This window comes from Triticum urartu, chromosome 7A (assembly GCF_056163025.1).
Source record: "Triticum urartu cultivar PI428250 chromosome 7A, HENAU_Tu73, whole genome shotgun sequence".
Classification (NCBI taxonomy): Eukaryota; Viridiplantae; Streptophyta; class Magnoliopsida; order Poales; family Poaceae; genus Triticum; species Triticum urartu.
The window spans coordinates 323,357,692-323,646,049 of record NC_141879.1 but is presented as its reverse complement, the minus strand read 5'-3'; the positions used below and the strand labels follow the sequence as shown (position 1 = coordinate 323,646,049).

General features: G+C 45.7%; 2 protein-coding genes and 1 pseudogene across 2 annotated transcripts; 1 reads left to right on the top strand and 2 right to left on the bottom strand.

Annotated features, from left to right (window-relative positions):
- Nucleotides 1-100,887: 100,887 nt before the first annotated feature.
- PGR5 (proton gradient regulation 5) lies at nucleotides 100,888-101,738 on the bottom strand. Its single transcript, XM_048687855.2, has 2 exons — nucleotides 101,357-101,738; nucleotides 100,888-101,277 (listed from the first exon to the last, which is right to left on the bottom strand). The coding sequence occupies exons 1-2, from the start codon at nucleotides 101,618-101,620 to the stop codon at nucleotides 101,173-101,175; spliced, it is 369 nt and encodes a 122-aa protein (XP_048543812.1). The 5' UTR covers nucleotides 101,621-101,738; the 3' UTR covers nucleotides 100,888-101,172.
- Nucleotides 101,739-104,040: 2,302 nt separating this feature from the next.
- Nucleotides 104,041-271,816, bottom strand: LOC125518899 (histone-lysine N-methyltransferase SUVR4-like; annotated as a pseudogene).
- Nucleotides 271,817-273,590: 1,774 nt separating this feature from the next.
- On the top strand, nucleotides 273,591-274,114 carry LOC125524074 (mitochondrial import receptor subunit TOM9-2-like). The gene has a single exon (XM_048689144.2). It carries the CDS (start codon nucleotides 273,655-273,657, stop codon nucleotides 273,925-273,927), a length of 273 nt encoding a protein of 90 aa, XP_048545101.1. The 5' UTR covers nucleotides 273,591-273,654; the 3' UTR covers nucleotides 273,928-274,114.
- The last annotated feature ends 14,244 nt before the right edge of the window (nucleotides 274,115-288,358 follow it).

Sequence of the window (288,358 nt, the reverse complement as noted above, 5' to 3'; positions counted from 1 at the left end):
CACCAAAGCAACGGCTCGGTGGATATTTAAATTTACCTACCGGCAAGTAGATAAAAAAGGGGTGAAAAAACAAATGTGGCGGCGGCCTAATTAATCGCTATCTTCTATTATTTCTTCCGGAGGCATTGTGATGTTTCACTCTTCGACCCATCATTCCATTTTTGTCAAATATCATGTTCTTTACTTTGCTAATCCATTCAAGGAGAGTGTTGTGTCATCCCTTCGATTTCTTTTCATCTTATCAAGTTTTCTTCTCTTTTTTGCTAGAGTGCTGTCCAAATTATATCATTCTTATTCCTTCTCTATCTTGTGTTAACCGGAGTGTTGTCGTAATTGATTTTTCTCATTCCTTGTACATCTTGTTTCTACCGGAGTGCTTGCATATACTTCTTGTCCATTGTAATCCTTTTCTTATGTCTTTCAACCTACAAGGTTCTCATAATGTTGCTTGTTCCTCGTGTCTAATGGAGTGTTTTCAATCTCGTTCATCTCCCTTGTATTCTCTCTTTCAGTTTGTTCAACCTCTCAAGGTTCGTGGTTTCACTCGTTTGTCAAAGAAGCAACTTAGTTGTACCTCTCCTCTTCCTTTTCCGTTTCCCTCTGGTGCCATCCTAGATCTCGGGACGAGATCCTCTCGTAGTGGTAAAGTGTTGTGACGCCCCGAGGCCATTGCGCCAGGTGTCTTCTAGTTATTCACTGACGTTGCCATGTCATTTGCTTGCTTGTTGCATTTCATCATGTCACCTCTTGCATCGCATCATGTCATCATGCCATCATATCATTAATCTTATAACTTTTATAAATAAATTGTATGGATCTTTGGTCCATTTAAATCGAGGGAAATGCACATGGTGATTTTCTCTTTATAACATATATCCTCCCAATATTATTAGGGAGCTATAATAAATATTCCATCCTTATGGAATCAACCATAACACACGTGCAAAGTATTTTCCATGTCTTTTCGTCTTCGAGTTTGACCTTCAAACTTGCCAATATTTTTTTTCATCTCTTTTATCGAGGATCCTCTAAAATCTCAGCCCATTTTGAGTCTTTTCGAATGGGCTTCAAAAATCAAACATGTCGAATTATATTCAACATGTGCAAATCTTTTTTCTCAAAAAATCCCCGTGCCATTTTATTTAAATTCCTCACATTTTTGTGAGTCCAGAAATATTACCCTCGTGCGCTAATTCTTTTCCCTACCCACCTTGTTTTTCCTTTCTCTCTATTTCTTTTCGGTTAAAGAAGAAAGAGAGGAGAGTGGAGCCCAACATCCCAGCAGGCTCCTGGTTTTTTTTCTCTCCCCACTTATTTGGCACCAAGGCCCCGCCGCCGGCCTCCCTAGGCCCATCTCCCGCAGCCCGCACCGGCTCTAACCCTAGCGACCACTAGGCCCAACCGAACCCTCGCTCTCTCCCTCTCCCTCGACCTCCCCTTGCGCCGCCGCGCACACACACCCTCACAGCGCCCCCGCAGCCAGCGCCAGGAGCCCGCGTCCCCTCGCTCGACCTCACAGCCCGATCCCCATGGTGCCAGGGTCGCCGCCAAGCATCTGCACGCCGAGCCCTGCCCGACCTCCTCCTACGCCGTCGCCTCGCCATGGAGCCGCTTCGCTCGGACCTCGTCTGCGTCTCCATGCCGTCTTCTGCACCCCAGCCTCCTCGTCACTATTACGCCCGTCCGCGGCCACCGGTGCCCTTGCCGGACCCACCTTGCCTCGCCTCCTCCTGCGGGTCCCGACGACACAAACCCCGACGCGTCCGCCCTTAGCTCGCCTGCCTTGCCTCACGCGACCCGCATGGCCGCCGGCCATGGAGGCCACCATGCTGGCCTACAGCTTCGCGCACACTGCCGCTGCCCTCCTCTGCTCCGCCTCCGTTGCGCCAATGAACCCCGGACATCTCCTGCCCCTCACAGGCCTTCACCGTGTGCGACGCCGCTTCTCTGCTTCAGGCCAAGGCCGACGCCGGCCACTTCTTCTAGCCGCGGCTCGGCCACGCACCAACAACCAGCAGCTCAAGTTGCCTCCATTCATCTCCGGTGACCTACTGAGGCAGAGCCGTGCAATCCCTCGACGCCCTTTCAGTTCATCAAGATCGCCAAGTCCAGTGATGCGTCAAGTTCCTCTCCAATGCGTGTACGGCTACCGTTTCCCTGGATTCGCCAAGTACCACGACCATCACGTTTCGTTTCATCACCGTCAAGGCTGAGAGGACGCCAAGTACCAGGACGACGAGGACCGCCAAGTTCGTTCACCGCCGTCAAGTGAACGACTACCATGATTCCAAGACCCAAATAACTGCGATGACATGAACATCTACGAACCGTGTTCAGCTACCGTTTCCTACCTAGAACGACTACCATCGACGTGCACTTCGCCTGAAGGACTTGGAGTCATCAAGTACCTCTCCGAACAAACAGGAACGACTACCGTCTCCATGAGAACGTCTACTTCCTCTACTTTGCACCGTACAAGAACCGTCCCATTTGCACGCTTCGAAGGTATAACCCCGAGACGACGTTGTGGACCGTATGCATGTGTGTTGTATGAGATCCTTGTGGTTGCACCGCGTCCGAGTTGTTCTTTGCGCGTTCCTCGTTTTCCATGTTACCGATACGTGGGACACCCGGTAACCCGGATCACCCCACCATCTCTAGTTATTCTGCTCCCGTCACACTCTCTTTTGCATCGGCATCTCAATCGAGTTACCAGAACCCGGAATGTTGCCTTGGCATCATTTTCATTATCGTTGCCGTGGCACCCCTTTTGTTTCTGCCATGATGACAAATGCTTCATAATGCTCATGTCAACATTTTCATAAAAAATGCATAAACTTGAACATGTCATCCGCATCATGATAACAACTTTTAAAATGTTTAATTTGTTGTTGCATTAAATTGCTAATGCACATGAGGTTTTATCGGAATTGTTGCGTGATGATTCCGGCCTCATTTAGCCTTGCCTAAATAGACAATTTCTTTATGCTTCTCCTCTTGCCATGTTTAACGACATTTAATTTTGTTGGGTACATAAACGGCAGAGAACTAAATAAGCCATGTGGTGTTCCGTCAATATGCAACTCATTGCATATTGATCTCCACTTAATTTCTAGTTTTGTTTGTTGCACTTTGCTATGCCATGCCATGAATCATTAAACGGACATGCATCATGCTTTCTTTTGCATCATTCCATGATTATGTGATGGTTGTTTACTATGTTGTTTGCTTCTTTCCGGTGTTGCTTCTTCGGGTTAGTTCCGATAACGTCGCGTTTGTGAGGATTCGTTCGACTTCGTCCGTTTGTCTTCTTCATGGACTCGTTCCTCTTCCTTGCGGGATCTCAGGGAAGATGACCATACCCTCGAAATCACTTCTATCTTTGCTTGCTAGTTGTTCGCTCTATTGCTATGCCGCGATACCTACCACTTGCTATATCATGCCTCCCATATTGCCATGTCAAGCCTCTAGCCCACCTTTCCTAGCAAATTGTTGTTTGGCTATGTTACCTCTTTGCTCAGCCCCTCTTATAGCGTTGCTAGTTGCGGGTGAAGATGGAGTTTGTTCCATGTTGGAACATGGATATTGTTGGGATATCACAATATCTCTTATTTAATTAATGCACCTATATACTTGGTAAAGGGTGGAAGGCTCGGCCTTATGCCTGGTGTTTTGTTCCACTCTTGCCGCCCTAGTTTCCATCATACTGGTGTTATGTTCCTTGATTTTGCGTTCCTTACGCGGTTGGGGGAATGGGACCCCCTTGACAGTTCGCCTTGAATAAAACTCCTCCAGCAAGACCCAACCTTGGTTTTACCATTTGCCACCTAAGCCTTTTTCCCTCGGGTTTCCGGAGCCCGAGGGTCATCTTTATTTTAAACCCCCGGGCCAGTGCTCCTCTGAGTTGGTCCAACCTGTCAGCAGTCGGTGGCCACCAAAGGCAACTCTAGGTTGGCCTACCGGAATCTTGGACAATCCGGTGTGCCCTGAGAACGAGATATGTGCAGATCCTATCGGGATTTGTCGGCACATTCGGGTGGCTTTCCTGGTCTTGTTTTACCATCGTCGAAATGTCTTGTAACCGGGATTCTGAGTCTGATCGGGTCTTCCTGGGAGAAGGAATATCCTTCGTTTACCGTGAGAGCTTGTGATGGGCTAAGTTGGGACACCCCTGCAGGGTTTTGAACTTTCGAAACCCGTGCCCGCGGTTATGGGCAGATGGGAATTTGTTAATATCCGGTTGTAGAAAACTTGACACTTAACTTTAACTAAAATGCATCAAAGGCGTGTGTAGCCGTGATGGTCTCTTTTTGGTGGAGTCCAGGAAGTGAACATGGTTTTGGAGTTATGTTTGTGCGTAAGTAGTTTCAGGATCACTTCTTGATCACTTCTAGTTCACGACCGTTGCTTTGCTTCTCTTTTCGCTCTTATTTGCGTATGTTAGCCACCATCTTTGCTTAGTGCTTGCTGCAGCTCCACCTCACTACCCTTTCCTACCCATAAGCTTAAATAGTCTTGATCTCGCGGGTGTGAGATTGCCGAGTCCTCGTGGCTCACAGATACTTCCAAACAGTTGCAGGTGCCAATGATACCAGTGCAGATGCCGCAACCGAGCTAAAGTGGGAGCTCGATGAAGATCGTGTTCGTTGTGTTGTTTCGTTCCAGTTGATCAGTAGTGGAGCCCAGTTGGGGCGATCGGGGATCTAGCATTGGGTGTTGTCTTTCTTTATTTTGGTTCCGTAGTCGGACCTTGGTTGTATTCTGGATGATGTAATGTTGTATTTATGTACTGTGTGAAGTGGCGATTGTAAGCCAACTCTTTATCCCTTTCTTATTCAGTACATGGGATGTGTAAAGATTACCCCTCTTGAGACATGACTACTGTGCGGTTATGCCTCTAAGTCGTGCTCTGACATGTGGGAGATATAGCCGCATCGTGGGTGTTACATACTTGCCTTGCTGACGATCTGAAAACCCTAGTGACTCGTAGTAGCAAGCCTCGCACTCCAAAAACTCTACTGTGAACAAACAATAGCATACATAAGCACTCAAGCATAAGATGCAAGGGTAAAACTAAAGATAAAAGATCTAAACTGAAAGTTCAACTGAAGAACTTCGATTTGCAAAAAGAATCAATTGAATCGGAGCTACGAAACTTAAACTGCGATCAAAAGAAGTTCAAATTCAAATCTCCTTGAAATCAAATTTTAAATTTTCAAAACCATGTTCAAGGCTGTAATCTGGAAAGAGGGGAACAAGACGAAGATTTAGGCATTGGTTTCACTGGATTTGGATAAATGAGGAAAAAGTAACGAAGGTTTGAAGATCAGGGACTAATCTGTGATAAAAGTATTCGCGGATAGGTCCCTGGCTGAAAATAAAACTAAAAAGAAAAATCTATTAGACGAATGTCCGCTATTAGAGACTAAGGAACGAAAACTGTTCGTTAACAGAAGTTAACCGGTGAACATGCGCTAAATAAACTAAAACTGAAACGAAAAACCAAAAAAAATAAACCGTCGAAACCCAAAAAAACCGATCTAGGTTTTTACCTAAAAACCGATGAAAATCGGCGGCGGGTTTCGGCGAGGCGGGGTGCAGCGGCAGCGGTGCGGCAGCAGCGACGGGGCGCGGCGCGACGCGGGACACGACAGCGGGCGACGAGCGGTGGCGGCGTGGCAGCAGCGGCAGCAGGCTGCGGATGCGGGCGGCGCGTTGCGGCAGCGGCAGCGGGGAGGCGGCGGTGGCTGGGGTGGCGGCGGGGCTGGGGCGGCTTCTAAAGGGGCCGGGGGGCTTCTTGTGGAAGGGGGCACGAGGCGGCGGCGGACCCGGAGTCCGGCTCAGACTCCGCGAGTTGGGTGGCGGCGGGACTCTCCCGAGCAGGAGGCGGCGCGCGGTGGGCCGGCTCGGCTGGGCCTTAGGCCCAGTCGGGTGACGAAGTTTTTTTATAAAAAAAATAAATTTCACCCAAAAGAAAAATCCTAATAAAATATAAAAAAATACTAAAAATACCAGAAATAATTTTCACCGTCCAAACCTAATATTTAGGACAAAGTGAACATTTTTCTGGCCCGAGATGCAATTTTCAAAAATGCATATTTTTCTAATTCAAATAAAATGCAAATAAACTATTAATTTGATTTTAAAATTTCTTCTCCAATATTCCTCTCTTGTGAAGAAGTCATTTTATATTCTCTCATTTATTTTTATTATTGGAAGTAATTGGAGAGAAAAAATTAAAATCAAATTGATCCTCTTTTCAAATTTTAGAAAAATTCAAATATGAAAATTTGTGAAATCTCCAACTCTCTGCTTGGGTCCTTGAGTTGCTTAAGATTTCTAGGATCACAACCAAAAATGCAAATAAAATATGATATGCATATGATGACCTATGTATGACATCCAAATTGAAAATTGGGATGTTACAAAAAGAGCATTCTTCAAACAACGATTTTCTATGTGAAGAGAAATAGGCAATCCAAACTTCAAATGATATAAGTGAAGCACATGAAGCATTCTATAAAGCCATACTCAAACGACATAAGTGAAGTGCAATGAGCATTCTATAAATCAGCCATGGACTATCTCATACCAGCATGGTGCATAAAAGAAAAATGAAAACTAAAAGCAAAAAGATTTGCACATGTCACGCGAATGAAACAAAACCGAAAACATACCGATACTTGTTGAAGAAAGATGGGATGCCTTCCGGGGAATCCCCAAGCTTAGATGCTTGGGTCTCCTTGAATATTTACTTGGCCCTGGGCATCCCAAAGCTTGAGCTCTTGCTTCTCCTCCATCTCCTCACGTCGAGACCTCCTCGATCTTCAAACACTTCATCCACACAAAACTTAACCAAACTTTTAGTGGTGGGGTTAGTGAATATGGCAATGAAATCCCATTATGTACTGCTGTTACATTATTGTATAATTATAAACAAACATTACCCACTATATTCTATCACAATTCTATGGCCCCAAATCAAGGAGGCTTCAACAAAAATTCAAACATACGCAAATAATGAAGCTATAACACCAATCTATGAAAACAGGACAGTCTGTAAAGATTTGAACATCCACCATACTTCTGTAACTCAAAAAATTCTGAAACATTAGGATAAAATAAATTTGTATAAAAATACTATGCAAATAGTTTCAGAAACGTTTGACTTTCTAGTAAGAAATGAAAATTCACGCGCGACAGCCAAAGTTTCTGTTTCTGCACCGCACAAACAAAACAAGCAATCTAATCATCATAAAGGCAAACCTTGGCACATTATTTTATAATACAATGGAATTGTACAAGGGGATAATTATTTTTGTGAGAATCTTCATGAAAAATTCCACATTGTTTCCATGAGCATGAACACAAGTGTTCAAGGTCGACCCTCACTTCTCCAATCCATAACTTCCAATCGCTTCTCTTTTTGTGAAAAAGGTTTTTAAGTTGCCCTCAATATTTTTTCGTTTTAAACTTTATGAAAGCACTCAACATAAATAAATGACTCTCTCAAACTTCCAGGTTTTCTCCCTGGCAGCGCTTTCTTTAAATCCATTAAGCTAGGCATAAAGTGCTCAAGTAATGGATCCACCCGGATCCCAAGGTATATCAAAGCCAATTTTAATTAACAATGATTTGGCATTTAGTAGTGAGCACAAAGCAACATAAATCATGCAATGATGAAGTCTAACTCTCTTCCTATGCATCAGCATGTCATACAAGAACAATTCATGCACATCAAGTAAAGGCCAATACATAGCATAATCAGTTTCTTGCAATTTTACCGTGCTGGAAACATAGAGAGGTGGAGATATAGTTCCTCTCTCATAATAATTGCAAGTAGGAGTAGCAAGAACGTGCATATTATATTCATCAAAATCATCATGTGCAATAGTAAAAGGCAACCTATCAATGTAATCCTTAATAAAAGCAAACTTCTCCGATATAGTGCAGTTGGGAGATCAAAAATATAATAGGACTATCGTGTGTGGGTGCAATAGGAACAATTTCATTCTTAACATAAGGAACTATAGCAAGTTCATCTCCATAATCATAATTCATATTGGCATCATGGCCACAAGCATAGCAAGCATCAGGTTCATCAAAAAGGGATATTTCAAATGAATCAATGGGATCATAACAATTATCATAGCATTCATCCTTCGGTAAGAATGAAGGGGCATTAAATAATGTATGAGTTGAAGAGTTACTCTCATTAGAAGGTGGGCACGGGTAGCTAATCCGTTGTTCCTCCGTTTGTTATTCGCTCTCCTCATCATCTTTTTCATCCACTGAGCTCATAGTTTCTTCAATTTCTTCTTCCATAAACTCCTGCAAAATATTAGTCTTTTCTTGGACAGCGGAGTTATTCTCAATAAATACATCAATATCATAATTGTATTTATAATTTTCATAGCAATATTTAGGGATAGCGAGATTTTCAGGTTTATAAACTGAATCATCAAAATCTTCAAACTTTTCAAACAAAGATTCAATTTCATAAGCACCCTTAAAAGCAACAAATTATTCTATTTGTTCCACATCATAATAATCATATATAACTCTAGCATAAGAAGCCATGGTTTCATTATCATTAAATTCGCATGAATATGGAAGGTGTGGAACCTCAATCTTAAAGCATCAAGTATAATCATATCTCAAGCATAAATTCCAAGCATACCATTGCAACATTTCAATTTGATCTCATAAAAGTTTTCCCTTTTGAGTCAAGTGATAATCCCTAAAGTATTCGCGTTGATCCAACGTTACTCCCATTATCAAGGTAAATGGGGTTTTCTCGGGATTATCAAAGTACTGCATAATATTTTTCACATAACGAGCATCGAGGGTTTTAGGAGGGTATCCATTGAGGGAGTCCTAGACTAAGGGGTCCTCGGACGTCCGACCTGTTAGCCATGGGCCGGACTGATGGGCTGTGAAGAAGCGAAGACCGAAGACTGCACCCGTGTCTGGATGGGACTCTCCCTGGCGTGGAAGGCAAGCTGGGCTACTGAATATGTAGATTCCTTTTCTTTGTAACCGACCTGGTGTAACCCTAGATCCTCCCGGTGCTTATATAAACTGGAGGACTTAGTCCGGAAAGGACAGATACTCATTACCGTAGTCATACAGGCTAGACATCTAGGTTTTAGCCATTGCGATCTCAAGGTAGATGGACTCTTGTAATACTCGTATTCATCAATATCAATCAAGCAGGACGTAGGGTATTACCTCCATAGAGAGGGCCCAAACCTAGGTAAACATCGTGTCCCCTGTCTCCTGTTACCATCGACCTTAGACGCACAGTTCGAGACCCCCTACCCGAGATCCGCCGGTTTTGACACCGACATTGGTGCTTTCATTGAGAGTTCCACTGTGCCATCGACGAAAGGTTCGATGGCCCCTTCAATCGTCGATAGTGACGCTGTCCAAGGAGGAACCTTCATCCCCAAGTAGATCTTCGTGTTCGGCGGCTTCGCACTGCGGGCCAACTCGTTTGGCCACCTGGAGCAGATCGATAGCTACGCCCCTGGCCATCATGTCAGATTTGGGAGTATGAACTATGTTGCGGACATCTGTGGAGACTTGATCTTCGCCGGATTCGATACCGCGGCGACCGCTCCCGGTCACCTTGACGAACATGACCTAAATCTGTCGTCAGACCGCATCTAGGAGATAGCTCCTGTGATCACTCCATCCTTAGATCCAGAGCGCACTGCGGCATCCAAGGATTGGAGGTTCACCCCCACCACGGAGGCCATAGATTCCCTGGCGTTGGATTCGCACATGGACTTAACCTCACACAATATCTGTGTCACTGGAATTCCGGACTTGTCTCTGGTTATAAGTTCCGAACCATGTGAGCCCGCGGACGCCGAACTTGATCGTTCATTGATCTTCGAATTCAGCGCCGCAGACATCTTCCAGCACTCGCCTTTGGGCGATGTGCTAAACACATTAAAAAGCATGTCCTTGGCGGGGGACTCGTAGCCAAACTATGTCCGGTTTGAACTAGGGGCTGATGATCGAGAATTTTGCTTCCCACCCGCCACCCACTTCATAGCCACTATCGAGGACCTAACCGACACGCTTGATTACGACTCCGAAGACATCGACGGTATGGACGACGATGCTGATGAGGAGCAAGACCAAAATCCGCCATTTACCGGACGCTGGACGACCACTTCTTCGTATGATGTGTACATGGTGGATACACCCAAAACAACCAACGACGACGACAAATAAAATCCAGTCGAGAATAAACCTCTTGAGACACAGCAAAAACGCCAGCGTCCTTGGCACCGCCCTAAGTCACGTTGTTCAAAAGACAGAAACACCGACACAGGAGAAGATAACACTCCGAAAGGTGCCGAAGACAACGAAGACCCCGTTGACGTAGCTACCGAACGGGAAGATGGGCAGGTTAGCCCTGGTAGACAGGCCACGCATCTCGGAGCAGAGTAATTATCTTCCGCTCTCCGAGGATGAGGCGAGCCTCGGCACCGAGGATTTCATCGTGCCTGAGAACCTCTTGAGCAGGAGCGCTTCCAGCACCAGCTAATAGCCACTGCAAGGAGCCTGAAAAAGAAGCAGCAGCAGCTTCAAGCTGACCAAGATCTGCTCAACGATAAATGGACTGACATCCTAGCAGCCGAAGAATACGGCCTTAAGCGCCCGACCAAAAGCTACCCGAAGGGCAAATTACTACCTTAGTTCGATGACGAGGCGCCGGAACAAATACCACCATCGCGCAATGCGGCTGACTGACCACCACGTTGACGGGACAAAGCGGCAACTCGAGCCGAACACCAGCCCGCCCCGCCTCATCACAAAGGCAGAGGTAAATCAGCTCACGGTCATACATATGACCTTCGACATGACCTGAAAAATAAAGCAGGATATACCCGATCGATTTACGGATCGCGAGGATGTTCCTCGACACGTGATGATGGCTACTTATTCGGACGTGACAAACCTAGTCACACCCGAGCCGACAACCATAGACGGACTCCATCGGAGCTACGTCACGATGCAGCCCGATATAGAGGCACCGCACACCCCCTTTGCTTCACCGATGAAGTAATGGATCACGAATTCCCCGAAGGGTTCAAACTCGTAAAGATTGGATCATACGACGGAACAACCGATCCCGCGGTACGGATCGAGGATTTTATTCTCCATATCCACATGGCCCGCGGAGATGATCTCCACGCTATCAAATACCTCCCACTAAAGCTCAAAGGGCCAGCTCGGCACTGGTTAAATAGCCTGCCTGGAAATTCTATCAGCAGCTGGGAGGACTTGGAAGAAGCCTTCCTCGACAACTTCCAAGGTACATATGTCCGACCACCAGACGCTGATGATTTAAGCCACATAGTCCAACAACCTGGAGAGTCAGCCAGGAAATTTTGGACTAGGTTCCTAACCAAAAAGAACCAGATCATCGGATGTCCGGATGCCGAAGCTCTAGCAGACTTGAAACATAACATCCGCGACAAATGGCTCGCCCGCCACCTTAGCCAAGAAAGGCCGAAATCTATGGCAGCCCTCACGACACTTATGACCCGCTTTTGTGCGGGTGAGGACAGCTGGCTGGCTCGTAGTAAAAATACGGCCAGCGAGGCAGGCCCCTTTGAGGCCAAAAACAGCAATGACAAGCTCCGACGTAACAGACACAAGCGCTGAAGCAATTGTAATAATACCGACGATGCTACAGCCAACGCCGGATTCAGCGGCTCCGAGTCCAACCAGCAGAAGAAACCGTACAAGAGAAACAATCAGGGACCATCCAGCCTGAACCACATACTCGTCCGTGCCAAATCCATGGCACCCCAGACAAGCTAGCCAACCATACCAACAAAGATTGCTGGGTTTTTAAGCAAGTCGGCAAGTTAAACGCTGAAAGCAAGGAAAAGGGATCGTAGAGCGAGGACGATGACGAGGAGCCCCTGCAGCCAAACACAGGGGGACAGAAGAAGTTTCCCCCTCAGGTCAAAATTGTGAACATGATATATGCTACACACATCCCCAAGAGGGAGCGCAAGCGCGCACTCAGGGACATCTACGCGATAGAGCCAGTCGCCCCAAAATTCAATCCATGGTCGTCATGCCCAATCACTTTTGATCGTCGGGATTATCCGACCAGCATCCATCACGGCGGTTCAGCCACACTGGTCCTGGACCCAATAATTGATGGGTTCCACCTAACGCGAGTCCTGATGGACGGTGGCAGCAGCCTCAACTTGCTCTATCAGGATACAGTGCGCAAAATGGGCATTCATCCATCATGGATCAAACCCACAAAGACTACCTTCAAAGGAGTCATACCGGGCGTAGAGGCCCACTGCACAGGCTCAATCACACTAGAGGTTGTCTTCAGATCTCTGGACAACTTCCGAAGCGAGGAGTTAATCTTCGATATCGTCCCCTTTCGCAGCGGCTATCATGCGCTGCTCGGACGAACCGCATTCGCCCAATTTAACACAGTGCCACACTATGCTTATCTCAAGCTCAAGATGCCCTTCCCACGTGGCGTCATAACAGTCAATGGAAATACGAAACGCTCCCTCCGTACAGAAGAGCACACAGCTGCCTTAGCAGTAGAAGTACAGAGCGACCTTCTCAAGCAGAACCTTCATTTGGTTGCCGAGCCCACGGACACCGTCAAGAGGATCCGAACTACCCTGCAGCAGGACAGCTTGGTTCGTCAGGAGCTCGACTAGCAATCCGGCCTCCGTCTCAATCCCGATCAAGTGGTGGCATTCACACCGTGCGTACATAACTACGCACTCAAAATTCCATGGGCATCGACGGAGGCATAGCTAGCTTGTGATCCACAGCATGGCTCAACCGACATCGGATACACAAATACTTTCACTTGTATTCGTTTCCTTTTCAGGTTTCAATCCCGCAGGCCCCATCTGATGGCCTGATCATCGATACTCTTGAAGGACAAACACGCCAAGGCGGCAAGAAGCACATGCCTATGGGGGACTTCTCTAGGTGGTTTCATTAACGATCACTCAACCTGTTTTTCAGGACCCACGTGTAGCTCTCCCTTGGTTAAGGCATAGTAACTAGCCTCCTACTTATTGCATTACTTGTATAAACGCGCTTTAACGCACCGATGAAATTATAATAAGAACAGTTTGCGGCTCAAATTTTACGGCCCTAGCTTATCACTTGTTCTTCTTTTTCTTCCTATTTTGTCTTTTCTGGTAACTTTATCAGGTAGCACCCATACACTTCAGTATGTTTGATGTTTGCCAGGGGCTTCATAGCACCCCGCACTACGGCAACAAAAGTCCGAACACTTTTTATAAGTATAGTTCGGCACCCCGAATTTAGCATTATATGCATTGGCTCTGAATCATGTCTTTGGTCAATAGTTGGGTTGCCCAGATCCTATGCTTGCTACCTTACGTTCCGCTATATCAGCTAAGGTAGTAAAGGGGGAACTACTGCGATTGTGCATTGGTTTATCCAAAGGAGCACCTCGGTAGAGAAAGCCGAAAACTGACTGTCATGATGTGGCAAGAGTCGGTCAGTTGTTCGGAGGTTGCAAATCGTTGGAGATTTCTTCTGTGTTACGCGAAGGATCGATACTTCCTGGTCAGACGCTTATAGCACTCTAGTTTGGATACTAGGGGCTGCGCCCATGTTTTTGTTGTCGAACCCCTATGGCTAAGTGAGGGCGTTAAAGCCGCATAGGCTGGTTGCCTGGTTCATTGCGCTAAACAACTCTTTCAAGGACCATCTAATTGGATTAAGATTGTTTAGATTCCATCCCGAACACCCCCGTACTACCTACGTGGGGGCAGAAGCCGACGACTGGTTAAGCCTCAGATTTCATACAACACGGTCGCACAGGGAGTAAAATTTTAAAAACATAACAACATTATATTGCACAATCACTTTGTTTTATCATACAAGGTAGAGGGAGCTCGAATACATTCATTCAAATATAGTGTCCTTCGCACAATGATCCGCAACAATGCGGGACCCCTGCAAGACATCGCCGAAGTATCGCTTGGGTGTGCGGTGCTCCTTGCCCTCCGGCGGCCCCTCGGTCGCTAACTTGACAGCGTCCAGCTTCGCCCACCAGACCTTGCAATAGGAGAAGGCCAGACGCGCGCCCTCGATGCAGACGGACCGCTTGATGACGTCCAACCAAGGACAGGCATCCACCAGCTTCTTCACGATGCTGAAATAGCTGCTGGGTATAGCTTCGGCAGGCCACAACCGGATTATCATATCCTTCATGGATAGTTTGGCCATCCTGTGCAGTTCGACCAGCTGTTTCATCTTATCACCGAAGGGCACCGGATGTTCTGGCGCGAGATATTGCGACCAGAACAGCTTCTCCATGGAACTCCCTTCTTCGGCTCGGAAGAACTCCACGGCGTCGGTGACACTGCGTGGCAGATCAGCAAAAGCCCCTGGAGAACTCCGAATCCGGGTTAGTAACAAACATTTTCTCTTCACATTCTTGCTTTGCATACTGAATGTCTTACCCGCCGCAATCTTCCTGGCCTCTTGGATCTCCTGGAGGGCGCCCTGGGCCTCAATCCGGGCTGTCTCCGCACTCTGACGAGCCTTAGCGAGTTCGGTCTCTTGAACCAATGCATCACGCTCCAAGGTCTTGCACTTCTTCACCACGTCCTGGAGCTCCTGTTGGACCTCGTTGACACGGGCCTTGAGCTTCTTCCGGGCGGCCTCCTCCTTGACAGCCTTCCCCTCGGCTTCGGCCAGGGCCTTTCTCAGGGCCTCGACCTCGGTCGTCGCTTCTGTACATATCATGACACTTCGGTCAAATGCATCTCATTTTTTCTTTTTCGAATACATACAACATGTTATTACATACCTTGTTTTTCTTGGAGCTGCCTCTTCAACCGGTCAAGCTCCTCCTCGGCCTTTGCCAGTCTCTGCTTCAGTCCGGAGACTTCGGCAGCATGCGAGGCTGCGGCCAACAGTGACGCCTGTGTATTCATTTTAGAAAAATTTAGTTAGCTTCCTGCAATAAGGGATTGATCCTTTGTCCGGCTTTTTCATCCCGAACACCAGATGGTGTCTCAGGGGCTACTGTCCATATGGGGATTTTCTCCCTTTGTGCGTCGCTTACCTCAAAACCTGTCACCAGGCTGCTGCAAGCTTTGGTTAGTCCGCTCTTGGCGGACTGAACCCTCTCAATTACTGTGCCCATAAGAGCACGATGCTCATACACAATGGAAGCGCCTCGCAGTGCTTCCAGCAGATTATCCGGTGCCCCTGGTTGGACAGGGGTCACCGGCGGAATAGGCATACCCCCTTCTTTCGAAGAAGGTTGCGTGCCGGATTCTAGAGCCGCATCGGTCTCCAGAATCGTGTCTGGTTGAGGGCCAAACTGAATACGGCCCTCCTCACCACCAGCCTCCATGGAGATCGGCTCCCCCTAGTGTCCGGCAACGGAGGCATCGCCTTTTGGCGCCTCCTAAGCCTCTCCCTGGCCTGGGAAAGTCCTTCGGGATAGCACCTCCGCGTCATCCTTGGCCTTGGGAGAGTGAGCGACCGGCGGTGACTCGCTGGCCATCGCCTTGGAATCCAACGAACCTCCTGACGAGGATCGCTGGGAGCTGTTGTGGGCCGGACTGTAATAACATAACCAATCATGTCAATACAATAAGGAGGAAAGACTCAATTTATGGGCAGATGTGAGGTTTAGCACTTACGATGCAGCCCAAGGCTTAGTGCGGGGGCGTTGCTCCGGACTGCTCTCAACGTCCCATGCGGAGCTGCCCACGAGTGGGCCTTTCCCCTTCTTGGGCGCCTCCACCTCCAGAATTGTGGAGGCCGCCCTCTTCTTCCTCCCCCCATCAGGGGGAGAGTCGCTTTCCTCCTCCTCCTCATCCTCGTCATCTTCGGCGGCAGAGGAGAAGGTCTTGTCTTCGGACGTCACGTCCGAGGTGCCCTTGCGGCGGGGGCCACTCCGGACCCCCTTGGCCTTTCCTGTGGCCTTCTTCTCTGGCGCCTTATAAGGCGCCGAATCCAGCATCTTCGCTAAACGCGGGATGACTGGTTCTTCAGGTAGGTGAGCCGGACACCAGATCTTCTTTGCCCTCTTCAACCAGTTCTGAAGAAGCAATGATAATAAAAGCTTGGATATCGTCCTTGAAACAAGCAAGTAGGGGATGTGTTGAAAATAACATACCTGTAAGTGCATCTAGTGCCACCCCTAGTTGGTTTTGGAGTATTGACGACAAACCTAGTTGAGGGACTAATGTGTTTGTGAGAATTGCAAGATAACACAGGTAGAAGTCCCTCATTGATTCGGTTTTCCTACCAGAGATGACCCCTAAAAATGTATGAAGACATTGAAGTCAAAGGTGGTATATGAAGATATTCACATTGAAGACTATGACAAGAGAAGACACCACATGAAGCCTATGGAGCTCGAAGACTTAGATCTTTCGTAGTTCTCTTTCTTCTGTGTTGAGTCATAGGAACCACCGTACTGTTAAGTGGGGTCCAAGAGAACCAGTCAGAATGACTGAAGTGATGCTTAAACAAAACCTATGTCTTCGAGTGAAGACTTTGAGAGCGAGTCTTGTCCAGAGTCGGGCAAGTCAGCTTTGCTTGAAGCCCAAGTAAAGTTGTTGTGTGAGTTCGAAATCTGACCGTTGGAACACGTGTCAGTTCCTTAGTGACCCAGGGTCATTTTGGACAAATCAGGTCGGGTTGCCAAGTGGCTATAAATAGCCCACCCCCTACAACCATAAATGGTTGGCTGCTCAGATTCAGAGTACGGCTTTTGTCGTTTGAGAGCAACCCACCTCGAAGCCTTTGAGAGAGAATTCCTTGCGAGGATAAAGCCCTAACCACCCAGAGCCAAAAAGAATTAGGCATCACTTAAGTCTTCTTGTCTGTGTGATCTGAAGACTTATTACACTTGAGGACTGTGCATCCTCCAGCCGGTTAGACGTCGCGTTCTGAGCATCCAAGAGACATTGTGGATTGCCGGTGAACAAAGTCTGTGAAGGTTTGGGAGTCTACCTTGAAGACTTACCAGAGTGATTGGGCGAGGTCTGTGTGACCTTAGCTCAAGGGGAATACGGTGAGGGCTGGGTGTCCTGAGCTGCGTGTTCAGGACTGGGTGTCCGAGACTGTGTGTCCTAAGGTTCAAATACCTAGCCGCCCTAACCAGACGTACAGTTGTCACAGGAACTGGAACTGGTCCATCAAATCATTGACTTCAGCGAGTCACTGGTTTCATCTTCCCTTCCCTTTACTTACTGTTACTCCTTGTGAAGTCATTGTATGTTCGCACTATCTTTTGTCTTCACTGAGTGACTGCGTGTTCTGTGTGGCTTCACAATATCTTCCTACCTGATCCTTACTACATTGCTGCTATTAATCATTGTGCTTTCACTCTATTGAATACTTGACTATGGCTTGCCTAGTGTAGTCTACCTTCCGCTGCAGGGTAATAGGTTTATTTCTATCGTTTGTATTCATAACTTCCATGTTTTGAATACTTTCATAAAAATCGCCTATTCACCCCCCTCTAGTCGATATAATGCACTTTCAATTGGTATCAGAGCAAGGTGCTCCCTTGTTCTGTGTGATTCGGTTTGACCACCTGGAGTTTTAGCTATGTCGACTGCAGGGATAATTAAAGTCTCCGCTGCGTGCCCCGTCTTCGATGGAATTGAATATCCCTACTGGAAGAATAAGATGCGCATGCATCTTGAAGCCATTGACATCGACCTATGGTATGTCGTCAAGAACGGCGTTCCCAAGGCTGGAGAAGGTGTCACTGCTGCTGATGTCAAGAAGTTCATTCAACTGGACTCTACTGCCAAGAATATCATCTGTAGTCATCTGACCAAAGGACAGTATGGCCGTGTGAGTGCTTTGGAAACATCTAAGCTGGTCTGGGACTGGCTCTCCAAGGTCAATGAAGGTGTCTCAACCCAGAGAGATCAGAGAATCAGTGTCCTTCGCAACCTCTTCAACCGCTTCAAGCGAAATGACAATGAGAATGTCCAGCTCACATTTGACCGACTCACTGACATCACAAATGAGCTTCAAGCCATCGGCGCTACTGAGATCACCAAACATGAAGTCGTCAAGACACTATTGAGATCACTTGGTAGTTCGTTTGACACCCTAGCCCTGATGATTCAAGAACGTCCTGATTTCAAGACACTCGATCCGTCTGACATACTTGAGAGGCTCAACACACATGAGTTTCAACTTTCCGAGAAAAGAGATATCTACGGTCCAAACTATGGGCGAACTCGTGCCTTGAAGGCAAAAGCTGTCTTGTCATCTGAAGAAGAATCTGATAGCAGTTCGGATGATCCTGAAGACATTGGAAGGGAACTTGCTATGCTTGTGAAGAAGTTCCAAAAATTCACCAAGAAGAAAGGTTTCAGAAAGTCTTCCTAATCAAGCTCAAGGAATGATGAAGCTTCTGCTCACGACTACAAGAAGAAAACATGTCACAAGTGCAAGAAACCTGGCCACTTCATCTCTGAGTGTCCACAGTGGGACAATGAGAACAAAAAGAAGAAGAAGAGCAAGGAATATGACTCTGGCGACAAGAAGAAGAAGAAATACTCAAAGTCTTCTTCCAAGTCTTCCTCAAAGTCTTCATCACACAAGAAGAGCTCATCTGGCAAGGCACGTGCGTTTGTTGGCAAGGAAATGGATTCAGAGGTGGAGTCCGAGGAGGAGTCTGATTCAGGCGTCACAAGTTTGGCTACAGCATACGTTGCCAAGTCCATCTTCAACACTGAAGACAATGACTTCATCACCGACACCGATGCAAATGACAAGGACTACTCCGCTTCTACCTACTGCTTCATGGCACGCGGTGCCAAGGTAAACACACGCACTACTCACTATCAAACATCTAGTGACGATGACTCTGATTGTGGTTCAAAACCCAGCTACAAAACACTTGCTAAAATTGCAACTGAACAACAGAAAGCTATGGAACATATTCAAAAACTGTTAGACAGAAGCGATGATCTGTTAGGTGCTGAAATGACTTGATTTGAATCCTTAATTGAAGACATAAAAAACCTTCACGTTAAGTATGAGGAACTTGAAAGTCGTCATGAAACTCTCTCAACAACTCATGAAAAGCTTTCCTATGATTATCTTCAAAGGAAGCAAGATCTTGAGAAATTGAGAGCGGCTCATGAAGATCTTCAAAAGGAAAATGAGTCACTTCGCGCCGAACAGATCAGCTCCGCTCAGGAAGGATTTGAACCACCATGTCTTAAATGCATTGAGCGTGATAATGCTACTACTGTTGTTGAATGTTCTACTGCTGCTACTATTGCAATATCTTCAACTGTTGATGTGGGAACTAACCCCTCTGCTGAGGATTCCACTGCTATTGCTGATGAGAATGCTAGGTTGAAGACATTGCTTGAAACAGGGATGTACAAAAGTCTTAAAGGGCATCAGACACTATGTGATGTCCTCAAAAAGTAGATTTTGAACCGAAACCCGAGGAAAGAGGGTGTTGGGTTCGTAAAGAAAATGAATGCTGATGGCTCTTACTGGAAACCTGAGCAGTACCCCAAAACCACATGGGTTGCTGCAAAGGAATTTTCAGCAGATCCATCCACTCTATCTGGGTTCACTTGTGCTAACCCCATTGTCATTGATGAATCCTTTGATGCAAACTATAAACTGTTTAAGAATCAGAATGGTGAAGTGTTTGCCAGGTACATTGGTACTAACTGCAGGAATGGACCGCCTATGAAGAAGATCTGGGTTCCGAAAAGGTGTCTGGAGAATCTTCCTGTGAATGTCATCATGACACCTCACGTGAAGAAGACAAACCTCAGACCAAAGGCTTCATACGGTCCAAAGGCTTCATACAGACAGAGGACTCACCTGAGTCGCACTAACGCAAATGTTTTGCAGGGAAACCATACTCAGGCATATGAATATGAGAGCGGTTCATCAAACCGCCATTTTCATAAGACCAAGAACTATTCTGCTTATTCTTATGAGTACTATTGTCCGCCTGCAAGACTGTTTGCTAGGGCTCCAAAGCCAAAGTTCACAGATGCTGCACTTAGACTTATTGCTTCTAAGCCACCCTTGAAGATGTGGGTGGCTAAGAAAGCTTAACTCTCTTTTGCAGGGAAAGGTCTCCAGCAGAAAACCAAAATCGTCTGCCGCTATTGCTGGGGACCTTAAACATCTTGTAGGGCGCAAGATCAAATGCCCGAATGGTCTTACTATGTACTTCGTTCCTGAATCGCTTGCTACTCTCCCTATTAGTCCTAATCTGGATCTAAGCTTTCATAACCCACTGGTTCTTCAAATGTTTTTGCTTCACAATGCTCTTCGTGAAGCCTATCCCCCTAACTGCACTGTAGGGTACGACAACAGCGTCTTCAGAATGGATTATTGATAGTGGGTGTACAAATCACATGACTGGCAAAAGAAGCCTTCTTATGGACTCAACCTTACGTCCATCCGACAAGAGCCACATCACATTTGCTGACACTAGTAAAAGTAAGGTATTGGGTCTAGGTAGAGTTGCAATCTCAAGGGATCAACACATGGATAAAGTCATGCTTGTTGAATCCCTTGGCTTCAACTTAATGCATGTCTCAATGCCTTGCGATTTAAACATGATCGTAATATTTGGAAAATATCGTTGCCTTGTTCTAATGGAATCTGACAAGTCTCTAGTATTTGAAGGGTATCAAAAAGATGATTTGTACGTGGTAGATTTCTCAGCAGGACCACAGCTTGCCGTATGTCTTCTAGCAAAAGCTTCAGAATGCTGGCTCTGGCATCGGAGGCTTGGGCATGCTTGCATGAGGAACCTCCACACCCTGGCAAAGAAGAAGCATGTCATAGGCATCGAGGACGTCAAGTTCAAGAAAGATCACTTATGCGGTGCCTGTGAGGCAGGAAAGATGACGAGGGCTAAACATCCCTCGAAGACAATCATGACCACTACTCGACCCTTCGAACTGCTTCACATGGATCTTTTCGGTCCCACTCATTACTCAACTCTTACTACTACTGCTTGTCTCTATGGCTTTGTCATTGTTGATGATTATTCTAGATATACTTGGGTGCACATAATCCTTTACAAGACTGAAGTGCAGGATGTCTTCAGACGCTTCGCCAATCGAGCAATGAACAACTATGGCGCCAAGATAAAGCATATCAGAAGTGACAATGGCACTGAATTCAAGAACACTGGCCTTGATACATACGTTGATACCTTGGGCATCACACATGAATTCTAAGCCCCGTACACGCCAGAGCAGAATGGGGTCGTCGAACGCAAGAACAGAACACTCATTGAGATGGCCAGAACGATGCTAGATGAATACAAGACTCCAAGAAAATTCTGGCCTGAAGCCATTGATACTGCATGCCATACAATCAATCGTGTTTATCTTCACAAGCTTCTGAACAAGACATCTTATGAGCTCCTTACTGGCAAGAAGCCAAATGTCAGTTACTTCAGAGTATTTGGCGCCAGGTGCTGGATCAAGGACCCACATCACACCTCAAAGTTTGCACCAAAAGCACATGAGGGTTTTATGCTTGGATATGGAAAGGATTCGCACTCCTACAGAGTCTTCAATCTCTTTCATTACAAAGTGGTTGAAACAGTGGATGTGCGGTTCGATGAGACCAACGGTTCACAAAGAGAGCAACTGCCAAATGTGCTAGATGAAGTTCCATCCAGTGAATCAATCAAGCTAATGGGAACTGGAGAAATTATACCTTCTGAAGCTCATCCTGAAGAAGAACTTATCATCTCAGCACCTGATCAACATGAAGACAATGCTCAGCATGAAGACATTCCTTCTAACAACGACAATGACCAGCAAGAGCAAAATCTTCGCCCTGTACATCCTCGCGTTGCCAATGAAGTGCAGATTCAAAGAATAATTGATAGCATCAATGCACCCGGTCCACTCACTCGTTCAAGGGCAACTCAGCTAGCAAATTTCTGTGGGCACTTCGCATTCGTCTCAATAACAGAACCCAAGAAAGTTGAAGAAGCCTTCATGGAACCTGAATGGATTCAAGCTATGCAAGACGAGCTTCAACAGTTTGAGCTAAATAATGTATGAGAACTGGTCAAGCGTCCCGATCCTCGGAAGCACAACATAATAGGCACCAAATGGATATACCGCAACAAGCAAGATGAGCATGGTCAAGTTGTCAGAAACAAAGCTCGTCTTGTTGCTCAAGGATATACTCAAGTGGAAGGCATTGACTTCGATGAAACATTTGCTCCTGTGGCTAGACTTGAAGCCATACGCATACTGCTGGCCTATGCAAATCATCACAACATACTTCTTTATCAAATGGATGTGAAGAGCGCCATCCTCAATGGCAAGATTGAAGAAGAAGTGTATGTTGCACAACCTCCTGGCTTTGAAGATCCAAAACATCCTGACATGGTATACAAGCTCAACAAGGCACTGTATGGACTCAAACAAGCCCCTCGGGCCTGGCATGACACACTCAAATACTTCCTAAAGAGCAAAGGCTTCATACCTGGTGAAGACATATGATGGTGAACTGTTTGTGTGCCAAATATATGTGGATGACATTATCTTCGGCTGCACCAATCAGAAGTACAGTCAAGAGTTTGGATATATGATGCAAGAGCAATATCAAATGTCTATGATGGGAGAGCTGAAGTTCTTTCTCGGTCTTCAAATACGACAGCAACACAACGACATCTTCATATCTCAAGAGAAGTATCTCAAAGATTGCCTGAAGAAGTTCGGTATGCAAGACTGCAAAGGCTTCACGACGCCAATGCCAGCCCAGCATCATCTGGGTCCTGACGACAATGGTAAAGAGTTCGATCAAAAGGTATACCGCTCCATGATTGGTTCTTTACTTTATCTATTTGCATCTAGGCCAGATATTATGCTTAGTGTTTGCATGTGTGCTCGATTCCAAGCGGCACCAAAGGAGTCGCATCACTTAGCTATGAAGCGAATTCTTCGATATTTGGCTCACACCCCAACTCTAGGATTATGGTATCCAAAGGGCTCAGAGTTTGATCTGGATAGATTCTCAGATGCTGATTATGCTGGTGACAAAGTTGATCGCAAGTCTACAGCAGGCACATGTCACTTTCTGGGACGATCACTTGTATGTTGGTCTTCAAAGAAGCAGAACTGTGTATCTCTCTCCACTGCTGAATCTGAATACATTGCTGCTGGATCTTGCTGCGCTCAGCTTCTGTGGATGAAGCAAACGCTTAAGGACTATGGCATTCATCTGAAGCAAGTGCCACTCTACTGCGACAACGAAAGCGCCATCAAGATTGCCAACAACCCAGTTCAGCACTCGAAGACAAAGCACATTGAAATTCGTCATCACTTTCTCAGAGATCATGTTGTGAAGGAAGATATTGATATCATACACGTCAACACTGAAGAGCAATTGGCAGATATCTTCACCAAGCCCTTGGATGAGAAGAGATTTTGCAAGTTACGGTGTGAGCTAAATATCCTGGAATCCTCAAATGTCCTGTGATCAGGCACACATCCTAACCCTTATGCATATTGATGACTTAGATGTGCAACACACGAAGTAAAGTATATCTTCAATCAATGAAGACATACATTCTAAGTGTGAATACATTAATGTGGAATTTGACTTCGGAGCGCCACGATAATTGTGCGCCGTGTCTGGGTCTAATATTTCCTATACGGTGGGTAACGCCACCACCAAATGTTCTATTTTGAAGTGTTTCACTCATGGCGTTACCTTGCTATGTCTTCACATTTGGTTTGGCTTCAATCTCAACATGTCTTCATGATTATCTTCACTATGTTGATTATATATATACTAGTGTTCTGTCCTCTACAGCATTCACTTATAGCTATGTCTTCTTGTTGAATCTTTTGAACTAAGTGAATGTGATCTGACCCTAACCTCTCTATGCTATCTATCTCAAACTCTACCTCTCTCCAAATCATATGCATTCTATTGAAACTGTCGAATGTCTTCTCTGCGTCCTTGTCAGCAGAAGATACAAAGAAAAACCTTAAGTCCACTTTCAATGCTCATTCCTCCACATGAAACCCGGAGAAGTAGGAACGACCACCCGATAATCCAGGCGTGTGTGGGATGTGGAACAAACCCCAAAATTCTGCATGATGGCCACGTGTTCCTCAGATGCGAATCGCCAGGGGCACTTGTGTAACAACACAGTGCCGCCCCTGTACCTATAAATACACACTTCACGACGGTCATTATCTCTTCTTCCACTCTCGCACGAACCCTAGCGCCACCGCTAGCCCTCGACGACGCCGACGACGAAGCGCTTCGCTGCCGCAACCTCTCCGACGCCGTCTTCACGCCGACCGCGGACATCGTCCTCTCCACCGTCACCATAGGTGTCCTCCGTCGCCAAGTTAGGGCACGGAAGATCGAACTGCTCGGCCTCATCTTCCACTCCGTCTAGCAGTTCTTAGTGTGGTAAATAAAACTTCCTTTTTACGGCACCGTTGATCCTATGGCTTTGTCACTTTCTACCGCAAGCAGTTTCTATTCACACAAGTTAGATCTCTCTCATACTGCATCTCATAACATGCCTAGTATATTCACTTATGCTTCACAAAGTAGTTAGATTCCTCACTTGTACTGATCTCTGGATTCGTACAAATCTGGAACCAAGTCCTTATCTATGAGTGAATGTCTTCGCACGATGAGGTCAATGTCTTCTAAACTGATTTATATTCAAAATCTTCTGAGAATGCATATGACCTCTTCCCCTTCCCTCGCACCTTAATGCTGTCACAGGTACATGTCCGTGGGAGAATCCCTTGGTTCTCATAGTCTGCATTCATTTGCAGAATTCTTACAACATCATATAAATTCTCCCGAAGCAAGTTCCTGTTTGTCCAGCAAGCGAAAATCTTTGAAGCCTTTGAACGTGTTGAAGCCTTTCAGTTTAAAGTTCATGGCTTCAGAGAAATCAGTAAGGAAGGGTGGCAGAAAGCGTCATGGAGAAACATCTAGAGATCTACCAGATGACCTCTCAGAACTGTACAAGACAGATCCTGAAGAGGATTACAATCAGCGCAAGACCTGAATCCAATGGATTCGAAGATATTGGGCAGAATAATGGTTCAAATACCGATTTGTAACCCAGGAATATGCTGAGAAAAATGCCATTAGGAGACCGTGGGGAGACATCCTATACAAGAATCTTCAACCCAGGTCCAGAGATGAAGCCATTGAACATGGCTTCTATCCCTGCATGGTCCGTGGGCCACAGCCTGTTGATGCACACCCATCGTCACTACTATGGTGTCTTGACGACATTCTGTTCAAGCGCAACTTCCAGTTTGCCCAGAACTCAGCGAAGCAAAACAAGAAGACATTGGGACTAGACTTCAACCCTGGTCCCTCAGCTCCAAGGGCTGATGGCACACGAGATGCAGAACCCAATGTCGTCGGTCCTTTCTACAACCTTGAAGGCCTCATCACCCATATCTTGGTTCAAGGGACTGCAGTGAATGAGCCTGTAGCTGATGTTGAATCAGACGAAGCGCCTGCAGCGCCGAAGCCAAAGAATTTGAAGAAGCCTAAAGCTTCAAAGCCTGCCCCTTCACCAAAAATCTGATGGGCGAAGCCACTGGCAACTGCACCTCCTGAAGACAATGTGCAGTCCGAAGATTTATCACGCATCTCCAAGCCCTAGAAGGTCAAGATGCCTCTGCCACACACCGTCCAAGAGCTGACAGCTGCTGCCATTCTGCACAATGATGCCATTGATCTGTCAAGTGATGAAGATCTTGCAGATGATGCTCTTGAGCAACTCATCAAGAGCAAAGAAGAAGCAGAAATCTTCAATGATCTGCCTCTCTTTGATGTAACAGTCATTCACAACTTCATTGATGAATGGTTTGACACGCCAAACATCAGCTTCGACGATCTCCAACTACCCATTGGCCTCAGTGTCGCCTTCCATGGCGCCATTGCTTCAGAGTTAGCTATCGCCAAGCGCATTGTTGAACTGAAGCAGAAGATTGACTTTGAGAAATCTCAGTTCAAGAAGCATATGGCCAAGCTCAGCGTGCAAGACGTGAAGAATTTCAAGATTATGTTGCACGAGCTCAAGGAAGCCTTTCTAAAGAAACATGTAGAAGCTCAGGGTTCTCGTGAGCACATGAAGGTCCTGGCTGATAGGTGTGTGCAAGCCTACAATGAGGCTGAGAAGCGCAAGGCCCTTGGGCATCCTAGCATCGACCCCAGGATGGCTGCCAAGAAGCAGAAGAAGCCCGCTATGGCTGAACCTGAAGCACCAAGGCAGGAGGCAAATCCCCTTGTCTTCCCAACTAGCATGACTGGCCCAAAGCCAAAGGCCAGGTCAACCGCTTCAGAACTGAAGAAGACCAGGACTGCTGAGGCTGAAGCAAGGAAGAGAAAACATCCTGAAGCCTCTGCTACTGCCCCCGCCAAGAAGAAAAGAATGACCAAGAAGGAACGGGCTGCTCCCACAGAGCCCTTGATTGTTGAACCCATTTCCATGGTTCACCCCGACGCCGATCCACAAGAACATCAACTCACTGTCCATGAGCCTGCTTTCATAGAGGCTCATGAAGCTGAATACTTTCCAGCAGCTGATCCCCTCGCTGCTGAGGACATTGGTCACCATGACCATGTTGAAGATGATGCAGCCCTTCCTCAGCTAGAGCACCAACAGGTATCATCGCCTGTGCTCACGCAAAGTGAACTCATCAGCATTGGTTGTCCACTGACACCAATAGCACAGGATGCTTCATGGGCGGATCGCCCACAAGAGGAAGAAGACTCTGAGGCCCAGCCAACACAAACTCCACAGGCGTCGCCCGCGTTGCGTAGGCTTCGCAAAGGTCCAAGGCCTCAAGTCTCTGCGTTTGAAGCTAAAACTGCTGAAGACATTCCGGCTGCATCAGCCAATGAAGAAGAAGTACCACAAGCTGCTACTCCCCTGTCCCACCAAGAAGCAGTTCTCGAGGAGAACGTGATCGTAAGCGACCCTCCAGCTCGTCAAGTGGAGGTTAAAAATCTTGCGGCTGCCACCACCAACACCACTAAAGCCACTAACGCTGTCATGGCTGAAGCAAATGTGGAGGCCTCACCAACAAAAGCACCAGAAGTCAGCGAAGCCACTGATCCCGCTGCTTCTGTTCCTGCGTCTGCTGCCGGTCCCCAATTTGACTGTCATGTTGAGCACAGGCCTCAGGTACAGAAGCCAATCCCAAGATTGCCAAGGTTCCCAGGTCCTGCATCAGCACCTGGCTCCTTCAATATCAATGGCTTCAGAGCAGACAACACATTCTTTAACAGCTCCAAGAACACCTACTCCAGGGAAAGAATATCATCTGGAAAAAGCTCTGGATTGCTTCAAAGAGGTTGGACTGCTGCCATTCGTCACTGACCAAGAGCATTGGAATGAAGAGTTGCTGCTCCAATTCTATGCCACACTTCACATCCGCGGGTATAGCAGAGATCCGAAGACTTGGGTCCTGGAGTGGATGACAGGAAACGTTCATCACGAAGCCAAAGCCTTTGACATCATTGAGCTCACTGGTTTTCCCACTCCTGGCGATCTCTACGAGCATGGCTGTCAGCTTCATAGTGAAGCTATTGAGAGCATCTTTCAGAAGACTGAACCTAATATGAGTCAGATGCTCAGTATGATGAAGCCATTGCCCCAAGATGCTGCTTATCCCACGGAGTTCTTCGTTGAAGACCTTGAGTATCTGCCAAGAACCATTTATCACAACATAAGGCGAACTCTCTGGCCAATCAAAGGACATTCTCCCCATGCCAAGCTGGAAGGTGCAATGAAGACTTTGGTCTTCTACATTCTTCATGGAAAATGCTTCAATACACAGGATTTCTTCATTCGCCAACTTGCTACATCTGGCTCTGATCTGTTTGGTTTGAAGTTCTATGCCCCTTGGGTGATGCAGCTGATCAAACTTCACTCCGCTATCTCATATCAGCCCTCGGCCCGCAACCATCGGATCTTTTGGCCTGATGTGGATATGTCTATTGAAGCCATCTATCCTGAGCCTGCCAAGGAACCTCTCAGTCTTCAGAATGTAGAGCATCAAAGTTTCACTCAGAACGTTGAAGGCGTTGAAGCCGTAACTCGTTTGTATCCTTTGGCTGGCACTACACGTGCACCGCATCCTGCTCTCACTGAAGCCACTGACAGTACAACTGCTCCACGACCCAAGAAGTGCACTCGTGTTCTCAACGACCGAGAGCTTCTTGTGGCTCTTCATCAGAAACAGGATAGGCATCATGACTGGCTGAAGCGTCAGATGCAAAGCCTCTTGGTGGATGTTAATCGCATTCGCAATCTTGCCACCAAGAATGCTTTTGTTGCCCATGAAACCTCTCGCCGCACATGGTAAGGGCTAACACTAATGTGTTCTGAAGATGATCTTCAAGAGGATGGCTTCACTGAGCGATTCAAGTTTGACTCCACACCTCCTCGAAGGGCAGTGCTGCGATGAACTCCATCCCTTGAAGACTCTGAGTTCTCTTCCTCTGCTGCAACTGTGAATGCCAGAGTAATCGAGGATGAAGACGATGCTACTTCACCGCCACCTCCTTCAGCATGCTTCGACTCTGCTCCAAGCTCTTTAGCACCGCCAAACACAACCAACGACCCTGCTTCTTCACCTACTCCTCATGGGAACGAGTAGATGCTCTATGTCTTCAAACCTTTTTGGTCCTTACTAACAAAAGGGGGAGAAGCATATGTGGTTGATAGTCTTCAAGCGGGTCCATATGGGCGGGTGCTTTATATTTTGCTTCGTGCTTACAACTCTCGTTTTGCTACATTTGGTTCTTTGAGTTGTAACACTTAAACTCGATGGTCGTCTGCTAATTATTTGCCACCTTGTGTTGCGATGATAAATTCCGCATGTGCGACGATAAATTCCGCACTTAGATCATTCTGCAGACGTCCATTTTCCATTATGCATGTCATTATCTTCATATACTTTCACATGCATAGTGGATTGTCGTCATAAGTTGAAGTGGATCTCCACAAGTACAACCTGCCATGTGCATTTGCATTCCAAAAGCAAATTACTTATATGCACATCTTCAGGGGGAGCCCTTGCAACTTATGAAGACAATTCCTTATCCTTTACAATTTCACAGATTATATTCCCCGTTGAAAACTTCAACTAGTTTGTCATCAATCACCAAAAAGGGGGAGATTGTAAGTGCATCTAGTGCCACCCCTAGTTGGTTTTGGAGTATTGACGACAAACCTAGTTGAGGGACTAATGTATTTGTGAGAATTGCAGGATAACACAGGTAGAAGTCCCTCATTGATTCGGTTTTCCTACCAGAGATGACCCCTAAAAATGTATGAAGACATTGAAGTCAAAGGTGGTATATGAAGATATTCACATTGAAGACTATGACAAGAGAAGACACCACATGAAGCCTATGGAGCTCGAACACTTAGATCTTTCGTAGTTCTCTTTCTTCTGTGTTGAGTCATAGGAACCACCGTACTGTTAAGTGGGGTCCAAGAGAACCAGTCAGAATGACTGAAGTGATGCTTAAACAAAACCTATGTCTTCGAGTGAAGACTTTGAGAGCGAATCTTGTCCAGAGTCAGGCAAGTCAGCTTTGCTTGAAGCCCAAGTAAAGTTGCCGTGTGAGTTTGAAATCTGACCGTTGGAACACGTGTCAGTTCCTTAGTGACCCAGGGTCATTTCGGACAAATCAGGTCGGGTTGCCAAGTGGCTATAAATAGCCCACCCCCTACAACCATAAACGGTTGGCTGCTCAGATTCGGAGTACGGCTTTTGTCGTTTGAGAGCAACCCACCTCGAAGCCTTTGAGAGAGAATTCCTTGCGAGGATAAAGCCCTAACCACCCAGAGCCAAAGAGAATTAGGCATCACTTAAGTCTTCTTGTCTGTGTGATCTGAAGACTTATTACACTTGAGGACTGTGCATCCTCCAGCCGGTTAGGCGTCGCGTTCTGAGCATCCAAGAGACATTGTGGATTGCCGGTGAACGAAGTCTGTGAAGGTTTGGGAGTCTACCTTGAAGACTTACCAGAGTGATTGGGCGAGGTCTGTGTGACCTTGGCTCAAGGGGAATACGGTGAGGACTGGGTGTCCTGAGCTGCTGTTCAGGACTGGGTGTCCGGGACTGTGTGTCCTAAGGTTTAAATACCTAGCCGCCCTAACCAGACGTACAGTTGTCACAGCAACTGGAACTGGTCCAACAAATCATTGTCTTCAGCGAGTCACTGGTTTCATCTTCCCTTCCCTTTACTTACTGTTACTCCTTGTGAAGTCATTCTATGTTCGCACTATCTTTTGTCTTCATTGAGTGACTGCGTGTTCTGTGTGGCTTCACAATATCTTCCTACCTGATCCTTACTACATTTCTGCTATTAGTCATTGTGCTTTCACTCTATTGAATACTTGACTATGGCTTCCCTAGTGTAGTCTACCTTCCGCTGTAGGGTAATAGGTTTATTTCTATCGTTTGTCTTCATAACTTCCACGTTTTGAAGACTTTCATAAAAGTCGCCTATTCACGCCCCCCCTCTAGTCGATATAACACACTTTCAATACCTCGTTGGGGAGGTGGTTAATGTCGTGACCGCGGTCCGAATCTGTGGCCAGCGGTATCTCGTTGCCCTTGAAGAGCAACTTCCAGGCATCTTCGTGAGTTGTTTTGAAGAGCCTCTCCAGGGTATGGTGTTTCTTCGGGTTGAAATCCCATAGAGGGCGGCTTCGGCTCTGGCAGGGGAGGATACGGCACACCAGCGTCACTTGGATTACGTCGACGAGCTTGATGTCTTTATCCATCATGCTTTGAATGCGCATTTGTAGCGCAATCACCTCGTCTGATGAGCACCAGTTCAGGCTCTTCTCGACCCAGGAGGTGAGTCGCATAGGAGCGTCGGACTTGAATTCGGCAGCCGCGGCCCAGGTGGCATCGCGGGGTTCGATGATGTAGAACCATTGTTTCTGCCATTCCTTGACAGACTCCACGAATGTGCCTTTTGGCCAAGAGACATTGGTGAGCTTGCTTACCATGGCGCCTCCGCACTCTGCGTGCTGGCCATCCACCACCTTTGGCTTCACATTGAAGATTTTGAGCCATAGCCCGAAGTGGGGTTGGATGCATAGGAAGGCCTCGCACACGACGATGAATGCCGAGATATTGAGGAAGGAGTTTGGGGATTGGTCATGGAAGTCTATCCCGTAGTAGAACATTAGCCCGCGGACGAAGGGGTGGAGTGGAAACCCTAGTCCGCGGAGGAAATGGGGGATGAATACTACCCTCTCGTTGGGCTTCGGCGTGGGAATGATTTGACCCTGGGCTGGAAGACGGTGGACGATTTCCTTCGCCAGGTACCCAGCCGCCCGAAGCTCAGCGATGTCCTCTTCCTTGGCGGAAGAAGCCATCCACTTGCCTTGACCTCCGGATCCGGTCATGGTTGAGTGCTTTCTAGAGTGGGAAATAGATGAGAACTTGGGCGCTGGAGCTCAAGAGTGGAAAGGCAGAAGAAGAGAGAAGGCGTGGGAGAAGAAAGGGGAATCATATCTCCTTATAAGGGCAGTGAATATTGAACGCCCCCCACTCGCCTTAAAATTTTCCTACTCCCAAGGGTTGTGTAAACGGCACGGTTGGGTTACCCATACCCGTATTGATGATAATCCTGCAATAAGGGGACACGATCTCTGCTTTGACAAGACATGCCAATGGCAACCGCGTCTCGAAACGTGGAATGGCAGACACAAAACGGTCCAAAATTATGACCGGGGGACGTGACATCATGTTGTAAAAAGATTTCAGCGGATTGGACTCGTGGAGTATTATATTTTCTCTGTGGTTGTGTGTGGTGTGTGTGACAGGTCCGGATACAATCATCATGTCTGGAGACTATCTTGGACATCAGAAAGAAGGGAACCCGCCTTGTAATGCCGAAGACAAATCTGCGCGCCGGACTCCTCGTAATTGAAGCCAGGTTCAGGGGCTACTGAGGGAGTCCTGGACTAAGGGGTCCTCGGACGTCCGGTCTATTAGCCATGGGCCGGATTGATGGGCTGCGAGGATGCGAAGACCGAAGACTGCACCCGTGTCCGGATGGAACTCTCCCTGGCATGGAAGGCAAGCTGGGCTACCGAATATGTAGATTCCTTTCCTTTGTAACTGACCTTGTGTAACCCTAGATCCTCACGGTGCTTATATAAACCGGAGGACTTAGTCTGGAAAGGACAAATACTCATTACCGTAGTCATACAGGCTAGACTTCTAGGGTTTAGCCATTGCGATCTCGGGGTAGATCAACTATTGTAATAATCGTATTCGTCAATATCAATCAAGAAGGACATAGGGTATTGCCTCCATAGAGAGGGCCCGAACCTGGGTAAACATCATGTCCCCTGTCTCCTGTTACCATCGACCTTAGACGCACAGTTCGGGACCCCCTACCCGAGATCCGCCGGTTTTGACACCGACACCCATCTCCATGAGTAGCAAGTGCCATTAATTTTTTTGGTGTTTCGTGTTCCATATCCGTAACTAAAGATAGAGACCAACTTAGAACAGGAAATAAAAACTACTAAGTGATAAAGCAAACAAGAACACACGAGAATATTCACCCCACGCTATTGCTCCTCGGCAACGGCGCCGGAAAAAGGTCTTCATAACCCACAAGTGTAGGGGATCATTTGTAGACTTTTTCGATAAATAAGAGTGTCGAACCCAACGAGGAACTAAAGGCAGAACAAATATTCCCTCAAGTTCTATCGACCACCAATACAACTCTACGCACACTTGACATTTGTTTATCGGAAACAAGTATGGAACTAGTTTGTAGGAGTGATACTAGAACTACTTTGCAAGAATAAAACTAGAAGTACTTTGCAAGATAATAAAAGTTAGGTGTTTAGTAAAAGGGTTTGTGTCAACAAGAAAGTTATTTGTTCCTAGGCAATCGATAACATGTACCGGTAATCATTCTTGCAAATTTATATGAGGGAGAGGCATGAGCTAACATACTTTATCTACTTGGATCATATGCACTTACGATTGGAACTATAGGAAGCATAACTACTAAAGATCATTAAGGTCGTGAAACCCAAGCATAGCATTAAGTATCAAGTCCTCTTTATTCCCATACGTCATACCCCGCCTACTCGGGTTTAAGTTTCTATCACTCTCGCAACCCACCATAAGTGAACCATGAACATACTACAACACCCTACAGCGGGGCCCCCTCACATTTGCGCGAGAATGGAGGGCACCGTAGGACAGCACCATAAATAAAATATACAGTCATACCAACCAAGATCACGATTAACCCACAGGACAAAATGGATCTACTCAAACATCATAGGATAACCATAGATCATTGGGAAATAATATATGGAGTTGAGAACCATGTTTAAGTAGAGATTACAGCAGGGAGAAGAGGTGTTACACTGCTGCATAGAGGGGGAGAAAGTTGGTGTTGACGGTAGCAAGATTGTTGATGTAGATCGTCGTCCCGATCATTGCCCCGGTGGCACTCCGGTGCCACCGGAAGCGAGGGGGAGAGAGCCCCCTACTTATTATTCATCCTTGTCCTCCCCCCTAGATGGGGAGGAGAATTCCCCCTCTGGTCCTTGGTCTCCATGGCCGTGGAGGGGCGGGAGCCCCTCCGAGATTGGATCTCCCTCTCTGTTCTCTTCTGCTTCTTGTTCCCAGATCTGGCCGAAAACCGTTTCTTATATTCCTGGAGATCCATAACTCCGATTGCGCTGAGATTTTAACACGTTTTTTTCCGAATATAAGCTTCCTTACGCCCGAAGTAGAGCTCCAACTAACTTACGAGGTGGGCACAACCCACCACCACACGCCTGGCTCAGGGGTCGGATCTTGGTGGGTTGTGCCCACCACGAGACTCCGTTTGCGGTGATTCCAACTCCCGAAAATCACATATATTCCAAAATAATTCTCCGTAAATTTTTATCCCGTTTGCACTTGATTTGATATGGATTTTCTGTGATACAAAAAACATGCAAAAAAACAGGAACTGGCACTAGGCACTGGATCAATAGGTTAGTCCAATAAATCATATAAATTGTTGCCAAAAACATGTGAAAATTGTATAATATTGGCATGAAACAATCAAAAATTATAGATACAATGAAGATGTATCACTGACCCCGGCCGGTTCGTCGTCTCATGCTCGTCACGGCCCAGTGAATGCGCAGGTTGCGTTGCTCATGGCGCGCGAGCTCCTGCGCTATCGCCCCATCAACGACCTTACCTCCTGAGGCTGTTCAACCAATGTACTAGTTCATCCACAGCCCCTTGTGGCCAATCTACCACAAAGCAGGAGTAGGGATTTACACTGCAAGGTGGCCTGAATCTAGGTAAACCGTTGTGTCTCTTGTTCGTTGGGTTCGTCGAGCAAGGTCATGGGATTAGCGAGCAGGCAGGTTGGGAGGACGAGTTCTTCACACGCATCCCAGAGTTCGAACCTCTCAAGGGTCTATGGAACCCTGAATCTGACAGCCTAGCCACCACCGTAGGAGGGGATGGAGAACCCGAACCCTCACTAGATCACACTGTAGGATCGAAAGTATGTCTAGAGGGGGGTGATTAGACTACTTGACCAAATAAAAACTTAACCTTTTCCCTATTTTAGTTCTTGGCAGATTTTAGCTATTGTAGGACAAGTCAAGCAATCATCACACAATTCAAGCAAGCATGCAAAGAGTATATTGGTAGCGGAATGTAAAGCATGCAACTTGTAAGAATGTAAGGGGAAGGGTTTGGAGAATTCAAACGCAATTGGAGACACGGATGTTTTTCCCGTGGTTCGGATAGGTGGTGCTATCCTACATCCACGTTGATGGAGACTTCAACCCACAAAGGGTAACGGTTGCGCGAGTCCACACAGGGCTCCACCCACAAAGGATAACGGTTGCGCGAGTCCACAAAGGGCTCCACCCACGAAGGGTCCACGAAGAAGCAACCACCCACAAAGGGTCCACGAAGAAGCAACCTTGTCTATCCCACCATGGCCATCGCCCACACAGGACTTGCCTCACTAGCGGTAGATCTTCACGAAGTAGGCGATCTCCTTGCCCTTACAAACTCCTTGGTTCAACTCCACAATCTTGTCGGAGGCTCCCAAGTGACACCTAGCCAATCTAGGAGACACCACTCTCCAAGAAGTAACAAATGGTGTGTAGGTAATGAACTCCTTGCTCTTGTGCTTCAAATGATAGTCTCCCCAACACTCAACTCTCTCTCATAGGATTTGGATTTGGTGGAAAGAAGATTTCAGTGGAAAGCAACTTGGGAAGGCTAGAGATCAAGATTCATATGATAGGAATGGAATATCTTGGTCTCAACACATGAGTAGGTGGTTCTCTCTCAGAACATATGAGTTGGAATTGTGTATGTGTTCTGATTGCTCTCTCCACGAATGAAGAGGAGGTGGAGGGGTATATATAGCCTCCACACAAAATCCAACCGATACACACAGTTTTCCAATCTCGGTGGGACCGAATCAACAAACTCGGTTGGACCGGAAAGGTAAACCTAGTGACCGTTAGAGATTTTCGGTGGGACTGACATGCAACTCGGTACGACCGATATGGTTAGAGTTTGGACATAACGTAATCTCGGTGAGACCGATTACACAAACTCGGTGGGACCGAATTTGGTAATTAGCTAACCAGAGAGTTGGTCAGGCAAACTCGGTGGGACCGATTTGCTCTTTCGGTGAGACCGAAAAGTTACAAAAAGGAAACACTGAATTTACAGTGCAATCTCGGTGGGACCGATTCGCTCTTTCAGTGAGACCGAAAAGTTACAAAAGGGAAACAGAGAGTTTGCAACCCCATCTCGGTGAGACCGAGATCCCTATCGGTAGAACCGATTTGCTAGGGTTTGGCAGTGGCTTATGACAAATGAAACTCGGTGGCGCCGGATAGGAAGAATCGGTAGGACCGAGTTTGGCTTAGGGTTTTGGTCATATGTGGATATGGGAAAGTAGTTGAGGGTTTTGGAGCATATCACTAAGCACATGAAGCAAGAGGCTCATTAAGCAACACCTCATCCCTCCTTGATAGTATTGGCTTTTCCTAAAGACTCAATGTGATATTGGATCACTAAAATGTAAAATGAAGAGTCTTGAGCTTTTGAGCTTGAGCCAATCCTTTGTCCTTAGCATTTTGAGGATTCCACTTTCACATCCATGCCATGCCAATCATTGAGCTTTCCTGAAATAATCATCTTGGAATAGCATTAGCTCAATGAGCTATATGTTGTTATGAATTACCAAAACCACCTAGGGATAGTTGCACTTTCAATCTCCCCCTTTTTGGTAATTGATGACAACATATAGATCAAAGCTTCGACAAATGATAATAAGCATGAAATATATCGTCGCTTTGAGAAGTATGTGACAAGTAAGAGCTCCCCCTAAATTTGTGCATATTTAAAATTTGCTTTGGACTGCAAATGCACAAAGAGTTAGAGTCATGGGTTAGTTTTCCATGTCACATACATCTTGGTGGAGCGCTTAAAATGATAAGAATGAAATACATGCACTCGTTACCAAGAATAGTGAATGATCACATAAGATAGATAAGATAATAGCATTCATCAAGCATTAAGTGTAGCTTATGATCAAACACATGATCATCAATGTCTCACAAGTAATGACGTAGTATCTCAAGCACTCAAAAGCAAACAAAGTTCGAAAAACCACCAAATAAAGCAAGAGAGAAAAAGGCAACACACTCTCTCTCTCGAAGCCTATGATCTATACATTTTTCTCCCCCTTTGGCAACAAGTTACCAAAAAGTTCCTAGAAAATGCATAGTACTAGATCGACGCTCAGGCTTGATCTTCAGGTGGTGGTGGAGTCCGGATCACTCCAAGGACGAAGGCTTCTGTAGACGCTGAAGTAGACGCTGGAGTTGGAGCTGAAGTAGATGCTGGAGCTGGTGGAACTGAGGCTGTGGATGGAGCTGAGGCAGTTGCTCTTGTGTCAGGAACTGGCACTGCAGACGACCTCGGACCTCTTGGCAGTCTGGCAAATGCATCAGTTGTAGTCCTGCCTCTCCTCTCCTGCATGTCATCTTGGAGCTGCTCCACTGCAGTCTGAATCTCTGTTACCTTGACATCCAAGTCATAGAACTTTTGTTCCATGATTCTCTCTAGGCTTGCCTGGTTCTGAGTTAGGGTGGCTAGTCCTTTCTCAATCCGCAGGGTGGATGCAATCAGGTAACCAAGCTGCTCTTGTTTGGTTTTCAAGAAGTACTCAGATGCCTCCTCTTGAGTTGGCATCTTGGCAGCTTTCTCCTTCCTTGCCTTCTCCTTCTTTGCTTGTGCTTGGGTAGACGATGGCTCATTCTCAGTCATGACAACTTGATTGTCCTCAAAATCTGGACGGATGGGCAGGTGTTCCTTGTCCAATAAATATATGCCCGTGCCCATCTTAGAGTTGATGAGCTCCTGAATCTGAGGGGCATATCCACAGCTCCTCTTCTGATCTGCTGCAGTCCTCTTGATAGTTTCTACTATGAGGCTCATGACCTTGAACTTCTGTGGCACATCAAAGACATGAAGCAAGTTGATTGCATGGCCTCTGATCATCTTGTGATCTCCAGACTTGGGCAAGAGAGTGTGCCTCAATATCCAATTTATAGTTGGCAGCCCTGACAGAAGGTAATGCACAGACCCAAATTTGAAGGTGTCAAGAGCTTCATTGGGAATTTCCTTGTACATGTTGGACATTGAGTTATGATCCATCTTTTTCTTGGCATAAATTTCCAAGTCATCTGCTTGCTCCTCTGGGGCATTAATCAACTTTGCCCATTCCTCAACAGTAGATTGGTACCTCGTACCTTCAGACATCCAAGTGATCCTTCCATCTGGATAAAAATGTGCCATGGAGTAGAATTGCATAATGAGCTCCTCGTTCCACTTTCTGAGCTTCTTCCCAACAAAGTCTGCAACTCCACAAGCACTAAAGCTGTCATACACTCCAGGGTAGTGTTCCTCATTGTCCTTGATGTATTGCCAGTCAACCCATCTCATATCACAGACTATTGGCTTCTTATCAAGCAGCACTGTCTCATAGAAATCTTGCTGCTCCTTGGTGTGAAATCTGTAGTCCACAGCAGTCCTCCTCCTTGAAGCATACGGGTCTGCTTCTATCCACTTCCTCAGCCCTGAGTCTCTCCTGAGCTTCATATCCTCAGCCACAGGATGAGCATCGTTGTGGTCTGGGATCTTGGGCTTGAGCTTTCTAAGAACTTGCTCTTCATCCTCTTCTTTAGCAACAGTCTCAGGCACTGGGGCCTTGTTCTTCTCAGCTGCAGGTATGTTCCTTGTATTCCTCTTTGGTTTTGGCTTGGAGGCAGCTTTGGGTGCTTCTTTGGGCTTAGATGCAGCAGCCCCTGATTTGATAGCATCACCCATCAGCTTGGGTGCCTTAGGTGCTGGTGCAGCTACCTCTTCTTCCTCTTCCTCTTCCATGATGGAAGCCTTTCCAAGCACTCTGGCCACGGTCTTCTTGACCCTTTCCTTCCTCTTCTTGCCTTCAGCAGCAACTGGCTCTTTGGGTGCAGGCTTTTCAGTTGAAGCTCTTGCCTTTGACATGGGCTGCCTGCCTGCTGGCCTTTTGATTTTCAAACCTGGCTTTGTGCCTTGAGCTGGCTCAACTCTCTTTGATGTGGCCTCTTCCTCTGCCACATAATCTTCATCTCCAGAATCAGAAGTTCTCTTCTTCCTCTGTCTGGTGGCAGCTTTTGGCAAATTGCTAGGAGTACTCCTGCTGCCATCATCTGAAGAACTTGAGGGACTAGTGCCCTCACTCATCTGCACCTGCTCTTCTGACATGTTCTGGCTGTCACTCTGGTCTGACATGATGAACAAGCTGACTGCTGACCCTGTGAACAGATTATAGATGAGTTAGAATAGATGAGCATCACAAAATGCAGAGATTTTTGCAAAAGAATGATCCAAAAACTTAGTTTTAGTTTCCCACTGAAATCATCTCGGATCTACCGATTTTTAAACTCGGTGATACCGAAGCAGTTTTGGCACCTAAACTAGTGAACTCGGTCAGACCGAGTCATAGTTCGGTGGCACCGAGACTGCTAGGGTTTCACGGAGTTCCAAAATCGGTCACACCGATAAGTAATTCTCGGTCAGGCCGAGTCTCACTTGTGCAATGGCATAAGCCAAATCGGTGGGACCGAGTTTTTCAACTCGGTGGGTCCGAGATGGTTTCAGCGGAAACCTAACCCTAAAATTTTGGAATCAAACCTAATCTACGAGCGTATTGACTGGATAGGAGTGTTTCAATCATGGCAAGAATCATGATGATCACAATGTGCTAAGAATCGGATTGGAGAATAGCACAAAGATCGAGTCCATACCCTAGTTCGGCGGAGACTCACTACGGCGGCAACGGCGGGGCAGAATTCCCGTTGACGGCGATGGAGACCAACGACTGGAGACGGCTGGCGGCGAGAAGACGATCCGGAGACCACGTTGGCAGAGCAGGCTATCGCGCGGGCGAAGGGGTTCGGAGAAATTTCCAAATTTTTCCAGTGACTATATATAGCCCGACCCTGTCGGTGTGACCGAGTGGAACAACTCGGTGGCACCGAGATTCATAACTGTAAGCAGTTACTGAAACTCGGTGTGACCGAAAAGTTCAAATCGGTTGCACCGAGATCGAAAACCTAGATCAACTTAATGATCTCGGTAGGACCGAAAGTGGGGTATCGGTCAGACCGAGAATCATAAAGTGGTTTTGGAAGTTTAAGTCTATGACGAATCGGGGACTCTGAGCGCTCCTCACACAGAGTGGTTCGAATCTGACTTGATCAAATTTTGTGATGTAGCATGAAAAGAGTTTGAGACAAGAAAAGCATAGATAGCTAGAGGAGGTTCTTAGGCATTCTTGTCCATCCACTTGGCAAAAAGAAATAAAACCGAACAATCAAAACAACAAGTGGATGTCCTCGAATGAGTAAAATATGCAACCAGCATGCTCACACAATAAGATGGCAAATGAAATATGTGACAAGGCATGCACAACCAATTCTAGCATCTATCAAGCAATTTGCGATGACTAGGTCATCTATATATGAGTATATTGACTTAGGAGTCAAGTGAGAACACTTGATCATAGGTCATACTCATCGTTTAAGCTCAAGTGGGGTTACCACTTTTACATAAAGCATTGTTGTGTTCACATCTTTAGAGTTGCTTTAGCTCAAGTCTTAGAGTAAAGCTCCCCCTAGATGTGATATCCCCCCTAAGAGGGATGAACTAACCTTGGGTTTTGTCGATTATGACTTCATGTAGATGTTGAAGATGTGGACGCTCAATGTTGATGTAGATCACTTGGAGCTATCCATTTGAGTGAATTGCACTTTCAATACCTACATGGGTTAGTCCCACAAGGAACAAACAAGGATATCCATAGACATAGAGTGATGCACACACAAGATGATGTCCATGAAAACTTTTAGGTTACCTTGTCCCTTGTCTTACCAACAAGAGGGTTTGTGACTCCTTGAACTAGTGCAAGATGTGGAAGTTGATTGCACTTGTTCTTGCCAAAATAATAAGAGTGAAGTATGTTGGCAGAGTCACCCTCAAGAACTCTCTAGTTCTTCTTCTTTTGGATCCACACCATCTTGATGGGAATCCTTGGAGTTGTAGTCGTACTTGATGAAGTGGAACTTGAAGTAGTCTTGGGAATCCACTTGACTAAGGTCTTAGGAGCTTCTTCAAATGCATCAATTTCCTCTTGAAGCTTGTCCTTGCCTTTTTGCTTGTAGTCTTGTGGTGGAAGATCATCTTGAGCTTGTGTCCCCTTGAAAGAAGTATCATACTTCTCTTGTTGAGGAACAAACTTTGTCTTGGGGTATTGATCTTCTTCCCACTCAACTCCATTGGCATTGAACTTTCGTTCAAAACCAACACCTTGATTCTTCCGGTGCATTCCTTGCTTGCGCACAATTTCCTCGAATTGCTTACTCCCGGCAAGGCTTTTGTACACTCCTTTCTCTATAATTCCCTTCAATAAACTATTTTCTTGCTCAAGTGTAACTTGGCTAAGAGAATCATTAGTGGAATCAAGAGAACTACTAGAAGCAACAATATTGGATTTAGCATGATCATTGTTACTGCTAGAGGAAGAATCTTTCTTGTTCTTGTTACTAGACTTGACTTGAGGCATGTAAGTGGATAAGAGTAAACGCTTGGCAATGTGAGAAGAACTTTTCTTGCGGAGATCATCATTGATTGCTTTTAAGAACTCATGCTCTTGCTCAAGATTGAGCTTTTCAAAGCGTAATTTCTCATGAGCTCTTAAAAGTTCTCGATGATCTTCGAAGATAGTTTCATGAGCTAACTTAAGAGTGTTTAATTCTTTAGTTAGAGCCTCAATCTTCTCCTTATCATTGTCATTCGTTTTATCTTGATTAGCATGATTAATTGGTCTTTCATCATAGTATTCATCACTAGAGTTGTCAACAAGCAAATCATCACCTAACAAGTCATCTTCATCACTATTGAAATCAACATACTCGGGATGTGTTACCTTAGGACCTTTGGCCATGAAGCATCTTCCAACTCCTTCATTTGGTGAGTCAAATATGTCATAGGAGTTGGTTGACACAAGTGCTAGACCAGCAACATCTTTATCTTGAGTATCTTCGGAGTCGGAGTGATAACTTCTCTCGGAGTGGCTGTCGGAGTCGGAGCTGGATACCCATTCACCAACATGAGCTTGATGTCTTCGTCTTATGTAGCTCCTTGATGATTTTTCCTTCCTTTCCGAATCCTTGCTTCTCCGTGAGTATCTTCGTTCATAACGATCATCTCTACTCCTTCTCTCTCTTGGTGGTGATTCTTTGCTTCTTCTTTTTGGAGAATCTTCTCTTCTCTTGTAGGGAGCCGTACACTCATTGGAATATTGTCCGGGTCTTCCACAACTGTAGCAGTTTCGCTCTCGACTAGAAGATCTTTTGTCATTGTAGGACCTTGACTTGAAGCTTCTATCTTTGCTTCTACTCTTGTAGAACTTGTTGAAGTTCTTCACCATTAAGCTCAATTCTTCATTAAAGTCTTGTTTCTCACTTGATGATGTGGGGGCTTCACATGAGGCTTTATAGGCACCACTTGACTTGTTGTGAAGTTCCTCTTTATCCTTAAGTGACATCTCGTGAGCAACAATTCTTCCAATCACCTCCGTTGGCTTGAGATCTTTGTAATTGGGCATCATTTGGATCAATGTGCACACGGTATCATATTTTCCATCCAAGGCTCTTAGGATCTTCTTGATGATGAATCTATCAGTCATCTCTTCACTTCCTAAGCCGGCAATCTCATTTGTGATGAGAGCAAGCCTAGAGTACATTTCAGCGACACCTTCACCATCCTTCATCTTGAACTTGTCAAGTTGACTTTGAAGCACATCCAACTTGGATTCCTTGACGGAGTCGGTACCTTCGTGCATATCAATCAAAGTGTCCCAAATTTCCTTTGCATTCTCAAGACGGCTGATTTTGTTGAATTCTTCGGGGCATAATCCGTTGAAGAGAATATCACAAGCTTGAGCATTGTATTGCAACATCTTCAACTCATCCGCGCTAGCTTCACGGTTTGGTTCTTTCCCATCAAAGAAGTCACCTTGCAAACCAACACACACAATAGCCCAAACGGCGGGGTTATGTCCAAGAATATGAATTTTCATTTTATGCTTCCAACTAGCAAAATTAGTACCATCAAAGTAAGGACCTCTACGGTGATAATTTCCCTCGCTAGACGCCATACTCTCCAAGGTTGTGAAACCAAGGCTATGACTACCAAAAGCTTATGGAGATCAAAGCAAATGGAGACCAAAGCTCTGATACCACTTGTAGGATCGAAAGTATGTCTAGAGGGGGGGTGATTAGACTACTTGACCAAATAAAAACTTAACCTTTTCCCAATTTTAGTTCTTGGCAGATTTTAGCTATTGTAGGACAAGTCAAGCAATCATCACACAATTCAAGCAAGCATGCAAAGAGTATATTGGTAGCGGAATGTAAAGCATGCAACTTGTAAGAATGTAAGGGGAAGGGTTTGGAGAATTCAAACGCAATTGGAGACACGGATGTTTTTCCCGTGGTTCGGATAGGTGGTGCTATCCTACATCCACGTTGATGGAGACTTCAACCCACAAAGGGTAACGGTTGCGCGAGTCCACACAGGGCTCCACCCACAAAGGGTAACGGTTGCGCGAGTCCACAAAGGGCTCCACCCACGAAGGGTCCACGAAGAAGCAACCACCCACAAAGGGTCCACGAAGAAGCAACCTTGTCTATCCCACCATGGCCATCGCCCACACAGGACTTGCCTCACTAGCGGTAGATCTTCACGAAGTAGGCGATCTCCTTGCCCTTACAAACTCCTTGGTTCAACTCCACAATCTTGTCGGAGGCTCCCAAGTGACACCTAGCCAATCTAGGAGACACCACTCTCCAAGAAGTAACAAATGGTGTGTAGGTAATGAACTCCTTGCTCTTGTGCTTCAAATGATAGTCTCCCCAACACTCAACTCTCTCTCATAGGATTTGGATTTGGTGGAAAGAAGATTTCAGTGGAAAGCAACTTGGGAAGGCTAGAGATCAAGATTCATATGATAGGAATGGAATATCTTGGTCTCAACACATGAGTAGGTGGTTCTCTCTCAGAACATATGAGTTGGAATTGTGTGTGTGTTCTGATTGCTCTCTCCACGAATGAAGAGGAGGTGGAGGGGTATATATAGCCTCCACACAAAATCCAACCGTTACACACAGTTTTCCAATCTCGGTGGGACCGAATCAACAAACTCGGTCGGACCGGAAAGGTAAACCTAGTGATCGTTAGAGATTTTCGGTGGGACTGACATGCAACTCGGTAGGACCGATATGGTTAGGGTTTGGGCATAACGTAATCTCGGTGAGACTGATTACACAAACTCGGTGGGACCGAATTTGGTAATTTGCTAACCAGAGAGTTGGTCAGGCAAACTCGGTGGGACCGATTTGCTCTTTCGGTGAGACCGAAAAGTTACAAAAAGGAAACACTGAATTTACATTGCAATCTCGGTGGGACCGATTCGCTCTTTCGGTGAGACCGAAAAGTTACGAAAGGGAAACAGAGAGTTTGCAACCCCATCTCAGTGAGACCGAGATCCCTATCGGTAGAACCGATTTGCTAGGGTTTGGCAGTGGCTTATGACAAATGAAACTCGGTGGCGTCGGATAGGAAGAATCGGTAGGACCAAGTTTGGCTTAGGGTTTTGGTCATATGTGGATATGGGAAAGTAGTTGAGGGTTTTGGAGCATATCACTAAGCACATGAAGCAAGAGGCTCATTAAGCAACACCTCATCCCTCCTTGATAGTATTGGCTTTTCCTAAAGACTCAATGTGATCTTGGATCACTAAAATGTAAAATGAAGAGTCTTGAGCTTTTGATCTTGAGCCAATCCTTTGTCCTTAGCATTTTGAGGGTTCCACTTTCACATCCATGCCATGCCAATCATTGAGCTTTCCTGAAATAATCATCTTGGAATAGCATTAGCTCAATGAGCTATATGTTGTTATGAATTACCAAAACCACCTAGGGATAGTTGCACTTTCACACACCAACACAAAAACTGACCTCCCGAGGTTGTTCTTCCTCTATACTAGTTCATCCTCAACCCCTCGCGAGGCCAATCCACACCAAAGCAGGAGTAGGATCTTACACCGCAAGGTGGCCTGAACCTGGGTAAACTGTTGTGTCCCTCTTCTTCCCATTCGTCGAGCTAAGCCATGAGAGTGACGAGTTGGTAGGCTGGGGAGGTTGAGTTCTTTGCACATGCCCCAGAGTTCAAACCTTTCTTGGGTCTGCGGAGCCCTGAATCTAACATTTGGCGCTCCGGGTAGGGGTGCGTCGAAGCATCTCTCCCATCGGTCGATTCGCCACTGTTCCACTGTTCTCATGGCTGAGGCACATCGAGTTCGTGCTGAGCACCGGGCTGCCCTCGCTGCCCGCGTCACCCAGACAGTGCCTGTGGGCGATGGCACCCCCTGTTCCCCATCGCATGCCGCTAACGCAGCCACAGGCCCCGCAGCCCACGAGCAGCAGGCCTCGCCGCTGTAGCCTTCTGCGCAACGTGATGGATGCACCGCCACTCCATCGCTGACTCCGGCTGGTGCTTTGTCCTCCCATTCTCATCCCGGGTCGGCGAACGCGTAGGCTGCATTGCTCATGGCACGCAAGCTTCTACGCTATCGTCCGACCGATGACCTCTACAAGGACTGGCTGGACCGCATCGCTGAGCTCGTCAGCGCCGCTGGAGAGGCCCCTACACCATCTCACTCACTGCCTCCCCCACAGCCTCATGCGAGCGACGTGGCCCACGGTGCACCTCCTCCACCTCCCCGGCAAGATGTCGCCCTCGAGCCAAGGCATGAGGCCCCTCGGCGCGACCCGCCACGTAGGGCGCCGGCGCGCGATGAAGAAAGCTGCCAAGTGGTGCAGCGGCCTCAAGGAGAGGCGCGTGCGCTCCCAGCACCGCCGTGCCAAGACCGCGTGTTGCTCGAGGCGGCGGCAGGCGAGCGCCAAGACCAGGCTCCCCCTCTGCGGTGGGCTCCCTTGAGCTCCGCGTCGTCTAGCCTGGGAAGATCAAGCAGGACCTGCCTCCGCGCTATGACGACACCACTGACCCTCTCGAGTTCCTCCAGCTCTACGAGCTGAGCATCAAGGCGGCGAACGGCGATGAGAAGGTCATAGAGAACTGGTTTCCCATAGCCCTCAAGGATGTCGTGTGATACATCTCCAATGTATCTATAATTTTTTATTATTCCATGTTGTTATATTATTATTCTTGGATGTTTTATAATCATTTTACAGTCATTTTATATCATTTTTTCGTAATAACCTATTGACATAGTGCCAAGTGCAAGTTGTTGTTTTTTGCATGTTTTTATATCGTGGGAAATCAATACGAAACAGAGTCCAAACGCAGCAAAACTTTTTTTTGGATTTTTTGGACCAAAAGACATCCAATGGGCCGAAGAAGCACCTGTTGGGTGCTCCGAGGGGAGCACAACCCACCAGGGCGCGCCTGGAGGCCCAGCCGTGCCCTGGTGGGTTGTGCTCACCTCGGCTACCTCCCGAACCGCCTCTTTACTCTATAAATACCCCAATATTCTAGAAACCCTAGGGGAGTCGATGAAAATCAATTCCAGCCGCTGCAAGTTCCAGAAACCACCAGATCCAATCTAGACACCATCACGGAGGGGTTCATCATGTCCATTGGTGCCTCTCCCATGATGCGCGAGTAGTTCTTTGTACACCTTCGGATCCATAGTTAGTAGCTAGATGGCTTCCTCTCTCTCGTTTGATTCTCAATACAACGGTCTCTTAGAGATCCATATGATGTAACTCTTTTTGCGGTGTGTTTGTTGAGATCTGATGAACTTTGAGTTTATGATCAAATCTATCTTTTTATCCATGAAAGTTATTTGATTCTTCTTTGATCTCTTATATTCATGATTACTTATAGCCTCGTATTTATTCTCCTATATTTGGGTTTTGTTTGGCCAACTTAATCTATTTATCTTGCAATGCGAAGAGGTGCTTTGTGATGGGTTCAATCTTATGGTGCTTGATCCCAGTGACAGAAGGGGAACTGACCTGTATGTATTGTTGCCATTAAGGATAACAAGATGGGGTCTATTTCTATATAAATAGATCTTGTCTACATCATGTAATCGTTCTTATTACATTACTCTGTTTCCCCATGAACTAAATACACTAGATCACGCTGGATAGCGGTCGCTGTGTGGAGTAATAGTAGTAGATGCTGGTAGTTGTCGGTCTACTAATCTTGGACGTGATGCCTATATAATGATCATTGACTAGATATCGTCATGATTATTTGAAATTCTATCAATTTCCCAATAGTATTTTTTTCACGCACCATTTACTATTTTTCTCGAGAGAAACCACTAGTGAAACCTACGGCCCCCGGGTCTCTTCTTTATTATATTTGCCTTTGCGATCTATTTTCCTTTGCTTTTATTTTTAGATCTATTAAACCAAAAATACAAAAATACCTTGCTGCACTTTATTTTATTTAGCGTTCGATCTATCAATCTATCACAACTTTCTCACGACCGTTTGCCAATTTCTGGTGCCGTTACCCAAAAGGGATTGACAACCCCTTTAACCTGTCGGGTTGCGAGTATTTGTTATTTGTGTGCAGGTGTCATTCATGTAGTATTGCATGGTTCTCCTACTGGTTCGATAACCTTGGTCTCGTCACTGACGGAAATACCTACCGTTGATGTGCTACATCATCCCTTCCTCTTTGGGGAAATACCGACGTAGTTCTAGTTGACATCAAAAGGAATTTCTGCCGCCGTTGCTGGGGAGACATCATAATCATCTACCAGGTTCCTAATCACAAATCTTATCTCCTCGCATTTTACATTATTTGTCATTTGCCTCTCGTTTTCCTCTCCCCCACTTCAAAGAAATTTGCCATTTATTCGCCCTCTTTTTTGTTCGTCGTTTTCTTGCCAGGTCTGTTTTGCGTGCGTTCTTATTTGCGTAGTCATGATGCTTCAAAGAAAACATTATGATGTTCCTTACCCCAATATTTTGCTTGAAATTCAGAAAAGTACTAAGGAATATATGACTACACAATTTGAGCACAATAAATATTTTACCAAAGATTTTAAGGAGCACTCTGTTGTGCTAGATGCAATAGAAAAACAACTTGATGATATTAGCAGAGAAGTTTCTAATCTCCAATCTAAGTATGCTTTTGCTAAAAGTTTGCTAGGAAAATATCCGATGCTCAAGCTACCCTAGTAAATCAAATGGTCACTAAACCAATCTCGTTAGAAGATAAAAGTGATGAAGATCTTAAGATGGTTGGTATTTCTTCTATTGATTCCTTGTTTAGTAAAATTGAAATTGATGAAAAAGGGACCGGAGAAGAGTCAACTTTAGCTAGAAGGCATCCCGATAATTCAGAGGGTGAAAATCTTGTTGAGAAAATTGATAAAAGTGGGTTTGAAGAGGTCAAAACATTAACTAGTGATGTGCCCACTCTTTTGGATTACAAAGACTTTAATTATGAGAGTTGCTCTTTGATTGATTGTATTTCTTTGTTGCAATCCGTGATGAATCCACCCCATGCCTATGAACAAAATAAAGCTTTTACTAAACATATTGTTGATGCTTTGATGAAAGCTTTGGAAGAAAATTGGAATTAGAAATTCCTAGAAAACTACATGATGAGTGGGAACCTGCTACCAAAGTAAAGATTAAAAATTATGAGTGTTTTGCTTTATGTGACTTGGGTGCTAGTGTTTCTAAAATTCTGAAATCTTTATGTGATGTGCTTGGTCTTACCGATATTGAAGAATGCTCTTTAAATTTGCACATAGCGAATTCTACTATTAAAAAGCCTATGGGAAGAATTGATGATGTTCTTATTCTTGAATAGGAATTATGTTCCCATAGATTTTATTGTTCTTGATATTGATTGCAATCCGTCTTGTCCAATTATTCTTGGTAGACCATTCTTACGTACTATTGGTGTCGTGATTGATATGAAAGAAGGCAATATTAAATTTCAATTTCCACTAAGGAAGGGTATGGTACACTTCCCTAGACCAAGAATTAGGCCACTATATGAATCAATCATAAGGGCATCTTATGCATCTAGAAACAAAGATGACAAAACTTAGATCCTTGCATTATGCCTAGCTAGAGCATAAAACGGTAGCGCTTGTTCGGAGGCAACCCAATGAATAAAATTTATTTTTGTCTTTTACTTTCTGTTCTTGAGTGTTTGCATAATTATGCTACTGCTATGATTGTGTTTTTTGTGTTTTAATTAGTGTTTGTGCCAACTAAAGCCTTTAGGATCATGTTGGGTGATAGTTGATTTGATCTCGCTGAAAAACAGAAACTGTTGCGCTCACGAAAATAATTCTCATTTCTAACAGGAGCGTGATAAAATACCAATTCTCTTTCCATAAGATTAATATACAAATTTCTCACGTTTTCCTAATTTTTTCAGAATTTTTTGACTTACATAAGTATTCGAAATATCCAGATTGCTACAGACTATTCTGTTTTTGACAGATTCTCTTTTCTTTGCGTTGTGTGCTTGTTTCGATGATTCTATGATTTTCTTTGAACAGTTTTTGCCATAAAAAAGTTGGAAAACATTAGATATAATGCAAGAAAAAAATATGAATGGGTTTGCAACAGTACTTATAGTAGTGATTTGTTTTCTAATACTAACGGATCTCACGAAGGTTTTGTTGAGTTTTGTGTGATTGAAGTTTTCAAGTTTTGGGTGATGTTACGATGGATGAAGAAATAAGGAGTAAGAAGAGTATATGCTTGGGGATTCCCAAGGCATCCCAAGCTATTATCCAAAGATAAGCAAGCAACTAAGCTTGGGGATGCCCGAGTGGCATCCCCTCTTTCTTCTAACGACCATCGGTATTTTACTCGAAGCTATATTTTTATTCGTCACATACTATGGGTTTTGCTTGGAGCGTCTTGTATGATATGAGATTTTGCTTGTTTTTCTTTGTGTTTTAAGTCTTGAATCCTTGCTGGACACACCTATTTGAGAGAGCCAAAATTATGACATGACCTATTAAAATTGCTCTCTATGCTTCACTTCAATCTTTATGAGCTATGGAATTGCTCTAGTGCTTCACTTATATCTTTTTTAGCACGGTGTGCTTTGTTATTTTTGAAGGAATGCCCTCATGCTTCACTTAGATTTATTCGAGAGTCGGTAAAAAATTTAAGAAATTCTCTCTTGCTTCACTAAAATTAATTTGAGAAAGAAATATTATGCTCGTGATCTTCACTTATATTTGTTTGAGGTTATCAAAAGCAACACATGAAAATTAGTTCCAACGTGATAGATATCCAAGAAGGATATAATAAAAAATTTCAGACAAAATAAATTTGATTCCTTGTAATAGTTTTGAGATATGATGATGTGATATGCAAGTCATGTTGATGAGTAATTATGCTTTAGTAAGAATATTGGTGTCAAGGTTTCTGATTCCCTATGCAAGCACGAAAGTCAATAGTTATGCAATGAAATTACATCCTACTTGTGGTGCATTATTCGGTGTTAATTATGCTCAATGCTCGCTTATGAGATTATTCGTTTCTTGGTTGGTCGCTTCTCAATCTTTTGCTAGCCTTCATTTTGCGCTTAAGTATGATCACTACTTGTGCATCCAAAATCCTTTAAACCAGTTTTGCCACATGAGTCCACCATACCTACCTATATGTGGTATTTCCGTGTTGTTCTAAGAAAATTTGTATGTGCCATCTCTAACTTTCAAAATAAATTTCTCTTTTGTGTGCTGGTACCGCTCATGAATCGGTAGGGGGAGGCTAATATATTTCCATGCTAGATATGTTATTCTCACGATGAGTGTTTATTCACTTGTCATTGCACGAGAGTAAGGCAAAGGCATTAGGGATGCCCAGTCCCGAAATGAAAAATGAATTTACTTTATGTTGTCAAATAACAAATTCCTTGGAAAGTGTTGGTATGGAAGGCACCCATGGATACGGCTAGCCATGGAAAGTGAAAGTATGGTTGAAAAAGGAATAACTCTTAATTTCTATTTGGGAACCGCCTATGATATATCTAGCATGGAAAGTATTGGGAACTACTTGATCATTCTCGTTGATAGGAAAAGCATGCCCCCCAAAATGTTTTTATATCTATGTTTTTCGCTTTGAGCTCTAGCACCTCTACAAATCCCTACTTTCCTCCGTGAAGGGCCTTTCTTTCACTTTATTCAATTTTTATTTTTAATTTGAGTCTCCATCTTCTCTTATAAAGCACCGACTAGGGGGAACTATGATCATACTTGAGCATTGGGTGTAGCTAATATGTGAGTATGTTTCATCAATGGATCAATGATTGAGCATGATGGGCTAGGGATAACTTATTTTAGCGTTGATATTTTGAAAGACATGGTTGCTTGTTGATATGCTTGAGTATTTAAGTCTCATGTCAAAACTAGACTATTGCTTTGAACCATATAAATGTCCAAATTTTCATGCTATAAAAAGGAATATGAGATGAGCATGTTAGGCAGCATTCCACATCACAAATTCAGTTTTTATCATTTACCTCCTCGAGGACGATCAGGAATTAAGCTTGGGGATGCTAATACGTCTCCGATGTATCTATAATTTTGACTGTTCCATGCTGTTATATTATCATTCTTGGATTTTTACAATCACTTCATAGTCGTTTTATATCATTTTTTGGTACTAACCTATTGACATAGTGCCAAGTGCCAATTGTTGTTTTTTGCATGTTTTTTACATCGCAAAAAATCAATACCAAACGGAGTCCAAACGCAGTGAAACTTTTGTGGATTTGTTTGGACCAGAAGACATCCAATGGGCCGGAGAAGAACCTAGGGGGTGCTCCGTGGGGAGCACAACCCACCAGGGCACGCCTGGAGGTCCAGGCGTGCCCTGGTGGGTTGTGCCCACTTCGATTGCCTCCCAAACCGCCTCTTTACTCTATAAATGCCAGCTCGGTTGCCTCCCGAACCGCCTCTTTACTCTACTTTACTCTATTAGTGCCTTATTCTATAAATACCCCAATACCCCAATATCGTTGCCATTAAGGATAACAAGATGGGGTCTATTTGTACATAAATAGATCTTGTCTACATCATGTCATCGTTCTTATTGCATTACTCCGCTTCCCCATGAACTTAATACAACAGATGCATGCTGGATAGCGGTCGATGTGTGGAGTAACAGTAGTAGATGCAGGAAGGAGTCGGTCTACTAATCTTGGACGTGATGCCTATATGATGATCATTGCCTGGATATCGTCATGATTATTTGAAGTTCTATCAATTGCCCAACAGTAATTTGTTCACCCACCGTGTAACACCCACAATCCGGCTATATCTCCCTGGTGTCGAGGCACGACTTAGAGGCATAGCCGCATGGTGGTTTAGATCGCAAGAGGGGTAATCTTCACACAATCCCATGTACTGAATAAGAAAGGGATAAAGAGTTGGCTTACACTCGCCACTTCACACAATACATAAATAATTCATACATCATCCAAATACACTCATAGACTGACTACGGTCAAATCCGAATAAAAATGAAGATAACCCCAAATGCTAGATCCCCGATCTTCCCAACTGGGCTCCACTACTGATCATCAGGAAACGAAACATAGTAACGACCTAGATCCTTGTCGAACTCCCACTTGAGTTCGGTAGCATCACCTGCATTGGTATCATTGGCACCTGCAACTTTTTGAAGTATCTGTGAGCCACGAGGACTCAGCAATCTCACACCCGCAAGATCAAGACTATTTAAGCTTATGGGTAGGGTAAGGAAATGAGGTGGAGCTGCAGCAAGCACTAAGCAAGTATGGTGGCTAACATACGCAAGTAAGAGTAAGATGAGAAGCTACGCAACGGTCAAAAAGCTATAAGTGATCAAGAAGTGATCCTGAAACTACTTACGTTCAAGCATAACACAAGAACGTGTTCACTTCTCGGACTCCGCCGAAAAGAGACCATCACGGCTACACACGCTGTTGATTCATTTTAATTAAGTCAAGTGTCAAGTTCTCTACAACCGGATATTAACAAATTCCCATCTGTCACATAACCGCGGGCACGGCTCTCAAAAGTTTATACCCTGCAGGGGTGTCCGAACTTAGCCCATCACAAGCTCTTACGGTCAACGAAGGATATTCCTTCTCCCGGAAAGACCCGACCAGTCTCGGAATCCCGGTTACAAGACATTTCGACAATGGTAAAACAAGACCAGCAAAGCCGCCTGATGTGCCGACAAATCCCGATAGGAGTCCCACGTATCTCGTTCTCAGGGCACACCGGATGGGACAAGCTATGAGTAAAACCAGCCCTCAAGTTTCCCCGAAGTGGCCCCGCAGGGCACACCGGATGGGACAAGCTATGAGTGTTGATCCGAAACGGGCAGCCCGCGGGGCCACCTCGGGGAAACTTGAGGGCTGGTTTTACTTATAGCTTGTCCCATCTGGTGTGCCCTGAGAAAGAGATACGTGCGACTCCTATCGGGATTTTTCGGCACATTGGGCGGCTTTGCTGGTCTTGTTTTACCATTGTCGAAATGTCTTGTAACCGGGATTCCGAGACTGATCGTGTCTTTTTAGGAGAAGGGATATCCTTCGTTGAACGTGAGAGCTTGTGATGGGCTAAGTTGGGACACCCCTGCAGGGTATAAACTTTCGAGAGCCGTGCCCGCGGTTATGTGGCAGATGGGAATTTGTTAATATCCGGTTGTAGAGAACTTGACACTTGACTTAATTAAAATGAATCAACAGCGTGTGTAGCTGTGATGGTCTCTTTTCGGCGGAGTCCGAGAAGTGAACACGTTCTTGTGTTATGCTTGAACGTAAGTAGTTTCAGGATCACTTCTTGATCACTTATAGCTTTTTGACCGTTGCGTAGCTTCTCATCTTACTCTTACTTGCGTATGTTAGCCACCATACTTGCTTAGTGCTTGCTGCAGCTCCACCTCATTTCCTTACCCTACCCATAAGCTTAAATACTCTTGATCTTGCGGGTGTGAGATTGCTGAGTCCTCGTGGCTCACGGATACTTCAAAAAGTTGCAGGTGCCGACAATACCAGTGCAGGTGATGCTACCGAACTCAAGTGGGAGTTCGACGAGGATCTAGGTCGTTACTATGTTTCGTTTCCTGATGATCAGAAGTGGAGCCCAGTTGGGACGATCGGGGATCTAGCATTTGGGGTTTATCTCCCTTTTTATTCGGATCTAACCATAGTCGGTCTATGAGTGTATTTGGATGATGTATGAATTATTTATGTATTGTGTGAAGTGGCGAGTGTAAGCCAACTCTTTATCCCTTTCTTATTCAGTACATGGAATTGTGTGAAGATTACCCCTCTTGCAATCTAAACCACCATGCGGCTATGCCTCTAAGTCATGCCCCGACACGTGGGAGATATAGCCGCATTGTGGATGTTACACACCGTTTGCTATTTTTCTCGAGAGAAGCCACTTATGAAACCTACGCCCCCCGGGTCTCTTCTTTATTATATTTGCCTTCGCGATCTATTTTCCTTTGCTTTTTTCAGATCTATTAAACCAACAATACAAAAATACCTTTCTGCACTTTATTTTATGTGGCGTTCGATCTATCAATCTATTACAACTTTCTCATGTATGTTTGCCAATTTCTGGCGCCGTTACCCGAAAGGGATTGACGACCCCTTTAACTTGTCGGGTTGCGAGTATTTGTTATTTGTATGCAGGTGCCGTTCACGTAGTGTTGTGTGGTTCTCCTACTGGTTCGATAACCTTGGTCTCATCACTAAGGGAAATACCTACCATTGTTGTGTTGCATCATCCCTTCCTCTTTGGGGAAATACCGACGTAGTTCTAGCATGCATCAGTGCGCACTCATGGCTCCTGAACCTCCCTGCGGGATTGATCTCCTCCTGGGATGAAATGCGAGAATGTTTCATCGCCAACTTCTAGGGCACTAGCAACCACGCCCCTACTGCGGGCGACCTGTGGCACATCAAGCAGCAGGCAGGGGAGACCTTGCACAAATACATCTACCGCTTCACCAATTTTTGCCTCAAGATCCCCAAGGTGTCGGATGAGGCTATTATTTCGGTATTCACTGATGGCCTCCGGGAAGTTAAGATGAAGGAAGAGCTCGCCATACACGAGGACCTGTGCTCGGCTCTGGAGATGTTCAACATGGAAACTAGATGCGCGAGGGATGAGGAAGGTCGCCTCTCCCTCCTTGAGCTCTCGGAGGCCGATCCTGAAGATAAGAAGGCCAAGGCCAAGGACGTGAAGCGCAAGGGCCCAGCTGTGCTCACGGCCGAACCTGAGCTGAAGCGCGGCTGCGACCACCCCGAGTCCTCCAAGGGTAGTCGCCCATTCTGCATCTTCCACAATGTACACAGCCACAACACCAACGACTGCCAAGAACTCAGGGCCATCCAAGACGGGCGCCTTGGCCGCCGCCCTGAGCGCAACGACCGCGGCTATGGCCGTGGAAGAGGCTGAGGTGGGGGACGCTGGGACAACCGCGACCCCCGCCAGGACTGGCGCGATCATCCTCGTGAGGATCGGTGGCAGGGTGATACGTCTCCGTCGTATCTATAATTTTTGATTGTTCCATGCCAATATTCTATAACTTTCATATACTTATGACAACTTTTTATACTATTTTTGGGACTAACATATTGATCCAGTGCCCAGTGCCAGTTCCTGTTTGTTGCATGTTTTTTGTTTCGCAGAATATCCATATCAAACGGAGTCCAAACGGGATAAAAACTGACGGAGATTTTTTGGGAATATATATGATTTTTGGGAAGAAAAATCCACGCGAGACGGTGCCCGAGGTGGCCATGAGGCAGGGAGGCGCGCCTGCCCCCCTGGGCGCGCCCCTGACCCTCATGGGCCACTCGTAAGGCGGTTGATGCCCTTCTTTTTCCGCAAGAAAGCTAATATCCGGATAGAGATCATGTTAAAATTTCAGCCCAATTGGAGTTACGGATCTCCGGGAATATAAGAAACGGTGAAAGGGAAGAATCTGAGAACGCAGAAACAAAGAGAGACAGAGAGACAGATCCAATCTCGGAGGGGCTCTGCCCCTCCCGTGCCATGGAGGCCATGGACCCGAGGGGAAACCCTTCTCCCATCTAGGGAGGAGGTCAAGGAAGAAGAAGGAGGGGGGCTCTCTCCCCCTCGCTTTTGGTGGCACCGGAGTGCCACCGGGGGCCATCATCATCACCGCGATCTGCACCAACACCTCCGCCATCTTCACCAACATCTCCATCACCTTCCCCCCTCTATCTACAACGGTCCACTCTCCCGCAACCCGATGTACCCTCTACTTGAACATGGTGCTTTATGCTTCATATTATTATCCAATGATGTGTTTGCCATCCTATGATGTCTGAGTAGATTTTCGTTGTCCTATCGGTGGTTAATGAATTGCTATGATTGATTTAATTTGCTTGTGGTTATGTTGCTTCCTTTGGTGCCCATCATATGATTGCACACGTGGATCACACCCTAGGGTTAGTTGTATGTTGATAGGACTATGTATTGGAGGGCAAGAGTGACAGAAGCTTCAACCTAGCATAGAAATTGATGCATACGGGATTGAAGGGGGACCAATATACCTTAATGCTATGGTTGGGTTTTACCTTAATGAACTTTAGCAGTTGCGGATGCTTGCTAATAGTTCCAATCATAAGTGCATAGACTTCCAAGTTAGGGATGACATGCCAGTAGTGGCCTCTCCCACATAATACTTGCTATCGGTCTAGTAAAGTAGTCAATTGCTTAGGGACAATTTCGCAACTCCTACCACCACCTTTCCACACTCGCTATATTTACTTTATTGCTTCTTTACTTACAACAGCCCCTATTTTTTCTTTACTTGCTCTTTATTATCTTGCAAACCTATCCAACAATACCTACAAAGTACTTCTAGTTTCATACTTGTTCTAGGTAAAGCGAACATCAAGCGTGCATAGAGTTGTATCGGTGGTCGATAGAACTTGAGGGAATATTTGTTTTGCCTTTAGCTCATCGTTGAGTTCGACACTCTTACTTATCGAAAATAGTTGCGATCCCCTATACTTGTGGGTTATCAAGACCTTTTTCTGGCACCGTTGCCGGGGAGCAATAGTGTGGGGTGAATATTCTCGTGTGTGCTTGTTTGCTTTTTCACTAAGTAATTTTTATTTGTTGTTCTTAGTTGTTCTTTATCTTTAGTTATGGATATGGAACACGAAATACCAAAAAATTAGGTGTACTTGCTACTCGTGGAGATGGGGAACCTCCTAAAACCCTCCATGCTGGTTATGTGAAAAATATTATGTACTACTTTAATAATCCTAAGAAAACCCCATTCAATTATGTAATGGGAGTAACGTTGGATCAACGTGAATACTTTAGGGATTACCACTTGACACAAAAATGGAAACTATTATGGGATCAAATTCATATATTGAATTGGTATGCTAGGCAACTATGCTTGAGATATGATTATACATGTTGCTCTAAGGTGAAGGCTCCACACCTTCCCTTTTCATATGAATTTAATGATAATGAACCCTTAGCTTCTTATGCTAATGGTATATATGATTACTATGATGTGGAACAAATAGAAGAATTTGTTGCTTTTAAGGGTGCTTATGAAATTGAATCTTTGTTTAAAAAGCATGAAGCTTATGATGATGATGTTTATAGGCCTAAAAATTTAGCTATCTTAAAATATTGCTATGATAATTATGAATATACACTACAAAAAAAAGACACATCCGTGACATTTTGGGCCGAACGAAAAAAATTTCTGTCATACATATGACACTTCTATGACAATAATTGTGACAGAACCCGGTATCATCATAGATGTGGTGGGCTCCTACTTTTATGACAAAAAATCATGACAGAAAATGGGCTTTTCGTCCTGGGCGGGCCGGAGACGCAGCTGCATGACATTCTTTGGGCCGTATGCGCGTGTGTGCGAGGAGTTGGCTCTAACTGAACCCGAGCGATGCGTTGGGCTCTAACTGAACCCGAGCGATTGCACTGCAGGCTATGCGTTACTGAACCTGAGCGATCGATCGATGGATGTTAACTGAACCCGATCAAGAGATTACTTCGCTACTGCTGCTAACTAAACATGATCGATGTTGCCTCCGGGATGAATAGTGAGTGTTGCAGGGGGTTTGGATGAACAGTGAGCGGTGGCATTGCCTCTGGATGAACAGGACCCCGTGGTGTGGTGGAGGGCTGGATGAACAGTAGACGATGGAGGGGTGCCCGTGGAGGGGTGATTGAACAGTAGCCGGTGGAGTAGCGCGTGGTGGAGGTTGGATGAACAGGAGCCCGTGGAGGCTGGAGGAGGTCGACGGTAGCCCGTGGAGGCTGGAGGAGGTCGATGGTGGAGATGAACAGTATCCCGTGGAGTCCCGTTCTGCGGTACGCCACACCCATCCTGATGAACAGGACCCCCGTTTCGACCGTAGCGCTCCAACACAAGTCCGTTTCGTCCGTTTTGCGGTACGCCACACCCCTCTCGATCAACATGACCCCCGTTTCGACCATAGGAGGTCTGTTTCCTTTGTTTTGCGGTACGCCAGACCCCTCCCGATCAATAGGACCCCGTTCCGAACATAGGAGGTCTGTTTCCTCTGTTGTGCGGTAGGCCAGGCCTCGTTTCCATCGCCTGTTCCGTCCAAGCCCTCCCGATGAACACGACCACGCATTCCGTTCTGACCCAGCTGGTTGGCTCCCACGTGTTCTGTTGCCTCTTGATGAACACGACGCATTCCGTTGCCTCCCCATGACCATGACGCATTCCGTTGCCTCCCCATGAACACAACGACGATGTTGTTTCTCCGTTCGGACCCAGCCATGTACACGAGCCCTGGCCGTACGTATGCGCGAGTAGGCGTTCGAGACCCCGCCCGTATGTACACATACGTGGCCATATTTTCTTTCTTGCACCCTGGCCGATGTACGTACATGTACATGCTACGTGATCGCCTCTACTACGACATGTACGCGCCTTTAGTACGACACGTGCGCGCCTCTACATCCACCAGTATATACGTACGTACACGTTCGCGACCAGAATGACAACGCTGCATACGCTTTGACCAGGTGGGTCCCGACTGTCAGGCACTTCCTTGCCTGCGAAGATGTAGCTGGTGGGTCCCAGCAGTCAGGGGGGTGAATCGTTTTTTTGTCCCGGACGCACTTCCTTGCGTGCGAAGATGTAGGTGGTGGGTCCCAGCAGTCAGGGGCAAACGTTTTTTTCGCGAAATACGGTGGCCCATCTGGTGGGTCCCCGCTGTCAGGTGGAGGAATAACTATTTTGCACGTAATAAGGAGGCACTTCCTTGCTGCGGCCGTGGACCCAGCTGTCAGCCTCTCCACATACAGTCCATGTCCGATGGAAGCCGTTCCTTGACAACGTTGACCACGCCGCACCGAGAGCACCAGGGCGGTGGATGACAGTGAGGCCTAGGAAAGGGACAACGCGGAGCCGGGGAAGACGCGGCAGTGGATGCCCACGCGTAGAGGAGTACGAGGGTTCACTGGTTTGCTGCGGTGTGAGGCTACCGTCGCCGCAGAATAACAAGGGGTGTGGGTGAGTAGAGGGATGGCCTGGCCAGCGGTGGGAGTAGTAGGGGGCGGTGAGGCCTCCGCCGCATCGCAGCCGGCCACTGGAGGCAGGAGCACGAGGCACGACCAGCACTGGTTTGGGCGGCTGGAGCAAGAATACCAGAGGTTGAAGAAGCACTACGTCCCTTGGATGGACATCGTACGGTCACTGGAGCTAGAATCGTGCATATTGACTAAGTTGACAAAGCCCTCCATCCCCGTCAACTTAGTAGGCCCATAAGTCAGCCTGCCACTATAGTGGGTCCCAGCTAAGAGGGGGAGTATTCATTTTTTTGTACGTAATAAGGAGGCACTTCCTTGCGTGCGAAGATATAGCTGGTGGGTCCGAGCTGTCAGCGGCGGTAACATTTTTTTCGCGAAATACAGAGGCCCTTTCGGTGGGTCCCTGATGTCAGGTGGAGGAATCATTATTTTGCGCGTAATAAGGAGGTATTTCCTTGCGTGCGACCGTGGACCCAGCTGTCGGCCTCTCCACGTATAGTCCACTTCAGATGCATGTCGGTCGTTGATCACGTTGACCAGGCCGCGCCGAGAGCACCAGGGCGGTGGATGACGATGAGGCCTAGGAAGGGAACGACATGGAGGCAAGGAAGACTCGGCAATTGTTTCCCACGCGGAGGGGAGTACGACTGTATGAGGGTTTACTGGTTCGTCTGCCGTTGCCGGAGAATAACAGCAGGTGTAGGTGAGTAGAGGGATGGCTAGGGCAGCGATGGGAGTACGGTGGGGCGGTGAGGCCTGCGCGGCAGCACAGCCGGCCGCGGGGAGGAGGGAGCAGGCAGTCCCGCCGGCGCTTGTTTGAGCGGCTGGAGTAGGAAGAGCAGAGATTGAAGAAGCACGATGGCCGTTTGATGGACATCCAACAGTCACTGCTTGTGCGTCAACCTTTTTTCTTAGGAAAGCCTCAAATCTGTGGAAAACAGCATACAGCCCATCTGCCATTATTTCTAATAATTTACAACCCATTTTCTAATTCTTAAGGTTTTTGTTGGAGCCCATATTCTTTTTGTTAGCATTACAGCCCATATTGTGGCCACGGTTAAAAAATTATACGAAATTTTGCATATTTCGGTGCGGTCCGAACTGTTTTTAATCCTGAAATTTCGACTCACATTCAAACTGATTTTAAAAATAAATGTATATCAATATAAAATCCAACAAATTCTCCACGCATAAAAATTAATGTAATTTAAAATCTCGAAAAGAAAAAAAGATGTTTGAAACTAATTGCCGATTTGATGTGTTTTAAAAATGTACATCCCATTTCTCATTACTGATGGGCCATTTTCTCAGCCAACCAAATGAAAGCTCTCCTCGTCTTGAAAGATTTGCAGCCCAACAGGCCTGACAAAGAGACTTATTGGGAAAATCACAAAAAAAACTGGGTTGTGGCCGTGGACCCAGCTGTCAGCCTCTCCATGTACAGTACTCTTCTGATGGAAGTCGTTCCTTGACCATGTTGACCACGCCGCGCGGAGAGCACCACGGCAGTGGACGACGGCGAGGCCTAGGAAGGGGATGACGCAGAGCCGGGGAAGACGCAGCAGTGGAAGCCCGCACGGAGAGGAGTACGAGGGTTCACTGGTTCGGCTGCGGTGTGAGGCTGCCGTCGCCATAGGGCCTGGCCTGCGGTGGGAATAGTAGGGGGCAGTGAGGCCTCCGCGACAGCACAGCCAGCCACGGGAGGCAAGAGCATGCGGCACGACCGGTGCTGCTTTGGGCGGCTGGAGTAAGAAGACCAGAGGTTGAAGAAGCACTATGGCCGTTGGATGGACATCGTACGGTCACTGGAGCTAGAATCGTTCATATTGACTAAGTTGACAAAGCCCTTTGTCCCCGTCAACTTAGTAGGCCCACAAGTCAGCCTCCCACCAAGGTGGGTCCCAGGTAGCCGGGGGAGTATTCATTTTTTTGTGCGTAATAAGGAGGCACTTCCGATGGGCCCGAGATGACAGCAGGGGGAACGTTTTTTTCGCGAAATATGATGGCCCGTCAGGTGGGTCCCAGCAGTCAGGGGGCAAACATTTTTTTCGCAAAATACGGTGGCCCGTCCAGTGGTTCCCTGCTGTGAGTTGGAGGAATCATTATTTTCCGCGTAATAAGGAGGCACTTACTTGCTGCGGCCGTGGACCAAGCTGAGACTCTCCATGTACAGTATACTTCCTATGGAAGTCGTTCCTTGACCATGTTTACCTTGCCGCGTTCCGTTGCATGCATGCGTCCATGGGCGTGGTGCGTCCCCACTGTCAGCCTCTCACGTACAGTCATCTTCTGATGACTCTCGGTTGTTGACCACATTGACCACACCGTGCCGAGCGCACCCAGACTAGAACGACCCGGAGATGGGGAAGACGGGGTAGTGGAGTCGCAGATGGAGAGGAGTGGGAAACTTCACTGGTTCGGGTGCGCGGCTGCACAGCCGCGGTGCCGCTCACGAGAGATAGGAGCAAGAACAGAGGTTGAAGAAGGAGCACGGCTGTTGAATTAACATCCAACGGTCCAGCTGCTAGAATCATTTGTTGATTAAGTTGACAAAGCCATGCATACACGTCCGCTTAGTAGGCCCACAAGTCAGTCACCAAATCTGACGGGTCCCAGCTGTCAACGGGATGAATAATTTTTTCGCAAAACAAGGAGGCACTTCCTTCCATGCGAAGATATAGCCGGTGGGTCCCAGCTGTCAGGTGGAGGAAACATTTTTTTCAGCTTAATAAGGAGGAACTTTCCTTGCGTGCGACCATGGACCTCGTGGGTCCCAGCCGTCAGGCTCTCCACGTACAATCCTCTTCCGATGACTCTCGTTTGTTGACCACGCCGCACCGAACGCAGTGAGGCGGTGGACGGCGGCGAGGCCCCGGACGGGAACGGCTCGGAGATGGGAAAACGCGGCAGTGGAGTCGCAGATTGAGAGGAGGAGAAGGGTTATAACTAGTTATGTTGCGGCGTGGGGCTGTAGTCTATGGAGAATAACAGGAGGTGTCGAGGGGTGGAGGGATAGCCTGGCCGGCGGTGGGGTAGCGCTTCGCATCGATGCGTGCTAAGCAGAGCCGCTAGCCGCCGGAGGCCGGACCAGGTGGTCCCGGCGACGCTGGAGGAAGAAGACGAGACATTGAAGGTGCATGCCGGCCGTTGGACATAAATCCAATGGTTGTGGATGACACAATCATTTGTTGACCAAGTTGACAACGCCCTGCGTAGGCTTCAACCTATTGGCCCACATGTCAACCAGCAAAAATGTGGCATATATTTAACCCATGTTTTCTAGAATGTACAGTCCATTTGTTGGGCTGGGTGAACAAATAATTTCGCATCAATCAGGCCCATTTATATTTTCTAAGAAATCCCAGCCCATTTGCACTTCCTTGAAATACACGTATTAGGTGGGCTCGTTATATATATATAATGTTATGTTAGAAGGAGCAATTAATATCAAAGAATAAACCGGAGAGGCACATTATATATATATATATAATTAAGAAATTAGCGAGTTATTGCTCAAAATAATAATGAGCGCGTTATTATTAAATTGGTCCTTAAAATCTTCGCAAGCTTTTGTACGCAATCACCAGGATTTTCCTTGCCTGTGAGTCAAAAACAACCAGGATTTTCCTTGCCAACTTCCGTTAAACATTTACTTTTATAAGTTAATAACACGTGGGATGTTTTTATAATGTATATATAATTCTCTATAAAATATATGATAATAGTAATTATATAAATCTTTCCCTAATAATAAAGCACGGATTGACTCTTTGGGTTCACCGTCACAATACGCTTCTTTCCATGAATTTACGCTTTCAGTTTTTTTCCGTTAGTTTTGATTGACGGTCCGTCCAATTGCTGCGAGGCGGTACTAAAAACTTTGTCCATCCAATTGGTCCACGTCCACATTCTCTTATTGGGCCTGCACGCATGTTTCGGCCTGCATGCACGCTTCTGTATATGTACCTTACCTGATTTTCACACATGTAGTCAGAGTAATCCCACCTCGATTGCTTACATGAAAGTCTACTAGTTTATATACCTAGAAAATTGCATATCAACAACGAGCCTCTTGAATCAAAAAACATAGGAAGAGAACAAAGGGAAATTGTACAACAAAACGGCAGTCCGGCGCGAAGCTGTTCAGTCCGGCGCGAAGCCGGGGTGAGGAAGCGGAGGCGCAGCGCGCAGATGCCTACCACGCAGCCTGTTCCACACGCTGGCCACCTCTACACGACGCACGGCATGGACACGAGCGCGGCGGCAGGGTGGCTTGAGGCTCGTGGTGGACCGGATCCAGCGAGGGGAAGGTCCAATCCGTCGGCTTGGAGAGGGAGGTGTGGAGGAGCACGCGGGACAAAGGGCGAAGGAGGATGGAAGCGGAATGCCGAGGTCGGGCTGTGGACTCAGAGTGGAGGAGCCACGGAGAGGCCTGGGAGCCACCACGGAAGCCACGAGAGAGAGATGGGCCTGGCCATGCTCAGCGGTCGTCAGCCGACTTCGTGTTTCTCTGCTGATGATCCCTGACCACATGCTTCCCGGGGTCGGCTACATGCTGTTATCTCAGTTTGCTTGGTAGTTTCATTCTTGCTTAAGATTAGAACTAGCCGTGTAGATGCAGATGGACATTGGAGGTACAGTGTTGGCACTGACGACTTGGATAAAAATATTTTTGTATGCACTCCGAGTGGGTCAGTCTATATACACTTAAATTTTCACATTCAGTTTCCTTCAGTTAGACGGCAGCAAGGAGATAATGCACTCCTTTTTTCTGAAAAAATATCATAAGGGACATCTTTTGGAAGAATGACGAGCCATGTTGGCCGTAGTTGGAGTGAAAGAATTACAACTTTTTTATGCCAAATAATCAAATATAGCACTGGTTCAGAAAAAAACCGAAACCATGAGAAATGTTGTTGTTGGATGTCAGTGTGCATCATATATCCTCTTGGCCATGCCAGTCATAACAACAACAACTTTCTTCAGGCTGGTGATGCTCATATTGTCAATCATTCTCACTATGGTGCCTGAGACAAAAACTCCTAAGGCAGTTTGGTAATTTATGATGTTATTACACCGAAGCACATGTAATGACAGACCTGGTAAAGAAGAATAGAACGTAAGTGTCTGCCATATTTTTTCCTGATACAACGCACGGGCCCTTATGCTAGTATATATAATGTGGTAGAAGGGAAAACATAAATTGGACACAAAATTACTTTTATAAGAGACCTGCGTTTTATACCCCACAGTAGGCATACTAACAAGTTCACACACAAAAACAACTGAAAAGGTAAACATTCATATCAAACTCAGGTTCACAGGACACGTTCATATTCATAGCCAACATTCACTATCAACAACTCAAAAGATTCATATATACACAAGCTCAGCATATCTATGCATCCAAATGATTGATAGATCACACGACAATATTCATACATAATTCACAAAATGATTCAGATATACACATGTTCAGTATGTTTATGCATCCAAATGATTGAGATCACAGCCAATATGATCCATGGACGAACTTTAATTACCTTGGCTATAGACTGGTAAATGGTGTTCAATCGGAGGTACTTGTTGCTAAAATTAGTTCTGGTACGAGTAAACTTTCGAGTACATAAGAGGCAGCACAAACAATCTGAACTTTCCTTGTAGGTTTATCCTCAAATAGTGGCCTCGTGCTAAGGGAGGTTTGAGAAACTTGGCCACTACTTTCATCCAACTAGTTTACTGGCTCATCTTGGTCCTGTATCTCGCCCAAATTCTACATTGCAGACGAGAAAGGAGGCGGTTGAGAAAATGAACCACCCAAATTTTTTGTGCAGTTCAACTGAAATGGAGCATCCTTGGCATGCAGAATGATTAAGTGCCAGGTGAATATACGCGTCAACCAACATGTCTGCAATCTTTAGACTCCATGCCATATAGTTCGCTACCATATGTGCCGATAACCAAAAGGCACAAGTTGGGACCAAAGACTGGACTGCATTTTTTTGGGCTATGCACCAAGCAATATTTTTGGCGTTCACTCTCCTAATACTTGGAGTTTGACAATTGGTTGATGCTGGTTGATACTTGAATGAATATAGGCACTTCTTGTCAACATCGATGCTTGTCTGAGTGAACTTTGGAGTACATAGCAGCAGCATAAGTACCTGTCCATCTGATCATTTTGTGCAGTTCTACTGAAATCACCCGATGTAATGATTTGCCTGCGAGTTCAGGCTCAAAATTACTCCTTTATGAAATTGGCAAACAGTAGCACAATACCAAATTACCAAAACATATGACAAGCACAATAATCAGGATAAAGACCAGTACCAACCTGTGTGAGGTAGCATATAAATTACTATTTCCTTTGACTGGAAGCCGAGATAAGCCAAGCGACTGATAGCAAAGGAAGGAAGCAAGCGGAGATTAGCGACTGACGGGAAAGGATGGAAGCTGTCGAGGCAATGAAGCACCCAAAGTTTTTGTGCAGTTCCACCAAAATCGAGCATCCCTGTTGGCACATATATTGAGAGAGTGAGATTATTGTAATAGTGGGACTAGTTGATGAAACATACACTAACAAATAGAAGCACCCTCATTATCTTAATGGGTAAAGTTAGCAACATAGTAGTCTTGCTTAAAGCGAGGTATTAGTTTATTTAATCAGTGCCAATTAGCTCAACTCAACACTCAAAGCATTGCCATTTATCATAGGTTGCAAAACTTTAACGTGCAAAGATAAAGGAGTTTCTCATGACAGTAGCACAATACAAATAGAGATGACAGCAAACTAATATGGATGAAGGCCTTAGGCCCATACCAACCTGAGAAAAAAAGCTTATTTATGTAGTCCCATAAGAGATGATAAAGCACTCACTGGAATCACACAATAGTATATATTTTTGTGCACTTCAAATGTATGGTTGAAACCACTCTTGTTTACCAGTGCTGAGATTATATCGAAAGATTATCAAGAACTTCCAGCAGAGTTAAAGCACTGGTTGGGATACAGTTCATTGTATTGTCTTGTGTAGTTCCACTAAAATGTATGATTGGCACAACATGATCCTTGTTTGCACAAGTAGGAACAAGGTGAAACCTTCATTAGCTTAGTGAGAAAGGATAGAAAGACATTAGCATATTACTCAAACGGTAGCATCAAATTCATGATGGACAATACGCAAAACATTGCCTCATTGAACCAATGGCAATAAATTGACATGGAAAACAATAGCACTATTATGTCATGACACTAATAATATTCCCTCCCTGCTCCACCACATGATTCACCTCCATAGACAAACATACACACGTACATGATTCAGCATAGGGTTCTACTAAAGATTTGTTTAACTCCAACAAGAAAATTAGGCAGTAATAAATTAGTGGTACTTAAGTACTCCTAATTAATTAAGTGAGACATCATAAGTGGAAGGGCTCCCTGGAGGATCGTCTCACATGTAAGGTAGTCGTTACCAGAGCCCTTGAATGGCCTCGACTGAGGCCTCTGGCTTCAGCAAGATCGCCTTGGCACTATTTATTCTTCTTCTTCCTCCTCTTCATGCTCTGTTTCTCTTTCTCGTCACCAGTTGGTGAAACCAAATACATGATTGGCCTTCTAATTCAGAATTGGTTTTGTCAGTGAGGGAGTACAAGTGTACTAGTAAAAAACAACATTATTTTCTCATGGCAGTCGGAAAATAGAGATGAACACATGCATTAAATATCATTCTTACCTAAAGGAAGGTTATGGCGCAAATATGGATGATGAGGATTGGAACACAGATCTCCCTTTGTGCAGTTCCACCAAAATGAACCAACTGTTCCATTCTAACATTCCAGCTAAACAGCACAAAAGTCACTTCTTTTAAGAAGAGTTTTGTGCAGTGCACCAAAAGATCACAACAGCAACCAGGTGAATTGGATATCCCTGTTTGCACAAAAAGGCACAGAGGAAACAGTCAGAGTCTCAAACAATTACAGGCAAAAACATTTGGCTAAACTTGTCATGGCTTATAACAGTGGCATGGCTTCATTTTTACGAGGGACATTAGATTAAGAACATTGGGTGCACCAGCAGTCCAACACCATGTACGTAAACAAGGGCATAAAGTGGTGATTCATAGTTTGTTGCCCCGAGAAAGAAACATCCAAGAAACATATCTGGGTTAGTCCCATTTTTGTTCACTCTAGCCATCTATTCCTATGTGTGGATAGCAAATCTAGTCCTGGTCATACCACTGTGTACATCGTTACCCCTATATTTCCCTTTTCGACCAAGAGACCGGTTGGATGACCAGTCTGTACTACTTTCACCCCCTTTCCGTCTTGTTTGTACCAAGTCCGATGTACATAATAAATTCCCCCACCCCCACTTTATTTCTTGTTTGAACCAAGTACTAAAATATTTGACTCCATGAAGTAGCTTTACCTCTAACAATAGAAGAAAAAAATATGTGATGTTGGACCATCCGATCGAGAGGGGCTGAGAGGTAGAAAATGATGCACATGCAGCGACGTAGTGAGTTGGGGAAGTAGAGCTAAGGCAGTTTCGAACGAAGATATACCTGAAGGTCATCGGGATGTGGATAGGTGGGCGACGGGAGGCCGGATCCACCCACAGGCAACGACGAAGGGATCGGAGGACCTCCCGCGCCGGCGCTCGGCCAGAGATAACGGTGCGGCCAGCAGTGGGTCTCCTCCCTCGCTGTCGACGATGGCCTAAACGCTGCCCCTCCTCCCCTTCACTAGCGGAGGGCGATATGTCCGGATCTGTAACCAGCGGTGAGGATAGAAAGCCAGTGTTTTTGAAGGGAGAAAGATAGTGTTACTACCCCTATCTTGTTTAGATCTGGAGAGGATGAGAGTGTGTGAATAGAGCAACCCTAGCAAGCAAGCGCGGAGGCTCCGGCCTATATATACGTAGTGGGGTAGTTTTCCTTTTTCATTCCATCAAAACAATCGTTTAAAACTGTGTACTACTACATGCCAGGTCGCGGTTTTTTTAGTTGTTGATTGTTTTTTGAGATAGCTACCCGCTTGTTCCAAGTGGTGTTACGGTGTGTCAGGTCGCACTTCGTATCGTTCAAGTTTGGTACTACAAGTCCCTCCATTAAATGAACAACCACCCCCTCATAAAAATTGTGAACAAGCCCACGGCTAAAATTAGCGGAAACGTGGGTTGCCCCAACATGCATTATTATTTATATTTTCTACTCCCTCCATTCCTAAATATAAGTCTTTTTTATTAGCCACACCTAAGACAAGAATTTTTTTATTAGCAGTGAACCCCACATGTCATAGACACAAAAATTGTGGCAAGATTCCCTTAGGCAAGCCAAAGTGTGTCTAACAATTTGAGCAACTCAGGTTAGGCAAGTGTGGGAAAAATAATTTGGCAACATAAGACAAACATAGTCACAATCCAAACAGCCCCGTAATTTTTTGTGACATGCATGAAAATTTGGTTAGTTAAATTTATATTCAAAATTTGGCAAGGTGCATCAAATCAACACATGCAAGTATCAAAAGGAAAGTCACGGCATGCATGCATGCGTTGTACTCCCTCCGTTTCCAAATATAAGTCTTTTTAGAATTGCAACAAGTGACTACATACGAAGCAGAATATGTCTACTCCTACATACGAAGTAGCCCATTTGAAATGTGTAAAAAGACTTATATCGAGTGCAGTTCTTTGATGTGTCGCGTCAACTCGTACAAGACCGAGAAATTTGATTACTACAGCGCCCTCTCCCTCGCGGACTGAGCTCCGGTGCCTTAACTGCACCTGCCTTTTGCTGCATGACAAGAGGGCCAACCACCTGTTGGGCCCACCTGTCATAGACGCAAAGGCAGGAGCAGTAAGTAGAAGCTTTCTCTACACGCTATCCCTCCCACACGAGGTGGACGGACATGCAGCAGTGGATTCGATACTGTAGAAGTAGGAGTAACATCATTGTTCGTCTTCTCGAAGAGGCGAAGAGCCAAGCGCAACCCGAACGTGGCAGTTGCGAACGCTCGCGTGGTGCGGTTCCTTGGAGTACTAGCCAGGCTCTTGCATGAGACAAAATTGCTATTGTTTAACAATTAAACTGCATTATCCATTGGTTGATACTCATTCTGCATAGGTCCACGCGCTTAGCACCGTTTCCTCCTGGGGTCACCAATGTTTATTTGCTAATTAATAGCATTGCATGCAATGAACTAGCCATTGCAAGTCATTAAAAGCATGCACACCTCTCATCTCTTATTGGTTGATATATCAAGAAACAAGAAACAAGGTAGAAGTTAATGCACCGCGCCTAAGTGTTTTGGGACTATTTGGTTTTCGTAAGATGACATACACACCTAGACGAAGGGAGTAGTATAGCCCTGTAAACCAGAAAAGAGTATTTGCCTTTCCAGAGATTTCAACAAGTGACTAGACTACACTGTGTGCAGTACTCCCTCCCTTCCGGTTTATGGGGCTCAAATCTCAAATCTCATGAACCAAGGCATTTTGCGATTGGAGGAATGTATCTCATACTTTACAAAACTACCCTAATTAAACTCATGCATTAATTACGTAGTTCTCTCGTTTTCCACTCTGCCTTGGTCGCGGTGCACAATATTGAGCACTCCTATATGACTAGCCGCTCTATCTACATGCGGGACATTTCAAAGCATCCGGGCCCGCGTGCCATCCACCAAATCATAGCAAGGTGTTACAATCGAGACTCACCTGTAACCCCGGTGTGGCCATCATGACCCATCATATCACAAAACCCACACCTTTACCAGCAGTGGTAAGGTGGCCTCCAAGTTGGACTGGACGAAGCAACCATAATTTCACTGGAACGCTCGTTCAAGCCCTTTCTTCCCTTTCTTGAAGAAAACCTCACTCCATGCTACTCACTTCTGCCATTTTTCTTTTGTACCGACAAAGGAAAGGTGGGCGAATCAGTTATGCTGCTATATTTTCACTCCAAGAATCTTCTTTTTGCGAAGCACCGACCGATTCTCACATCCTATTCTTTTCCCGTTTTCATTGCGATTGTGGTTTCCTTTCGATTGCTTTTTGTTTGTCAGTTCATTGATGGATCCTGGAGCACTAGGCAAAGAGTTGCGGGCGGACAACCCACTGGAGACAGCGATCTCCAGGAAGCGAGCACCGACCAACGAGTTGACCATGTTGGCGGGCCAACCCATGGAGACGAAGAACTCCAAGAAACAAGCACTAGCCAAAGAGTTGAGGACGTTGGCAGACGAACTCCTCAAAGGAAGTTGGAAGAACAGCAAGGGCCCCACCGTGCCTACCCCAGGAACTCTAATTGCCACATATGTGAGGCTCAAGACCGAGTTTGAGGAGATAGTCGCCGTTGAGAAGCAGTATTCCCATGGCAAGGTGATGGCCCCCATCGAGGACGAGGGGATGGCCCCCGGAGGGATGAGATCCCCTGGTGAGCTGCACAAGGTAAAAAATAATGGCTTATTACCATAATTGTGGTTTTTGATTATTTGCAATGTGCTTGCTAATATGTTAGGGTTGTGCAGGTGCCGGTGGACGTCCTTGATGATTCCGATGTCGTGGCCCGTCCTGTTGGCATCGCCCCGGAGATCGATTCCGATGCCACTGTCCATCCTGTGGACATCACCCCAGAGATCGATTCTGATGTCGCGGTCAGTCCTGTGGACATCACCCCAGAAATCGATTCCCATGCCGCTGTCCATGCTGTGGTCATTGCCCAAGAGATCGATGACAAGAAATAGTTGGTCGCGCTAATCCTTCAGGGTAGTTTGCATTGCCCTGTGTTTAATTACCAGAACGATGCGTGTTATCAAACCATCTTAGGGTAGTGCACTGTCTTGTGTGGGCGGATCTTGCTACTTTTGTTTGATAGTGAATCATGCGATGAATCATGTGAACCCTCTCCGAGTTATGGAAATGGATGTATCCTCACCAGCTTTTGATGTAATATATGGCATGCTTAGATGTAAGTTTGAACTGTTTATCATATCAGCAGGGCTTGTTTGATGATTCTTGGTGTTAGTAGGCTAGCTACTGTGCGAGCTATAGTACTTGCAAAACATGCACCGAAGAGAAACGTTGGGGCTGATGAGCTCGTGGTACGCTTATACTTATCCCTTGTCGATCGACCAATAGCCCTAGCTCCTAAAATTGTAGGGTTGGAAATCGATCAGACAATAGTCGACATACATTCAGGCCTCATTTGGTTCATAGGGTAGGAAAATCGTAGCAAAAGTACAGAGAACGCGCAACACAAAATCATAGCAGTGCAGAGACGTACTCCCTCCGTTCCAAAATAGATGACCTAGGCGGGCTAGTTTGGCCTAGTAGGTTTCGGTGATATGACGTGGTACAGTGCCGTCCAGTCTTCGCGTGTGGTAGCAGTATTGCAGGTACAGTAAGTTTTCTTGAAGAAGCATAATTCAACGAAGTCATGATGGTTCCTTCGTCCGAACAACTTACAGTGGGAAAGGTTGGGCCTGCGATACGACCGGGGTAGACTAGTATAATTTTGTGCATAGCAGGTGGACCAGGATGGTCAACGTCCCACATGTCGGCGAATGAAAGTATTCTTTCCGATATAGAGGACGAGCAACGAGTATTCATTGTTTATTTTTGATGAAAGCTATTGTCTCCACTGTTACGATGGAGGAGTGTGAAACACGGCAGCCCAGTGAAATTGGCATGTGCACCACTCCCTCCTTCCTCATGTAATGCCCAGGTTACAGCTTTTTCTCACTTTCTCTCTATCTATTTCCTCTCAAACGTTTTTTACCTTTCTTTTTTTAAGACACAATTGTTTTTTATGCCTTTTTTTAGAATTATTTTTTTATACCTAGGAGCACGTGTAGAGACGGGCTTTTGCAGAGCCCACTCCTTGACTTTGTCAATGCCTCTCTCTCCTCCACATAAGGAGTACTACTTGCTATGCATGCATGCGGCGGGCAGGTGGCGTCTTAAGAGGCCAGGGCGGTGAGAGCGGGCTCCAGAAGCGCTCCAGACTCCAGCATGGCCCACCTCACATTATCACCATATATTTCTTGGAGTCAGTGCATGGCGGGCGGGTAATCTCTTCACCCTCCCCCGTTTCTCTCGTCTCAGTCGACGCCCGCCAAGCGATTAGATTTCAGCTATTGATGGTTTATTCAATTACGGTCCCACATGTCAGTGAAATTGCAAGACAACGCGTGTCCCCTCTGGTGAGCGGCGTGTGAGCCGGACTATCGGGGTTGCGACGCGTACGAGTCGTAAGTGTGCCGCCTTTTCCTTTAGAACTTGCGAAGCGTAACATTTTCGCGTGATTGATCGATAGAAATCCAGAACAAAATGACGAGGGCGGTGCTTTCCCGCTCGTTAGGCGGGCTAGTTCGAGTGATATGACGTGCTATAGTGCCGTGCACTTGCTCCATTTTTATGTAAGCAAGAGTTTACACTCTTACGCAGGAGGAGTGCGAAACACCGCGGATCTGATTTTGATCGAGGGATAACTGTTCCCTGCCAAATAATGGAAGATTGTTAGCGATTATAGCATGATAGTTAGGGCATCTCCAGCGCTGGCCCACAAATTTACACCGGCATCTATCCGAGGACACTGATGGATGCCATCCGATGCTGCCTGCATACCTTTCGACAACTATATGAACTAACAGGACGAAATTCATGCAAACGAAGCAAATTTCAAATTAACCGGATAAAATTCATTACATTTCGAAAACTTTTCCTACAAACTGGACGAAATTCATTACATATTTCGCACAAACCATACTAAAACCTACTGCAAACCTAATCTAAATGATCGCCGGCGCCCGACCACCATGTCCGGCCATGAACCCGAGAAAGCCGGCCATTGCCTTTGCCTCCTCCTCATCCGCCTCGATAACCTCCTCCTCCGGAGCACAAGGTTATGAAGATTTCCGCCTCCACATCGCCATCAAGCGACTAATCGGCCGCCGATGTTTACCCCACCAAGCTTGGCGTCGACTGTGTGGAGTAGCGGTGGCCTTCCCGGGACCAGAGCGGCGGCGACCTACCGTGTACTACTCTTCCTTGCTGCCAGTTGCGCCCGCGCACGCGCGCCGGCTTCGTGGTCGTGGCGGCGGAGGGCAGCCGGGGGGGGGGGGCGGCGATCTCCTTCGTTTGCTCCTGCGACAATACGTCGAAGAGAGCTTTGGAGCAGCCTGGAGCGGAGCCGCCAATGTCCCTCGTCTGCTCCTGCGACAGTACGTCCAAGAGAGCTTCGGAGTGCCAGGAGGCCATGGTTGAAGTGGTGCCGACAGAAGGAAAGGACCGGAGGAGAATAAGTGTGGGTGTTTGGCTATGGCTGGGAGCTGGGGCTCAAGTTAATATAGCGGGCGAATGGCAATGAGCCGCGGCAGACGAATGGACAACTGGCGCCGGTGTAGGTTCGTCGGGCGTGAATGCAGACGCTGCTTCAGTGACTTAACTGCAGATGCATTTGGGTTAATGACATGTGGGCCCAATGGGCATCTGGCCCGCATGTCAGTGACACACCAATTGCACCTGTAATTAAGTCCGGTGAATGCGGCATTGACATTCTGGAGAGACAGTGACCGTTTCAGGCGGGAAGCGCGCGCTAGCGATGCAAGGGGTTTCGGTGTGCAGTGGCACTAAGATCGGTCGCTCACGATAGTACATACTCCGTACCATACTACCATAGTACCCTCTCTAGCTTAGGTTGTTTTATAGATTGTCGTTGTGATGGACGATATACATGAGCAAGGCGGTCCGAGTAAGACTGTTGGTATTGAGCCAGGTGAATACATGCTCGGCGTTCGCGTAGGCCTCCATCAAACATCTAAATAGTAATGTCGAGCACCGCCGGGGCGCGCAGGTGATGGGCTCGCCGTTTGCGTTGCGCCATGAGCATGACTTTGATTTAGAGGGCGACGTGCATGCATTAGCATGCTTTGACAGCGTGAGCATGAGTGTCTGACGCGAAGTATTTCAATTTCATTTGGCTGACGAGGGTGCATTGCAGCGACGAGTCCGTGGTTTGATTCCCCACATACGCATAATTTTGGTTTTTACAGTATTTCTTTCTCCATTGACAGGTAGGCCTGTGTAGATAGATAAAGAACACGAGCTGATGAGGCGCATGCAGACTGTTTGACTGGTCAACCATACAAATACGGAGCTATACGCTGAGCCAGTGACCGTATAATCACCATATCTCGTATACAATGATCAAAGTGAGCTATCAAGACAAGTCCGATGACCGCCAATGCATTTTACTCGGTAATAAATGACCAGGATTGAAGGGGAATCCAAATTTGCTTCGTCTTCTGTCCTTGAGCTCTTGACAAACCAATGCACTATACGATTGTCCGGCCACTCCACCCCAGAGCTCTCACCAAGCGTCGTTCATGCCACCGCGTCGCACACTAATCGGTAAGGCAGCAATGGCATCCCGTCGCACTGAGTTCCTCACCGCCCACGCCCGCACACAAAATGGTAGGGAAGCGATGGCATCCCGCCGTGCCGTGTTCATCGCCGCTCGCGACCTCACAACTATGTGGGAGGAATTTGAAGATGCCAAGGCCGAATGGGCAGTAGAGCAAGAGGTGGCTAAAGCCGCACAAAGGGAGCGGAAAAGTCAGAAAGCACTCAAGAAAAGATAGGCCCATCGCCGCAAGAAAGAAAAGGACGCACGCGCTGCTGCAGAGAGGTCAGTGGAGATCCAAGCACGGTGGGGTGTCGCCGACAAAGCCGGGAAGGAGAACAATGGCGCCTGGCCAGCATGTGAGAAGTAGTAGTACTAGTAGTTAGTGTGTGTGTCTGTGTTTGAGTACGAGCATGTACCAATACTACTAGTTACAACTGTAGTTTTTAGAGCAAATTACCAGTACATTAGCCTAGACTAAATGGAAAAATTCTTATCCTAAGCATCAAATGGCATCTCTTTCTCTATAGGAATTGAGATGCATGTCATCTCACTTCCTATGATTTTCATATTCCTATCCTATGAATGAAAGGAGGCCTCTGTTGGAGTAACTACTGTAGCTAGCAGTACTGTTGGTACAGTAGTTTTCTTCAAGAAGCGGAATTCAACGAAGTCATGATGGTTCCTTCGTCCGAGCAACTTCAAAGTGGGAAGTGGGCTTGTGATTTGATGGCTCATTAGTCATTGTTACTGCGGCGCGATGACCTGGGTGACTCTCCCTTGGAGTTCTGCGTGCATGGCAAGTGGACCAGGATGGTCGACGTCCCACATGTTGGTGAACGGAAGTATTCTTTCCGATATCGAGGAGCAAGGAAACCACGTGGTATAGTATCACTGCTGATTGGTTCACAAAAAATATAGTATCACTACCGATTTATAATTATTTTTTATTTCTGATGAATGCTAGCGTTTCAACTCTTATGATGAAGGGTGCCAAACATGGCACGTGCTGGATGTCCCACACGTCAGCGAAAGGAGTGGGACATGAACAGTGTGGTAGAGCCCAGTGTAAAAAAACAACGTGGTAGAGCGTCTCCACTTCTTCCACTTCTGGATCGGAGACCACACGTAGTAGTACTTAGTGGTATGAACGATACAAAGTGTGACCTGGAGAGAAAGACACGTCTAGTTGGAAGGTCTCGAGGCATACACGTAAACAAATATAAAAGTTAATATGTTCCTCCAACTAATATAGTATTAGTAGAGTACTTAGGCACGTACTCCATAACATCACCGTGCATTGCACGTACAACGTTTAGTGGTAGTACGTAGTAAGAGACAAATGCCGCCCAAGAGTTCCCCTCTCTACCTACTTTTGGGTGTTTGGTAGAGTGTATGGAGGGTGCATGAGTCCACACTAGTTTAGCACAAATACACTAGAAGCATGCATGAAGAGAGCATGCATGAAGAGGGGTGTTGACTTGAGCATGCATGAAGAGGGAACAACTATGCTGAGACGAGAATGCAACCAAGCACACCCTATATGCCACGCATGTTCATACCATTTGTGCCTTTCTACTTCACTTACTGCGCTACATTACTCAGGTTTGTACGTCCACTCCTGGGTACATGTCTGTCTCGTAGTTCCAATCACACATGTTCTTCATATAGATGGAATGATCCTTGCATAAGACATGCACCTTGATGCTAGATGTCTCGCGTGTTGGCAAAAGGATGAACAAAGCTCATGTAAAAAAATAGAGTGGAAGAACATAGATTCCGGACGACCGAGAAGGAGCAAGGAATCTCATGGTGGAGCGTCTGCACTCATATTATTTAACATTATTCAGCGATATAAAATTAACCAATCATCTCCAAAGTGGACTGGAAGAGTACGAAACACGGCAGCCCAGTGTAGTTACATCATACTAGTACATGGCTAACCCACGCTATCACCATATTTCTTGGCTTCCGTTCGACACCTATCTCTAGTAATCCAGCAGACCGTATCGCTTCTCCCTCCTCATCTCTATCAAAGTGCGGCGGGCTGGCGTTTCTGCCGTCTATTGAGGTCGGTTAACTATCACATGTTAGCGACATGCCAAGAGCATTCTAAAAAAAATCCTTTCACATTCCGTTTTCAAAAAGAAAAAAAATACTTTCACGTACGAATTTGCCTGTATGCTTTGAGCAACTTGCATGTCCTATATTGCTCATGTTTGATACTCTAACTTAGCTAGAGGTTAGACTAACTCATGACTAACCCTGAACTAACTGTAGCCAAAGAGGTGTTTGGGTGACAAGGTTAGATTGACAATAAATGCACTTCATGGAGAGAGAAAAGTGATTTTTCAGTGGTCCCAATGAGAACTATCTCCAGTTAGCACCTCTTGGGTGGGATAGTTTTTTTTGGTGGGTTCGATGCAACTTGCTACAATTTAAACCCTCATACTTGGATACTTTAGGGCTATTTGAGCCCCAACTAGCTGAAACTAACTCTAACCCATGGATCCAAACAGGGCCTATGGCCAGTCTCGACGCGAAGCAGTCGCGTGCACCGGGAAGTGGCGCTCTCTCGGCCGTCGCGCCACTTCAAAGCTGGCGCCAGTGAGAGGTTGCCTCCGCTCTTGCCGGGCATTAATGCGGCACTAACGCTCTAGGGCGACGCTGACCGTTTCATGCGAGAAGCGCGCGCTGGCAAGGGAGTGTAGGTTTTGAACCGTTTTAGGTGTAGTACTGGTAGTTTGCAAAACTACTCAATTATTGCACTCAGTTTCCTAAGAAATTGTGGTAAAAAACGTTACTCCACAGCCCGCTTCCCTTCTCCTTCCTCTTCCACCGCCCACGCACATCCGCGGGAAGCGACCGGTCAACCCTTATATAGGAGTGCTAGCACAAAAAGATGCATGCATGACCACTAAAATTTCCATATTAAAGCGCCGCTCCGGTGGGAGTATGGTGTATGTTGTTACCTTCGGCCGGCCCATGGCTACCGGGCGACGGTGACCAGAGAAGAGGCGGCGGGAGGGGAATGAATGCAGCTACTATTTGGGTTCGCCTTCCGGCTTAAATAAATGTGCAGCATCACGTGTACTCGCGGGTGCACAAATTGTAACATACGTGTCTGCTTAAGTGGGCGTCACGTAACTGGTGTGTGTGTGAGAGAGAGATTTTGAGAGACAGAGTGCGTGTGTGCGACTCTACTCTTCGGACATGTACTCAACCTTTTGCATCGGGATATAAGTATAATGGTATTTACTTTAGCTAGTGATTTATGTGGCCATGTTAACGTGGTCGTGTCAAAAAAATGTCACTTCCTGCTCGTGATTTGCATTATATAATTACAAGCAAGATTCTCGTGCATTGCAGGGAACATCAATATGCATTTTTTTAGAAAACACCTGTTGTGATTGACCCATGCAGGAGTAATCCCATGTGTAAAAACTAATGATATCTCGAGAATTTTATCAGAAAACTGGTATCTCGAGAATGTCATCGAAAAATGAAAGATAAGAGATAAGGCGAGGAGGAGTGGAGCGTGGTGGTGACTGGTGGTCGGAATGGGCGGAGGCATGGGCATGGACGGCGCCGGCAGGCGGTAGCGGCCACCATGCATGTTAGATTGGTCCAGAGACTTATTCCTTTTTTAGTTGCTGAGCAATGAGGTTGCGGGAGATAATGATGTGGAGAGAGGTGCAGGTATCTTTTGTAAAATTATCATAGTTTTCTTTCTATCCTCAGATATAGGTCATACGGTTTGTATTACAAGATGGCAGGCACACCATCACCGCCAACTCGTTTTTTATAAGGGTACAGATGATAGGTTTGCTGACTACTAAAGTAAAGTGGAATTTTTCCATGTTATGCAAGTAAATAAATGTGATTGTTTATCATATGGGTAAGGTTGGATGAAGGGTGGTAGGAACAAATGCTCCACCTAGAGCATGTGTGTGTGAGATGGAGTCTTAGTGTGTGTGTGTGAGAGAGAGAGAGAGAGATGGAGTCTTAGTTTGTGTGTGTGTGAGAGAGAGAGAGAGACGGAGTCTTAGTGTGTGGGGGGGTGCATGCATGCGTGTGTGTGTGTGTGTGTTTGTGTGTGTGTGTGAGAGAGAGAGAGATGGAGTCTTAGTGTGTGTGGGGGGTGCGTGCGTGTGTGTGTGTGTGTGCGCGCGCGTGTGTGTGTGTCGCGGGGTCCTCTGTGGCGGATGTAATTTAAGTGTGCATGGCTTCATCATAGAGAGGTGATGTGTATGGCAGAGGCCACCAACGATGGGGTGCGAGAGAGAAAATGCCCGTAGAGAGGGAAGAGAAGGTGTGTGCGCGTGAGAGGAGTTGACATCGAGAGACACCAAGGAAGACTACTATATATCGATGGTGCATGTAGGCGGGAATTAAACAAAGGGATGGTCTTATTGGTTTCGGGGATATAGGGGAAGAGTGAGAGGCGGCGGGGGGGGGGGGGGGGTTAGCTAGAAGGAGATTGTTAAGTGTGAGTGTGTGTTTTACCCATCCAGGCGGAAGTTATGCGCACAAAAGAGGAGAATGATTCGATGTGGCATTAGGATTGAGGGTAATTAACTACGTATGGAGACATAGAGACCTTGAACGTGCATGTGTGAGAGGTATACATGTATGCATGGGATGTGTGTGTGCGCACGCGCGCATGATCGAGATAAAAGAAAGAAGACATAAGTCATAAGATCAACGACATGGGAGAGACGGATCGGTATGACAATATGCATGCATGTGAGAATGTAGGGAAGAAGGCCCGACAATTGAGCATGTTTTTTTGTCTTTAAGAGATAGTGGCCTGGGCTGGAGCATGCATCTATGGTGAGCAGTGGGAGTGAGGCGCAACGATTGTGCAAAAGAGACCAACCTATAAAAGCATATGTATGGAGAGACATATATAGTGTGGGTGATAGGAAGCAAGACTCCGTGCGAGAAAGAAATGTTGATGGGGAAACTACAGATAGATACAGAGATGGAGATGCTATCTAGAGGGACATCCGCTAGTTTGGGTGTTTGAGATGACCGTCGGGTGGTTCAAAGGGTGAAGTTATATATGTGTGTGAGAGGGCAGTTGACTGCATGTAGAGAGAAACATATGTAGTGTGCGTGATAGGAATCAAGAGTGAGGGCGAGAAAGAAGGTTGATGGAGAAACAGATAAATAGAAAGATAAAGATGCTAGCTAGTGTGTGTTAGAGATAGGAGTCGAGTGCATCAGAAGGCTGGGTTATGTGTGTGCGTGTGAGAGAGATAGAGAGAGGGTGCATGTGAGTCACATACAAACAGATATCAGAGAGAAATGAGATCCGGAGAGACGGAGTTTTGTGTCTGCGAGAGAGAAAGATATTTCACAAGAGAGTGATAGCTAGAGAGACATACAAGGGAACGCAAGATATCTCTAGGGAGAGAGGGTGTGTGTGAGTGACATACAAGAGAACAATGGAGAAATATGAGACCCTGGGAGACAGAGTTTTTGTTTGTGTGTGAGAAAGAGATATTGAAGAGGAAGAGTCGTAGGTTCTCATATCTAAGGAGCGAAAGACACTCTGTGTGAGGGGTGTGCGAGTGCCACACATGGGAATAGTAGAGAGAAATGAGACCCCGGGAGACAAAGTTTTGTGTTTGTGTGAGAGAAAGAGATTCCACATGGAGAATCATAGTTAGAGACACATAGCAGGGAGCGAGATATACTTAGAGAGAGATAGAGTGATGAAGGTCGAGGGAGAGAGTACCGTCAGTGTGTTACGAAGATAAAAGATCATTGTCGACATACAGGTAGCACGAGAGATACCTGAGAGACGATGAACGCGTATAGGTCCAGAGAGATAGTCCTATATAAGCATGAGTGATAGCTATATGAGACGAATATCTGGATTAAAGGGAATTCAAATATTTAAACTAGAGATCACGACATCGATAATATCATAACGCAAATTGGTGTATCAAACATGCATATTCATTTGAATTTGGGCACACGTGTAATGTTATATAGTTTATCAATATTGGTGATCCATAGATTCTTCAATTACAAACAATGCATGGTTTATATGCAATTAATGTCTAAACGGGATTACACTATATGTTGTGTGTGTGAAACACGTTATACATGTTTGAGAAGTAAAAAAACCGCATGAAACACACATTAATTGGAGACAGTTAGCGAGGAATGCATACATTGGATTTCAACATAAAGTGGTTTCAAATATTTGAAAATCCAAATTGATGGATACAACCTTATGAATCTGAGATCATGCCATTTGTAAACCATATTTATGTATAAATGGTGTTGTGATTTTGAAAGTATATATAAAAAATGATGTATATAGAATGTAATTCCAATTGAAAATGGATCCTGCCCGAAAAAAATAGAATACAAACGGGATTTGAATTGAGTTGGCATGGTAAACGTGCACTCTGCAAAATTTGAACGAAGCAGGGAAAGTCGCAGTAACCGCCCGAAACCAAAATCTGCGAGATGGAAATCACTACTTCCTATCCCTGCCACGCAAAGCATATCTGCTGGATTTCTATAGGTTTCGATAGGGGTAGGTTTGTAATTTCACCCAAACATGACGTAACCGCCTCTCACCCGGATTCATACACGGTGGGCGCCAAAACACAGTGTGTCCTCGGCCGAAATCGACTCCCTCCCAGATTCATATTCATACATGGTGGGCGCCATAAACAAACTCTCGTCGGCAAATATTCGGTGTATGCGAGATTACCGTCCTATCCCCAACCGACTAATGTTGCTGTGATGTAGTAGAAATTTGAAACGGGGGCTAAGTTTGTAAATTTCCTCGCATTTGAGACAACCGCGCCCTGAATACATGGTTCCCCCTTCCTCTCTACCTCCCTTTTCCCCATTCGTACTCTGTGGGCGCCAAAACACCCTCTCCACCCCACCCTCCTCCGTCCACCACCGTCCTCCTCCACCATGCCGGAGCTGATACCCTGACGCCGCCGTCCATTACAAGAGATCGACCTCTCTCATCCACGGCTTCAGACGGGATCCTTGCATCCCGTCCTCTCGCTTCATCCCCGCTGTCGTCCACCTTGTCGGCGCCGCTCCTACGACTGTCTCATCCACTGCGCCCCGCCGCCACCGTCTACCCTCCTAGATCCGCTTCCACGCTGCCGACAGCCATCGCTACCGCAGCACCGTCAAATTCTTAGCAGATGCGTATACGGCGCCGCACCAGAGGCGATACTCTTTCGTATCTGCTCAACTTATTTATCGCAGCAAGAAAATAGATCGCCACTGCTTTACTTTGATTTCTTGTCTTGGTTGTGAAGTTGCCTTTGTCCGGTTTGCACCTTCAGATCCGCCATGGCACTCTCAACACTATACTCCCAATGCTTATGGTTTTCCCCTTTTATATTCCACACTAGTTAAATCACAGTAGACTAAATTTCAAAATTGGGTCAATCGATTTTTCAGAGCTCGCCGGAGTTCGCCGGTACGATCGAAGGGGCTCAGGTGGTTGTGGGGCCTCACCCAACAAAGAAAACTCGACGCGGGGGTGGGGGTGCCGGAGGAACACAGGCGGTGGGGGCCGGTGGTCCGGCCGGCGGCCCGTGTGGTGTTCTGTATGGGAAGAATCAGAGACGAGGAAGAAGAAGGGTTGATAGACGTAGGATCTTCATCCAACCGCCTGAAATGGTCGAGAGACAGCTGGGAGTTGCATTCTTAATGCGCTCTGGTTCATCATGTGTGGGCACTACGCAACCAACATTTTATTATCCAAAATCTTCTTCCTCTTCTTTACCATGTTCCTCTTCCGTTCTTCTTTAATATGTACTCTCTCCATTCCTAAATACAAGTCTTTGTATAGATTCCACCATGGACTACATATGGAGCAAAATGAGTGAATCTAGACTCTAAAATGTATCTGGATACATCTGTATGTGATCCATAGTGGAAATCTCTACCAAGACTTATATTTTGGAACAGAGGGAGTATGACAGTAGTACAGTATGTTCCTTGTACTAAAGATGAGCAGGGACATTTGTAGTGTAGAGGTCTATACGGTCGGTTGTGATGGACACTTTGAGCCTCTTTGATTCGTAGGATCTTGTAAACATAGGAATAGGATTTGTAGTGGCCTGCCCACTTGAATCCTATAAGAATAGTAAGGAAATGCGGGGAGCTGTGTCGCCTTTGAGAGTTACACTGATATTAACAGTACCGCACCTTCACTTGAAGAGAGCTGGTATCCAAAGCCTTTCTAGTCGTACCGGCAATACTAGCACATATATTCCAGCAAGTTCCACTTTGCTGATTTTACTCTAATGCTTAAGGTTTTCCCGTTATATCTACACTATGATCTGTGTAGCTACTTTGTGTCACACTAGCAGCAGTCCACTCTTGAAGCTAAACACTGCAATGACTTACAAAATTGGCACCAAGGCATTGAGTGCCATTCTGGATGCAATGAAACTCATACGCTCCCCACCTGTTGATTCCTGTTCAGAATAAGATCCTAATGACTATTCTAACCTCGAGGAGTCAAAGGCAGATGGCATGTCCTGTTCACCCATCAAGGTGCCTGTTCTAATTTGGCAATGTTTTATTGATTGCGGGTATCTTGCATATGTTGTCTTGCATTTCTTCTACTTTGTTGCATCGCCATTTGCTTACTTTACTCATCATATATGTCGATATGCCATGCCCATCCATTATCAATACATATTCCATCTGTCATCATACCATGTTTTTCCACTCAAATGTTGTTCTTGTGCATCAGACATCAAAAAGGAAGAGGGTGATTGCCGAACCTGAAGGAGCACCAGCAAAGTCCTTGAAAAACGTGGTGGTGCCGGAGAAATCAGACAGCACCCCACTTATATTGGCTGTACAACCAGTGACACAAAACGTAGGACCGACTCCAGCAGACTGTACCCATACTTCACTGGCCACACCACTAGCCCCACCACACAGGACCTGCATTCCAGCAAAAGGTATACCAATTTCATTTGCCATAGCACCAGCTGTACCACTGAAAAATCCCACTCCAGCAAAAAGTACAGCAAGTCCACTGGCCGAAGACCTACCCCAACTGCAGAGACGACCAATTCCTGCAGATTGGAACCCCATTCCATTTATTCCCAGTTTAAAAGACAATGCTTTCAATGTTGTTAGGGACTACGTGCATATATTCCCATCATGGGAAGATTATTGTGAAGACAAACACCATTTTCACATCTTCCTGTCCAACTTACGTGTAAGTGCTATTATTCATGGTTATTATTTTCCTGTGTTCTGCTGATTGAACACATCAATGATTTACATTACATTGTTGTAACTAGGCGAGGGTCAATCTGGATAGTCATGACGAGCAAAGCTTGCTTGTGCTTTTCAAGGAAGCATTGCAGCAGTATCGGTGTTACCTGAGGAAATCACACTTTGATGGCAAGTCTATAAACGAATTTCCGGTGAAGTCTCCTGTGCTAAATTTAGAAGACATTGAATGGAAAAACCTTGTTATGCACTGGTCTCGTTCCCAGGATGAGGTACTGTCTATGAAATCACATGACAATTTGAACTTCTACTTTTCCGCATGTGCCTTATGGATCTTTTTTGCAGGAAATCTACTTGAAGAAGAATTCCGGTTTGACAAGAACGACAGGATATCACAAATATGCTGCCCGCTGCTTTGCTCTTGTTAGTACCTGTTGTCCTGTATCACTGTACTTGCATACATACCTGGTTCATTATGTGACAGCAGTATGCATGATAGCTTGGTTATCAATTGTTCGCTCCAAATTATCTGATCTGTATGAATGGTTACATTAGTCTAGAATATATCCAATGCCAATGTTTTTTTAGCTCTGCATTGTTCTTGTAAGTACATGCTGTCTTTTATCAGTGTACTTATAATGACAGGTAGTTGTTCATGTACCATCACTCTGCAGCTTATTTTTCTTTGCCCTCCATTTTCTACACATCAGCTCTATATTTACTCTTACCATAAGGTTGGTACTGAAGAAGTTTAGCTGTGCATTGCTTTTGGTTGTACCTTTGCCTGTATCGCTGCACTTACATTTATAGCTACTTGGTTATGTAGCATCACACTTCATCTTATCTTAAATATTCTCCATTTTTTCGTATATTATCACATCTATATTTACTCTTAACAAAATGTAGAATAAAGGCAATGCTTTTGAAGAAGATTCTGTGGTAAACTTCTTGAATTGCCCCCCATCAGCATAGACAAGGCCTTTATAGAGCATGTCTTCACCAATAATGTAAGTTTGTCCATCTCAAGCCTTCAAACTTTGTTGTATATATTTGGTTAGGCATGACTGCAACAGCTGTTTATTTTTGGTGTTTGCATCAAATTGCTTGTTTAAAGTTTATTATGTAGTTCATAAACAAAAGTTTGTCCTTTCTCAATTTAAATTTTCAGTTGTACAACCAAGTTCCTTCTTCATACCATGTAAATTAAACTATACAGAGCAAGTGATCTTCTTTTGCACTGCATGTATGCTTCTGTTCTTCATCTGTAATCCAGTGGTGTGCTGAACCTACCCACTACAGCACAATGTCATATTCTGCAATGTCTTAACTATGAACAATGTCATATCATTCTACTATTATTTAAACCGTCTCTTTATTTGCCAATCTAAAATGGTATAAATTGACAGCACACTAACCATTGATACTTATGAGTTCTTGATCTGTAATCCAGTGGTGTCGTGAAGCTGCCAACTCCTTCACAATGTCATTTCCTGCCATGTCTTGACCTAAACAATACCATATTGTGTTAATGCAATTTTAAACTGTGTCACTTTATTCATCAGTAAGAAATGTGATGAATTGTCAGCACTGATACTTTTATGTGCAAAACCTATCATCTGTCTGCTTGTTTATCTTTTAGAGTGAGGAAGATATAAGTGTTGAACAAGCACAGTCTCATCATCTTGCTCAGCTGCTTGCGCTGCAGCTCCCCAGCAGGGCTAACCTTTCTTGAACTCTATTGAAGTGCTGTCGGTTTTGTATATTATTTTGTCGGCGTGTTTATTTGCACTGGTGGTGATCTTTGATGCCTAGTGTATGTAATCTGCTGTCTGCTTGTGCTTTATTATCATAGTGGCGAACTTTGATGCCCAGTGGATGTAATATGCCATAATTTCTTTATTGTATAGTCTAGGTTTTTTCTTATTCACGATACTACAGTTATTTTACTATATATATATATATCCTGTCTTCGCACTAAACCGGCCAAACCGTAAAATTATGGTACGTAATCGGGCAGTCATGCAATCACGATGTAGGTTGGGCCTGAAACATGCCGAACAGCTCACGGGTCGGCAGCAGCCCGAAATGAACCCCGACCCATGATTGTGCGAATCAAATCACGGGCTTTTAACAGGCCAAAATTGTCTCGGTCCTTGTTTGGCCCAATCAGATATCGGCTGCGAGCAAGTTGGATGCAAACTGGGCCGTAGTTAGGCCCAACTATATGACGGGCTTTTAACAGGCCAAAATTAATATAGGGCCGAAATGTTAAATGGGCCCTTAACAGGCCAAAACTAATATCAGGCCGAATTACTAAGTGGGCCTTTAGCAAGTGGGTCCAAAAGCATAGTGTCCAGTTGACGGGCTGAATCTGATATGGGCCATAATTGAGCCTAAAGCCTCTTAAAGGGCCGGATCTAATCTGGGCCGTAATTTGGCCCAGAACGTGGTAGGCTTTTAATGGGCCGGATCTCATATGGGCCACTATTAGGCCCGGAGCGTGGCAGGCCATTAATGGATCGGATCAAATATGGGTCGGCATTTGGCCCAAAACATGGCAGCCAATTAATGGGCCGGCCTACTAGGGTCCTCAAGATCTTGTGGGCCTACAGCTGGGCCGGCCCAATAATGTCGGCGAAATCTCGTGGGCCTTTAGCTGGGCCGGCCCATTATGATCCGCAAGAATCTTGTGGGCCTTTACCTGGGCCGGCCCATTATGACACACAAAAATCTTGTGGGCCTTTACCTGGGCCGGCCCATTATGGCCCGCAAAATCTTGTGGGCCTTTAGCTGGGCCAGCCCATTATGGTCCACAAAATCTCGTGGGCCTTTAGCTGGGCCGGCCCATTATGGTCCGCAAAATCTTGTGGGCCTTCAGTTGGGCCGGCCCATTTAAACATGATTGGCCGGTCCACGTGTCAACATATCATAGGCGCGTCTCGCCGATTGGATGAGTGACACCTGTGCCAACGCGGACCTAACACGTGTCTCCTCCAGCCAGTGATGATTTTACATGTGGAAAATCCACATTGGTCGGGGCTGTTAACGGGTTATTGGATCCAAAATCCGACCTGATAGCTTAACGACGTTCCGTTACGGTGGACGCCACGTCACTACTAGGGAAAAGCCTAGCAGCAGCGCGGGTTTTGGGCCTCTCAGTAGCGCGGGGACCGGAGCTACTAATAAGGCGCTACATCTAACGTATAGCAGTAGCGCCTGTTGTCCCACGCTACTGCTATACATGAATAGATGTAGCGCTCTTTAGAAAAGGGCGGTGCTGATATTATCTGCAGCGCTGTTTACTGGGAAGCGCTACTGGTAAGGCGGCGCTACTGCTAAATTTTCCCCCTCACTACTACTAGTTTTATTAGATTTTTTTCCCTACATATTTCTTTTGTATTTGAATAGGCTTTATACAATAATCTTTAGCATATCATACACATACAAATGTAATCATAGCATATACATACAATTAGTCTCATCAAATCATGTCATCATCATAATCATCATCCAACACAAAGTGGTCTCTCGTCATCATCTCGAAAATAGCGATACAAGTCTCAATTACTTGCAAATACATCGTCATCCATCTAAACAATGATATACGGAGAAGATCTATCACTTTGAGTACATGAGTTCGTATCCCTCTCTCGCAATAGCATGAACCTAAACTAACTACTGCCTGTCGCTCGGAAATCGGAAACCGGTACACCTGGGCCTGACACTCCGGCCACTTGTCGTATATATACTCCTGGCGTAGCACTTCTTCGCCATCTATGATCTATGCACCTGCATCGTCACATGAGTCGATGATATGCAACATATATAGTTGAGCAACAGAAAGAGACAAACTTAGCAAAAATAGAAACAACATATCATAAGCATAAATAACAAAGTTCATCGTACCCCAAAATGCCCTAACTAGAGTGATTTTCGCTAGTCGAGGAGGAGGACGGTTTAATTACATCACAAATAAAGTTTCACCGTGCATAACTCAAAGTTTTGTCATACAGAAAGTATGGACTAAACGGACACATTATCATATATCGACAATCACTCCAACATGTCGTTCCATCCATCCAAGTCAGGGAGATAGTCCTCGAGCTTAGTGAAAGGCTTCATGTCGAGACGCTGAGAGGCTATCCATGTTTGGACGTCTTCCCGCGACATTTGTCCTTCTCCATAGAACATCCCTGTTTTTCCGAAGACCTCCTTCATGATGATTTGGGCAAGTTCGCGCTGGATGTTATAGAACTCAGCTCGAAGTCGACGATCCTCGATATCTCCTATTTCCTTTGCCCATTGCAGAATATGGGCATCGCCGGATCTAGGTGACATGCGAAGGTTCTGGTGATCCCGTCTATACTCCAGCATGTAGTGTAGGACATAGAATCCATCATTAAGAGAATCGTTCGGTTGCTGGATGCAGCAAAAGTCGGTCTTATGGCCGAAGGCGACCCTGTCGCCCCTTCTCTTCTTGTCCCTGACCTCTCCACCCCTTGCTTGGTAGTAAAACATAGCACTGTCGAGAACATCCTTGATGTGGGTGTAATCCTTTTTGTGAATGTTCTTCAACGAGTCCAAGTAAAGAGCGTGGGAGAATCGGGGGTAGAGGATGATGAGGACGGTGTGCCCGCCGCTGCGCAAAATAAGTACACCTCAAATTAATTAGCCTCCACCGTGCAAATGAATGATTGAAATTGAAGGAAGGATAGCAGCGCGGATGACTTACACGGGATGATAACGCACGAGAATCGCCTCCTTGTCCTTATTGGAGAGCATGAAACTGACAATGTAATCCCTCGCGTATTCATGGTGCTTTGCACAGACTCCCAAGAAGCCCTCGTGCATGTAGTACGGGTCAGCGACACAGATATGAGATATCTGCTCAACCCCGATGATGTAGTTCATGTGCAAGGAATAAAGGCGAACAAACGTAAAATGCAGCTTCTTCACGTGGAACATGTCGAATATGTAATCGAATCGGAGGAAGAACTTATCCGCGGGGAAGCTGTCGACGTACGACATTTGCCGCGGAACGTTAACCACGTAGAGTGGGTATCTTGGATCTTTCGAGACGATGAGGCCTTTCTCTACCTGCAGCACATCGTCATGAAGTCTCCTTAGATCGCCGAATCTGACCCGTAGCGCTGTTGTAGGTAGGATTGGTTGACCGGGGATATGCCATATATCCGCATCGGGGATATCTATACGGTCCTGAAGCCGAGGCTGCTGAGGCGGCTGGATCATAGAATCAGCTTTTTTGCCTTTCCTCGCTCTCTTCCTAGACTTCTTTACTACCGGAAGGTCGTCCATAATACGTTGAGACGGCAATTCAGGCACCGAATCATGATGCTCAAACCCTGAGGAGGCGCCAGTATAGACATACTATTCAGCGCCATCGTCGTCCTCATCCTCATTCATGCCGACATCATCAGCGACTAATGGAGCCTCCTCCTTACCCCGTCCGCTATCACCCAACCCGACACCCGACGCTAATTGGGTAGGTGGGGTGTTGATGTTCATACCTTGCTGAGGCTGTGTGCTCGTGGGTGTGCTCCCGGCCCCCTCCAGACGAAGCACACTCTTTGGCCACAACAGGACGCACCCATTGCAACAATCACCAAGCCGCCGCGGTGTCTCGTCGTCATCCCCCACTAGTATTGCAGGAGGCAAATTCTCGTGGCCCGGTTTGACACTGGCCACGGAAACGTTGAAGACGTTCGGGGGGATCGGCCGGCTGTGGAACAATGGTTCCTTCGGCTCCATTATCGTCGCCTTCCCCACGTCCACCTTCTGGTCGCCGATGGTGTACAATATGGTGCACGGAGTTTCGTCGGCCTGCAAAGAAAAGTCTGCGACGTGAGACATCGGAAAGGCAATGAAAACGGGAGATTATACATTTATATTGAAGGGCGCCGGTGTGACAGATACCGTGAGGGCGTCGAGCTCAGCCAAAGGCGAAGCACCACCGAGCACGTCTGGTGCGGGAGCCGGTGCGGGAGCCGGTGAGGGAGCAGGTGCTGGTGCAACGCTAGTCGAGCTGCTCCCCAAGAAGTCAGCAAGGGGAAAGTCCTCTGCATTTTTTTCTGGATTTTGCCTTGTCCAAGTGAAAACGCCCATCACCAAGGAAGTAGACAAATCTGCAACCACCTGTTTTGCGGCAGCTACCGCTGTTGCGACTGTCTGAGATGATTTCTTCTCAACCGCAATCTCAACCTTCTTGTCGATGTTTTCTTCAGTTAACCTCCATCTTTCCTTTCTCTCCTCCGTGGTCTCACGGTAGTACTTCTTCCATGTGGCATCGTCTCCGACACCGTGCACGCGTCCATACGACGGTCGAGTATCCACCGGTTGTCGTTTCAATATGTTCAACGTCTAGTTGAATGGAGTGTCCCACTTGGGCCTCGCCAATGCCTCAGATGGCGAGTCGCTTTCGGCCACAATCCGGTGCTGCTCTCTTTGCAAAAGGCACAAGGATCGTTTACAAATATGACTAACGTGTGCAGTCGAATTGATCAGAAACTAAAATTACCAGCAGTCTCATGAACTCCGTAATGACCGGTTTTGTCTCGTAAACCTTCTTCACTGGGTCCCAACGGTGCCGGGCCCTGAGGACGTCACGCTCCTGCGGGGCGGTGAAATCCGCCAATGGGTCTGGGATGCCCAGACTCGCGGCTTCCGCGTCCTCCTTGGCCCATTTGGACATCTTTCCGCCGTAACCACGGCTTCCGAGGTGGTGGCTCCCAATGTTCCTCTCTTGAAGCCCCTTCATGTACTTAGACTTTTGTTTGGCAGCTTCGGCCTCGCAAGCCTCCTTGAATATTTGAAACTGCTCTTCCGTGATTGTCGGATTATCCTTTACAATCTCGGAGTAGGGTTCCTTCTTGTCGATGATCTTTGCTTTCACTCAATTTTTCCAGGCGGCCAACGCGTCGCTAAACTTGGTCATGGCGTGTTTGTTTATCTTCTTCATTGTCGGATCCTCATATGGATCTTCATAATCCTTCTCATTCCGGCCCGGGAACAAGATATCTGGTGAAACTTCTTTAGGAGGGAGCTCCTCATATTTTCTATCTTCTGTAGTTTCTCATCGTTGATGGTGGCGGTTGTCCGTACGATGCAACCTATTTGATTGCCGTAGCATCGACGCGCTTCCTCAGGAGCCTTTGGCTCAAAATTGTCATCGTCCACCTCCGTGATGACCAGTCTAGTAGTCCTTAGTTTGTTAGGAAGTCGTTGCCTCTTTGCTTTCAGTTCTACACCGGCTCCGCTCCCCAAGGCAGCGCCGGTCTCAGTCTCAGCGCCGGTCTCGATGCCGGTCTGAGTCTCAGCGCCAGTCTCAGCACCGGTCTGCGTGTCGGTCTCAATCCCCGATGCCACCGGTGGGCCCAGCAACAACATCAGCTGATCGTGGGCAAGGCTAAAAAAATCCGTCTGCCGCCCGGTAGACGTCGTCGCAATCACCAGAACCCTGTCCTTCATCGTTGCTAGCCATGTTTCCTATGATTAAATCTAGTCAATTAATTCTAGACCTTATAAAATGAATAATGACATAAAAAGGGCCTATTGTTTTGCAGGAATGTTGACTCCTTCCTGGTGCGGCAAATCTCGGGCACTCGATATGTCCTAGTTTGTAGCACAAGTCATGCCGAAATTCACACAAAATTTCGGCATGACCTTTGCTAAAAAGTGGACAAATCGAGAACCTAAAATTTGCCGGAACAGAAATGAATCAACATTCCGGCAAAACATAGGCCACTCAGCATCATTCCCTAGAAACAACAAAGCCACCTGGGCACAATCGAACAACATCAATGAAAAGATATAACATGAGCAAACACTATTGAGGAATTTGCATATAACATGGCCACTTCAATGAAAAGATATAATCAACAATAATGGAATATGCAAATGAACATCAATGACATATATCATATAAAAACAGTCTTGTTTTTTGTTTACATAGCAACAATTAGTTTGACCAAGTTTTTGAAAAGAAAAACAATTATGTTTTTTGTTTATAGCTAAATGCCATAGCTACCGTTTTTTATTCATAGCTAAATACTTTTGTTTTTTGTCTAAAGCTAAAAGTCTAGGAACTCCATTTTCTCTAACCCTTCTGACCTCACCAAAATTTCCACAGCAAGACCTTAGTACCTACACCCAATTTCTTCAAAAATATTCAGGTCCATAGTCCAAATAATTCAAATTTCATTTGAATGAAATTTGGAACAAATTCAGGTCCGTAGTCCAAATATTTTTTATAGCTAAGTGTTTTTTGTTTATAGCCTTTGTTAATTTAAATCTAAATGCTACTATTATTTATATACCCTCTATTAGTTTAAAGCTAAATGGAATTACTGTTTAGGCATTTTCATAAAAATTGCCCTAGCTAATTTCCTAAAAAAATTGCTAATCATTTTTCCTAAATGCTATAAAATGCCTACTGCCCTAAAAAATCTATGGTTCATATGAACACCTAGGGTTCATATGAACACAGTATCAACATACATATGAATTTCCCTAGCAGAGAGAGAGAGAGAGGAGGGTAGGGGACAGGAGAGGCAGAGCCTTACGGTCGGCAGCGAGGGCAGGCTTTGGCTCGAGCGGTGGCGGTGAGGTCGAGAGCGGCGGCGGTGAGCTCGAGGGAGGCGACGATGAGCTCGACGATGGCCTCGGGCGGCGGCTGTGAGGTCGAGGGTGGCCTCGGGCAGTGGCGGTGTGGTCGAAGGTGGCGGGCGGCGGCGGTGTGGTCGAAGGCGGCCTCGGGCGGTGGCGGTGTGGTCGAAGGCGGCAGGGCGACGGCGGCGATGGAGTAGTTGGGGGACAGGGGGGCCGGGAGTAGAGAGTGGGGAAAGGACTTAGCGAAATTTTGAGCCCGGGCTGCCGGGATTTGAGTCAAACTAGCAGTAGCGCGTTTTGCCGAAACACGCTATAGCTAAGATAGCTATAGCGTGTTCCAGAGAAACGCGCTACAACTATTCCTTTCTGTTTTATTTTTCTTTTTCTTTTGTTTTCTTTACATTTTCTTTTTTTCATTTCTCCTTTTTCTATTTCTTTCATTTTTATTTACTTTTCTACTTATTTTTCTATTTATTTTCTTTTTCATAGCAGTAGCGCTCTACAGCATAAACGCGCTGCTACAAAGTTTTTAGCAGTAGCGTGCTTCTGGGTGAACCGCTACTACTATTCCTAGCCTACCGGCATTAGTGAGGGAATTTTAGTAGTAGCGCTTTTCTGTGGAGACGCGCTACTGCTAAAACAATGGTTGTAGCGTGGTTTTGTAACAAGTGCTACTACTAAGTAGCGCTAGCGCCGAGTTTTGACCAACGCTACTACTATACCTCTGTGTATAAGGGTTTCCCTAGTAGTGCGTGTCGGTCACCCTTGACGAAAGCACTTCTGTGACGCGCGATTTATCATCACGAAAGTGGACACTTCCATGATGATAATTTTGGTAATGTCATGGAACACTTCTACGACAGCACATGTATGACTATCTTGATTCTTTCATAAAATCGTCATGGATGTACATGCATGACAGAAAACGCGACCTACTATGACAAACACGTATCATCACGGAAGTGTATTTTTTTGTAGTGATAATTCCTATATTAATGCGCTTATTGAGAAAGTCTCCGCTGTCCAAGAAGAGACTAATATTTTGCAGGAGTCTATGGAAGAAGAAATTGATGAAACTGTGAGCTCATTGGATGAAAAAGATGAGGAGGAGAGCGAAGAACAAAAGGAGAAAGAGCGGATTAGCTACCCGTGCCCATCTTCTAATGAGAGTAACTCTTCAAATATCCCTGTGATTCTCTTGAAATATCCCTTTGTTTAATTTCCCTTCGTGCTTACCGGAGGATGATTGCTATGATGATTCTTATGATCCCATTGATTCTCTTGAAATATCCCTTTTTGATGATGCTTGCTATGCTTGTGGCCAAGATGCCAATATGAATTATGCTTATGGAGATGAACTTGCTATAGTTCCTTATGTTAAACATGAAATTGTTGCTATTGCACCCACACATGATAGTCCTATTATCTTTCTGAATTCTCCCGACTACACTATATCGGAGAAGTTTGCCCTTATTAAGGATTACATTGATGGGTTGTATTTTACTATTACACATGATGATTTTGATAGATATAATATGCATGTGCTTGCTGCTCCTACTTGCAATTATTATGAGAGAGGAACTATATCTCGACCTCTCTATGTTTCCAACATGGTAAAATTGCAAGAAACTGTTTATACTATGCATTGGCCTTTACTTTGTGTGCATGAATTGTTCTTTTATGACATGCCGATGCATAGGAAGAGAGTTAGGCTTCGTCATTACATGATATATGTTACCTTGTGCTCACCACCAAATTACAAATCATTGTTAATTAAAATTGGCTTTGATATACCTTGGGATCCGGGTGGATCCATTACTTAAGCACTATATGCCTAGCTTAATGGCTTTAAAGAAAGCGCTGCCAGGGAGACATCCCGGAAGTTTTGGAGAGTCATTTATTTCTGTTGAGTGCTTTTATATAGTTTAAAAACAACAAAAATAAAGAGGGGAACCCAAAACTTTTTCAAAAAGGAAAGCGAAAGTGAGAAAGACAAGCATTGTTGAAGTGGGAGCTAGCCTTGAACTTTGTTCATACTCACGGAAACTTTGTGAATCTTGATTACAGAAACTTTTCAATAAAAATAATTATACCCTTGTACAATTCCATTGTATTATAAAAATAATGTGCCAAGGTTTTCCTTTAGGATGTTTACATTTGCTTGATGGTTTGTACGGTGCAGGACCGAAACTTTGGCTATAGTGCGCGATTTTACATTTTTAGCTGGAACGTCAAATGGTTCTGATTATTTTTGCACTGTCTTCCTATACAAATTTTTTATTTTTCCTAATTTTTGTAGAATTTTTTAAGTATCATAAGTATGGTGAATGTTCAGATTATTACAGACTGTTCTGTTTTAAACATATTCTGTTTTTGATGCATAGTTTACTTGTTTTGATGAAACTATCGATTTGTATCAGTGGATTAAGCCATGGAAAAACTATATTACAGTAGACACAATGCAAAAAAAATACGAATTGGTTTTCAACAGTACTTAGAGTAGTGATTTTCTTTATTATACTAACGGATCTTACCGAGTTTTCTGTCGAAGTTTTGTGTGGATGAAGTGTTCGACGATCGAGAAGGTCTTGATGTGAGAAGAAGGAAGAGAGGCAAAATCTCAAGCTTGGGGATGCCCGAGGTACCCCAAGTAAATATTCAAGGAGACTCAAGCGTCTAAGCTTGGGGATGCCCCAGAAGGCATCCCCTCTTTCTTCAACAAGTATCGGTATGTTTTCGGATTTGTTTCGTTCATACGATATGTGCAATCTTGGAGCGTCTTTTGCATTTAGTTTTCATTTTTATTTTATGCACCATGCTGGTATGAGACAATCCTTGGTTGATTTATAGAATGCTCATTGTACTTCACTTATATCTTTTGAGTATGGCTTTATAGAATGCTTCATGTGCTTCACTTATATCATTTGAAGTTTGGATTGCCTGTTTCTCTTTACATAGAAAACTGCCATTTGTAGAATGCTCTTTTGCTTCACTTAGATTTGTTAGAGCGTGGGCATACCTTTTGTAGAAAGAATTAAACTCTCTTGCTTCACTTATATCTATTTAGAGAGATTACAAGAATTGGTCATTCACATGGTTAGTCATAAAATCCTACATAAAACTTATAGATCACTGAATATGATATGTTTGATTCCTTGCAATAGTTTTGCGATATAAAGATGGTGATATTAGAGTCATGTTAGTGGGTAGTTGTGGATTATTAGAAATACTTGTGTTGAGGTTTGTGATTCCCGTAGCATGCACGTATGGTGAACCGTTATGTAACGAAGTCGGAGCATGATTTATTTATAGATTGTCTTCCTTATGAGTTGCAGTCGGGGACGAGCGATGGTCTTTTCCTACCAATCTATCCCCCTAGGAGCATGCGCGTAGTACTTTGTTTCGATGACTAATAGATTTTTGCAATAAGTATGTGAGTTCTTTATGACTAATGTTGAGTCCATGGATTATACGCACTCTCACCCTTCCACCATTGCTAGCCTCTCTAGTACCGCGCAACTTTCGCCGGTACCATATACCTTCCTCAAAACAGCCACCATACCTACCTATCATGGCATTTCCATAGCCATTCTGAGATATATTGCCATGCAATTTCCATCATCATCATATACATGACTTAAGTATTCATTGTCATATTGCTTTGCATGATCGTAAGATATCTAGCATGATGTTTTCATGGCTTGTCCGTTTTTTTGATGTCATTGCTACGCTAGATCATTGCATATCCCGGTACACCGCCGGAGGCATCCATATAGAGTCATACTTTTTTCTAGATATTGAGTTGTAAGTAAATAAAAGTGTGATGATCATCATTATTAGAGCATTGCCCCAGTGAGGAAAGGATGATGGAGACTATGATTCCTCCATAAGTCGGGATGAGACTCCGGACTTTACAAAAAAATAAAAGAGGCCAAAGAAGCCCAAATAAAAAAAAGAGATGCCAAAGAAGCCCACCAAAAAAATAAAATAAAATAATAAAAAATGAGAGAAAAAGAGAGAAGGTGCAGTGCTACTATCCTTTTTCCACACTTGTGCTTCAAAGTAGCACCATGTTCTTCACATAGAGAGTCTCTTGAGTTATCACTTTCATATACTAGTGGGAATTTTCATTATAGAACTTCGCTTGTATATTCCGATGATGGGCTTCCTCAAATGCTCGAGGTCTTCATGAGCAAGCAAGTTGGATGCACACCCACTTATTATCAGTTGGAGATTTCTTACACTTATAGCTCTAGTGCATCCGTTGCATGGCAATCCCTACTCACTCACATTGATATCTATTGATGGGCATCTCCATAGCCCGTTGATACGCCTAGTTGATGTGAGACTACCTTCTCCTTTTTGTCTTCTCCACCATCATATTCTATTCAACCTATAGTGCTATGTCCATGGCTCACGCTCATGTATTGCGTGAAATTTGAAAAGGTTTGAGAACGTCAAAAGTATGAAACAATTGCTTGGCTTGTCATCGGGGTTTTGCATGATGTGAATATTTTGTGTGGTGAAGATGGAGCATAGCCAGACTATATGATTTTGTAGGGATAACTTTCTTTGGCCATGTTATTTTGAAAAGACATGATTGCTTTATTAGTAGGCTTGAAGTATTATTGTTTTTATGTCAAATGATAGACTATTGCTTTGAATCACTTGTGTCTTAATATTCATGCCATGATTAGATTACATGATCAAGATTATGCTAGATAGCATTCCACATCAAAAATTATCTTTTTTATCATTTACCTACTCGAGGACGAGCAGGAATTAAGCTTGGGGATGCTGATACGTCTCCGTCGTATCTATAATTTTTGATTGTTCCATGCCAATATTCTACAACTTTCATATACTTATGGCAACTTTTTATACTATTTTTGGGACTAACATATTGATCCAGTGCCCAGTGCCAGTTCCTGTTTGTTGCATGTTTTTTGTTTCGCAGAATATCCATATCAAATGAAGTCCAAACGGGATAAAAACTGACGGAGATTTTTTTTGAAATATATATGATTTTTGGGAAGAAAAATCCACACGAGACAGTGCCCGAAGTGGCCACGAGGCAGGGGGCGCGCTCCAGGATGGTGGCTCGGTGGCTCGTAGCTATCATCGTCACTGGATTCCAGAGAGTCGCTGCTACTGTCGGAGGAGCTGCAGGCAAGGCCAAGGGCAAGTTCAACGCCCGTGGCCGCGCCGCCTTGACCGCCTCTCCTGGGACATCATTCCAGGCGCCGACCGTCCTCGCCAAAAAATCTTGAAGAAGAGTGTTGAAGCTCCATCGTATTCGAAGTGGATGGCGAGAGCTCCCTCCGAGCAGCAGGCGCGGGCGATCTCGCCCCATCCTCGAGTAGGGATGAAAGTGGAGCGGAAACGAACGGAACTGGGTGCTACCATATTTGTTTTCATATTTTTTTGCAGAAGCGGAAATGAATACGAAAACACCGGAAATGAATACGGAAACAAGTACTACCAGAAACAGACACGGAGCGAATACAGAGCGGACACGAAAACAAAACTATGTGTTGACCGGAACTTAAAACCCCCTTGAATCATAGAGAAATACACACAAAAAACAAAGGAATTTAAGAAAATTTTAACATGGCTACATGATAATATGGTGGTGTTGGTAACATAGGGTAGTATTGTAATAGTACATGACAATTCCGTATTGTGTCTAGTTGAGAATGTGTGTGGAAGTAAAAGTTGGTCCTCAAATGATCCAGTCTGCTCATTGTGTCATTGTGTGTTGTTTGGTAATTGGGCTACAAAGCAGCCATGGGCCTATAGTAGAAATTGAAATTCCATATTCACGGAAACGGAAAGTTCCGTTTCTGCGTCTGTTCCATAGGAAAACACCGTTCCGTTTTTGTTTCCGTTTCCACATAAAAAATTCCACTTCCATTTCCATTTTGCAAATTTCCGTTTCCGTTTTCATATTTCCTCTCTGTTTCCATTTTTCCTCCGAAAAAGCAGAAACTTTCCACTCCATTTTCATCCCTATCCTCGAGTCATGAAGACGTCGCCAGAGTGGACGACCTCGACTTCCGCTTCAGAAGCTTGGCTGCAGCACCTGGCGTGTTGCAGCCATAACTCGACGGGCCCCCCTCGGTGGTATCTCCTCTGCAAAGGACCCGGGAGCCGGATCCATGTGCGCGGCGGCATTGCCGCACACACCACAAACTCGCGTGTCGTGCCTTCGGCGTGGTTTCGCGAGCCGGGTAGCCATGCATGTACCGCATGTTCTCCTCCGCGACCCTATTCCTCGCGGCGCCGGGTGTTACCCCTGTGCGCAGGGCTCTGCACGCGGGCATGCACAGGGATCGGGAAGCCCGATGGAGGCCGTTCATGCCAGGGTTGCATCAGCACGGGCTCCTCGACGGCGTCGCGGGAGCAGTCGAGCCTCTTCTTCGGTGGGAGTAGCCCGAGTTCCACCTGAGGGGTTTTCCCCTTCTCTGTCGCGGAAAACCTCCTCGCGGCGCCATAGGCGCTTCGACAAGATGGCGGGACAAGCAGGAAGAAGGAGGAGCAAGCAGCAAGAAGACGAAGATGAGCAGGGGGCTCCGCCCCCTCCCATTTATAGCTAGAAGGGAGGCCAACCGCCGGCCTCCCACGATCCCACTAATGATGATTTTTTTGCATGTAGCAGGCTGTTGTCAAGTCGAAAGGTTGCCGAGGCAGCGTGGGCAAGTGCAGGCGCCCATGGCCCATCAAGCGCCACGCGTTGACCCGGTCCGCGGGCGGTTGGGGCCCGCGGCGCTTCACCCTTGCCCTTTGGCTTTGCCTCGAAGCAAAATCCGAGTGCGCCTTGGGCCCGGGGGCTACTGTTGGCATTCTGGGAACCAGGGTACCCAGACTTGCCTGCCTCCGACCCACGGCGTGACTCCATCAACGGCCTGGTACGGCCCATCTTCAACATCAACAAAGACAAGACCCTCGTGAGGGGCCAAGCCTCGCGAGGCGGACGGCGCCAAAACCTCCGGAGGGAGCAACCTCCCTTGGCTGGCTCCTGAGGAGCGGAGATTCCTATGCAGGCGCTCACCTCATGAGGTTGACGTGACGTAAGCCATGACGACCAAGGCCAGGCGGGCGCCAGCGGGCGCAGAGCAGCAGGTTTCCTCTTTGGTGCTAAGTAGGCAAGCGCAGGCGTGAAGTCCCAAGGAATCAGCCAAAGGTTTCCATTCCCGTGCTACAAGACCAATACCGCCAGGACTGCAGGACGGATGTCATCGCCGAGCCCACCACGGCGTCATGACCAGAAGCTTTGCAAGCGAAGACCACCTTTCATCAGGATAAGATGTACCACTTGTCCCCCTTTAAATTTGGTCGTAATGGGATCCCTTCCCGCCTTCGTTTAGGAGGAAGAGGACCGAGGCCACTATAAATATAGCCTAGCCACCATCGTAGGAGGGGATGGAGAACCCGAACCCTCACTAGCTCACACGAACACAAGAACTGACCTCCTGAGGTTGTTCTTCCTCTGTACTAGTTCATCCTCATTCCCTCGCGAGGCCAATCCACACCAAAACAGAAGTATGGTCTTACACCACAAGGTGACCTGAACCTGGGTAAACTGATGTGTCCCTCTTCTTCCCGTTCGTCGAGCTAGGTCGTGAGAGCGATGAGTTGGTAGGCTGGGGAGGTTGAGTTCTTCGCACGCGCCCCAGAGTCCGAACCTTTCTTGGGTCTGCGGAGCCCTGAATCTGACAGTGTGTCATTAACTACTTGCCATATATGATGAAACAATAGTTGCCATGTGTGTTTACCTAGTTGCCACGTGTGGTCCAACCATAGTTGCCATGTATGGTTAATCACAGTTGCCATGTGTGTTTATCTGGTTGCCACGTACGTGCAACTGAAGTTGATGTCTAGCAACGAATCATAGTTGCCATGTGTGTTTACCTAGTTGCCACGTACACGCAACTGCAGTTGCCATCGAACAACGTATGGGTGTCGTGTGGGCGAAAAGTAGTTCGTTCACATGCGTGTGGACTAGGTGGTGGTTGTGTGGGCAGAAACTAGTTCGCCCACACAGCACAACTGGCAAACCGCATGCTGCGGGGCGTGTGGGCGAACTCTCCAACGCCCACACACAATGATGCTCACGTGGCACTCAGATTCTAACAGATTTTTTTAGAATTCGTGCAAAAGAAAATCAACATGAATCAAGATGTGTGGGCGATGTGCAGACATGCCACACGTGAGTGTTATCATTTGGGAAGATTTAAACGGGATTTCTCATGGGCACGGCGTGACGGATCAGTGTATACAAAAGGAGTAATGAGACAAATACTTGAATTATTTATTCAGTAGCATTGCGCATATATATACTCTACCGCTGAGGTCATCAGTAGAGGATAGATACATCATCTGTCCATCCATCTATCCACATGGAACTGAAGTTTAACTGAACTCAGTGCTGTCTTCACAAGAGAAGAGAAGAGAAGAGAAGAAAAAATATATAAGACTAGTATACATACATGCATGCATGCAATCTCCAACTCCAAGGAATTTCCTTTTTGCTAGTAGAAAAGGTAGGAGAAGGAAGGGGGGATTGTGAGGCGGGTCAAGCAAGGAATCCGAGCTTCTCTCCGTTCTTCTTGGCGAGGCGGATCAAGCCCTGCCTCTGCTTGGGGTCAGCGCCGATGGTCTTACAGAACTCGGTGATCACCTGTTTAGTTTATTTGGTTTTCGTATGTCAATAAATTTATATTACTCCAAGCAAGGGAGGGTGGCTAGTAGGTAGGTACCTGGGAGTGCAGCGCGATGGCCTTGCCCCTGAGCTGGTTGAAGCGCTTGCGTCCGACGATGTTGCGCACCACCACCACCAGGGGCGCGAAGATGCCCTTGCCCTCGTTTACATTGCCCATCCTCGCCGGCGTCCGAAGGGGCCGCGTCGACCGGGGCCCCCGCGCCGACACCGACATGGCCAGCGCCGAGCAGTGGTCGTCACCGGACACAGAGCTGGACCACGTCGGAAGAGCTCGCAGCCCGTAGGAGACGGACGCAGTCATCTCTCTCTCCTTCCTCTTCTCCGCTGTGCTGTGCTGTGCTGTGCCGTGCAGAATGAGAATGGGGGGATATGGTAGCCAAGACGATGACGGACCGCTGGTGTCCAGCCAAAGCCCCTCTCTCTCTCTCCCTCTCTACCGATTCCTGTTGTAAGGGGATGAGGAGTTTCTGGGCAGGAACGGAGGGCCTATGCCCTGCCACCACGTCATCTTCCCTTGGTCTTTTTCCATTTCTCTGCCACGTCATCTTAAGTCGATTCCACCAAGCCTAGCAGATGGCGACTGTGAAGCACAATGCCAGTTGGAAGTAAAACCAAATGCAATTAAAAAAACTAGGAGTGCTAGTAATGTGGAGACACCTATAAATAAATACAGAAACTTTTTTTTGAAAGATCCAGCGATGCTGACTTTTCATTGATCATTAGCAGAAAGCAGTGGAGAAAAACCAAGGTGATGAGGATCCGGAGGATCCGAGGACTTGCCACAGACCAGCAATCCTCAAGTGACAAGATATCCTAGGGTTTACATTTCATGGCGGATCCCCGAAGGGGCTCCCGATGCAGGTAGCGCCCGCGACTCGCCATAGCTCGATGCAGTCCTTGATCCTCCTGATGATATTGGAGGCACTTGGTATACTTCTCCCGAAAGTAGCGTTGTTTCGTTCCTGCCATAGCTCCTAGCAGATGAGTAACAAGAGCGTGATGTTTGCCCTACGCCATCTTGTTGCGGATCTTTCCAGGGCGCCAAGCACAATGGAAGTGTGTTGTTGATTGTGCCAACTCTCGTTTGGCGCTAGGGAGGAGCAGTCCGTCCACGTACTGACTGTTTCCCAGACCAGCCTTGCCATTGGGCATTCCCAAAACAGGTCAGTTGATGATTCGAGGTTCCGGATGCATAGTTGACAGAAGTACTCGTTCTTCCAACCACGACGCCGGAGCCTGTCATTGCACCAGAGCTTGTTCTGGAGCATGAGCCAGACGAACATCTTGATCTTGCCGGGGGCCCAAACCTTCCAGATGATCTTGTCGAAACATGAAGATGTCATGCCCTGGAATTGCATTTGGTAGGCCGATCTTGCTGAGTATTGGCCCGATCGCTCTTTTGTCCAGGTGATGGAGTCAAGGGTGTCGGCTCGTAGGTTTTCGGCTACGCCGTGCACCCTCCTGTGCATCGCTAGGAAGTCGTGGAGCAGGTCAGCGGTGCGGCCGTGACCTAGGTCTCCGATCCAGGCGTCGGCCGCGAGAGCGACCTTCACCGTTCTTTCTTCGGGCGTGCTTGGCCAGCCTTGGGAATTGCTGGGCAAGCGTGCCCGGACCCCGCCACGGCGAGTTCCAGAAATAAGCTGACACGTCGTCCCCGATGCTGAGCGCGGTAGCCGCCGTAAAAAGCGATAGGTCGTCGGCGTTGCAAGGTAGATCCGAGCCCACCCAAGGCCTTTCAGGGTGGCGCCATGAGAGCCATGGCCAACGGAGCCGAAGAGCACGACCGAAATGCCGGAGGTCAGGGACCCCAGGCCCCCATTTGCCGTTGGTGTGTAGATAGTTTCCCAGTTCACCTTGCAACTGGTGCCTGTGATCTCCTCATCCTGTTTCCAGAGGAAGCGGCGATGGCACTTGTCGATTTCCTTGAGGATATTCTTGGGCATCCGCAGAACGGTTAGCGCGAAGGTAGGCATGGCGCCGAGGACGCAGCGGACCAGCACGCGCCATCCCGCGATGTGGATCAGCCTGCCCTTCCAACCCGCAAGTCGGGCTTTGATTCTATCTATGATGAATTGAAGGTGTACGAGCCGGAGCCGGCCAGTTGTAAGCGGTAGCCCTAGGTATATAGTGGGGAAGTGTGCGATGGAGCCACCGAAGTTGTGAAGCACATCGTCAAGGTTGAGGTCGCCGCAGCTGATCGGAGACGCCGATGATTTTCTGGTGTTGATGCAGAGCCCTGTGGCGTGCCCAAAGTTGTGGAGATTATTCAGCAGGGAGTCAACCTGCTGTCGGGTTGGGTTGATGAAAATGACAGCGTCGTCGGCATACAGGCTAACCCTAAGCTTCAGCTCTCGCCCTGAAATCCGTTGCAGCAGCCGTTACTCCACTGCCTCCGCTAGCAAGTGGTGCAGTGGGTCTATGGCGAGAATGAAGAGGAACAGCGACAGCGGGTCGCCTTGCCGTAGGCCTCAGCGGTGGGTGATGTGGCCGCCCAGCACCCCGTTCAGAGAGACCGATGAGGACGCCGAAGAAAGGAGCAGGGCCACCCAATCGCGCCAGCGTGCACTAAACCCTAACTGTTGTAGAATATGGAAAGATAAAGAAAAAAAGATGCATAATAAGCTCGGGCAGTGAAGCAAGTTAACTGCAATCGCTAGGTAAACTCCGGACACACAACACAGTGACAGACTGACGACACATATACTAATTAAGTTCCAGTTGCTCTGCATCAGGCATTTTAGTTGGTTTTACTACATCCAAACCCCAAAATATGACTGGCTGACACCGCCCCTTGCATCTATCTACAGTCATCATAAGGAAACAAACTCTGCGTCCTGTTCCTGCCAGCACTCTTCTTCCACCGCTCTTGACCGAATGCAAATCCCTCTAGTTCCGACTTGCACTTGCCCTAGTCCTCTTCCCTTTCAATGACAATCGTCATATGTCCAAATTAAGCACACCACCTCCAGTCACCAGATGACTTTTGACGGCAAAAAATGCTTTAATAAGCAGTAAAAAATGGTGGACGTACTTGAATTCTTCGGACTGCCGCCACAGTACTTGCTTCCACACATGCAATCAAATGCTTTATTGGGGTCATTAGTGCCATCAAAATCAATGCCATAATCCTGAAATCACAACCCTTAAGTGAGTGATGGTCACTCATAACAAAATATATGGATCTGAGCTAGCAAAACTTCTTTTTTTCTACTCTACATGGACAATTTGATATTTCAAGTGTTGCCTGAAATAAGGCCGCCCAAACATCAGCCCCTTAATTTTACCCAAAGGTAGGTGTCGGCTCAACATACTAGTTAAATTGCTCAATTCAGTGACCACCTTAATAATATACCCCTTCGGCTACAACCCCACCCACCCACCCCCGCCCCTCCCTTAATTGAATCGATGGCGGAGATTAAAACATATACCCCTTCAGCTAAGAGGGGATGATGGTCAAATTTAAAACTAATCAGATCATTAATCATTGTACGTATGGGTATTCTAGATCTAGTTCTCATCGTCTTAAATCATACTCCTACATACACATTCACCTACTATCTTCTACTCCCTCTCCAACGCAGACAGCTCGTCGCCGCCGCCGCCAACGGAGTCACTGCATAGGCGCCCTACAGGTCATGATAGGGATCGCGTGATAGAGACATCGCATGTGATTTTGTTCCTTCGACAGCACACACATGCGATGTTTAGATGATGCTTAAGCCAACCCTACATTCCATCGATCGATCAAGCAAACTAGCCAAGCTCACCCAGCAGCCATTGTGGTATTCTCCCTTTTTCTCGTAACAGAAGGATGAAAGTGCAACTAATCCCTAGGTGGTTTTGGTATTTCATAATAACATATAGCTCATTGAACTAATATCCTTTCAAGATGGTTATTTCAGTAAGGTCAATGATTGGCATGTCATGGACTAGAGATGTAGGCCCCTCAAAATGCTAAGGACAAATATTGGCATAAACTCAAGACTCTTCATTTCTATTTTAGTGATCCAAGATCACATTGAGTCCATAGGAAAGCCAATACTATTAAAAGGGGATAAGGTGCTGCTTAATGGTCTACTTGCTCAAAATGCATAGTGGTATTCTCCAAAGCCCTCAACCACTTTCTCAAATCCAAATATGTCCTAAACCTAAAGTCAAACTCGGCCCCACCGATTTGATTTATCCTGCGCCACCAAGTTCATTTGACTTAGCCATAGCCAAAAACCCTAATCAGTTCGGTCTCACCGATAGGGATCTCGGTCTCACCGAGGATGGGATTGCAAACTCTCTATTTCCCTTCGTAACGTTTCGGTCTCACCAAAATGAGCGATCGGTCCCACCGAGTTCGCAGTGTAAACTCTTTGTTTCCCTTTGTAACGTTTCTGTATTACCGAAAGGAGCGATCGGTCCCACCGAGTTTGCCCGACCAACTCTCTATTTGCTTGTTACTCAAAATCGGTCTCACTGAGTTGAAGTAATCAGTCAAACCAAGATTAAGTTTTGCCCTAACCCTAGCTCATCGGTCCCACCAAGTTGATCTTGTCAGTCCCACCGAAACACATAATGTTCACATTTTGAACTAAATCGGCCTCACCGAGTTCATCTCTTCGGTCTGACCGAGTTGGCTCTTTTGTGTGTAACAGTTAGATTTTGTGTGAAGGCTATAAATACCCCTCCATCCTCCTCTCCATGTGTGAGAGAGCCATCAGAACGTGCCTACACTTCCAGCATTCATTTTTTGAGAGAGAACCACCTACTCATGTGTTGTGCCCAAGATATTCCAATCCAACTGACGGTGTCCTGGACTAGGGGGTACTCACCACGTCATCTCCCGGTCTGTTAGATTGGGCTGAGGACCCCCATGGCCGTATACTCATGGGCCAGTTCGGACAGTTGCCACATACATGGAAGATTCCACAAGACTTGGTGATCAAGACAAGGACTCCTCCCCACCGGCGTATTCGGCTAGGACTCTTGTTATCCTAGGCCTCTGTACATTATATAAATCGAGGCCAGGCTAGTCGATAGACAACATACAATCATACCATAGGCTAGCTTTTAGGGTTTGGCCTCTCCGATCTCGTGGTAGATCAACTCTTGTAATACCCATATCATCAAGAATAAATCAAGCAGGACGTAGGGTTTTATCTCCATCAAGAGGGCCCGAACCTGGGTAAAAAACATTGTGTCCCCTGCCTCCTGTTACCATCCGCCTTAGACGCACAGTTCGGGACCCCCTACCCGAGATCCTCCGGTTTTGACACCAACATTGGTGCTTTCATTGAGAGTTCCGCTGTGTGTTCGGCAAAAGGTTGATGGCTCGCCTGCAGATCAACTGCGACTTCGGCATCTTCGTCACCAGCTCGACTGGTCACCTTGGTTCGACCAAGGACTGCGCCCTACCTCCGATCGTCATGTTCGGATGAGGGCTTTTATAAACATCAACTCCGATCTCTATCAAGATCATGGAGGAATCATTCAGGGAGCCTGGGGGCTCAACGTCAACATTGCCCTCGGGCAACCGTGCTGTATTTCTGGACAGCAAACTTGTGTCCGCCGCCATTGCCTCCTCAAGTGTCTTTTTAACGATTGCTTCGGTGGAATTGTGTGGAATTGAGTCTGCAACAACCCTGAAAAATTTCGTCGAGTTCCGATGGAGGAATCTCTGGCAATCCACGATATACCGGAGCCCTGTCAAATCTAGACGGGAATCTGGACGAGTTTAGGGCGTGGTGTCCAGCTTCTAGCTCGGACGTCCTTTGGAAAATCCAACCGTTCATCGGCTGCGGAATTCCTATATCTACCACCTCTCAAAATTTCAGCTCAATCCGACCGTCCAAACTCCGGGAACCTTCCGATTAGTGCATCACTTTTCAGATCTGTTTTCTGCGCGAAAACGAATCCGACCCGAGTTCGTCTTTTTTATGAACGGGATTTCGGACATCCCTTTTGAAAGAAGTTTTGTATGGGGTATTGTGTTTTTTTCCCGAACACATCTCACCAACTTTATGATCTTTTGAACATGATCTTCAACATCATGCTGGTGTCAACCGAGTCCGGCAATATTGCTCCATGGCTGTCGACCCACGCTAGACACGTCGTCACTTTTTTGAGCCGGGCTCAACTTCTTCGGATCATCATCTCGGCAAGCCGAACAAGAGTCCGGGACCGCGAAGAATAAATCATCACCAACATCGCCGCCCCACGGATTACATGGAGCGGGCATACCGGCATCGCCGCACGGTCGCTTCATCAAGCCGGCATCGACCACGTTACGACCTGCATCGGCAGGGCCGCACTATTGCTTCTTCAAGCTGGTGTCCATTACGCCGACCTACTTCGACATCTCGGCTGGACCGGGGGCTTCGCCATCTCTTCATCAACCTACTCCGGACACTTCGGTGTCACTAGCCGACCAGCTCCGTCACGTTAGCTGCACCGAGGGCTTTGCCTCAGCGAGCCAACCTTTGCCATCACTGCCATGTCGTCGTTTTATCGCCCATCAGGCAATGGGTGTGCGGATCGAGTCCCAATTTTGGGAATCACCTTCCTTCGGATTGCTACAACAAATAAACCAGGTGCTATTAATCCCAGTATTTTTTGCTTGTTTGGGTTCATTGTTCCCAAGGAATTATTACTCTGGCTTGTCCATCATATGTACACAAGTCTATCAAATGGTGGCCGCATTAACGATGGTCGCATGGTGGTTCGGTCAGTTTCCATACATAGTCCGGCGAATGCCGCATCCGGAACTCGGACCGACCTATGAATTCAGGCTTTGCCATGCCTTTACCGCATCATGCCGATGCCCTGCATCGACATTGACTTCCGCGCCAGGCCATATTTCTTTTATTACTCACTTTGCATAAATTATTTATTATGCAACATTTTTTTATTATCATTATTATTATTATTATCTCCGGTTTGCACTATTTTTTGTGCACATGAAAATGATCCGGGTTGAGCAGTATCGTCAACTCGGCGTACTGACATACCATGCCACCTCGGCTAGACGGGGGGCTTCGTCAACACTTCATTACCTCATGCCGGGGACTCCAACATCACTCTGCCAGCCTGCATTGACCGTGCTATGTCACCACTTCGGCGTGTCGAGCTCTCCGCTCCGCCACCTCGGGACCGGCTTGGGGGATGGAACCTTGTCCCGCATCAGGCTCGGACTGTTAGAAATATGCCCTAGAGGCAATAATAAATTGGTTATTATTATATTTCCTTATTCATGATAATCGTTTATTATCCATGCTATAATTGTATTGATAGGAAACTCAGATACATGTGTGGATACATAGACAACACCATGTCCCTAGTAAGCCTCTAGTTGACTAGCTCGTTGATCAATAGATGGTTACGGTTTCCTGACCATGGACATTGGATGTCATTGATAACGGGATCACATCATTAGGAGAATGATGTGATGGACAAGACCCAATCCTAAGCCTAGCACAAAGATCGTGTAGTTCGTATGCTAAAGCTTTTCTAATGTCAAGTATCATTTCCTTAGACCATGAGATTGTGCAACTCCCGGATACCGTAGGAATGCTTTGGGTGTATCAAACGTCACAACGTAACTGGGTGGCTATAAAGGTGCATTACAGGTATCTCCGAAAGTGTCTGTTGGGTTGGCACGAATCGAGACTGGGATTTGTCACTCCGTGTAAACGGAGAGGTATCTCTGGGCCCACTCGGTAGGACATCATCATATGCGCAATGTGACCAAGGAGTTGATCACAGGATGATGTGTTACGGAACGAGTAAAGAGACTTGCCGGTAACGAGATTGAACTAGGTATTGGATACCGACGATCGAATCTCGGGCAAGTAACGTACCGCTAGGCAAAGGGAATTGAATACGGGATTGATTAAGTCCTTGACATCGTGGTTCATCCGATGAGATCATCATGGAACATGTGGGAGCCATCATGGGTATCCAGATCCCGCTGTTGGTTATTGACAGGAGAACGTCTCAGTCATGTCTGCTTGTCTCCCGAACCCGTAGGGTCTACACACTTAAGGTTCGGTGACGCTAGGGTTATGAAGATATGTGTATGCAGTAACCCGAATATTGTTCGGAGTCCTGGATGAGATCCCGGACATCACGAGGAGTTCCGGAATGGTCCGGAGGTAAAGATTTATATATAGGAAGTCCTGTTTCGGCCATCGGGACAAGTTTCGGGGTCATCGGTATTGTACCGGGACCACCGGAAGGGTCCCGGGGGCCCACCGGGTGGGGCCACCTATCCCGGGGGGCCACATGGGCTGAAATAGGAGGGAACCCAGCCCATAGTGGGCTGGGGCACCACCCCCTATAGGCCCATGCGCCTAGGGTTCCACCATGGAAGAGTCCATGTGGTGGAAGGCACCTCTAGGTGCCTTGGGGGGAAGGGAAACCTCCCTTGGGCAGCCGCACCTAGGAGATTGGATCTCCTAGGCTGGCGCACCACCCCCCTTGGCCCTCCTATATATAGTGGGGGAGAGGAGGAACTTCATAGACCAGCCCCTGGCGCCTCCCTCTCTCCCCATTACGTCTCTCTCTCGTAGTATAGGCGAAGCCCTGCTACTGTGACGCCCTGCATCCACCACCACGCCGTCGTGCTGCTGAATCTTCATCAACCTCTCCCTCTCTCCTTGATGGATCAAGGCGTGGGAGACGTCATCGGGCTGTACGTGTGTTGAACGCGGAGGTGCCGTCCGTTCGGCACTAGGATCATCGGTGATCTGAATCACGACGAGTACGACTCCATCAACCCTGTTCACTTGAACGCTTCCGCTTAGCGATCTACAAGGGTATGTAGATGCACTCTCCTTCCCCTCGTTGCTGGTTTATTCATAGATAGATCTTGGTGATACGTAGGAAATTTTTTGAATTTATGCTACGTTCCCCAAGGTGGCATCATGAGCTAGGTCTATTGCGTAGATTCTATGCACGAGTAGAACACAAAGTAGTTGTGGGCGTTGATTTTGTTCAATATGCTTGCCGTTACTAGTCTTATCTTGATTCGGCGGCATCGTGGGATGAAGCGGCCCGGACCAACCTTACACGTATTCTTACGTGAGACCGGTTCCACCGACAAACATGCACTAGTTGCATAAGGTGGCTAGTGGGTGTCTGTCTCTCCTACTTTAGTCGGATCGGATTCGATGAAAAGGGTCCTTATGAAGGGTAAATAGAAATTGGCATATCACGTTGTGGTTTTGCGTAGGTAAGAAACGTTCTTGCTAGAAACCCATAGCAGCCACGTAAAACATGCAAACAACAATTAGAGGACGTCTAACTTGTTTTTGCAGGGTATGCTATGTGATGTGATATGGCCAAAAGGATGTGATGAATGATATATGTGATGTATGAGATTGATCATGTTCTTGTCAAGGGGAATCACGACTTGCATGTCGATGACGAGACAACTTCAAGAAGACACGATGATGGAGATCATGGTGTCATGCCGGTGACTAGATGATATTGGCCATATCATGTCACTATTATTTGATTGCATATGATGTTTATCATGTTTATACATCTTATTTGCTTAGAACGATGGTAGTAAATAAGATGATCCCTCATTAAAATTTCAAGAAGTGTTCTCCCCTAACTGTGCACCGTTGCTACAGTTCGTCGCTTCGAAGCACCACGTGTTAATCGGGTGTGATAGATCCTTTCGTTCACATACAACGGGTGTAAGAAGTTTTACACATGAAAAAACACTTAGGGTTAACTTGACGAGCCTAAGCATGTGAAGACATGGCCTCGGAACACAGAGACCGAAAGGTCGAACACGAGTCGTATGGAAGATACGATCAACATGGAGATGTTCACCAACGATGACTAGTCCGTCTCACGTGTTAATCGGACACGGATTAGTTGACTTGGATCGTGTAACACTTAGATGACTAGAGGGATGTCTATCTGAGTGGGAGTTCATAAGATGAACTTAATTATTCTGAACATAGTCAAAAGGATTTTGCAAATTATGTCGTAGCTCACGCTATAGTTCTACTGTTTAGTTATGTTCCTAGAGAAAAATTAGTTGAAAGTTGATAGTAGCAATTATGCGGACTAGGTCCGTAGACTGAGGATTGTCCTCATTGCTTCTTAGAAGGCTTATGTCCTTAATGCACTGCTCAGTGTGCTGAACCTCGAACGTTGTCTGTGGATGTTGCGAACATCTGACATACACGTTTTGATAACTACGTGATAGTTCAGTTAAACGGTTTAGAGTTGAGGCACCAAAGACGTTTTTTGAAACATCGCAAAACATATGAGATGTTTTGAGGGCTGAAATTGGAATTTCAGGCTCGTGCCCACGTCAAGAGGTATAAGACCTCTGACGATTTTCTTAACCTGCAAACTAAGGAGAAAAGCTCAATTGTTGAGCTTGTGCTCGGATTGTCTGAGTACAACAATCACTTGAATCAAGTGGGAGTTAATCTTCCAAATGAGATAGTGATGTTTCTCCGAAGTCATTACCACCAAGCTGCTTGAGCTTCGTGATGAACTATAATGTATCAGGGACATATATGATGATCCTTGAGATATTCGCGATGTTTGACACCGCGAAAGTAGAAATCAAGAAGGAGCATCAATTGTTGATGGTTTGTGAAACCACTAGTTTCAAGAAGGGCAAGGGAACAAAGGGATACTTCATGAAACGGCAATTCAGCTGCTGCTCTAGTGAAGAAACCCAAGGTTGAACCCAAACCCGAGACTGAGTGCTTCTGTAATAAGGGGAACAGCCACTGGAGCAGAATTACCCTAGATACTTGGTAGATGAGAAGGCTGGCAAGGTCGATAGAAGTATATTGGATATACATTGTGTTGATGTGTACTTTACTAGTACTCCTAGTAGCACCAGGGTATTAGATACCGGTTCGGTTGCTAAGTGTTAGTAACTCGAAATAAAAGCTACGGAATAAACGGAGACTAGCTAAAGGTGAGCTGACGATATGTGTTGGAAGTATTTCCAAGGTTGATAAAATATCGTACGCTCCCTCTACCATCGAGATTGGTGTTTGCGTTGAGCATAGACATGATTGGATTATGTCTATCGCGATACGGTTATTCATTTAAGGAGAATAATGGTTACTCTATTTATTTGAACAATACCTTCAATGGTCTTACACCTAAAATGAATGGTTTATTGAATCTCGATCGTAGTGGTACACATGTTCATGCCAAAAGATAGTACCACCTACTTGTGGCACTGCCACGTAAGTCATATCGGTATAAAACGCATGAAGAAGCTCCATGTTGATGGATCTTTGGGCTCACTCGTTTTTGAAAGGTTTGAGACATGCGAACCATGTCTATTGGTAGATATGCATGAAGAAACTCCATGCAAATGGACCGTTTGGACTCACTTGATTTTGAATCACTTGAGACATGCAAATCATACCACATGGGCAAGATGACTGAAAGCCTCGGTTTTAGTAAAATGGAACTAGAAAGCAACTTGTTGGAAGTAATACATTTTGATGTGTGCAGTCCAATGAGCGCTGAGGCATGTAGTGGATATCGTTATATTCTTACTTCACAGATGATTTGAGTAGATGTTGAGTATATTTACTTGATGAATCACGAGTCTGAATTATTGAAAGGTTCAAGTAATTTCAGTGTGAAGTTGAAAGATCGTCGTGGTAAGAGGATAAAAATATCTATGATATGATCATAGAGATGAATATCTGAATTACGAGTTTGGCACAGAATTAAGACATTGTGGAAATTGTTTCACAACTAATACAGCCTGGAACACCATAGTGTGATGGTGTGTCCGAACATCATAACTGCACCCTATTGGACATGATGCATACCATGATGTCTCTTATCAAATTACCACAATAGTTTATGGGTTAGGCATTAGAGACAACCACATTCACTTTAAATAGGGCACCACGTAATTCCGATGAGATGACACCGTATGAACTATGGTTTAGAGAAACCTAAGCTGTCATTTCTTAAAAGTTTGGGACTGCGACTCTTATGTGAAAAAGTTTCAGGCTGATAAGCTCGAACCCAAAGCGGATAAATGCATCTTCATAGGACACCCAAAACAGTTGGGTATACCTCCTGTCTCAGATCCGAAAGCAATAAAGGATTGTTTCTAGAATCGGGTCCTTTCTCGAGGAAAAGTTTCTCTCGAAAGAATTGAGTGGGAGGATGGTGGAGACTTGATGAGGTTATTGAACCGTCTCTTCAACTAGTGTGTGGCAGGGCACAGGAAGTTGTTCCTGTGGCACCTACACCAATTGAAGTGGAAGCTTATGATATTGATCATGAGACTTCAGATCAAGTCACTCCCAAACCTCGTGGGATGACAAGGATGCATACTACTTCAGAGTAGTACGTAATCCTGTCTTGGAAGTCATGTTGCTAGACAACAATGAACCTACGAGCTATGGAGAAGCGATGGTGGGCCCGGATTCCGATAAATGGCTCGAGGCCATAAAATCCGAGAGAGGATCCATGTATGGAAACAAAGTGTAGACTTTGGAAGAACTACTTGATGGTCGTAAGGCTGTTGAGTATAGATGGATTTTAAAAGGAAGACGGACAATGATGGTAAATGTCACCATTAAGAAAGCTCGACTTGTCATTAAGATGTTTTTCGACAAGTTCAAAGAGTTGACTACGATGAGACTTTCTCACTCATAGCGATGCTAAGAGTCTGTTGGAATTATATTAGCGATTACTGCATTATTTATGAAATCTTGCAGATAGGATGTCAAAACATAGTTTCCTCGACTATTTTCTGAGGAAAGGTTGTATATGATACAACCGGAAGTTTTTGTCAATCCTGAAAGATGCTAATAAGTATGCAAAGCTCCAGCAATCCTTCTGAGGACTGGATTAAGCATCTCGGAGTTGGAATGTACGCTTTGATGAGATGATCAAAGATTTTGGGTGTATACAAAGTTTATGAGAAACTGGTATTTCCAAAGAAGTGAGTGGGAGCACTATATAATTTCTGATGAGTATATGTTGTTGACATATTGTTGATCAGAAATGATGTAGAATTTCTAGAAAGCATGTAGGGTTATTTGGAAAGTGTTTTTCAATGGAAAGCCTGGATTAAGCTACTTGAACATTGAGCATCAAAATCTATAAGGATAGATCAAAATGCTTAATGGAACTTTCAAATGAGCACATACCTTAACATGATCTTGAAGGTGTTCAAGATGGATCAGTCAAAGAAGGAGTTCTTGCCTGAGTTATAAGGTATGAAGTTAAGACTTAAAGCTCGACCACGGCAGAAGAGAAAAGGACGAAGGTCGTCCCCTATGCTTAAGACATAGGCTCTACAGTATGCTATGCTGTGTACCGCACCTGAAGTGTGCCTTGCCATGAGTCAGTCAAGGGGTACAAGAGTGATCCAAGAATGGATCACAGGACAGCGGTCAAAGTTATCCTTAGTAACTAGTGGACTAAGGAATTTTCTCAATTATGGAGGTGGTAAAAGAGTTCATCGTAAAGGGTTACGTCGATGCAAGCTTAACACCTATCCGGATAGCTCTGAGTAGAGATACCGGATGCATATAATGGAGCAACAATTTAGAATAGCTCCAAGCAGAACAGTTATTTGGAATAGCTCCAAATAGAACGTGGTAGCTGCATCTAGGAGATGACATAGAGATTTGTAAAGCACACACGGATCTGAAAAGGTTCAGACCCGTTGACTAAAACCTCTCTCACAAGCAACATGATCAAACCTAAAACTCATTGAGTGTTAATCACATAGTGATGTGAACTAGACTACTGACTCTAGTAAACTCTTGGGTGTTAGTCACATGGCGATGTGACTTGTGAGTGTTAATCACATGGCGATGTGAACTAGATTATTGACTCTAGTGCAAGTGGGAGACTGTTGGAAATATGCCCTAGAGGCAATAATAAATTGGTTATTATTATATTTCCTTGTTCATGATAATCGTTTATTATCCATGCTATAATTGTATTGATAGGAAACTCAGATACATGTGTGGATACATAGACAACACCATGTCCCTAGTAAGCCTCTAGTTGACTAGCTCGTTGATCAATAGATGGTTACGGTTTCCTGACCATGGACATTGGATGTCATTGATAACGGGATCACATCATTAGGAGAATGATGTGATGGACAAGACCCAATCCTAAGCCTAGCACAAAGATCGTGTAGTTCGTATGCTAAAGCTTTTCTAATGTCAAGTATCATTTCCTTAGACCATGAGATTGTGCAACTCCCGGATACCGTAGGAATGCTTTGGGTGTATCAAACGTCACAACGTAACTGGGTGGCTATAAAGGTGCATTACAGGTATCTCCGAAAGTGTCTGTTGGGTTGGCACGAATCGAGACTGGGATTTGTCACTCCGTGTAAACGGAGAGGTATCTCTGGGCCCACTCGGTAGGACATCATCATATGCGCAATGTGACCAAGGAGTTGATCACAGGATGATGTGTTACGCAATGAGTAAAGAGACTTGCCAGTAACGAGATTGAACTAGGTATTGGATACCGACGATCGAATCTCGGGCAAGTAACATACCGCTAGGCAAAGGGAATTGAATACAGGATTGATTAAGTCCTTGACATCGTGGTTCATCCGATGAGATCATCGTGGAACATGTGGGAGCCATCATGGGTATCCAGATCCCGCTGTTGGTTATTGACAGGAGAACGTCTCGGTCATGTCTGCTTGTCTCCCGAACCCGTAGGGTCTACACACTTAAGGTTCGGTGACGCTAGGGTTATGAAGATATGTGTATGCAGTAACCCGAATATTGTTCGGAGTCCCGGATGAGATCCCGGACGTCACGAGGAGTTCCGGAATGGTCCGGAGGTAAAGATTTATATATAGGAAGTCCTGTTTCGGCCATCGGGACAAGTTTCGGGGTCATCGGTATTGTACCGGGACCACCGGAAGGGTCCCGGGGGCCCACCGGGTGGGGCCACCTATCCCGGGGGGCCACATGGGCTGAAATAGGAGGGAACCCAGCCCATAGTGGGCTGGGGCGCCACCCCCTATAGGCCCATGCGCCTAGGGTTCCACCATGGAAGAGTCCATGTGGTGGAAGGCACCTCTAGGTGCCTTGGGGGGAAGGGAAACCTCCCTTGGGCAGCCGCACCTAGGAGATTGGATCTCCTAGGCTGGTGCACCACCCCCCTTGGCCCTCATATATATAGTGGGGGAGAGGAGGAACTTCATAGACCAGCCCCTGGCGCCTCCCTCTCTCCCCGTTACGTCTCTCTCTCGTAGTATAGGCGAAGCCCTGCTACTGTGACGCCCTGCATCCACCACCACGCCGTCGTGCTGCTGAATCTTCATCAACCTCTCCCTCTCTCCTTGCTGGATCAAGGCGTGGGAGACGTCATCGGGCTGTACGTGTGTTGAACGCGGAGGTGCCGTCCGTTCGGCACTAGGATCATCGGTGATCTGAATCACGACGAGTACGACTCCATCAACCCCGTTCACTTGAACGCTTCGGCTTAGCGATCTACAAGGGTATGTAGATGCACTCTCCTTCCCCTCGTTGCTGGTTTCTCCATAGATAGATCTTGGTGATACGTAGGAAATTTTTTGAATTTATGCTACGTTCCCCAACACGGACCGCGTCATCAATGCCGAACACATTAACCAGCTAAGTTGCTTTCATGCTTAAAGTTTTAATTTTTAACTTGTGTTCGGTTCGACCAAGAATTATACTTTTTTGGAAAAAAGTTGCTTGTAAAAAATATCCTTATCAAAACTTTGTTTGTGACATGCAAATTCAAATACCCCGTTTATTTGGGGGCTCCCTTGACGGAGCTTTTCCTCTTGCATATGATTATACTTGTACGGCTTCGTTCCTTGTTTGTGTATTACACCACAATATGCGCCATATTGACATAAGCGATTTGCAAGCTGGGTTGGCTGGCTCCTGTGCTTACCCCTACATTCCCGATTGTTCGGCTAGGGAGTAATGGGAGCACCTCTGCGATTGTCACGACCGGGTCATCCGAGCTCTGACCTCAGACTGGGTGAAGCCGAAAGCTAGCGCTCTTATTGTTTTCAATCATGGTCGGCACACAACGGAACTCATGAGTACAAAAAATCTATTGCACAAGTCTCATAGTAATAATGAGTACCGAAGAAAGGTCTCGGTGGGGGTACTATTTTCTTCAAAGATGCTTCTTACACTTCGTTAGTAATATAGCATAAGTTCCCTGAGCGCGCTTTGTCTGCTACAGCCTTATGGCCTGATTGCCTAGTCATCGGAAACACCGTCGATACTCTCGATAGGCGGAGTACATGACACTTTTCGGCCCTTGGCCGAAGAGGAAGAAGCCAACGGTCGGTTAAGATACGTTTAAAGTTCGGGTGAACACAAATATGATACAAGTACTTCGGTACATACAATCATTATACATAAAATTCTTACCCAAGTCACTTGGGGGCTCTTAAAATTTATATATGAGCTATAAATGTGTTTTCTTCTTGGTCGTTGTCAAAACACGACAGAAGCACAATTTTTTCTTTCTCTTCCAATTTTCGGATTGGCACCGAACACTTGATCTTGTTCGGACGTCATGTTTTTACTGACGTTTTTTGGTTTTTCAAGCTTTTGACACTTTTAAACTATTTGTGTGTTTTCAGCACAAGTCTCGCAGTGCAACGCCGGACACCTTTAGAGATTCGGCAAAAACATTCTCGGATATTGCTATATATGCATCGGTGTCGAATTGTGTCTTCGGTCAATAGTTGGGTTGCCCGGCTCCTGCGCTTGCTTCCTACGTTCCGCTCTGTTCGGCTAGGTGTGCAAAGGGAGAACCACTGCGATTGTGCTTCCAGCTCACTTGGTTAAGCACCTCAGTGGAGAAAGACGAAAAATGACTGTCACAATAAGCGTAAACTCGTCAGCAATTCGATGACTATATTAAATGACGGGCCATTCATAACATTGGCCAAAGTGTTTACGGTTTGACCTCGATTATCGCCGAACACTACCGAGGGCTCGTAACTGGCCTCCCAAACTAAAATCCTCAATATTTTGCTCTTAAATTAGAGCTGAGGTTTCATGATCACGCTTAGCATGACAACCCAAAGAAAGGGATCGATAGCGGGACTATTTTCTTTGGAAGACATTTCTTATGTTAAACAGTAATATAACATATCTCTCTGCGTACCTTTGTTTATAAAACCGTATGGCCAGATTGCCTTGTTTGTCGTAAATCTTTCCCTCATAAAGGCTTTATAAAGTAAGACAAACACTCCTCGGCTACTGGCTGAGGAGGTGGAAGCCGATGGTCGGTCAACAAAGTTTTGTACAGTGCGGATCCGAGCATTAATGACGTAAAGTACTTGGATACATAGAGTCATTACACATAATTTGTGATTTTACTATTGATATCGATCCTTAATTCGGCCACCCGTGCCCGCATTAAGGCTCGGGGGCTACTGGGCTTCGGGCTTATTATTTACAAATATTAAAGGGGCACATCGATCCCCTGATCTGGTGTTGCCACCCGACCAGTGTCTCGGGGGCTAATGCATTGCCTGTTCAATGCAGAAAATTTTAAGTGCAATACAGTTTCCGACGAGATTTTGATCCTCAGGTTGGTCGGCCGCACCCAACCTGAGTCTCGAGAACTGAGCACGCCGCTTTTTGTGTCCCGAGGTATTCTGCCGAGCTAGGACTTGATCCTCAGGCCGATTTTAAAAATTAACCTGAGTCTCAGCGGCTACTGGGATCAGCGGTCTTACGTCATCCTTCAGGTGCATCTCGTGTTTTAAACCGATACACACCTTGAGGGCTACTGGCTATATATCTCGGCAGAGAATAAATTGCACCAATCAAAAATATTGACAGAAAATCGGCCCACAGTCGGGGTGGTGCGCCACCTCGGAAGCAGTCCGACATAAACCTCGAGCGCTAGTGGCTGGCTCCATAGAGGGCATTTTTGGCATTAAGCTCGGCTAAACTCCTTCAACTTTTTTGAACCCAGGTGATATGACACCTCGGATATAGTCCGGCGTTGGAGCTTGGACACAGTCCGGCGTTGGAGCTCGGATATATTTCGGCGTTGGAGCTCGGATACATTTCGGCATTGGAGCTCGAAAGCAGTCCAGCATTGGTGCTCGGCTGCAAAAAATACCTCGAATGCAGTCGGGCGTTAGAACTCGGACGCAAGAGGACACTGCCACCCGGGAACAACTTCAAACCCGAGGTGTGGCATAAAAATAACAAGGCATTGATAAAGGCCGGAAACTTAAAGGGGCTCCTCGGATACCCGATGTGTAAACTCGTCGAATGCATTTCGGCAATCTTCAAGATGGAAGATGAGAAGATTTGTTGAACCAGTTTTCAAGACCGACAACCGAAGATGAAGAACCGTTCGGAAGAATCGAGGAGCGTCCATAACTTGAAGACCGGTTCAAGGGGCTACCGACGGTGTCTTGGACAAGGGGGTACTCACCACGTCATCTCCCGATCTGTTAGATTGGGCCGAGGACCCCCATGGCCGTATACTCATGGGCCAGTTCGGACAGTTGTCGCATACATGGAAGATTCCACAAGACTTGGTGATCAAGACAAGGACTCCTCCCCACCGGCGTATTCGGCTAGGACTCTTGTTATCCTAGGCCTTTGGTACATTATATAAACCGAGGCCAGGCTAGTCGATAGACAACATACAATCATACCATAGGCTAGATTTTAGGGTTTAGCGTCTCCGATCTCGTGGTAGATCAACTCTTGTAATACCCATATCATCAAGAATAAATTAAGCAGGACGTAGGGTTTTACCTCCATCAAGAGGGCCCGAACCTGGGTAAAAAACATCGTGTCCCCTGCCTTCTGTTACCATCCGCCTTAGACGCACAGTTCGGGACCCCCTACCCGAGATCCGCTGGTTTTGACACCGACACCAACCACCAGAATCTTGATCTCCAGCCTTCCCCAAGTTGCTTTCCACTCAAATCATCTTTCCACCATAGCCAAATCTGTGAGAGAGAGTTGAGTGTTGGGGAGACTATCACTTGAAGCACAAGAGCAAGGAGCTCATCATCAACACACCATCTATTACCTTTTGGAGAGTGGTGTCTCCTAGATTGGTTAGGTGTCACTTGGGAGCATCCGTCAAGATTGTGGAGTTGAACCAAGGAGTTTGTAAGGGCAAGGAGATCGCCTACTTCATGAAGATCTACCCAAGTGAGGCAAGTCCTTCGTGGGTGATGGCCATGGTGGGATAGACTGTTGGGTAACGTAGTAATTTCAAAAAAATTCCTACGCACACGCAAGATCATGGTGATGCATAGCAAGGAGAGGGGAGAGTGTTGTCTATGTACCCTCGTAGACCGGCAACGGAAGCGTTGACACAACGTAGAGGAAGTAGTCGTACGTCTTCTCGATCTGGCCGATCCAAGTACCGAACGTACGGCACCTCCGAGTTCTGCACACGTTCAACTCGGTGACGTCCCTCGAGATCTGATCCAGCTGAGTGTTGAGGGAGAGTTTCGTCAGCACGATGGCGTGATGACGGTGATGACGTTCTACCGACGCACGGCTTCGCCTAAGCACCGCTATGATATGACCGAGGTGGAATATGGTGGAAGGGGGCACCGCACACGGCTAAGGAACGATTACGAAGATCAACTTGTGTGTCATGGGGTGCCCCTTGCCCCCGTATATAAAGGAGGGAGAGGGGGAGGTGCGGCTGGCCCTAGGGGTGCGCCTGGAGGAGTCCTACTCCCGATGGCAAAGAAGGGGGCGCCGCCCCCCCTTTCCTTGTCCTATTCAGACTAGGGGGGAGGGGGCGCGCGGCCTACCCTGGCAGGCCCTCCTCTTCTCCCTTAGGGCCCATGTAGGCCCATTAATCCCCGTGGTGGTTCCGGTAACCCCCCGGTGCTCTGGTAAAAATCCCGATTTCACCCGGAACGTTTCCGATATCCAAATATAGGCTTCCAATATATCAATCTTTATGTCTCGACCATTTCGAGACTCCTCATCATGTCCGTGATCATATCCGGGACTCCGAACAACCTTCGGTACATCAAAACACAAAAACCCTAATTATGATCGTCACCGAACTTTAAGCGTGCGGACCCTACGGGTTCGAGAACTATGTAGACATGACCGAGACATGTCTCCGGTCAATAACCAATAGCGGAACCTGGATGCTCATATTGACTCCTACATATTCTATGAAGATCTTTATCAGTCAGACCGCATAACAACATACGTTGTTCCCTTTGTCATCGGTATGTTACTTGCCCGAGATTCGATCGTCGGTATCTCAATACCTAGTTCAATCTCGTTACCGGCAAGTCTCTTTACTCGTTCAATAATACATCATCCCGCAACTAACTTATTAGTTGCAATGCTTGCAAGGCTTGAGTGATGTGCATTACCGAGAGGACCCAGAGATACCTCTCTAACAATCAGAGTGACAAATCCTAATCTCGAAATACGCCAACCCAACAAGTACCTTCGGAGACACCTGTAGAGCACCTTTATAATCACCCAGTTACGTTGTGACGTTTGGTAGCACACAAAGTGTTCCTCCGGTAACCGGGAGTTGCATAATCTCATAGTCATAGGAACCTGTATAAGTTATGAAGAAAGCAATAGCAACAAACTAAACGATCAAGTGCTAAGCTAATGGAATGGGTCAAGTCAATCACATCATTCTCCAAATGGTGTGATCCCGTTAAGCAAATGACAACTCATGTCTATGGCTAGGAAACAATACCATCTTCAATCAATGAGCTAGTCAAGTAGAGGCATACTAGTGACACTCTGTTTGTCTATGTATTCACACATGTATTATGTTTCTGGTTAATACAATTCTAGCATGAATAATAAACATTTATCATGATATAAGGAAATAAATAATAACTTTATTATTGCCTCTAGGGCATATTTCCTTCAGTCTCCCACTTGCACTAGAGTCAATAATCTAGATTACACAGTAATGATTCTAACACCCATGGAGCCTTGGTGCTGATCATGTTTTGCTCGTGGAAGAGGCTTAGTCAGCGGGTCTGCAACATTCAGATCCGTATGTATCTTGCAAATTTCTATTTCTCCCACTTCGACTAAATCCCGAATGGAATTGAAGCGTCTCTTGATGTGCTTGGTTCTCTTGTGAAATCTGGATTCCTCCGCCAAGGCAATTGCACCAGCATTGTCACAAAAGATTTTCATTGGACCCGATGCACTAGGTATGACACCTAGATCGGATATGAACTCCTTCATCCAGACTCCTTCATTTGCTGCTTCCGAAGCAGCTATGTACTCCGCTTCACATGTAGATCCCGCCACGACACTTTGTCTAGAACTGCACCAACTGACAGCTCCACCGTTCAATATAAACACGTATCCGGTTTGCGATTTAGAATCGTCCGGATCAGTGTCAAAGCTTGGATCTACGTAACCATTTACGATGAGCTCTTTGTCACCTCCATATACGAGAAACAAATCCTTAGTCCTTTTCAGGTACTTCAGGATGTTCTTGACTGTTGTCCAGTGATCCACTCCTGGATTACTTTGGTACCTCCCTGCTAGAATTATAGCAAGGCACACATCAGGTTTGGTACACAGCATTGCATACATGATATAGCCTATGGCTGAAGCATAGGGAACATCTTTCATTTTGTCTCTATCTTCTGAGGTGGTCGGACATTGAGTCTTACTCAACTTCACACCTTGTAACATAGGCAAGAACCCTTTCTTTGCTTGATCCATTTTGAAATTCTTCAAAACTTTGTCAAGGTATGTGCTTTGTGAAAGTCCAATGAAGCGTCTTGATCTATCTCTATAGATCTTAATACCCAATATGTAAGCAGCCACCGAGGTCTTTCATTGTAAAACTCTTATTCAATTATCCCTTTATGCTACCCAGAAATTCTATATCATTTCCAATCAGTAATATGTCATCCACATATAATATCAGAAATGCTACATAGCTCCCACTCACTTTCTTGTAAGTACAGGCTTCTCCAAAAGTCTGTACAAAACCAAATGCTTTGATCACACTATCAAAGCGTTTATTCCAACTCCGAGAGGCTTGCACCAGTCCATAAATGGATCGCTGGAGCTTGCACATTTTGTTAGCTCCCTTTGGATCGACAAAACCTTCCGGTTGCATCATATACAACTCTTCTTCCAGAAATCCATTCAGGAATGAAGTTTTTACATCCATCTGCCAAATTTCATAATCATAAAATGCGGCAATCGCTAACATGATTCGGACAGACTTAAGCATCGCTACGGGTGAGAAGGTCTCATTGTAGTCAATCCCTTGAACTTGTCGAAAACCTTTCGCAACAAGTCGAGCTTTGTAGACAGTAACATTACCATCAGCGTCAGTCTTCTTCTTGAAGATCCATTTATTCTCAATTGCTTGCCGATCAACAGGCAAGTCAACCAAAGTCCGTACTTTGTTCTCATACATGGATCCCATCTCAGATTTCATGGCTTCTAGCCATTTTGCGGAATCTGGGCTCACCATCGCTTCTCATAGTTTGTAGGTTCATCATGATCTAGTAGCATGACTTCCAGAACAGGATTACCGTACCACTCTGGTGCGGATCTTACTCTGGTTGATCTACGAGTTTCGGTAGTCACTTGATCTGAAGTTTCATGATCATTATCATTAGCTTCTTCACTAATTGGTATAGGTGTCACAGAAACCGGTTTCTGTGATGTACTACTTTCCAATAAGGGAGCAAGTACACTTACCTCATCAAGTTCTACTTTCCTCCCACTCACTTCTTTCGAGAGAAACTCCTTCTCTAGAAAGGATCCATTCTTAGCAACGAATGTCTTGCCTACAGATCTGTGATAGAAGGTGTACCCAACTGTAACACCCCGGATGTAATTTACCTTATATGTATCCCAACTCTTGCCGTTTCCGGTGCTAAGTTATTTTATTTCCTCGGGTTCGGGTTTTTGTCTCCGTGTGTTGTTGCCTTTGTCATGCATCTCATATCATGTCATCATGTGCATTGCATTTGCATACGTGTTCGTCTCATGCATCCGAGCATTTTCCCCATTGTCCGTTTTGCATTCCGGCGCGCCTATCTCCTCCGGTGGTCCTTTCTACCTCTTTTCGTGTGTGGGGGTTAAACATTTCCGGATTGGACAGAGACTTTTCATGTGGCCTTGGTTTACTACCGGTAGACCGCCTGTCAAGTTTCGTACCATTTGGACTTCGTTTGATACTCCAACGGTTAACCGAGGGACCGAAAAGGCCTCGTGTGTGTTGCAGCCCAACACCCCTCCAAAGTGCCCCAAAACCCACCTAAACCTCCTCCATCATCTCGGTCGTTCGATCATGATCGCGTGGCCGAAAACCGCACTCCATTTGGAGCCCTCTACCTATAAAAAGGCATCTCCCCCGAAAATCACGGGTCAAACCCTAACCTTCCCCTCTTCTCGCGTCGCCGGACGAAAACCGCCGGGCCGGACGTGTCCGGCCCGCGCCGCCGCTGCCACGTGGAAGCCCCTCATTCGCCGCCGCCCCGCGCCCACTTCACCGTGCCGCCACCCGCGCGGGCCCGCCGAAGCCCAACGCCGGCCCCCGCGGCCCATCCCGCGTCCGCCGCCACCTGCCTTCTTCGCCCCGACGCCGCTCCGCCACACGCCGGCGTCGTGCGCCTAGCCGCCGCGAGGTCCGGCCACCGCGAGCCGCCCCGCCGCCGACCTCCTCCGGTCGTCTTCAACCCCGCCGGCGCCGTCCCGCACTGGATCCGGTCGCCTCCGACCTCCCCGGCGTCGCCCCGCACCGGATCCGCCGCCTCCTCGTCAACTCCGGCGGCCCCATCTCCATTTCCGGCGACCTCGACGTCCGTGCAGCTACAGTGATCTCAGATCTGGAAAAATCCGAAGGGTTGACTTTCCCCCGAAACCCTAATTTATTTGCGTTTTTAATCATGCTATAACTCCTTATCCGTAGCTTCGTTTTGCGCGTGTAGCATATCAAAATGTTCGCCTCAGAGAGTACATCATTTCATCTCACTGGATCATTTTCATTTGAGCTCATCTTGATGCCCGAAATGCTGTTGGAAGAGGGCTATATGGTTAAATTGTCAGATCTGTTTCATCAAATAGCTATTTGTCATTGTTGCCATGATTAATGTGTGCATGATATGCTCCTGAGCTCTACATGAGTTTTGTTATGTGCCATGCCATCTTTACAAAGGTGCTTACCATGTATTTTTGTGACATGTGTAGTGACTAGCACAAGCTTGCAAAGTAGTGCATTCGTTAATGCTGATTTCAGGGACTTAGAATTTCAAGTCCTTGATCTGATTTTGTCAATATGCTATATGTTCATGTTGTTTCCTAGTAATCCGTGCCTCTTTTGAGGATGATCAGTAAGGATGATTTTTTAACATTGTGGTGCTCTATCCATCCATGTCTTTGTTTGAAATTATGGAGCACCCTAGCTTGAGTCAATTGAGCTCTACTTTTGCTATTTCGTGATTCCTGGAAGATTGTTGACTTGTTAGCGATTTTGCCGAGGATGTTGTTATTGATCCGTGCATGCTATGTTGTTGTTCTTGCCATGTCTAGATTCTATAATATGAATTCTTGATGGGTGTATGCTTAGTTTGTCATGCAATGCTCCGTAGTGAGTGCATCGAGCTCGTGAACATGCCTACTCGTTAACAGATTTGCATGCTCCAGTTTTTCACCAAGTCTGTAATCTGATTATGTTTTTGCCATGTTCACATGCTTGCAATTGTATTTTCTGATCCCTTTTGGCTCAAGGTCGCTAAGGGACTTTTGTTAAGTGCTTTGAGTAGCTTCCTGCCATGCCTTGCTTTGCCATGTTAAGTTCCTGTAGCATATAGTTTTCATACTCCAAAGTGTGCTACCTGATGTTAAATTCCAGACTTGTGTTAATTTCACTAAGTCTGAAACCTGTTATCGTTTGCATTTTTGCCATGCTTGTTTGAACCTGTTAGTGGATGAATTGGCCGTAGCTCAGTGTTCATATTTTGTCAAGCATCATCAGTGGATCCCTGCCATGTATTTTTTGTCATGTTTGAGTGCTCTAGCATAATTATCTTGATGCATTTATATGGCTACTTGCTGTTTATCGCAGACCAGTGCCATATTTGTTTTGCTTGCCATTTCCAAACCGTGCATCCGATTCTGGTGATCTTTATATCGATTTCAACCGAAATCACCTCACCTTTCCAGTGGCACTCTTGGATTTCCAAGTTGAGTCCAGGTTCAATCATTCTTTGTCAAATCTTGCATATGCATCACATATCGCATCCCGCATAGCATACCATGTTTGCATCATGTTTGTTTGAGCCTTGCACGTGGTTGATTGCGTTCCTTTTGCTTGTTTATCTTGCTTGGGTAGAGCCGGGAGACGTGTTTCCTAACGAGGAGCCCGTTGAGTTTGCTTACGAGGATCAAGTCAACTCTGACAACTTTGCAGGAAAGATGATCATACCCTCGAAATCACTTCTATCTTTGCTTGCTAGATGCTCGCTCTTTTGCTATGCCTATGCTACGATGCCTACCACTTTCTTATCATGTCTCCCAAATGTCCATGTCAAACATCTAACCCACCATGTCCTAGCAAACCGTTGATTGGCTATGTTACCGCTTTGCTCAGCCCCTCTTATAGCGTTGCTAGATGTAGGTGAAGTTTGGAGATCGTTCCTTGTTGGAACATTGTTTATTGTTGGGATATCACTATATTATCTTGTTATCTTAATGCATCTATATACTTGGTAAAGGGTGGAAGGCTCGGCCTTTTGCCTAGTGTTTTGTTCCACTCTTGCCGCCCTAGTTTCCGTCATATCGGTGTTATGTTCTCGGATTTTTGCGTTCCTTAGGCGGTTGGGTGATAATGGGAACCCCTTGATAGTTCGCCTTGAATAAAACTTCTCCAGCAATGCCCAACCTTGGTTTTACCATTTGCCACCTAGCCTCTTTTTCCCTTGGGTTTCCGGAGCCCGAGGGTCATCTCATTTAAACCCCCCCGGGCCAGTGCTCCTCTGAGTGTTGGTCCAAACTAGAGCCCCTTGCAGCGCCACCTCGGGGAAACTCGAGGGATGGTTTTAGTTGTACGGTTTGCTTATCCGAGTGTGCCCTGAGAACGAGATATGTGCAGCTGCTATCGGGATTTCTCGGCACATTCGGGCGGTGTTGCTTGATTTGTTCTACCATTGTCGAGGTTATCTTGTAGAACCGAGATGTCGAGTCTGATTGGAATGTCTCGGGAGAAGGAATATCCTTCGTTGACCGTGAGAGCTTGTGATGGGCTAAGTTGGGACTCACCTGCAGGGTTTTGAACTTTCGAAAGCCGTGCCCGCGGTTATGGGCAGATGGGAATTTGCTAATGTCCGGTTGTAGCTAACATGAACTTAAAGTAATTAAAATGAATCAACCGCGTGTGTAACCGTGATGGTCTCTTCTCAGCGGAGTCCCGGAAGTGAACACGGTGTGGGAGTAATGCTTGACGTAGGTGGTTCTATAGTTCTTCGTTCGTGCTTTGCCTTCTCTTCTCGCTCTCTTTTGCGAACAGGTTAGCCACCATATATGCTAGTCGCTTGCTGCAGCTCCACATATTACCTTGCCTTACCTATAAGCTTAAATAGTCTTGATCGCAAGGGTGCGAGATTGCTGAGTCCCCGTGACTCACAGATTACTTCCAAACCACATGCAGGGACCGATGATTCCGTTCCAGATGATGCGCTTGAGCTCAAGTGGGAGTTCGACGAAGACTCACGCCATTACTATATGTCTTTCCCTGATGATCAGTAGTGGTGCCCAGTTGGGGCGATCGGGACCGTGTCGCATGTTGGGGTTGATCTTTTATTTTGGTACCGTAGTCGGACCATGAGTGTATTGGATGATTGTAATGTTATTTATGTATTTGTGTGACGTGGCGAGTGTAAGACAACTATGTACCTTCTTTCCACTATTATCTATTTACATGGGTTGTTGTGAAGATTACCTTACTCGCGACATTGCTTTCAATGCAGTTATGCCTCTAAGTCGTGCTTCGACACGTAGGAGATATAGCCGCATCGAGGGTGTTACAAGTTGGTAATCAGAGCCTTCCCCGACCTTAGGAGCCCCCCCTGCTTGATCGAATTAGCTGTCGTTGTTGAGTCTAGAAAAATGTTTTGAGTCATTTAGGAATTATATATTGGAGAGTTAGGAATTCTTTCTACTCCCCAATCCCTTCATCGCTCTGGTAAGGCATCCTGACGTAGAGTTTTGACTTTTCTCTTCTCAAATTTCACTAATTTTTTTTAGGATCACGCGGGTATCTTGGAATCGTTCCGATCGATTTGTGACGAGAACATTGTTCTTGGTGCCTACTATCATTTAGGGGGTGTGGCAATGTCTTGGGGAGTTGAGCTCCGAGGTGTTGTCGTCACAATTTTATCGTTGCAGTTCTGAAATACCTTAGTTTAGTTTCGCCGACACCGAAAATCTCTTTTATCCAGTTGTTGGTGAGATAACCTCGATGCCACCCAGTACTGGGGCGGGAGCTCAGGAGTATTGCCATAACTTGTATAACGGATGCTTTTCGAAGGTTGAGGTAGACGATTTCCGAAGTTTTTCTCGGTTATGTGTTGAAGGATGGATACTCTGGATGTAGGATTTGCTAGATTTGGGTGAGATATTATGCTTCCCCTGTATCCCCAACACCAGATTGCATAACCGGAAAGGTTCGGGAGTTTCATAGGTGGGAATTCTTGTAGCTCTAGTTCTTCTTCCACGGATAGTTGGTTTGAGATTGGGTGATCCTTACTGAGTATTCGTTCTTGTTCCGTACATTGTTGTTGTTTTTCTTCTACCTAAATTCTAAGTGGTTTCTCAATTTATGGATATGTGACCATTTCAATTGGAATACATTCATTCATTTTGTTCGGATGTGAAGACTATATGTTGCAATTTCAACCCGTTGGTTTCAGCTTCAATATTTGTCTATCATTGTGCTAATGGATGTCAACCTCTTCAGGATGGCTCCTCCAACGCGCACGACTCCGAATCCTGATCCGCCACCACCACCTCCACCTTTGGAGGCATGGCAAGCTGTGATGGCCGCTAGCAATGCAAACACACAACTGATCATGCAACTTCTTCAAGAGCGCAACCAAGGGAACCAGGGCAACAATCAGAATCACTTTTCTACACTCAACCAGTTCCTTGCTAACCAGCCAAAGACCTTCAGCAATTGCGTTGAGGCAACTGATGCTGATGATTGGCTCGTGGACTTATGCAAGCATTTCGAGTGCAGTAACGTCAGGCCTGAGGACTTTGTCAAGTTCGCTTCCTTCCAACTCAAAGACCAAGCTGCAGAATGGTTTCAGCAGTACAAAGATTTCAGAGGAGGCCGTGTGATTACCTGGGATGAATTCCATCAAGACTTCAAAGCTCATCATATTCCTCAGAGCGTGGTTGAAAGCAAGCGTGAGGAATTCCGCAACCTGAAGCAAGGTTCTATATCTGTCTACGAGTACAACAAGATGTTTCAGAAGCTCGCCCGTTTTGCTAAGCAGGACGCCCCTGACGAGAAAAGCATGATATACCAGTTTAGGGGTGGTCTCAGAGAAGAAATCCAGCTAGCTCTTGTCCTCTTTGATCCCATGAGGTACGATGAGTTTTACAACATGGCATTGAAGCAAGAGACTGCTCAACTGAGGTGCGATGCTTCCAAGAAGCGAGTTAGAGATGCTACTCCTTCTTCCTCAACTCAAGTGGCTAAGCAGCAGAAGTATTGGCTTCCTCCTCCCCCGTTCCGTCAGCCTTATCAGCAGAAGAGCAAAGGTGGCAGTGGATCTTCCCACCCACCCAACCATGGCTTTCAGAAGAAGACTTCGTCTCAAGCTCCAAGATCGAGTGCTCCGTATCACCGTCCGCTTTCAGAGTTCACGTGCAACAAGTGCCAACAGAAGGGTCACTATGCCAACAAATGCTTCAATCAGAGGCGTCTCCCTCCTCCTCCTCCTGTGAGATCAGGAAGTACAGCTGTGGTCAAGCATAACCCCAAGCACGCCAAGGTCAACATGATGAATGCAGCTCAGGCAGAGGACTCGTCATATGTCATCATGGGCAACCTTCCTGTTAACGATATTCCTGCAAGAGTTCTTTTTGACACTGGTGCATCGCATTGTTTCATCTCGAGAGCTTTTGCATCTAAGCATGATTTTGTTACTCAAGTGTTGCCGAAACCGTTGGCTATTGTCTCTCCGGCCCGTCAAATGACATCTCGAGTATGCGTTCCGGATGTTTCAATCACATTGGGCGACTATAAGTTCTTGTCCTCTCCAAATGTTCTTGGTGACTCGGATATTGATCTTATTCTCGGAATGGATTGGCTTTCTAAGCACAAGGCTCAGCTTGATTGTACTGCCAGGCAGATTCAATTGACTCATCCGTTTGAGGATGTAATTGTCTTTGTCGCTCATGATGATACCATCTGTCTGTTTTCTCTCAATGAGAAGGGTGAACTGGATGCCATCTCTCAAATTCCAGTCGTTTGCGAATATCAAGACGTCTTTCCAGAAGAGCTTCCAGGAATGCCTCCGCACCGGCCAGTGGAATTCGTCATCGATCTTGTGCCTGGCATGGGACCTGTTTGCAAATGTCCTTACAAGCTTGGACCTAAAGAGTTGAAGGAGCTGAAGAAGCAACTCGATATTCAAGAGCGAATGGGTCTCATCTGACCGAGTTCTTCTCCATGGGGTTGTGGAGTTCTTTTTGTGAAGAAGAAGGATGGAACGGACCGACTTTGTGTTGACTACCGTCCATTGAACAAGAAAACTATAAAGAACAAGTACCCACTTCCCAACATCAATGAGCTGTTCAAACAACTCAAAGGTGCCCAAGTATTCTCCAAGCTTGATCTCCGTATGGGCTATCACCAGATTCGGATCCATGAGCAAGATATTCCCAAGACGGCTTTCAGAACAAGGTATGGTTCATATGAATACACTGTCATGTCTTTTGGCCTCGTCAACGCTCCTCCGACTTTCTCTCGCATGATGAACTTCATCTTCAATGCCTACACAAATGACTTTGTTTTGGTCTACCTCGATGACATTCTGGTCTTTTCGAAGAACTAGGAAGATCATGCCAAGCACTTGCGTTTAGTGCTCGATAAGCTCAGGGAACATCACTTCTACACCAAGTTCTCAAAGTGCGAGTTTTGGCTCGATGAGGTTCTTTATCTTGGGCATATCATCTCTGCCAAGGGCATAGCGGTGAATCCTAAGAAGGTGTCTGCAATTGTGAATTGGGAACCACCTCAAAATGTGAAGCAACTCCGCAGCTTCCTTGGTCTCGCAAGCTACTGTCGAAGGTTCGTTGAGAACTTTTCAAAGATCACGAAGCCTCTTTCCAACCTTCTCCAGAAACACGTCAAGTACGTTTGGTCTCCGGAATGTGACATCGCTTTCAACACTTTGAAAGAGAAATTAGTCACTGCTCCAGTTCTGACTCCTCCTGATGAATCCAAACCGTTCGAGGTCTTCTGCGATGCCTCTCTTCAAGGCCTTGGTGCAGTGTTGATGCAAGAGAAGAAAGTTGTGGCTTATACCTCTCGCCAGTTGAAGCCCAACGAGAAGAACTACCCCACTCATGACCTCGAGTTGGCGGTAGTTGTGCATGCTCTTTTGACTTGGAGACATCTCTTATTGGGAAGAAAAATGGACATCTTCACTGACCACAAGAGTCTCAAGTACATCTTCACTCAGCCTAATCTCAACCTCAGGCAGACTCATTGGGTCGAATGATTCAAGAGTATAATCCGAGTATCGAGTATACTCCAGGCAAGGCCAATGTGATTGCTGATGCTTTGAGCAGGAAGGCTTACTGCAATAGTCTGATTATCAAGCCTTACCAACCCGAGCTTTGTGAAGCTTTCCGCAAACTCCATCTGCAAGTTGTTCCTCAAGGTTTCCTCGCCAACCTTCAAGTCTCTCCTACTTTGGAAGATCAGATTCGCGAGGCTCAACTTCTTGATGGTATGGTGAAGAAGGTGAAGATTGGGATTGCCAAGAGTCAACCCAAGTACAAGTGCTATCACCTTGATGACAAGGATACTCTCTTCTTCGAGGATCGTATTGTTGTGCCTAAAGGTGACCTTCGTAAAGTTATTATGAATGAGGCTCACAATTCACTCCTCTCCATCCACCCTGGGAGTACGAAGATGTACCAGGACCTCAAGCAGGCTTATTGGTGGACTCGAATGAAGCGCGAGATTGCTCAGTTCGTAAATGAATGTGATGTCTACAGAAGAGTGAAGGCAGAACACCAATGACCAACTGGTCTCCTCCAACCTCTTGCCATTCCAGAATGGAAGTTTGACCACATTGAGATGGACTTCATGACGGGATTTCCAAAGTCTAAGCATGGCAATGATGCTATATTCGTTGTCATCGACAAACTCACTAAAGTGGCTCACTTTCTGCCTATCAAAGAGTCTATCACTGCAGCTCAATTGGCGGAGCTTTGTACCTCTCGGATTGTCTCTCTGCACGGCATTCCACAGTTGATCTCTTCAGACCGTGGCAGCATCTTTACCTCCAAGTTTTGGGATTCTTTTCAGAAGGCCATGGGCACCAACATCCGTTTCAGCACAGCTTTTCATCCTCAAACTAGTGGTCAAGTCGAGCGTGTCAATCAGATTCTCGAAGATATGCTCAGGGCTTGCATTATCTCCTTCAGTATGAAGTGGGAAGATTGTCTTCCATATGCCGAATTCTCCTACAACAACAGTTTTCAAGCAAGTTCGGGCAAGGCCCCATTCGAAATTCTCTATGGCAGGAAGTGTCGTACTCCTCTCAACTGGTCAGAGACCGGTGAACGTCAACTTCTCGGAAATGACTTGATCATAGAGGCAGAGGAAATGTGCAAAGTCATTCGTGATAACCTCAAAGCAGCGCAATCGCGCCAGAAGAGCTACTATGATAGTAAGCATCGTGATTTGGCTTTCGAGATCGGAGACCATGTTTACCTCCGTGTCTCTCCAATGAAAGGTACTCGTCGCTTCGGTATCAAAGGGAAGCTTGCCCCTAGATACGTGGGTCCTTTCAAGATCGTCAGCAAGAGAGGCGATCTCGCCTATCAACTCGAGCTTCCTTCAAACTTTGCAAATGTGCACGACGTGTTCCATGTCTCTCAGCTCCGCAAGTGCTTCAAGACTCCTGACCACACCGTCAACTTCGAAGACATTGATCTCCAAGAAGACCTTTCTTATCGTGAGCACCCAGTTGCTATTCTTGAAGAGACTGAACGCAAGACTCGCAATAAGTCAATCAAATTCCTCAAAGTCAAGTGGTCACACCATTCCGACCGTGAAGCCACCTGGGAACGCGAGGATCACCTCCGTTCTGAGTACCCGGCGTTTTTCTAGTCCTAGATCTCGAGACGAGATCCTTTCGTAGTGGTGGAGTGTTGTAACACCCCGGATGTAATTTACCTTATATGTATCCCAACTCTTGCCGTTTCCGGCGCTAAGTTATTTTATTTCCTCGGGTTTGGGTTTTTGTCTCCGTGTGTTGTTGCCTTTGTCATGCATCTCATATCATGTCATCATGTGCATTGCATTTGCATACGTGTTCGTCTCATGCATCCGAGCATTTTCCCCGTTGTCCGTTTTGCATTCTGGCGCGCCTATCTCCTCCGGTGGTCCTTTCTACCTCTTTTCGTGTGTGGGGGTTAAACATTTCCGGATTGGACCGAGACTTGTCATGCGGCCTTGGTTTACTACTGGTAGACCGCCTGTCAAGTTTCGTACCATTTGGACTTCGTTTGATAATCCAACGGTTAACCGAGGGACCGAAAAGGCCTCATGTGTGTTGCAGCCCAACACCCCTCCAAAGTGGCCCAAAACCCACCTAAACCTTCTCAATCATCTCGGTCGTTCGATCACGATCACGTGGCCGAAAACCGCACTCCATTTGGAGCCTCCTAGATCCCTCTACCTATAAAAAGGCATCTCCCCCGAAAATCACGGGTCAAACCCTAACCTTCCCCTCTCCTCGCGTCGCCGGGCCGGACGTGTCCGACCCGCGCCGTCACCACCACGTGGCAGCCCCTCATTCGCCGCCGCCCCACGCCCATTTCACCGCGCCGCCACCCGCGCGGGCCCGCCGAAGCCCAACGCCGGCCCCCGCGGCCCATCCCGCGTCTGCCGCCGCCTGCCTCCTTCGCCCCGACGCCGCTCGCCGCCCCGACGCCGCTCCGCCGCACGCCGGCGTCGCACGCCTCGCCGCCGCGAGGTCCGGCCACCGCGAGCCGCCCCGCCGCCGACCTCCTCCGGTCGTCTTCAACCCCGCCGGCGCCACCCCGCACCGGATCCGGTCGCCTCCGACCTCCCCGGCGTTGCCCCGCACCGGATCTGCCGCCTCCTTGTCAACTCCGGCAGCCCCATCTCCATTTCCGGCGACCTCGACGTCCGTGCAGCTACAGTGATCTCAGATCTGGAAAAATCCGAAGGGTTGACTTTCCCCCGAAACCCTAATATATTTGCGTTTTTCATCATGCTATAACTCCGCATCCGTAGCTCCGTTTTGCGCGTGTAGCATATCAAAATGTTCGTCTCAGAGAGTACATCATTTCATCTCATTGCATCATTTCCATTTGAGCTCATCTTGATGCCTGAAATGCTGTTGGAAGAGGGCTATATTTTTGTGACATGTGTGGTGACTAGCACAAGCTTGCAAAGTAGTGCATTCCTTAATGCTGATTTCAGGGACTTAGAATTTCACAAAGTCCTTGATCTGATTTTGTCAATATGCCATATGTTCATGTTGTTTCCTAGTGATCCGTGCCTCTTTTGAGGATGATCATTAAGGATGATTTGTTAAAATTGTGGTGCTCTATCCATCCATGTCTTTGTTTGAAATTATGGAGCACCCTAGCTTGAGTCAATCGAGCTCTACTTTTGCTATTTCGTGATTCCTGGCAGATTGTTGACTTGTTAGCGATTTTGCCGAGGATGTTGTTATTGATCCGTGCATGCTATGTTGTTGTTCTTGCCATGTCTAGCTTCTATGATATGAATTCTTGATGGGTGTATGCTTAGTTTGTCATGCCATGCTCCGTAGTGAGTGCATCGAGCTCGTGAACATGCCTACTCGTTAACAGATTTGCATGCTCCAGTTTTTCACAGTCTGTAATCTGATTATGTTTTTTCCATGTTCACATGCTTGCAATTGTATTTTCTGATCCCTTTTGGCTCAAGGTCACTAAGGGACTTTTGTTAAGTGCTTTGGGTAGCTTCATGCCATGCCTTGCTTTGCCATGTTAAGTTCCTGTAGCATATAGTTTTCATACTCCAAAGTGTGCTACCTGATGTTAAATTCCAGACTTGTGTTAATTTCACTAAGTCTGAAACCTGTTATCGTTTGCATTTTTGCCATGCTTGTTTGGACCTGTTAATGGATGAATTGGCCGTAGCTCAGTGTTCATCTTTTGTCAAGCATCATGGTGGATTCCTTCCATGTATTTTGCTGTCATGTTTGAGTGCTTTAGCATAATTATCTTGATGCATTTAGATGGCTACTTGCTGTTTATCGCAGACTGGTGCCATATTTGTTTTGCTTGCCATTTCCAAACCATGCATCCGATTCCGGTGATCTTTATATCGATTTAACCGAAATCACCTCACCTTTCCAGTGGCACTCTTGGATTTCCAAGTTGAGGCCAGGTTCAATCATTCCTTGTCAAATCTTGCATATGCATCACATATCGCATCCCGCATAGCATACCATGTTTGCATCATGTTTGTTTGAGCCTTGCACGTGGTTGATTGTGTTCCTTTTGCTTGTTTATCTTGTTTGGGTAGAGCCGGGAGACGAGTTCGCTAACGAGGAGCCCGTTGAGTTTGCTTACGAGGATCAAGTCAACTCTGACAACTTTGCAGGAAAGATGATCATACCCTCGAAATCACTTCTATCTTTGCTTGCTAGATGCTCGCTCTTTTGCTATGCCTATGCTACGATGCCTACCACTTGCTTATCAAGTCTCCCAAATGGCCATGTCAAACCTCTAACCCACCATGTCCTAGCAAACCATTGATTGGCTATGTGACCGTTTTGCTCAGCCCCTCTTATAGCGTTGCTAGTTGCAGGTGAAGTTTGGAGATCGTTCCTTGTTGGAACATTGTTTATTGTTGGGATATCACTATATTATCTTGTTATCTTAATGCATCTATATACTTGGTAAAGGGTGCAAGGCTCGGCCTTTTGCCTAGTGTTTTGTTCCACTCTTGCCGCCCTAGTTTCCGTCATATCGGTGTTATGTTCCCGGATTTTTGTGTTCCTTACGCGGTTGGGTGATAATGGGAACCCCTTGAAAGTTTGCCTTGAATAAAACTCCTCCAGCAATGCCCAACCTTGGTTTTACCATTTGCCACCTAGCCTCTTTTTCCCTTGGGTTTCTGGAGCCCGAGGGTCATCTCATTTAAACCCCCCCGGGCCAGTGCTCCTCTGAGTGTTGGTCCAAACTAGAGCCCCTTGCAGCGCCACCTCGGGGAAACTCGAGGGCTGGTTTTAGTTGTACGGATTGCTTATCCGAGTGTGCCTTGAGGACGCGATATGTGCAGCTCCTATCGGGATTTGTTGGCACATTCGGGCGGTGTCTGGATTTGTTTTACCATTGTCGAGATTGTCTTGTAGAACCGGGATGCCGAGTCTGATCGGAATGTCTCGAGAGAAGGAATATCCTTCGTTGACCGTGAGAGCTTGTGATGGGCTAAGTTGGGACTCCCTTGCAGGTTTTTCAACTTTCGAAAGCCGTGCCCACGGTTATGGGCAGATGGGAATTTGTTAATGTCCGATTGTAGATAAGATGAACTTAAAGTAATTAAAATGAATCAACCGCGTGTGTAACCGTGATGGTCTCTTCTCGGCGGAGTCCGGGAAGTGAACACGGTGTGGGAGTAATGCTTGACGTAGGTGGTTCTATAGTTCTTCGTTCGTGCTTTGCCTTCTCTTCTCGCTCTCTTTTGCGAACAGGTTAGCCACCATATATGCTAGTCGCTTGCTGCAGCTCCACATATTACCTTGCCTTACCTATAAGCTTAAATAGTCTTGATCGCGAGGGTGCGAGATTGCTGAGTCCCCGTGACTCACAGATTACTTCCAAACCAGATGCAGGGACCAATGATTCCGTTCCAGATGATGCGCTTGAGCTCAAGTGGGAGTTCGACGAAGACTCACGCCGTTACTATGTGTATTTCCCTGATAATCAGTAGTGGTGCCCAGTTGGGGCGATCGGGACCGTGTCACATGTTGGGGTTGATCTTTTATTTTGGTACCGTAGTCGGACCATGAGTGTATTGGATGATTGTAATGTTATTTATGTATTTGTGTGACATTGTGTGTGTAAGCCAACTATGTACCTTCTTTCCACTATTATCTATTTACATGGGTTGTTGTGAATATTACCTTACTTGCAACATTGCTTTCAATGCGGTCATGCCTCTAAGTCGTGCTTCAACATGTAGGAGATATAGCCGCATCGAGGGCGTTACACCAACAGTCTCCTTTGGGTATCCTATGAAGACACATTTCTCCGATTTGGGTTCGAGCTTATCAGGTTGAAGCTTTTTCACATAAGCATTGCAGCCCCAAACTTTCAGAAATGACAACTTTGGTTTCTTGCCAAACCACGGTTCATAAGGCGTCGTCTCAACGGATTTCGATGGTGCCCTATTTAACGTGAATGCAGCCGTCTCTAAAGCATAACCCCAAAACGATAGCGGTAAATCAGTAAGAGACATCATAGATCGCACCATATCTAGTAAAGTACGATTACGACGTTCGGACACACCATTACGCTGTGGTGTTCCAGGTGGCGTGAGTTGCGAAACTATTCCGCATTGTTTCAAATGTAGACCAAACTCGTAACTCAAATATTCTCCTCCACGATCAGATCGTAGAAACTTTATTTTCTTGTTACGATGATTTTCAACTTCACTCTGAAATTCTTTGAACTTTTCAAATGTTTCAGACTTATGCTTCATTAAGTAGATATACCCATATCTGCTTAAATCATCTGTGAAAGTGGGAAAATAACGATATCCTCCACGAGCCTCAACATTCATCGGACCACATACATCTGTATGTATGATATCCAACAAATCTATTGCTCTCTCCATAGTACCGGAGAATGGTGTTTTAGTCATCTTGCCCATGAGGCATGGTTCGCAAGTACCAAATGATTCATAATCAAGTGATTCCAAAAGTCCATCAGTATGGAGTTTCTTCATGCGCTTTACATCGATATGACCTAAACAGCAGTGCCACAAATAAGTTGCACTATCATTATCAACTCTGAATCTTTTGGCTTCAACATTATGAATATGTGTATCACTAGTATCAAGATTCATCAAAAATAGACCACTCTTCAAGGGTGCATGACCATAAAAGATATTACTCATATAAGTAGAAGAACCATTATTCTCTGATTTAAATGAATAACCGTCTCGCATCAAACAAGATCCAGATATAATGTTCATGCTCAACGCAGGCACCAAATAACAATTATTTAGGTCTAATACTAATCCCGAAGGTAGATGTAGAGGCAGCGTGCCGACTGCGATCACATCGACTTTGGAACCATTTCCCACGTGCATCATCACCTCGTCCTTCGCCAGTGTTTGCTTAATCCGTAGTCCCTGTTTCGAGTTGCAAATATTAGCAACAGAACCAGTATCAAATACCCAGGTGCTACTGCATGCTCTAGTAAGGTACACATCAATAACATGTATATCACATATACCTTTGTTCACCTTGCCATCCTTCTTATCCGCCAAATACTTGGGGCAGTTCCGCTTCCAGTGTCCAATCTGCTTGCAGTGAAGCACTCAGTTTTAGGCTTAGGTCCAGATTTGGGTTTCTTCTCCTGAGCAGCAACTTGCTTGCTGTTCTTCTTGAAGTTCCCCTTCTTCTTCCCTTTGCCCTTTTTCTTGAAACTGGAGGTCTTGTTGACCATCAACACTTGATGATCCTTCTTTATTTCTACCTCCGTAGCCTTTAGCATTGCGAAGAGCTCGGGAATCGTCTTATCCATCCCTTGCATATTATAGTTCATCATGAAGCTCCCCTAGCTTGGTGGCCGTGATTGAAGAACTCTGTCAATGACACTATCAACAGGAAGATTAACTCCCAGTTGAGTGAAGTGATTATGATACCCAGACATTTTGAGTATATGTTCACTGACAGAACTATTCTCCTCCATCTTGCAACTATAGAACTTATTGGAGACTTCATATCTCTCAATCCGGGCATTTGCTTGAAATATTAACTTCAACTCCTGGAACATCTCATATGCTCCATGACGTTCAAAACGTCGTTGAAGTCCCGATTCTAAGCCGTAAAGCATGGCACACTGAACTATCGAGTAGTCATCAGCTTTGCTCTGCCAGACGTTCATAACATCTGGTGTTGCTCCAGCAGCAGGCTTGGCACCCAGCGGTGCTTCCAGGACGTAATTCTTCTGTGCAGCAATGAGGATAATCCTCTAGTTACGGACCCAGTCCGTGTAATTGCTACCATCATCTTTCAACTTTGCTTTCTCAAGGAACGCATTAAAATTCAACAGAACAACAGCATGGGCCATCTATCTACAATCAAACATAGACAAGCAAGATACTATCAGGTACTAAGTTCATGATAAATTTAAGTTCAATTAATCATATTACTTAAGAACTCCCACTTAGAAAGACATCTCTCTAATCTTCTAAGTGATCACGTGATCCAAATCAACTAAACCATAACCGATCATCATGTGAAATGGAGTAGCTTTGAATGGTGAACATCAATATTTTGATCATATCTACTATATGATTCACACTCGACCTTTCGGTCTCAGTGTTCCGAGGCCATATCTGCATATGCTAGGCTCGTCAAGTTTAACCTGAGTATTCTGCATGTGCAAAACTGGCTTGCACCCATTGTAGATGGATGTAGAGCTTATCACACCCGATCATCACGTGGTGTCTGGGCATGACGAACTTTGGCAATGGTGCATACACAGGGAGAACACTTTTATCTTGAAATTTAATGAGAGATCATCTTATAATGCTACCGTCAATCAAAGCAAGATAAGATGCATAAAAGATAAACATCACATGCAATCAATATAAGTGATATGATATGGCCATCATCATCTTGTACTTGTGATCTCCATCTCTGAAGTACCTTCATGATCACCATCGTCACCGGTGCAACACCTTGATCTCCATCGTAGTATCGTTGTCGTCTCGCCAATCTTATGCTTCCACGACTATCGCTACCGCTTAGTGATAAAGTAAAGCATTACAGCGCGATTGCATTGCATACAATAAAGCGACAACCATATGGCTCCTGCCAGTTGCCGATAACTCGGTTACAAAACATGATCATCTCATACAATAAAATTTAGCATCATGTCTTGACCGTATCACATCACAACATGCCCTGCAAAAACAAGTTAGACGTCCTCTACTTTGTTGTTGCAAGTTTTACGTGGCTGCTACGGGCTTATTAAGAACCGTTCTTACCTACGCATCAAAACCACAACGATAGTTTGTCAAGTTGGTGCTGCTTTAACCTTTGCAAGGACCGGGCGTAGCCACACTCGATTCAACTAAAGTTGGAGAAACTGACACCCGCCAGCCACCTGTTGTGCAAAGCACGTCGGTAGAACCAGTCTCGCGTAAGCGTACGTGTAATGTCGGTCCGGGCCACTTCATCCAACAATACCGCCGAACCAAAGTATGACATGCTGGTAAGCAGTATGACTTATATCGCCCACAACTCACTTGTGTTCTACTCGTGCATAACATCAACGCATAAAACCAGGCTCGGATGCCACTGTTGGGTAACGTAGTAATTTCAAAAAAATTCCTACGCACACACAAGATCATGGTGATGCATAGCAACGAGAGGGGAGAGTGTTGTCTACGTACCCTCGTAGACCGGCAACGGAAGCATTGACACAACATAGAGGAAGTAGTCGTACGTCTTCCCGATCCGACCGATCCAAGTACCGAACGTACGGCACCTCCGAGTTCTGCACACGTTCAACTCGGTGATGTCCCTCGAGCTCCGATCCAACCGAGTGTTGAGGGAGAGTTTTGTCAGCACGACGGCGTGATGACGGTGATGATGTTCTACCGACGCAGGGCTTCGCCTAAGCACCGCTACGATATGACCGAGGTCGAATATGGTGGAAGGGGGCACCGCACACGGCTAAGGAACAATCACGAAGATCAACTTGTGTGTCATGGGGTGCCCCCTTGCCCCCGTGTATAAAGGAGGGAGAGGGGGAGGTGCGGCCAGCCCTAGGGGTGCGCCTGGAGGAGTCCTACACCCACCGGGAGTAGGACTCCCCACTCTTTCCTTGTTGGAGAAGGAAAGGGGAAGGGGGAAAGAGGAAAGGGGGGCGCCGCCCCCCCCTTTCCTTGTACTATTCGGACTAGGGGGGGAGGGGGCACGCGGCCTGCCCTGGCCGGCCCTCCTCTTCTCCCTTAGGGCCCATGTAGGCCCATTAACCCCCGGGAGGTTTCCGGTAACCCACCGGTGCTTCAGTAAAAATCCCAATTTCACCCGGAACGTTTCCGATATCCAAATATAGGTTTCCAATATATCAATCTTTATGTATCGACCATTTCGAGACTCCTCGTCATGTCCGTGATCATACCCGGGACTCCGAACAACCTTCGGTACATCAAAACACAAAAACCCTAATTACGATCGTCACCGAACTTTAAGCGTGCGGACCCTACGGGTTCGAGAACTATGTAGACATGACCGAGACACGTCTCCGTTCAATAAACAATAGCGGAACCTGGATGCTCATATTGGCTCCTACATATTCTGCGAAAATATTTATCGGTCAGACCGCATAACAACATACGTTGTTCCCTTTGTCATCGGTATGTTACTTGCCTGAGATTTGATCGTCGGTATCTCAATACCTAGTTCAATCTCATTACCGGCATGTCTCTTTACTCGTTCCGTAATACATCATCCCGCAACTAACTTATTAGTTGCAATGCTTGCAAGGCTTGAGTTGTAACACCCCGGATGTAGCTTTCCCATTTTGTACTCCAACTCTTGCCGTTTCCGGCGTTAAGTTATTTTATTTTCTCGGGTTCGGGTCCTTGTCTCCGTGTGTTGTTATCGTTGTCATGCAACTCATATCATGTCATCATGTGCATTGCATTTGCATACGTGTTCATCTCATGCATTCGAGCATTTTCCCCGTTGTCCGTTTTGCATTCCGGCGCTTCGTTCCCCTCCGGTGGTCATTTCTACCTTTCTTTTGTGTGTGGGGATTAAAATTTCTGGATTGGACTGAGACTTGCCAAGCGGCCTTGGTTTACTACCGGTAGACCGCCTGTCAAGTTTCGTATCATTTGGACTTCGTTTGATACTCCAACGGTTAACCGAGGGACCGAAAGGCCTCGTGTGTGTTGCAGCCCAACACCCCTTCAATTTTTCCCAAAACCCACCTAAGCCTTCTCCATCATCTAGATCGTTCGATCACGATCGCGTGGCCGAAAACCGCACCTCATTTGGACTCTCCTAGCTCCCTCTATGCCTATAAATAGATCCCTCCACGAAATCCCGGGTCTCCTTCCCCCTAACCCTAGATATTTTTCCCTCCGCGCCGCCGGACACGTCCGGGCGACGCCGGACAAATCCCGCCGACGCTCCCAGCCTCTCCCGTCGCGCGACGTGTCCCTGTACCGCCGCCCGCCGCCGCGCGGCCCGGGGAGCCCGGAGCCGGCCCCCGCGGCCCATCTCCCCCGCGCCGCCGCCCGAAGCCGCCTGCCTCCTCGCCCCGTTCGCCGGCCCCGCCGCCTCCGCCGCGAGCCGCCACCGCCCGGCGCCGCTCCGCCGCCACCGTGCGCCGCCACCTCGCCTCGTCGCCGGCCGCCGCGGCTCCGCCGCCCCTCGCCTCGGCCTCGCCTCCTTTCCGCCGCCCCGGCCTCTTCCTCCCGCTCCGGCCGCCGCCCCGGCCAACGACTCCGGCGAGGGATCCGGTCGACCTCGGATTGCGTGCCACCGAAACCCTAGATCTGGTGGTTCTTTTTTTTCTAAGTCCCCGGAATTTTCTAGTCCATATGCTCCTGCTCATAGCCTTGTATCTCCGCATCCGTAACTCCGTTTTTCGCATATAGCATATCAAAATGTTCATCTCTGAGAGTACATCATTTCGATCCATTGCATCATTTTCATTTGGGTTCATCTTGATGCCTCAAATGCTGTTAGAAGAGGGCTACTTGAGATAATTGTTAGATCTGTTGATCCATTTAGTTTTTTGTCATTTTTGCCATGATTAATGTGTGCATGATATGCCCCTGAGCTCTACATATGTTTTGTTAAGGGTTTTGTCATCTTTCCAGAGGTGCAACCCATGTATTTTTGTGATGAGTGTGGTGACTGGCACAAGCTTGCAAAGTGGTGCACTTGGTAATTCTGATTTCAGGGACTTCGTAATTCCACTAAGTGCTTGAGCTGTTTATCTCATATGGCCATATGTTCATGTTGTTTCCTAGTGATCCGTGCCTCTTTTGAGGACTATCAGTAAGGATGTTTTGTTAATCTTGTAGTGCTCTATTCATCCATGTCTTTGTTTGCAATTATGGAGCACTCTAGCTTGAGTCAATCAAGCTCTACTTTTGCTACTTTGTGAATCTGGGCAGATTGTCAACTAGTTTGCAATTTTGCCGATGATGTTGTAGTTGTCCGTGCATGCTATGCTATTGTTCTTGCCATTTCTAGCTTGCATTTTGTGTGTTCTTGATAGATGTATGCTTAGTTGGTCATGACTTGCACCGTAATGAGTGCATCGAGCTCGTAAACATGCCTACTTGATATCTGTTTTCAGCATGCTCCAGTTTTCACAAGTCTGAGAACTGATTATGTTTTTGCCATGTTCACATACTTGCAATTGTATTTTCTGATCCCTTTTGGCTCAAGGTCACCAAGGGACTTTTGTTAAGATCATTGAGTAGCTCCATGCCATACTTTACTTTGCCATGTTCAGGTCCTGTAGCATGTAGTTTTGTTGCTCCGAAGAGTGCTGCCTGATCTGAAATTCCACACAAGTGTTAATTTCACTAAGTCTGAGATCTGTTTACCATATGCATTTTTGCCATGCTTGTTTGAACTTGTTAATGGATGAATTGGCCGTAGCTCAGTGCTAGACTTTTGTTAAGAATCTTGTATGCATCCCTGCCATGTATTTTGTTGCCATGTTTGGGTGCTATAGAATGTTCATCTCATTGCATTTAGATGCCTACTTGCTGTAAATCGTAGACCGGTGTCATATTTGAATTGCTTGCCATTTCCAAACCGTAACTCCGATTCCGGCGTTCTTTATATCGTTTTCAAGCGATTTCATCTCATCTTTCCAGTGGCACACTTGGATTCCCAGGTGAGGCCAGGTTCTTCCATTTCCTGTCACATCTTGCATATGCATCCCGCATCGCATCCCGCATAGCATACCATCCTTGCATCATTTTGTTTGAGTCTTGCACGTGGTTGATTGTGTCCTTGTTGCTTGTTTGTCTTGTTTGGGTAGAGCCGGGAGACGAGTTCGCTAACGAGGAGCCCGTTGTGTTTGCTTTCGAGGATCCCGTCAACTCTGACAGCTTTGCAGGCAAGATGATCATACCCTCGAAATCACTACTATCTTTGCTATGCTAGATTGCTCGCTCTTTTGCTATGTCAATGCTACGATGCCTACCACTTGCTTTCAAGCCTCCCAAATTGCCATGTCAAACCTCTAACCCACCTTGTCCTAGCAAACCGTTGATTGGCTATGTTACCGCTTTGCTCAGCCTCTCTTATAGCGTTGCTAGTCGCAGGTGAAGATTGAAGGCCGTTCCTTGTTGGAACATTTATTTACTTGTTGGGATATCATTACATTATCTTGTTATCTTAACGCATCTATATACTTGGTAAAGGGTGGAAGGCTCGGCCTCTCGCCTAGTGTTTTTTTCCACTCTTGCCGCCCTAGTTTCCGTCATATCGGTGTTATGTTCCCGGATTTTGCGTTCCTTACGCGGTTGGGTTATAATGGGAACCTCTTGATAGTTCGCCTTGATTAAAGCTTTTCCAGCAATGCCCAACCTTGGTTTTACCATTTGCCACCTAGCCTCTTTTCCCTTGGGTTTCCGGAGCTCGAGGGTCATCTTATTTTAGCCCCCCCGGGCCAGTGCTCCTCTGAGTGTTGGTCCAACCGAGCGATGTCCGGGGCTACCAGGGGCAACTATGGGCTGGCCTACCCGACGTCTTGCTCATCTGAGTGTGCCCTGAGAACGAGATATGTGCAGCTCCTATCGGGATTTGTCGGCACATTCGGGCGGTGTTGCTGGTCTTGTTTTAACCTGTCGAAGTGTCTTGAAGAACCGAGATACCGAGTCTGATCGGAACGTCTTGGGAGGAGGTCTATTCCTTCGTTGACCGTGAGAGCTTGTCATGGGCTAAGTTGGGACTCCCCTGCAGGGATTTGAACTTTCGAAAGCCGTGCCCGCGGTTATGGGCAGATGGGAATTTGTTAATGTCCGGTTGTAGATAACTTGAACCTTAACTTAATTAAAATGAATCAACTGAGTGTGTTACCGTGATGGCCTCTTCTCGGCGGAGTCCGGGAAGTGGACACGGTGTTGGAGTAATGCTTGCGCAGGTTGTTCTCTAGTTTCTCGCTCACGCTTTGCCTCCTCTTCTCGCTCTCTTTTGCGAACAGGTTAGCCACCATATTTTGCTAGTCGCTTGCTGTAGCTCCACATATATTTACCTTGCCTTACCTATAAGCTTAAATAGTCTTGATCGCGAGGGTGCGAGATTGCTGAGTCCCTATGGCTCACAGATTACTATTACACCAGATGCAGGGCCCGATGATTCCGCTCCAGCAGACGCACTCGAGCTCAAGTGGGAGTTCGACGAGGACTCTCAACGATACTATGTTTCCTTTCCTGATGATCAGTAGTGGTGCCCAGTTGGGGGTGATTGGGACCGTGTCGCATGTTGGGTTATCTTTTATTTTGGCACCGTAGTCGGGCCATGAGTGTTTGGATGATGTAATGTTATTTATGTACTTGATTGACGTGGCGAGTGTAAGCCAACTATGTTATCTCCGCTTTTATTATCTTATTACATGGGATGTTGTGAAGATTGCCTAACTTGCGACATATGCCTTCAATGCGATTATGCGTCTAAGTCGTGCCTCGACACATGGGAGATATAGTCGCATCGAGGGTGTTACAAGTTGGTATCAGAGCCTTCCCCGACCTTAGGAGCCCCATTGCTTCATCATTTTTAGCGGCCGAGTTGTGTCTAGAAAAATGTTTTGAGTCATTTAGGAATTATATATCGGAGAGTTTAGGAATTCTTTTTACTTCTTAGTCTCCTCATCGCTCTGGTAAGGCATCCTGACGTAGAGTTTTGACTCTTCTCTTCTCAAATTTCACTAAAAAAATTTTAGGATCACGCGGGTATCTTGGAATCGTTCCGATGTTTTTATGATGAGAACATTGTCTTGGTGCCTCCTGTCAGGGGTTTTGTGGAAGTGTCCCGGGGAGTTGACCTCTGAGGTGTTATCATCATAATTTTATCGTTGCAATTCTGGAATACCTGAGATTAGTACGCCGACATCGAAAATCTCTTTTATGCAGTTCGTTGGTGAGATAACCTCGACGCCACCCAGTACTGGGGCGGGAGTTCGGGAGTATCGCCATAACTTGTATAACGGATGCTTTTCGAAGGTTGAGGTAGATGGTTTCCGAAGTTTTTCTCGGTTATGTGTTGAAGGATGGATACAGCTGGATGTAATAATTGCTAGAATTGGGTGAGATATTATGCTTCCCCTGTATCCCCAACACCTGATTGCATAACCGGAAAGGTTCGGGAGTTTCATAGGTGGGAATTCTAGTAGCTCTAGTTCTTCTTCCACGGATATTTGGTTTGAGATTGGGATTTCTTACCGATTATTCGTTCTTGATCCGTACCTTGTTGATTTATTTCTCTATCTTAATTCTACGTGGCTTCTCAATTTATGGATATGTGACCATTTCAAGAGGAATGCATTCGTTCATTTTGTTCGGATGTGAAGACTATATGTTGCAATTTTCATTCCGTTGGATTCAGCTTCAATATTTGTCTATCGATGTGCTAATGGATGTCAACCTCTTCAGGATGGCTCCTCCAACGCGCACGACTCCGAATCCTAATCCGCCGCCACCACCACCTCCTCCGGAGGCATGGCAAGCTGTGATGGCCGCAACCAATGCAAACACATAGTTGATCATGCAAATTCTTCAAGAGCGCAATCAAGGCAACCAAGGGAATCAAGGCAACAATCAGAATCACTTTGCTACACTCAACCAGTTCCTTGCTAACGGGCCAAAGACTTGCAGCAATTGTGTTGAGGCAACCGATGCTGACGATTGGCTTGTGGATCTGTGTAAGCATTTCGAGTGCAGTAACGTCAGGCCTGAGGACTTTTTTAAGTTCGCTTCCTTCCAACTCGAAGATCAAGCTGCAGAATGGTTCTAGCAATACAAGGACTCCAGAGGTGGACGTGTTATCACTTGGGATGATTTCCGTCAAGATTTCTGAGCTCATCATATTCCTCAGAGTGTGGTTGAAAGCAAGCGTGAGGAATTCCACAACCTGAAGCAAGGCTCTTTGTCTGTCTATGACTACAACAAGTTGTTTCAGAAGCTCGCCCGCTTTGCCAAGAAGGACGTCCCTGACGAGAAGAGCATGATATATCAGTTCAGGGGTGGTCTCAGAGAAGAAATTCAGCTCGCTCTTTTTCCCTTTGAGCCCTTGAGATACGATGAGTTCTACAACATGGCATTGAAGCAAGAGGCTGCTCAGTTGAGGTGTGATGCTTCCAAGAAGCGAGTCAGAGATGTTACTCCTTCTTCCTCTACTCAAGTGGCCAAGCAGCAGAAGTATTGGCTTCCTCCTCCTCCGTTCCGTCAGTCGTATTAGCAGAAGAGCAAAGGTGGCAGTGGTTCTTCCCACCCACCCAACCCTGTCTTTCAGAACAAGACTTCATATCAAGCTCCAAGATCGAGTGCTCCGTATCACCGTCCGCTTTCAGAGGTCACGTGCAACAAGTGCCAACAGAAGGGTCACTATGCCAACAAGTGTTTCAACCAGAGGCGTCTTCCTCCTCCTCCTGTCAGATCGGCAAGTACAGCTGTGGTCAAGCATAACACCAAGTCCGCCAAGGTCAACTTGCTGAATGCATCTCAGGCAGAGGACTCACCAGATGTGATCATGGGTAACCTTCCTGTTAATGACATTCCCACAAGAGTTCTTTTTGACACTGGTGCATCTTTATCTTTTTTATCGAAGCCTTTTGCATCTATGCATGATGTGCATACTATTGATTTGCCTAAGCCGATAGCGGTTTCTTCTCCGGGTTTGTTCATGAACACCAAAATGATGGCTCCAGATGTTACTATCACGTTGGGAGATTACAAGTTTCTTTCTTCTCCAATGGTTCTTGGCAACTCGGATATTGATCTTATTCTCGGAATGGATTGGCTTTCTAAGCACAAGGCGCATCTTGATTGTGCAGCCAGGCAGATTCAATTGACTCATTCGTCTGAGGATGTAATTGTCTTTGCCGCTCGTGATGATACTATCCGTCTGTTTTCTCTCAATGAGAAGGGTGAACTGGATGCTATCTCGCAGATTCCAGTCGTTTGCAAATATCAAGACGTCTTTCCAGAAGAGCTTCCAGGAATGCCTCCGCACCGGCCAGTTGAATTCCTTATTGATCTTAATCCTGGCACGGAACCTATGTGCAAACGTCCTTACAAGCTCAGACCTGAAGATTTGAAGGAGCTGAAGAAGCAACTCGATATTCAAGAGAAAATGGGTCTCATCTGGCCTAGTTCTTCTCCATGGGGTTGTGGCGTTCTTTTTGTGAAGAAGAAGGATGGAACGGACCGACTTTGTGTTGATTACCATCCGTTGAACAAGAAGACCATCAAGAACAAATACCCACTTCCCAACATCAACGAGCTATTCAAACAACTTAAAGGTGCCCAAGTATTCTCCAAGCTTGATCTCCGTATGGGTTATCATCAGATTCGTATCCGTGAACAAGATATTCCTAAGACGGCTTTCAGGACAAGCTATGGTTCGTATGAATACACTGTCATGTCTTTTGGTCTCGTCAATGCTCCTCCGACATTCTCTCACATGATGAACTTCATCTTCAACGCCTACACCAATGACTTCATTTTGGCCTATCTCGACGACATTCTGGTTTTCTCGAAGAACAAGGAAGATCATGCCAAGCACTTGCGTTTGGTACTCGATAAGCTCAGGGAACATCAGTTCTACGCCAAGTTCTCCAAGTGTGAATTTTGGCTCGATGAGGTTCTTTATCTTGGTCATATCATCTCTGCCAAGGGCATTGCCATGAATCCCGAGAAGGTGTCTGCAATTGTGAATTGGGAACCTCCTCAGAACGTGAAGCAACTCCGTAGCTTCCTCGGTCTCGCAAGCTATTGCCGAAGATTCGTTGAGAACTTTTCTAAGATCGCGAAGCCTCTCTCTAATCTTCTCCAGAAGCACGTCAAGTACGTTTGGTCTCCGGAGTGTGACATTGCTTTCAGCATTTTGAAAGAGAAATTGATCACTGCTCCAGTTCTAACTCCGCCTGATGAATCCAAGCCGTATGAGGACTTTTGTGATGCCTCTCTCCAAGGTCTTGGCGCAGTATTAATGCAAGATAAGAAAGTTGTTGCTTATACCTCTCGCCAGTTGAAGCCTAATGAGAAGAATTACCCCACTAATGATCTCGAGTTGGCGGCTGTTGTACATGCTCTTTTGACTTGGAGACATCTTCTATTGGGAAGAAAAGTGGACATTTTCACTGATCACAAGAGTCTCAAGTACATTTTCACTCAGCATAATCTCAACCTCAGGCAAACTCGATGGGTCGAAATGATTCAAGAGTATAATCCGAGTATCGAGTATACTCCAGACAAGGCCAATGTGATTGCTGACGCATTGAGCAGGAAAGCTTACTGCAACAGTCTGATACTTAAGCCTTATCAACCCGAGCTTTGTGAAGCTTTCCGCAAACTTAATCTGCAAGTTGTTCCTCAAGGTTTCCTTGCCAACCTTTAAGTCTCTCCTACCTTGGAAGACCAGATTCGCCAAGCTCAGCTTCTTGATGCTATGGTGAAAAAGGTGAAGATTGGGATTGCCAAGAATCAACCCAAGTACAAGTGCTACCGCCTTGATGACAAGGATACTCTCTTCTTCGAGGATCGTATTGTTGTACCCAAAGGTGACCTTCGTAAAGTGATCATGAACGAGGCTCACAATTCTCTCCTCTCCATCCACCCTGGGAGCACGAAGATGTATCAGGACCTTAAGCAGGCTTATTGGTGGACTCGAATGAAGCGCGAGATTGCTCAATTCGTGAATGAATGTGATGTCTGTAGAAGAGTGAAGGCAGAACACCAAAGGCCAGCTGGTCTCCTCCAACCTCTTGCCATTCCAGAATGGAAGTTTGACCACATTGAAATGGACTTCGTGAGTGGGTTTCCAAAGTGCAAGCGTGGCAATGATGCTATATTTGTTGTCATTGACAAACTCACTAAAGTGGCTCACTTTCTGCCTATCAAAGAGTCGGTCACTGGAGCTCCATTGGCGGAACTCTATACCTCTTGAATTGTCTCTCTGCACGGTATTCCACAAGTGATCTCTTCAGACCGTGGCAGCATTTTTACATCCAAGTTTTGGGATTCTTTTCAGAAGGCCATGGGCACGAACATCCGCTTCAGCACAGCTTTCCATCCTCAAACTAGCGGTCAAGTCGAGCGTGTCAACCAGATTCTTGAAGATATGCTCAGGGCTTGTGTGATCTCCTTCGGCATGAAGTGGGAGGATTGTCTTCCTTATGCTGAATTCTCCTACAACAACAGTTTTCAAGCAAGTTCGGGCAAGGCCCCATTTGAAATTCTGTATGGCAGGAAGTGCCGTGCCCCTCTCAACTGGTCTGAAACCGGTGAACGTCAGCTTTTGGGAAATGACTTAATCACAGAGGCAGAGGAAATGTGCAAAGTCATTCGAGATAACCTCAAAGCAGCCCAATCCCGCCAGAAGAGCTACTATGATAGTAAGCACCATGATTTGGCTTTCGAGATCGGAGATCATGTTTACCTCTGCGTTTCTCCTATGAAAGGTACTCATCGCTTCGATATCAAAGGGAAGCTTGCCCCTAGATACGTGGGACCTTTCAAGATTGTCAGCAAGAGAGGCGACCTCGCCTATCAACTCGAGCTTCCTTCAAACTTTGCAAATGTTCATGATGTGTTCCATGTCTCTCAGCTCCGAAAGTGCTTCAAGACTCCTGACCGCACCGTCAACTTCGAGGACATTGAGCTCCAAGAAGATCTCTCTTATCGTGAGCACCCAGTTGCTATTCTTGAAGAGACTAAACGCAAGACTCGCAATAAGTCAATCAAATTCCTCAAAGTCAAGTGGTCACACCATTCCGACCGTGAAGCTACCTGGGAACGCGAGGATCACCTCCGTTCTGAGTACCCGGCGGTCTTTAAGTCCTAGATCTCGGGACGAGATCCTTTCGTAGTGGTGGAGTGTTGTAACACCCCGGATGTAACTTTCCCAATTTGTACTCCAACTCTTGCCGTTTCCGGCGTTAAGTTATTTTATTTTCTCGGGTTCGGGTCTTTGTCTCCGTGTGTTGTTATCGTTGTCATGCATCTCATATCATGTCATCATGTGCATTGCATTTGCATACGTGTTCATCTCATGCATTCGAGCATTTTCCCCGTTGTCCGTTTTGCATTCCGACGCTTCGTTCTCCTACGGTGGTCATTTCTACCTTTCTTTCGTGTGTGGGGATTAAGCATTTCCGGATTGGACCGAGACTTGCCAAGCGGCCTTGGTTTACTACCGGTAGACCGCCTGTCAAGTTTCGTATCATTTGGACTTCGTTTGATACTCCAACGGTTAACCGAGGGACCGAAAGGCCTCGTGTGTGTTGCAGCCCAACACCCCTTCAATTTTTCCCAAAACCCACCTAAGCCTTCTCCATCATCTAGATCGTTCGATCACGATCGCGTGGCCGAAAACCGCACCTCATTTGGACTCTCCTAGCTCCCTCTATGCCTATAAATAGATCCCTCCACGAAATCCCGGGTCTCCTTCCCCCTAACCCTAGATATTTTTCCCTCCGCGCCGCCGGACACGTCCGGGCGACGCCGGACAAATCCCGCCGACGCTCCCAGCCTCTCCCGTCGCGCGACGTGTCCCTGTACCGCCGCCCGCCGCCGCGCGGCCCGGGGAGCCCGGAGCCGGCCCCCGCGGCCCATCTGCCCCGCGCCGCCACCCGAAGCCGCCTGCCTCCTCGCCCCGTTCGCCGGCCCCGCCGCCTCCGCCGCGAGCCGCCTCCACCCGGCGCCGCTCCGCCGCCACCGTGCGCCGCCACCTCGCCTCGTCGCCGGCCGCCGCGGCTCCGCCGCCCCTCGCCTCCTCTCCGCCGCCCCGTCCTCTTCCTCACGCTCCGACCGCCACCCCGGCCAACGACTCCGGCGAGGGATCCGGTCGACCTCGGATTGCGTGCCACCGAAACCCTAGATCTGGTGGTTCTTTTTTTTCTAAGTCCCCGGAATTTTCTAGTCCATATGCTCCTGTTCATAGCCTTGTATCTCCGCATCCGTAACTCCGTTTTTGGCATATAGCATATCAAAATGTCCATCTCTGAGAGTACATCATTTCATTCCATTGCATCATTTTCATTTGAGTTCATCTTGATGCCCGAAATGCTGTTAGAAGAGGGCTACTTGAGATAATTGTCAGATCTGCTGCTCCATTTAGTTTTTTGTCATTTTTGCCATGATTAATGTGTGCATGATATGCCCCTGAGCTCTACATATGTTTTGTTAAGGGTTTTGTCATCTTTCCAGAGGTGCAACCCATGTATTTTTGTGATGAGTGTGGTGACTGGCACAAGCTTGCAAAGTGGTGCACTTGGTAATTCTGATTTCAGGGACTTAGTAATTCCACTAAGTGCTTGAGCTGTTTATCTCATATGGCCATATGTTCATGTTGTTTCCTAGTGATCCGTGCCTCTTTTGAGGACTATCAGTAAGGATGTTTTGTTAATCTTGTAGTGCTCTATTCATCCATGTCTTTGTTTGCAATTATGGAGCACCCTAGCTTGAGTCAATCGAGCTCTACTTTTGCTACTTTGTGAATCTGGGCAGATTGTCAACTAGTTCGCAATTTTGCCGATGATGTTGTAGTTGATCCGTGCATGCTATGTTATTGTTCTTGCCATTTCTAGCTTGCATTTTGTGTGTTCTTGATAGATGTATGCTTAGTTGGTCATGACTTGCACCGTAATGAGTGCATCGAGCTCGTAAACATGCCTACTTGATATCTGTTTTCAGCATGCTCCAGTTTTCACTAAGTCTGAGAACTGATTATGTTTTTGCCATGTTCACATGCTTGCAATTGTATTTTCTGATCCCTTTTGGCTCAAGATCACCAAGGGACTTTTGTTAAGATCTTTGAGTAGCTCCATGCCATACTTTACTTTGCCATGTTCAGGTCCTGTAGCATGTAGTTTTGTTGCTATGAAGAGTGCTACCTGATCTGAAATTCCAGACAAGTGTTAATTTCACTAAGTGTGAGATCTGTTTACCATATGCATTTTTGCCATGCTTGTTTGAACATGTTAATGGATGAATTGGCCGTAGCTCAGTGCTAGACTTTTGTTAAGAATCTTGTATGCATCCCTTCCATGTATTTTGTTGCCATGTTTGGGTGTTGTAGCATGTTCATCTCATTGCATTTAGATGCCTACTTGCTGTAAATCGCAGACCGGTGTCATATTTGAATTGCTTGCCATTTCCAAACCGTAACTCCGATTCCGGTGTTCTTTATATCATTTTCAAGAGATTTCATCTCATCTTTCCAGTGGCACACTTGGATTCCCAAGTGAGGCCAGGTTCTTGCATTTCCTGTCACATCTTGCATATGCATCCCGCATCGCATCCCGCATAGCATACCATCCTTGCATCATTTTGTTTGAGTCTTGCACGTGGTTGATTGTGTCCTTGTTGCTTGTTTGTCTTGTTTGGGTAGAGCCGGGAGACGAGTTCGCTAACGAGGAGCCCGTTGAGTTTGCTTTCGAGGATCCCGTCAACTCTGACAGCTTTGCTGGCAAGATGATCATACCCTCGAAATCACTACTATCTTTGCTATGCTAGATTGCTCGCTCTTTTGCTATGCCAATGCTACGATGCCTACCACTTGCTTTAAAGCCTCCCAAATTGCCATGTCAATCCTCTAACCCACCTTGTCCTAGCAAACCGTTGATTGGCTATGTTACCGCTTTGCTCAGCCCCTCTTATAGCGTTGCTAGTCGCAGGTGAAGATTGAAGGCCGCTCCTTGTTGGAACATTTATTTACTTGTTGGGATATCATTATATTATCTTGTTATCTTAACGCATCTATATACTTGGTAAAGGGTGGAAGGCTCGGCCTCTCGCCTAGTGTTTTGTTCCACTCTTGCCGCCCTAGTTTCCGTCATATCGGTGTTATGTTCCCGGATTTTGTGTTCCTTACGCGGTTGGGTTATAATGGGAACCCCTTGAGAGTTCGCCTTGATTAAAGCTTTTCCAGCAATGCCCAACCTTGGTTTTACCATTTGCCACCTAGCCTCTTTTCCCTTGGGTTTCCGGAGCTCGAGGGTCATCTTATTTTAGCCCCCTCGGGCTAGTGCTCCTCTGAGTGTTGGTCCAACCGAGCGATGTCCGGGGCTACCAGGGGCAACTATGGGCTGGCCTACCCGACGTCTTGCTCATCTGAGTGTGCCCTGAGAACGAGATATGTGCAGCTCCTATCGGGATTTGTCGGCACATTCGGGCGGTGTTGCTGGTCTTATTTTAACCTGTCGAAGTGTCTTGAAGAACCGAGATACCGAGTCTGATCGGAACGTCTTGGGAGGAGGTCTATTCCTTCGTTGACCATGAGAGCTTGTCATGGGCTAAGTTGGGACTCCCCTGCAGGGATTTGAACTTTCGAAAGCCGTGCCCGCGGTTATGGGCAGATGGGAATTTGTTAATGTCCGGTTGTAGATAACTTGAACCTTAACTTAATTAAAATGAATCAACTGAGTGTGTTACCGTGATGGCCTCTTCTCGGCGGAGTCCGGGAAGTGGACACGGTGTTGGAGTAATGCTTGCGCAGGTTGTTCTCTAGTTTCTCGCTCGCGCTTTGCCTCCTCTTCTCGCTCTCTTTTGCGAACAGGTTAGCCACCATATTTTGCTAGTCGCTTGCTGCAGCTCCACATATATTTACCTTGCCTTACCTATAAGCTTAAATAGTCTTGATCGCGAGGGTGCGAGATTGCTGAGTCCCTGTGGCTCACAGATTACTATTACACCAGATGCAGGGCCCGATGATTCTACTCCAGCAGACACGCTCGAGCTCAAGTGGGAGTTCGACGAGGACTCTCAACGATACTATGTTTCCTTTCCTGATGATCAGTAGTGGTGCCCAGTTGGGGGTGATTGGGACCGTGTCGCATGTTGGGTTATCTTTTATTTTGGCGCCGTAGTCGGGCCATGAGTGTTTGGATGATGTAATGTTATTTATGTACTTGATTGACGTGGCGAGTGTAAGCCAACTATGTTATCTCCCCTTTTATTATCTTATTACATGGGATGTTGTGAAGATTGCCTAACTTGCGACATATGCCTTCAATGCGATTATGCCTCTAAGTCGTGCCTCGACACATGGGAGATATAGTCGCATCGAGGGTGTTACATGAGTGATCTGCATTACCGAGAGGGCCCAGAGATACCTCTCCGACAATCGGAGTGACAAATCCTAATCTCGAAATACGCCAACCCAACACGTACCTTCAGAGACACCTGTAGAGCACCTTTATAATCACCCAGTTACGTTGTGATGTTTGGTAGCACACAAAGTGTTCCTCCGGTAACCGGGAGTTGCATAATCTCATAGTCATAGGAACATGTATAAGTTATGAAGAAAGCAATAGCAACAAACTAAATGATCAAGTGCTAAGCTAACGGAATGGGTCAAGTCAATCACATCATTCTCCTAATGATGTGATCCCGTTAATCAAATGACAACGCATGTCTATGGCTAGGAAACATAGCCATCTTCGATCAACGAGCTAGTCATGTAGAGGCATACTAGTGACACTCTGTTTGTCTATGTATTCACACATGTATTATGTTTCCGGTTAATACAATTCTATCATGATATAAGGAAATAAATAATAACTTTATTATTGCCTCTAGGGTATATTTCCTTCATAGACAAGGTTGCTTCTTCGTGGACCCTTAGTGGGTGGAGCCCTCCATGGACTCGCGCAACCGTTACCCGTCGTGGGTTGAAGTCTCCATCAACGTGGATGTACGATAGCACCACCTATCGGAACCACACCAAAAATCTCCGTGTCTACATTGTGTTTGCCTTTCCAAACCCCTCCCTTTACCTTCATATGCAATATTTTACATTCCACTGCTATACTCTTAGAATTGCATGTGTAGGTTGATTGCTTGACTTGTGCTAAGTTGTTAAAATTTGCCAAGACTTAAAATTGGGGAAAGGCTAGGTTTTTATTTGGTCAAGTAGTCTAATCACCCCCCTCTAGACCTACTTTCCATCCTACAAGTGGTATTAGAGCTTTGGTCTACATTTTCCTTGATTTCCATAGCTTTGGTGATCATAGCCTTGGTTTCACAACCTAGAAGAGTATGGCGTCTAGTGAGGGAAATTACCACCGTAGAGGTCCTTACTTTGATGGTACTAATTTTGCTAGTTGGAAGCATAAGATGAAAATGCATATTCTTGGACATAACCCCACCGTTTGGGCTATTGTGTGTATTGTCTTGCAAGGTGAATTATTTGATGGAAGAGAACTGAATCATGAAGCATCCGCAGAAGAATTGAAGATGTTGCAATACAATGCTCAAGCTTGTGATATCCTCTTCAACGGATTGTGCCCCGAAGAATTCAACAAAATCGGTCGCCTTGAGAATGCAAAGGAAATTTGGGATACTTTGTTTGATATGCATGAAGGTACCGAGTCTGTCAAGGAATCCAAATTGGATGTGCTCAAAGTCAACTTGACAAGTTCAAAATGAAGGATGGTGAAGGTGTTGCTGAAATGTACTCTAGGCTTGCTCTCATCACAAATGAGATTGCCGGCTTAGGAAGTGAAGAGATGACCGGCAGATTCATCATCAAGAAGATCCTAAGAGCCTTGGATGAAAAGTATGATACCGTGTGCACATCTATCCAAATGATGCCCAATTACAAAGATCTCAAGCCAACGGAAGTCATTGGTAAAATTATTGCTCATGAGATGTCACTCAAGGATAAAGAAGAGCTTCACAACAAGTCTAGTGGTGCTTATAAACTTCATGTGATGCTCCTACATCATCAAGTGAGAAACAAGTCTGCAATGAAGAATTGAGCCTAATGGTGAAGAACTTCAACAAATTTTACAAGAGTAGAAGCAAAGAAAGAAGTTCCAAGTCAAGGTCCTACAATGACAAGAGGTCTTCTAGTCGTGATCGTAATTGCTAAAGTTGTGGAAGACCCAGACACTACTCTAGTGAGTGTACGACTCCCTACAAAAGAAGAGAAGACTCGCCTAAAAGGAGAAGCAAAATAGAAGAATCACCACCAAGAGAGAGAAGGAGTAGAGATGATCATTATGAATGAAGATCCTCTCGCATAAGCAAAGATTCGGAAAGGAAGGACAAATCATCAAAGAGATACACAAGACGAAGACATAAAGCTCATGTTGGTGAATGGGTATCTGGCTCCGACTCCGACAACCACTCCGAGAGGAGCTATCACTCTGACTCCGAATATACTCAAGATGAAGGTGTTGCCGGTCTTGCACTTGTGTCATCCAACTCCTACGACATATTTGATTCACCAAATGAAGGGATTGGAAGATGCTTAATGGCTAAAGTCCCCAAGGTATCACACCCCGAGTATGTTGATTTCAATAGTGATGAAGATGATTTGCTAGGTGATGATGATTTACTTGTTGATAACTCTAGTGATGAAAACTATGATGACATTGCTATTATTCATGCTAATCAAAATAAAACGAATGATGATGATGATAAGAAGGAGATTGAGCATCTAACTAAAGAACTAAACGCTCTTAAGTTAGCTCATGAAACTACGTTAGAGGATCATCGAGAGTTTTAAAGACTCATGAAAAGCTACAATTTGGAAAGCTCAATCTAGAGCAAGAGCATGGGTTCTTAAAAGAAATTAATGATGATCTTCGTAACAAAAGTTCTTCTAACATCGCCAAGCGTTTACTCTTGTCTATTTACATGCCACAAGTAAAATCTAGCAACAAGAGTAAGAAAGATTCTTCTTCTAGTAGTTACAACAATCATGCTAAATCCAATGTTGTTGCTTCTAGTATCTCTCTTGATTCCACTAATGATTCTCTTAGCCAAGTTACACTTGAGCAAGAAAATAGCTTATTGAAGGGAATAATTGAGAAAGTTGTTTACAAGAGCCTTGCCGGGAGTAAGCAATTTGAGGAAATTGTACGCAAGTAAGGAAGGCACCGGAAGAATCAAGGTGTTGGTTTTGAACGCAAGTTCAATGCCAATGGAGTTGAGTGGGAAGAAGATCAATACCCCAAGATGAAGTTTATTCCTCAACAAGAGAAGTATGATCCCACTGCTTTCAAGGGAACACAAGCTCAAGATGATATTCCACCACAGGACCACAAGCTAAAAGGCAAGGACAAGCTTCAAGAGGAGATTGATGCATTTGAAGATTCTCCTAAGGCCTTGGTCAAGTGGGTTCCCAAGACTACATCAAGTTCTACTTCATCAAGTATGACTACAACTCCAAGGATTCCCATAAAGAAGATGTGGATCCCGAAGAAGAAGAACCAGAGAGTTCTTGAGGGTGACTCCGCCAACATACTTCACTCATATTCATTTGGCAAGGACAAGTGCAATCAACTTTCACATCTTGCACTAGTTCATGGAGTCACAAACCCTCTTGTTGGTAAGACAAGGGACAAGGTAACCTAAAGCTTGAATGGACAACATCTTGTGTGAACTTCACTCTATGTCTATGGCTATCCTTGCATGTTCCTTGTGGGACTAACCCATGTAGGTATTGAAAGTGCAACTCACTCCAATGGATTGCTCCAAATGATCTACATCGCCATTGAGCATCTACATCTTCAACACCTACATGAAGTCATCATCGACAAAACAAAAGGTTAGTTCATCCCTCTAAGGGAGGATATCACACCTTGGGGGAGCTTTGCTCTAAGAATTGAGCTAAAGCAACTCTAATGGTGTGAACACAACAATGCTTTATGTAAAAGTGATAACACCACTTGTGCTTAAACGATAAGTATGACCTACGATCAAATGTTATCGTTTGACTCATCAGTCAATATACTCATATAAAGATGGCCTAGTCACCAATTGCTTGATAGATGCTAGAGTGTTTGTGCATGCTTTGCCACATATTTTGTTTGCTATCTTATTGTGTGAGCATGTTGGTTGCATATTTTTCCCATTCAAGGACATCCATTTGTTGCTTTGGTTGTTTGGCTTATTTATTTTTGCCAAATGGATGGACAAGAATGCCTAAGAACTCCCTCTAGTTATCTATGCTTTTCTCGTCTTAAACTCTATTCATGCTACATCACAAAGTTTGAACAAGTCGAATTCAGACCCTCCGGGTGAGGAGCACTCGGAGTCATCGATCCGTCAAGGGCTTAACTTCTAAAACCTCTTAGTGCATTTAGGTCTGGCCAATCCATTCCACTCGGTCATACCGAGTTCATTAAGTTGATCTAGGTTTTAATCTCGATGCAACCGATTTGACCTTCAGTCACACCGAGGTGCAGCAACTGCTTGCGATTCTGCATCTTGGTGCCACCGAGTTGTTCCACTCGATCACACCGACAGAGTGTGGATATGTATACCCGGGCTAAAAAAATTGTAATTTCTCCAAACACATCACCCGCGCCTGTGCAGCTCTGCCAACTCGAGGTCTCCGAATCATCTCCTCATCGCCCGCGACCTCCTGGCACTGGTGTCCTCCGCCGTCAACAGAAACTTCGCCGCCATTGTCACCGTAGCGGGTTCATCACCAAGCTAGGGTATGAACTCGACCCTTTATGCTTTCGTCTCTCTGATTCTTAGCACAAAGATCAATGCCATGATTCTTGCCACGATTGAAATAGTCATATCCAATTAAAACCTCATTTAGATTAGTTTTGATCCAAAAACTTAGGGTTAGGTTTCCGACGAACTCATCTCGGACCAACCAATTTGAAAAATTCGGTCTCACCGATTTGGCCCAGGCCATTGCACATGTACTACTCGGTCTGACCGTAGTGTACAAATCGGTGTGACCGAGTTTACTTTCTCAATGAAACCCTAGCATCTCGGAGTCTGTGTCTCGGTGTGACCGATTTCACATGTTTAGACTCTAAAGTTGCTTTGGTGTCACCGAGTTTGTCATATCGGTAGCTCCGAAATGTTTTCTGCAGAAAACTAAAATTAAGTTTTTGAGTCATTCTTTTCGCCAAAATAGCTGCACTTTGTGATGCTCATCTACTCTACCTATACCCATCTATTCACAGGGTCATTTTCAGCAATGTTAGACCAGAGTGACAGCCAGAACAGGTCAAAGGAGCACCATAATCTTAGTGAGGGCACTAGTCCCTCAAGCAGCTCAGATGATGGAAGTAGAAGCACACCCAGCAATCTGCCTAAGGCTGCTACTAGGCACAGGAAGAAGAGAACCTCAGAATCTGAAGATGAGGACTATATTGATGATGAGGAGGTCACTTCCAAGAAGAAGTTGATCAAGAAAGAACATGTTGCTGCTGCTACTGGCATCAAGCCATGCATGAAAATAAAGGCTCCAGCTCAGAGAAAGCCTATGTCAAAAGCCAAGGCATCAACTCTAGAAATCTTGAAATCAAAGGAAGAAGAGGTTGCCAGAGGCAAGAAGAGAAAGGAAAGGGTCAAGAAGACCATGGCCAGGGTGATTAGAAAGCCTTCCATGATGGAAGAACCTGATGAGGATGAGGAAGAAGATGTTGCACCAGCTCCCAAGACACAGAATTTGATGGGAGATGCAATTAAGTCTGGGGCTGCAACATCCAAGCCCAAGACTGCTCCTAAGAAATCTGCACCTAAGAGAAGCACAAGAAACAACCCTACTGCTGAGAAGAACAAGGCCCAAGTGCCTGAAGTTGAAGAAGAGGAAGAGCCCCAAGTGCTCAGAAAGCTCAAGCCCAAGATACCTGACCATGATGACAATCATCCCATTGCAGAGAACATGAAGTTAAGGAAAGATGCAGGTCTCAGACTATGGAGTCAAACTGATCCTTATGCAACAAGGAGAATTGTTGTGGATTACGGGTTCCATAATAAGGAACATCATGACTTCTATGAGACTGTCCTCCTAGACAAGAGGCCCATAGTTAGTGATGAAGGAAATATTCCCTAGAGGCAATAATAAAGTTATTATTTTATATTTCCTTATATCATGATAAATGTTTATTATTCATGCTAGAATTGTATTAACCAGAAACTTGATACATGTGTGGATACATAGACAAAACACATTGTCCCTAGTAAGCCTCTACAAGACTAGCTCGTTAATCACAGATGGTTAAGTTTCCTAACCATAGACATGCGTTGTCATTTGATGAACGGGATCACATCATTAGGAGAAGGATGCGATGGACAAGACCCATCCGTTAGCTCAACATAATGATTGTTAAGTTTTATTGCTATTGCTTTCTTCATAAGTTATACATATTCCTTTGACTATGAGATTATGCAACTCCCGGATACCCGAGGAATTCCTTGTCTGCTATCAAACGTCACAACATAACTGGGTGATTATAAAGATGCTCTACGGGTATCTCCAAAGGTGTTTTGTTGGGTTGGCATAGATCGAGTTAGGATTTTTTCACTCCAAGTATCGAAGAGGTATCTCTGGGCCCTCTCGGTAATGCACATCATAATAAGCCTTCCAAGCAATGTGACTAATGATTTAGTTGAGGGATTATGTATTACAGAACGAGTAAAGAGACTTACTGATAACGAGGTTGAACTAGGTATGAAGATACCGACGATCTAATCTCGGGCAAGTAACATACCGATGACAAAGGGAACAACGTATGTTGTCATAACGGTTCGACCGATAAAGATCTTCGTACAATATGTAGGAACCAATATGAGCATGCAGGTTCCGCTATTGGTTATTGACCGGAGAGGTGTCTCAGTCATGTCTACATAGTTCTCGAACCCGTAGTGTCCGCACGCTTACCGTTCGATGATGATTTTGTATTATATGAGTTATGTGATTTGGTGACCGAATATTGTTTGGAGTCCCGGATAAGATCACAGACATGACAAGGAGTCTCGAAATGGTCGAGAGGTAAATATTGATATATACGACGATGGTATTCGGACACCTCAAGTGTTTCGGGATGCACCGGGTACTTATCGGCTCACCGAAAGGGGTTCCGGGCACCCCTCGGCAAAAGATATGGGCCTTATGGGCCAAGAGGGGAACCACACCAGCCACAAAGGGGCTGGTGTGCCCCCCTTCCCATATGGGCTGGCCAATTGGAGAAGGAAAGGAAAAGGGGAATACGATTCCCCTTCCCCCTCTTCCCTTCCTACTCTGAATAGGAATAGGAAAGGGGGGAGGCCGAATTGGGAAGACCCCAACTAGGATTCCTCCTACTTGGGGCGCCCCCTTGGCTGCCTCTCCTCCCCTCCAACATATATATATATATATAAATATATATATATATATATATATATGAAGGGGGCACCGCTAGAACACACAACAAACATTGTTAGCCGTGTGCGGCGCCCCCCCCTCCACAGTTTACACCTCCAGTCATATTCACGTAGTGCTTAGGCGAAGCCCTGCGCGGATCACTTCACCATCATCGTCACCATGCCTTCATGCTAACGGAACTCTCCCTCGACACTTTTTTGGATCAAGAGTTCGAGGGACATCATTGAGCTGAATGTGTGCAGAACTCGGAGGTGTCGTACGTTCGGTACTTGATTGGTCGGAAGGAGAAGAAGTTCGACTACATCAACCGTGCTGTCAAACGCTTCCGCTTTCGGTCTATGAGGGTACGTGGACACACTCTCCCCCTCTCGGTGCTATGCATCTCCTAGATATATCTTGTGCGAGCGTAGGAATTTTTTTGAAATTGCAAGCCACGTTTCCCAACAGTGGCATCTGAGCCACGTATATGCGTAGATGATATGCACGAGTAGAACACAAAGAGTTGTGGGTGGTGATCATCATACTGCTTACCACCAATGTCTTATTTTGATTTGGTAGTATTGTTGGATGAAGCGGCCCAGACCAACCTTACATGACCACGTTCATGAGACCAGTTCCACCGATAGACATGCAACTAGTTTTGCATAAGGGTGGCCAGCGGGTGTCTGTTTCTCCAACTTTAGTTGAATCGAATTTGACTGCGGCCGATCCTTGTTGAAGGTTAAAACAACAAACTTGATAAATCACCATTGTGATTTTGATGCGTAGGTAAGAACGGTTCTTGCTAGAAGCCTGTAGCAGCCACGTAAAACTTGCAACAACAAAGTAGAGAATGTCTAACTTGTTTTTGCAGGGCATGTTGTGATGTGATATGGTCAAGACATGATGTGAGATACGTTATTGTATGAGATGATCATGTTTTGTAAAAGTTATCGGCAACTGGCAAGAGCCTTATGGTTGTCGCTTTATTGTATGAAATACAAACACCATGTAATTGATTTACTTTATCACTATGCATTAGCAATAGTTGTAGAAGCAATAGTTGGTGATACAACCACGACGCTATGATGGAGATCAAGTTGTCAAGCCGATGGCGATGGAGATCAGGACGGTGCTTTGGAGATGGAGATCAAAGGCACAATATGATGATTGCCATATCATGTCACATATTTTGATTGCATGTGATGTTTATCTATTATGCATCTTATTTTTCTTTGTATGGCAGTAGCATTATAAGATGACCCCTTACTAAAATTTCAAGGTATAAGTGTTCTCCCTGGGTATGTACTGTTGCGACAGTTCGTCGTGCTGAGACACCACGCGATGATCGGGTGCGATCGGCTCTACGTTCACATACAATGGGTGCAAGACAGTTTTTGCACATGCGGAATACTCGGGTTAAACTTGACGAGCCTAGCATGTATAGACATGGCCTCTGTTGAGGATATGACTACTGGAGGTAAACCGGCTAGGAGTGGTTGGGTTAACTCCCTGAATATAGAAGCCCATGAAGACGTGAGGATGGTGGCGCTTTATGAAGGCCCAAGGCCCAAAGGCGAGTTAAGGCCTGTAGATGTAAACCGACTCTTTCATGTAACTTGTGTTGTAAGTTAGGAGGAATAGAGACCGAGACGGATACGTTTATGATCCGGCCTCGGGACTCTGTAAATCGGCGGGCATTAACCTATGTATATAAAGGGACGACCCGAAAGCGGTTTAGGGACAACAGACAACCACTCGAGAGCCAGGCAAAGCGGATTCGCTCCCTGGTCATCGAAACCCCAGCAATACCAATCACAACTTGACGTAGGCTTTTACCTTCCTCGAAGGGGCCGCACTAGTATAAAATCCCTCATGTCCCTTGTCTGGTTTAACCCCTTTAAGCTAACCCGTAGCGATGGCTCCACGACTAAGTCCTTTCACGAGGAGATCCACTGTGACAAACCCACGATAGTTGGCGCCCACCGTGGGTCTATCGCACGATGGTTTCGAGTTCTTGAAGGGCAGATTTGATGGACTCAAGGGATATGCTGTGGGCCGGATGATGAAGAGTCGTCGCAACAAGTTCTACATCGACGACGCAGGATGGGGTCCCGAGGCCGGTTCAATTGAATACGGGTACCGGGTTCCCTTTGGTGGGATTCACGTCTTCATCGGCAAGATCGGCGAACCAGGCCCTGAGCCAGACACCTGCACCGACATCATCGAGACGGCTCAGAGTGCAAGCCCTACCCCGGTTCAGCCCACAGCAAGGCATGTTTTCATAGGTGTCATGCATGGAGCGGAATATGAGGATGGACCGGCATCTGATGGAGAAACCGTTGTCTGTTCTGATGACGAGTCTTCAACCGGAGAGACCGAGTCGCTGTATCAGTTGCAGGACGGCCGGATTAGTGGAGGTTCCGATGGCAACAGTATTCCGGGCCCCCTCGATCTGCCAAACCGGGTCGCTATTTTCATGGCCGGTACATAGCCAGCGCATCACTCCTCTACCGCCGCGGCAATGCTCTCTGGTTCAGCAACAACAACGCCAGCGGGAGCAGGGGCTCCGCGCCACCTCCGACTCAAGTTTTATCTGATTTGTTCGACACTTTGGCAACATTGATGGCAGTAGAAGTGGACGCCGCAGCCCGAGATCAACACAATGCGGAGATTGCAAAGGTGAAAGACCAGATAACTCAGGCTAAAGCGGACTTGGCGGCAGAGAACGCCAGGATGGCTACAGAACGGGCCGAGTTGGAAGCTCAGGCCTACCAGCTTAGGTTGGACCAGAATGCTTCATATGAGGTCCTGAGGAGAAGATACCGGTCGCACATCCCGCCGGGTTATGAGCCAAGAAATCTCTTCAACACACCAGGAGCCGGAACCAGTAACCAGCCAGTGGTAAACCAGACGGAGGCGCCAGGAACAGGAGCGTCGGTTCAGCCGCGCACGATGGACCCACCTCGTCAGAACAACATTGTACCTCAGTATATCCCAACACCCCCGGGGCATTACTCCTACCCGTTAGACAACATTGTGGCCGCCGCTTCACGATTGGCAGGCCTCCCAGCTGACGGCGAGTCACCAGTGGCGATTGAGACACGATGGGCCAGGGAGCTCCTTCAAACGGCTTTAAACCAGCAGCAAGCTTATTCACATAGTCGCGAGAGGATTCATTCCACCCCCCCGTCTGAGTTAGAGCTATAGCAGGCACGTTGAGGATGAACTGGCTATATCGAGCAGTGCACATCACTGTAACTCGCCGCGAGGGCACAACCCGGCAGGTGGAGGTGCTAATGCGCAGGATGTGGTGGATCATGGTCGTGCACATCGAGAGGCCGAGTTAGCAGCTCTGCATGTAGCTCGTCAACCTACTCCGGTTCGCCTTACCGCTTCAATGGAGCCAGGCGTGGTCTTCAGTTCTTTAGGGGTGCCATGTCTTACCCCCGCTTTACGTAATGTACGACTACCCAAGGATTTTAAGGGACCCCGTAAGGTGCCCAATTACACCGCCGATTTGCAACCAGAGTCATGGGTTGAAAGTTATGAGATGCCAATGGAGATGTTGGATGTGGATGAAGCGGTGTGTGCTAAATACTTCACCATGATGTTGGAGGGGACAGCTCGTACTTGGTTAAAAAGCTTACCAGCTAACTCTATTGGATCATGGGCCGAATTAAAACACCGGTTTATCCAGAACTTTAAGGATACATGTAAGCAGCCGATGTCGATTGTGGACCTGGCCGCTTGTGTTCAAGAGGATGGGGAGTCTACAACCCATTGGGTGAAGCGGGTCTTAGCTATTCTGCATTTGTCGGATCGCATCAATGCGGATACAGCAGTGTTAACATTGGAGGGAAATTGACGGTTTCTACCGCTAAAACAGAAGTTAGGAAGGCTCAAACGTCACTGCAATGATATGTCAACGCTTATGGCCGCTTTGGTTAAATATGCCGATTCAGATAATACCAAAGACCCTAACTCAGAAGAGGACAAACCGGGGAAAGGGAAGAAGAATGGCAACACCAAGGGACAACAGCATAACCCGGCAGGTCATGGGAACAATGGTAAATGCAAAGCAGACAATAGTTTGGACTTTGTGGCTAACACCAATGCTCAGGATAATGGTCAGCGTCGTAAGGGCAAACAGCCCAGAGGGGCGGAGGGTCAAGCCCCAATCTGGAGCGCCTGTTAAATCAACCTTGTCCAAAGCATGGATCGAAGGAGAGGCCAGCTTCACATCTTTGGAAGGATTGTTCCATCATGCGAGAGTTCAAGAACTCCAATATGTTTCAATACGACAATGGCCCGCCAGGCGTTTCAGGAGGTGGTTTTCATGGGCCGGGTTATGAAGGCAGCAGCTCCGGTTCAGGATTTCAAGGAAATCAAACCGGACATAACAATCAAGGGAACCAGGGCAATCAGGGAGGTTATAACCATCAGGGGAATCAACAACAGCAGCAGTCGGGTTATCAGAGCAATCCGAAGCAGTTGAATAGTGGGCAGTATCATGTCTTCACCACTAGCTTGTGCAAGCGTGATCAGAAGCTTCACAAGAGGGCCGTGAACTCTGTTGAACCGGCATTGCCTCAGTATCTGCGCTGGTCTGAGCAACCCATTTTATGGAGTAGATAGGATCACCCACCCTGGGTTGATAATCCGGGTCATCTGGCCTTAGTGGTGGCACCTCAAGTTGGGGGGTATAAGTTCACAAAAGTACTCATGGATGGTGGAAGTGGTATCAACATCCTTTACTATGATACCTTCCGCCGTATGGGGTTGACAGATAAGAATCTTAAACCATCAAACACCGTTTTTCATGGTGTGGTGCCTGGTAAGTCTGCGTATCCAGTGGGCAAGATAGCCCTCAAGGTGGCTTTTGGAGATGATCATGATTCAAGGTCAGAAACATTGACTTTTGAGGTGGTGAAAATCAAGAGTCTGTATCACGCCCTATTTGGGCGACCGGCTTATGCCAAGTTCATGGCAAGGCCGTGTTATGTTTATCTGCAGCTTAAGATGCCGGGTCATAAGGGGACCATCACAGTACACGGGAGCAGGAAGATTGCTTTGGAATGTGAGGAAGGTGATGCGGCTTACGCTGAGTCGGTTTGTGCCACAGAAGAGCTGAAGTTTTATAAAGACAAGGTTGATCCGGCAGACATGACTTCTTTGAAAAAGCCAACTACGGAGCACGATCCGACGATGAAGTTTAAATCGGCCACAGACACTAAGATGGTTGATTTTGTTCCTGGAGATTCATCCAAGCAGTTTAGCATCAGCGCTAACCTGGATCCCAAATAGGAAAGCATGCTCATCGAGTTCATCCGTGAGAACCGGGACATCTTTGCATGGAAGCCTTCTGACATGCCAGGTGTACCAAGGGAACTCGCTGAGCACACACTTAATATAGATCCTAAGTTTAAATCGGTCAGACAGTTTCTTCGCCGCTTCAACGAAGAAATGCGTAAGGCTATCGGTGAGGAGGTAGCTAGGCTGTTGGCCGCAGGGTTTATCGTGGAGGTCTTTCACCCGGAGTGGTCGGCTAATCTGGTGCTGGTTCTTAAGAAAAACGGCACTTGGCGTATGTGTGTAGACTACACATATTTGAATAAGGTTTGCCCAGCGGATCCCTTTGCCCTCCCTCGTATTGACCATATTGTTGATGCTACAACGGGTTGTGACCGTTTGTGTTTTTGGATGCTTATTCTGGTTATCATCAGATCAAAATGGCAGTTAAGGACCAGGAGAAGACAACTTTTATAACTCCCTTTGGGGCCTTCTGCTATGTCTCCATGCCCTTTGTGCTCAAGAGTGCCCACGCGACTTATCACCGTTGTGTTCAGAATTGTCTTCATAAGCAGATTGGGCGCAATGTTCACGCATATGTGGATGATATTGTGGTAAAGTCCAGGAAGGAGGAAACGTTGATAGATGACTTGAGAGAAACCTTTGATAACCTCCGGGTTTATAAGATGATGCTTAATCCAGACAAATATGTCTTTGGTGTTCCGACACGCAAGCTCTTGGGTTTTCTGGTGTCCAATAGGGGCATTGAGGGTAATCCGGAGAAGATCACAGCTATCACCTCTTTGGCTAAACCGGCATCTATCAATGATGTTCAGCGTTTGGCAGGCCGGATTGCGTCTTTAAGACGGTTTATCAGTCGTCTAGGGGAGAAGGCTATCCCTTTGTATCAAATGTTAAAGAAAACGGATGACTTTGTCTGGAGCGATGCGACTGATAAAGCGTTTGAGGATCTGAAGAGGCGGTTAGCTGAACCGCTTGTGCTTGCGGCTCCGATCGATAAAGAGCCTTTACTGCTATATGTGGCTGCTAATGCCAGGGCTGTTAGTGTGGCTATTGTTGTGGAGCGTAAGGAGGCTGGAAAGGAATATCTGGTTCAATGGTCGGTTTATTATATCAGTGAGGTGCTTATTGAATCAAAGCAGAGGTATCTGCATTGGCAGAAGCTGGTGTATGGGGTGTTTATGGCAAGCTGGAAGCTCAAACATTATTTTCAGGGTCATTCCATCACAGTGGTCAGTTCAGCCCCTCTAGGAGATATCATTCAAAACAGAGAAGCAACTGGCCGGATTGCCAAGTGGGCTATTGAGCTTGGACCTCACGGGCTCAAGTATACACCTCGCACATCGATCAAATCCCAAGCACTCGTGGACTTCATCAATGACTGGACAGAGTTGCAGGAACCAGAGGAAAAGCCAGATAACACGTATTGGATTATTCACTTTGATGGGTCCAGGCAATTGGAGGGGCTCGGGGGCTAGAGTCATATTAACTTCCCCACGAGGTGACAAGTTTTGTTATGTTCTTTGCTTAATGTTCCCTTGTACTAACAATGCAGCTGAGTACGAGGCCTTACTCCACGGTCTTCGGATGGCTAAGGAGATGAACTTAAGCCGGGTTAAGTGCTTCGGTGACTCGGACCTAGTGGCTCAACAAATATCTGGCACTTGGGATTCTAAGGACCCACTCATGGCTGCATATCAACGAGAGGTGGACATAGTGGCTGGTCATTTCAAGGGTTTTTTGATAGAAAGACTGTAAGGGAACCCCCTACAGTATAATTTGTGCAACAAACCCAAATTGCAAGTACCAAGCCTTGAACCTGGATGGGTGGGAAGGCATCCGCCCCTTCCCACCACTAGGCTATGCCTTAGTCTGCGGTCATTTCAAGGGTTATCAAGTTGACCATATAGACCGGCGAAAGAATGAAGCGGCGGACGCTTTAAGTCGCCTAGGCTCTCAGCGTAAACCGATGCCACCTAATGTCTTCCTCGACGTACTGCATAATCCGTCGGTCAAGATACCCACAGAGGAGGAGTTGGCTATTCCTGACCCGGAGGCCCAATTGGTGGCAGCTTTGCATGTTATACCGGATTGGACAGTCCCGTACTTAGCTTACATGAACCGGGGCGAGTTACCGGAGGATGAAACCTTGGCCCAGCAGATAATCCGGCGTTCCAAGTGAATGACCATAATCAATGGGGAGTTACATCGTTACAGCGTCACATGAGCAATTCAGAGTTGTGTGTCTGTGTCTCCTTAAGAGGGTTGTGAGATTTTGCGAGAAATCCACGAAGGAGATTGTGGTCACCACGCCGGTTCAAAATCCTTGGTAGCTAAGGCTTTTCATCACGGTTTCTATTGGTTGATAGCTCATGCTGATGCTGAGGATTTAGTCAAAAGGTGTGACGGTTGTAAAAAATTTGCACGCCGCGCTCATGTTCTGGCTCAGGAGTTGAGAATGATTCCAATCACTTGGCCGTTTGCAACTTGGGGGCTCGATATGGTTGGACCCTTTAAGAGATCCAAGGACAAAAAGGCCCACCTGTTAGTGGCAGTTGACAAGTTTACCAATTGGGTAAAAGCAGAGCCAGTCAGTAAGTGTGATGCAGCCACGGCGGTTCAATTCATCAAAAAGGTGATATTCCGGTTTGGTTTCCCACACTGTATTATAACTGATAATGGTACTAATCTGTCAAAGGGTGAGATGGAGGAATTTTGCCAACGTGAGCACATTCGGCTTGAAGTAGCTTCAGTGGCTCACCCACAGTCTAATGGTAAAGCAGAAAGGGCAAATCAAGAAATTTTGAGAGGTATTAAACCCCGGCTTATGGTTCCTTCAAAGAGTACACCGGGTTGTTGAGTGGAGGAGTTACCTTCTGTGTTATGGAGTATCAACACCACACCAAACAGATCTACGGGTTACACACCTTTCTTCATGGTTTACGGAGCGGAGGCGATTCTCCCTAGTGACATCCGTCATGATTCACCCCGTGTGACAGCATATGTTGAAGCTGACAATGAGAAAGCACGTCAGGACTCACTGGACCTGTTAGATGAGGAGCGTGATTTAGCAGCAGCACGTTCGGAGATTTATCAACAAGATCTCCGATGTTATCACAGCCGCCGGGTTAAGACCAGAACTTTTCAAGAAGGCGATCTGGTGCTCCGGCTCATCCAGGATCAGACTGATATGCACAAGTTATCCCCACCTTGGGAAGGATCTTTCGTGGTTAGCAAAAATCTGCACAACGGGTCATATTACCTCATTGATGTTTGAGAGCACAAAGACTCACGTAAATCGGAGGAGGAGACCAAGCGGCCGTGGAATATATCCCTTCTGCGGCCTTACTATACTTGAGCCACAGGCTCTTATTATGTACATACTTATGATAATGTATATATTATATAATAAACCGGAGCCTCGGCTAAAGCAGGGTCTCTGTTCCTTTTTACATCATGTGTTGTTTCACAAGGGTTTTTACTGACAAAGCGGAGTTTTATTAACCCGGCTTATAAGGCCACACAGATATAAAGAAAGTCACTAGGGGGCTTGGTCGTATCCGAACCATAGCTACACCTCTTGATCGGTTTAAAACCACAAAGGGACATCACTAGGGGGCTTGGTTGTCTTCACACCATAGCTACACCTCTTGATAGGCTTCAAGCCAAAAGGAAATTATGTGGAACCAAAGAGAGTCTGTAGCATCAAGCACAACTCAAACATAGGTAACCACTGAGCACAGCTCAAATATTACCTGGGGGCTCCTTGCTTCTCAAAGAACAATGAGCTTGCACCCTTGTAATAGGCTATCAAGCCAGGCTTGGAAGCCAGGTGTATTCACCTAAAACCCCGGGTTATCCTGCCTCTTTAATTAAGCCACTCCGTCCAGGTAAACCTAGTATGACCCATCGAACGTTTGACAAGTCAATCCCACGGACCCTGAACTTGTCAAAGTTAAAACGGTGATTGGTTAAAGATTGAGGTCCATCTTAAAAGGCTTTGCAAAATGGTTTAACTCAGCAGCCTGGCAGCCCATGAAAAGCCTCGATTTAGGGCCGGCAGCCCATGAAAAGCCTTGTATATTTCTTTTTGATTTGCTGCTTTTATATCTTTTATAAGGGATTTATGATAAACCGGTGTTCATTACAACCCGGTGTGACTTTCAGCACTTAGTTGTCAGTACATGATCAATTTTAAACCGGTAGTATGTTGCTCCGGTCTGGTTTTGACTAGATGTCACCAGCATTATACGAACAAATTAGTGGCTATCATAGCCCAGTATGGTTTTCATATGAACCAGCAAAAGGGCAAGGAGTTGTTCACACTCCGGATTGGTATTTTTCACCCTTGCTAGTAGTTGGTCAGCCAACGAGGTATGTCACAGATATCATCTATTTTATCTGGTTAATACAAAATCTTGGTTATCCATCCAAGTTATGTATATATTTTTGGGCATCATGACCCGTCCAGTGGTAAACCACTAGGATACTTTCCAATTCTTATATGCAGGAACACAACTCATAATGGACTATGCATCAATGAGATCTTAAAGGCAGAACAAGTTTTTAGGTATCAAGCAACACAAACATGCTCGATGGCATGGCAGACAAAGGTGTTCATGCTATCCTATTACAAGGCGCTTTAAACAGCCCAAATTGAATAAATTGTTTTCAAGGAGTGCAAGACTGCAACTGGTAAACCGACCACCGGTTTAGGATTCTTCATCGGGACAGCTTGACGATTGAGGGTCATCTTGCGCGGTCACATCCTCTTCATCCCTCCCCAGACGCTGGAAATCAACCGTTGACCAATCGATTCCGGTTAAGGCTTGGAAAACGACCTCTTCATGGATAAGATTGGAGGGGTCAATGTCAGGAGTGTAAGTATGCTTACGGATTGGTGGCATAAGATGTTCAACATCATGGATCAATACAGGCTGTCTTTTTCCCTCGGCATCATAAACCGGTTGGAAATGAGATAAATCTGTGTCCGCCGCCAATTTGCTTACTATTGGCCGCATCTCCTTTGTCAGCCTTCGCAGATCGTTATTATTAAAGTCTGAGCCGTCTTCTTTCACGCCAGGATACCCTTTGATGATATCTGCCGATTCAAGATCCGGAATCCATGCCTTGGCTCGGATTAGAGCGGTCAGCGCTCCTGATCTTGCGGCTGATCTCTTTAGTTCGTTGATCCGGGCAGGTAGCATGGCCAACTTTTCAATTGTTTCCTTTATCAACGATGGCGTCGGCTTGTGATAGGCTGCAGTGCAAATAGCATGCTGGGATCCAGAGAATAATTGTTCTATCAAGGTGTAGGCCGCTTTAAGTTTCATCCGCATGTCCGAGCCCAAATGAGCAATGCGGGTCCCTGTCATGGTTCAGCCTCAGTAAAACCGGCCATTGATAAGATCTTATGAATTAGAAAAACTGCACGAGAGGGCACTTACCAAACACAGCAGCAGTCATGGCGTTAATCTGCCGCTTTAAGCCGGTCAGTTCTTCCACCACCGGCTTCAGGGCTGCCTCTGTGTCCTCGGCCTTTTTATCAAACCGGCCTTTTCTGTTTCCCAGTCAGCATGCTCCTTGTTGAAGGTCTCTTTCAGCTTCTCCATAGCTGCCAAGGCATTGGTCAGCTCTTCTTTGGCTTTCGAAGCCTCTTATTGTTGGGACTTTACATTCTCTTTAAGGTCTACAATTTGAGCATCCTTCTTATTCAGCTCAGCCTACAAAGATGAGATATATCATTAAAACAGGTTATGAAGTACCAAGCATATAACAAGTTAAGCACTTTGTACTTGTGGGCTAATGCATATTTGTTCTATCGTCAACATATTTTTAACAAGTCTCAAGTACGATGCAAGCATTATCCTTAACACTTGGGGGCTAATGTACATCTGTTCAAAGCTGACGCATTGATGGAAGACCCGATTTACCTCGCAAAGCTAAACCGGCCCTTGGGGGCTACACAGTCGAAAAACTACAGGAATATAATGATCACGTCTGATTTACTTCAAACGATTAGTTGGTATATGGAGGACAAGTTTGTAAAAGTTAATGTCTTATAAAGTCCCAATTTATGATTGTCATCATAAACCGGCCCTTGGGGGCTACTTGGGTTGATGCTTGTACTTTGGATTTAAGAAAGGAAAGTGATGAAAATACCTCATAGCGCTCTTTCATCAAGTTCACCAAGCCGGCTTCATAATCACGGTTTGAGTGCAGACGATTTAGAAATCCGGAGTGGAGTTCTTGAGCGCTGAGATAGGCGTAGCTTGACAAGTGAGTGCTCCATTTGCCTTTTTCCATGGCAGCACACTCTTCCTTGGCACTATGTTTGGCCAAGATTACAGCATGGCCAGGAGAGGTTTGTGTGCATGACTTATGCTTGGTCTACTGCATATGCCATGTCGACGTTGAGTGTGAGGAATTTAAGAAGTTCCTCAAGGGCGGCTGAGTCAAATTCGTTACTGTAGACTTTAGGAAAGACAAGGAAATCCTGGGTCGGATAGGCCTCGTTGTAGGCAACCCCTTCGACCTCCAGAAGGAAGGGCTGGTGCCCTCCCGTGATCAACCTTCAATGCTGACCCTGGCAGGAGCCATGGTTCATCCTTCGTACGTTACACTGAAGAAACCTTCGTTCAAGTTTCATCGTGCATGGGAGTGGAATGTACTAGATATAGACCAAATCCACTATGCTGCAATGGATGGCTACCTTTGTTTCAATATCTACAAGGGTTGGTTGAAGCGCAAGAGCCAAGTGTGCGGTTCAAGCAAAGAAGTATCGCCCAAGAGGAAGAGGGACAAGGACGAAGTCGAGCACGTGGACGAGGAGTCCGAGTAAGGTGGCAGTGTCGTTGCTCATGGTGGTTCTATTGCAGTATCTACTGGATTAGTTGCTTAGTTTAATTTCAGGTGTGCTTATTTTTATTTGAGGGGTGTGTTGTGCTAAGCCCCCAGCAGAACTATGTTATGTTCATTCTCGTTACTTTAACTCTTCGGTACGTACTACATACTAGTATTTCGTACGGTTCATCTTTTAGTTGGTATAGTATTACCACTCGTTTCTTCACATTATATACGTACACTATATATGGACAACATCATATAGCCAGCAGTTTAGTTGTCAAAGAATTTCAGGGTGCTTAGTTTTATTTGAGGGGTGTGTTGTGCTGGACACCATTATTGTGACTCAAATCTCTTTGGCCATTTTATAATGACATAAATACCGATGGACCAACATGCTAGCTCTCTCTCTATCTCACTACAGTAAAATAAAGTGTGGGGCCTACTTGATCCCAACATCATTCTTATTTTCCTGTAAAATTATTCGCTTGGTTAGTCTTGACAAGCGGGGCCACACTTATCATTGTGAGAATCAGCTTATTTTTGTCATATAACATGGTCAACGGGTTTGACGTGAAAATAACAATGTCTAATGGCATTTTTGAGCAAACATCTAACTTAACGATGGCATTTTTGAGATATCTAATTGCATTTTTGAGGAGGCATCTTGCGGATCGATGGCATTTTTGAGTAGTTGTAACTTCTAATGGCAAAACTGAGTAGTGATACACAACTAGTGGCATAAATAATAAGAACCCAAGAATTAAATAGGTATGCTAATTTCTTTAATATAATTTAGCACCCCATTTAAGCACATACTAGCTTTTTTAATAGTACTATATGCATAATTTGGCGACGAGCACTCTATATATGTACCACCTTTTTTCTTTAGTTTCATCTTGTTAGTTTTGCTCCATGGCGCAATCCATCGATACTACTACTGTACAAAAGTATACATTTTATAAAAGGCTAGAGGGCGGGGCAGTCTAGCTTGGTCGGTTTGAAGAGAGGCGAGGGCCTTTATGATTTGACGGCTCATTACTGCTGGAAGGCGGGGCCTTGTGATTTTACTGCTTGTATAAATGTGTCGACGACTTGAGGAGGAGCAAAGAACCGTGCGCTATACTCAAGTTTTCCACTGGAGTAGTACGATGGAGGAGCATGAAACACGGCAGCCCAGTGCCATATGGCGATAAAAAATGATCTAATTTGCTAGTCATCTCATTGTTATCATTGTTCTATTCATGCCTCGTAGAGAACGTGACACATGCGGCGAAACACCCGAAGCAAAAGAAGAAACACAGGAGCAAAAGAAGAAGGAAGATTATCACCCCCAAAAAAGAAGGAAGGCGCACACACAAGTCTGGGGCGCTGCTCTCTACTACATGAAGGGTTGTTGGCCGCGGAGTCGTAACTGCTTCTTCATCGCCTCCATGACCTCCATCTCCTTGTGCGTCTCCTCCGCCATCTTCTTCATTCTATTCATGACGCGGGATTTCTCAACGCGAGCCTTCATCATCTGTTCCACGGCCGCATTGCCTACCTTGACAGCAGTCGGGTGCTTGATGCGGAGCTTCGCCAACTCCTCCTTCTGTTCCATTACGAGGGCCTGCAGCATCTTCGTCGAGGAACTACTATTCTCATGCAGCTTCTTCCAGCCGATGTTCTCCTCCTTCAGCAGGTCCAGCTTGTGGCAGAGCTTTGCCTTGTCCTCCTGAAGTTGCAGGATTTCGCTGGTCGCCTTCTTCTCCGAGGCAATGCTCTTCTTCAGCAGCATCACCAAGCCGGCGGTCAACTTCCCCTGCTCATTGAGCTCAGCGGGCATGTCATCGAGGCTATCCTTCACCAGCTCCACCAAGCCGTGGATGAACTCCTTCTTCTTATTGAGGTGCTTATTGAGCTGATCGGGCATGCCGTCGAGGGATAACGCTTCCAGCGCCGCCAGCTCGACATGTTCCCCTCCGCGGCTAGGGCACTCCTGGGAGCCATCGCCTGCCCGTGAGAGATCTTTCAAGGTCTCTGCGTGGCGGCGAGCCCTCTTTTTTCCGCAGCCTTGGTTGCCGCTCCCTTGTTATGAGTAGTTCTCGACCTAGAGCTCTGCATACTGACCATGGCAAGGACGGACGAAGAAGGACTTATGAGGAGGAAGGTAGAGTAATTTTCGGTTAGGTAGTTCCCCTTTTTATAACCTAAGTACTAGCACTAGTACTAAAACCTGCATAGTGGGAACATGTTCAAGTTTGGTACATACTAGTAGGTGTGAGCCGGGTTGCACTTAATTGTAGCACTAGTACTTTGGAATGTGATGGGAACAAGGTAAATATTAATTGATGGTTTTGGTTTCGAGGCCCGAAACGGCTCCCGATGAGTTTAGTGGAACATAAATTTCAAGTACTCCATCTCAGTTTACAAGGCTTGCACGTGTATCTAGGTCGTCAATGTAACTTATATAAAATAAATTGTTTAACATAAAAAATATATCATTAAAAAGAATATTTGAAGTTTGTAATGATATATTTTTTCTAATGTATGCCACTTATTAAGTTGGTCAAATTAACAACCTAGGTACACGTGCAAGACTTGTAAATTCAGATAGAGGGAGTACTACACTGCTCAAATGCGGTCGCACAAGTTAGTGATGTAACTGGTCGTACATGTCAGACCAAGCCGATGCGTGTCCCTTCGGTGAGATGCGGGCCCGACCGAGAGTCTGTTGGTGCGACCGACCATAAAGTATTACGCGATGGAGACTTCTGGTTGTGGCTTTGGTTGATTGTCACGACCAAGCATTTTAAAACTAGTGATAAATCACTTACCATCTTTTTTCCAAATGACCAAGTATTTTCACAGGAATACAATACATATAGATGGAGTGATTGTCAAGATTGCAAACCGACATGGAGTTGCAAGTTCACTGCAGCAGTAACCGACTAGGTCACTGCATCGCTAGCGTGGAAGGAGGGCAGCTCACCTCGCCTACGATGCATGCCCAGCGGCACCGCCGCAACTGGTCCCGGGATTTGGCTTCTCCTACCGCCCATTTGAACAGTTGCACCGGCTGCTCATGCCATTGCGCAGGCATGCACGTTCTTTCCTCCACAGTCAACTCCGTGAATATGATATCTGCCATTAGCCCTAGCTCGAAATCAACACGACGCTGCCACATGCTGACATCCCTCAGCATCTCTCCCCTAAGATCGACTTGCACCTCCGCCTTGTGCTGCGCCAGGCGCAACTCCTTGGAACTTCTCTCCAATTGATGCGACGCTTCCTCGATCCGGTTTGCCCTTGCTGCCCACCACCTGAAACGCGGCCCTGGCATGTCCTCCGGCGTCACCGATCTGTGATTCCAGAGCAATGGATCCCCTCTAAAACACATGTGGGTTTTGCTCAAAGGCGGCAGTGCTACGGGCCGCAGCGAGAGGGTAGCCCGCAGGATCCTGGGATCTAAGGGATTATCCATGGCGGGATCCGGTGGGTGAGGCGGGGAGGCGAGCCTAGGCGCTGGAAGAGCCCTACGAGGCTAAGATAAAGATAGTACTACTCCACTCCGTCCATATTTAAATACAAATGCCACCAATAGTAGCCCTGGCAAAAATTGATCATGCCGCCTGCGTCCTTGTTTATTGACCCCCTTTTTTCTGCCACTTTTTATGACATGCATAAATATTATGTTACTTACAAATATGGTCAAAAATTGGCACAAAATACGAAGGAGACCAATTGAAGTACTAGCAACCCATGATTTAACTCTCGCATGCACGCAGTGGAGTAGTAATGTCTTTCTTCCTCCCTCACGTCAACTCAATTTGCATGCGCTGTATTAATTGACCATCAATGAAGTGAAGGACGTTACACGCGTCAAATTATCACATGGGGTGGATCTTCATACAAAAATGCGTGCCCCCGTGTACCCACGTGTGCGTGCGAGGGAATGAGTGCGTGCCTGGCGTGCGTGCACATCTTCGCTTCATGCATGTACCGCCAGTGTGGCTCAGAGAGGACGATTACATTCTTCTGGAACAAGCAGCCCGTCACTGTGATCAATCCACACAAGGAGGTCGCAACAACAACTCCACATGTGCCACATGGCTTCATGAACTGTAAGAGAGACACTATTTAGCGTGCCATTGGAATCCTAATTTATGTGTTTTGCACATACTCGAAGTACTAGTAAGGTACACGTGCATTGCACGCATCAGATTTGGCAACCAAATTATGAATAAATACCACCACAGCATGTAAGCTCTGAGTCATATATGCCTGATGTAGACCTTCATTTAATTCTTATAGTTCATCTCATTCAAAATAAATTAGTTTTTATAAAAAGCTAGGGCCTCTTTGATTTGTAGGATTTCCAAAACGCGGGAATAGGAAAACATGGGATTAGAGTGGGTCATCTTGAATCCTACAGGATTGTACGAGTGTTTGATTGTGCATAGAAAAGACACAGGATTCTTTCAAAGAGGTTTGAGTGGATGGGATGTTTCCTATGAAATCTAGTCAAATGAATCCTATGAAAAAATTCCTATGGTTTACAATCCTACGAATCAAACAACCAAGATAGGAAAAATTCCTAAGGATTATAATCCTCCAAAATTCCTTTGAGAATCCTTTGAATCAAAGAAGCCCTTAATCTATTTTATGATTCGTGGAATTGTGCGTTGTAAAGCATAAAGTAAAAAAAATAATGGCAGTTCAACTAGAAAAAAAGTTTGGGCAGTTATGATACAGAAGATTCTAGAACAAAGGAGAAGCACTTGTGTTTTGAGGTTTGTGCATTATGCTTAAGTTCAACCATGGACTCTGCTAGATTGTACATGTGGAAAAATTCGGTGGGGGGCTAGTAGATGGTGCGAGGGGCCAAGTGGATGGAGACTATGAAGGAGTGCACAAGTGTGAGGTCGATATTTAAAGAGAGGGGGCGAGAATGCGCATCGTTGCACGCAGTGGCGGAGCCATGAAAAGTAAATGAGCTAGGGGGCCAAGCATTGCTAATCCTTTACGAGGAGGGACAATTCATCAACTTAAACCATTTTACCAGCAATTGTCTAATGATCACATTCATATTAGCCTCGATATATAGTGATGTTAGGGGCGGCAGGGCCCTTGTTGCCCCTTGTCTTCGCCACTGTGCGCGCATCTGAGAGATGATGTGGAAGGCATGGATGATGAGAGGGGGACGTTGGATATATAATTAATGTGTGTGTGTTAGCTATGTAGTCCTATAGAGAGCGGTATAGATTGATCGATGTGGACGTGGGAAATAGGGTGAGACCTCACTAGATACATAGATTGATCGTTTGTGTGGGAAACTGTGAAAGACCTAGCTATATATACACACACATAGAGGAACATCAATCGTTGCGCATGCACGTGAGAGATAAAGAATGCCTGATATGATGGAGAGGGGGAGGTGTGTGTGTGTGTGTGTGTGTGTGTGTGTGTGTGTGTGCATGCATGGGAGACCGACCGAAAGAAAAATATTGCATGTGTGCGATGGATAATGCCAACTGGTATTGTGTGTGCATGCATGCACAGGAGAAAGTTAGTGGTACAATTATAAAAGAGAAGACGACTGTGTGGGTGTAAAAGATTAGGTGAGGTCATAATCAATGTAAAGTTGAATTCAAATATTTGAATAAGAGATCATGATGTTTGAAACCCATGCATGGATGAATATAACTGAGATATGCGCGGTGTGGTTTGGAAACGAGCATGTTGTACTGTATACACATTGAACAAGGTCAGACTGATTTGAATTTGAGATATCGATGGCAAACATCATTTGGCCACATTGCATCCGTGCATGGACACACTATTCTAATTGGAGATGATGGGTGGCTTTCGCATCACATATCTATATCTATACCCCTATATATATTATATTTTTTATTTTTTATATAGTGTGTGGATAACTTTAACTTTGAAAGATGGTCGTTGGATGAGGCCAATCCGATGGTGCAGAGATGGCAAATTTGAGCACTACCAGCCGTTGGATATCATCTAGATTCCACCAGATTTTGCCACATGTACAATCTAGAAGACTCCATGGTTGAACTTAAGCATAATGCACAAACCTCATAACACAAGCACTTCTTCTTTGTTCTAGAATCTTCCATATCAGAATTGCCCAAATGTTTTTCTACATGATTTGCCATTATTTGTTTTTACTTTATGCCTTACAACGCATAATTCCATGAATCTTAAAATAGATTAGCTTTCTTATAAAAACTAGATGATTTTGAATGAAATGAACTATAAGAATTAAATGAACATCTACATCATGCATATATGACTCAAAGCCTACATGCAATAATGTGGTATTTATTCATAATTTGGTTGCCAAATCTCATGCGTGCAATGCACGTGTACCTTACTAGTCTAAATGGTGTTTGTGTGTGTGTTGTGCTTGTTAAACACATTGTACGTAGTATACCATACATGGTTTAGATTCTGAACATCTAGCTAGATCATACATGTACTATGATTTGAATTCAACATAAAATGGATACATATATTTGAATTTGAGATTGTATGTACATGTAGTTCGTATTTATATAAGAATTTACTTCTCCTATATTCATGTCTTGTGTTGTGAAGATAATATTTAGATGGTTGTATAACTAACCCGAGTACAATCCCATTCAAACAGGGAAAATGTACTTAAATTTAGTCCATATGCTAGACAACACACATTGTTTTTTATTGTTGAGGGAAGTGCAAATTGTTTTGGTACTGTACACTTTATGTTTGTTGTCCCGATTTTTTTAGTTTTTTTGTTGTATTTGAATGCATTTATAGTAATATAGTAAAACGGGACATGGCTCTCTCTAGTGATGAGGTGCGAATTGTCTTTTTTGGTACACGTTAAGCTTGTTCTGCCAAAATTTCAAGCCGCGCCTTGTTATGCAGAAATTTCAAGCTAGTGTCTCTGTCTATCGTGCTACGAAACTCTCGCCTCTTCAACCCGTGCCTTGTTTTCCCGAAATATTTAAGATATATCTTTGTCTCATTGTGCTCCGACAACTCCCTCCATCTCAACTCGCGCGTTGCTATTCCAAAATTACAACGCGCGTGAAAACTCCCACCTCCTGTGAAATCCCGACACGCGAAATGCCCGTGATACCCCTGAATCGAAAGAACCGCCTAGCTCAAATCGGTGGGCGTACTTTAATAACTTACTCCATATTTCGGACAAGCGCGTCCCTAAGCCATGGTTCCCCACTCCCATCCCATCCGCCCACCCATTCGTACACCGAGGCCGCGAAAACCCGCGAAGCCCCACACCCTCCTCCGTCCACCACCCAGCCGGAGCCTCTTCCCGGACGACGTCGTACACAGCAACACCTCGACGTCCCTCATCCACCGTACCGGATGAGGATCCGTCGTCGATCTCGTCGTCCCGCCGGTTCAGCCACCCCGTCCTCCACCTCCAAGGAGCTGCCCCGACGTTCCCCTCGTCTTTTGCGCCACCTCCATTCCCACACAACCGTCTTCACCTGCACCACCAGAAGAGCATCATCATCACCGTTTTCTCGGATGAAGCTGAGGCCTAATCGGCGCCACCAAAGAGGTTGTACACTAATCGCCACACTTTCTTCTTGATTTGATCTCACGGTGGTGCCGGCGCTCGGTCCCGAGCCGACACGGTGCATCTCCATCCACGGTGGCGTCGCCACCACTTCCTCCACGGCGTCGCTCCCTCGGCGGCGAAGTCCACATCAGTAGGAGCTACTGCTACTTTAGCTCTCGCTACTACTCTGCTCTTGCTCTTGGTCCCCTGTTTGGTTTGCTCTTGCTATTGCTCTTGCTCTTGCTCGCGTTGCGGCTCTCGCTCTTGCTCTTGCTTGTGATGCTGCTCCGATTTAGCTACACTTCAGTTGCAGCGGGGAGGGGGGCTCACCGGAGAGGTACCCCAGCATCTATCTTAGGGTTCAGGGTGGGGGCGGTGGTCGCCGGCGGTGGCGTGGGCATCGTCAGAGAAAAATCTCGGCACGGGGGGGGGGGCTAGAGGGATGGCGGGGGCGGCGACCGGCGGTGGGGAGTGGTTTCGGGGTGGGCGGGGCGGCGCACCGCCGGCCACGGGCGGCGGGGGGCGGCTGTTTGGTCGGTGGTGGCTGGCGGCTCAAGGTAGCCTCACCTGATGCTGCTACACGACCAGCTGCCCCGGCTCTCACACGCGCTACTGCTGCTACTGCTTTTCTGCTACTAGTGTGTTCAGGTGCGACAGTAAAATTCAGTTTCAACAGAAAAATTCAGTTTCGACAGTTAAGTTCAGTTTCGACAGTTAAATTCAGTTTCGACAGTTAAGTTCAGAGATGAGCGGCTGATGTATTTTACACCTAGCACTTTGTGGTTATGTATTTTACGTCATCTATTGGAGATCCTATTAGAATTCCACTTAGGTTAACGTTGTCTCTCTTGTCCTGCTTCAGCCTCGACATCGTACAACTCACCGGAGCTGCTCCAACGATGAAACCCTCCATCACAGCGGAGCAGTGCCCCGGGCTCCATCTCCAGACGCCTAAGATCTTCTTCCCCTCCTCCGACAGCCAAGTCAGCCGAAGCATCCTCACCGACCAACCCAATCATGCTGAGATCGACATGGCTTTGCCAGAGAGGTTGTACACTTGTGGTTTGACTTAATCTCACCATGCTTCTTTGCATCCTATGATCTTCCAATTCTTGTGAATCGAACACCCAGATTGGCAAAAATCTTGTGTTTTTAAATTCTTTGTTTTGCAGGTGCACTCCTATCCTATTCCTGTCTATTTCCTATCCCTGCATTGTTAGAATCCTCAAATCAAACAAGCCCGTACACAATTACTTCTGTTATAGATATGTGTCAAAGAAAACCTTGTGTGGTTTGTCCTGCTCCTACTGCGCTGTGTTCCACCCCAGCTCAGCTGCTCCAATGACGGAAGGGTTCACCATAGCAGGGATCCGCTCTCCAGACTGTCTTTCGCTGCCTCATATCTTCTTCCCTGCCGCCGGCAGCCACGACAACTGCATTACCATCATCAACAGAGTAGATGACCTTGAGGACTTGAGGACTACACGGGTCCGCAAGACAGGTCGCACTCTTCTATGTCTGCTTACGTTATGCATCGCTTAATATGATGACATGCTATTTTATCGTCATGTTCACATATTAGACTCTGATTCAGGTCCAAACTAATGTTGAAACTTGATTTTTTAAATGGTTGTGTGGTACATATTGGGGCAGCAATCAGTACTATCTGTCTACTATCTGGTTAATCTTGGGTGTCTAATATGAGTTTCATGTTGGGTGCAAACAAACATTAAAGAGCCATTATCTGTATTTTTTAACTAAAGCTATTATCTGCTTGCCATCATTGGTTTTGGGTCTATCCATAGTTTGCTACCATCACTCTAGATTTGTGCATGCACTCCTTACATAATCTCACTATGTTTTATTCCTATGCATGTCTGTTATTGTACACAATGGAACTGAACATGTAGAGCACAAGAGATGAGCCTTACGTGGCAATAAAATTTCATGCAGACGTCGCTCCATGGTGGGTGCAAAGGCAGCCCCCCACCCCACCCTTTTCGTATCATAATCAAGAGGAAGATAACTATTCTGAGGGGGATTCAGAAGGAGAATACCACTCCTATTTACCCCCTGAGGTCTTCGCTCTAACTTGGCATGCTGATGTTGGTAATATCATGCATATGGTGCCTTGTATTGCTTATTGTATACATCAAATATGTTATCTGCTTAGTTTAGACATGCTTTGTGTCAATGCCATTGCTACCTCTTGAGCACTGCGTTGGTTTTCCCTTGAAGAGGAAAGGGTCATGCAGTAAAGTAGCGTAAGTATTTCCCTCAGTGTTTGAGAACCAAGGTATCAATCCAATAGGAGATCACGCTCGAGTACCACGCACCTACACAAACAAATAAGAACCTCGCAACCAACACGATAAAGGGGTTGTCAATCCCTTCATGGTCACTTACGAGAGTGAGATCTGATAGATATGATAAGATAATATTTTTGGTATTTTTATGATAAAGAGAAATAAAGATGCAAAGTAAAATAAACAACAATAGAAATAACTAAGTGTTGGAAGATAAATATGATGGAAGATAGACCTGGGGCCATAGGTTTCACTACTGGCTTCTCTCAAGAGCATAAGTATTACGGTGGGTAAACGAATTACTGTCGAGCAATTGATAGAATTGAGCATACTTATGAGAATATCTAGGCATGATCATGTATATAGGCATCACACCCGCGACAAGTAGACCGAAAAGATTCTGCATCTACTACTATTACTCCACACATCGATCGCTATCCAGCATGCATCTAGAGTATTAAGTTCATAAGAACAAAGTAATGCTTTAAGTAAGATGACATGATGTAGAGGGATAAAGTCATGCAATATGATATAAACCCCATCTTTTTATCCTCGATCGCAACAATACAATGCGTGCCTTGCTGCCCCTACTGTCACTGGGAAAGGACACCGCAAGATTGAACCCAAAGCTAAGCACTTCTCCCATTGCAAGAAAGATCAATCTAGTAGGCCAAACCAAACTGATAATTCGAAGTGACTTGCAAATATAAACCAATCATATATAAAATAATTCAGAGAAGAATCAATTATTGTTCATAGATAATCTGGATCATAAACCCACAATTCATCGGATCTCGAGAAACACATCGCAAAAGAAGATTACATCGAATAGATCTCCAAGAGAATCGAGGAGAACTTTGTATTGAGAACCAAAGAGAGAGAAGAAGCCATCTAGCTACTAGCTATGGACCCGAAGGTCTGAAGTAAACTGCTCGCACATCACCGGAGAGGCCATGGAGTTGATGTAGAGGCCCTCCGTGATCAATGCCCCCTCCGGCGGAGCTCTGGAAAAGGCCCCAAGATGGGATCTCTCGGGTACAGAAGGTTGCGACGGTGGAATTAGGTTTTCGTGGTGCTCCTGGATGTTTGCGGGGTACGTGGACTTATATAGGAGAAAAAAGTAGGTCGGTGGAGCAACGAGGGGCCCACAAGGGTGGAGGGCGCACCCAGGGGGTAGGCGCGCCCCCTGCCTCGTGTCCTCCTTGATTGTTTCTTGACGCCCACTCCAAGTCTCCTGGATCACATTTGTTGAGAAAATCACGTTCCCGAAGGTTTCATTCCATTTGGACTTCGTTTGATATTCCTTTTTTGCGAAACACTGAAATAGGCAAAAAACAGCAATTTGGGCTGGGCCTCCGGTTAATAGGTTAGTCCCAAAAATAATATAAAAGTGTATAATAAAGCCCATTAACATCCAAAATAAATAATATAATAGCATGGAGCAATCAAAAATTAGAGATACATTGGAGACGTATCAAGCATCCCCAAGCTTAATTCCTGCTCGTCCTCGAGTAGGTAAATGATAAATAAAAAAGAATTTTTGATGTGGAATGCTTTCTAACATATTTCTCAATGTAATTTTTCTTTATTGTGGCATGAATGTTTAGATCCGAAAGATTCAAGATAAAAGTTTAATATTGACATAAAAGTAATAATACTTCAAGTATACTAACTAAGCAATCATGTCTTCTCAAAATAACATGGCCAAAGAAAGTTATCCCTACAAAATCATATAGTCTGGCTATGCTCTATCTTCACCACACAAAATATTTAAATCATGCACAACCCCGATGACAAGCCAAGCAATTGTTTCATACTTTTGATGTTCTCAATCTTTTTCAATCTTCACGCAATACATGAGCGTGAGCCATGGACATAGCACTATATGTGGAATAGAATGGTGGTTGTGGAGAAGAAAAAAGGAGAAGATAGTCTCACATCAACTAGGCGTATCAACGGGCTATGGAGATGCCCATCAATAGATATCAATGTGCGTGAGTAGGGATTGCCATGCAACATATGCACTAGAGCTATAAGTATATGAAAGCTCAACAAAATAAATTAAGTGGATGTGCATCGAACTAATGAAAATTCATGAAGACCTAGGGCATTTTGAGGAAGCCTATCATTGGAATATACAAGCCAAGTTCTATAATGAAATTTTTTCCCACTAGTATATAAAAGTGATATCATAGGAGACTCTCTATCATGGAGATCATGGTGCTACTTTGAAGCACAAGTGTGGAAAAAGGATAGTAGCATTGTCCCTTCTCTCTTCTTCTATCATTTTTTGGGCCTTCTCCTTTTTTATGGCCTTTCTTTTTTTTTGTCCGGAGTCTCATCCCGACTTGTGGGGGAATCATAGTCTCCAGCACCCTTTCCTCACTTGGGACAATGCTCTAATAATGATGATCATCACACTTTATTTACTTACAACTCAAGAATTACAACTCGATACTTAGAACAAAATATGACTCTATGTGAATGCCTCCGGCGATTTACCGGGATGTGCAATGATGCATGAGTGACATGTATGAAGAATTATGAATGGTGGCTTTGCCACAAATACGATGTCAACTAGATGATCAGGAAAGCAATAATGACAATGATGAAGCATGTCATGGTAAACGAAACGGTGGTATGTTGCATGGCAGTATATCTCGGAATGGCTATGGAAATGCCATGGTAGGTAGGTATGGTGACTGTTTTGAGGAAGATATATGGTGGGTGTATGATACCGGCGAAAAGTGCGCGGTATTAGAGAGGCTAGCAATGGTGGAAGGATGAGAGTGCATATAATCCATGGACTCAACATTAGTCATAAAGACCTCACATACTTATTGCAAAAATCTATTAGTTATCGAAAAAAAGTATTACGCGCATGCTCCTAGGGGAATAGATTGGTAGGAAAAGACCATCGCTCGTCCCCGGCCGCCACTCATAAGGAAGACAATCAATAAATAAATCATGCTCCGACTTCGTCACATAATGGTTCACCATACGTGCATGCTACGGGAATCACAAACTTCAACACAGGTATTCCTCAAATTCACAACTACTCAACTAGCATGACTCTAATATCACCATCTCCATATCTCAAAACAATTATCAAGTATCAAACTTCTCATAGTATTCAATGCACTTCTATGAAAGTTTTTATATTATTCCTAAAAGAAAATTTCCATGTTGTTCTAAAGGACTCTCAAAATAATATAAGTGAAGTATGAGAGATCAATTATTTCTATAAAATAAAACCACCACCGTGCTCTAAAAGATATAAGTGAAGCACTAGAGCAAATATTATATAGCTCAAAAGATATAAGTGAAGCACATAGAGTTTTCTAATAAATTCCGAATCATGTGTGTCTCTCTAAAAAGGTGTGTATAGCAAGGATGATTGTGGTAAACTAAAAAGAAAAGACTCAACCATACAAGACGCTCCAAGCAAAACACATATCATGTGGTGAATAAAAATATAGCTCCAAGTAAAGTTACCGATAGACAAAGACGAAAGAGGGGATGCCTTCCGGGGCATCCCCAAGCTTAGGCTTTTTGGTGTCCTTGAATTTTACCTTGCGGTGCCATGGGCATCCCAAAGCTTAGGCTCTTGCCACTCCTTGTTCCATAATCCATCAAATCTTTACCCAAAACTTGAAAACTTCACAACACAAAACTTAAATAGAAAATCTCGTGAGCTCCGTTAGCGAAAGAAAACAAAACACCACTTCAAGGTACTATAATGAACTCATTCTTGATTTATATTGGTGTTAAACATACTGTATTCCAACTTATCTATCGTTTATAAACTTTTTTACTAGCCATAGATTCATCAAAATAAGCAAAGAACACACGAAAAAACAGAATCTGTCAAAAACAGAACAGTCTGTAGTAATCTGTAGCTAACTCAAACTTATGGAACCCAAAAAATTATAAACTAAACTGCTGGACGTGAGGAATATATCTATTAATCATCTTCAAAAATAATTAACTAAATAGAATTTGCCAAATAAAAATGGAAGCAATTCTCGTGAGTGCTAAAGTTTCTGTTTTTTGACAGCAAGATCAAAAAGACTTTCCCCAAGTCTTCCCAACGGTTCTACTTGGCACAAACACTAATTAAACACAAAAAACACAACCAAAACAGAGGCTAGATAAATTATTTATTACTAAACAGGAGCAAAAAGCAAAAAACTAAAATAAAATTGGGTTGCCTCCCAACAAGCGCTATCATTTAACGCCCCTAGCTAGGCATAAAAGCGAGGATAGATCTAGGTATTGTCATCTTTGGTATTAGGGAAGAAAAGACAAAACTTACTGTCTATAGCATTAATCTTTCTAATTTGATAGAGCACATGGCAATTAATGGTAGAAGAAAAATTAAGCACATTACGAAAATTTGCATCTAAGCTAGCCTTCATCTCTTTGATAGTTTCGCTTTGGTAAGAGAGCAAAAGAGAGGTAGAATCAACCTTCCCATTCGTGGGGTGCCCAAATATAGTTTTCATCTTTTCATACGTATCAATGGGATACCCCTCAATAAAACCTTCTTCATAGATTGAATCTAGAACTTGCTTGAACAAAGAGGGTAAACCAATATAAAAGCTTTTCATGTAAACCTCAATTTGATATTGAGGCACATAGCTAGCTCGGATCCTAAATAGCATATCCCAAGCGTCTTTCAAAGATTCATCAAGTAAATAACGAAAAATTCCGGGATCATCTTCATCAAAATTATTCAAAATTTCATTGAAAACCCCAATAAGTCTTTACATAGCATCATTATTTATGAGCTTAGAGAGGACGGAGGGACTATCCAAAGTAAAACCCGAGAGAGAACCCTTAGCCCTTTTTGAATCGGCCATGGTACAAGAAAGCAAACAGGAAAGAGGCAAATAAAACGACAAGGGTGAAGTGGGGGATAGGAAAACAAGAGGCAAATGGCAAATAATGTAATGCGAGGGATAAGAGTTTGTGATGGGTACTTGGTATGTCTTGACTTGTGCGTAGACTCCCCGGCAACGGCGCCAGAAATGGCTCGTTGTCGGGAGCAAATCTTGACTTGACATGGTGCGAATCTCCCCGGCAATGGCGCTAGAAATCCTTCTTGCTACCTCTTGACCACTGCATTGGTTTTCCCTTGAAGAGGAAAGGGTGACGCAGTAAAGTAGCATAAGTATTATCCTCAGTTTTTTAGAACCAATGTATCAATCCAGTAGGAGATCACGCTCGAGTCCCACGCACCTACACAAACAAATAAGAACCTCGCAACCAACACGATAAAGGGGTTGTCAATCCCTTCACGGTCACTTACGAGAGTGATATCTGATAGATATGATATGATAATATTTTTGGTATTTTTATGATAAAGATAAATAAAGATGCAAAGTAAAATAAACGTCAATAGAAATAATTAAGTGTTGGAAGATTAATATGATGGAAGATAGACCCGGGAGCCATAGATTTCACTAGTGGCTTCTCTCAAGAGCATAAGTATTACGGTGGGTAAACGAATTACTGTCGAGCAATTGATAGAATTGAGCATAGTTATGAGAATATCTAGGCATGATCATGTATATAGGCATCACGTCCGCGACAAGTAGACCGAAACGATTCTGCATCTACTACTATTACCCCACACATCGACCGCTATCCAGCATGCATCTAGAGTATTAAGTTCATAAGAACAGAGTAATGCTTTAAGTAAGATGACGTGATGTAGAGGGATAAACTGATGCAATATGATATAAACCTCATCTTTTTATGCTCGATGGCAACAATCCAATATGTGCCTTGCTGCCCCTGCTGTCACTTGGAAAGGACACCACAAGATTGAACCCAAAGCTAAGCACTTCTCCCATTGCAAGAAAGATCAATCTAGTAGGCTAAACCAAACTGATAATTCGAAGAGAGTTGTAAAGATAAACCAATCATACATAAAAGAATTCAGAGAAGAATCAAATATTGTTCATAGATAATCTGGATCATAAACCCACAATTCACCGGATCTCGAGAAACACACCGCAAAAGAAGATTACATCGAATAGATCTCCAAGAGAATCGAGGAGAACTTTGTATTGAGAACCAAAGAGAGAGAAGAAGCCATCTAGCTACTAGCTATGGGCCCGAAGGTCTGAAGTAAACTACTCACACATCACCGGAGAGGCCATGGAGTTGATGTAGAGGCCGTCCGTGATCAATGCCCCCTCCGGCGGAGCTCCGGAAAAGGCCCCAAGATGGGATCTCTCGGGTACAGAAGGTTGCGGCGGTGGAATTAGGTTTTCGTGGTGCTCCTGGATGTTTGCGGGGTACGTGGACTTATATAGGAGGAAGAAGTAGGTTGGTGGAGCAACAAGGGGCCCACGAGGGTGGAGCGCGCACCTAGGGGGTAGGCGCGCCCCTGCCTCGTGACCTCCTTGATTGTTTCTTGATGCCCACTCCAAGTCTCCTGGATCACGTTTGTTGAGAAAATCATGTTCCCGAAGGTTTCATTCCATTTGGACTTCGTTTGATATTCCTTTTCTGCGAAACACTAAAATAGGAAAAAAAAACAGCAATTTGGGTTGGGCCTCCGGTTAATAGGTTAGTCCCAAAAATAATATAAAAGTGTATACTAAGGGACATTAACATCCAAAATAGATAATATAATAGCATGGAGCAATCAAAAATTATAGATACGTTGGAGATGTATGAAGCATCCCCAAGCTTAGTTCCTGCTCGTCCTCGAGTAGGTAAATGATAAAAAAAGAATTTTTAATGTGGAATGCTTTCTAACATATTTCTCAATGTAATATTTCTTTATTGTGGCATGAATGTTCAGATCCGAAAGATTCAAGATAAAAGTTTAATATTTACATAAAAATAATAATACTTCAAGTATACTAACTAAGCCATCATGTCTTCTCAAAATAACATGGCCAAAGAAAGTTATCCCTATAAAATCATATAGTCTGGCTATGCTCTATCTTCACCATACAAAATATTTAAATCATGCACAACCCCGATGACAAGCCAAGCAATTGTTTCGTACTTTTGATATTCTCAAACTTTTTCAATCTTCACGCAATACATGAGCGTGAGCCATGGACATAGCACTATATGTGGAATAGAATGGTGGTCGTGGAGAAGAAAAAAAGGAGAAGATAGTCTCACATCAACTAGGCGTATCAACGGGCTATGGAGATGCCCATCAATAGATATCAATGTGAGTGAGTAGGGATTTCCATGCAACGGATGCACTAGTGCTATAAGTATATGAAAGCTCAACAAAAGAAACTAAGTGGGTGTGCATCCAACTCGCTTGCTCATGAAGACCTAGGGCATTTTGTGGAAGCCCATCATTGGAATATACAAGCCAAGTTCTATAATGAAAAATTATCACTAGTATATGAAAGTGATATCATAGGAGACTCTCTATCATGGAGATCACGGTGCTACTTTGAAGCACAAGTGTGGAAAAAGGATAGTATCATTGTCCCTTCTCTCTTTTTCTCTCATTTTTTTGGGCCTTCTCCTTTTTTTATGGCCTTTCTTTCTTTTTCGTCCAGAGTCTCATCCCGACTTGTGGGGGAAACATAGTCTCCATCATCCTTTACTCACTTGGGACAGTGCTCTAATAATGATGATCATCACACTTTATTTACTTACAACTCAAGAATTACAACTCGATACTTAGAACAAAATATGACTCTATGTGAATGCCTCCGGCGGTTTACCGGGATGTGCAATGGTGCATGAGTGACATGTATGAAGAATTATGAACGGTGGCTTTGCCACAAATACGATGTCAACTACATGATCATGCAAGCAATAATGACAATGATGAAGCGTGTCATGGTAAACAAAACGGTGGTAAGTTGCATGGCAATATATCTCGGAATGGCTATGGAAATGCCATGGTAAGTAGGTATGGTGGCTGTTTTGAGGAAGGTATATGGTGGGTGTATGATACCGGTGAAAAGTGCGCGGTATTAGAGAGGCTAGCAATGGTGGAAGGATGAGAGTGCATATAATCCATGGACTCAACATTAGTCATAAAGAACTCACATACTTATTGCAAAAATCTATTAGTTACGGAAACAAAGTATTACTCGCATGCTCCTAGGGGGATAGATTGGTAGTAAAAGACCATCGCTTGTCCTCGACTGCCACTCATAAGGAAGACAATCAATAAATAAATCATGCTCCGACTTCGTCACATAACGGTTCACCATACGTGCATGCTACGGGAATCACAAACTTCAACACAAATATTCCTCAAATTCACAACTACTCAACTAGCATGACTCTAATATCACCATCTCCATATCTCAAAACAATTATCAAGTATCAAACTTCTCATAGTATTCAATGCACTTCTATGAAAGTTTCTATATTATTCCTAAAAGCAAATTTCAATGTTGTTATAAAGGACTCCCAAAATAATATAAGTGAAGTATGAGAGATCAATTATTTCTATAAAATAAAACCACCACCGTGCTCTAAAAGATATAAGTGAAGCACTAGAGCAAAAATTATATAGCTCAAAAGATATAAGTGAAGCACATAGAGTTTTCTAATAAATTCTGAATCATGTGTGTCTCTCTCAAAAGTTGTGCACAGCAAGGATGATTGTGGTAAACTAAAAATCAAAGAATCAAATCATACAAGATGCTCCAAGCAAAACACATATCACGTGGTGAATAAAAATATAGCTCCAAGTAAAGTTACCGATAGACGAAGACGAAAGAGGGGATGCCTTCCAGGGCATCCCCAAGATTAGGCTTTTTGATGTCCTTGAATTTTACCTTGGGGTTCCATGGGCATCCCCAAGCTTAGGCTCTTGCCACTCCTTGTTCCATAATCCATCAAATCTTTACCCAAAACTTGAAAACTTCACAACACAGAACTTAAATAGAAAATCTCGTGAGCTCCGTTAGCAAAAGGAAACAAAACATCACTTCAAGTTACTGTAATGAACTCATTGTTGATTTATATTGGTGTTAAACCTACTGTATTACAACTTATCTATGGTTCATAAACTTTTTTACTAGCCATAGATTCATCAAAATAAGCAAAGAACACACAAAAAACAGAATCTGTCAAAAACAGAACAGTCTGTAGTAATCTGTAGCTAACGCAAACTTCTGGAGCCCAAACAATTCTAAACTAATTTTCTTGACGTGAGGAATTTATCTATTAATCATCTTCAAAAAGAATTAACTAAATAGAACATTCCAAATAAAAATGGAAGCAATTCTCGTGAGCACTAAAGTTTCTGTTTTTTTACAGCAAGATCAAAAAGACTTTCCCCATGTCTTCCCAACGGTTCTACTTGGCACAAACACTAATTAAACACAAAAAAACAACCAAAGCAGAGGCTAGATAAATTATTTATTACTAAACAGGAGCAAAAAGCAAAACATAAAATAAAATTGGGTTTCCTCCCAACAAGCGCTATCATTTAACGCCCCTAGCTAGGCATAAAAGCGAGGATAGATCTAGGTATTGTCATTTTTGGTATTAGGGAAGAAAAGAGAAAACTTATTGTCTATAGCATTAATATTTCTATTTTGATAGAGAACATGGCTATTAATGGTAGAATAAAAATTAATCACATTATGAAAATTTGCATCTAAGCTAGCCTTCATCTCTTTGATAGTTTCGCTTTGGTAAGAGAGCAAAAGAGATGTAGAATCAACCTTACCATTCGTGGGGTGCCCAAATATAGTTTTCATCTTTTCATACGTATCAATGGGATACCCCTCAATAAAACCTTCTTCATAGATTGAATCTAGAACTTGCTTGAACAAAGAGGGTAAAGCAATATAAAAGCTTTTCATGTAAACCTCAATTTGATATTGAGGCACATAGCTAGCTCGGATCCTAAATAGCATATCCCAAGCGTCTTTCAAAGATTCATCAAGTAAATAACGAAAAATTCCGGGATCATCTTCATCAAAATTATTCAAAATTTCATTGAAAACCCCAATAAGTCTTTACATAGCATCATTATTTATGAGCTTAGAGAGGACGGAGGGACTATCCAAAGTAAAACTCGAGAGAGAACCCTTAGCCCTTTTTGAATCGACCATGGTACAAGAAAGCAAACGGGAAAGAGTCAAATAAAATGGCAAGGGTGAAGTGGGGGAGATGAAAATGACAGGCAAATGGAAAATAATTTAATGCGAGGGATAAGAGTTTGTGATGGCTACTTGGTATGTCTTGACTTGTGCGTAGACTCCCCAGCAACGGTGCCGGAAATGGCTCATTGTCGGGAGGCAAATCTTGACTTGACTTGGCGCGAATCTCCCCGGCAACGGTGCCAGAAATCCTTCTTGCTACCTCTTGAGCACTGCGTTGGTTTTCCCTTGAAGAGGGAAGGGTGATGCAGTAAAGTAGCGTAAGTATTTCCCTCAGTTGTTGAGAACCAAGGTATCAATCCAGTAGGAGATCACGCTCGAGTCCCACGCACCTTCACAAACAAATAAGAACCTCGGAACCAACGCGATAAAGGGGTTGTCAATCCCTTCACGGTCACTTACGAGAGTGAGATCTGATAGATATGATAAGATAATTTTTTTGGTATTTTTATGATAAAGAGAAATAAAGATGCAAAGTAAAATAAACGGCAATAGAAATAACTAAGTGTTGGAAGATTAATATGATGGAAGATAGACCCGGGGGCCATAGGTTTCACTAGTGGCTTCTCTCAAGAGCATAAGTATTACAGTGGGTAAATGAATTACTGTCGAGCAATTGATAGAATTGAGCATAGTTATGAGAATATCTACGCATGATCATGTATATAGGCGTCACGTCCGCGACAAGTAGACCGAAACGGTTCTGCATCTACTAATATTACTCCACACATCGACCGCTATCTAGCATGCATCTAGAGTATTATGTTCATAAGAACAGAGTAATGCTTTAAGTAAGATGACATGATGTAGAGGGATAAACTCATGCAATATGATATAAACCCCATCTTTTTATGCTCGATGGCAACAATACAATACGTGCCTTGCTGCCCCTGCTGTCACTGGGAAAGGATACCACAAGATTGAGCCCAAAGCTAAGCACTTCTCCCATTGCAAGAAAGATCATCTAGTAGGCTAAACCAAACTGATAATTCGAAGGGACTTGCAAAGATAAACCAATCATACATAAAAGAATTCAGAGAAGAATCAAATATTGTTCATAGATAATCTGGATCATAAACCCACAATTCATCGGATCTCGAGAAACACACCGCAAAAGAAGATTACATTGAATAGATCTCCAAGAGAATCGAGGAGAACTTTTTATTGAGAACCAAAGAGAGAGAAGAAGCCATCTAGCTACTAGCTATTGACCCGAAGGTCTGAAGTACACTACTCACACATGACCGGAGAGGCCATGGAGTTGATGTAGAGGCCCTCCGTGATCAATGCCCCCTCCGGCGGAGCTCCGAAAAAGGCCCCAAGATTGGATCTCTTGGTTACAGAAGGTTGCGGCGGTGGAATTGGGTTTTCGTGGTGCTCCTGGATGTTCTCGGGGTATGTGGACTTATATAGGAGGAAGAAGTAGGTCGGTGGAGCAACGAGGGGCCCATGAGGGTGGAGGGCGCGCCCAGGGGGTAAGTGCGCCCCCCTGCCTCGTGGCCTCCTCTTGTTTCTTGACGCCCACTCCAAGTCTCCTGGATCACGTTTGTTGAGAAAATCACGTTCCGGAAGGTTTCATTCCATTTGGACTTCATTTGATATTCCTTTTCTGCGAATCACTGAAATAGGCAAAAAAACAGCAATTTGGGCTGGGCCTCCGGTTAATATGTTAGTTCCAAAAATAATATAAAAGTGTATAATAAAGCCCATTAACATCAAAAATAGATAATATAATAGCATGGAGCAATCAAAAATTATAGATACGTTGGAGACGTATCAGCCATCAGTTTAGTTTCTTTATCGTATATGTGAATCATGCAATGCCATCTTGTTTAGCCAGGTATCATATATGTGAATTTTGCAATGCCACCGTGGTTAGCCAGTCACCTTATATGTGAATTATATCATGCCATAATTTTTTTATTACGTGTTAAATTTGTCAACAATTTTAGTACATTCAATTACTCTTCCTGTGCATCAGCCATTCGGTACGGTCATGGAAAAATCTGTAGTTGTCAGATTATGGGTTCCAACAAACCCTTGAGGTTCGAACACTGGGTGCGCACGAAGATCTCTCTCCCCCTATCTCTCGCTCTCGCAACGATCTAAAAGTCTAGCTCGCCGAACCCAAGGAACAAGGGACACAAGAGTTTATACTGGTCCGAGCCACCGTTGCGGTGTAATACCCTATTCCAGTGTGGTGTGGTGGATTGCCTTGTAGGCTGGGGACGAACAAGTACAAGGGAAGAACAACCTCCTGAGGAGAGGTGTTCTTGAGCTCGATGAGCTTCTGTGGCTAGGGATGATCTAAATGATCCTTCTCTCGATGAGCCTCATTAGGCTATGGTGGTGGCTAGCCCTTTTTATAGAGGCCCGGGTCCTCTCCCCAAATATTAGGCGGGAAGGGATCCCACGATGGCCAATTTGAAGGGGGACAACGAGTACAAGTTATCCTGACAAAAGGTGGTCTTTGTCTACCAAAGGCTCTGGTGGTGACGCCGTCGTGGGCTCCGTGGTGACCTCCGTCTTGCCATCCTGCTGGTCTTGGTCTCGTTGCACCGATAGGGAAACCTTTGCCTGATGCCTCGGGACTCCTCACCTACGCCTGCCTCTTTAGCACAGATACGTCTCCAACGTATCTATAATTTTTGATTGCTCCATGCTATATTATCTTCTGTTTTGGACATTATTGGGCTTTATTATTCACTTTTATATTATTTTTGGACTAACCTATTAACCAGAGGCCCGGCCCAGAATTGTTGTTTTTTGCCTATTTCAGAATTTCGCAGAAAAAGAATATCAAACGGAGTCCAAACAGAATGAAACCTTCGGGAACGTGATTTTTGGAACGAACAAGATCCAGGAGACTTGGACCCTATGTCAAGCAACCAACAGGGAAGCCACGAGGTAGGGGGCGCGCCTACCTTCCCCCCCCCCAGGCGCGCCCTCCACCCTCGTGGGCCCCCTGTTGCTCCACCGATGTACTCCTTCCTCCTATATATACCTACGTACCCCCAAACGATCAGATACGGAGCCAAAAACCTAGTTCCACCGCCGCAACCTTCTGTACCCACGAGATCCCATCTTGGGGCCTGTTCCGAAGCTCCGCCGGAGGTGGAATCGATAACGGAGGGCTTCTACATCAACACCATAGCCCCTCCGATGAAGTGTGAGTAGTTTACCTCAGACCTTCGGGTCCATAGTTATTAGCTAGATGGCTTCTTCTCTCTTTTTGGATCTCAATACAATGTTCTCCCCCTCTCTTATGGAGATCTATTCGATGTAATCTTCTTTTGCGGTGTGTTTGTTGAGATCGATGAATTGTGGGTTTATGATCAAGTTTATCTATGAACAATATTTGAATCTTCTAAATTCTTTTATGTATGATTGGTTATCTTTGCAAGTCTCTTCGAATTATCAGTTTGGTTTGGCCTACTAGATTGATCTTTCTTGCAATGGGAGAAGTGCTTAGCTTTGGGTTCAATCTTGCGGTGTCCTTTCCCAGTGACAGTAGGGGCAGCAAGGCACGTATTGTATTGTTGCCATCAAGGATAACAAGATGGGGTTTTTATCACATTGCATGAATTTATCCCTCTACATCATGTCATCTTGCTTAAAGCGGTACTCTGTTCTTATGAACTTAATACTCTAGATGCATGCTGGATAGCGGTCGATGTGTGGTGTAATAGTAGTAGATGCAAGCAGGAGTCGGTCTACTTGTCTCGGACGTGATGCCTATATACATGATCATACCTAGATATTCTCATAACTATGCTCAATTCTGCCAATTGCTCAACAGTAATTCGTTCACCCACCGTAAAATACTTATGCTCTTGAGAGAAGCCACTAGTGAAACCTATGGCCCCTGGGTCTATCTTCATCATATTAATCTTCCAACACTTAGTTATTTCCTTTGCTTTTTACTTTTCTTTTATTTTAGTTTGCATCTTTATCATAAAAATACCAAAAATAATATCCTATCATATCTATCAGATCTCACTCTCGTAAGTGACCGTGTAGGGATTGACAACCCCTTATCACGTTGGTTGCGAGGATTTATTTGTTTTGTGTAGGTGTGAGGGACTCGCGCGTAGCCTCCTACTGGATTGATACCTTGGTTCTCAAAAATTGAGGGAAATACTTACGCTACTTTGCTACATCACCCTTTCCTCTTCAAGGGAAAACCAACGCAGTGCTCAAGAGGTAGCAAGAAGGATTTCTGGTGCCGTTGCCGGGGAGGTCTACGCAAAAGTCAACATACCAAGTACCCATCACAACCCCTTAACTCCCGCATTACATTATTTGCCATTTGCCTCTCGTTTTCCTCTCCCCCACTTCACCCTTGCCGTTTTATTCGCCCTCTCTTTTCCGTTCGCCTTCTTCTTTTTACCCCTCGCTCTTTCTGTCGTTATGTCTAAAATTGGGGAAATTATTGACGATATGGACAATAATAATATCATGGAAAATTCTGATGCTCCTGCTGAAGAACCCCCTACCTTCCATACAAAAAAAAATCGAATTGGTAGTGGTAATATTATTGGAAAAGGGGTTATTCAAGATTTCTTTACTTGTGCTGGTGCTTTGCCTTCTATGGGCGGTTCTGTTCTTCATAGAACTAGTAGTCTTGCGGACGCTATTGCCATGCTTATAGTTGAACTTGAAAGGCAATTTATGCACATGCACCCTTGCATACAAAGGATTTTCCTAGAATTTTCTAATATAGAGCATTCTTCTGTTAAGCGTGCCGCTACTATCTTTTTGGCTCATGAATTCAGATTTATAATAAAAGAGGCCAAAGAAATCTTTGCACATTATAGGGTGGACGCTGGCCATCCTCCCATAGCGGCTATCCTATTTGATCAAGAAGAAATAACACTACTAGGAAAAGGCCTACTAATGGTGCACCTGATTTGGCCATTAATGGCGCATTAGTGGTGCGCCATTAGTAGCACGCCATTAGTATATTTTACTAATGGCGCACCACAGGTGCGCCATTAGTATCTGGTATACTAATGGCGCACCACCGATGCGCCATTAGTATGCCTCCCAGGGGGCCATGTATACCCAGGTGCTTTGGCATACTAATGGCGCACGACAGCAAGATGCGCCATTAGTAACTTCGGCATACTAATGGCGCACTGTTTAATGATGCGCCATTAGTATCCTTTGGCATACTAATGGCGCACTATGATGTGATGCGCCATTAGTATGAATATTAGGTTTTTTTATTTTTTAATTTTCTGTTTTTTGCACAGGTTACAAAATGTATAATTGGACAAAATATAGACAGCACACATCAACAACAGATTCATCGAATACAATAGAAGATTAGTCTCTGAATACAATTCATCATTTTAGTCTCCGAATACAAGTCATCATATTAGTCTCCGAATTGAAAAGACCGAACAAAGATAGAACATTATATTACAAGTCTCAAGACCGCGAGTTTGTCTTCACATTACAAGTCGATATCGATCATCTAAACTACCATCACATAGAAGAGAGCTGCGGTCATCACGATGAGCATCATCACGATGAAACTCGTCTTCATCCAGTTCCTCCAACGCTCCCTCCCCTCTCCCGCTAGATAGCGGGCGTATCTAGATTTGGCCTCGGCCCTAGTAGCGTACCCTTTGTAACTGTTACCGCTGAATCGGTGAACCTGTCTCCGACACTCCTCCCAGTCGTCGTAGACTCCGGGAACCTTACCCTTGTACACGACATACCACAGCATCGCTATGCAGTAGCCAAACGAAACGTTAGTACCAATTCACAGACAATACATAAGCAATATATAAGTATGCAACAGAACGATCGGAAGAGAAAAGCAAGACATTAATAGCATCGATTACATCTTAAGTTGAACGACTCTCGAAACCAAAGAGACATACTACAAGTTCATTAAAGTTTAATTACAACATGAGCCAATCGATGTTTCAGAACTAGACACAGCGTCACTGCTTTCGACTCGACTCAAGGGACCGGAGTGTGGATGAAGCCGCCGTCAATCGTGGGAGTCATGAAAGAACGGGCGTTGTCAGCCTGCATTTGTAGGATTGTGTCGATGTCACTGTTGGACGGTTGATTTCTGAGGTAGAACTGCCCCGCGGTACGAAGGACATCTTGATGGATGATTTCCGCAAACTCTGACTGGATGTGAAAGAATTCTTGTCTGATGTCCGCGTCCTGGATTGCCGACACGCTCGCGGCCCAATCTTTGAGTCTACTCGGTAGCAGAAGTTGATGATGGTCCCGTACGATCGCCCGCATGTGATGGATGGCGTAGTAGGCACCCTTCTGACCGCCAGGCGGCTGCTTGACGCAGCAGAACGTCGTATTGTGGGAGAACACGTGCTTGCCGTACTTACGAATAGGCCTGGTGAAGGTGCCTCCAGATTTTACGTAGCCGGGGAGAACATCATCAAGAACCTTCTTGACATTTGTGTAGTCTACGTTCGACTGACGGTCCGGGTCGAAATACGTGGCCATGGAATATTTGGGGCTTAGGAGGATGAGCGTGCAACGTGTGTCACTGTAGAAAACACGGAATGTTAAAAGAAAAACGATCGAAATCTAAGAATTGATATGTTACGGGGCGGTTGAGGGGAGGACTTACTCGGGAAAGTAAGGCACGAGGAAGCTATCCTTATCTTGGTTTGCCAGAATGACGCCTTCGAGGTAAGAACTCGTGACTTGCCGGTCCCCAGCGCTGCCCAAGATCTTGGCACGCATGTAGAAGGGGTCGACTATCACGATGTCCGGGGTCTTGTCGCGAATGATCCGCATCTCCATACTCAGTGAAAATAGCCGAACGAAGGTGTAGTGCAGCGGATGAAGGTTCAACATAGCGTGGATGTCATCAAACCGCAGGACGATCATACCCCCGATGGAGTTATCCACAAAGCCCTTGCCCTCTGGCACCTTGGCCGCGAAAACCGGGTATGCCACATCCTTCTCTCCGAGACGCCGCTTCTCCAAAGAAAGAACACTGTCATGCAGACTCCGCATAGCACCGGTTGCAGCATCGAGCATATTTCTCGGTAGCATCGGCCTACCCGCCACATGCACCCTCCTCGAGATATCCTCAGGTGAAGGTGGCCCGTCTTGAGCACGGATCGTACTCGGTGCCGGCTGGCCCGCACCCTTATTAGTCTTTCTTTTGCGTGCCTTCTTCTTCTCCTGTAATGGGACCGAGTTCTGCTCACAGACCGCCTTCTTGAGTGTGTTGGGGCTGATCATATTTCGCACCTCGCCTATCTGAGGCTCGGTGAAGTCGGCAGCTGGAGGCGTCTCCTGAGAGCTGAACTGCAGACGACGCCTGTTGCAACTTGGCTTCTCCGCGGTACCAGCTACATCGTGCACGTCTTTTGTTGGGTTGGGTTCTTGAGAAGGAGGCCCCATGAAGTCGCCACCGTACCCATGATCGGCAAAGTACTGATTGACGTTGGCAAATGTATCGTCGTCGTCGTTGTTCTGATCCTGTGCCATATGCATGTTTGGATCCAGTGGCATAGGGATGTCCGGCACCGTTGCGGCGGTCTTGCCATGGGGCCGACTTGGCGCCGGCACGACTGGCGGTGTTGTCTTTGGGGTGGTGTCCCCCGCCCCCAAACGAATCTGGCTCTTCGGCCAAAGCAGGGGCCAGCTCAGGCAGGTGCTGAGGGTCATCACGTCATCATCGTCGGCCCCGACGGGTCGAATCGGAGGTAACAACTCGTCGCAGCCTGGCAGCACCCGAACCAGTTGAACCCTAAACAAGTTGGGTGGCATCTGGGTACCGTGGAACAAGGGGTTGCCCGGTTGAACGATTTTGCCCTTGGCGACATCGACCAACTCGTTGTTCACGAAGTGCAGGAGAGTGCACGGAACATCGGCGGCGCCCTGCGAAAACATGTAGGGCGTCTGGGATGCCCAGTCAAAGGCAAGGAGATGAAGTCCTCAGCCGAGAGAGGCTTAATTAGTTACCGTGATGATGGCGTCGAGCTCGGCTAATGTCGAGGCACCGCCAACGGCGGGCGTGCAGTTGACGGAGGGGCCGCTTGCTGCAGAGGTGCCGGCCGACGTACACCCGGGTGCATTAAGCTCCCGTGCCGGCGTCGGAGACACCAATGCCGCCTCCGCCGGAGACACCAATGGCCCCGCCATCGCGTTCTGCAAGTTGCTGGCCGTGAAGCTAGGAATCGGGGGCGGCCCCTGTTGGCCGCCCGCAATCCACACACTAATCCCCTGGATCAAGGTAGGCACAATGGCGGTGATCGTCGCTCCGAGTTGTTGTTGCACTTGCTCTTGGACAATCTCCGGAATCCGCGCCACCTGTGCCCTGAGTTCTTGAACCTCGCGCGCCTGGCTTTCCGAGCTGGTCTTTTTCTCCTTTCGCCCACCAGTGTTATAGTATGACGACCATTTTGTCGACAAGCCTTTGCCGGCCACACGACCAGCTGACGTCGGCTTACTGAGCTTATCCTTGTTCTTCATTACATTCAACGCCCTATTTAGAGTGGTGTCCCAAGGGTTGCTCTTAGTCGACCCCGTGCTACTGCTTTCAGTCGCCTGCGAAAGGAATGTGAACCATTTAGAAATTTGGCTTCATTAATTAGAATGCAACCATATGGAGCTAATTACGCGGGGGTGTATTCCTTACCAGAACAAGCTCAAGCGCCCTGGTCTTCGGATCTGTGGTAAGCTCCTTTGTTTTCGGGTCCTTCTTGTACCGGGCCCTGACAAAGTTCCTGGTCTGCTTGTCACCGTATTTATCAAAGAGGGGCGGTAGGCCTTGCTCGGCACGGTCCGCCTCCTCCTTGTCCCATATAGGCTCTGCCACTCTGTAACCGCCGGGACCGAGTGTGTGTTCCCCTAAGTTCAGCTCCCGCATTTCTTTCCCCCACTTACTTGATTCGGAGTTTGCGGTGCTCGAGCAATTGATCTTGAAGTCGTTGTAGTCATCTTCGGTGATTGAAGGATTTTTCTCCTTGATCTTCTCACAACTCTCACCTTTCTCGATCATTCTCTTCACATTGCTTTTCCAAGTAGACAGGGCCTTGCTCATCTTCGTGAGGGCAGCATTGTTCACTTTATTCCCTTTGAGGCTTGTGTTTTCAAATTCAGCAGGGAACTTGTATCGTTCGTGCAGCTTCATGAAGAGGAGGTTGCGCAAATTCCCTCGGTCAGGATGCCTCAGGTTCTCGGTGTTGATCGAGACGGTGCTCCGGAGAATGCACCCGAGCTGAAGCGAGTACCCCTTGACTATTCGTTCGGGCGCCGTTGGATTCCCGTCGGAGTCCACTTCAGTAACTTCCTCCTTGAGGGTGCGGAGCACGGTCGGGCGCCGGTCCTTCCGTTGCCTCTTCGGTTGGCTGCCATCTGTGCGTGCGCCGCCATCATCAGTGGTGGCATCCTCGGCGGCACCATCAGTGGTGGCATCAGTGGGGTCATCCTCGGCGGTACCATCAGTGGTCTCAGGATCGGTGGGGAAGGCGGCGTCCTCATACAAGTGAGGTTGTTCCTCCATCTCCTGGGACAGATCCCAGAATTTCTTGCCGCCCGAACCCCCGGCCTCATCGTTGTTGGCCATGTTTCTCTATAAATAGGAACAAAGTTTGGTCAAAAAGTTGGTTATTGTCAAGGAACAAGATCATGGTCTCATCATTTAGGGTTTGTCGACACCGAGGCATCCTAAAAGCTAAGCTTTTATCATTGAGGGTTTTTCGACGCCGAGGCACCCTAAAAGCCTAAGCTTTCATCATTTCGGTTTTTATCGACACTGAGGCACCCTAAAAGCCATGCATTAGTCACAAGTACGCCGGGGCACTTGATCCTACTTAATTAACTACTAAGATACCCCGGCCCATGCATTAGTCACAAGTACCCCATATGTCCTATTTTTAGCAAAGTCATGCTAAAATTCACGGAAAATTTCAGCATGACCTTTGCTGAAAATAGGACATATGGAGTACCCGAATTTCCCGGAACGGTAGTTAATCGACATTCCAGCAAACTCAAGGGCCTCTCGGGTGGACAAGGCAAAAAAGGCCTCCATCACAACATGGAAAATACTCAAGGGCCTCTGCAATTATAATAGGAGCAAGAACAGAGCAAGATCATCACGACACGATGGTCGGAGACATGACCTTTGCCTAACAGTTCTGAACTCCTACCAAAACTGAACACAACACTGCATAACAATTCCGAACTTCTGCCAAAGCATCTTGCCAGCTAGTAGACCAGCTAGTAGACCATCATTTGTCAGGCCAAATTGAGGCCAAACAGAAAACCAATGTGGCCATGGCACAAAGTCCATGACCCAGAACAGGAGACATCTGAAACTATACAACTATACAAGCCTACACTAGTATTACCACAGTATATATATATTGCTGTGAACAATCAGGCCAAAGCACATCCAAAGCACAATATGCAGGACAGATAGGCCATCAATATTTCCTCTATGCAAATACAATGGTAGCATCCAGAGCTAGCTAGTCACTAACAAATCGAATTTCATCAACTTGCAATACAAGGCTCAAGCAATGGGTCAGGCGTCTTCTAACTATACCAGAAACTTGTTTTGGTCCAAAATGTCTTTTATACTACTCTAAGTAACAAGCAATACTTTCACCACTATTTTAATGGTAACATGCTAGTAAAAATAAAAAAAATGGCATTATTCAGGAAAGGTAGTTTTTATAGGAAAGGTAGTTTCAGGAAAGGTAGTTTTTAATAGAATGTATTTTTCTCACTTGGGAAAGTAATCAGTTACAGCAACTTCAATATTTTGTGTCTCTGAATATTTGCATAAATTCCTACCATCATCCATGAGCAGCACCACATAGCAGTTCACAGAGCAGAACATGCATGCACTGATACCCCCAAGTGAAACACATACCCCCAAGTGTCTCTGAACATAGCTCCAAACAGCACTGGGAAACAGGCATGCATGCACTGGTTTGCCAAAACAGAGCACTTTAGTCCTCTGTTTTTGCTAACTGCTACACATACCCCCAAGTGAACCACCACAACATCTAAAAGCTAACAATTGTTTTTGCTTATATAATCAGACTTTTTGTGCTAAAAAACCATAGAACAACTGCTCCAAATTTCTAAATAAACTGCCATTTCATTTTATTCAATAATGAACTGTACTCTTTATGGGTTTTTTAGTTAAATGCAGAAAATCCAAAGTTAATTCCGCTGGGCTTTTCTATGTTTTTTATACATAACTGCTAAAACCCTAGGAGTTAACCGAGCCACCAACAAAATGTGGACTTAAAAGAGAGAGAGTCACGGACAGTGACATGATACATTTTCATAAAATTAGCTAGTTTTACTTATGGTGCACAAAGGAACAAGTACTGCAGTGCACTTAGAAAAAATGAAGGAACTTCTCTCTACCACGCGTAATCTGATTCTTTCACATTGCTTGTCTTTTCCTTTTTTTACTCAATAACGGTAAGCACTAATACTCTTAACTGCACTATAGAAACTGAACCAAATGAACTCCATGGGTGCTGCCATCTCACCCGTCATTGACGGCGCAATGAAACAATTTTTATAACTGGTGTTTGTTCTTCTCAAAGTATATTCCTTAATTGCAATGGCTAGCTGCTGAAACTATATGTAACAGTCAAAACACAAACAGAAAGAACCAGATTTGAGAAATTCAGAAACTATAAACTATGTAACTGCTGAATTATACACAACCGCTTCCAAGGCCTACTAGTGTTTTTCAGAGAGAACAACCATGTACAGTTAAAAAATGGTAACTGTGTTGGGGGGAAGTTGATGTTGCTCGATGCCTGAAGTGAGGCCGGCAATTAAGGGACCACCGAGACAAAATCTACGAGTAAACTAACATCCTAAACAGGGGGAAGCTCACCGGGGCACCGGGGCGGCGGGGTGTCGGGGCGGCTAGGGCGTTGGGGACGGCGCAGTGAGGACTTCTGGTCGTAGGAGATTTCCTTGGCGTCCGCGCGCACCACCAGCCGTGACGAGCGGCCGTTCTTGGACCTCCTCAGCCTCCCCTGCTCATTACACCCAACAGCACCGATCAGAGAAATGGCGCGGCGAGGCAGAGGAACGGCGCGTGAGAGAGGGGCGGGGAAGCGGGGGTTACCTGGGAGGAGAAGGAGCGGAGGAGGGAGGCGGGGCGTCGAGGCGGCGTCAGGGCGTCGAGGCGGCGAGGCGGCATCGGGGCGTCGAGGCGGCGTCGGGGCAGCGGCGTCGGGGCGTCGGGGCGGCGGGGCAGCGGCGTCGGGAGAGGAGAGGGGAAGGGGATCGAGGGCGAGGGCGAGGGAGAGAGAGGGGATAGGGAGGGGCCGGGGAGGGAATATGGATGGGGCCGGGCACAATACTAATGGCGCACCACCCCTCGGTGCGCCATAAGTACATCCATACTAATGGCGCACCTCACCCTGGTGCGCCATTAGTATTTTTTTCTTATAGCAATGGCACAATACTAATGGCGCACCACCCGGTGCGCCATAAGTACATCCATACTAATGGCGCACCTCACCGTGGTGCGCCATTAGTATTTTTTTATAAGACAGTAATAATTTTTTAAACTTGTTTAAATCATAACAGTAATATATTTTTTATAAGACAGTAACAGTAATATTTTTTTTATAAGACAGTAATAATTTTTTAAAAAATATCATCAAACAGTAATGCCGGTGGAGCGGGGGAGGGTGCGCGGGGTGCGGGGGGTCGGCGGCGGCGGTTGAGTAGGGGAGGGGTGCGGGGGGTCGGCGGCGGCGGTTGAGTAGGGGAATCGAGGGTGCGGGGGGTCAGCGGCGGCGGCCGGTGGACCGGGGGGTGCTCGGCGGCGAGGGGGACCGGATCTGGCGAGGTGGGATAGCGATCGAGATGGAGGGGGATCGAGATCGAGTGTCCATGAAATTTAAAAATATTCATGATAGTTCAAAAAGTGCCCATGAAATACAATCGAGAAATGAAGGCTACGATTTAAATACAATCGATCTTAGCTAGCTATCTGTTCACAATCTTCTTGCCCTTCAAATGGAGTTCTTCTGTGGAACGGACGTCCTTTAGGTAGGGTGGTCCTGCTTCTTCTTGTGGTGTATGCTGCTACTTCATCATCGTCGTCATGTTCGATCCTCGGGTTGCCGTACTTGTCGAAGTCTTGCTCATTGGCTACTCCATCCATTCCGATGATCTTCCTTTTGCCTCTCCTCACGACAACACGACTGGGCTTTGATGGGTCAGTAATGAAGAAGCATTGGTCCACTTGGGAAGCCAGTACCCATGGCTCATTTTTCGCGGTGACGTTTGCGCCCGCGGTCTTGGATTTGGCTTCGGGTATAACCATGGTGGTGAAATACCGGTCTTCTTTTAGGACGCTCTTGGCCCATCTGACACGGAACATCAGGACCTTCTCTCCAGCGTAGCTCAGCTCCCAAATCTCCTCGATCCTTCCATAGTATCTGTCCTTGTCGTTACCGGTGTAGGATTCCATCGTTACCCCAGAGTTCTGATAACCATCGCTCTTCATGTCCTTGGCCTCGGTGTAGAATGTGCAGCCGTTGATATCGTACGCCTCATAGGTCATCAGGTTGTGCTCGGCGCCCTGTGACAAGGCGAATATGAGTTGTTCTTCCGCGGAAGAATCCTCATGTAAAGGGTACGACAGAAGCTTCTGCTTGAACCAACGCGTGAAACATGAGTTGTGCTCTTTGAGTATATCTCCGTCCGTCCTCTGTTGGCCTCGGTCATTGTACGTCTTCTTAATAAAGGTTTTGTGCTGTACCACCCAAGGATCGACCACGTCTATGTGTTGTAGCGCGACTAGGTTTGCTCTTTCAAAGTCGGCGAGTCGACCCTCGAAGTCGACATGCATTTCGCGGCGACCCTCATGGTGACCCCATCCAGCGAGCCTGCCGAGGTGCCTGTTGACGGGCAGACCAACGGGGTTCTCGATGCCTAGATAATTTGTGCAGTAGGAGATGCACTCTTCGGTCAGAAAGCCCCTGGCTATGCTTCCCTCTGGACGTAACATGTTGCGAACGTATCCTTTGATGACACCATTCATCCTTTCGAACGGCATCATGCTGTGCAGGAACGTCGGCCCGAGTTGGATGATATCGTCCACGATATGGACCAGCAGATGCACCATAACGTCGAAGAATGCGGGCGGGAAGTACATCTCAAGCTTGCATAGTATCACCATGAGCTCTTCCTGTAGCCTTCTGAGTTGCCTCACGCCAACAGACTTCCGAGAGATGACGTCGAAAAAGTTGCATAGGCCAAATTGGGTTTCACGGACGTGCGCGTCCATGATCCCATGGATTGCAACTGGAAGTATCTGTGTCATCAGCACGTGACAGTCGTGAGACTTCATCCCGCTGAACTTCAGCTTCGCTGGGTCTAGGTATCTGCTTATCTTCCCCGCGTAACCGTAAGGAAGTTTTACTCCTACGAGGCAGGTGAAAAACTGCTCGATCTCCTCCTGACTTAGAGTGAAGCACGCGGGAGGGTAGTCATTTCCAGTCTTCTTGGCCTTTTTGCCTTTGCGACGACTTTCCGTGTCCTGCTTCGCCTCATCATCATCATCATCATCATCATATATAGCGTGAAGCTCCTGCCTGATGCCCATTGATTTCAAGTCTGCCCTTGCTTTCGGCCCATCTTTGGTCCTCTCTGGCATGTTGAGCAGGGTACCAAGCAGACTCTCGCACACGTTCTTCGTGATATGCATGACATCAAGGCTGTGAGGCACACGGTGGATCTTCCAGTACGGCAAGTCCCAGAAAACAGACCTCGTTTTCCATACCTTCAGCAGCGGCTCTGGCGCCTTTCGCTTCTTTCCCGGCTCTGGCGCCTTTTGCTTCTTTCCCGGCAGTGGGCAGTCTTTCCAATTTTTCAACAGCTCGTCTATTTCCTCGCCGCTCCTCGTACGCGGGCGTCCTCGGGGTTCGGTTTCACCATCGAATAGATCCTTGCGTTTTCTCCATGGGTCATCGTCGCGAAGCCACCTTCGATGTCCCATGAACACGGTTTTCGAAGACCCGGGATCTCTATCTAGCTGGCGATACGTTCTGTCATCCATGCACCTGACGCATCCAGAAAATCCGTGGACCACCTGCCCCGCGACATATCCGTAACCGAGATAGTCGTGCACCGTCGTGAGCAGCGCGGCTCTCATAGGGAAATATTCTTTCTCTGCGGCGTCCCACGTATTGGCTGGCATTTTCCACAGCGTGTCAAGCTCCTCTTTCAGCAGCCCCAGATACAGATTGATGTCGTTCCCTGGTTGTTTCGGTCCTTCAATTAGCATACTCATGTGAATGTACTTCCTCTTCATGCACAACCAGGGGGGAAGGTTGTACATCCACAAAAACATAGGCCAGGTGCTATGTGTGCTTCTCTGGCTGCCAAACGGATTGACTCCATCGGTGCTCGTGCCCAGCACGATGTTCCTTGGATCCTTCCCAAATTCTGGGTCTTCGAAGTTCAACGCTTGCCACTGGCTCGCATCCTTAGGGTGACTCAGCATCTTGTCTTTTTTATCTATCTCCGGATCATTTGCGTCATCTTCTCGCTTCTTCTCCTCCCTATCCGCGTGCCAACGCAGGAGCTTTGCTACCTTAGGGTCCGCGAAATACCGCTGCAAACGAGTAGTGATCGGAAAGTACCACACCACTTTTCGAGGAGCTTTCTTCCTCTTCTTGTATCGAGTGACGCCGCACACCGGACATATGGTAGACTCCGCGTGCTCGTCCCGATAAATGATGCAATGGTTCATGCACACATGGTATTTCACGTGCGGTAAATCCAGAGGACACACGATTTTCTTCGCCTCCTCCAAACTGGTCGGGCACTTGTTCCCCTTGGGAAGACGTTCGTGCCAGAATGACATGTTCTCGTCGAAGCATGCGTCGGTCATTTTGTGTTTTACCTTCATCTCCAGAGCCATGAGCGTTACATTCAGGCGGGTATCCTCGGGCCTGCATCCTTCATACAATGGAGTAACCGCGTCTAACTCAAGTTGATCCATCTTGGCTTTCTCTCGGGCGGCAGCTCTTGCGTTATCCGTCTGCTTGAGAAGCAGCTCTTGAATATGAGGGTCCTGCACCCAGCCCATCGATGGTCCAGCGTCGTCTGCTCTGCCGGCATCATCATCTTCATGATCATGCCCGTCGTCTGCTCCGGCATCATCCTCATCATCATGTCCTGCATCTTCTACGTGATGACTATGTACAGCATCACCGTCGTGATCATCTCCTGGGGATTCTTCGTCTTCTCGCCCGCCCGAGCCGCGGTGGTTGTCTTGCTGCCCTTCCTCAATTCTTGCCCGGCCCCCATGGACGACTTCGTAGTCATCTTCATCACCTTGCCACCGATAGCCATCCATGAAACCACGCAAGAGTAGGTGGTCCCGCACCTGCCCGGATTCCGGGTCCGCAATAAGGCTCTTTAGCTTGCATCTTCGACACGGACATCTTATCTCTGTCTCGTTCTTTTGAAGCATCTCGGCCTTCGCGGACCTCAAAAACCTATTCACGATGCCTTCGGTCATCATGCGGACCATGGTCGCCTGCGGGGTAGAGCAAAACGATATTTTAGAACCAAGAAAAAATTTGGCATGACTTTCCCTAAAAATAGGACCAAAAAGAATGCTTAATGCCAAAATTCTCGCCGAAACGGAAATGAATCAACATTCCGGCAAAATATTGGCAACTATCGAATTTCAAATACTGGTACACCTCCAAACACAAACACATATGCAACACCACAAACATATGCAACACCACAAACATACATAGATCTAGCTAGGCCATAAAAAGTGCATGTGCACATTGTTGTAGGGAGAACAACATAAATATAGCTTCCCCCCTTACTTACCTATCAAAACAAGGTAATTTAACCACTTAAATTGAATGAATCTATGGTGGAAATGAGGTGAAAAAGAGGAGGCACCCGAGACAAGGAGGAGGTGGAGAGAATGAAGTGGGGAGAAAGTGAATGTGGGTAGGAGAGGCTGTCCAAAATATCTTGTTGCTGCCCACTTACTAATGGCGCACCAACTCTAAATGCGCCATTAGTAATCCAGGTTACTAATGGCGCACCTCCTGGTGGTGCGCCATTAGTAGTTTTGCAAAAAAAAATACTAATGGCGCACTGTCCCACGGTGCGCCATTACTAGTTTAAACTAGTAATGGCGCACGGTGAAACAGTGCGCCATTAGTAGTTTTGCAAAAAAGGGAATAAAAAATATAATAAAAAAACAACATTAGTGGCGCACTTTCTGGCAGGTGCGCCATTACTAGTTACAACTAGTAATGGCGCACTGTGTCTGGATGCGCCATTAGTATGTTTGGACAGGTGCACTAGTTAAAAAAATTGATACTAATGGCGCACCCGGGGCCAGGTGCGCCATTAGTAGTTTCAACTCTAATGGCGTATCAGAAGGTGGTGCGCCATTAGTATATACTAATGGCGCACCGCTTGTCTGGTGCGCCATTAGTGTCAATCCCATCTATAGCCCTTTTTCTAGTAGTGTAATGTGTTTTCAATCTCTAGACTATGTTGCTTTCAATGAAAATCTTAGAAAAAAGGTCCCTACCAATGTTGTAGTTGATAGAATTTCTGAACTTAATGATGATTTGGATATTCGAAATAATGAGCTAGGATATTCTCTCGAGTATAGGCTCACAAAGTTCTGTCAAAAGAATGCTTATAATGATGAATTGGTTGTGCAATACGAAGGGCCGAAGGAGGAACCTATACCTCCTAAAATTGATCTTGGGACTTTTGTCCCATTAAATTTAGCCATTTTGATTACTTTTGCTTGCCTCAAAGAAAACTTGCTGCCGAACGTAGAGAGTATGAAATGAGTTTCACTGATCTATCCTATTACTATACCACTACCTAGATCTATCCTTGCTTTTATACCTAGCTAGGGGCGTTAAACAATAGCGCTTGTTGGGAGGCAACCCAATTTTATTTTTATTCCTTGCTTTTTGCTCCTGTTTAGTAATAAATAATTTACCTAGCCTCTGTTTTGGTTGTGTTTTTTGTGCTTAATTAGTGTTTGTGCCAAGTAGAACCGTTGGGAAGACTTGGGGAAAGTCTTGTTAATCTTGCTGTAAAAAACAGAAACTTTAGCGCTCATGAGAACTGCTTCCATTTTTATTTGGAAAGTTCTATTTAGTTAATTCTTTTTGCAGATGATTAATAGATAAATTCCTCATGTCCAGCAATTTATTTTAGAATTTTTGGAGTTCCATATTTTGTGTTAGCTACAGATTACTACAGACTGTTCTGTTTTTCGTGTGTTGTTTGCTTATTTTGATGAATCTATGGCTAGTAAAATAGTTTATAAACCATAGAGAAGTTGGAATACATTAGGTTTAACACCAATATAAATAAAGAATGAGTTCATTATAGTACCTTGAGGTGGTGTTTTGTTTTCTTTCGCAAATGGAGCTCACAAGATTTTCTACTTTAAGTTTTGTGTTGTGAAGTTTTCAAGTTTTGGGTAAAGATTTGATGGATTATGGAACAAGGAGTGGCAAGAGCCTAAGCTTGGGGATTCCCATGGCACCCCCAAGATAATCTAAGGACACCAAAAATCCAAAGCCTGGGGATGCCCCGGAAGGCATCCCCTCTTTCGTCTACTTCCATCGGTAACTTTACTTGGAGCTATATTTTTATTCACCACATGATATGTGTTTTGCTTGGAGCGTCTTGTATGATTTGAGTCTTTGCTTTTTAGTTTACCACAATCATCTTTGCTGTACACACCTTTTGAGAGAGACACACATGATTCAGAAATTATTAGAATACTCTATGTGCTTCACTTATATCTTTTGAGTTATATAGTTTTGCTCTAGTACTTCACTTATATCTTTTAGAGCATGGTGCTGGATTTGTTTTATAGAAACTATTGATCTCTCATGCTTCACATAGATTATTTTGAGAGTCTTAAACAGCATGGTAATTTGCTTTAATTATTTGAGGCATTTAAGATTAAATAAATAAAAACTTTCTTACGAGTGTGTTGAATACTAAGAGAAGTTTGATGCTTGATGATTGTTTTGAGATATAAAGATGGTGATATTAGAGTCATGCTAGTTGAGTAGTTGTGAATTTGAGAGATACTTGTGTTAAAGTTTGTGATTCCTGTAGCATGCACGTATGGTGAACCATTATGTGATGAAGTCGGAGCATAATTTATTTATTGATTGTCTTCCTTATGAGTGGCGGTCGGGGACGAGCGATGGTCTTTTCCTACCAATCTATCCCCCTAGGAGCATGCGCGTAATAATTTGCTTTGATAACTTGTAGATTTTTGCAATAAGTTTATGAGTTCCTTATGACTAATGTTGAGTCCATGGATTATACGCACTTTTCTTCCTTCCACCATTTCTAGCCTCTCTAATACCGCGCAATTTTCGCCGGTATCATACACCCACCATATACCTTCCTCAAAACAGCCACCATACCTACCTATCATGGCATTTCCATAGCCATTTTGAGATATATTGCCATGCAACTTACCACCCTTCCGATTATTATGACACGCTCCATCATTGTCATATTGCTTTGCATGATCATGTAGTTGACATCGTATTTGTGGCAAAGCCACCTTTCATAATTCTTTCATACATGTCACTCTTGATTCATTGCATATCCCAGTACACCGCCGGAAGCATTCACATAGAGTCATATTTTGTTCTAAGTATTGAGTTGTAATTGTTGAGTTGTAAGTAAATAAGAGTGTGATGATCATCATTATTAGAGCATTGTCCCAAGTGAGGAAAGGATGATGGAGACTATGATTCCCCCACAAGTCGGGATGAGACTCCAGACTAAAAAAAGATGCCACAAAAAAAGAGAAAAGGCCCAAATAAAAAATATAAAAAAAATGAGAGAAAAAGAGAGAAGGGACAATGCTACTATCGTTTTACCACACTTGTGCTTCAAAGTAGCACCATGATCTTCATGATAGAGAGTCTCCTATGATATCACTTTCATATACTAGTGGGAATTTTTCATTATAGAAATTGGATTGCATATTCCAATGATGGGCTTCCTCAAAATGCCCTAGGTCTTCGTGAGCAAGCGAGTTGGATGCACACCCACTTAGTTTCTTTTGTTGAGCTTTCATATACTTATAGCTCTAGTGCATCCGTTGCATGGCAATCCCTACTCACTCACATTGATATCTATTGATGGGCATCTCCATAGCCCGTTGATACGCCTAGTTGATGTGAGACTATCTTCTCCCTTTTTGTCTTCTCCACAACCATCATTCTATTCCACATATAGTGCTATGTCCATGGCTCACACTCATGTATTGCGTGAAGATTGAAAAAGTTTGAGAATGTCAAAAGTATGAAACAATTGCTTGGCTTGTCATCAGGGTTGTGCATGATTTAAATACTTTGTGTGGTAAAGATAGAGAATAACCAGACTATATGATTTTGTAGGGATAACTTTCTTTGGCCATGTTATTTTGAGAAGACATAATTGCTTAGTTAGTATGCTTGAAGTATTATTATTATTTATGTCAATATTAAACTTTTGTCTTGAATCTTTCGGATCTGAATAATCATACCACAATTAAGAAGAATTACATTGAAATTATGCCTAGTAGCATTCCACATCAAAAATTCTATTTTTATCATTTACCTACTCGAGGACGTACAAGAATTAAGCTTGGGGATGCTTGATACGTCTCCAACGTATCTATAATTTTTGATTGCTCCATGCTATATTATCTTCTGTTTTGGACATTATTGGGCTTTATTATTCACTTTTATATTATTTTTGGGACTAACCTATTAACCGGAGGCCCAGCCTAGAATTGTTGTTTTTTGCCTATTTCAGAATTTCGCAGAAAAAGAATATCAAACAGAGTCCAAACGGAATGAAACCTTCGGGAACGTGATTTTTGGAACGAACAAGATCCAGGAGACTTGGACCCTACGTCAAGCAACCAACAGGGAAGCCACAAGGTAGGGGGCGCGCCTACCCCACCCCCCCCAGGCGCGCCCTCCACCCTCATGGGCCCCCTGTTGCTCCACCGACGTACTCCTTCCTCCTATATATACCTACATACCCCCAAACGATCAGATACAGAGCCAAAAACCTAATTCCACCGCCGCAACCTTCTGTACCCACGAGATCCCATCTTGGGGCCTGTTCCGGAGCTCCGCTAGAGGGGGCATCGATCACGGAGGGCTTCTACATCAACACCATTGCCCCTCCGATGAAGTGTGAATAGTTTACCTCAGACCTTCGGGTCCATAGTTATTAGCTAGATGGCTTTTCCTCTCTTTTTGGATCTCAATACATTGTTCTCCCCCTCTCTTGTGGAGATCTATTCGATGTAATCTTCTTTTGCGGTGTGTTTGTTGAGACTGATGAACTGTGGGTTTATGATCAAGTTTATCTATGAACAATATTTGAATCTTCTGAATTCTTTTATGTATGATTGGTTATCTTTGCAAGTCTCTTCGAATTATCAGTTTGTTTTGGCCTACTAGATTGATCTTTCTTGCAATGGGAGAAGTGCTTAGCTTTGGGTTCAATCTTGCGGTGTCCTTTCCCAGTGACAGTAGGGGCAGCAAGGCACGTATTGTATTGTTTCCAACGAGGATAACAAGATGGGGTTTTTATCATATTGCATGAATTTATCCCTCTACATCATGTCATCTTGCTTAAAGCGTTACTCTGTTCTTATGAACTTAATACTCTAGATGCATGCTGGATAGCGGTCGATGTGTGGAGTAATAGTAGTAGATGCAGGCAGGAGTCGGTCTACTTGTCTCGGACGTGATTCCTATATACATGATCATACCTAGATATTCTCATAACTATGCTCAATTCTGTCAATTGCTCAACAGTAATTTGTTCACCAACCGTAAAATACTTATGCTCTTGAAAGAAGCCACTAGTGAAACCTCTACATCATGTCATATTACTTAAAGCATAAAAAGATGGGGTTTATATCATATTGCATGAGTTTATCCCTCTACATCATGTCATCTTACTTAAAGCATTACTCTGTTCTTATGAACTTAATACTCTAGATGCATGCTAGATAGCGGTCGATGTGTGGAGTAATAGTAGTAGATGCAGAATCGTTTCGGTCTACTTGTCGCGGACGTGATGCCTATATACATGATCATGCCTAGATATTCTCATAACTATGCTCAATTCTATCAATTGCTCGACAGTAATTCGTTAACCCACCGTAATACTTATGCTCTTGAGAGAAGCCACTAGTGAAACATATGGCCCCCGGGTCTATCTTCATCATATTAATCTTCCAACACTTAGTTATTTCCTTTGCTTTTTACTTTGCTTTTATTTTACTTTGCATCTTTATCATAAAAATACCAAAAATATTATCCTATCATATCTCACTCTCGTAAGTGACCGTGTAGGGATTGACAACCCCTTATCGCGTTGGTTGCGAGGACTTATTTGTTTTATGTAGGTGTGAGGGACTCGCGCGTAGCCTCCTACTGGATTGATACCTTGGGTCTCAAAAACTGAGGGAAATACTTACGCTACTTTGCTGCATCACCCTTTCCTCTTCAAGGGAAAACCAACGCAGTGCTCAAGAGGTAGCAAGCACCAAAGAGGAAACTGGCACTCTGCGCCCACTGGCGCCCGCCTGGCCTTGGTCGTCATGGCTCACGTCACGGAAATCTCATGAGGTGCCCCTCGCCTTGATCTCTCCGCTCCTCGCGAGCCAGCCTAGTGAGGCTGCCCCTGAGGAGGTCTTGTATCATCCGCCTCGCGAGGCTTGGCCCCTCACGAGAGTCTTGAGAGTTGGTTGATGAAGATGGGTCATACCAGGCCGCTGGTGGTGCCACGCCCTGGGCCACAGGCAGGAAAGTCTGGGTACCCCCGTTCCCAGGACGTTGATAGAAGTGGAAACAAGGTCTTCAGAGCAGACAATGCTATCTGACAAAGCGCATGTCTTGCTGGTTACGGATAGCTCTTTAGAGGAGGATTTAGAGACAGCTGACCAGTCCTATCCCCCGCCTGAGGTGCATGCTCTAACTTGGCAGGGTTATGTTGCTCATATCATGTGTATGGTATCTTGCATTGCTATGTCATTTGCTTAGTTTAGACATGCTTTGTGTGAATGCCACCTGTTTAGTGTCTAATTACCATATATCTGAATTATGTGATGCCATCTTGTTGCAAGACATTATATATGTGAATTCTGCAATGCTATCTTGTTGCAAGGCATTATACATGTGAATTATGCAATGACATGCTGTTTAGCCAAGCGTCATATATTTGAATTATATCATGCTATCCTTTTTTGTATTTCTCGTTGCATTTGTCGACAATGTTTGTATATTCAATAGCTCTTCCTGTGCATCAGCCATTTGAATTGGTGATGGAGAAATCTGGAGTGAAAACAAGGTCTTCAGAGGAGACAATGCTACCTGCTGAAGCAGATATCTTGCTGGTTACAAATAGCTCTTCATAGGAGGATTCAGAGGCATTCACCAGTCCTATTATCCCCCTAAGGTGTATGCTCAAACTCGGTAGGGTTATATTACTCATATCATGCATATGTTGTATTGCAATGCTTAGTTTTTACATCATATACACAATATTGAATGCCATCTCCTTAGTTGACACATTATATATGCGATTGCCCTCTGCTCACTTGCTTAGTATATAAATCATATATTTGAATTATATCATGCCAAGATGTTTACATAGACAACATGTATCTGAATTATGGCATGCCAACCCATTTTCTAAAGACATAATATAGTTATATCATCTCATCTTGTTTACATAGTCATCATATTTTGAATTATGTCATTCTATCCATGAATTATATCATGCCATCATGTTTCCATCGACGGCATGATTGTGATTTATGGCATCCCAACCACTTTAATAGACACGTCATATAGTTATATCATGTCATCCTTTTTACATAGTCATCATATTTTTAAGGATGTCATTCTATCTTGTTTAGTTAGCCATCAGACATGTGAAATTGTGTCATGCTATCCTGTTTAATTAGCCATCATATATGTGAACTTATGTCCTACTATTCTATTTGGTTAGACAACATAAATGTGAATTATTTCATGCCCTGTTTTCTTCCCTAATATCCATTGCACCTGTCTCTTACAAGGTCTATACATTCAATTACTTTTCTTATTTATCAGCCATTTCAATTGGAGGGGGTGATGGCAGTACCTGTGGGAGTAAAAACACGATCTTCAGAAAAGATCATGCTACCTGTCGATGCAGATAGAACCACGGTTGTACTTGCCCAAGAACCAGCCCCACCACACATAACCCAGACTTACGCAGATTGTACCCCTACCAGTTGGACAAAGAACAAGCTACACCCCTTCTAACCCCAACCCCAGCAGATAGTAACCCAGTTCTAGTTGACACAGCACCGTCTCCACCACAGAGCACCCGAACACCAGCAGTTAGTAAGGCAACTGCAGTGCCCAAAGCACGAGGACCACCACTACTGAACTGGTTTACCAAAATGAGTTTCATAGACTACATTGTAAACCTGTGATGTGTTTGTTTGTTTCTCTTTTAGAACGCGGATAAAATATTGGAGAAGAGTGCCCCATTATGCAATGGTAAAGGAAGTAATGCAGATATGGTTCAAGCTAGTGAGACATCTCTGTTGGTCTCCAAGAAAGCTGATAAAACTATATTGAAGACACTAAGACAACCCCAATGTCCTGTCTTGATGTAGTGTTCGAGTTACTGGCTACTACTGCTGGCACCAGCTCTTCGAACTCGCTGCCTGAATCAGTTCGGCTTCTTGAGTCTCAACTTCAAGTTGAAAGACATCGATCCGATGTTATGCGACAGGAAGCCGAAGGACTGAGGAAGTCCCTGCAGAATTCAGATGCATACTTCCTGGTGCAACAGCATGTGCTGGAGGATTTAAGCGCCAAACAAGAGAAAGTTAATAAGCTTGCTAAGCATCTTGCCAGCATTATGGGTACCCAGGATATTGTTTCTTGAGATCTTCTAAAGTGGTTTCAGTTTTGGACTTGTTTTGCTGCGGCGTTTATTTGCACTGGTCGCCAACTTTGACAACCAGTGTATATGATATGCTGCTTTGTTCCCTCTATTTGCACTGGTGGCGAACTTTGATGCCCAGTGGATGTAATATGTGTAATAGACATGATAGCCTAGCATAAGTTTCTTGCTTATTTATTTCCTTGTTGTCTTGTTTATTTGTTTGCTTGTAGTCAGTGCAGTTCTTTTTCCGCACTTTGCTAGTGGCCGCAATAACCTATTTTTTAAAACTAGGCCACAATAACCACGGATTACATATTTACTGTAGTTACCATGGGCCTCGTATGGGCTGTAGAAACAATGGGCCTTCTAAGGGTCATAGAAACAATGGGCCTTCTATGGGCCGTAGCATCAATGGGCCTTCTACGTGTCGTATGATGGATAGGCCAAACATGGGCCAATAACAGACCACATTATGGGCCGTAAACGGGCTAGATTTGGAATCGTCCGTTCATGGGCCGACAATAATGGGCCGTCGTTAATCGGCCGTATTTGATAACGCTATGAAAATGCCCCAATGGATTAAAAGGCTACAAACGGGCCGATTGTAACCACAGGCTGAATTTGGCCCACAAGCAGAAAAGGCCAATAACAGGCCGTAAGTAACTGAATGCTGGAAATGAGCCCAAGAATAAACGGCCCTGAGAAGGCTGAAAGATAACACGGGTTGGAAACGGCCCAATGAAATAATGGGCTGTTAATGGGTATAAAGGGGTACACTATTCATTGCGGGCCAGATTCACCAGGGGTCGTTAATGGGCCAAGAGTTACAAATGGCCTCGTATGGGCCGAAATACATCATGGGCCATACATGGGCCGGAAGTTACAACGGGTTGGAATCATATTGGACGGCCCAGATGAAGCTACTAGGCTTAATTCCGATAGGTCGTAACGGGCCATGAGTTAGCGGGCCGTAAATGGGCTATATACGAACAAGCCGTTAACAGGATTTCCGTGGGCTGGCCCGTTACCTTTTAACCAAGTCAAACGGGCCGGCCTTTTCACCGGAATGGGCCTCTATTGGGTCGTGCCACGTGTCGACGTATCATAGGTGCCTCCTATCCAATGAATGGATGACATCTGTCCCAACAGTGAGCCAACACGTGTTTCCTCCAGCCAATTAGAATTTTACACGTGGAAAATCCTCGTTGGTCCGGGCTGTTAGCGGGTTATCGGATCCAAAACTGGACCCGATAGCTTAACAGCGACCTGTTACAGTGGATGCCACGTGTTGGCCACCCTTGATGAAAGCACTTCCATGACGCGCGATTTCTCGTCATGGAAGTGGACACTTCCGTGATGATAATTTTGGTAATGTCATGGAACACTTCTACGACAGCACATGTATGACTATCTTGATTCTGTCATAAAATCGTCATGGATGTACATGCATGACAGAAAACGTGACCTACTATGAAAAACACGTATCATCACGGAAGTGTCTTTTTTTGTAGTGTTACACATATTCATAGTGTGAAGCCAAAAGATGTAAGGTTGATAATGATAGTCCCACGTACCTATGGCACTGCCGTCCTGGTCAGATTGGTGTCAAATGCATGAAGAAACTCCATGCAGATGGACTTTTGGAGTCTCTTGATTATGAATCATTTGACACGTGTGAACCATGCCTCATGGGCAAAATGACCAAGACTCCGTTCTCCGGAACAATTGAGCGAGCAACCAACTTGTTGGAAATAATACATACTGATGTATGTGGTCCAATGAGCATGGAGGATCGTGGTGGCTATCGTTATGTTCTCACCCTCACTGCTGACTTGAGTAGATATGGGTATGCCTACTTAATGAAACACAAGTCTGAGACCTTTGAAAAGTTCAAAGAATTTCAGAGTGAGGTAGAGAATCAACGTGATAGAAAAATAAAGTTCTTACGATCAGATCGTGGAGGAGAATACTTGAGTCACGAGTTTGGCACACACTTAAGGAAATGTGGAATTGTTTCACAACTCACGTCGCCTGGAACACCTCAGCGTAATGGTGTGTACGAATGTTGTAATCGCACTATATTGAATATGGTGCGATCTATGATGTCTCTTACCGATCTACCGCTATCATTTTGGGCTTATGCTTTAGAGACTACTGCATTCACTTTAAATAGGAAACCGTCTAAATCTGTTGAGACGACACCGTGTGAATTATGGTTTGGAAAGAAACCTAAGCTGTCATTTATGAAAGTTTGGGGATGCGATGCTTATGTCAAGAAACTTCAACCTGAAAAGCTCGAACCCAAATCGGAAAAATGTGTCTTCATAGGATACCCTAAGGAAACTATTGGGTATACCTTCTACCTCAGATCCGAAGGCAAGATCTTTGTTGCCAAGAATGGATCATCTCTGGAGAATGAGTTTCTCTCGAAAGAAGTAAGTGGGAGGAAAGTAGAACTTGATGAGGTACCCCCTCTTGAACCAGAGAGTAGCGCAGCACAAGGAAATGTTTATGTGGTGCCTGCACCGACTAGAGAGGACGTTAATGATGATGATCATGAGACTTCGGATCAAGTTGCTACTGAACTTCATAGGTCCATGAGGACATGTTTCGCACCAGAGTGGTACGGCAACCCTGTCCTAGAAATCATGTTGTTAGACAACGGTGAACCTTCAAACTATGAAGAAGCAATGGCGGGCCCGGATTCCAACAAATGGCTTGAAGCCATGAAAACCGAGATAGGATCCTTGTATGAAAACAAAGTATGGACTTTGACGGACTTGCCCGATGATCGGCAAGCCATAGAGAATAAGTGGATCTTTAAGAAGAAGATTGACGCGGAAAGGAATGTGACCGTCTATAAGGCTCGGCTTGTCGCTAAAGGTTATCAACAATTTCAAGGGGTTGACTACAATGAGACCTTCTCACCCGTAGTGAAGATGAAGTCCGTCTGAATCATGTTAGCAATTGCCGCATTCTATGATTATGAGATCTGGCAAATGGACGTCAAAACAACATTCCTTAACGGTTTCCTCATGGAAGAATTGTATATGATGCAGCCGGAAGGTTTGTTGATCCTAAGAATGTTGACAAGGTATGCAAGCTCCAGCGCTCCATCTATGGGCTGGTGCAAGCATCTCGGAGTTGGAACACTCGCTTTGATGAAATGATCAAAGCATTTGGGTTTATACAGACTTGTGGAGAAGCATGTATTTACAAGAAAGTGAGTGGGAGCTCTGTAACATTTCTCATATTATATGTGGATGACATACTATTGATGGGAAATGATATAGAACTTTTGGAAAGCATAAAGGCCTACTTGAATAAGTGTTTTTCAATGAAGCACCTTGGAGAAGTTGCTTACATATTAGGCATCAAGATCTATAGAGATAGATAGAGACGCCCCATTGGTCTTTCACAAAGCACACACCTTGACAAGATATTGAAGAAGTTCAATATGGATCAGTCCAAGAAGGGGTTCTTGGCTGTATTGCAAGGTGTGAGATTGAGCACAGCTCAATGCCCGACCTCGGTAGAAGATAGAGAAAAGATGAGTGTCATCCCCTATGCCGCATCCATAGGCTCTATTATGTATGCCATGTTGTGTACCAGACCTGATGTGAACCTTGCCATAAGTTTGGTAGGGAGGTACCAAAGTGATCCCGGAATGGAACACTGGATAGTGGTCAAGAATATCCTGAAGTACCTGAAAAGGACCGAGGTGCCGAAGAGCTCGTTGTAAAGGGTTACGTCGATGCTGGCTTCGACACAGATCCAGATGACTCCAAGTCACAAACCGGATACGTGTATATTTTGAATGGTGGGCAGTCAGCTGGTGCAGTTGCAAGCAAAGTGTTGTGGCGGCATCTACATGTGATATTTGTAAAGTACATACGGATTTGAATGTCGCGGATCCATTGACTAAACCTCTTCCATGAGCGAAACATGATCAACGCCAAAACTCTATGAGTGTTCGATTCATCACAATGTAACTAGATTATTGACTCTAGTGCAAGTGGGAGACTGTTGGAAATAGGCCCTAGAGGCAATAATAAAATGGTTGTTATTATATTTCCTTGTTCATGATAATTGTCTATTGTTCATGCTATAATTGTTGGGGAACGTAGTAATTTCAAAAAATTTCCTATGCACACACAAGATCATGGTGATGCATAGCAACGAGAGAGGAGAGTGTAGTCCACGTACCCTCGTAGACCGAAAGCGGAAGCGTTAGCACAACGCGGTTGATGTAGTCGTACATCTTCACGACCCGACAGATCAAGCACCGAAACTACGACACCTCCGAGTTCTAGCACACGTTCAGCTCGATGACGATCCCCGGACTCCGATCCAGCAGAATGTCGGGGAAGAGTTCTGTCAGCGCGACGGTGTGGTGATGATCTTGATGTTCTACCGTCGCAGGGCTTCACCTAAGCACCGCTACAATATTATCAAGGATTATGGTGGAGGGGGCACCGCACACGGCTAAGAGATCAATGATCAATTGTTGTGTCCATGGGGTGCCCCCTGCCCCCGTATATAAAGGAGCAGGGGGAGGAGGTGCGGCCAGGCAAGGGGCGCGCCAGGAGGAGTCCTACTCCCACTGGGAGTACGACTCCCCCCTTTTCCATGTTGGACTAGGACTTGGGGGGGAACGAGAGAGAGAGGGGAAAGGAAAGGGGGGCGCCGCCCCCCTCCTTGTCCAATTCAGACTTGGGGGGAGGGGCGCGCGGCTGCCCCTTGGCCTCCTCTCTACTTCCTCCACTAGGCCCATTAAGGCCCATTAGGTTACCGGGGGTTTCCGGTAACCACCCGGCACTCCGGTAAAATGCCGATTTCACCCGGAACACTTCCGATGTCCAAACATAGGCTTCCAATATATCAATCTTCATGTCTCGACCATTTCGAGAATCCTCGTCATGTCCATGATCACATTCGGGACTCCGTACAACCTTCGGTACATCAAAACATATAAGCTCATAATGAAACTATCATCGTAACGTTAAGCGTGCGGACCCTACGGGTTCGAGAACAATGTAGACATGACTGAGACACGTCTCTGGTCCATAACCAATAGCGGAACCTGGATGCTCATATTAGCTCCTACATATTCTATGAAGATCTTTATCGGTCAGACCGCATAACAACATACGTTGTTCCCTTTGTCATCGGTATGTTACTTGCCCGAGATTCGATCATCGGTATCTTAATACCTAGTTCAATCTCGTTACCGGCAAGTCTCTTTACCCGTTCTATATTACATCATCACGCAACTAACTCATTAGCTGCAATGCTTGCAAGGCTTAAGTGATGTGCATTACCGAGAGGGCCTAGAGATACCTCTCCGACAATCGGAGTGACAAATCCTAATCTCGAAATACGCCAACCAAACATGTACCTTTGGAGACACATGTAGAGCACCTTTATAATCACCCAGTTACGTTGTGACGTTTGGTAGCACACAAAGTGTTCCTCCGGTAAACGGGAGTTGCATAATCTCATAGTCATAGGAACATGTATAAGTCATGAAGAAAGCAATAGCAACATACTAAACGATCAAGTGCTAAGCTAACGGAATGGGTCAAGTCAATCACATCATTCTCCTAATGATGTGATCCCGTTAATCAAATGACAACTCATGTCTATGGTTAGGAAACATAACCATCTTTGATCAACGAGCTAGTCAAGTAGAGGCATACTAGTGACACTCTGTTTGTCTATGTATTCACACAAGTATTATGTTTTTGGTTAATACAATTCTAGCATGAATAATAAACATTTATCATGATATAAGGAAATAAATAATAACTTTATTATTGCCTCTAGGGCATATTTTCTTCAGTCTCCCACTTGCACTAGAGTCAATAATCTAGATTACACAGTAATGATTCTAACACCCATGGAGCCTTGGTGCTGATCATGTTTTGCTCGTGGAAGAGGCTTAGTCAGCGGGTCTGCAACATTCAGATCCGTATGTATCTTGCAAATTTCTATGTCTCCCACTTGGACTAAATCCCGAATGGAATTGAAGCATCTCTTGATGTGCTTGATTCTCTTGTGAAATCTGGATTCCTTTGCCAAGGCAATTGCACCAGTATTGTCACAAAAGATTTTCATTGGACCCGATGCACTAGGTATGACACCTAGATCGGATATGAACTCCCTCATCCAGACTCCTTCATTTGCTGCTTCCGAAGCAGCTATGTACTCCGCTTCACATGTAGATCCCGCCACGATGCTTTGTTTAGAACTGCACCAACTGACAGCTCCACCGTTTAATGTAAACACGTATCCGGTTTGCGATTTAGAATCGTCCGGATCAGTGTCAAAGCTTGCGTCAACGTAACCATTTATGATGAGCTCTTTGTCACCTCCATATACGAGAAAAAATATCCTTAGTCCTTTTCACGTACTTCAGGATGTTCTTGACCGCTGTCCAGTGATCCACTCCTGGATTACTTTGGTACCTCCCTGCTAGACTTATAGCAAGGCACACATCAGGTCTGGTACACAGCATTGCATACATGATAGAGCCTATGGCTGAAGCATAGGGAACATCTTTCATTTTCTCTCTATCTTCTGCGGTGGTCAGACATTGAGTCTTACTCAACTTCACACCTTGTAACACAGGCAAGAACCCTTTCTTTGCTTGATCCATTTTGAATTTCTTCAAAACTTTGTCAAGGTATGTGCTTTGTGAAAGTCCAATTAAGCGTCTTGATCTATCTCTGTAGATCTTAATGCCCAATATGTAAGCAGCTTCACCGAGGTCTTTCATTGAAAAACTTTTATTCAAGTATCCCGTTATGCTATCCAAAAATTCTATATCATTTCCAATCAGTAATATGTCATCCACATATAATATCAGAAATGCTACAGAGCTCCCACTCACTTTCTTGTAAATACAGGCTTCTCCAAAAGTATGTACAAAACCAAATGCTTTGATCACACTATCAAAGCGTTTATTCCAACTCCGAGAGGCTTGCACCAGTCCATAAATGGATCGCTGGAGCTTGCACACTTTGTTAGCTCCCTTTGGATCGACAAAACCTTCCGGTTGTATCATATAGAACTCTTCTTCCAGAAATCCATTCAGGAACGCAGTTTTTACATCCATCTGCCAAATTTCATAATCATAAAATGCGGCAATTGCTAACATGATTTGGACAGACTTAAGCATCACTACGGGTGAGAAGGTCTCATCATAGTCAATCCCTTGAACTTGTCGGAAACCTTTCGCAACAAGTCGAGCTTTGTAGACAGTAACATTACCGTCAGCGTCAGTCTTCTTCTTGAAGATCCATTTATTCTCAATTGCTTGCCGATCAACGGGCAAGTTAACCAAAGTCCACACTTTGTTCTCATACATGGAACCCATCTCAGATTTCATGGCTTCTAGCCATTTGCGGAATCTGGGCTCACCATCACTTCTTCATAGTTCATAGGTTCATCATGATCTAGTAGCATGACTTCCAGAACAGGATTACCGTACCACTCGGGTGCGGATCTTACTCTGGTTGATCTACGAGGTTCGGTAGTAACTTGATCTGAAGTTTCATGATCATTATCATTAGCTTCCTCACTAATTGGTGTAGGTGTCACAGAATTCGGTTTCTGTGATGTACTACTTTCCAATAAGGGAGCAGGTACAGTTACCTCATCAAGTTCTACTTTCCTCCCACTCACTTCTTTCGAGAGAAACTCCTTCTCTAGAAAGGATCCATTATTAGCAACGAATGTCTTGCCTTCGGATCTGTGATAGAAGGTGTACCCAACAGTCTCCTTTGGGTATCCTATGAAGACACATTTATCCGATTTGGGTTCGAGCTTATCAGGTTGAAGCTTTTTCACATAAGCATCGCATCCCCAAACTTTCAGAAATGACAAGTTTGGTTTCTTGCCAAACCACAGTTCATAAGGCGTCGTCTCAACGGATTTTGATGGTGCCCTATTTAACGTGAATGTGGTCGTCTCTAAAGCATAACCCCAAAACGATAGCGGTAAATCTGTAAGAGACATCATAGATCGCACCATATCTAGTAGAGTACGATTACGACGTTCGGACACACCATTACACTATGGTGTTCCGGGTGGCGTGAGTTGCGAAACTATTCCGCGTTGTTTCAAATGTAGACCAAACTCGTAACTCAAATATTCTCCTACACGATCAGATCATAGAAACTTTATTTTCTTGTTACGATGATTTTCAACTTCACTCTGAAATTCTTTGAACTTTTCAAATGTTTCAGACTTATGCTTCATTAAGTAGATATACCCATATCTGCTTAAATCATCTGTGAAGGTGAGAAAATAACGATATCCGCCACGAGCCTCAACATTCATCAGACCACATACATCTGTATGTATGATTTCCAACAAATTTGTTGCTCTCTCCATAGTACCGGAGAACGGCGTTTTAGTCATCTTTCCCATGAGGCATGGTTCGCAAGTACCATGTGATTCATAATCAAGTGATTCCAGAAGTCCATCAGTATGGAGTTTCTTCATGCGCTTTACACCGATATGACCTAAACGGCAGCGCCACAAATAAGTTGCACTATCATTATCAACTCTGCATCTTTTGGTTTCAACATTATGAATATGTGTATCACTACTATCGAGATTCATCAAAAATAGACCACTCTTCAAGGGTGCATGACCATAAAAGATATTACTCATATAAATAGAACAACCATTATTCTCTGATTTAAATGAATAACCGTCTCGCATCAAACAAGATCCAGATATAATGTTCATGCTCAACGTTGGCACCAAATAACAATTATTTAGGTCTAATACTAATCCCGAAGGTAGATGTAGAGGTAGCGTGCCGACCGCGATCACATCGACTTTGGAACCATTTCCCACGCGCATCGTCACCTCGTCCTTTGCCAGTATTCGCTTAATCCATAGTCCCTGTTTCGAGTTGCAAATGTTAGCAACGGAACCGGTATCAAATACCCAGGTGCTACTGCGAGCTCTAGTAAGGTACACATCAATAATATGTATATCACATATACCTTTGTTCACCTTGCCATCCTTCTTATCCGCCAAATACTTGGGGCAGTTCCGCTTCTAGTGACCAGTTTGCTTGCAGTAGAAGCACTCAGTTTCAGGCTTAGGTCCAGATTTGGGTTTCTTCTCCTGAGCAGCAACTTGCTTGTTGTTCTTCTTGAAGTTCCCCTTCTTCTTCCCTTTGCCCTTTTTCTTGAAACTAGTGGTCTTGTTGACCATAAACACTTGATGCTCCTTCTTGATTTCTACCTCCGCAGCCTTTAGCATTGCGAAGAGCTCGGGAATTGTTTTATTCATCCCTTGCATATTATAGTTCATCACGAAGCTCTTGTAGCTTGGTGGCAGTGATTGAAGAACTCTGTCAATGACACTATCAACTGGAAGATTAACTCCTAGCTGAGTCAAGTGATTACGGTACCCAGACATTCTGAGTATATGTTCACTAACAGAACTGTTCTCCTCCATCTTGCAACTGAAGGAAATATGCCCTAGAGGCAATAATAAAGTTATTATTTATTTCCTTATATCATGATAAATGTTTATTATTCATGCTAGAATTGTATTAACCGGAAACATAATACATGTGTGAATACATAGACAAACAGAGTGTCACTAGTATGCCTCTACTTGACTAGCTCGTAAATCGAAGATGGTTATGTTTCCTAACCATGAACAAAAGAGTTGTTATTTGATTAACGGGATCACATCATTAGAAGAATGATGTGATTGACATGACCCATTCCATTAGCTTAGCACTCGATCGTTTAGTATGTTGCTATTGCTTTCTTCATGACTTATACATGTTCCTATGACTATGAGATTATGCAACTCCCGTTTGCCGGAGGAACACTTTGTGTGCTACCAAACGTCACAACGTAACTGGGTGATTATAAAGGAGCTCTACAGGTGTCTCCAAAGGTACATGTTGGGTTGGCATATTTCGAGATTAGGATTTGTCACTCTGATTGTCGGAGAGGTATCTCTGGGCCCTCTCGGTAATGCACGTCACATAAGCCTTGCAAGCATTGCAACTAATGAGTTAGTTGTGAGATGATGTATTACGGAACGAGTAAAGAGACTTGCCGGTAACGAGATTGAACTAGGTATTAAGATACCGACGATCGAATCTCGGGCAAGTAACATACCGATGACAAAGGGAACAACGTATGTTGTTATGCGGTCTGACCGATAAAGATCTTCGTAGAATATGTAGGAGCCAATATGAGCATCCAGGTTCCGCTATTGGTTATTGACCGGAGACGTGTCTCGGTCATGTCTACATTGTTCTCGAACCCGTAGGGTCCGCACGCTTAAGGTTTCGATGACAGTTATATTATGAGTTTTGATGTACCGAAGGAGTTCGGAGTCCCGGATGAGATCGGGGACATGACGAGGAGTCTCGAAATGGTCAAGACATAAAGATTGATATATTGAACGGCTATATTCAGACATCGGAAGTGTTCCAGGTGATTTCGGAGAAAATCGGAGAGCCGGAAGGTTACCGGACCCCCCCCCCCCCGGGAGAAGTAATGGGCCATATGGGCCTTAGTGGAGAGAGAGAGAGGGGCAGCCAAAGGTGGGCTGGACGCCTCCTCCCCCTGGTCCGAATTGGACTAGGAGAGGGGGGGCGGCGCCCCCCTTTCCTTCTCCCTCCCCACTTCTTTCCCCCGCTAGTAGGAGTCCTACTCCTACTAGGAGGAGGACTCCTCCTTGGCGCGCCATAGGGGCCGGCCGGCCTCCTCCCCTTGATCCTTTATATACGGGGGCAGGGGGCACCCCTAGACACAAGTTGATCCACGTGATCATATTCTTAGCCGTGTGCGGTCCCCCCTTCCACCATAATCCTCGATAATATTGTAGCGGTGCTTAGGCGATGCCCTGCGACGGTAGTACATCAAGATCGTCACCACGCCGTCGTGCTGACGGAACTCTTCCCCGACACTTTGCTGGATCAGAGTCCGGGGATCGTCATCGAGCTGAACGTGTGCTAGAACTCGGAGGTGCCGTAGTTTCGGTGCTTGATCGGTCGGGCCGTGAAGACGTACGACTACATCAACCGCGTTGTGCTAATGCTTCCGCTGTCGGTCTACAAGGGTACGTAGATCACACTCTTCCCTCGTTGCTATGCATCACCATGTTGCGTGTGTGTAGGAAATTTTTTGAAATTAATACGTTCCCCAACAGCAGCTATAGAACTTATTGGAGACTTCATATCTCTCAATCCAGGCATTTGCTTGAAATATTAACTTCAACTCCTGGAACATCTCATATGCTCCATGACGTTCAAAACGTCGTTGAAGACCCGGTTCTAAGCCGTAAAGCATGGCACACTGAACTATCGAGTAGTCATCAGCTTTGCTCTGCCAGACGTTCATAACATTTGGTGTCGCTCCAGCAGCAGGCCTCACACCCAGCGGTGCTTCCAGGACGTAATTCTTCTGTGCAGCAATGAGGATAATCCTCAAGTTACGGACCCAGTCCGTGTAATTGCTACCATCATCTTTCAACTTTGCTTTCTCAAGGAATGCATTAAAATTCAACGGAACAACAGCACGGGCCATCTATCTACAATCAAACATAAACAAGCAAGATACTATCAGGTACTAAGTTCATGATAAATTTAAGTTTAATTAATCATATTACTTAAGAACTCCCACTTAGAAAGACATCCCTCTAATCTTCTAAGTGATCACGTGATCCAAATCAACTAAACCATAACCGATCATCACGTGAAATGGAATAGTTTTCAATGGTGAACATCACTATGTTGATCATATCTACTATATGATTCATGCTTGACCTTTCGGTCTCAGTGTTCCGAGGCCATATCTGCATATGCTAGGCTCGTCAAGTTTAACCTGAGTATTCTGCGTGTGCAAAACTGGCTTGCACCCGTTGTAGATGGACATAGAGCTTATCACACCCGATCATCACGTGGTGTCTGGGCACGACGAACTTTGGCAACGGTGCATACTCAGGGAGAACACTTTTATCTTGAAATTTAGTGAGATATCATCTTATAATGCTACCGTCAATCAAAGCAAGATAAGATGCATAAAAGATAAACATCACATGCAATCAATATAAGTGATATGATATGGCCATCATCATCTTGTGCTTGTGATCTCCATCTCCGAAGCACCGTTATGATCACCATCGTCACCGGCGCGACACCTTGATCTCCATCGTAGCATCGTTGTCGTCTCGCCAATCTTATGATTCTACGACTATCGCTACCGCTTAGTGATAAAGTAAAGCATTATAGGGCGATTGCATTGCGTACAATAAAGCGACAACCATATGTCTCCTTCCAGTTGCCGATAACTTGGTTACAAAACATGATCATCTCATACAATAAAATTTAGCATCATGTCTTGACCATATCACATCACAACATGCCCCGCAAAAACAAGTTAGACGTCCTCTACTTTGTTGTTGCAAGTTTTACGTGGCTGCTACGGGCTTAGCAAGCATCAAAACCACAATGATAGTTTGTCAAGTTGGTGCTGTTTTAACCTTCACAAGGACCGGGCGTAGCCACACTCGGTTCAACTAAAGTTGGACACACTGACACCCGCCAGCCACCTGTGTGCAAAGCACGTCGGTAGAACCAGTCTCGCGTAAGCGTACGCGTAATGTCGGTGCGGGCCGCTTCATCCAACAATACCGCCGAACCAAAGTATGACATGCTGGTAAGCAGTATGACTTATATCGCCCACAACTCACTTGTGTTCTACTCGTGCAAATAACATCAACGCATAAAACCTGGCTCTGATGCCACTGTTGGGGAACGTAGTAATTTCAAAAAGTTTCCTATGCACACACAAGATCATGGTGATGCATAGCAACGAGAGAGGAGAGTGTAGTCCACGTACCATCATAGACCGAAAGCGGAAGCGTTAGCACAACGCGGTTGATGTAGTCGTACGTCTTCACGGCCCGACCGATCAAGCACCGAAACTACGGCACCTCCGAGTTCTAGCACACGTTCAGCTCGATGACGATCCCCGGACTCCGATCCAGCAGAATGTCGGGGAAGAGTTCCGTCAGCACGACGGTGTGGTGACGATCTTGATGTTCTACCGTCGCAGGGCTTCGCCTAAGCACCGCTACAATATTATCGAGGATTATGGTGGAGGGGGGCACCGCACACGACTAAGAGATCAATGATCAATTGTTGTGTCTATGGGGTGCCCCCCTGCCCCCGTATATAAAGGAGCAAGGGGAGGAGGTGCGGCCAGGCAAGGGGCGCGCCAGGAGGAGTCCTGCTCCCACTGGGAGTAGGACTCCCCCCCTTTTCCATGTTGGACTAGGACTTGGGGGGAAGGAGAGAGAGAGGGGAAAAGAAAGGGGGGCACCGCCCCCCCTCCTTATCCAATTCGGACTTGGGGGGGAGGGGCGCGCGGCTGCCCCTTGGCCTCCTCTCTACTTCCTCCACTAGGCCCATTAAGGCCCATTAGGTTACTGGGGGTTTCCGGTAACCTCCCAGCACTCCGGTAAAATGCTGATTTCACCCGGAACACTTCCGATGTCCAAACATAGGCTTCCAATATATCAATCTTCATGTCTCGACCATTTCGAGACTCCTCGTCATGTCTGTGATCACATCCGGGACTCCGAACAACCTTCGGCACATCAAAACATATAAACTCATAATGAAACTATCATCGTAACGTTAAGCGTGCGGACCCTACGGGTTCGAGAACAATGTAGACATGAACGAGACACATCTCCGGTCAATAACCAATAGCGGACCTGGATGCTCATATTGGCTCCTACATATTCTACGAAGATCTTTATCGGTCAGACCGCATAACAACATACGTTGTTCCCTTTGTCATCGGTATGTTACTTGGCCGAGATTCGATCGTCGGTATCTTAATACCTAGTTCAATCTCGTTACCGGCAAGTCTCTTTACTCGTTCTATAATACATCATCCCGCAACTAACTCATTAGCTGCAATGCTTGCAAGGCTTAAGTGATGTGCATTACCAAGAGGGCCCAGAGATACCTCTCCGACAATCGGAGTGACAAATCCTAATCTCGAAATACGCCAACCCAACATGTACCTTTGGATACACCTATAGAGCACCTTTATAATCACCCAGTTACGTTGTGACGTTTGGTAGCACACAAAGTGTTCCTTCGATAAACGGGAGTTGCATAATCTCATAGTCATAGGAACATGTATAAGTCATGAAGAAAGCAATAGCAACATACTAAACGATCAAGTGCTAAGCTAACGGAATGGGTCAAGTCAATCACATCATTCTCCTAATGATGTGATCCCGTTAATCAAATGACAACTCATGTCTATGGTTAGGAAACATAACCATCTTTGATCAACGAGCTAGTCAAGTAGAGGCATACTAGTGACACTCTGTTTGTCTATGTATTCACACAAGTATTATGTTTTTGGTTAATACAATTCTAGCATGAATAATAAACATTTATCATGATATAAGGAAATAAATAGTAACTCTATTATTGCCTCTAGGGCATATTTCCTTCAATAATTGTATTAACCGGAAACCGTAATACATGTGTGAATACATAGACCACAACATGTCCCTAGTGAGCCTCTAGTTGACTAGCTCGTTGGTCATTAGATGGTTGTGGTTTACTGAGCATGGACATTGGATGCCGTTGATAATGGGATCACATCATTAGGAGAATGATGTGATGGACAAGACCCAATCCTAAGCATAGCACAAGATCGTGTAGTTCGTTTGCTAGAGCATTTCTAATGTCAAGTACATTTCCTTAGACCATGAGATTGTGCAACTCCCGGATACCGTAGGAATGCTATGGGTGTATTAAACGTCATAGCGTAACCGAGTGACTATAAAGGTGCACTATAGGTATCTCCGAAAGTGTCTGTTGGGTTGGCACAAATCGAGACTGGGATTTGTCACTCCGTATGAGGAAGAGGTATCTCTGGGCCTGATACGTCTCCAATGTATCTATAATTTTGTATTGTTCCATGTTGTTGTATTATAAATCTTGGATGTTTTATAATCATTTTATAGTCATTTTATATCATTTTTTGGTAATAACCTATTGACATAGTGCCAGGTGCCAGTTGCTGTTTTTTGCATGTTTTTTAAATTGCAGAAAATCAATACCAAACGGAGTCCAAATGCCACGGAACTTTACGAAGATTTTTTATTGACTAGAAGACACCTAATGGGCCAAGGCTGCGCCTGGGGGTGCTCCGAGGAGAGCACAACCCACCAGGGCGCGCCAGGAGGCCAAGGCGCGCCCTAGTGGGTTGTGCCCACCTCGGGTGCCCCCGGACCACCTCTTTTCTCTATAAATACCCCAATATTCTAGAAACCCTAGGGGAGTCGATGAAAACCAATTCCACCTGCCGCAGAGTCCAAAACCACCTGATCCAATCTAGAGACCATCACGGATGGGGTTCACCACCTACATTGGTGCCTCTCCGATGATGCGTGAGTAGTTCTTTGTAGACCTTCCGGTCCGTAGTTAGTAGCTAGATGGCTTCCTCTCTCTTGTTTGATTTTCAATACAATGGTCTCTTGGAGATCCATATGATGTAACTCTTTCTGTGGTGTGTTTGTTGGGATCGGATGAACTTTGAGTTTATGATCAGATCTATCTTTTTATATCCATGGAAGTATTTGAGTTTCTTTGATCTCTTTTATGCATGATTTCTTATAGCCTTGTATTTCTTCTTAGATATTTGGGTTTTGTTTGGCCAACTTGATCTATTTATCTTGCAATGGGAAGAGGTGCTTTGTAGTGGGTTCGATCTTACGGTGCTTGATCCCAGTGAGAGAAGGGGAACCGACATGTATGTATCGTTGCTACTAAGGACAAAACGGTGGGGTCTATCTCTACATAGATAGATCTTGTCTACATCATGTCATCGTTCTTATTTCATTACTCCGTTTCTCCATGAACTTAATACACTAGATGCATGCCGGATAGCGGTCGATGTGTGGAGTAATAGTAGTAGATGCAGGCAAGAGTCGGTCTACTAATCTTGGACGTGATGCCTATATAATGATCATTGCCTGGATATCGTCATGATTGTTTGAAGTTCTATCAATTGTCCAACAGTAATTTGTTTACCCACCGTTTGCCATTTTTCTCGAGAGAAGCCACTAGTGAAACCTACGGCCCCCGGGGTCTCTTTCTCATATTATTTGCCTTTGCGATCTATTTTATTTGCCTTTTATTTTCAGATCTACTAAACCAAAAATACAAAAAATACCTTGCTACGATTTATTTTATTTGGTGTTCGATCTATCAATATATACAACTCTCTCACGTCTGTTTGCCCATCTTGGGGCGCCACTACACGAAAGGGATTGACAACCCCTTTTACACGTTGGGTTGCGAGTAGTTGTTATTTGTGTGCAGGTGCTATTTACGTTGTGTTGCTTGGTTCTCCTACTGGTTCGATAACCTTGGTTTTATATATGGGGGAAATACCTACCGCCGCTGTGCTGCATCATCCCTACCTCTTTGGGGAAATACTGACGTAGCTTCAAGCGACATCGGGGCCCACTCGGTAATGCATCATCATAATGAGCTTAATGTGACTAAGGAGTTAGCCACGGGATCATGTGTTACGGAACGAGTAAAGAGACATGCCGGTAACGAGATTGAACAAGGTATGGGGATACCGACGATCGAATCTCGGGCAAGTAACATACCAATGGACAAAGGGAATTGTATATGGGATTGATTGAATCCCCGACATCGTGGTTCATCTGATGAGATCATCGTGGAACATGTGAGAGCCAATATGGATATCCAGGTCCTGCTATTGGTTATTGGCCGGAGAGATGTCTCGGCCATGTCTACATGGTTCCAGAACCTATAGGGTCTACACACTTAAGGTTCGGTGATGCTAGAGTTGTTATGCGAAATTGTATGTGGCTACCGAAGGTTTTTCGGAGTCCCGGATGAGATCCCGGACGTCATGAGGAGTTCCGGAATGGTCCGGAGGTGAAGATTTATATATGGGTAGTCCAGTTTCAGTCGCCGGAATGGTTTCGGGGGTTATCGGTATTGTACCAGGACCACCGAAAGGTGTCCGGGGGTCCACCTGCCCCAGAGGACTTAGTGGGCTGAATATGGGAGGGAACCAGCCCCCTAGTGGGCTGGTGCGTCCCCCCCCCCCAAGGGCCCAAGGTGTAACGCCCCGAGACCGATGTGCCAGGTGTCTTCCAGTTATTCGTTGTTGTTGCCTTGTCATGTGTTTGTGTGTCATGCATTTCATATCATGTCATCATGTGCATCGCATTTGCATATATGTTTGTCTCATGCATCCGAGCTTTTTACCCGTTGTCCGTTTTGCATTCCGGCGCTCCTACGTCCTCCGGTGTCCCCTTTTACCTATTTTTCGCGTGCGGGTGTTAAACATTCTCGGATTGGACCGAGACTTGCCAAGCGGTCTTGGGTTACTACCGGTAGACCGCCTATCAAGTTTCGTGCCATTTGGACTTCGTTTGATACTCCAACGGTTAACCGAGGAACCATAAAGGCCTCGTGTGTGTTGCAGCCCAACACCTCTCCAAAGTGGCCCAAAACCCACCTAAACCCCCTCCATCATCTCGGTCGTTCGATCACGATCACGTGGCCGAAAACCGCACCTCATTTGGACTCTCCTAGCTCCCTCTACCTATATATATGTGATCCCCTCCAAAAATTCGCGGACGAAACCCTACCCTAACCATCCCCGCCGCCGCCGGACATTTCTTCCCGCGCCGGACATGTCCAGCCTCCACCTCACTCCGGCGAATCATGAGCTGACACGTCATCGCGCCGCCGCCCTCGCCCACTCACGTCGCGCCACGTGTTCCCCGCCGCCTATCTCCTCCGCGCCCCGCCGCCAGGCCCAGCTGCGGCCCTCCCGGCCCGGCACCGCCGCCCGACGCCGCCCGCACCGCGCGCCGCCCGCTCCTCCGCGCTCCGCCATGCGCCGCCATCTTCCTGCCGGTCGGCGCCTCGCCGGACTCAAGCCGGAGCGCCGCCTCCCGCCGCTGCTCCACCACGGTGCCCTAGCGCCGCCGCCTCGTCGTGGTCGGATCCGGTCCCGAGGAGCCGAGCCCCGCCGGATCCGCCGCTCCCTCGCCTCCCCTACCTCGCCGGAGATCCTGCACGCGCCGCCGCCACCATTTGCTTGGGATCGAGTTGGGAGCTCGTCCCGCTCGTCCCTCTCGCACCGCTCGTGGGCCCCGCGTGGGCCACCTCCTCCTCGACCCAGCTCGCCGACGGCCCAGCCCAGTTCCCCTACCGGCCTGCCTCACCTCCTCTTCACATGGGCCGAGCCCATTGGTGAGCAACCCCTCTAAAACCCGCGCGTGCACTTTTTAACTATTTGACGCTCGCTGTGAATTCTGCTAAGTCATGAGTATCATACATTCTGGTGCTATGATTGACCTGCCATAGCTCCATGAGTGCTGCTCTGATTCATGCATATGATATATCGAAATGTTCATCTTGATGTGCTCTTCGTTTTGTTCCATTGGGTCATGTTCATTTGAGTTCATCTTGATGCCCTAAATGCTGTTGCAAGAGTGCTATGTAATGTTAGTTTCAGATTCTTATCAGTAATTGCACATTTGTCATTTTTGCCATGATTAATGTGTGTTGCATATGGCTATGAGCTCTACATGTGTTTTGTTATATGCCATACCATCTTTACAGGGGTGTATGCCATGTATTTTTTTATCAATGTGGTGACTAGCACAAGTATGCAAACTAGCTCTCGTGATGTTGCTGATTTCAGGGACTTAGAGTTTCACTAAGTCTTTGATCTGCTAATATTTTTATGCCATGTATTCATGTTGCTATAGAGAGATCCATGCCTATTTTGAGCATGTTCAATAAGTATGATTTTGATATGATGTTATACTCTATCCATCCGTGTCTTTGTTTGCAATTATGGAGCACCCTAGCATGACTCAATCTTGCTCTACTTTTGCTATAAAATGTTCCTGGCAGATTGTTTACATGTTAATCAATTTTGCCGAGGTTGTTGTAGTTGATCCATGCATGCTATGAGGTTGTTCTTGCCATGGTTAGCTTATTTATCATGTCTACTTGCTGGGTGTATGCTTAGTTTGTCATGCAATGCGTTGTGGTGAGTGCATCGAGCTCGTAAACATGTCTACGTGAATTTGTTTTGCCATGTTCCAGTTTTCTGCTAAGTCTGAATCTGTTAACGAAACTTGCTATGTTCACATGGTTGCCGTTGTATTTTCTGATCCCTTTTGGCTTATGGTCAGTAAGGGACTTTTGTTGTATGATTTGAGTAGCTTCATGCCATGCCTTTCTTTGCCATGATATGTTCCTGCAGCATGTTGATATCTTCCTCTAAACATTGCTTCCTGATTTTAAATTCCTGGGATGTTGTTATTTTCACTAAGTCTATGAACCTGATATCTTTTGCACTTTTGCCATGCTTGTTTGAACCTGCTATTGTGTGAATTAGCCGTGGCTCAGTGTTCATCTTTTGTTAAGCATCTTGAGTGGATCCCTGCCATGTGTTTTGTTGTTATGTTAGAGTGCAGTAGCTTGTTGTTCTTGATACATTTAGATGACCTCGTGCTGTTAATCGCAGCTTTGTGCCATTATTGTTTTGCTTGCCATTTGCAAACCGTGCATCTGATTCCGGTGATCTTTATATCGATTTCGACCAAAATCAACTCATCTTTCCAGCGGCACTCTTGGTTTTCCAAGTTGAGGACATGTTCAATCTTTCCTTTCCGAATCATGCATATGCATTGCATATCACATCCCTCATATCATGCCATGTTTTGCATCATGTTGCTTGTGCATTGCATCGTGGTTGATTGTGTCTCCCTTTGCTTGTGTTCTTGCTTTGGGTAGAGCCAGGAGACGAGTACGTGATTGAGGAACCCGTTGAGAATGTTTACGAGGATCAAGCTTACGTCAACTCGGAGAACCTTGCAGGCAAGATGACCATACCCTCGAAATCACTTCTATCTTTGCTTGCTAGATGCTCGCTCTTTTGCTATGCCTATGCTGCGATACCTACCACTTGCTATATCATGCCTCCCATATTGCCATGTCAAGCCTCTAATCCTCCTTGTCCTAGCAAACCATTGTTTGGCTATGTTACCGCTTTGCTCAGCCCCTCTTATAGCGTTGCTAGTTGTAGGTGAAGATTGGACTTTGTTCCATGTGGGAACATGGATATTTTGTTGGGATATCACAATATATCTTATTTACTTAATGCATCTATATACTTGGTAAAGGGTGGAAGGCTCAGCCTTATGCCTGGTGTTTTGTTCCACTCTTGCCGCCCTAGTTTCCGTCATACCGGTGTTATGTTCCTTGATTTTGCGTTCCTTACACGGTTGGGTTATAATGGGAACCCCTTGACAGTTTGCCTTGAATAAAACTCCTCCAGCAAGGCCCAACCTTGGTTTTACATTTGCACTAACAACCTAGCCTTTTCCCCTTGGGTTTCCGGAGCCCGAGGTTCATCTTTATTTTAACCCCCCCCCCCCCCCGGGCCAGTGCTTCTCTGAGTGTTGGTCCGAACCGAGTAGATTGCGGGGCCACCTCAGGGCAACTTGAGGGTTGGTTTTACTCGTAGGATGTAACGCCCTCGATGCGGCTATATCTCCTACGTGTCGAAGCATGACTTAGAGGCATAACCGCATTGAAAGCAATGTCGCAAGTAAGGTAATCTTCACAACAACCCATGTAAATAGATAATAGGGGAAAAAGGTACATAGTTGGCTTACACTTGCCATGTCACACAAATACATGAATAACATTACAATCATCCAATTCACTCATGGTCTATCTATGGTACCAAAATAAAAGATCAACCCCAACATGCGACACAGTCCCCGATCGCCCCAACTGGGCACCACTACTGATCATCTGGGAAAGACACATAGTAACGACGAGAGTCTTCATCGAACTCCCACTTGAGCTCAAGCGCATCGTCTGGAACGGTATCGTCGGTCCCTGCATCTGGTTTGGAAATAATCTGTGAGTCACGGGGACTCAACAATCTCACACCCTCACGATCAAGACTATTTAAGCTTATAGGTAAGGCAAGGTAATATGTGGAGCTGCAGCAAGCGACTAGCATAAATGGTGGCTATCCTGTTCACAAAAGAGAGCGAGAAGAGAAGGCAAAGCACGAACGAAGAACTATGATCAAGAAGTGATCCTAGAACAACCTACGTCAAGCATTACTCCAACACCATGTTCACTTCCCGGACTCCGCCGAGAAGAGACCATTACAGTTACACACGCGGTTGATTCATTTTTATTAGGTTAAGTTTCATGTTCTCTACAACCAGACATTAACAAATTCCCACAACCGCGGGCACGGCTTTCGAAAGTTCAAATCCCTGCAGGGGAGTCCAAACTTAGCCCATCACAAGCTCTCACGGTCAACGAAGGATATCCCTTCTAGCGGGAAGACCCGATCAGGCTCGGAATCCCGCTTACAAGACATCCTCGACAATGGTAAAACTAAACCAGCAACACCGCCCGAATGTGCCGACAAATCCCGATAGGAGCTGCACATATCTCGTTCTCAGGGCACACCGGATTGTCCAAGGTTCCAGTAGGCCAGCCCAGAGTTGCCCCTGGTGGCCACCGGCAGCTGACAGGTTGGACCAACACTTAGAGGAGCACTGGCCCGGGGTTTAAATAAAGATGACCCTTGAGTCCGTGGAACCCAAGGGAAAAAGAGGCTAGGTGGCAAATGGTAAAACCAAGGTTGGGCATTGCTGGAGGAGTTTTATTCAAGGCGAACTATCAAGGGGTTCCCATTATCACCCAACCGCGTAAGGAACGCAAAATCCGGGAACATAACATCGATATGACGGAAACTAGGGCGGCAAGAGTGGAACAAAACACTAGGCAAAAGGCCGAGCCATCCACCCTTTACCAAGTATATAGGTGCATTAAGATAAACAAGATAATATGGTGATATCCCAATAATAAACAATGTTCCAACAAGGAACGATCTCCAATCTTCACCTGCAACTAGCAACGCTATAAGAGGGGCTGAGCGAAGCGGTAACATAGCCAATCAATGGTTTGCTAGGACATGGTGGGTTAGAGGTTTGACATGGAAATATGGGAGGCATGAAAGCAAGTGGTAGGTATCGTAGCATAGGCATATCAAAAGAACGAGCATCTAGCAAGCAAAGATAGAAGTGATTTCGAGGATATGATCCTTGCCTGCAAAGTTGTCAGAGTTGACTTGATCCTCATAAGCAAACTCAACGGGCTCCTCGATAGAGAACTCGTCTCCTGGCTCTACACAAACAAGACAAACAAGCAAAAGGAACACAATCAACCACGTGCAATGCTCAAACAACATGATGCGAACATGGTATGCTATGCGGGATGCGATATGTGATGCATATGCAAGATTTGACAAGGAATGATTGAACCTGACCTCAACATGGAAATCCAAGAGTGCCACTGGAAAGTTGAGGTGATTTCGGTTGAAATCGATATAAAGATCACTGGAATCGGATGCACGGTTTGGAAATGGCAAGCAAAACAAATATGGCACCGGTCTGCGATAATCAGCAAGTAGCCATCTAAATGCATCAAGATAATTATGCTACAGCACTCAAATATGACAACAAAATACATGGAAGGGATCCACTCATGATGCTTGACAAAATATGAACACTGAGCTATGGCTAATTCATCCATAAACAGGTTCAAACAAGCATGGAAAAAGTGCAAATGATAACATGTTTCAGACTTGGTGAAATTAACACAAGTCTGGAATTTAACATCAGGTAGCACACTTTGGATCATAAAAACTACATGCTACAGGAACTTAACATGGAAAATAAAGGCATGAAATGAAGCTACTCAAAGTACTTAACAAAAGTCCCTTAGTGACCTTGAGCCAAAAGGGATCAGAAAATACAATTGCAAGCATGTGAACATGGCAAAAACATAATCAGATTACAGACTTAGTGAAAAACTGGAGCATGCAAATCTGTTAACGAGTAGGCATGTTCACGAGCTCGATGCACTCACTACAGAGCATGGCATGAAAAACTAAGCATACACCCATCAAGAATAAATGGCATAGAAGCTAGACATGGCAAGAACAACAACATAGCATGCACGGATCAATAGCAACATCCTCGGCAAAATCGCTAACGAGTCAACAATCTGCCAGGGTTCACGAAATAGCAAAGGTAGAGCTCGATTGACTCAAGCTAGGGTTCTCCATAAATGCAAAAAAAGACATGGATGGATAGAGCACCACAATGTTAACAAATCATCCTTACTGATCATCCTCAAAAGAGGCACGGATCACTAGGAAACAATATGAACATATGGCATAATGACAAAATCAGGACAAGGACTTAGAGAAATTCTAAGTCCCTGAAATCAGCATTACCGAATATGCTACTTTGCAAGCTTGTGCTAGTCACCACACATATTACAAAAATACATGGTAAGAACCTCTGTAAAGATGGCATGGCATATAACAAAATACATGGAGAGCCCAGGAGCATATCATGCACACATTAATCATGGCAAAAATGACAAATATCTATTTGATGAAACAGATCTGGCAATTTTATCACATGGCCCTCTTCCAACAGCATTTCGGGCATCAAGATGAGCTCAAATGAAAATTATGCAATGAGATGAAATGATGTACTCGTTGAGACGAACATTTTGATATGCTACACACACAAATCAGAGCTATGGATGCAGAGTTATAGCATGCCAAAGTTTGCAAATAATCTAGGGTTAGGGGATGAAAGTCAACCCTCTCAGATCCAGAAGGGCATGGAAAACAAGGATCGACGGCGACGTCCGGGAAGAAGAAGCAGCGGACGGCGGGGACGGCGAGGTCGCCGGAGCGGGATCCGACCGAAGCTGCGGTGGCCGGGGTCGGAGATGCGCGGTGAGGCCGGGCGGCGAGGCGGTGAGGACAGGGCGGCGACCACCGGGCGGCAGGCAGCGGAGGCAGCCGGCGTTGGCGCGGTGGCGGTGGTCGTGGTCGGCCACGGCGGTGGAGGGCGGCGGAGCTCCCAGGCTCGGGCGACGGAGCACCTCGGCGGCGGCGACAGGCGCTCGGGCCCCTGCGCGGCTCGGGCGGGCCGGCCCCGGGACGGGCGGGCCGCGGCGGCGGTGAACTGGGGACCGGGGAAGCGGCGAATGGGAGGAGGCCACGTGGCGGCGGACGGGCAGGTCAGATGTGTCCGTCCGGACTGAAATCTGTCCCGCGGCGCGGTGGGGAAAAAGGACTAGGGTTTTGCCCGAAAATTTCGGGGAGTGGCCTTTAAATAGAGGTAGAGGAGGCTAGGAAGCTCCAAATGGAGTGTTGTTTTTGGCCACGCGATCATGATCGAACGCTCTAGACGATGGAGTGGGTTTTGGGCCAAATTGGAAGGGTGTTGGGCTGCAACACAAACGAGGCCTTCTCGGTCCCTCGGTTAACCGTTGGAGTATCAAACGAAGTCCAAATGGCACGAAACTTGACAGGCGGTCTACCGGTAGTACACCAAGGCCGCATGACAAGTTTCGGTCCAATCCGGAAATGTTTAACCCCCACACACGAAAAGAGGTAGAAAGGGGCACCGGAGGAAATAGGAGCGCCGGAATGCAAAACGGACAACGGGGAAAATGCTCGGATGCATGAGACGAACACGTATGCAAATGCAATGCACCTGATGACATGATATGAGATGCATGAAAAAGGCAACAACACACGAAGACAAAAAACCCAAACCCGAGGAAATAAAATAACTTAGTGCCGGAAACGACAAGAGTTGGGATACATATAAGGTAAATTACATCCAGGGTGTTACAACACTCCGCCACTACGAAAGGATCTCGTCCCGAGATCTAGGATTGGAAAAACGCCGGGTACTCAGAACGGAGGTGATCCTCGCGTTCCCAGGTGGCTTCACGGTCGGAATGGTGTGACCACTTGACTTTGAGGAATTTGATTGACTTATTGCGAGTCTTGCGTTCAGTCTCTTCAAGAATAGCAACTGGGTGCTCACGATAAGAGAGGTCTTCTTGAAGATCAATGTATCCGAAGTTGACGGTGCGGTCAGGGGTCTTGAAGCACTTGCGGAGCTGAGAGACATGGAACATGTCGTGCACGTTTGCAAAGTTTGAAGGAAGCTCGAGTTGATAGGCGAGATTGCCTCTCTTGCTGACGATCTTGAAAGGACCCACGTATCTAGGGGCAAGCTTCCCTTTGATACCAAAGCGACGAGTACCTTTCATTGGAGAGACGTGGAGGTAAACATGGTCTCCGATCTCGAAAGCCAAATCACGATGCTTACTATCATAGTAGCTCTTCTGGTGCGATTGCGCTGCTTTGAGGTTATCTCGAATGACTTTGCACATTTCCTCTGCCTCTGTGATCAAGTCATTTCCGAGAAGTTGACGTTCACCGGTCTCCGACCAGTTAAGAGGAGTACGACACTTCCTGCCATAGAGAATTTCAAATGGGGCCTTGCCCGAACTCGCTTGAAAGCTGTTGTTGTAGGAGAACTCGGCATATGGAAGACAATCTTCCCAATTCATACCGAAAGAGATAACGCAAGCCCTGAGCATATCTTCGAGAATCTGATTGACACGCTCGACTTGGTCGCTAGTTTGAGGATGGAAAGCTATGCTGAAATGGATGTTGGTGCCCATGGCCTTCTGAAAAGAATCCCAAAACTTGGAGGTAAAGATGCTGCCACGGTCTGAAGAGATCAACTGTGGAATGCCGTGTAGAGAGACAATCCGAGAGGTATACAGCTCCGCCAATTGAGCTGCAGTGATAGACTCTTTGATAGGCAGAAAGTGAACCACTTTAATGAGTTTGTCGATGACAACGAATATAGCATCATTGCCACACTTGGACTTTGGAAATCCTGTCACGAAGTCCATCTCAATATGGTCAAACTTCCATTCTGGAATGGCAAGAGGTTGGAGGAGACCAGCTGGCCTTTGGTGTTCTGCCTTGACTCTTCTGCAGACATCACACTCATTCACAAACTTAGCAATCTCGCGCTTCATTCAAGTCCACCAATAAGCCCGCTTGAGGTCCTGATACATCTTTGTACTCCCAGGGTGGATGGAGAGGAGTGAATTGTGAGCCTCATTCATGATCACTTTACGAAGGTCACCTTTGGGCACAACAATACGATCCTCGAAGAAGAGAGTATCCTTGTCATCAAGGCGGTAGCACTTGTACTTGAGTTGACTCTTGGCAATCCCAATCTTCACCTTCTTCACCATAGCATCAAGAAGTTGAGCCTCGCGAATCTGCTCTTCCAAGGTAGGAGAGACTTGAAGGTTGGCGAGGAAACCTTGAGGAACAACTTGCAGATTGAGTTTGCGGAAAGCTTCACAAAGCTCGGGTTGGTAAGGCTTGAGAATCAGGCTGTTGCAATAAGCCTTCCTGCTCAATACGTCAGCAATCACATTGGCCTTGCCTGGAGTATACTCGATACTTGGATTATACTCTTGAATCATTTCGACCCAACGAGTCTGCCTGAGGTTGAGATTAGGCTGAGTGAAGATGTACTTGAGACTCTTGTGGTCAGTGAAGATGTCCACTTTTCTTCCCAATAAGAGATGTCTCCAAGTCAAAAGAGCATGCACAACTGCCGCCAACTCGAGGTCATGAGTGGGGTAGTTCTTCTCGTTGGGCTTCAACTGGCGAGAGGTATAAGCCACAACTTTCTTCTCTTGCATCAACACTGCACCAAGACCTTGAAGAGAGGCATCGCAGAAGACATCGAACGGTTTGGATTCATCAGGAGGAGTCAGAACTGGAGCAGTGACCAATTTCTCTTTCAAATTGTTGAAAGCGATGTCACATTCCGGAGACCAAACGTACTTGACGTGCTTCTGGAGAAGGTTTGAAAGAGGCTTTGCGATCTTTGAAAAGTTCTCAACAAACCTTCGACAGTAGCTTGCGAGACCAAGGAAGCTACGGAGTTGCTTCACGTTCTGAGGAGGTTCCCAATTCACAATTGCAGACACCTTCTCAGGATTCACCGCAATGCCCTTGGCAGAGATGATATGCCCAAGATAAAGAACCTCATCGAGCCAAAACTCGCACTTTGAGAACTTGGCGTAGAATTGATGTTCCCTGAGCTTATCGAGCACCAAACGCAAGTGCTTGGCATGATCTTCCTTATTCTTCGAAAAGACCAGAATGTCGTCGAGATAGACCAAAACGAAGTCATTTGTGTAGGCGTTGAAGATGAAGTTCATCATGCGAGAGAAAGTCGGAGGAGCGTTGACGAGGCCAAAAGACATGACAGTGTATTCATATGAACCATAGCTTGTTCTGAAAGCCGTCTTGGGAATATCTTGCTCACGGATTCGAATCTGGTGATAACCCATACGGAGATCAAGCTTGGAGAAAACTTGGGCACCTTTGAGTTGTTCGAACAGCTCATTGATGTTGGGAAGTGGATACTTGTTCTTGATAGTCTTCTTGTTCAATGGACGGTAGTCAACACAAAGTCGGTCCATTCCATCCTTCTTCTTCACAAAAAGAACTCCACAACCCCACGGAGAAGAACTAGGTCGGATGAGACCCATTCGTTCTTGAATATCGAGTTGCTTCTTCAGCTCCTTCAACTCTTCAGGTCCGAGCTTGTAAGGACGCTTGCAAACAGGTTCCGTGCCAGGCTCAAGATCGATGACGAATTCAACTGGCCGGTGCGGAGGCATTCCTGGAAGCTCTTCTAGAAAGACGTCTTGATATTCGCAAACGACTGGAATTTGAGAGATGGCATCCAGTTCACCCTTCTCATTGAGAGAAAACAGACGGATGATATCATCATGAGCGGCAAAGACAATTACATCCTCAAACGAATGAGTCAATTGAATCTGCCTGGCTGCACAATCAAGCTGAGCCTTGTGCTTAGAAAGCCAATCCATTCCGAGAATAAGATCAATATCCGAGTCACCAAGAACCGTAGGAGAAGACAGAAACTTGTAGTCACCCAAAGTGATAGTAACATCCAGAACAATGGAGTTAGCATTCATGCGCCTACCGGGAGAGACAACTGCTATCGGTCTAGGCAAAACTTGCAAAGCCAACTCATGCTTAGATGCAAAAGGTCTTGAGATGAAACAATGTGATGCACCAGTGTCAAAAAGGACTTTAGCTGGAATATCGTTAACAGGAAGGTTACCCATGATGACATCTGACGAATCCTCTGCCTGAGCTGCATTCATCAAGTTGACCTTGGCGTGCTTGGGGTTATGCTTGACCACAGCTATACTTGTCGATCTCACAGGAGGAGGAGGAGGGAGACGCCTCTAATTGAAGCATTTGTTGGCATAGTGGCCCTTCTCTTGGCACTTGTTGCACGTGACCTCTGAAAGCGGACGGTGATACGGAGCACTTGATCTTGGAGCTTGAGACGAAGTCTTGTTCTGAAAGCCAGGGTTGGGTGGGTGGGAAGATCCACTGCCACCTTTGCTCTTCTGCTAATAAGGCTGATAGAACAGAGGAGGAGGAAGCCAATACTTCTGCTGCTTAGCCACTTGAGTTGAGGAAGAAGGAGTAGCATCTCTGACTCGCTTCTTTGAAGCATCGCACTTCAGTTGAGCAGTCTCTTGCTTCATTGCCATGTTGTAAAACTCATCGTACCTCTTGGGCTCAAAGAGAACGAGAGCTAGCTGGATTTCTTCTCTGAGACCACCCCTGAACTGGTATATCATGCTCTTCTCGTCAGGGACGTCTCGCTTAGCAAAACGGGCGAGCTTATGAAACATCTTGTTGTACTCGTAGACAGACATAGAGCCTTGCTTCAGGTTGCGGAATTCCTCACGCTTGCTTTCAACCACGCTCTGAGGAATATGATGAGCTTTGAAGTCTTGACGGAATTCATCCCAGGTAATCACACGGCCTCCTCTGGAATCTTTGTACTACTGAAACCATTCTGCAGCTTGTTCTTTGAGTTGGAAGGAAGCGAACTTGACAAAGTCCTCAGGCCTAACGTTACTGCACTCGAAATGCTTGCATATGTCCACGAGCCAATCATCAGCGTCTGTTGCCTCAACACAATTGCTGAAGGTCTTTGGCTGGTTAGCAAGGAACTGGTTGAGTGTAGCAAAGTGATTCTGATTGTTGCCTTGGCCCTGGTTCGCTTGGTGGCGCTCTTGAAGAAGTTGCATGATCAGCTGCGTGTTTGCATTGGTAGCGGCCATCACAGCTTGCCATGCCTCCGGTGGTGGAGGTGGTGGTGGCAGATCAGGATTCGGAGTCGTGCACGTTGTAGGAGCCATCCTGAAGAGGTTGACATCCATTAGCACATTCACAGACAAATATTGAAGCTGAAGCAAACGGGTTGAAATTGCAACATATAGTCTTCACATCCGAACAAAATGAACGAATGCATTCCAATTGACATGGTCACATATCCATAAATTGAGAAGCCACTTAGAATTGATGTAGAAGAATAAAACCAACAAGGTACGGAACAAGAACGAATACTCGGTAAGGATCACCCAATCTCAAACCAAATATCTGTGGAAGAAGAACTAGAGCTACAAGAATTCCCACCTATGAAACTCCCGAACCTTTCCGGTTATGCAATCAGGTGTTGGGGATACAGAGGAAGCATAATATCTCACCCAAATCTAGCAAATCCTACATCCAGTTGTATCCATCCTTCAACACATAACTGAGAAAAACTTCGGAAATCGTCTACCTCAACCTTCGAAAAGCATCCGTTATACAAGTTATGGCAATACTCCCGAACTCCTGCCCTAGTTCTGGGTGGCATCGAGGTTATCTCACCAACAACTGCATAAAAGAGATTTTCGATGTCGGCGAAACTAAACTCAGGTATTCCAGAACTGCAACGATAAAATTGTGACGACAACACCTCGGAGATCAACTCCCTGGGACACTGCCACAACCCCTAAATGTCAGGAGGCACCAAGAACAATGTTCTCGTCACAAATCGATCGGAATGATTCCAAGATACCCGCGTGATCCTAAAAAAAATTAGTGAAATTTGAGAAGAGAAGAGTCAAAACTCTACGTCAGGATGCCTCACCAGAGCGATGAAGGGACTGGGGAGTAAAAAGAATTCCTAACTCTCCGATATATATAATCCTAAATGACTCAAAACATTTTTCTAGAGTCAAATACGCCAGCGATTCGATCAAGTAGGGGGCTCCTAAGGTCGGGGAAGGCTCTGATACCAAGTTGTAACGCCCTCGATGTGGCTATATCTCCTACGTGTCAAAGCATGACTTAGAGGCATAACCGCATTGAAAGCAATGTCGCAAGTAAGGTAATCTTCACAACAACCCATGTAAATAGATAATAGGGGAAAAAGGTACATAGTTGGCTTACACTCGCCACGTCACACAAATACATGAATAACATTACAATCATCCAATTCACTCATGGTCCGTCTACGGTACCAAAATAAAAGATCAACCCCAACATGCGACACGGTCCCCGATCGCCCCAACTAGGCACCACTACTGATCATCTGGGAAAGACACATAGTAACGACGAGAGTCTTCATCGAACTCCCACTTGAGCTCAAGCGCATCGTCTGGAACGGTATCGTCGATCCCTGCATCTGGTTTGGAAGTAATCTGTGAGTCACGGGGACTCAGCAATATCACACCCTCGCGATCAAGACTATTTAAGCTTATAGGTAAGGCAAGGTAATATGTGGAGCTGCAGCAAGCGACTAGCATAAATGGTGGCTATCCTGTTCGCAAAAGAGAGCGAGAAGAGAAGGCAAAGCATGAACGGAGAACTATGATCAAGAAGTGATCCTAGAACAATCTACGTCAAGCATTACTCCAACACCGTGTTCACTTCCCGGACTCCGCCGAGAAGAGACCATCACGGTTACACACGCGGTTGATTCATTTTAATTAGGTTAAGTTTCATGTTCTCTACAACCGGACATTAAAAAATTCCCATAACCGTGGGCACGGCTTTCGAAAGTTTAAATCCCTGCAGGGGAGTCCCAACTTAGCCCATCACAAGCTCTCACGGTCAACGAAGGATATTCCTTCTAGCGGGAAGACCCGATCAGGCTCGGAATCCCGGTTACAAGACATCCTCGACAATGGTAAAAATAAACCAGCAACACCGCCCAAATGTGCTGACAAATCCCGATAGGAGCTGCACATATCTCGTTCTCAGGGCACACCGGATTGTCCAAGGTTCCGGTAGGCCAGCCCAGAGTTGCCCCTGGTGGCCACCGGCGGCTGACAGGTTGGACCAACACTCAGAGGAGCACTGGCCCGGGGTTTAAATAAAGATGACCCTTGAGTCCATGGAACCCAAGGGAAAAAGAGGCTAGGTGGCAAATGGTAAAACCGAAGTTCTGTCTCATCCGAGTGTGCCTTGAGAACGAGATATGTGCAGCTCCTATCGGGATTTGTCGGCACATTCGGGAGGCTTTGCTGGTCTTGTTTTACCATTGTCGAAATGTCTTGTAACCGGGATTCCGAGTCTGATCGGGTCTTCCTGGGACAAGGAATATCCTTCGTTGACCGTGAGAGCTTGTGATGGGCTAAGTTTGGACACCCCTGCAGGGTTTTGAACTTTCGAAAGTCGTGCCCGCGGTTATGGGCAGATGGGAATTCATTAATGTCTGGTTGTAGAAAACTTGACACTTGACTTAATTAAAATGCATCAATCGCGTGTGTAGCCATGATGGTCTCTTCTCGGCGGGGTCCGGGAAGTGAACACGGTGTTGGAGTTATGCTTGAACGTAAGTAGTTTCAGGATCACTTCTTGATCACTTCTAGTTCACGACCGTGCTTTGCCTCCTCTTCTCGCTCTCATTTGCGTAAGTTAGCCACCATATATGCTAGTGCTTGCTGCAGCTCCACCTCTTATACCTTTTACCTACCCATAAGCTTAAATAGTCTTTATCGCGAGGGTGTGAGATTGCTGAGTCCCCGTGACTCACAGATTACTTCCAAAACCAGTTGCAGGTGGCGATGATACCATGCAAGTGACGCAACCGAGCTCAAGGAGGAGCTCGATGAAGATCGTGGTCATTTTGTTGTTCCGTTTCCAGTTGATCAGTAGTGGAGCCCAGTCGGGGCGATCGGGGATCTTTTGCATTAGGGGTAGTCTTCTTTTATTTTGGTTCCATAGTTGGACCTTGATTGTATCTGGTTGATGTAATGCTATTTTTTATGTATTGTGTGAAGTGGCGATTGTAAGCCAACTCTGTACCTCTTTCTTTTTCAGTACATGGGATGTGTAAAGATTACCCCTCTTGCGACATTGCCTACAATGCGGTTATGCCTCTAAGTCGTGCTCCGACACGTGGGAGATATAGACGCATTGTGGGTGTTACAAGTTGGTATCAGAGCCCTCCCCGACTTAGGAGCCCCTGCTTGATCGAATCGTTGGCGTTGTTGAGTCTAGAAAAATGTCTTGAGTGTTTTAGGATTTATATATATCGGAGAGTAGGATTCTTTTTACTCCTCAGTCCCTTCGTCACTCTAGTGAGGCACCCTGACGTAGAGTTTTGACTCTTCTCTTCTCAAATTTCACTAAAAAAAATTAGGATCACGCGGGTATCTTGGAATCGTTCCGATGGTTTTGTGACGAGAACATTGTTCTTGGTGCCTCCTGACATTTAGGGGTTGTGGCAGTGTCCCGGGGAGTTGAGCTCCGAGGTGTTGTCATCACAATTTTATCGTTGCACTTCTGGAATACCTGAGTTTCGCCGACATCGAAAATCTCTTTTATGCAGTTGTTGGTGAGATAACCTCGACGGCACCCAGTACTGGGGCGGGAGTTCGAGAGTATTGCCATAACTCGTATAACGGATGTTTTTTGAAGGTTGAGGTAAACGATTTCCGAAGGTTTCTTGGTTATGTGTTGAAGGATGGATACAGCTGGATGTAGGATTTTCTAGTTTGGGTGAGATATTATGCTTCCCCTGTATCGCCAACACCTAATTGCATAACCGGAAAATTTCGGGAGTTTATAAGTGGGAATTCAAGTAGCTCCTAGGATATCTTTCCGACAGATGCATGATATGAAATTGGGGTTCGACGTCTAGTGGTCCGCCTATCCACGGTTGGTTTTACAGTGGTCTCGTTGTGTCTTAAAGAGTCCTTGGCTATGCTGACTCGGGGATGCTTCGTATGTCATGTGCACTGCCTTGTACATGATGGTGTTGTACGATCGAGCCCGTGTGGGCCCCACCACGAAAACTTCGGACGAAATCTCTATCATATGTTTGTTCCGGCTTATTTTGCAAGCCAATCCTTTGTTTTGCTTTCAGTTGTGGTATTCGAGTTGCTTCAATGTCAAGTGTTGATTCCATACCTTTCCTAAGCGGTGTTCTCATATATCCATGAGGATGCAAATCCTTCTTGATCATCGAGCTTGTCATCTAAATTTTTTCTCAACGGTGTTCGTTTCATCCGTCTCCAAGTTGTCCTTGTTTTACCCACCCTCCCACCCTTTTTCTTCAAGGACTCAGATTTCTTAATCATGTATCTTTTTATTGATGGGAAGTCTCTCCATTCCTTTTCGTCAATGTTCTTACCCGGTGATTCTCATGAAGGTGTTCTACTAGTTCAGCATTCCTCATTTCTTTTCCTTCTCCGATGGATTTAATTCAAGCTTTCTTGATCGTATTCCTTTCCTCGTTTCAAATGCTTTTCCCATGCCAGTGCACCTCATAATCATCCACTTCTCGCTATTCATTTGTTTCGGAGTGCTGAGGATATATCAGAAAATTCAAACCATTTAATTCAACCGGTGCATTCTCCTTTTCAAGTATTCATTTCAACGGTGTTTCTTTTGAGTGGGCCCTAACCCACAGGTCTTTTTCCAGGCTCTTACCTGACTCTTCTAATCTTTCCGGAGTGATTCTCAAATTCTTTTCAAAGTTTGACGTAAGTATGACCTGTCATCAGTCATATGTCTTTCTCTAAGATCTCTCAAATTCTTTTCACCATTGGCTCAACCTTTCTATTCGCCATCCCGGAGTATCTCAATAATTCATGGTCGTGTTTCTCGTCGTCATTCTCAGATTTTGGGAGGACCGAAGAAGAGTTTTTCCTCCAAATCTTATCTGTTCAAGTGAAGATTCTTTGTTCTAGCTTGTTGCCATCCTCTCATAATTGTTTTCGATTGTGAAAATTCTTTTCACTCATTCGGAGCAATTTAGGAGTCTTTTCAGTTTGATTCTCCGGAGCCCATCATCTCAGAATTATTCTTTCCAGTTTTCAGCTCTTGTTTCTCCAAATCTTACTGGTACTTCATTCAAGTGTTCTCTAATCAGCTCGTCAACCCGTCGTTCTCGTGTATCTAAATTCTCTCAAGCATCTTCGTTTATCTGCTAATCCTTCCTGGTGTTTCTTCATCTTTTATTCGTTCATTTTAAATTCTTAGGGTGGTTCGTTCAAGATTTTTCTCTTCCTTCTTTATCTTATCAATTTATTCATTGTTCCAATCCTACTGGCGAATCATGGAAGACCTTCTCAAGTTGCTCTATATCTATCTTAATCCTTTCTACAAGAATAAGTAGTATGCCAAATCCGTTGCTTGTCATCAATCTAAATTGGTGAAGGATGAGCATAACATAATTCTTATTCTTGATTCACCCAAAGGATTAATTCTTTATTCTGGAGGCTCATCAAATTCTTGATTTTTCTTTTGTTCATCTTTCTTTCTCGGAGTTCCAAGCTCTAATTAACACGGAGATCCATCTAAATCATTACAAGGTTTCACCTTGTGTTTTCAACTTCACTTTCCTTTCGTTTTGATCATTCTTTGTTACCGGAGTTCTTCATGGAGACTCTACATGATGGTTCATAAAGGATTTAATTCCTTCTCCAAGTTTTTCATCGATATTCTTTTTAGAGGAGCTCAAGCATTCTTCATCTTGCGTTCTGAAGTACAATTCATTCTATCTTATCTTTTGAGGTGGTGTTATGTCATTGTTGATAATTTTCCTTCGTGTTTCATGATTCACAAGTTATCAAGAATGAGGTATTTTAAATCCATCAACCTCTTCGTTGGAGCTATCTTGGGTTATATTTCATCTAAAGCCTTCCCTAAGGATTGTTGCTATTTATGGTGCTTATAAATGACCCAAGTTCTTCTTTCATCCTCTCGGTGAAATAGTTTCTCGTCTCCTTGTTCATATAAATCCAATTCTTTTCCAGTGAGTGGCAGGTTGTCACCTCATAATTGATGTATTCCATAAGACCATATCAAGATTATTCTTTCGTTGTTGGTTTTTCCAACAACTCCATTCGAACCTTCTCCTAAAGATGCTTTTGCAAGCTCATTTAAGGTAGAACATGTTGTTTTCTCCTCCGTTCATTCCTTTCCATTCTCTCATTTCTTCCGGAGGCAGTGTGATGTTGTTCCCTTCGACCCATCAGCTTGTTTTGTCAAGATCATGTTTCTTTCCTTTGCTTATCCATTTAACCGGAGTGTTGTGTCATCTGCTCAAGTTCCTTCATCTTATCAAGTCTTTCATCTCTTTTCAACCGGAGTGCTACCCGAATCGGTTCTTTCTTGTTCCTCTTTCTTAATGGAGTGCTTTCAAACTTCGTTCTTTGCCGTTGCTTTCTTTTCTTTCAATTTGCTCAACCTCGCAACGTTCTTTGGTTTCACTCGTTTGTCAAAGAAGCAACTTAGTTTTACCTCTTCTCTTTCTCTTCCGTTTTTCCCTCCGGTGCCATTCTAGATCTCGGGACGAGATCCTCTCGTAGTGGTGGAGTGTTGTAACGCCCCGAGACCGATGTGCCATGTGTCTTCCAGTTATTCGTTGTTGTTGCCTTGTCATCTGTTTGCGTGTCATGCATATCATATCATGTCATCATGTGCATCGCATTTGCATACATGTTCGTCTCATGCATCCGAGCTTTTTCCCCGTTGTCCGTTTTGCATTCCGGCGCTCCTACGTCCTCCGTGTCCCCTTTTACCTCTTTTCGCGTGCGGGTGTTAAACGTTCTCGGATTGGACTGAGACTTGCCAAGCGGTCTTGGGTTACTACCGTTAGACCGCCTGTCAACTTTCGTGCCATTTGGACTTCGTTTGATACTCCAACGGTTAACCGAGGAACCGTAAAGGCCTCGTGTGTGTTGCAGCCCAACACCTCTCCAAAGTGGCCCAAAACCCACCTAAACCCCCTCCATCATCTCGGTCGTTTGATCATGATCGCGTGGCCGAAAACCGCACCTCATTTGGACTCTCCTAGTTCCCTCTACCTATATATATGTGATCCCCTCCAAAAATTCGCGGATGAAACCCAAACCTAACCTTCCCCGCCGCCGCCGGACATTTCTTCCCGCGCCGGACACGTCCAGCCTCCACCTCACTCCGGCGAATCACGCGCTGACACGTCATCGCGCCGCCGCCCTCGCCCACTCACGTCGTGCCACGTGTTCCCCGCCGCCTCTCTCCTCCGCGCCCCGCTGCTAGGCCCACGGGGCCCAGCTGCGGCCCTCTCGGCCCGGCACCGCCGCCCGACACCGCCCGCACCGCGCGCCGCCCGCTCCTCCGCGCTCCGCCGTGCGCCACCATCTTCCTGCCGGCCGGTGCCTCGCCGGACTCAAGCCGGAGCGCCGCCTCCCGCCGCTGCTCCACCATGGTGCCCTAGCGTCGCCGCCTCGTCGTGGTCGGATCCGGTCCCGGGGAGCCGAGCCCCGCCGGATCCGCCGCTCCCTCGCCTCCCCTGCCTCGCGCGGAGATCCTGCATGTGCCGCCGCCATTTGATCGGGATTGAGCTGGGAGCTCGTCCCGCTCGTCCCTCTCACAACGCTCGTGGGCCCCGCGTGGGCCACCTCCTCCTCGACCCAGCTCGCTGACGGCCCAGCCCAGTTCCCCCACTAGCCTGCCTCACCTCCTCTTCACATGGGCCGAGCCCATTGGTGAGCAACCCCTCTAAAACCCGTGCGTGCGCTTTTTAACTATTTGACGCTCGCTGTGAATTCTGCCAAGTCCTGAGTATCATACATTCTGGTGCTATGATTGACCTGCCATAACTCCATGAGTGCTGCTCCGATTCATGCATATGATATATCGAAATGTTCATCTTGATGTGCTCTTCATTTTGTTCCATTGGGTCATGTTCATTTGAGTTCATCTTGATGCCCTAAATGTTGTTGCAAGAGTGCTATGTAATGTTAGTTTCAGATTATTATCAGTAATTGCACATTTGTCATTTTTGCCATGATTAATGTGTGCTGCATATGGCTATGAGCTCTACATGTGTTTTGTTATATGCCATGCCATCTTTACAGGGGTGTATGCCATGTATTTTTGTGATCAATGTGGTGACTAGCACAAGCATGCAAAGTAACTCTCGTGATGTTGCTGATTTTAGGGACTTAGAATTTCACTAAGTCTTTGATCTGCTAATATTTTTATGCCATGTATTCATGTTGTTGCAGAGAGATCCATGCCTCTTTTGAGCATGTTAAGTAAGGATGATTTTGAGATAATGTTATGCTCTATCCATCCGTGTCTTTGTTTGCAATTATGGAGCACCCTAGCATGACTCAGTCTTGCTCTACTTTTGCTATAAAATGTTCCTGGCAGATTGTTTACATGTTAATCAATTTTGCCGAGGTTGTTGTAGTTGATCCATGCATGCTATGAGGTTGATCTTGCCATGGTTAGCTTATTTATCATGTCTACTTGCTGGGTGTATGCTTAGTTTGTCATGAAATGCGTTGTGGTGAGTGCATCGAGCTCGTAAACATGTCTACGTGAATCTGTTTTGCCATGTTCCAGTTTTCTGCTAAGTCTGAATCTGTTAACGAAACTTGCTATGTTCACATGGTTTCCATTGTATTTTCTGATCCCTTTTGGCTTATGGTCAGTAAGGGACTTTTGTTGTATGCTTTGAGTAGCTTCATGCCATGCCTTGCTTTGCCATGATATGTTCCTGCAGCATGTTGATATCTTGCTCTAAACATTGCTTCCTGATTTTAAATTCCTGGCATGTTGTTATTTTCACTAAGTCTATGAACCTGATATCTTTTGCACTTTTGCCATGCTTGTTTGAACCTGCTATTGTGTGAATTAGCCGTGGCTCAGTGTTCATCTTTTGTTAAGCATCTTGAGTGGATCCCTGTCATGTGTTTTGTTGTTATGTTAGAGTGCAGTAGCTTGTTGTTCTTGATGCATTTAGATGACCTCATGCTGTTAATCGCAGCTTTGTGCCATTATTGTTTTGCTTGCCATTTGCAAACCGTGCATCCGATTCCGGTGATCTTTATATCGATTTCGACCGAAATCAACTCATCTTTCCAGCGGCACTCTTGGTTTTCCAAGTTGAGGCCAGGTTCAATATTTCCTTTCCGAAGCATGCATATGCATTGCATATCACATCCCGCATATCATGCCATGTTTTGCATCATGTTGCTTGTGCATTGCACCATGATTGATTGTGTCTCCCTTTGCTTGTGTTCTTGCTTTGGGTAGAGCCAGGAGACGAGTACGTGATCGAGGAACCCGTTGAGAATGTTTACGAGGATCAAGCTTACGTCAACTCGGAGAACTTTGCAGGCAAGATGACCATACCCTCGAAATCACTTCTATGTTTGCTTGCTAGATGCTCGCTCTTTTGCTATGCCTATGCTGCAATACCTACCACTTGCTATATCATGCCTACCATATTTCCATGTCAAGCCTCTAACCCTCCTTGTCCTAGCAAACTGTTGTTTGGCTATGTTACCGCTTTGCTCAGCCCCTCTTATAGCGTTGCTAGTTGTAGGTGAAGATTGGAGTTTGTTCCATGTGGGAAAATGGATATTTTGTTGGGATATCACAATATATCTTATTTACTTAATGCATCTATATACTTGGTAAAGGGTGGAAGGCTCAGCCTTATGCCTGGTGTTTTGTTCCACTCTTGCCACCCTAGTTTCCGTCATACCGGTGTTATGTTCCTTGATTTTGCGTTCCTTACACGGTTGGGTTATAATGGGAACCCCTTGACAGTTCGCCTTGAATAAAACTTCTCCAGCAAGGCCCAACCTTGGTTTTACATTTGCACTAACAACCTAGCCTTTTCCCCTTGGGTTTCCGGAGCCCGAGGGTCATCTTTATTTTAACCCCCCCCCTCGGGCCAGTGCTCCTCTGAGTGTTGGTCCGAACCGAGTAGACTGTGGGGCCACCTCGGGGCAACTTGAGGGTTGGTTTTACTCGTAGGATGTATCATCCGAGTGTGCCCTGAGAACGAGATATGTGCAGCTCCTATCGGGATTTGTCGGCACATTCGGGCGGCTTTGCTGGTCTTGTTTTACCATTGTCGAAATGTCTTGTAACCGGTATTCCGAGTCTGATCGGGTCTTGCTGGGACAAGGAATATCCTTTATTGACCGTGAGAGCTTGTGATGGGCTAAGTTGGGACACCCCTGCAGGGTTTTGAACTTTCGAAAGTCGTGCCCATGGTTATGGGCAGATGGGAATTTGTTAATGCCCGGTTGTAGAAAACTTGACACTTGACTTAATTAAAATGCATCAACCGCGTGTGTAGCCGTGATGGTCTCTTCTCAGCGGGGTCCGGGAAGTGAACACGGTGTTGGAGTTATGCTTGAACGTAAGTAGTTTCAGGATCACTTCTTGATCACTTCTAGTTCACGACCATGCTTTGCCTCCTCTTCTCGCTCTCATTTGCGTAGGTTAGCCACCATATATGCTAGTGCTTGATGCAGCTCCACCTCTCATACCTTTCACCTACCCATAAGCTTAAATAGTCTTGATCACGAGGGTGTGAGATTGCTGAGTCCCCGTGACTCACAGATTACTTCCAAAACCAGTTGCAGGTGGCGATGATACCATTTACGTGACGCAATCGAGCTCAAGGAGGAGCTCGGTGAAGATCGTGGTCGTTTTGTTGTTCCGTTTCCAGTTGATCAGTAGTGGAGCCCAGTTGGGGCGATCAGGGATCTTTTGCATTAGGGGTAGTCTTCTTTTATTTTGGTTCCGTAGTCGGACCTTGATTGTATCTGGTTGATGTAATGCTATTTTTATGTATTGTGTGAAGTGGCGATTGTAAGCCAACTCTATACCTCTTTCTTTTTCAGTACATGGGATGTGTAAAGATTACCCCTCTTGCGACATTGCCTACAATGCGGTTATGCCTCTAAGTCGTGCTCCGACACGTGGGAGATATAGCCGCATCGTGGGTGTTACACAAGGCGACTAGGGTTGGAAACCCTAGGGGGAGGGGCGCATCCCACCTACTTGGGGTGCAAGTCTCCCCCTCCTGGCCCCCCCTCTAGATGCATCTAGGGGGTCGGCCCCCTCTCCCCTTCACCCTATAAATAGCTGGGGATGGGAGGGTAGCCGCACCCCTTCCCTTGGCACAGCCCTGCACCCTTCAACACCTCATCCTCCTCAGTAGTGCTTGGCGAAGCCCTACCGGAGAACCACAAGCTCCACCACCATGCCGTTGTGCTACCGGAGCTCTTCCTCAACTTCTCCTCCCTCCTTGCTGGATCAAGAAGTAGGAGAAGTCCCCGGGTTGTACGTGTGTTGAACGTGGAGGCGCCGTCCGTTTGGCACTTGGATCAGATCTTCCACGATTTGAATCGCCGCGAGTACGAATCCATCAACCGTGTTCTTGTAACGCTTCTGCTTAGCGATCTTCAAGGGTATGAAGATGCACTCCCTCTCTCTTGTTGCTAGTATCTCCTAGATTGATCTTGGTGACATGTAGGAATTTTTTTGAATTATTACTATGTTCCCCAATAGAAACTTCATATCAAGTTACTACCGAACCTCGTAGGTCAACCAAAGTACGTTCCGCACTAGAGTGGTACGATAATCCTATTCTGGAAGTCATGTTACTAGACCATGACGAACCTATGAACTATGAGGAAGCAATGATCATCCCAGATTCTGTGAAATGGTTTGAGGCCATGAAATCTGAGATGGGATCCATGTATGAGAACAAAGAGTGGACTTTGGTTGACTTGCCTGATGATTAGCAAGCCATAGAGAATAAATGGATCTTCAAGAAGAAGACAAACGCTGATGGTAATGTTACTGTCTACAAAGCTTGACTTGTTGCAAAAGGTTTTTGACAAGTTCAAGGAGTTGACAACGATGGGACCTTCTCACCGGTAGCGATGCTTAAGTTTGTCTGAATCATGTTAGCAATTGCCGCATTTTATGATTATGCAATCTGGCAAATGGACATCAAAACTGCATTCCTTAATGGATTTCTTAAAGAAGAGTTGTATATGATGCAACCAGAAGGTTTTGTCGATTCTAAAGGTGCTAACAAAGTGTGCAAGCTCCAGCGATCCATTTATGCACTGGTGCAAACATCTCGGAGTTGGAATATACGCTTTGATGAGGTGATCAAAGAATATGGTTTTATACAGACTTTTGGAGAAGCCTGTATTTACAAGAAAGTGAGTGGGAGCTCTATAGCATTTATAATATTATATGTGGATGACATATTGTTGATTGGAAATGATATAAAATTTCTGGATAGCATAAAAGGATACTTGAATAAGAGTTTTTCAATGAAAGACCTTGGTAAAGTTACTTATGTATTGGGCATCAAGATCTATAGAGATAGATCAAGACGCTTAATAAGACTTTCACAAAGCACACACCTTGAGAAGATTTTCAAGGAGTTCAAAATGGATCAGTCAAAGAAGGAGTTCTAGCCTGTATTGTAAAGTGTGAAGTTGAGTAAAACTCAAAGCCCGACCATGGCAGAAGATAGAGAGAGAATGAAAGTCATTCCCTATGCCTCGGCCATAAGTTTTATAAAGTATGCCATGTTGTATACCAGACCTATTGTGTACCTTACCATGAGTTTGGCAAGGGGTACAATAGTTATCCAGGAGTAGATCACTGGACAACGGTCAAAATTATCCTTAGTCACCTAAGAGGACTAAGGAAATGTTTCTCGATTATGGAGGTGATAAAGAGTTCGTCGTAAAGAGTTACGTCGATGCAAGCTTTCACACTTATCTAGGTGACTCTAAGTCTGAATCTAGATACATATTGAACGTGAGAGAAATTAGCTAGAGTAGCTCCATGCAGAGCATTGTAGACATAGAAATTTGCAAAATACATACGGATTTGAATGTGGCAGACCCGTTGACTAAACTTCTCTCACAAGCAAAACATGATCACACCTAAGTACTCTTTGGGTGTTAATCACATAGAGATGTGAACTAGATTATTGACTCTAGTAAACCCTTTGGGTGTTGGTCACATGGCGATGTGAACTATGGGTGTTAATAACATAAAGATGTGAACTATTGGTGTTAAATCACATGGCGATGTGAACTAGATTATTGACTCTAGTGCAAGTGGGAGACTGAAGGAAATATGCCCTAGAGGCAATAATAAAGTTTTTATTTTATATTTCCTTATATCATGATAAATTTTTATTATTCATGCTAGAATTATATTAACCGGAAACTTGATACATGTGTGGATACATAGACAAAACATAGTGTCCCTAGTAAGCCTCTACTAGACTAGCTCGTTAATCAAAGATGGTTAAGTTTCCTAACCATAGACATGTGTTTTCATTTGATGAACATGATCACATCATTAGGAGAATGATGTGATGGACAAGACCCATCCGTTAGCTTAGCATAATGATCGTTAAGTTTTATTGCTATTGCTTTCTTCATGACTTATACATATTCCTTTAGCTATGAGATTATGCAACTCCCGGATACTGGAGGAGTGCCTTGTGTGCTATCAAACGTCACAACGTAACTGGGTGATTATAAAGATGCTCTACAGGTATCTCTGAATGTGTTTTGTTGGGTTGGCATAGATCGATATTAGGATTTGTCACTCCGAGTATCGGAGAGGTATCTCTGGGCCCTCTCAGTAATGCACATCATAATAAGCCTTGCCAGCAATGTGACTAATGAGTTAGTTGCGGGATGATGTATTACGGAACGAGTAAAGAGACTTGTCGGTAACGAGTTTGAACTAGGTATGAAGATACCGACGTTCTAATCTCGGGCAAGTAACATACCGATGACAAAGGGAATAACGTATGTTGTCATAACAGTTCGACCAATAAAGATCTTCGTAGAATATGTCGGAACCAATATGAGCATCCAGGTTTCGCTATTGATTATTGACCAGAGAGGTGTCTTGGTCATGTCTACATAGTTCTCGAACTCGTAGGGTCCGCACGCTTAACGTTCGATGATGATTTTGTATTATATGAGTTATGTGATTTGGTGACCGAATGTTGTTTGGAGTCCTGGATGAGATCATGGACATGACGAGGAGTCTCGAAATGGTCGAGAGGTAAAGATTGATATATAGCGCGATGGTATTCGAACACCGAAGTGTTTCGGGATGCACCGGGTACTTATCGGGTCACCAGAAGGGGTTCCGGGCACCCCCCCCCCCCCCCCGGGGCTAAATATATGGGCCAAGAGGGGAAACACACCAGCCACAAAGGGGCTGGTGCGCCCCCCCCCATATGGGCTGGCCAAATTAGAGAAGGAAAGGGGAAGAAGGAAAGGAAAAGGGAATAGGATTCTGTTGGGTTTCGTAGTAATTTCAAAAAAAATTCCTATGCACACGCAAGATCATGTGATGCATAGCAACGAGAGGGGAGAGTGTTGTCTACGTACCCACGCAGACCGACTGCGGAAGCGTTGACGCAACGTAGAGGAAGTAGTCGTACGTCTTCCCGATCCGACCGATCAAGCACCGAAACTACAGCACCTCCGAGTTCGAGCACACGTTCAGCTCGATGACGATCCCCGGACTCCGATCCAGCAAAGTGTCGGGGAAGAGTTCCGTCAGCACGACGGCGTGGTGACGATCTTGATGTACTACAACAGCAGGGCTTCGCCTAAACTCCGCTACAGTATTATCGAGGATTATGGTGGCTGGGGGCACCGCACACGGCTAAGGAATAGATCACGTGGATCAACTTGTGTGTTCTAGGGTGCCTCTGCCTCAGTATATAAAGGACTAGAGGGGGGAGGCTGGCCGGCCAAGGTGTGGCGCGCCAGGAGAGTCCTACTCCCTCTGGGAGTAGGATTCCCCCCCCCCCCAATCCTAGTTGGAATAGGATTCGCGGAGGGGGAAAAGAGAGAGAGGGGGCCGGCCACCTCTCCTAGTCCTAATAGGACTAGGGGAAGGGGGAGGCGCGCAGCCCATGTAGGGCTGCCTCTTCTCTTTTCCACTAAGGCCCATCATGGCCCATTTAGCTCCCGGGGGGTTCCGGTAACCTTCCCGGTACTCCGGTAAAATCCCGATTTCACCCGGAACACTTCTGATATCCAAACATAGGCTTCCAATATATCAATCTTTATGTCTCGACCATTTCGAGACTCCTCGTCATGTCCGTGATCATATCCGGGACTCCGAACAACCTTCGGTACATCAAAATGCATAAACTCATAATATAACTGTCATCGTAACCTTAAGCGTGCGGACCCTACGGGTTCGAGAACAATGTAGACATGACCGAGACACGTCTCCGGTCAATAACCAATAGCGGGACCTGGATGCCCATATTGGCTCCTACATATTCTACGAAGATCTTTATCGGTCAGACCGCATAACAACATACGTTGTTCCCTTTGTCATCGGTATGTTACTTGCCCGAGATTCGATCGTCGGTATTCCAATACCTAGTTCAACCTCGTTACCGGCAAGTCTCTTTACTCGTTCCGTAATACATCATCTCGCAACTAACTCATTAGTTGCAATGCTTGCAAGGCTTATGTGATGTGCATTACCGAGAGGGCCCAGAGATACCTCTCCAATAATCGGAGTGACAAATCCTAATCTCGAAATACGCCAACCCAACATCTACCTTTGGAGACACCTGTAATGCTCCTTTATAATCACCCAGTTACGTTGTGACGTTTGGTAGCACCCAAAGTGTTCCTCCGGCAAACGGGAGTTGCATAATCTCATAGTCATAGGAACATGTATAAGTCATGAAGAAAGCAATAGCAACATACTAAACGATCGGGTGCTAAGCTAATGGAATGGGTCATGTCAATCAGATCATTCAACTAATGATGTGACCTCGTTAATCAAATAACAACTCTTTGTATATGGTTAGGAAACATAACCATCTTTGATTAACGAGCTAGTCAAGTAGAGGCATACTAGTGACACTCTGTTTGTCTATGTATTCACACATGTATTATGTTTCTGGTTAATACAATTCTAGCATGAATAATAAACATTTATCATGATATAAGGAAATAAATAATAACTTTATTATTGCCTCTAGGGCATATTTCCTTCAGATTCCCCCTTCCCCCTCTTCCCTTCCTACTCCGAATAGTAATAGGAAAGGGAGGAGGCCGAATTGGGAAGACCCCAAGTAGGATTCCTCCTACTTGGGGCACCCCCTTGGCTGTATCTCCTCCCCTCCAACCTATATATATGAAGGGGGGCACCGCTAGAACACACCACAAACATTGTTAGCCGTGTGCGGCGTCCCCCCTCCATAGTTTACGCCTCCGGCCATATTCACGTAGTGCTTAGGTGAAGCCCTGCGCAGATCACTTCACCATCACCGTCACTATGTCGTCGTGCTGACAGAACTCTCCCTCGACACTTTCCTGGATCAAGAGTTCGAGGGACGTCATCGAGTTGAACGTGTGCAGAACTCAGAGGTGTCGTACGTTCGATACATGATCAGTCGGAACGAGAAGAAGTTCGACTACATCAACTACGTTGTTAAATGCTTCCGCTTTCGGTCTATGAGGGTACATGGACACACTCTCCCCCTCTCATTGCTATGCATCTCCTAGATAGATCTTGCGTGAGCGTAGGAATTTTTTTAAATTGCGTGCTACGTTTCCCAACAAGTGACATGAAGTGGGTCAACTGGACTATCATTGATGACAATGAAGATCACTTTCCTGGAGTTCATGAGAGCTTTAGAATGAATGGATTTGATGCTTTTGTGGGTCAGAAACTGACCAAATGGAATGATGAGATGGTGATGCAGTTCTATTCCACAGCTCACTTTTATCTAGATGGCAAGATTGTCTGGATGACTGAGGGTACAAGGTACCAATCTTCCATTGCTGAGTGGGCTAAGCTAATCCATGCTCCTAAAGAAGGAGAGAATGATACTGATGTGTATGCCAAGCCCAGGAAAGGCCACAACTCCATGGCACACGTGTACAAGGAGATACCAGATGATGCCTTGGAGGCACACAAGTTTGGCTCAGTTTACTATCTTCTGTCAGGGCTGCCAACTATCAACACCATCCTAAGGCACACATTGTTGCCCAAGTCTGGAGATGACAGGATGATCAGAGGGAATTCAATTAACTTGCTGCATATGTTTGATGTGCCAGAGAAGTTCAAGGTGATGACCTTGATAGTTGAGACTATTAAGAGGACTGCAGCTGATCAAAATAGATCATGCGGCTATGCTCCACACATTCAGATGCTCATTAATTCCAAGGTGGGCACAGGCACATACTTGCTTGACAAAGAGCACCTTCCCTTGAGGCCAAATTTTGAGGATAACACAGTTGTCATGGATGCTTCACATCCTACTTCTATTGAGGCTCAAGAGAAGAGAGAAGGCGAAGGCAGAAAAGGCTTCAAAGATTCCAGATGCCTCAGCTGCGAATCTCAAGACCAAGCAGGACCAGCTCAGCTATCTGCTTGAAGCTACAGTGAGAATTTAGAAAGGACTAAGCACCCTGACTCAAAACCAAGAGAGTCTTGAGAGAATCATTGAGACTAAGATTTATGATCTAGACTTGAAGGTCACAAAGATTCAGACTACAGTTGAGCAACTTTAAGAAGAAGCAGAGGGGAGGGGAGGCAGAAGTACAATAGATGCTTATCAGAGGGTGCCTAGGTCACAAAGGTCTATAGTTGTGCCAGTCAGTGACACAAGGGCCACAACGTCAGCACCTGAAACCATAGCCTCAGTTGCCCCTCCTGTGGCAACCCCTCCAGTTCCTCAGACAACAGCCGAAGGCTTTGCAGATGTTGTTCTCTCCACGCCATCTTCGCACTCCGGATTTCCTGGAGATCGTTCTTAGAGTTCCATATAGCACTATGCATTTTCAAGCTTTTTGGAAACTTATTGCCAAAGGGGGAGAAAGTGTATAGATCATAGGCTTCGATAGAGAGAGAGTGTGTGTGTGTGTGTGTCTTGCTTCCTATTTGTCTCTCTTGCTACTTATTTGCTCATGTGTTTGCTACAATATTTTGTGCTTGTGTGTGAGATACTCTTATGATCATGTGGTTGATCATATTATGCTTGGATGATGCTATATTATCATTTGTGTATGATCTATCATATTTGTCTTGGTGATGAGTGCATGTTATTTTTATTCTATCATTTTGAGTGCTCCACCAAGATGTATGTGACATGGAAGAGAAACCCATAATCCTAATCGATTGTGCATTTGCATTCAAAAGCAAATCATAAATAATGCACAAATTTAGGGGGGAGCTCTTGCTTATCACATACTTCTCAAAGCGACGATATATTCCATTCTTATTATCATATGTCGAAGCTTTAATCTATATGTTGTCATCAATTACCAAAAAGGGGGAGATTGAAAGTGCAACTAATCCCTGGGTGGTTTTGGTAATTCATAACAACATATAGCTCATTGAACTAATATCCTTTCATGATGATTATTTCAGTAAGTTTAATGATTGGCATGGCATGGACTAGAGATGTGGACCCCTCCAAATGCTAAGGACAAATATCAGCAAAAGCTCAAGACTCTTCATTTCTATATTAGTGATCCAAGATCACATTGAGTCAATAGGAAAGCCAATACCATTAAAAGGGGATGAGGTGCTGCTTAATGGTCTACTTGCTCAAAATGCTTAGTGATATGCTCCAAAGCCCTCAACCACTTTCTCAAATCCAAATATGTCCTAGACCTAAAGTCAAACTCGGCCCCACCGATTTGATTTATCCGGCGCCACCGAGTTCATTTGACTTAGCCATAGCCAGAAACCCTAATTAGTTCGGTCTCACCGATAGGGATCTCGGTCTCATCGAGATGGGATTGCAAACTCTTTGTTTCCCTTCGTAACATTTCGGTATTACCGAACGGAGCGATCGGTCCCACCGAGTTTGCCCGACCAACCCTCTGTTTGCTTGTTACTGAAATCGGTCTCACCGAGTTGAAGTAATCGGTCAAACCAAGATTAAGTTTTGCCCTAACCCTAGCACATCAATCCCACCGAGTTGATCTTGTCGGTCCCACCAAAACACCTAACGCTCACATTTTGAACTGAATCGGTCTCACCGAGTTCATCTATTCGGTCTGACCAAGTTGGCTCTTTGTGTGTAGCAGTTAGATTTTGTGTGGAGGCTATAAATACCCATCCACCCTCCTCTCCATGTGTGAGAGAGCCATCAAAACGTTTCTACACTTCCAACATTCATTTCCTGAGAGAGAACCACCTACTCATGTGTTGAGACCAATACATTCCCCTCTAGACCTACTTTCGATTCTACAAAGGATGAGATCAAGTGAAGCACGGTTAGGTCTATTAGCACTTAATTAATAGTAAAAGGCAAAAATACCCATTCTAATTCTTGGAAGGCGGGTGCACTGAAGCAGGCCCCAATTATTATTGTATGCATGCGAGCCTCATATTGTGCAGGTATTAATTGAGGGTATTATCAAGTACTTGCAGGTGGTTGTCATGTATACTAGTGTTCAGAAAATGATACAGACACTTACCCGTGTTAACTCCTCAAAAGCCTCTATTTTCTTGGCAGTGAATAATGCAAGCTGCATTAAGAGGGGGGAACATCAATTACTCGTAAGCATGTAGCTGCAAATCAAGCACCTTCGGTGCAGAAATCAATATCAATTGCCAAAAATCAGTTACATGGTAATAATGGCGATCAGGAGTCTCGACTTCAACAGGTATGATTACCAAATTTGCATCATAGCATCTACATGGTAAAGCATTATTATCAAACCCAAAATCAGCAAAAAGTACAAATATAACATTAATAGACAAGGCTGATGAGGCCCTTATAAATGAACAGATGGGAAAAGAGTCCTAGCATACCTATGGTTGACAAACGCCCGACATTCCCATAATATGCTAGATCAAGGCATAGAGCTTCCTCATCTCTTAGCAGCCCTTCAGAACCCCAACTAGCATCTAGGAGCACTTGATCCACATGCTTAGAATTTTTGGCTTTTCTCTCATGTAGTTCAAAACTTGTTAGTACCTCCCCAACTAATTCACGAATGAAAGCACCTTTTGGTAGCCCATCCAGCGTACATAGCCCCCAACCCTTCCCTTCATTCGTGAAAACACCTGAAACACGGAATAATGGTAGCTCATCTCCATGCTACAAGTTTAACACCAAAGTAAAGGGAACAAAGTGAAGTTTTGATTTGCTAGTGCTTACAAGAATGGAGCAAGAAACACGTTAATATAGCAAAACAAATGAATGATGTCAATGGCCATTCATCAAAGAACAGAATGGTCCATAAAGAAACTACTGATGAGTGATCATCATCCAAAAATGGGAAGCCACAAAAGTATAACAGTTGTGATAACCTACAAATGTTTTAAGATAGTACCTGAAAATTGCATGTTATCCCACGTTGAATCACACAATTTCCACACTGCATGCCACAACCACATTTACTCCAACATTCCTTAATGAATTTCTAGCAAGATGACCTTTACATGGATCCGATGAGGGCTTCATCATATATATTTCAAGAGGGCAAGCTTTACAGTAGAACTTATTATCCTTTTCTTGGAAGTGATTAACAACTATGCACTCATCAATTAATTCTGCCCTGACCAGGCCCTCTGGTGTGTATGCAATCTCGCCTCCAGTTGATCTTGCACATGCACATGGATGTGATTCTAATAAGCAGTTGCCTGAACAATCTGCGCAGCAATCCTCATCACCAATCCGCGCAAGTGAGGTGTTGACATAAGCACTTTGGAAAATGAGATTCTTTCTTATGTAATAGAACAATTGCAGACAACTATCACTACCAAATTCGTTTACAATAGGTATTCTAACTCTTTCTTCTCCCTTCGTTATGTCAGCAACATCATGCAGCAACCTTTGCTTAAAAAGTGCTTCCTGAGGCTGATAAGCAACTACCCAATTTTGAAAGCTAGGTTCCAAGGATGATCCTACAGCAGCATTACCATTCCCATCAACAGCATGCTTACAAGCAATTGGTTTCACAAATGGAGCATATGTCTCCAAAGCCTGTTCTTGCAAGCTGCCACCATTGTTTTGAGCTTCAGAATGCACACGTGACTCTGCAACATATTGGCATATCTTATTCATCAGCTTGCCAACAGAAAAATCAGGAGGTAGGGTCTTGTATGAGCGAAGACATTTATCCTCAACTATTTTGAAGACCTTGTCCAAACTAATGCAGGCCTCTGAAGGGTCAAATTTGCATTTCAATGACACCTTCACCTCACCCAGAGTGGATGAAGCTACATCAAGTTCAACAAAAGATGCCTGGTGAGCTTTTGAATAGTAGACTCTACCCCATCCTTGACTGCATGTTGGTTGATGTCTGGATTTTGATCATGGTTAACTATGCTAGCTCTAGCATCAGAACCCCAAGTCAGCATATCCCTTGTTTTACAATGTTCAATTAGCATGTTGTCCCCGCCTATTTATTTTTTATTTTGCAAATACAGTAGATCCAATTAGAACAAGAATGTTGTCAACAGAAACTTGTGACAAATTGACAATGGTCAAAGCAACTGCTACAATTGCACAGCCATCCAAAAAAGGAAAGAAAGCAATCAAGCAATGCTAAAATAAACCACATACATGCGCACCAAAAACCGCCGTAAGGACTTAAACAATTTGGTAATATCATAGGAAAAATGTTGAGTTTGATTTCCAGAGCATACAAACATCAGTATGAACTATAATTTCAACTAAAACTAACGCAAAGCATGAACAACTCTAGCCTGGTCTTGAAAGTACTGAGTGATGGTGAGATAATGCAAGTGGTATACCTGAAGACCCAGTATTGAGGTCGTTGGCAACAGGGGTAGCTGGAACATCAATTTCAGGTTCAGGTTTGGGCTCTTGTAAGAAGAGAGCATCTTAGGGATTTTCACTGACATCCACGGGTCTGTTGATGAGGGAGGTTTCATTATCACTGACATCCATGTCCATACCGAGCAGCAGAAGGGTGTTGGTCATCTTGATCTGGTGTGACCGGCGTTGAGTTGTGAGGCTCGGACGCTTGGTCTGTCACCCGATGTGAAACCACAATTGGAAAGGCCGAGCATCAGATGGTAATTATACAGTAAAGAAACAGAAAGTAGCGTATCATTTGTACATGATGGCTAGTGGCAGGAATTGGTTGATTCTTTTGGCTATCCAGGATGGTGTCAGCAAGGATGCGGTAGCTCTCGTCCTCGATGGGCTCCTAGTTTTTGTCAAAGAGGTTGTAGAGGTGCCTCGGGACTAGCGAAACCTGCTTCTTGGAGAAGCCGAGACGCCCCATGGCCTCATACGCCTTTTGAGCCTTATCCTTGTGGGAAACCATGGCCTTCTTTTAATGAAATGCCCCACTACTATTTGTGTTGCAGAGAAGATGTGCATTATCAATTAATCAAAACCTCCTCATAAGACAAAAATAAATAAATTCGTTTATGAAACCCTAGGAGAAAAGAGGAATGCCCGAAAGTAGCGGGTGGATAAGAACCACACTGGAAACCCCAATCTTGGAAGGGAGGCGAAGATAGCATCAGGTTGTACCAAGAAATGTCATACAGCCAGCAGTAGTGGGAGAGGGAGGGAAAGCGGAATGCACCCACTTAGAGCAGAAGAAGAGTAAAAGAAATCGAAACTTTGGTGCCTACTACAGAGGATTGATTGTCACACACCTGCACGCGCCAAGGGAAGGGAGTGGGTCAAGGTTCTGGAGCGGTGAGAATGCGAGTGCGAGGCTCGCTGGGGTTTCACTTTTGAGGTGGAGAGGTCCGAAGGAGGACAACGCCAAGGGAGGCGAGGAGGCGACGCGTCCGCAATGACTGCTGCCTGCTGACTTTTTATTTGGCCAACGATAGGCGCCGGCGCGTCGGCCCAAATTTGGGCCGGTCACTGCCCAGCCGCTCGATTCGGACACGTTGAGTCGTTGGATTAAGTCTTCTTTCCCCTATCTTCTTCTTCCCCACGCCCCCATACTCGTACCTTGCCGCCGGTCGCCGCCCTCAGCTCCGGTAGCTGCCTATCGGTCTTGAAGCACCACCCCACGCGCTCGCCCGTCGCCGACTTCGCTGCCGTCCGTTGGCCTCCTCGTCGTCGTCTCATGTCTTTCTCGTTGGATCCACGCATGCAGCAACTTTCGCCCGCGATTGCAGCTCCCTCACTGGCGGTGGCAGCTCCGATCGCCGGCGGGCCTCGCTGTCGATCGCCGGCCTCGCCGTCTCCGTCTCATGTCTTTCTCGCCGGATCCACGCATGCAGCAACTTTCGCCCGTGGTTGCAGCTCCCTCGCTGGCGGTGGCAGCTCCGGTAGCGTTGGTCACCGATCGCAGCACACCGGCGATGGGCTCGCGAAAAAGTACTGGTTTGCAGGTGCCAACAAATATGTTAGCTGATAGTAGCAAAATATTGTGCTGGTTCCAGCAAAAAATGATCGCCGGTGCCGCTACCACGTCGTCGTTGAAGCAAAATCAATCACCGGTTGTAACTTTTGTGATTGCCGGTTGTAGCTTTTGTGATTGCCAGTAGCAGCAAAAACAGCTTCTGATTCCAGCTTACGTCGGTACTCTTGTCCGCCGCCCTCCGCGGTTGCATCGTCTTTTCTACACGGTTCTAGGACTGACTCTATTGGTTTCAGCAAATCTCACTTCGCAAAAATCCGCCTCCTTTTATTTCTAGCTTTTTTATTCGTCGGTTCTAGCTTTTTATTTCGTCGGTTGCATCGTTTTTCTTAGCCGGATGCAACACTTTGTAGCGGAAAAAGAACTTAATTTGGCTGGAGGTAGAAGAAAAGGTAACAAATAAGACAATAGATAACTAGGGAGTAAAAATGGGCAGTCGTGTGGGACCTATAACATGCTCGTGAGATATGAGGGAGCGGTTTGCCTAGGACTGCGCCAGCGTGGCAAGAAAGTCAGCGGATACGCTGTGTTGCGCGCGCAAGTGAGCGCGGCCGGCCGAAAGTCCGTATATAACCGTTTCCTTTTTTTTAGAAATTGCTGCCTGCTGACTTTTTTTTAATACCCGTCGCCATTCGGGCCTGCCCTTGTCACGGGCCTCCTTCAGCCCATGAAAGGCCCACTACTCCGTCCAGTCCAATAAAAAGGAGTCGTCCGAAAGGAAACCCTAATCGAACCGAATCGAATCCTCCAGTCCAGATCAAAACAAGGGAGCGAGCATGGCGTCGTCCTCTGCTGTGAGCAAGCGCGGCGACGCGGGCGGCGTCCTGGCTGCGATCTCGCGGTCCTCGGTGGCGGCGCACGGCCGCGAGGCCGCGGCTGTGGCGGGGAAGCTGCTGCGGAGCACGGGGAAGGCGGCGTGGATCGCCGGGACGACCTTCCTGGTGCTGGTCGTGCCGCTCATCATCGAGATGGACCGCGAGCAGCAGATGGTCGACCTCGACCTCCAGCAGCAGGCTCTTCTCGGCTCGCCGCCGCCCCTCGCCAAATAAATCCCTCCTCTTTCGTCCGTCTTTGTTGCCTGCCGCTGCTGCTGATGCGGTCACATTTCGTTTTGCTAGTATCATAAGTTGTCAAGAATTTTATCACTAGTCTGTTTTGGGGGAGAAAGATCATGCCTTGTTGTGACTGCTCCTGCTCGGTACAATTATTATCGCAATATCACCGACTTGTCTTGAACTCAGTCCTGTGATACACAGGAGTGTTTGTTTGTGATGCCTATTTAGATACATACATGATTGTCACAATGCCCTATCTCATACTTGTTGCTCTGATATTGCTACTTCCACCACCAGAATTAGCAGGGTAGGGAACTAGAAATCATTCATTGTTGCTCCTTGTACTGATCCTCGAAGTAACCAAAACAAGACGTTGCTCTTATCCCATGATGATGGCTCATCGGTTGTTAGGGGTTTGATTCTACCGAGATACTGATCACTAAGGAGACACATTCTAGTCTATATTGGCTGAGTCGGCTGATGGGTGCATATAACTCACTCCCAAGGTCATCTTGATTCCAAGGAATTCCATAAGTTTTTTGGAGAACTTGAATCTTTGTGAAAATTATCTTAAGATTCATTTGCACTCTATTTTGGAGGAAATCCTCTCAAACCTTTTGGTGGAATTCATTTGTTTCTCCTATGATGTCAAACACTTATCATCCAAATTCCTAGTCTTCTAATCCTTGGGTTTTTTTTTCTCATACAATCCATGAATGGATCGGGTTCCACTGTCAAAAAGATAATGGAACAAAACACAAAAACAGCGTCTTGGCGCAAAGCAGGTAAACATAAGTAAGGTTATCCCAGCCGTAACTCTCCTGCCGCATGCTCTGCTAACAGGGGAGAGGGGGGAGCTAAGGCGAAGCAAAACAAGTTACTCAGTCTTGCTCCATGTCTTGCGCGTAGCTTCTGCATCATCTTCATTGTTTGAACCATCATCTCCCATGATCATCAAGGCACCATTTCCTCGCTCCCTCCTGCCATCCTCATATTGTGCCAGTGCCGTTCTCTGGAGTGCCATCGCACCTTGTTCCAACATTTCAGTCCCCTCATTTTACAAAGCTGCCCAATAGTTCATAAAAGACACAGCGTAGTAAATAAATTCAGCGGGATATCTTACAAGCTTAAACTCAAAACAAGCTCTGTAGCCCAACATAGGGCCGCCAGGCCAACAACTTGGAGTTAGGAATTTGGGAATCCACGAGAAGTATTGGGAAAAGCATCCAGGTCTATCCCCAGCACCAATAGTTTTGCTCACTATACTCCACACATCTATGTCGCAGCAACAGTGGAAAGGTGATGAATATTTTCATTATCATGTCAGAATCAACATACAATTTTTTTTGTTCAAAGGCAGTTTGGCTTTCCAGAGATGCCTAAATGATCTAGATTTTTTTTCCCTTTTTCCATAGCCAGATGGAAACATCCAGCCAGCCTCGCACTCTCAGCTCCCTAAAAAAGCTTTCAGCTCCACTAGCTGTCTATTTTGTTTATTGTTCAGCCATCTCCAAAATGTCATTGCTCATCCAGTATTAGCCATATCTCTGACAGTTTTTTCTTCTCATTACATAGTTGCAACAAGTCAGGGAAAATAGCTAGCAAAGGTTTATCACTGCACCATTTGTCACCCCAAAAGCCAGTCTGTTGTCCATTACCCACTTTCATCTTTCTCCCTGTAAGATACAGATTGATTTTAACTAAGTCAGCCCAGCATGGTGAATCATTCACAGATCCATGTATCTGATAGATCCCTTAATCAATCTTATTTTCTTCTTACTATCTGCTGCCACATCCCTTCTCTTGCCCCCAATTCCACCACCATTTGCGTACCAAAATAACATTAAGGAGGCATTTGGTTACCTGCATCGTTTTTTAGCACTTTGCATATTTGTTCCACTTGAGCCTGATGGAGCTAATGCAGGCAAAAAACAATCATCTACACTTACTTTGGTTGCCTGCATACAAGCTGGGAAGCATTTTCTAACTGCCGTTTGGTTGCGTGCATTGGCTTGGTAGATGCAAGTGCCCGATGTTTGGTTGCATACTGGCAACATGGTCAACACCTACACATGACACACTGAGTTACAGTAGAGTTTTTGGCAGTGTGCTTGCGATGACGGCGTCAGTGTAGGCCGAGGAAGAGGTGATCGAGAGGAACGACACCGGCGGGGGCACCGGGCACAACGTGGCGTCCATCTGATAAGGTTCACCTACACATAACACTAGGGACGCCGCAAGCAACTAGTTCGCCATGCCGCCATTGGACTTTGCACCGACTTGGTGTCGCGCTGACGTCCACCTTGCCGTCACTATCCCCGCTTTCCTGGGTCGTGTGGGGCCGTGCCTCCATCCCCGGTGACTGCGGTGGGTGTTGCCGCCGACGCTGACACCGGCGACGTCAACGTCCATATCGCTATCCCGCGGCAGCAAGCTGGTGAGCGGGAGCATGGTGACGCGGACAGTGAGCGTGTCGCACGCGCGCATCTCGGGAGAGCTCCGCCTCCGCGCCGGCGAAGGATGAGCGGGCTGTCACGCGAGGCCACGGGCTTGAACGAACGAAGACTGCCGGCAAGTACGAACGTACACTGTTCCAGGAAAGATCAATCAAGCAGTTTGCTTGGTTGATTTGTACTCCCATTGATCTGAACGCTTTTATATTTCTTTACAGAAGAAGTAAGTGCGGGTTTGAGGAACGAACACTGCCGGCGAGACGGAGCCGGAAGGCCTGCTCGAGGATGGCACGGCGGAGGATCCTGCCGGCCACGTGCAAGGAGTGGGAGCTGGCTCCTCTCCCGGGAGGCGGATCCTCTAACTTAAAGAAGCAAAGTGTAATCATAATGTAAAATGAAGAAGAAATGTTAAAGACGTTTAGCGGATTATTTACTATTGATATTTACTGTAGATATAAATAATCTATAATTAATTTTATTTCACCATCAAATTGTTTGTATGTAATGATTATGAATGTAAACATTAAATCTGCAATTTGCATATTAATTTAAATCATTTTAGCCTTAATCATATGGATTGCAAGAAGGAAAGTTAGAGGATTGTAGCTTCTCTAACTTTTCTTCTTAATGTTAGAGGATCTGGTTCCCCTCTCCCGAGCACTCTGCCTCGCATCCGAGCAGCCTCTCCTCCTCGTTGTTAGAAGGGATGGAGATGGATTGATGGAATTGATGTTTATTGCTTGAGCCTTGTGGGCATATATGTAGAAGTACATGATTTATTTGGAGTACAAGACAAACCAGAATATTTCCTATTCTATCTTATGTTTCAATCTAATCATGATACTCAACACTCGCGTCGCGCCGGCCGGCGAGCCCCTGCGACGTGCCGCCGTTCCTCATCTTGTCCCATTCCTCCCGTTCTCCTCTCTCTCTCCCCTACTTCTTCTTCCTCTACTCCTCTCTAATTTTCCTCTTCTCTTCTGTCTTCACAGTCACACAGGACGCCATGGCTGCCTCGGAAGGTCACCTCACCTCTACGGTTGACGAAACTACGAACCGATCGCCAGAATGAAACCATGGCATCGATGTGCATCTTTTTCGTATAGACCTTATCTCAAATCGAAGAATCGTTGTGTAGATCAGAAGGGATGAAGAAAAGGAGATTAGGGAGGAGTTTAGTGGAGGTAGGAGAAGAAACCACCTGCAGAGTTCCTATTCCTCATATATTCTCCAGTGCAACGGGACCAACAACACGTGCTCGAGGTGGCTCGACCGCTTGCTGGAAACTGGTGATTCGATGGTTCCTAGCAGACTTGACTGGGGGTGCTTTAAGTTTCATGTGGGCCAACATTTGTATGTGACACGGCTAACCAAACATGCCAAATTCTTCCCGCGCGGACCTGGTTAAGGTAGATACGGGCAACCAAACACATCATAAACCTCCCATTGTGAATACCCTACAATCCTTCTTCTTGAACTGCACACTAGTGGCCATCTAACCATATGCTATTTTCTCTTCTTACACGTCCTTGCATGGAGAATCTCTTAATTGCTTTGTCCATCCCCCAATTTTAGTTTTAGGGAATCTCTACATCGAGAAATAGTACACAAGCATACTGGATAGACATAATCTTATCCTTGTTACTCTACCTCCAATTGATAAAGTGCCAGTCTCCCAACCCTCCAATCTATTAGAGCAACTCCAACGCGCCGACGCAAACTGTCCACGCGCATCTATTTGGGTCGAAACGGACACAAATTGCGGCCAACACGCGGACGCAAACTGGCTCGTCAGCAGTTTGTCCGCCACGGGCAGAGACGCCGCGCACTTCCACCACACCGCAGACGCCCAGCTTCCATCCCCAACCGCAAGCCTCCCGCTTCTCCACCTCTCCCGCGAACTGCTCGCCGGAGGTGATTGTGGTCGCGTCGGCCACGCCCGCAACCATGGCCATCGACTTCAACGCCACACCTGTGGCCGATGGGTCGTCCATCGGAGGCCAAAGGAAATGACCGTGATGCGGAGCATCCTACGATCATCCCCATGTACACTTCGACTACTCTCCAAGCCCCAAGAGGACATACGATGTGACCTCGGCCATACGCCATTAGACACAAGATGAACTCACTCCTCTTCGAACCGTCACTTTCCACATATGAGACATGGTTACTACCTCATGCATTGTAACACCCCGGATGTAATTTACCTTATATGTACTCCAACTCTTGCCGTTTCCGGCGCTAAGTTATTTTATTTCCTCGGGTTCGGGTTTTTGTCTCCGTGTGTTGTTGTCGTTGTCATGCATCTCATATCATGTCATCATGTGCATTGGATTTGCATACGTGTTCGTCTCATGCATCCGAGCTTTTTCCCCGTTGTCCGTTTTGCATTCCGGCGCTTCTATCTCCTCCGGTGGTCTTTTCTACCTTCTTTTCGTGTGTGAGGATTAAACATTTCCGGATTGGACTGAGACTTGCCAAGCGGCCTTGGTTTACTACCGGTAGACCGCCTGTCAAGTTTCGTACCATTTGGACTTTGTTTGATACTCCAACGGTTAATCGAGGGACCGAGAGGGCCTCGTGTGTGTTGCAGCCCAACACCCTTCCAATTTGGCTCAAAACCCACCAAAACCCTCTCCATCTTCTAGAGCGTTCGATCACGATCGCGTGGCCGACAACCGCACCTCATTTGGACTCTCCTAGCTCCTCCTATGTCTATAAATAGCACCCCCTCCGAAATCCACGGTTCTTCTCCCCCGAAACCCTAAAAATCCCCTCTCTGCGCGCCGGACATGTCTGCCGTGCCGGACACCGCGTCCGCCGCCGCCCGCGGCCACTGAGAGGCCGCCACGTGGCACCGTCCACTCCTCCCGCCACCGGCCCATCCCGGCCCAGGGCGGGCCCTCTCCGCCGAGTCAACCGGGCCGCGCCCCGCGCCCACGCGCCGCCACCTTCCTCCTGCCGCGCGCCACCCGCCTCGCCGATCCGCCACCGCTCGCCCCGCCGCCGGCGAGCTCGGCGCCGCCGCCCGGTCGCCGCGCCTCCTGGTCGTCCGGCGCCTCCTCGTCGCCAGGAGCGCCCCGGCGAGCTCCTCCGCCGCTCCGGCCACCTCCGAAGCCGGCCGGCCTCGTCTCCCTCCTCCCCGCGGCGAACTCCGGCCGCCACGAGCCATCGACGCCGGCAAGCCCTCCGGCGAGCTCTGATCCGACCTCGGGAAGCATGCCGATCCAGATCTGAGTTTATCTCCTCAGTTGACTTTCTCCCGAAACCCTAGATATATTGCATTTTTCATCATGCTATATCTTTGCAACCGTAACTTCGTTTTGGGCGTGTAGCATATCAAAATGTTCGTCTCAGAGAGTACATCATTTCATCTCATTGAATCATTTTCATTTGAGCTCATTTTGGTGCCAGAAATGCTGTTGGAAGAGAGCTATTTGAGTTAATTGTCAGATCTGCTGCTCCAAATAGCTAGTTGTCATTTTGCCATGTTTAATGTGTGCATGATATGCTCCTGAGCTCTACATGAGTTTTGTTATATGCTTTGCCATCTTTACAGAGGTGCTATCCATGTATTTTTGTGACATGTGTAGTGACTAGCACAAGCTTGCAAAGTAGTGCATTCGTTAATGCTGATTTCAGGGACTTAGAATTTCACTAAGTCCTTGATCTGTTTTTATCAATATGCCATATGTTCATGTTGTTTCCTAGTGATCCGTGCCTCTTTTGAGGATGATCAGTAAGGATGATTTGTTAACATTGTGGTGCTCTATCCATACATGTCTTTGTTTGCATTTATGGAGCAACCTAGCTCGAGTCAATCGAGCTCTACTTTTGCTATTTCGTGAATTCCTGGCAGATTGTCTACTTGTTAGCGATTTTGCCGAGGATGTTGTTGTTGATCTGTGCATGCTATGTTGTTGTTCTTGCCATTTCTAGCTTATATAATGTGTATTCTTGATGGGTGTATGCTTAGTTTGTCATGCTATGCTCTATAGTGAGTGCATCGAGCTCGTGAACATGCCTACTCGTTAACAGATTTGCATGCTCTAGTTTTTCACTAAGTCTGAGATCTGATTATGTTTTTGCCATGTTCACATGCTTGCAATTGTATTTTCTGATCCCTTTTGGCTCAAGGTCACTAAGGGACTTTTGTTAAGCTCTTTGAGTAGCTCCGTGCCATGCCTTGCTTTGCCATGTTAAGTTCCTATAGCATATAGTTTTCATGCTCCAAAGTGTGCTACCTGATCTGATATTCCAGGCTTGTGTTAATTTCACTAAGTCTGAAACCTGTTTACCAATTGCACTTTTGCCATGCTTGTTTGAACCTGTTAATGGATGAATTGGCCGTAGCTCAGTGTTAATCTTTTGACAAGCATTATGAGTGTATCCCTGCCATGTATTTTGTTGCCATGTTTGAGTGATGTAGCATAATTATTTTGATGCATTTAGATGGCTACTTATTGTTTATCGCAGACCAGTGACATTTGTTTTGCTTGCCATTTCCAAACCGTGCATCCGATTCCGGTGATCTTTATATCGATTTCAACCGAAATCACCTCACCTTTCCAGTGGCACTCTTGGATTTCCAAGTTGAGGCCAGGTTCTTTCATTCCTTGTCAAATCTTGCATATGCATCACATATCGCATCCCGCATAGCATATCATGTTTGCATCATGTTGTTTGAGATTTGCACGTGGTTGATTGTGTTCCTCTTGCTTGTTTGTCTTGTTGGGGTAGAGCCGGGAGACGAGATCGCTAACGAGGAGCCCGTTGAGTTTGCTTTCGAGGATCCAGTCAACTCTGACAACTTTGCAGGCAAGATGATCATACCCTCGAAATCACTTCTATCTTTGCTTTGCTAGATGCTCGCTCTTTTGCTATGCCTATGCTACGATACCTACCACTTGCTTATCATGCTTCCCAAATTGCCATGTCAAACCTCTAACCCACCATGTCCTAGAAAATCGTTGATTGGCTATGTTATCGCTTTGCTCAGCCCCTCTTATAGCGTTGCTAGTAGCAGGTGAAGATTGGAGATCGTTCCTTGTTGGAACATTGTTTATTGTTGGGATATCATTATATTATCTTGTTATCTTAATGCATCTATATACTTGGTAAAGGGTGGAAGGCTCGGCCTTTTGCCTAGTGTTTTGTTCCACTCTTGCCGCCCTAGTTTCCGTCATATCGGTGTTATGTTCCCGGATTTTGCGTTCCTTACGCGGTTGGGTGATAATGGGAACCCCTTGACAGTTCGCCTTGAATAAAACTCCTCCAGCAATGCCCAACCTTGGTTTTACCATTTGCCACCTAGCCTTTTTCCCTTGGGTTTCGTGGACTCAAGGGTCATCTTTGTTTTAAACCCCCAGGCCAGTGCTTCTCTAAGCGTTGGTCCAACCCAGAGCACCATGCGGGGCCGTCCCTTGGAAACTTGGGTTACGTTGGCTCCCGTACGCTTAGCTTATCCGGTGTGCCCTGAGAATGAGATATGTGCAGCTCCTATCGGGATTTGTCGGCACATTCGAGCGGTGTTGCTGTACTTGTTTTACCATTGTCGAAGTTGTCTTGTAGAACCGGGATGCCGAGTCTGATCGGAATGTCCCGGGAGAAGGTTTATCCTTCATTGACCGTGAGAGCTTGTGATGGGCTAAGTTGGGACTCCCCTGCAGGGATTTGAACTTTCGAAAGCCGTGCCCGCGGTTATGGGCAGATGGGAATTTGTTAATATCCGGTTGTAGATAACATGAACCTTAACTTAATTAAAATGAATCAACTGCGTGTGTTACCGTGATGGTCTCTTCTCGGCGGAGTCCGGGAAGTGAACATGGTGTTGGAGTAATGTTTGCCGTAGGTTGTTTCTTTAGTTCTTCGTTCGTGCTTTGCCTTCTCTTCTCGCTCTCTTTTGCGAACAGGTTAGACACCATATATGCTAGTCGCTTGCTGCAGCTCCACATATTACCTTGCCTTACCTATAAGCTTAAATAGTCTTGATCGCGAGGGTGCGAGATTGCTGAGTCCCCGTGGCTCACAGATTACTTCCAAACCAGATGCAGGGCCCGATGACTCTGTTCCAGATGATGCGCTTGAGCTCAAGTGGGAGTTCGACGAAGACTCACGCCATTACTATGTGTCTTTCCCTGATGATCAGTAGTGGTGCCCAGTTGGGGCGATCCGGACCATGTCGCATGTTGGGGTTGATCTTTTATTTTGGTACCGTAGTCGGACCATGAGTGATTGGATGATTGTAATGCTATTTATGTACTTTGTGTGACGTGGCGAGTGTAAGCCAACTATGTACCTTTCCCCTTATTATCTATTTACATGGGTTGTTGTGAAGATTACCTTACTTGCGACATTGCTTCAATGCGGTTATGCCTCTAAGTCGTGCTTCGACACGTTGGAGATATAGCCGCATCGAGGGCGTTACAAGTTGGTAATCAGAGCCTTCCCCGACCTTAGGAGCCCCCACTGCTTGTTCGAATTAGCTGCCGTTGTTGAGTCTAGAAAAATGTTTTGAGTCATTTAGGAATTATATATCGGAGAGTTTAGGAATTCTTTTTACTCCCCAGTCCCTTCATCGCTCTGGTAAGGCATCCTGACGTAGTGTTTTAACTCTTCTCTTCTCAAATTTCACTAAAAATATTTTAGGATCATGCGGGTATCTTGGAATCGTTCCGATCGATTTGTGACGAGAACATTGTTCTTGGTGCCGCCTGTCATTTAGTGGTTGTGGCAGTGTCCCGGGGAGTTGAGCTCCGAGGTGTTGTCGTCACAATTTTATCGTTGCAGTTCTGGAATACCTGAGTTTAGTTTGCCGACATCGAAAATCTCTTTTATGCAGTTGTTGGTGAGATAACCTCGACGCCACCCAGTACTAGGGCGGGAGTTCGGGCGTATTGCCATAACTTGTATAACGGATGCTTTTCGAAGGTTGAGGTAGACGATTTCCGAAGTTTTTCTCGGTTATGTGTTGAAGGATGGATACAGCTGGATGTAGGATTTGCTAGATTTGGGTGAGATATTATGCTTCCCCTGTATCCCCAACACCTGATTGCATAACCGGAAAGGTTCGGGAGTTTCATAGGTGGGAATTCTTGTAGCTCTAGTTCTTCTTCCACGGATATTTGGTTTGAGATTGGGTAATCCTTACCGAGTATTCGTTCTTGTTCCGTACCTTGTTGATTATATCCCTCTACCTAAATTCTAAGTGGCTTCCCAATTTATGGATATGTGACCATTTCTATTGGAATGAATTCGTTCATTTCGTTCGGATGTGAAGACTATATGTTGCAATTTCAACCCGCTTGATTCAGCTTCAATTTTATCTGTCAATGTGCTAATGGATGTCAACCTGTTTAGGATGGCTCCTCCAACGCGCACGACTCCGAATCCTGATCCGCCACCACCACCTCCACCTCCGGAGGCATGGCAAGCTTTGATGGCTGCTACCAATGCAAACACGTAGTTGATCATGCAAATTCTTCAAGAGCGCAACCAAGCGAACCAAGGCAACCAAGGCAACCAAGGCAACAATCAGAATCACTTTGCTACACTCAACCAGTTCCTTGCTAACCAGCCAAAGACCTTCAGCAATTGCGTTGAGGCAACTGATGCTGACGATTGGCTCATGGACTTGTGCAAGCTTTTCGAGTGCAGTAACGTCAGGCCTGAGGACTTTGTCAAGTTCGCTTCCTTCCAACTCAAAGACCAAGCTGCAGAATGGTTTCAGCAGTACAAAGATTCCAGAGGAGGCCGTGAGATTACCTGGGATGAATTCCATCAAGACTTCCAAGCTCATCATATTCCTCAGAGCGTGGTTGAAAGCAAGCGTGAGGAATTCCGCAACCTGAAGCAAGGCTCTATGTCTGTCTATGACTACAACAAGTTGTTTCAGAAGCTCGCCCGCTTTGCTAAGCAGGACGTCCCTGACGAGAAGACCATGATATACCAGTTCAGGGGTGGTCTCAGAGAGGAAATCCAGCTAGCTCTTGTTCTCTTTAAGCCCTTGAGGTATGATGAGTTCTACAACATGGCATTGAAGCAAGAGGCTGCACAACTGAAGTGTGATGCTTCCAAGAAGCGAGTCAGAGATACTACTCCTTCTTCCTCTACTCAAGTGGCTAAGAAGCAGAAGTATTGGTTTCCTCCTCCTCCGTTCCGTCAGCTGTATCAACAGAAGAGCAAAGGTGGCAGTGGATCTTCCCACCCACCCAACCCTGGCTTTCAGAACAAGACTTCGTCTCAAGCTCCAAGATCGAGTGCTCCGTATCACCGTCCGCTTTCAGAGGTCACGTGCAACAAGTGCCAACAGAAGGGTCACTATGTCAACAAATGCTTCAATCAGAGGCGTCTGCCTCCTCCTCCTCCTCCTATGAGATCGGCAAGTACAGTTGTGGTCAAGCATAACCCCAAGCACACCAAGGTCAACTTGCTGAATGCAGCTCAGGCAGAGGATTCGTCAGATTTCATCATGGGTAACTTTCCAGTTAACTCTATTCCTGCAAAAGTTCTTTTTGACACTGGTGCATCGCATTGTTTCATGTCAAGATCATTTGTTTCCAAGCATGACTTCGTTTCGCAAATGTTGGGTAAACCTATGGGAGTGGTTTCTCCGGCTAAGTCTATGAGGGCTACTTCAATAGTCCCCGATGTTTCTATCATGATGGGTGATTTCAAGTTTCTTTCCTCTCCAATGGTCCTTGGTAACTCGAATATTGATCTTATTATCGGAATGGATTGGCTTTCTAAGCACAAGGCTCAGCTTGATTGTGCTGCCAGGCAGATTCAATTGACTCATTCGTCTGAGGATGTAATTGTCTTTGCCGCTAATGATGATACAATCCGTCAATTTTCTCTCAATGAGAAGGGTGAACTGGATGCCATCTCTCAAATTCCAGTCGTTTGCGAATATCAAGACGTCTTTCTAGAAGAGCTTCCAGGAATGCCTCCACACCGGCCAGTTGAATTCGTCATCGATCTTGAGCCTGGCACGGAACCGGTTTGCAAGCGTCCTTACAAGCTCGGACCTGAAGAGTTGAAGGAGCTGAAGAAGCAACTCGATATTCAAGAACGAATGGGTCTCATCCGACCTAGTTCTTCTCCGTGGGGTTGTGGAGTACTTTTTGTGAAGAAGAAGGATGGAATGGACCGACTTTGTGTTGACTACCGTCCATTGAACAAGAAGACTATCAAGAACAAGTACCCACTTCCCAACATCAATGAGCTGTTCGAACAACTCAAAGGTGCCCAAGTATTCTCCAAGCTTGATCTCCGTATGGGTTATCACCAGATTCGAATCCGTGAGCAAGATATTCCCAAGACGGCTTTCAGAACAAGCTATGGTTCATATGAATACACTGTCATGTCTTTTGGCCTCGTCAACGCTCCTCCGACTTTCTCTCGCATGATGAACTTCATCTTCAACGCCTACACAAATGACTTCGTTTTGGTCTATCTCGACGACATTCTGGTCTTTTCGAAGAATAAGGAAGATCATGCCAAGCACTTGCGTTTGGTGCTCGATAAGCTCAGGGAACATCAATTCTACGCCAAGTTCTCAAAGTGCGAGTTTTGGCTCGATGAGGTTCTTTATCTTGGGCATATCATCTCTGCCAAGGGCATTGCGGTGAATCCTGAGAAGGTGTCTGCAATTGTGAATTGGGAACCTCCTCAGAACGTGAAGCAACTCCGTAGCTTCCTTGGTCTCGCAAGCTACTGTCGAAGGTTTGTTGAGAACTTTTCAAAGATCGCAAAGCCTCTTTCAAACCTTCTCCAGAAGCACGTCAAGTACGTTTGGTCTCCGGAATGTGACATTGCTTTCAACAATTTGAAAGAGAAATTGGTCACTGCTCCAGTTCTGACTCCTCCTGATGAATCCAAACCGTTCGATGTCTTCTGCGATGCCTCTCTTCAAGGTCTTGGTGCAGTGTTGATGCAAGAGAAGAAAGTTGTGGCTTATACCTCTCGCCAGTTGAAGCCCAACGAGAAGAACTACCCCACTCATGACCTCGAGTTGGCGGCAGTTGTGCATGCTCTTTTGACTTGGAGACATCTCTTATTGGGAAGAAAAGTGGACATCTTCACTGACCACAAGAGTCTCAAGTACATCTTCACTCAGCCTAATCTCAACCTCAGGCAGACTCGTTGGGTCGAAATGATTCAAGAGTATAATCCAAGTATCGAGTATACTCCAGGCAAGGCCAATGTGATTGCTGACGTATTGAGCAGGAAGGCTTATTGCAACAGCCTGATTCTCAAGCCTTACCAACCCGAGCTTTGTGAAGCTTTCCGCAAACTCAATCTGCAAGTTGTTCCTCAAGGTTTCCTCGCCAACCTTCAAGTCTCTCCTACCTTGGAAGAGCAGATTCGCGAGGCTCAACTTCTTGATGCTATGGTGAAGAAGGTGAAGATTGGGATTGCCAAGAGTCAACTCAAGTACAAGTGCTACCGCCTTGATGACAAGGATACTCTCTTCTTCGAGGATCGTATTGTTGTGCCCAAAGGTGACCTTCGTAAAGTGATCATGAATGAGGCTCACAATTCACTCCTCTCCATCCACCCTGGGAGTACAAAGATGTATCAGGACCTCAAGCGGGCTTATTGGTGGACTTGAATGAAGCGCGAGATTGCTAAGTTTGTGAATGAGTGTGATGTCTGCAGAAGAGTCAAGGCAGAACACCAAAGGCCAGCTGGTCTCCTCCAACCTCTTGCCATTCCAGAATGGAAGTTTGACCACATTGAGATGGACTTCGTGACTGGGTTTCCATTGTCCAAGCGTGGCAATGATGCTATATTCGTTGTCATCGACAAACTCACTAAAGTGGCTCACTTTCTGCCTATCAAAGAGTCTATCACTACAGCTCAATTGGCGGAGCTTTATACCTCTCGGATTGTCTCTCTGCACGGCATTCCACAGTTGATCTCTTCAGACCGTGGCAGCATCTTTACCTCCAAGTTTTGGGATTCTTTTCAGAAGGCCATGGGCACCAACATCCGCTTCAGCACAGCTTTCCACCCTCAGACTAACGGTCAAGTCGAGCGTGTCAATCAGATTCTTGAAGATATGCTCAGGGCTTGCGTTATCTCTTTCGGTATGAAGTGGGAAGATTGCCTTCCATACGCCGAATTCTCCTACAACAACAGTTTTCAAGCCAGTTCGGGCAAGGCCCCATTCGAAATTCTATATGGCAGGAAGTGCCGTACTCCACTCAACTGGTCAAAAACCGGTGAACGTCAACTTCTTGGGAATGACTTGATCACAGAGGCAGAGGAAATGTGCAAAGTCATTCGTGATAACCTCAAAGCCGCGCAATCGTGCCAGAAGAGCTACTATGATAGTAAGCACCGTGATTTGGCTTTCGAGATCGGAGATCATGTTTACCTCCGTGTCTCTCCAATGAAAGGTACTCGTCGCTTCGGTATCAAAGGGAAGCTTGCCCCTAGATACGTGGGTCCTTTAAAAATCGTCAGCAAGAGAGGCGATCTCGCTTATCAACTCGAGCTTCCTTCAAACTTTGCAAATGTGCACGACGTGTTCCATGTCTCTCAGCTCCACAAGTGCTTCAAGACTCCTGACCGCACCATCAACTTCGAAGACATTGATCTCCAAGAAGATCTCTCTTATCGTGAGCACCCCATGGCTATTCTTGAAGAGACTGAACGCAAGACTCGCAATAAGTCAATCAAATTCCTCAAAGTCAAGTGGTCACACCATTCCGACCGTGAAGCCACCTGGGAACGCGAGGATCACCTCCGTTCTGAGTACCCGGCGTTCTTTCAGTCCTAGATCTCGGGACGAGATCCTTTCGTAGTGGTGGAGTGTTGTAACACCCCGGATGTAATTTACCTTATATGTACTCCAACTCTTGCCGTTTCCGGCGCTAAGTTATTTTATTTCCTCGGGTTCGGGTTTTTGTCTCCGTGTGTTGTTGTCGTTGTCATGCATCTCATATCATGTCATCATGTGCATTGCA

Excerpts from the sequence above, each read along its gene's own strand:
- PGR5 (XM_048687855.2), bottom strand. The coding sequence starts at position 101,620 with ATGACTGCGTCCGTCTCCTACGGGCTGCGAGCTCTTCCGACGTGGTCC. Across the intron at positions 101,278-101,356 it reads CCATCGCGCTGCACTCCCAG|GTGATCACCGAGTTCTGTAA; the intron begins GTACCTACCTAC and ends TAAACTAAACAG.
- LOC125524074 (XM_048689144.2), top strand. The coding sequence starts at position 273,655 with ATGGCGTCGTCCTCTGCTGTGAGCAAGCGCGGCGACGCGGGCGGCGTC.